At 39.5% G+C, this 288,358-nt stretch overlaps 2 protein-coding genes and 1 long non-coding RNA gene across 31 annotated transcripts; 1 reads left to right on the top strand and 2 right to left on the bottom strand.

Annotated features, from left to right (window-relative positions):
* Positions 1-113,694: 113,694 nt before the first annotated feature.
* Positions 113,695-168,064, bottom strand: LOC138915427 (uncharacterized). Its single transcript, XR_011421353.1, has 3 exons — positions 167,963-168,064; positions 159,711-159,767; positions 113,695-117,504 (listed from the first exon to the last, which is right to left on the bottom strand). It is a non-coding gene; the product is annotated as an uncharacterized lncRNA (long non-coding RNA).
* On the top strand, positions 129,204-238,835 carry SYBU (syntabulin). Of its 22 annotated transcripts, none has more exons than XM_070221706.1 (9): positions 167,861-168,230; positions 171,530-171,580; positions 171,958-172,038; positions 173,750-173,954; positions 194,363-194,560; positions 226,995-227,097; positions 233,251-233,454; positions 234,906-235,055; positions 236,731-238,835. In XM_070221706.1, exons 3-9 carry the CDS (start codon positions 172,015-172,017, stop codon positions 237,833-237,835), a joined length of 1,989 nt encoding a protein of 662 aa, XP_070077807.1. In that variant the 5' UTR covers positions 167,861-168,230; positions 171,530-171,580; positions 171,958-172,014; the 3' UTR covers positions 237,836-238,835. The 22 variants fall into 22 exon arrangements, with proteins under 22 accessions (XP_070077812.1, XP_070077808.1, XP_070077809.1 ...); XM_070221710.1 differs by having other exon boundaries at positions 168,055-168,230; positions 173,753-173,954; XM_070221711.1 differs by lacking the exons at positions 167,861-168,230; positions 171,530-171,580 and adding an exon at positions 129,204-129,342 and having other exon boundaries at positions 173,753-173,954.
* Positions 238,836-247,123: 8,288 nt separating this feature from the next.
* EBAG9 (estrogen receptor binding site associated antigen 9) lies at positions 247,124-278,669 on the bottom strand. Of its 8 annotated transcripts, none has more exons than XM_070221336.1 (8): positions 278,358-278,628; positions 274,789-275,028; positions 268,171-268,268; positions 265,228-265,306; positions 264,278-264,436; positions 262,185-262,292; positions 258,716-258,807; positions 247,133-248,866 (listed from the first exon to the last, which is right to left on the bottom strand). In XM_070221336.1, the coding sequence occupies exons 3-8, from the start codon at positions 268,251-268,253 to the stop codon at positions 248,746-248,748; spliced, it is 642 nt and encodes a 213-aa protein (XP_070077437.1). In that variant the 5' UTR covers positions 268,254-268,268; positions 274,789-275,028; positions 278,358-278,628; the 3' UTR covers positions 247,133-248,745. The 8 variants fall into 8 exon arrangements, with proteins under 8 accessions (NP_001296213.1, XP_070077437.1, XP_070077439.1 ...); XM_070221338.1 differs by having other exon boundaries at positions 277,546-278,370; XM_070221339.1 differs by having other exon boundaries at positions 277,532-278,368.
* Between the last annotated feature and the right edge of the window lie 9,689 nt (positions 278,670-288,358).

Below are 288,358 nucleotides of genomic sequence, written 5' to 3'. Positions count from 1 at the left end.
TCCTCAAAGCAGATGATATCTGTGATGCATTTTATGCTCCAGCACTCTCTCATCAATAAATCACTTGCCCATCTCAGACTCTGCATCTGTGCAACCTGTCCTAACACAGCACATAGTATGATTTTAGTAATTCCATGAGCCTTACATATGGACCATACTTTGTTTTAAATAACATGGTAAATTCATCAGCAATAAAGTCCTAGAAAAAAAAATTGGACTGTAGAAAAATGAGTGGAAAGAAATGCAAATTGCTGCAGGTAAATTCACCAGCAGGTTGTAGCCAATAGGCTACTGATCTTGAATCTGAAAAGAGAAAAATAAATTAAATATAGATATTTCCATTTTCCCTTTATATGCAAAGAAAAGATTTGAATAAAGACCCACACAACCTGGGACAGAAGTCATCTCATCTCCAGGACTAATTAAACAACGTTCTGTATGGATAGGCAAATACAGGCGAAAGGAAGACACCAGTCACAGAGAAAGACTCAATTGATTAAACAGAGACAATAATGGAAGAATCAAAGTAAACTTCTCTTACAAAATAAAGTTGTAGCAAGGATAAGAAATAACTATTAAAACCTCCAACTTATCGAAAAGATATGGGAAGCGCTCAAATGTATAAATCACGAAAACAGAGTGTTCTGAGATCAGGACAAATTTTTTTCACAATGAAAAACACGGCTGCTAATTCCAAATCTAAATTGAGCCCCCTCAGTCCAGTCATAAGAAATGTATTAATCATGTCTTTTTATTCCATATTTTTTGATGCTTTGACATTTTGGGGTCTTGCCAACCCTAGATGGACTGCCCCTTCCGCAGCTAGGCAATTCCTAATAATCAAAGGACTCACCTGCTAGGTACCTTTCATATGCAAGCTAAGCAATCCAGAGCCCTTATCCTCAACCACCTCCTCTATCAGGCTGTCTGGCTCTGGACCTCTATCCACCTGTCCTAATCACCCCGGGGCTAGGTACCGAACAAAAGTAGACAGTCCCTATGCCCCAGAGGATACTGAAATTATTAAAAATATACCCTGCATCTCCTGTTCCTTTCCACAGAAACCACTGGAAAGTCTGTTGCCCATGTTTCTCCCCCAACCACCTCTCTGACCCCTGCCTCCTGACTAACTGATGCTTCTTCTGTCATGTAGCCAGCCTTCCCTGACATGCCATACTTTCTATTTCTAGGAACCCAATAACAAACTTCTTCCTTCACGACAATCATTTCCATGTCTGCATGTCTTACCACACCTGATTAAAACAAATCTTGCTATTAAAACAAGAAAACATGAGAAAAATCCAATTTGAGGAAAATTCTACAAAATGCTATTCTACAAAATTCTCTTCAAAACTGTCAGGGCCACAAAAGATAAGTAAAGACCAATAAACTCTCACAGATTGGGGGTGCCTAAGGAGACACAACAACTAAATGTAATGTAGTATCCTGAATTGAAACTTGGAACAAAAAAGGACATTCATTTAAAAACTAGAGAAATCCAAGTTAAGCCTAGACCTAGTTAATAGCATTTTATTAATGTTAACTTGTAGTTTCGATAAATGTACTATGATTATGTAAGGTGTTAGTAGTGGAAGCTAGATGAGGGCATACAGGAACCCTTTGTTATCTTTGCAACACTTCTGTAATTTCAAATTATTCCAAAATAAAACGAATGAAATAAAAAGGAAATAAAAACCTAAACTAAGTCAATGAACAACATCTTGGATGCCGTCGAAAATGAAATCACTGACAGAAGATAAGCCTGAATGATTCACTCAGAGGTCAAAAGAAAAGTATGCAATATTAAAATAAGAGAAAAGCAGACACAAAAGACAGGATAAGAAGAGATAACACTGCATAATATTAATTTCAAAAGGAGAGATATGTGAGAGGAAATAGAAGTTATAACAATGGAAATACTTGAATTTCAAGTTATACGTAGAAGTAACTACCGAGTAAAGTTAATGAAAAGAAATATCCTTTAGAAAAGTTTTAATTTCCAGATCAAGAAAAACCTTTGTATCCAGGCAGGAAAAATATAATAGGTATACAAAGGAACAAAAGTCAGACTGACCTCACATTTCCAAACTGAAGCACTAAATGCCAATGACCAACAGATGTGAATAGAAGAGTTCATACACCGTGAATTCCACACCCAATAAACGTATGTTCAGTGTTGATAATTATGTACACATATAACATTGTGTATACACAATACATTCAAAATATATATAACATACATATAATATTTTGTATAGATACACACAAAGTATCATTTCTGTATGTAATCAACATATAATATTATTAATGAGATATGCTATTTTATTTTTCATCCTAAGTCTTTGAAATGTGTATTTTGTACTCACAGCACACCTCAATTCAGATTAGCCACATTTCAAGTGGTTAATAACTACACGTGACTAGTGGCTACCATATTGGACAGCACAATAGATTGCAACATAGGAAAATATTATAATGACCTTACAGTAGAGAGAGACTTCTTAAACAAAACTCCAAAGTAACTAAACATGACAGAAAGATAGATGGAATTACATTTGAATTATTAATTTTTGTTCATCAACATTAACCCTAAGAGGGTAAAAAAAATAAGCCATGGAGTAGAAGAAAGTATTTGAAACACTCCAGGTTCCCCAGATTATGTAAAGAACTCCTAAAAATCCATAAGAAAAACATGCAAAAAAGTAGATCTCTCAACACAAAAGAAAAAAAAGAAAAGGATTTAAAAGGGCTGTCGTAGTCTGCTAGAGCTACCATAACAAGATACCACAAACTGTGTGGACTAAACAACAGAAATTTATTTTCTCACAATTCTGGAATCCGGGAAGTCTAAGATCAAGGTACTGGTCAATTCTGTTCCTGGTGGGGGTCTCTCCATGGCTTGCAGACATTCGTCTTCTCACTGTGTGCTTTCATGATGGAGAGAGAGAGAGCACCAACTCACTTTTTGTTTTATTCTATTTTCTTTGTTAAATGAACATTGTATATATTCAAGGTGTACAACATGATGATTTGATATACACACATAGTGAAATGATTACTGTAGTCAAGCTAATTAACATATCATCTCCTCACATATTTCGCTTTTGTCTCTTATAAGGACCTAATCCTCTCAGATCAAGGCCCACATCTATGACTTCATTTAACCTTGATTACTTCCATAAAGACCCTGTATTCTTCAAATACGGTCACATTGGGAGTTGAGGCTTGAACAGATGAATTTGAGGAAGGACACAATTCAGGCCCCAGCATTTTGACCCTGGGCCCTCAAAGTTCACGTCCTTCTCACATGCAAATACATTCATTCCGTCCTAACAACCCTAAAATTCTTAGTTCATTTCAACATCAAGTCTAAAGTCAAAGGTCTTATCTAAATATTATCTAAATCAGATACGGGTGAGACTCCAGGTACCATTCATCCTAAGGCAAAAATTCCTCTCCAGCTATGAACCTGTGAAACCAGACAAGTTATATGTTTCCAAAATACAGTGATGGGACAGGCATAGGATAGATGTTCTCATTCCAAAAGGGAGAAGTAGGAAAGACGGAAGGGGTGACAGGTCCCAAAAAAGTCCAGAACCTAGCAAATTTCATTAGAACGGAATGGAGCCCTGAAAGGAGCTGTGGATGGGGGCTTGTCTATGCCTCACAGAACCAAACAATTCACTAGTTATGATTCAGAAAGCAAGGAATTCAATGCAGAAGTACATTGGAAGCATATCATAGGTCAGAATGTTGCAGATTATATGTGTTACCTAATGGAAGAAGACGAAGATGCTTACAAAAAACAGTTCTCTCAATACATAAAGAACAATGTAGCTCCAGACGTAATGGAGAAGATGTACAAGAAAGCTCATACTGCTGTTTGAGAGAATCCAGTCGACGAGAAGGTACTACCAGCCTAGGATGAGGTTAACAGGAGGGAAGCCATACTGTAACTCAGAATTATCTCTGACTAACTCACCCACGCTGTATATGTTTTACCTTGCACATAGCCTAGGAAATAAATAGCTACCCTCCAGGAAACGTGCACACTTTGTAGATTTTATTATCCTGGCTGACGCATGTACCTCCTTATAGTGATAGATGATAACTTTGTTTTTTGGAGTTTCTTAGGAATATGACAACCTCCGCAGAGAAGAACACCTATGCTGGCATCCATCATCGATGACAACTGAAAGACCTGATGTGGGATCTCCAGTTGCAGACACCTGATAGTCAACATTCTTGAGCCCCTCCTGCATAACCCACTAGTCCCTATATAACTGCCTCAAGATAATGTGCTTGTTTAAGATGGTCTTTGGGACATGAGTCCACCATCTTCCAATTTTGCTGGCTAATTGAATAAATCCCTTTCTCAATCACCAACTCATTTTGAAATTAATTGGCTTCAAGGTTGCGGTGAGCAGAATGAGTCCTTGCTATGTTACAAAGAACCATTTCCAGACATTATTTTCAGATACAAATGGCCACCTGAACGGTGGGTGCATTACAGAGGCAGCCTGCATTGAAAGACTGACCTTATTTCTCCTTCCATTTTAAAAAACAAACTTTTAAGTAGAAAATAGTATAAATACAGAAATGTGTTCAATGAATTATTATAGTGTGAACTTTCTTTCAGTGCCCTCCTCCAATCTATTTTCTCTCCTTCCCCAAATACAACCACCATCCTGACTTTGAACATCTTTATTTTGCCTGTTTTTTAACTCTATATAAATGGAAACATGCAGTATGTATTCTTTTGTTTCTGGCTTTTGTTTTCTCAACACTTGTGAGATTCATCTGTGTTGTATGCACGGCAGTGGTATAGCAGATTCTGTTATTATTACTCTACCTTCATTCTCTCAGGCCTACCATTGTTGTGAACAACGCAGAATTCCACCTGCCTGAAGGCTTTCTTTCGTAGCTGGAGCCCCACCCCTTCCACCTGAGAGCCAGAAGTCAAGAGAGATTAATGACTTTCTTGAAGATCTCAATAAATGGCCGACAAGAGTTTGTGCATAAAGAACCTCCTTCATTTCTTTCATGGAATAAATCTGAGGCATGTATTTCATACTGATTCTTAGATTTCCCCTGGGGGCAGTAAGCTCCACCTATTCACAATGGTGACTGGCTTGCTATTGTACCCTTTATTGGCTGCATTCCCTTCCCTGCCTCATTTCCCCACTCCTCTACTAATGTTTCCTGGATTCACCTTCCAAAGAAATTAATTGAACTTGAATCCTCATCTCAGGGTCTGTGTCTGGGGACTCGATCTTATAACAGGTAGTTTAATCATTTTCATTGCTCTATAGTGTCAACGAAAATAATCCATAACCAATCTATAAATGAAAATTTGGGAGTTTATTCTGAGCTAAAATCTGAGGACCATGGCCTGGAGCCTTTCTTCCCGAAGGAAGAAAAGGCACCAAAGAAGTGGGATGCACAGAGTGGTTATATACCCCCAAAAAGAATGTTTCACATATGATTGAAATGTCCCTTTTACAATAGTCGTGAGACTGCTCTGTCGGCACAGTGATTGATAGACACAGCAGGTAGGTCTGCTGTCTCAGTGAACACAGCAGGGTGGCAGGTCTGTTCTCTCTAGCTGGGTGGTCACAGGTGAGCTGGGTGGTCAAAGGTGAGCACAGCAATCAGTTCCTAGCCTAAGGAAAGATGCTTATCCTTAAGGAAATGCCAATGTGGGGGGAAGTTGCACCTTTATCTTAAGGCCATTTGTTCTTGCCATAGTAAATATTTTAAAGCAGATATACAATGTGTGCTCAATGGCCACAGTCAGGCCCTTTTGGGAAAACAAAGAAGGGCCGAATTAGGTTTACACCAAATGTCTTCCTCATGTATTCCAATATATCCTACTGCTTGCCATTTTTATTTGTCAATAGTATACTGTTATATGAATATACCTTAATTATTTATATGTTATAATGTCAATGGACATTTGGGTTGTTTCCAAATATGCTATTATTAATAATAGCGTTATGAACACTTTTTATATCTTTTGGTAACTGTGTGATTGGAATTTCTGGATCAGAGTGTATGCAGTATATTCAACTTCAGTAGATGATACCAAAATATTTTTCGAAGTAGTTGTCACAATTAATACTGCAAAGAGAATTCCAGTTGCTTACAGGGTAAGAAAATTCTGGTTGCTGCATATCTTTGTTAATCTTTGTTATTCTTTGTCCTTTTCATTTTAGCCATTCGGCTAGATATATCATAGTATTCATTTTTTTTTAATTTACATCACCCTGAAAATAAAGGATATTGATCACATTTTCATATGCATATTTGTCATTTGAATATTCTATTTTGTGAAGTGTCTGTGCCATGGACTGAATGTTTGTTCCACCCCAAATTCATATATTAAAGCCTCAATCTCCAGTGTGACTATATTTGGACATAGGTCTTTTATGGAGGTAATTAAAGCTAAATGTGGTCATAATTGTGGGGCCCTGATCCAACAGAATTAGTGTCCTTACAAGAAGAGATAAGAAAGCTCTCTTGCTCTGTCTCCTCACACACATGCACTGAGGAAAGGCCATGTGAAGGCACAACAGAAAGGTAGCATTCTGCAAGCCAAGAAGAGTTGCATCAGAAACTAAATCAGCTGGCACCTTGATCATGGAATTTTGCCTCTAGAACAATAAGAAAATGAATTTCTTTTGTTTAAACTATCTGGTCTGTGGTAGTTTGTTATGGCAGCCTTAGCTGACTAAAACTGATTTTGGTACTGAGAAGTGGGGTGCTGCTGGGACAAACACCTAAAAATGTGACAGCGGCTTTTGAGGTGTATACTAGACAAAGTGGAGATTGCCATAAAGGCATTGTTGGTAGAAATATGGTTGTTAAAGGTGATGCTGGTGAGAACTCAGAAGAGAAAGAGAACTGCAGAGGAAAACCTCCACCTTTTTAGAGAATAAATAATCATGCACAGAATGTTGTAGAAATATAGATGTTAAAGGTCATTCTGATGAGGTCTCAGACGGAAACAAGCCACAGGTTATTGGAAACTGAAGGAATGGCGATCCTTGTGATAAAGTGGCAAAGAACTTAACTGACTTGTGTTCTACTGTTTTCTGGAACAATGCTTCTGGCTTGCTCATCAGAGATAGAGCTTAGGGGATAGAAATATGGCATTTAATCCCTGTCAGGCCCAGCCACTCAAAATACGTTTCCTACTCAATGGCTGTGGTGACTTCTCTGCTGTAAACCGGAACAGGAAACAAGGGGCTCCTTCTTTCTACCAATGGCAGTTGCCTCCTTTGTACATGCTCATCCATGACCCATTTCACTGATCCATGTCTACATTATAACATCTTGCTGCACACGTTATTGTGGGTCTGAGTTGGGCTGGGCTGGGCTAGGCTGAAGGCAACCAGGCTCTTCCAATTCTGAGACTGATAAATTGGGGAGAAATGTTAAGAAGGAATTTTTAAAGCTCAGGCTGTTGGAATCAATGAGGACGGGACAGGGCTTCAGAAGAGGCTTAATAAAGAGACACCCCCTCCAAGCTGAATGTGGAAACTAGGCAACTAATAAAAGAACCTCTTTTCCCAAAGACCAGATAATTAAAGTTCATATAGGGCCACAACTTATCTAGGTAACATCTAAGTTTCGTGCCAGTGCTAATATTCTGTGATTCTAATCTCTCCCTTGACCTTTATCTCTAGTTTGTCTAAAAGACGAAAACAGCTCTCTGGAGAGAGTTTGAATTTCCGAGGATTACAACACTAAGACTGGACCTCAATCAGCCCATAGCAGGAGGTTCTAAGACATGGTCTAAGCTTTGTCTCTTGGTTCCTTTTCCTTCCTGTCCAACAGAGAATATATTCAGGCACTTCACCATCACCACCACAGTTCAGGTCAGGAGAGAAGCACACGCAGAGCCAGTGTGGAGTGAGACTCTTAGACATTTGGGAAACTCCGGTCTGGGACACAACAAAATAACATGGAGGAAGAGGAGGAATTCAGGAGCTGGAATGTGAAACAACTACAGGAGTTCCCTGTTCTTAAACTTTAATAGCCCTCTGGTTCAGCCTCCTTGCCAACTCTCAAAATCAAATATCAGTGTCTCCCATGCACTTCCTGGAGTTGATCCCTATGCCACTAATTTCATGATTTTGCATTGTTTTCCTACCCTAAAAAACAGGAATATTGACTTGAAATGAACTTCTTATGCAGTTGTCCTTACTCTCCCAGTACCAACTAAAAACATGTAGAAGGTAAGGGAGCATGAAAGCCGGACTGTGTCCCCAACACCTAGAACAGTGGCTAGGACATAGTAGATATGGAACAATTGCTTAATTTAATTTTCCAATCTTAAAATGATTTTTTAATAAGAACCTTCCATCAATCTCCATTCCCACTGAGTCAGATGCAAAATGACTCCCCCAACGGAAAGGGCGAATTATCAATATTGGAAGAGACTAAACTTAAACTACGCTGTAATTCCATGGGCTCATTTCACAGATGGGGTGCCAGTCCCCAAAGAAGGCATGCAGACTGCCCAAGGTCCCTCTGCTACTAAAGTAAGGACCAGGCTTATAGGAAAGCACAGGTTCTCTAACTCCCAGATGAATGGTTTTTCCATGTTGCCTCATGAGATTTCTCTTTGTAAATTACCTGAACTACTGAATAAAGAATGTCATTTATTATTTTTAATCATTTCTGAATTTAAATAATACTTCAATCATCTTGACCTTTTCTAACTTGCAGTTGAAATGCTATGAAAATCTCTCACTTGCTACAAACACTGTGAAAGAGCAATTGTATAGCTAAGACAGTTCTGACTTTTATCCTAAAATGTAAATCTCATTTCAGGTCATTAGCATTGGGGATGAAGAGTATAACTCAATTCCATTTCCCATGTGTTCAGCTTTCTGAGGAGACCCAGAAAAGTTAGAAACTATTAAACACTGGAGGAAACTCCAGAAGAGGAGCTCATAACAAGATCATTCGTCTTCCAAATACAAACATCGCTCTGTCACTCTCTTAAAAGATTTCCTCTTGAATACAGCATTTTAACTGCAGTAAGAAAAGACTTCTGAAGCCCATTAGCAATTCTCTAACTTCTGAATGTGCAGTTTATACCAAATGTAAAATTTATCACTGTGGGAAAGCATTTGTTTTAATGAGAAAATTCCCCAAGAGAAGAGATATTTCTTAGCAGTACACTGATCACTTAGAATTCTCAGAGTCGCTGTACTGTAACTTTTGACACTTCATGTACAATTCCAAAATGTCTTAGACCCATTGAATGAAAAACTGCAAGAGTGAATGTCAGTCCTTACAGTTCACTCTCTGCACTCTCTATTCTATCCCAACTTGACCTAATGCCACTCACTAAAACTAACTATAATGACAAAACAAAAGATAATTTTTCAATTTTATTTTTATTATTAATAATTGATTAGGCTCAAGATGTAGGGGATCACCTGCAAGATGTCTCTCCATTAGAAGAGAGAAAATGTGAGTCTACCCATCTAGAAGACCTGATCCTGAAAGGTCTTAGAAGTCATCTGTACAATGCTCCTCATTTTAGATACCAGGAAACTGAATCTGATTTTCCGAGACTTGAACTGACTTTCCTCCCAAAGATGACAAAATCCTTGAAGGAGCATTTAATGATCAAAGCAACAACCAACTGTTCTCATCCCCACTTTCTCTCTCCCATGTAGTTTTAAAACTTATGAATTTTTATTTCCTCACACCTTGTTTAACAAATTGGATCTATCTCCACTTGTAAAAGATCTGGGCAAAGATGACAGGAAATGCTTAATTTTGTTTCATAAAATCGTGATAGTCAGACATATTTCCTAATAATCTATACTAAATGCAGAGCTGCAGTGTTTGCTTTTAAAAAGAACTGTGAACAGTTCTGACACATGAAAAGGTGCTGGCTGTGCAATTGCTGATATTTCAAAATGAGTTGGAAAGAGAAATCAACTTATGAAATCAGATGCTTTTGGATTTTTCTTGATAGTCTACAAAAATACTGTGGAAAAGAGAGTACACAGTGAAGAGTCGCACTAAATGAGACCACTGTGATATTCCTCTCATGTGATGCACAGTGTAAACAGAAAATGATGATTAAAAATGAAAACCAGTCTTAGCCACTATTTCTTCTGCCTGAGTTGTCCCTACCAGTTCCTCTTCCTATTGGAGCACAGGAAAACTTGAACCCTTACAGCTTTCAGACACTTATCTGTCATTTATTCCCTGGCCAAAAAGTGTTTATTGCATGAGAACCCAATAACACTGAAAACCAATTGGTCCTCCATCCAGCACCTCATTTTTCACATTTGTACCACATATGATCAGTATTAATATTATGCCAATACAATGGGGAGAATATGATCATAAACAAAATTATTTCTCTGCCCTTAAGAAGCTCAGTCTATCAGATGCATAGAAATGCAAATACAGATGCAAAATGAGAGGAAAAATTCTGTACTAGAGGAGATAATAATGTTCTGTGGCAGCAAGAAGAGAAAAAAATCATTCTTCCTGAAGAAGTTAGGGCAAGCTGCATAGAGAAGATGATGTCCGAGTTTTGAGGATAACAATGAGAAGAAAGAAATATTTTTCAACATAAGGTACTTACTACAGTTCATGGCAAAAAATTCAGTTGCCTGATGCTTAGAGAGAATGAATGTATGGGCAGGGAAGGAAATCAGACAAGAAATTTAGGTTAAGGCTAGGTGGGGAAGAATTTTACACACCCTATTTAGTTCAGAGGGAGAATATTAGCTTTAAATCAATTAGGATTGCTTTCAGCTGGGAAAAAAATAATAAACTCAAAACAGCTTAACTAAATATTTATCTCACATAATGGGAAACATGAAAATAAGCCCCTTTCAAGATTATTTACTTCAGGGCTCATTGAAACCATCAAAGGGCCAGGTTTTTTCCTTCCTTCAGCTTGGCCATTTTCAGTATATTGGCTTTGGGCCTTGAAACTATTCCCCTCATAGTTTTAAGACGGCTGCAGCATCTCCAGATATCACATCTTGCTACAACATAGCCCAAAAGCAAGAAAAGAGAATGTTTCTCTCTTTCATCCCTTTGAAAAGACGGAGGAAAATTTTTTCAGAATGCTTCAATAGACATCCCTCCAAGTCTAATGACTAAGAATTGTGTTATATCATTATTATTCCTAAGCCAATTAATAGCCAAGGGGAAAGGCATTCACATGATTAACTTAAACGAATCAAAATTCATCCAGTTATATGGAAATGTATTGTCTCCAAATACCAATTAAAACCTAAATTTTCCTAGTTAGAAAAGAAGAAAAAGAAGAAAGCTTGTCAGTTAGTGATCAAGACCTTAGCATAGAAGAGGAGAGAGACAAGCAATGACCGGCCAGGATCTCACATACAAACGAGGTAGAAATCTATCTGGAAGCAGCCCATTTGGTTGAAAAGTCAAACTGTATAAAAGTCAATTTTCCCAATGTAACTTAACAAATTTATGAATGCAACTAACGACACTTTTGACCAGAATATTTAGTCGATTTGTTGTCTCCTATAGACTAATACAATCAAGCTCTCTTTGAGTTTATTTATTGTCTTTTTAGGAGTAGTTTTCTGTTTGTTCTACTTTGGGACATTTCAGAAATGTTAAGTCAGGTTTCATTTGAGCATTAATTTTCTACTTCTAATAGGTATGTATGAAATGTAATACATTTATATACAACACACTTTAGAATATTTTTGCATAATATTGCTTCTTTTTCCATTCTGCCTACTCTGAAGTGTTTTGTTTCAGCTTTCTTGGGGTAAAATTGACATACCATAAACTGCACATACTTATTTATTTATTTAAACACTTTATTGAAGTATAATACAGATATAGAATCATAAACAAATCCTCACTGTGCAGCTTGATGACTGTTCACAAATTGAACTCACATACTTAACTAGCATCCAGATCAAGAAACAGGGTATTATCAGCTCACCCACATCCCCACAGTGTCCCTTTCTTTTTTTCCAGTTTTATTGAGACGTAGTTGACATATAACACTGTATTAGTCCAAGATGTACAACATAGTGATGTGAAATACAGTCATGCGTCAAACCTCCTGCATTTAATATCTGCCAAAATTTCCGTATGACCATGGGCAAACAATTGCTAAGCCCTACTGACTTCAGCTTTGCAATCTATAAAGTAAAGAAAGTTGCAGAGATTCAATGAGATAATATCCATGAGGATATTTTGAAATCAATTAAGTGCTTTGCAAGTGTAAGTTATTACAATTATGCATCGCTGAATGACAGGCATACATTCTGAGAAATGCGTCATTAGGCGATTTCGTTGTCGTGAAAACATCATACAATGTACTTACACAAACCTAGATGGTATAGCTTACTACACAGCTGGGCTATATGGTACTAATTTTATAGCACCACCATTGTATATGCGGTTCATCATTGACTGGAAGGTCATTATGCGGCACGTGACTGTATGTATATATTGATAAATGACTACCACAAGTTTAGTCAACATCTATCACCTAACATAGTTACAATTCTTTTTCTTGTGATAAGATCTACTCTCTTAGCAACTTTCAAATACATAATACAGTATTGTTACTTTAGTCACCATGCTGTACATTACATCCCCAGTACTTATTTACCTTATAACTGGAAGTTTGTACCTTATGACCACCTTCACCCATTTCTCCCATCCGCCACCTCTGGCAACCAGCAATTTGTTTTCTGTATCTAAGAGTTCAGGTTTTTTTAGATTCCACATATAATTGAGGTCATACAGTATTTATCTTTCTCTGTCTGACATTTCAATTAGTATAATGCCCTCAAGTTCCATGCATGGTGTCACAAATGGTAGGATTTCCTTCTTTTTTATAGCTGAATAACATTCCATTGTATACATATATACCACATGTTCTTTGTCCATTCATTCATCAATGGACACTTAGGTTGCTTCCATGTCTTAGCTATTGTAAATAAAGCTGCAATGAACATGGCTTGCAGATATCTTTTCAAGATAGTGACTTAATTTCCTTTGGATCTATACCTGGAAATGGAATTGCTGAATCATATGGAAGTTTTATTTTTAATTTTTTGAGGAACTTCCAGACTGTTTTCCATAGTGGCTCCACCAATTTACATTCCCACAAACAGTGCCCAAGGGTTCCCTTTTCTTCACATCTTGCCAACGCTTGTTATTTCCTGTCTTTTTGATGACAGGGTGATATCTACTTGTGTTTTTGATTTGCATTTCCCTGATTAGCGATGTTGAGCACATTTTCATGCACCTGTTGGCCATTTGTATGTCTTCTTTAGAAAAGTGTCTATCCAGTTCCTACACACATTTTTTAATCATATTTTTTTCTGTTGAGTTGTGTAAATTCTTTACATATTTTAGATATTAGCCCCTTATCAGATATATGATTTACAAATGTTTTCTCCCATTCGGTCGGTTGCCTTTCCATTTTTGTTGATGGTTTCCTTTTCTGAAACTGCACATATTTAAGTTGTATTTGCTAAGTGTTGGTATACGTATATACCTGTGAATCTATCCTACTTTTTTCCAGAATTTTTATGGTTTTAGATTTTACATTTAGGTCTATGATCCATTTTAAGTTATTTTTTAGGTATAGTACAAAATGTGAGTCAAGAATCATTTTTTTATATATAGATGTCCAATACCTTCTGTTGAAAAATCTTCCTTTCCCCCATTTAATTACCTCAGCATCTTTTTTTCAATCTTTGTAAACTGAAGGCCAAGACTTTAAGTTTCCTTCTTTCCTTTAAGTAGCTAAACTTTAAAGGCCATGAATATTCCTCTGAATATAGTTTTGGCAGCATCTTATAAACAGGCTTATCATTTTCATTCCTTTCTGTGCATTCTGTAATGACAATTTTGATTTCTCCATTTGTCCTGCAATTATTTTAATAACCAGAGAAATCTTTTTCTTAATTTTAATTTCCAGTTTGTTGTTGTCATTAACTCTTGGTTGTCAAAGAACACAGCCTATCTGGGTTCTATCTTTTGGTATTGTTTGGATTCCCTTTAAAGATAAGATCCATTCTGTCTCTCTCTTGACCCACCCTATCTTCTTGATCACATTATCTTGTTTACCTTGTTTCATAAAACTGATCAATTTCTGAAATTATCATTCTTATATACTTATTTATATACACATCTTCAATCTCTTTTTATTGTAAGAACAATACAATTTATTGTATTGTTCTTGTTTACCACTATACCCCAATGGTTAGAAGACTGCCTACAATAAATATTTATTGTGAAGTTAATAAATGAACAATATTGTTTTAATTCTGTAGACAACTCAAATTAATGCAAATTTATTGATTATTGAATATTTATCATCTTTAAACTATGCATATAATTTGTGAGACATTTGAAGTCATCAGAGGAAAGAAATTAGGGAGGACAAAAAGAGAGGTACAGGAGGATTTCCTCTCCCAAGGTGCAATCTAACAATTAAAAGTGCAACTGGTTTGCTTAATTTTAAAGCTTTAATTCTCTCTGCTAGACACAATATTAATAAAGAAGCCAAAGTTCTGACTTTTCTAGCTGAAGAGACAATTGTTTAATAGCCTCAATTTCTATCTCCACAGATGAATCTATATTTATTACACAAGAGACTTAGGAACCAGTAGGAGCAACAGTGTCATGGAGTTATGTACGAATTAGTCATGTTCAGCATCCAGTGCCTCACTGGCTGCTGCAATCTCTTGCTATGACAGGCTCCTCTGATTAATTTGATTTCAGTTTGTCACATAGAACAAATTCTAACATAACCCTTGTACCTCCTACCAAAGCTGAACTCATCTCCAAATATGATAATAATATGGAGAACAGTCAATTTATTCTGAGTCAGAATGCCAGAATTCTGGAGAACAAGGCACTAGTACCCCGAATATTAAGCAACTAATTTGAAATATCCTTCCACAATCTCCCTACAAGTTCAAAAACCAGTTGATCAGCTTGGGGCTGTCACAAATTTCCTGGAAAAATAAATGGCTACTTTTGCAGAAATAAAAAGAAGAAGAAAAATAGTGGACAATCTCTGAGAATTTAGGATGTGTCAGGCACTATTCTCAGTGCCACACATGAAACAATTCAGTTAATCCTCACAACAACTCTGTGGAATTATCCCCATTTGATGTAAAGGAAACTGTGGAGCAGAGATGCTAAATGACTTGTCAAAAGTCAGAGTAAGTGGCAAAGATAAGTCTCAATCCCAACAGCCTGGCTGTGAAGTCCCTGCTCTTACCATTCCACATGTTGTCTTCCAGCTCCTCAGCTGAATTGCTGTCACTGAATTCACAATGAAAGAAAGCTCTGAAAAGAAAAATATTTCAGATAAATTCATTTCCTATTCCACTGATTTTAAAAGATGGTAAACAAAGGGCAAGGAAAAGGGGAAAGAGGACTTCTTTTTTTCTTCTATTCTTTGTACAATTTTCACAGATTTCTTGCTAGCAACCTTAGGCTTGTATTGAATAATCAACTTTTTTCAAAACCTCTTCAACATACAAGTCTCACTCAATTATGTAAGGTAAGAAAAGAAGCTATGTAGACATGATAAACCCTATTTTATAGGTGAGCCATGTATCTATATGAATATGTAAACAGAGATATAAGGAACCTAAGATCTCAAATCCACATTCTGTCCTTAACCAAGCATCCCTCCATAAAATATCCTCAGTGATGTGTTTGCACAAAAGACAAGGACAGGGAGTGAAATACCTTACTTACTCTCTGGGGCTTTGATTCCAACTCCTATTTAGTACCCTAATCTATTAGAAGGACCACAAAGGGAGCTACTTTTGCCATAGCTGGAGGTAGACCCACTGCTGGAAACTAAATCAGGCTAAACAGCCTCTTTCATCCTTTTACCCCTAACTGCACATTCAAATCTTAGGTCTCATCATTTGATGGCAAGGCATATTAGGCTCTCCTCTTATGTTACTATTGCTCTTATGATTCATTCACTGGAACAAATGAAATGGGAAGCACTATTTTTCAAGACTTTATTTATACCTCTTTCATAATATACCAGAAGCTTCCAAAATAGCCAAAATAGAATAATTCAATTAGGTTTATCCCAAGGTCATGCTGTTAAGTTGAGAACTCACCTCATGTTCTACCTTGCCAGAAAAATTCTCGGCTAAGTTGCCCAACCAAGCTTAGCAGACAGGGTAATACAATGTGAACCAGATGACAGAATGGCCTAAATAACAGGATGTCCATAAAACAAAATGCCCCAATCTTTGTTTCTCGCTGTAAAATTTAACCATGTAAGCTTTTTCCTATTATCAAGCTCATCTTTATTCATAAAGAGAATGAGGCCCCAACTATGAAATTTCTTTGTCTATAATGTCAAGGTATCCAGGAGAATCACCTTCAATTCTCTCCAGTAAACTCCAGATAACTGGATATCTCATTAACAAAGAATCAGTATCATTTTTCACACAATGATTTTTGCAAACATACATATCACAGCAACCTCTCCAATTAGGTGTTATTATCATTAGTTTACAAATAAAGAAATTAAAAATCAGAGAATTCAAATTACTTATAAATCCACATAACTAATTTGATCTCACTCCAAAATCTCTTTTATTTACCCGTCATTATACTATCTTATTTGAGCAACATAATAACTCTCTTCATTTACTCAAAGTTATTTCTCATTCCTTCTCCCTATCAAATCAATGAATTGAAAAATATTCCCAGTCACAGCTGTAGTAAATGGAGACAGACCAGCCCTTCACCCTTGTGGCATCAGTTAGAAACACTCCAGGAAACAATAAAAAACTGAACTTAGCTGTTTTCATAGCAAACATAAAAACTATAATAATATTCTAAATTTTGAAAATGCCCAATGAGAGGATTTACGTCATTTATTTAAATTGGTTCTGTTTAATCTGTGATTGGTTCTGATATTTCCCCAACAAGTATTCAAATATTTCAATTATGTTATCAATTATGAAGCCTACTTTGATATCAGGAAGTTAATTCATTTTTTAAAACGTCAGTTTAGTTTAGGCGAGAAAGCCCTCACAAGTTCTCATTTTTCCCTGACCCAACTTATAACTGATTTTTGGTGTTATGAAGAGCTTTTCCATGAAGTATCTTTCTCCGTGTATTTTCTGGGGATAGGAGTATTTCTCTGAGCGACACCTTGTCATTGAGTAGTTGACTTCCAGTCTTCCAACTTAGAGTCTTCCAAATCTAGATTTATATTCACTGTCAAACTCTAAGGACTTCATGTGGGTGGTTTTCTTCTTTCAACAACAGGAAGAGCATTCCTGTTAGACCTAGACTTACATAACCTCTCATTCCATCTAAAACTTCTGGGTCAAGCTAAGCATCTGCACTTTTCTCTAGTCAGAGATAAAATGTTTCAAAATATGAAGACAACTCAAATATGATAACATCTTTTTTTCTACATAGGTACCAACTTCCGTCTAGGTAGTATAAGGAGTCACCCTTTATGGCTTCTAATGCTTCTTGAAAAACCAAAGTATGAGCATTGAGGAAGCACTTTCTGCCTTTAAAAGTATTATCTAGCCTGCAAATTGCTTAATTGTAGTGTTCCCTTAGGAACTGAAACAGCATTGGGGAGTTTCCAAAATCCCACTTAGTTTGAGAGGTAGTCAGTACAAATCTACTCTCTTCAATGGAGATTTTGGACATACATTTCCTTAATTGAAAGTCTGTATTCAGGACGTAATAAGAATGTACTAAAGGTACTTTGACACAAAATCATAGTATCTAAGAAGAAACTTCTAATCAGAAATCTCCCTACAAGTAAGAATGGAGCATAATTAATTTTGAATCGTGCTAATTTTATGACGTTCTGAGATGCAAACACTTTTCTCAGATCAGTTCATAGAGTCTCCTTTAGCTTGAATATGATTATACCAGTTTTTTTAATATATTCAAAAGGTGATTCTGCATGCATAAAGTTAATTTTAATGTATTCTATAGCTCTTATTCACTCCAAATTCAGTGACAAAAGTAGAGCAATTCCAATCTACTTGTGAAGGTCTATTTAAAATATAGTATAATTTAACAAGTATTATCTAAGAATATGCAGTTTTAATAAAGAGTTAAAACAATTACATTCAGATTCATGTAGGTCCAGTATAAGGAACATTTTTTGTCTAAACCAATAACTTTTATTTGCTCTAAAGAGGTTCTCCCAGTAATTACAAAAAAGTGGAAATTAAGCTCCCCAGCTTTAGAGTGGGAGGAATATATTATTCTTGGAAATTGTCCATCTCCTTCCTGCTGTTCAATTAATTCCCTACTTCTTTCACTTTTCCTTTCTTCTTTTATAATATTTGTATGTTTTCCTTATGTAAATTATCTTCTTCTCTCTTTAGTTCTTGATCTTTCCATAATCTATATGTTTGGAAAATGTAGACTTGAAGCTGGATTAATGATTCCAGGTGGAGATTTTCTTGTTATGTTACTTAGAGACACATGCTGGGGTGTTATATTTAAATACAGATGGCAAAAATCATATGTACATTCCATGTGGCTAGTTCTGCATCCATCTTTTTCAGCTGAAGAGGCTAGCTCAAGCATCTGTAATAACTGGTAGAAGAGAAAATAAAAATGGAGAAGACTAGAAATTTTCACTCATTAAAAATGTGGTTTTATTTGCTCTGACACCAAAATACACTGAATCTGAAAGTTCTTCAGATGGTTGTAGTGTCAAGCTCTCCTACAGAGAAACAACTATTTTCTAAATATACATATCTTATTTCTTCAGAGTAGGAATTTTAATTGGGAGCCATGAATGTTTATAGCCATCTTAATGTTTTATGGTGCTGGTGAATAGAACTACCTTTCATACGGGATTGCTTCATAGCTTGACTCCAAGAGTGATAAGTTCAAAACTAATAATGTCACCCACACACCCTCCATTCTATCTGTCCTTAAAATTTTCCTACTGCTGTTAGATATATATTCCTGCCCCTCAAAACTCTATGCCTTTCAAGAATCCAAGAGTCTCATACAAGAAAACAAATTCTTCATTGTTTATGAGACTTACCAAGTTTCACTTCACCCTCAGGAATCCTGTTCCACCTGTGAAGTCCTAACTACAAGCAAGGCTTCTCCATGAAGACCCTGTTCCAGTTCCCAGACTCTTTCCAAAGGCAAGTAGGTCCCAAGAATCACTTACTCCAACCATGAGTCAGGTGACCCCAATTCCTCTATCTCAGAGTGAAAGAAGACATAGATAATCAACCACACAGATGTAAGGACATCTAATTGTAATACACCCAGTTTACACACAGACATATAAGCATACATTTACACAGACGCACATGCACACACAGAGACACATGCACACATGTACTCACTCTCTCTCATTATTGATACAAGAAAGTAATAATCCTGAAAGGATGGAATAATACAATACTATGGGTGGAATATTTGTATTCTGTCAAAATTCGTATGTTGAGGCCTAATCCCCAGTGTGATAATGTTTGGAGGGGAGTCTTTGGGAGGTTATTATGTCATGAGGGTGGAGCCCTTGTGAACGAGATTAGTCCCTTAAAAATGAAGCTGCAGAGAGATCCTTCACCCCTTCCACCATGTGAGGGCAAAGCGAGAAGATGGCCCCATCCATCTGGGAACCATAAAGCTGTCTCTCACCAACAATCTGTCAGTGCCTTGATCTTGGGCTTCCCAGCCTCTAGAACTATGAGAAATTAATGTTTGTTTTTTATAAGCCCCACACTTCATGGTATTTTGTTATTGCAGCCCAAATACCCTAAGACATAAAGTATGAGAAACAAATATTAGAAGAGTTAAAATGTTAAAATGAAACAAATAAAATGAAAGCCAAACTGTGGATAGAAGTTATGAGCCAAAAAGACAAAAAGTGGAAGAGAGAGGGATCTGAGCAAATGAAAGAAACAGGAATAGAGAAGACCATGAGTAAGAGGAAGATATATATTTACAGTCAGCAAGGTTACCAGAATAAGCTTATAACCAGAAAGCAATATTACCTTCAGTTCTAACTGATGTCTTTTTCTTAATATTCTACACTCTGCTAGTCTAACACTTTGAACCTGCTTTATGACCTCAAGCACATCATTCAACTAAAGTTTACCAAGAAATCTCTTGGAACACTTGGAGCATGAATGCTTGGGGAGCATTAGACATACCCAGACAGGAATGAATCTGTCTCTGAACTCAGTTTTGTATTTCTGTTGACTTCTCCAGTCAAAAGAATCTTTCATGCAGTTCATTAATCCTATGTCTAATATGTGCGACCTGGTTCTACTAGTCACCTCTAACATAAGTGGAAGAGTTATTTATTTCAGAACTTTATAAAGACAACTAAAGAAATAATTGACAATAACTAAACCATACAAGGGAACAAAATCTTTGAAAAAAAAAAAGCTAACTTTAAACATTGTTGAGTTAAGTAGCAACTAAACACTTAGTATAATGTTACGCTTTGTGGATGTAAGTATTAATTCATTTTGATTTGAAGCTTTCTTTTCATATTCTTGAGCTAAGAAGTCATTTTTCAGATTGCAAATATATTTGTAGACCTTCCAACTGTTTACAGCCCTAGAAATTGTTCCTATATTACATAACGGGTAAAACTAGCCCAGCACAAAAACAAATTATAAAAAACAAAAGACAAAGTTGTGAAATTCACTTCTAATTCTACTTCAATAAGAGTTTAATGAAGCCTTTGGCAAACTTTGGCTGAGGGAAAAATTTCCCTGCTGGTTGTCTTCGTACTCTCTTTTTTTCATGATCTGATGTGGTATCCTTGGCAGATTCTCTTTTGTGTCCCATCTTGATCCTCGTCCCATGCAGATCTGCATTGGAATGAAAGCACAGTTGCAAAGGCATTTTATTCTGTCTGAATATAATGCTCAAAATGATCACTCTAAAGAGTGTTTATGAATTATATGCTTATACCTCCAGCTGGTACCAGTCCTATTAGTAACTACACAGATCTGTTCCAAAGCTAAAGTGATGGAGATCCTGTCTCTTTCAATTCTCTTAAAAATGACTGTTTCAGTTACCAGTTTTTCTAGAAATGAATTCTCTAACTGCGCTGCATCTTCCAGGCTTTGTGAACACTGCCTTCTCTCTTCTGAGAAGAACCTACTCTGTGGCAGTGGCAGGATTTTTATATGGCTTTGCTGGGGAAGAAAAACCCTTCCAGGTCCTGAGCACTCCACCCTCAAGATGCCCACTCCCCTCAATTCTAACCCAGTTCAGAAGTTATTAACTCCATAATGCTTTCCTTGTTGTGATATCAAACATCTTCCCACTACCCCTGCCAGGATCTTGCTATCAACCATTTTTTATCAACTATATGTGGCCCACATTTCCTCAACCCCTTTTTACAATCATATCTATGATATTGGAAAGAAACAGACGCTATAAGTACAGTTTCCATATATCAAAGGGAAAGGAGACTAAACAGAACCTTTCCACTTAAATCTAAACAGAAAGATACAGCAATGGATAATGACATTTGAAGGTCATGAAGAACAAGAGAGTAGCAAAGGTATTTGAAGTACAACTTGAAGGAACAAAGCATGGCAGAAGATTGCCAGAAAGTGCCAGAAAGCATTTGCTGCGTTCTATAAAAGGGTTGTTGGATGTGTTCCTCCATGCCATTAAGAGGCATGCATTTGGGTACCATACCAAGTCACATATGGAGACAGACCGTGACATCATTCTTGGCAGTAAAGGTAAGATGTGGCAAGAGGTTTGCTCTATCAAATTTTTGAGCAAAGACATGCATAGCAGAGTCTTAAAACACCTAATGTTTTTTCAATTTTGTATGTTCTTACTGAAGATTAATATTCTACTGCATCAAACACTTCTGATAACTCTACAATAATAATAATAACTTGTCACATTATTATAGTTAGTATTAAAAGTCAGTATATATAGTGTAATGACTAATCAGCATGAGTTTTGGAGTCAGATAAATCTGTGTTGGAATTCAGCCCCCTCTATGTATCACTGGAGAGCCATTGGATGAGCCAATTAAACTCTCTAAGCCTCAGTTTCTTTCTTTGTAAAATATAGGAAATAACACCTTTTTCATGGTGAAAAATAAACTATGTACTATTTATATAGTGGTTATCATACAGCCTAGCACATAGTAAGTGTTCAATATATGCTAGAATTATCATCTACTTCAAATGTCTTATCTTATGGAAGAGATTATTTTTATATGTATTTATCACCTCATTCCAAAAATCAAGTAGTTTTCAAAAGATATGTAGCATATGAAGAGGGTAAAGTGAGGAAATTGTGAAGAAAAGGAAAATACAGCCAGAAATAAGTTGAAGACAGTGGTGAGATTAAAATATGTATCATAAAGTCATATATACTTCGTTATAAATAAAGCGTGGATTTAACTCAGAGATGCCTAGAAGCTAGTGTAAAGAGGAAAACACAATCAGTTAAATGACTTAAAAAACAAAAATAGAAAGCTATGCTTAAAAGAAACCCAGAGATTCTGAGAAAAATGTGTCATGTCTCTAGGTCTTTATAAAAAGGACACTACATGAGGTGTAAACAATTTCTTCAATTACTTTTCTATAGTAAAGCAAATAGAAAATAGTTTTAATTTTCTTATAATAACCCTCAAATTTGTCTAGTGGAATAATATTAAAATGCAGTTTACCGAAGGTAATTTTAAGAGAGTACAGTCTGGGTGTGTGGCTCTCTGATGAGAAACAATACACCAATAGATAAATTTTAGTAATAACCAACTTTGTGTACCACTTTGAAACCCATGATTATTTTTAATTCCAAAAGCTAGGTGGAGCAAGTATATCCATCCTCATTTTATAGATGTGAAAACTGAGTCTCAAAGAGGCTCAATGACTTGTCCAAAGTTATGTAGGAGAAAAGTAGCAGAGCAGAGACTAAACTCCATCTTCTGGGTCTTAATCTCATGCCCTCTTCACTAACCCCATTCCCTTTTCCCAACACTGCTATGAAATGGACTGACCATTGGGAAAGCACAGAAGGACTCCAGCCTCCACCATTCTCAGGGATAGAAACCATCTTCCACAGCCTTGTTTTGATACATAAAAGCCAGATTGAAAAGTCTGCTAATAACATGGAGGACTTCCCAAAGGTAATTCTTAAAATGAAAGTTGCCTACAAGCTATAAGAAAATAAAAACAATATGTTTTTTTATTTTCATAGCACTTCATATTTCTTAAAGCATATGTGTATGATAGTTTGTAGTTCCCTAGAGAAGTCTGCCCCTGTAAAGCAAATCAACTTGTTTACGCCAAATGTGATGCTAATCAAGTACAACTTTGTCAGAGAACTGCAGATTAGGCAAGGAAATAAAATCAGATCATGGACACTCTGAAATGAGATCCTCTTGCACAGAATAACCTTAATTGGTAGGCTTTTACAAATACATCCACATGATATAGAAATTACTCATATGTAGAAAGAAAATTGTGCATGGAACCTCACCAATCTGTAAGCTGATATTTTATAGCACACAGAGGAAGAAATGGCAAAAGCAGCCAAAAGGTAAACATTTTAATAAAGAAGAAGAGCTAATAACCTATATTCAGACCTCAAAAAAGATAAAAGATCCCAAATGCGGTTTGAAGAAGTTATATGCCGCTATTTTAAAATGCAACCCACAACTTAGTGCAAAATCTGGCTTTAGGGGAAATATTTGCTAAGTTCTTAAATTATGGAATATTCTGGTTCCCACAGGATGGAAATATTTGGTTTGTCAATAATTAAGTTTCCGTGTTTCCTGTGGGCAGTTGGTGCAGAGATAAGAGGTGCTGGTGTAAAATTCAACAGTTACTAAAATTGAGCAGCTCAGAAGGAAAATGGACCTTTTATATTTTATTATCTAATATAGTTCTGATTATGGCAATGACCTAAGGATTATGAATATGGAAAACATCTCATTTTGAGTCTAACATTTTGATCCTAGCACCTCATCTTCCTCCAAGAAAATAACATAATCAAGTTGAGAGAATACATGCAGAGCAAAGATTAACCAATTTTAACTAATGCTTTCTGGAAATGGTGCACAGCGTACAAAAGGAGCTTTCATTATCTGGGTGACGTTCGCCTGGTGACAGGAACCTGACTTCGTCGATTACCGTAGGCTTCTCTCTGGTGACAGAGCAAGTTCCTTATTTATCTTATCCAGGCTGAGATCCTAAGCCAGTGTCTCTCCGGGCACTGTCTTAAAAATAATCAATGCACCAAAACTGTGAGCTCTCAGAACAAAACAAGGTAAATAGTTTCTTTGTAGTCTGTCAAAGCACCAAAGAATAACCCAAAAATATTTTTTTTATTTCTTCATTTTCAACTGAGAAAGTAGAGCTGCTACCAAAATTCCGCTTTGGAAATTATTCTTTTGCTATTCAGAGTGTAAGCTCAATTTTAGAAAAAGATATGTTGAGTTTGTGTTAAACAGCATTTAGCAAAGTATACACTCAGCATACAGCAATTACTGGTGATAATATACCCTTCTGTACGTCCCCATGGTTCTATGTTTAATATGGGACATATGGGAATATCATTTGTTTCCTTTGCTTGCTGTCTTCTTCTCCTGCTTTGTTCTTTTATTCCTTTTGTTCACTTTGCTCATCTATGAACATACTTGTGTAATTAACGAAGAGTAAATTTATCAAAAATTTGATATTTTTTGTCTAAGTTTTCAAGAAGCTTGCTCCAAAGATGATGAAAAAGTCCATAGCAACACACTTGGTTTATTTTTTACTCAAAAATCATTTTGGCTGCCAAATATTGTTTTGACATATGATACTACTTCTTGATCTAAATGCAGGCTCTGCTCCTATGACAACCTAAACACAAATGCTTTTCTTTCTCCTGCCATTGAAATAGGTGCTGAGGACCCCATGTATGGCAGGGTGTTGGTTCCTATGGCCCCGGGACTGGAATGAAGAAGTGTAGGTGACAACTTAAAGCTGGATGACGTTTTCTAGACCTTATTTTATTGGAATCAATAGAGGGGAAAAGAAAGAGATAAAGGGTAAAATATTTACTCCACTTCTAGGTCCAGAGGAAAAAATGTTAGGAAGAAAATACACCCTCCACTTAGGATTGAAGGAGAGTAAATGCCATCAAGGGAAAGCCAGGTTTCTTTTAGAAAAAGGAGATGAAAGGAATGGGGCTGGACAAAAATAGGATGAAGATAAAGGAAACTTTTCTAATGACAGAAGGCACAGCAGAAGGGTTTCGGAAGCCTGTGAGGAGAGGAGGATTGGGTCGGACTTTGGAGGCAGTTGGACAACGGCAGTGGAGCAGTATAGTGATGAGAGTAACTGGTGACGTGGGCAGTTGAGTTTCTTGTGGTGACTAATCAGAAGGATGTGAGTCATGATGGGATCAGTCCTGAGAAGGTCTGGAGAGACCTCAGGCACGTTCATGCTGGATATTTTGAGACCAAAAGATGAGTAAACACCTTCTTAGAGGACTTTGGCCTGAACCGCTAGATACTAAAGTGCCTCTTCTCTCCTAACAGAGAGGCAGTGTTGCCGTCTAGGGAGGGCAGATCCTCTCTCTTTCTCTAGTGAGTGTGGTGTGGTGGCAGAAGCACTTACATCATGGGAGTGATGGGAGAACTAAATCTTTGCAGGATGATTTGTCGTTGTATTAACGTACATACAGTAGTCCTCCCTTTTCCATGGTTTCATTTTCCACAGTTTCAGTTACCCATGATCAACCACGGTCCAAAAATATTAAATGGAAAATTCCAGAAATAAATAATAGATAAGTTTTAAATCATGCACTTTTCTGAGTAGCATGATGAAATCTCATACTGTCCTTCCCCATCTGCCTGGGGCCATGAATCTTCCCTTTGTCCAGCATATCCACACTGTATGTCCTATCCGCCGTTAGTCATTTATTAGCCATATTGGTTATCATATCAACTGTCATGGTATTACAGTGCTCATGTTCAAGTAACCCTTATTTTACTTAACAATGGCCCTAAAGCCAACTTTATTGTTAGTTATTGTTGCTAATCTCTTACTGTGCTTAATTTATGAATTAAACTTTATCATAGGTATGTACGTACAGGAAAAAACATAGTATACATAGAGTTTGGGACTATCTATGGTTTCAGGCATCCACTGAGAGTCATGGAACACATCCCCCGTGGATGAGGGGGGAGCTACATTGTTATTTTCACTAATACAGGATGTTCAAAAGAAGGAGTGTTATTGTTCCTTCTCTTTGCCTCAAAATTAATCAAAACTTGGTACTTTGCCTCTGGGCTCACTGTCCCAGAGAATCTGAGATTTGAAAGTAAAATCTGCTGTGCAAAAGCAATATCTCCCCCATAGGTTTGACTTGAGGTGAAGATCCTTGGAGTGTACAGGGATAAAGGCAGGTGCTGGAAAAGGAGACAAGTTTCCCCAGACAGGGTAGAGTCTAGGGATTTGGGGACATACCATGAATGCAGATAATATCTGATGATAATTCCTTGCTGGATATCCATGGATGCTAAGAACTGATCAGCAAAGTTCTTCAGCAACCAAACCTGTGGTCCACAGACAGGATCTCTGGAGAATGCACTTCTGAGCTTTCAGAGAACATCAGTGCTTGGTAGGTGGTAAAGGGAAAAATGGAAGTTAGCTTTTCCAGAAAAAGGAGCTATAAAAACAGGGAGGGCCATTCCACCTCCCACATCTTTCTATATGCACATAAGTATCCTTCTTTCCCTCCTCCAAATTTGGAGTCCAAGGAGTGAGAAGACACTGAAACACATGACTGAGATTTAGCTTCTCACCTCCTTAGAGAGTAGAGGCACATAGACAGATTTTATTTGAGCTAGAAAATTAAACCAAAATAACAACACTTCTTGCATTGATGTGTGGGGAGGAAATACTTCTCTATCGCACATATAAAAAGTCCTTGCAAGTTGTTTATGTTGGTTATCGTTCCAGTCCTCTCAATCTTCCCCAGACCCTAGACCCATAGACCTTACCCTGTCTGGGGTAACTTCTCTTTCACTCGTCTCCTTTCCCAGCACCAGCCTTTATCCCTGTGCACCCCAAGAGTCTTCACCTCAACATGAAGGTTGCTATCAAACCAGGATGTACTGAAAGCTTACCACGTGCCAGGAGCAATACATACATTATGTGATTTAATCCACTCAACTTCCCTAAATAAGCAGCATCACCGATTTTTGAATTGAGGAAATGAGCTCAGACAGGTTAGGAAGCTTGATCAAGCCCACACAGATGGTAAGATGCCAGTTAGGTTTTAAGTCTAAGGTCATCTAACTCCAAATTTCATGCTCTCTTATTTTGCCAGGTTGCTATAAAAAAACACGTGTGGAAGTACTTTTTTAAATGCGTAAAATGATATGTAAATGCAAGCATCATTATTATGTTAAAGGCTCTGGGGGTCAGAGAACATGGGCACAGTATTCTCAGAGCTTCTTTCTCACTTCCTGGAATAACAAGGATACCTGTGCTTTTGAAGTACATAACTTTGGGGAGTAGGATGTGAAGAAATATACTTCTGCCTTAAAATATTATGTAATGGTCAGATGTGGTTTTATAAAGCCAGGTATTCAGACAACTTTCATTAGAGTAGCTTCAATTGTCTTTTAAAAATGATCATATTAGAGCCAGTAATAGAAAGAAAGTTATGTAAAATTAAATTTACCAGTAAACATCAGTTTTTAACCTAAGCTAAGGGGGAAAAAATGAGATAAAAATTGCTCACTTCTGATTGGAAGAAAGTGCAGGGAAAGTGCACGATCAGTGTGGGGGATACGTGTAAGATCTGTCATTGTTCTGATGTCAGTACTGAAAAGAAAGCCTTGACTTCTGAAAGGCTCATGAAATTGACATAACTTCAGTGAACGTAAACCTGAGGCTCAGACAAATTGCGTTCCACTCAAGTCTGGAACTTAAAGTTTGGTATTGGTTAAAATCAGATTTTTATAATAAATGAGTATTAGTGTGTTTATACTTTAATAACTCAAATTATTACCTATTTATTCAACAGATGCCTGCAAACCTCCAATGTGCCAGAAGGGAGGTGGAGAGAGAGGGAAGGGGTGGCATAAGGACAAGGCTGAGAGCCAAGCAAGAAGGAGGGAGTCTCAGGAAAAGAGTCCCAGATTGTTCCAGAGAGGAAGCCCACGTGGTCAAGACACAGAGCTTTAGGACCCAACTCTCACAACAGAGGTTCTGGAAGCAGTTAGCAGCATGTTCTCCAATCAAGAAAGTAGGATAAAGCAACCAGAAGGTCTCTTTACATGTGACTGTCAATCAAGAAAATATTTAGTTTACAAGATTTATGTGCTATATAGTTAAGGTCAGGACTCCAGTTCTAGAGAATAGGTGACACCAGGCAGGGACTCCTCCTGAACTGAATGAGAAGGGAACCTAGGTCAATATTTAGACCTAGGGACTGGACCAAAAAGCAGGAAAAGGATAACAGGTGAGGATATTCGGTCCTCTCCACTCCGCACACACCCAGAGCTCTTCCTTTATGCCCAGATCCCAAGTCTACTGGCAGAAAAGAATATAGTGACGCAGGGAGGGAGCATGGTAGAGGGATAAAGAAGCTGAATCAAGAGCCGGGTAGTCATTACTAGAATATCAGATTTATTCCAATCTCCAATAAACCATGCAGAAGAAGGAGGAAAGCAGAGGACAGCGAGCCTTGGTGAAGGCTTTTAAGTCATGCACTGTGGAATTAATCCACATTCCAGGGAGAATGTGAGTCCATAACCAGAAGCTGTCAGGGGCCTCGTTTGGAATAGCTAGACAAGACAAAGGCTGACGACAAGTGTATTAATACCAATGAAAGCATCTTATCTCCCCTTCAGAAATTGCCCACATTAGACCCTATATTCATTTAAACTAAACTTCATTGTTTTCTCCCATTCAAGTATGAAAGTGGCTGAGGAAGTTTAAAGGCAACCACTCACCACTGCTGTGTTACTAAGCAAGGGTAACAGAATGTGCTCAGAGTTAGCTAAGAGAATGGAAGGTTAAGAGGCTCCTTGCAGAAGCCAAGGTCAAAAGCCATGTCTATGGCCTAGGCTCCTAACTTCAATCCAGTTGTCAAGGTCTGTCCATTACCAGGGCTGCTCCCTGCCCGCTATGATGTCCCAAATAGATTAGCATCTTCAGGACATTGTTATGTCCTTTTTACTTTTTTATCACATTAACTTTCTTCTACAAAAGAAAACTCTTGCTGACATAAATGTTTGATTAGAAGCTTTCATATATTCCAATATGAAATGTTCCCTCTCAACCAGGGCTCATGAAATATACATCAAACAAGTTCTCTGTGAAGCATAAAACAAATTTCAATACTCCTCTTCAAATAAAATAATAACAGCGTTAGGCTATTTCTAATTCCTTTAATTGGCTTCTGGAGGTAGTCATTATAGCCCACGGATATACATGCAAATTTGATTTTTCAATAAACCTACCCTGCCAGGCCTGTGAATTCCAAACACCAACGATAATAACTTTGTTTGGCTTTACCCCAATTATCTTACTAGGGGACATTTGACTGAGGTATTTTTCAGTCATCTTACTCATAAAATTTTGCTAAACAATTCTTCATAATCCATTTTATTAATAGTAGCTTTAGTTCTCAATTACACTAAAAGTTATGGTACAACAGAGTTCAGTCCTCAGATCTTTTTTTTGAGGTAACGCTAGTTTATAACATTACCTAATTTTCAGGTGGATATCATTATATTTCGATTTCTTTGTAGATTACATCATGTTCACCACCCAAAGAGTAATTACCACCCATCACTTAACACATGTGCCCAGCTGCCCCTTTTGCCCCTCTCCCTCCCCGCTTCCTTTCTGGTAACCACCAATCTAATCTCTGTATCTATGTGTTTGTTTGTTGTTGTTGTTGTTTTTGTCTTCTATTTATGAGTGAAATTATACAGTATTTGACTTTCTCTGTCTATGTCACTTAGCATAATCCCCTCAAGGTCTATCCACGTTCTCTCAAATGGCAAGATTTCATCTTTTTTTATAGCTGAGTAGTATTCCATTGTGTATATATACCCCCTCTTGTTTATCCATTCATCAAACCCTCAGGTCTTATCTCTTTTCTATCTGCATTCATTCTTAGACAATCTCTTCCAGAGTCAGAACTGTGAAAGCCATCTGTGGGACTATAACTAGACATTTTTATTTTCAGTGCAGACCCTCTCCTGAACTCCAGATGCATATATCCAATTGCCTACTCAGCATCACTGAGATACCTCAAACTTAATAAGTCCAAAACCAAACTCCTGATCTTCTCCCCAAAACCTCCTCTTCCCTCATTATTTTCCAATGCAGTGCACAGTAACTTCATATTCCAGTTCAGGCCAAAGTCTTTGACACTTGACTCCTCTCTTTATCTAGCACGCCATATGCGATCCATTACCATATCCTACCAACTCTTATTTTTGGAAATATTTCCATAACCTGACGCTTCTTCCCAATTCCACACTAAATCCAAACCCAAACATCTCTTCTTGAACTCTAATAACCACTTAACTAGTCTTCTTGCTTCTGCTGTCACTTCCATTCAGTCTACACTTCACACAGCAGATAGGGTAAACCTACTTTAAGTCAGATCACGTCACTCATCAGCTCAAAACACTCCAGTGGCTCTGGATTACTCTCAGAGGTAAAATTTAAAGTCTTACTGTGGTCAATATGCTCTATGTGACATGGTGCCTCACTAGCGCTCATAATTCATCTACTTCTACTTTCCACCTTTTATCTTCTGCTTCAACCACTGATGTCCCTGCTGTTTCTTGACCAAACCAAGCATACTCCAACTTTCTCTATACCTCTCCTCTTTTCTTTCTGGGCTTTCACCAGAATCTTCCTCAATGATTTCTTCATGGCAATGTAGATTTTTCCTGGCATGAAACTTGAAATTCTTCCAACCTCTACTTGTTACCCAATTCCAAAGCTGGTTCCACATTTTTAGATATTTGTTACAGTAACACCCCACTACTTGGTAGCAATTTCTATCTTAATCTGTTTGGGTTACTATAACAGAATACCATACAATGGGCAGCTTATAAACAACAGAAATTTACTTCTCACGGTTCTGTAGGCTGGGAAATCCAAGATCAAGGAGTCAGCACGGTCACATTCTGGTGAGGCCCCTCTTCCTGGTTCATAGCCAGTATATTCTTGCTGTATTCTCACACAGTGGAAGAGGCTAGGGATCTCTGTGGAATCTTTTACAAGAATGCTAATTCCAGTCATGAGGGCTACAGCCTCCTGACCTAATCACCTCCCAAAGCCCTCATTTTCTAAAACCATCACTTTTGGGGGTTAGGATTCAACATATGAATTTTGGGGGACACGAGCATTCGAACTATAGCAGTGTGCTTCCTTCCTCTGTCATCCTTTACTCGCTGGTATTCCCAAAGATCCTTTCTTGCTTCTCCTCTCTTTTCATGCTACATAAACTCCCTGTTAATTTTACCAAAGCCATGGTTTTTGTCTGCTGCTCATGACTCTAAAAAATATATCACCAGCTAGGACAATCCCCTAAGATCCTGACTCAAATATTCAACACTCTATTGGATATTTTCACTGGAGTCTACTGGGATGGAATGGATATATTCTGTATGAGGAAAGTAAAGGATTTGAGGGAGCCAGGGGTGGAATGTTATGAACTGAAAGTTATGTCTCCTCAAAATTCATGTGTTGAGACCTAATCACCAATGTGATGCTGTTTGGAGGTGAGGTCTTTGGGACGTAACTAGGACATGAGTGTGGAGCTCTCAAGTGTCGATTCTTTGTTTCTCTGTCTGAGGGCTTTCTCCAGTGCCACAAGAGCTTGTTCAACTTGTCTGCAAGGTAGTCCAAGATAACAGATAAACCTAAACCAATAAGAGATGAGAGTTGATGGATAAATAACCCAGTTTCCTCTTCCCTTGGAGAGACAATACTGAAGTACATTCTCCATGGTTTCTCAAAAGAGCCCCAGAGAAATTGAGCCCCATTTATCCACACTGGTAACCCACTCAATCAAGCGCTCTTCACTGGCTTTTCTCCTTTTTCTCACTGTTTGCCTCTCACCTTCTCCTGTGCTTTCTGAGATCACTTTCCAAATAAATATATGTAGTTGTTACCCTGCCTTGGAGTCTGATTTTGGGTAAACCCAAACTAAGAAAATGTCCTTCCTTCCTTAATACGATTTAAGTATTTTTTAGAAATAGAAGTTAGAGCTAAAGAAAATCTCTGGGGAAGACAGGTCCAGAAATATGTAGGTTTGATACAGTACCTAAAAGCAGATAGCTTTAGTGAAAGTTTCATAGATCTTTGTATCAGATGCCTACTTATAGACAAGATCAGTCATATTCAGATACAGAGATCTTAATCTCTAACTTTTTTGCCTTTGAATTTGTCAAATTTAAGCCATTACTATGCTTCTGGGAACCAGAAGACTTATCTTGTTTTCTGCATGTCTTGGCTTCAATTATTGTAGGAGGTGTGTCATTTTCTGTGGGGTTTGTCATTGCTCTGATAAGCCTTTCCCAAGCCAACAGAAAATGGAGACCACTTTAAATTTTCATTAGCTTCATGATGCCTCATCCTGCTTGTCATCCTGCTTGCCTGCTATTACAGGGCAATTACTTGATGAACTCTTTTAAAGGAATGAAAATGCTAAACGATGTTCGCTTAGTGGCATCTTAAAAATCTGATCTCATTTCAGACCTAGAATTCCTGCTACAGGAGAAGCCTGGAGAATGGTTGGCGGCACCTCATCAATATGTCAAGAAGTTAGTTCCTGCTGGGGCAGAACATTGTAAAAATTCCCTAATGGCATCTTTCTCTCAAAATTCGATATTTGTTATTCTTGTAGTTCAAGTGAGTGATCCTTTCATTGGTTTCTGGATTATTTGAACCACCCTCTAATGTTAAAGTGACAAGACTTTATTTCATAAATTAAAATGGCTAAAATATACCTTCATTGTATCCCTGCTTCAAGTAGACTTACTCTCAGGTGTATGGTGCCCTGTTTGTAACTCATCATTTTGACTTTCATATGACTTTCTGTGGCTCCTCCAGAATACTGCTCACCGTTTTTACCATGTTGAATTGACGTCCCTTCCTCTTTTAAAGCACAATAAATAGAACTAGCTAAGCCAAATGATAACAGGTAAATCACACTGAAAACTATAAGAAGACCCTTCAGAATCTGCTCAGCTAGCATGAAAACATTCCTACACCAAGTTGTGCAGATGCTATGAAACATTAACCTGTTTAAACTTTGGGGAAACCCATTTTAGCGTTTGCTGCTTGCTTAAGCTTGCCTGGAAGACTCAGAATAAAAAGAACACACAATGAATAGCCACCCCAGTAGGGAAATAGGTATTAAATACACAGAAAAGGAAATGAAATCAGGGTCGAATCCATAGAACAAATTTTATGTGCAAGGTGTACGTCATCAGTAGGGAGACTTCCTTCTGGAGACAGCACTCATGATTCCACACAAAGAAGAGAAATGATAGAGCCAGCCTTGAGGACCTAGAGGTTAAAGTTCAGTGTGCTCCACTTCAGAGGCCCAGGTCCAGTTCCTGGGAGCAGAACCACACCAACTCATCTGTCCGTAGCCATGCCATGGCAACAGCTCACGTAGAAGAACTAGAAGGATTTACAACTAGAATATACAGCTACGTACTGGGGCTTTGGAGAGAAAGCAAAAGAGAGAGGGAGAGGAAGATTGGCAACAGATGTTCGCTCAGGAGGAATCTTTCCCAGAAAAAAAAAAAAGAGAAGAAGAGAAATTATATTAACTACATGCCTACCTGGCCTGTCTGCTCCTCCCACAATTTCTAGTCAACCAAATATAAAAGGGATCACACTGTGTAGGGCAGAATTTATGAACCAAAGTCTCATTCTGAATGTTATTATTTTTTAAGGCAGTGATCCAAAAATTGTGTTAGAGCAGACTAGTGATTACACCAAGAGCTCGAGCCAAGCTAGAGAGAAGGAAGGGATCACACATCTGCTCTGACTTTAATGCCAGCTTTTGTTGCTGACACTAAGCCCTCAGAGACTAAAGAGGGGGAGTGCTTAAATTGGGTACTATATAAATTAGAGTCAGCTAATTACAAATAAACTCACCCAATCTGATATACCTCCATCTTCTTAGAAAATAACAGATGAAAATAAATTGCAGTGGAGTTCTGTTCTGTAAAATACCTAATTCACCCTTATGAGTCTTTAGCATTTTAAATATTGTATAGGAATAATTCAAACCTTAAATTTATTAGATAAATCTATTGTTTGTTAGATAAATCTGCTGCATTAATGGACGAAAGAGAAAAAAGTTGTGAGTCATGTTTCTTCCCAAGAATGAGTCAAGTGGAGCTTCCTACCCCACTACTCCCTGGCCATATAACGATGGACAAGTCACTTAACCTCTTTAGGTCTCAGATGGCTTATTTCTAAAGAGAAGAGATTATCGTAGATCATTCGTATGAGTGCTTCCAGCTCTAACACTCAATGATTATTCAATGATCACAGATTTTTCTATGTTGACATCAGACTTCAGGTTATTTCTTTTTATTCTAAGTCAGAAGCAGGAGTTTCTCTGTAAAACTGAGAACAGAGAATTAGTTGTTTACTCATGCTTATTCTGCCCAGGATCATCTCCATTTTCTCTTTATACAGAACAAACCATTCAGATTTTCTAGTTGGAGTTATAATTCAAGAGAGGCATAACTCAGAGCTATATTTGTGCCCCTGTGTGCCTGGCATCCTGCAAAGTGCTTTACACATATTGGCTCATTTGATCTGCATGGCAACTCTGTGAGGAAATCCCTCCAGAAAAATCAAAAACTCACCTGTTAGCTTGGCTTTAGAAAGTCACTGAGGCAGGAATGGCTAGCTCAAAGCCCGTACTCTTCAGCACTGCATTATGGAATTAGGGGAAGGAAGAAAATACTTACATTGGGCAGAACCTTTCAGTAGGAAAATCCAGAGGCTTGTTTGGAAAGGTGTGTGTTGGCATTTCCTGAGGAACCAGGAAGTACTAACAGTGTGCAGTAAAATCAAGACAGACATCCTCGAGATGAACTCCTAATTCACAAAGACCCAATGGCGGATTGTAAACAATACATTTGAAATAGTCATTTAAGATATGAACTATTTGGGGGCTGGCCCGGTTGCACAGCGGTTAAGTTTCCACATTCCGCTGCAGCAGCCTAGGGTTCTCCAGTTCGGATCCCAGGTGTGGCGCTATGCACTGCTTATCAAGCCATGCTGTGGCAGGCCTCCCGCATATAAAATAGAAGATGGGCACAGATGTTAGCTCAAGGCCACTCTTCCACAAAACAAAAAAAAGATATGAACTCTTCGATAATAACAAGTTCTACCTGGTACATTAAGATTTATTTTGATTTCATGATAACTCCAGGAATACACATTTATATTAGATGATCTCAGATTTTCTTTGAGAATGGTAAAAGCGTAGGTTAAGTTTAAAAGATCAGGCCACAATAACAACAACAAAATATTTCCCATAAATCTTGCAGCAAGGGACCAGAATTTTTAGTAGGATTGATTTATTTCTGTACATATGACTTATTTTGAGAACCACGGTTAATTTCCTTTACATTTGTGAGAGGTTAACACTAATAGTTTTTACCGTGTGAAGAAATCTCAAATGTCATGAATATGAAGTTCGCTATTTAAATATATCTAATCCGTAAAATTAAGTCAATGTGTGTTTTTGGCATTTCTTAATAAGTTCATTGTTGTTCTCAATTTAGAATGTTTCAATATACAAGTACCCTACAAGCTCTTTGTAAATAGGTGCCATATTTTATTTATTTTGTATTTCATATATTAGATACAAGCTCGTTAAATATTTTAAGGCACCTATTCCATATACACTTAAGAAATAAAACTCAGTGTTTGTCCCTAGTTTACACAGCAATCCCTACTGCCATTTAAACCTTTAATCTCAGATACACAATGATAAGGAGAAAAGGATGATAAATGGGTATGTAATAAGATACCAAATAGGAAATTATCTGGATTTTATATCCCTTGGTCTTGATTCAACAAACCCAAACAAGAAAGGAATGTACATGTTTCCCTAAGTCTCTTAGCAAAGACAGAGAGGGAATGTAATCTTTATTTCTCTTAGGGCAAGATAAAGAGAGAAGAAAAGATTTCCCCCCAAATTATATAAAAATGACCTGATGATGGGATGAGTCATCTTCCACGGATGCAGGGTCCGTAGATCACTGTGCAGGGAGTAGCTTCATGAGCAGCAGTACTGTTTATGTACGGCATTCATTTACAAAGTTTCACATGATTTAATTTCATTCCCTTAATAGCACACAGCAGATAATATTTGAAGAAACCAAATTCAGAGCAGCGAACTAGCTTAATCAAATTTACATAGTAAGTGATAAAGAATTAACCTCAAATCTTCAGAATTTGAGCGCAGCCTCAATCTCACAGACAAGAAACAATACCTAGTTATGAGGAATGATTCTAAGTAGTATTAGGTTTTATTTTTTTATTATTATTATTATTTTTGAGGAAGATTAGCCCTGAGCTAACGTTCACCACCAATCTTCTTCTTTTTGCTGAGGAAGATTGGCCCTGTGCTAACATCTGTGCCCATCTTCCTCTCTTTTATATGTGGGAGGCCTGCTACAGCATGGCTTGATAAGCAGTGCATAGGGCCATGCGTAGGATCTGAACTGGCAAACCCCGGGCCACTGAAGCAGAGCATGTGCACTTAACAGCTATGTCACCAGGCTGGCCCTAGGCTTTATTTTCAATGTCCAACATTAACTTGGAGTAACACTGAGGCACTAGTTTAGAAAAATGTGCAATTAATGATCACCAAACAAATATATATTAAATATCTAACATGTTCCAGGTCTGACTCTAGACAAAGGAGAGAGGATGATGCAAAATTAATAATACAGTTCTTGCCACTGTGGACCTCACAGTTTAGTAAGAGAGAAAGACAAATAATTCAAATACAATATATGAGTTATAACAGTGTCTGAGCAACAATGAAAGTACAGAGAGAGCAACTAACTACGCTCACAGATGAAGAAACCCTCACTGAAGACGAGATATTTAGGCTGAGTCTAGAAAAATAAAGTCTTGCTAGATAAAGTAGGAAAGGAGGCATTCTAGACAAAAAAAACCATGTGAGTCAATAAAAAGAAAAGAAAAAAGAAAAGTGTGTGAAAACATTTGGATATAAGAAGTAAATATATATATGTTCAGAGAACTTCAAGCCATTTGTTGAAGCTGGAGAATGGAATGTATGTTTGAAGGAAAAGAAATACTGAATGAATCTGAAAAGAATAGAATGTGGCCATCTAGTCCTGAATGTTTTATGCCCTGCTAAGGAATTTGAAGTCTAAATGCAATGAGGAGCATTGCATTTTAATCAAGAAAGAGACATAATCAGGTGTCTGAGAGCACAATACTTCTGGTGGCAAGGTGGAGGTGGGATGGACTGAAAGCCAAGTGGGAAGATCAGTTAGGAGGATATACCAACTTTCCAGCATGTGTTGAGAGAACTTGGGTTATAGTAGTGGCAATGGATTGAAACAGTAGATTTAGAGATGCTTCAAATAGAAGCATCTCTTTTGTAAACTCTCTAGATAGTATTGTCACTGTCTCCTCTCCAATGTCATAACACTTTGTTCATACTACCACGATTATAATGTATTTGATTAGACATCAATTTCTATTTCTAGAACTGTGATTTCTTCAAAGATGGGAAATATGTCTTTCTTTTCATGTACCCACAACGTCAAACATAATATCTGGAATTGACAAGAACTCAATAAGTCATTGACAAATGCTTAGTGAGATGCTCAGAAAACTGTTGAGAAATTGTATGTGTATAATGGTTAGATTTATGTTCCTATTTGGTTAGAGCATAGTACTTACTGAATGGAACTCTAGTCTAATGTTGCTGTAGAGGTATTAGGTAGCTACGGTAAACATCTACAGTCAGTTGACTTTAGTCAACTAAAGTAAAGAGACTATATCAATAATTAGGTGGGCTTCATACAACCAGTTAAAAGATCATAAAGGCCTTAAGAGAAAAACTGTAATTTCCCCGAGGGAGAAGAAATTCTGCCTTAAGATGGAGCATCAGGTCTTGCCCAAGAGTTTCCAAACTGCAGGCCTGCCCTACAAATTTCAGACTTGCCAGCCCACACAAGTGCATAAGCCAATAACTTGAAATTAATGCCTATCTATATAGATCTATATATGTGTGTGTATATGCACATATATATACACATATATATACACAAATATCTTTATAATTAAATGTTTTGGTTGAGGGAGAGGAAGGAGGGTTAGAAGAGAATGGAGCTAGTGTTTCAAACTTAGCTAAATGCTACCTATCAAGATAAAGACTACAAGAAAAAAGGTCAGCGCAGGTAGAAATGAAGACCAGATTTCTAGACAAGGTGAATTTCAGACATATGCAAAATTCCAGCAGATATGTAGAGGAGGCAGATGTAAATATGAGTCTTAACTTCATGAGAGAAATTATTACAATCAAAATGTATTATTCAACCAGAATAAATATACTTTTTGGCTGCCTATAAAGAGTATATAATACGCATTTATAGTGAGGTTGAGATTTACACACTATAACTCATATAGAAAGTAAATATCTAGCTCCAGTTATCGTCTCAATATAACTTACCTTCTAACCTATTCCACTCAAAACGTAAAACTTGCCCAGTGAGATAACTCAGTGTCTTCTCATTTAAAGCAGTTTCTTCTCGGGTAAACATCTTCTCAAGTCAAAATGGAAACTCCCTGTCAGGCCCGTTGCCCTCCTCCGCTAATTTTTCCTTCCCTCGGGCGTCTGGATAAAGGTGACAGTTTACCTATCACCAGGACAGTCAGATGGGGGAAGAGTGACTGACGGTTGTTTCTGTGTCCCACAAGCTACCCTCTAGGTCCTCACTGACCTTCTCTGAGATGTCCTCTTCCTGCCTAGTTCCTGGAGACTCTATGCTTTTGTGTGCTGATAGTCACCACATCTACTTGGGACAGATTTAGAGCCAAATACATTGGAACCAAATCTCAGGTAAGTCCGTTAGCAGCGGCGGCTTCCTGGGAAAGCAGCTAACTTGACTGATTTTACCTTACTCATCTGTAAAACAGGATTCTGTCCTACATTCTAGGGTAAAAAGAAAGTTAGCTATCATTCATAGAAAGTCCCTTTTCCACGTCAGAGCCATCTAGCAACAGTTACACCCAGCGATAGATTAATGCATTAAACAGGCAGTGCTCTCCTTATCCGATTCTCAGGTGATAACGGAGGTTCTAAGAGCGATTTTCCTCAGCTGAGCCTCTATACAAATACTAAGACACCACACTGTTTAAAATTTTACCTGTTGTTTGCATATCATTCTTGATAGAAGAGAAATTTAAGTTCTAGCATATAAATTAAGTCCTAGTATATAAAATATAAAATTAAGTCCTAGTATATAAAATTTTGTCCACAATCCCACAGGCATAGGCCAAAAGACTGTACTTTAAGAATACAAGTACTTTTAGGCTGAGTAGAAACAATAAGATGTTCTGGTAAAGGGCTTTGCCCGAGTGATTCCACTGGCAGGGGCTGACTTCAATGATGCTCATCCTTTAAGGAAACCAAATGAAGTTCCACCATTTAACAATGATAATGCGCTCTTTCTCTTTCCTCATAGCTCTTCCATAGATTAAGCAAGATTCTTTATATGGCATCCAGGAATCAGCAAGGCATGCAAGAGACATCTGTGACATGTGTCATGAATTCACAGCAATGACATCTTCAAGGCAGCCCCCCCTTGTGCTTCTCAGTGTTTTCTTAAGTCCAGACCAGGCCGTGTCTGCTGATGGTCAGCTGAATCAGCTGGACACTTGAAGTGTCAAAAGTCCTGCCTGGGAAAGCAAGGAAATATCACAGAACACAACAGGAGGCTCTCTCAGGAGCGTGATTCGTGCATATGAAAAAAAAGAACAATAAAAAAATTAGCAGAACTATGGTGGTTTGGCTGCTACTACTATTGCTGCTTTCGAAGAGCATACCCTGCATCAGTGTCTGTAGTTGCCAAGGCATTTTGAAATGACCCGTTTTTAGTGGTAAGGATGAGAATGGGACTGGGTCCCAGGCTTGAAAGAACCAAAACCCACTGTGAGACACAATTACAATGTCTACTGTTTTGACAGTTAGTAAGCACTGCCCTAGATTTTCTTGCTCTCACCCCATTCATGTTATTTGGACTAGAACCTCCCAAATGCAATTTGGAAACTTCCATTCAAGCTTCTTAAATGGAGGATCTTCCGTCTATTTTCATATGTGAAAACAATCAAACATCTTCCACCAGGAGAACAATTCTTTCTGTATTTTTAAAAATAGTTTATCTTATTCTATAGTTCTTTTCTGTTCCACTACATGCTTTCAGTGTGCTTCCTTAACTAGCTGCTTTGCTATGAGAATACTAAGCACTGAGTTAGTTTAATCATGAGATATTTTCCAGATAAAGAACATGATATAAAGCCACGATGACAAAGAAGGAAACCCGAAGGCCTCTAGAAGCTGGTATACTAAAACTCTGTCCATAGATAGATACAAATATGATCTACTTTTAACATTATGTGCTTACAAGGGAGGTGAACAAATTGAGTTTGATCTGTAAGTGCAGAAGGAGGACGAAGAAGAGAGATGCGACCATGTCAGATGCTCACTTTCCACCCCCTGTGGAAGAGCCGGACATTGTTGACTTCCACACCAATTTCAGTAGACGTCCCTAGCACTAACTGGAGGGGGTATGAGAAATTCCTTGGGGTGTCCAAATAGATGCCAGTGATGATAGTGACCATGCCTCTTGGGTAGGGAGTCCCCGGCCTGGACAAGTCCAACAGACCTTTGCAGAAGTCAAGAAAGTTACAGAGGTCCCAGGCATTAGAGTCTGGCCTAGTCATACTGGGCCTCACAAACCTCTTAGACACAAAGAACTAGCATAGAATGTACTGGTTCCCTCTCTTCAGCTCATCCTCTAAGAAGGTGATGGCTGCCAAAGCCCTGCAGTCATTGCTCCTCAGAATTTACAATAATATGTCAACCACAATTTTGAATATAACAAGGAAAAACTTACCACTGGTGGCAACCTGCTGGGTGATAGGAAGGTGCTCACAGAGGATCGGGAAGCAAGTAAAGGGTCAAAGCTGACTGAATCTCGAGGCTCCTGAGGGTCTTCTCCAGGTGAACCACTTCATGCTGAGGCCAGAGCTGAACTATGCCTTGGAAAACCCAATCCTTGAAGTTCTCTCTAGAAACTGCCTAGACGGGTTTTCTGGTCCTTCAAGCCCAGTGCTCACAAAGACCTCCAACTGAGAGTCAAACCTCAGGAACCATCCAGGGAATGTGGCCAAAGCTGCTGAGAAACAAATGCGCATGGCAGCTTCATCCTGGAACCTGAGTGGAGGTGGTAAGCCCACCCTCTCCTGGGAGGCCTGCAGTGGGGAGAGTTGGCACAGGGCAATGGCCTCAGGGAGTAGCAGGAATCTGGGCATGTTTGGGCCCTTACAGCTCTGCAGCAGATCGTGGAGATGGGACAGGCCCAGGCCTGGTTCCTGAAGGAACCTGCCCACCGAGGGCAGCAGGTTAAGCAGCACAGACAGGTGATCCCACAGACTAAGCAGACTCCACCCACGTAAGGTGAGCGGGCTGTGATTGGTGCAGCTGGCCCAGAATCACGTTGGTGGTAGGCAGCAGCCCCTCTGCAGAGAGGAGCTGCAGTATCTTATGAGTGGTCTGGAGATTGTTGCAAGACTGACCGATAGAGGCATTCCACCCCAAGTAGGAAAGTTGCTCCTATCGTCCTCTCGGCCAGATGTATTGCTAGAGGCAGGGCTCAGCTCAGACAGAGGTGTCAGAATACTGTGACTGAAGACAGGAGCCAAGTGTCAGCCATGTTTTACTTGGAGCTTTTAGCTCAATGGGGCTGGCAAGTTAATGGAAATAGTTGTTTTCAAGAGATACAAGAAAGGATTGAGAGGTTTCCATGTCTTCAACTTATCCTCCGTGGGATAGGCAACCTTATATTTAGACTGGGCCCCACTTTGCTGCACTGCTTCTGGATTCAGGGAGCCACTCGCTTCGTAATCAGTTGTATCTGAATAAGAAGTTTCGCTACTTGTTTCTGAGCAGACCCGTGAGCTTAAGGATGTGTTTTCATCTTCATCTGTCTCATCTGAGTCACAGCAAGAATGAAAACTGGCTTCCAATGTGTAACCCTCGCTAGAAACCTAAGACGACCTGTGGCTTTTCTGAGATTTGCTGTGGTGAGGCCCAGGACAGGCAGCTGGAAAGTCTTCTTGCCCCTCCCCTTTGCTGATCACTGGGGATGGCCACGTCTGGAGTCAGCTTCCCTTTCTGGAGCTCAGCTTAGATTCAGGCATCGAATTAGATGGGAGAAAAACGTCACGGTGAAGATGACCGCTGGCCTGTGCTGCTTTGAGCCTGTTTTCTTCAGGCTGTGCACATTCATGAGGCAAAGAACCACCATGTGGAAGATGAGGAAGTCTGGGAGAAACAAGTCGCCTCTTGGAGGCTTTCCCTCTGTACCGGCCTGGCTTGGGTCAGATGGGCAAGGCTGATAGGAAGGACAGCGAGGAACGTCTTCCAGAACCAACTGGCACAGGGCCATCAACCTGGTTGCTTTGAATTTCCCTCTGAGGCTGAAAAAGTCTCTGAAGGTAGAGAAAGCTAACCAGCAAACCTTTGTTATCCCAACACTGCCCCTGGCTTGGATACAGCTTCTTTCCTTGGTTCCTTTCCAGATGGCTGTACCTTTTTCCTGTGTAATCAAAGAGTTGTTTGAAATTCCAAGATGCCCCTTTAAAAGGCACTCCTGAGTGGATGCTGCACTGGTAGAAATACGCAGCTTCAGCGTGATAGTATTTCTTCCCTGTGAGAGCTCCCAACTGGTTTAAGGGCATTCCCATGAGTGAGGCCACTGACAGGGCTCTGAAAGAACACCTCTTCACCAAGTGCTTGGTGGCCAGGACTAGGAACTCATTCTGATGGCGGAACAAGTCCCAGGTACAGCACGCAGCAATGGAGGGCATTCATACCCGGGCCACCTCTTCCTCTGATGTGGGGCCTACTTTCTTGCAACCAGTCAAACGGTTGCACTGTGAGACCCATCAATACAGCTCTGTCACCTCAGCTTGTAGTGCTCCTGAAGGAACAGGAAGCGATGTTCATAGAATTTGAGGTTGCCCTACATATGAGCCCACAAGGGGCCTTCCCAGTATGGGAAGATGTCCATGTGTTTTCTTCATTAGCAATAGCAACATCAGAGTATGTTTTCCTCCACAATAGCTCTTCTGCTTTCCTCCTATAATCAACTGGGTGTAGAAACATGAGTTTCATGCAGACTTGCTAAACCATATCCCTGAGGGCCGCGACATGAGACTTGAAAACCTCTTTGTGGGCATTTCCTTTTTGAAGGAAAAGGTCAAGATGCTGAGCTGCCAAGCAAATGTCCTGGTAGAGGAGTGTGACCTTCAGGGCTTCTGCTGGCTTCTCTCCATGGGGCTGGACTCTTTTCCCATGATGCTTACGTGTGCCTTCTGAGAAAAGACAAAAACTGCCTCTTAGTACTCACCCGTCGAGACCAAAAACAATAATAATAATAATCAGAATAACAGAATGGGGATGTATAAGGCCCTCATATTAAGCAGGCAACTCCTGCTCATCCTTCAGATCTCAGTTTAAACACCATTTCTTCAAGGAAGCCAAAGCTAACTCTCCATGTTAGACTAGATGCGTCTCTTCCACACTGTGCTGCCCTCCTTTGGGTTTCTGGGACTCAACTGGTTTTGAATTTTTCTTGACAGTGTTTCTCCTATCATAGCCCATCTATTATAATTACCCATCATTCTTTCTCCCAAAACAAACCACAGAGTTCTCTGAGGGCAAGGTGAGAGTCAGTTCTCTGTTTAGTCCCCAGTACCTAACAATATCTAGTTCAAGAGAGGCTCAGTAAATCACAGTAAATAGATGAAGTGCATTTCTAAATTCAGTTCCTTAAATATCACTGTTAATGATGATAATGTATCAAAGCACTTCATTTTACTATTTAGGACACATGTCTAAGAGTGAAGTAAAACTTAATGCAATCTCCACTAACTGCAATACAAAAGAAAGAGAAAAAAACTCCCATAACAAGATTTAAATTTATTCAAGGTTGTGGGTTTTTTTGGAGACTTCAACCTAGATTCTAGTTTTAAATTTTTGTAGTACAAATATATTTTAATATATTCTAACATACTTATAAAATATTAAAATATATTCTTAATATATTTATAACATAAATATATTAAAATAATACTGTAATGTGAAAATTTTAAAATTTCTTAACTCTGAGTATAATTTGTTTTTAGACTTTCAGGATGGAGGGAGAAGAGAAATATATCTTATACTGTAAACAGAATTCATACAAAAGGAAATGCAAAAAATAAATACAAAATAGATTATGTCCTGCTTCCTCATAGTAAAAGAAAAGCAAATTAAAGCAAACTAGAGGCAACAATTTAACCATATCGAAGTAGTAACATGTTTTAAATAATAATATACAATGCTCAAGGCCACGGTGAAACTTATAAAGATTTATACAGCTGGAAGCATTAAAAGTTTTAAAAATATTTTTAAGTTTGTAAAACCACTTATGTTCATCTTTTTATCCTATTCATATGAATGAGTCCTAAGGAAATACATCTAACAAAAACAAAAACCTACATTAGTAAGAAGTCCACTCCAAATGCATCTCTAATAAAGAAAAGGAAGAAGGAAGGAAAGAAGGAAGGAAGGGAGGAAGGGAATTAAAATTAAACTAAATCGGGGCTGGCCCCGTGGCCTGTGGTTAAGTTTGTGTGCTCTGCTTTGACACCCTGGGGTTTGCCGGTTCAGATCTTGGGTGCAGACCAACGCACCTCTCATCAAACCATGCTGTGGCAGCATCCCACATGGACGAACTAGAACGACTTACAACTAGGATATACAACTACGTACTGGGGCTTTGGGGAGGGAAAAAAAAAGAGGAAGATTGGCAACAGATGTTAGCTCAGGGCCAATCTTCCTCACCAAAAACAAAAGCATACCTTAAAAAAATTAACCTAGGGGTTGGCCCCATGGCCGAGTGGTTGAGTTCGCGCACTCCGCTGCAGGCGGCCCAGTGTTTCGTTGGTTCGAATCCTGGGTGTGGACATGGCACTGCTCATCAAACCACACTGAGGCAGTGTCCCACATGCCACAACTAGAAGGACCCACAACGAAGAATATACAACTATGTACAGCTTTGGGGAGAAAAAGGAAAAAATAAAATCTTCAAAAAAATAAAATTAGCCTAAATATTCTATGATCAATGAATTGCTCATATATATTCTACATGATAGAAAGCCATTAAATCCATTAAATATAATAACTATGTAGACTTAAGGAAATAATAATAATAATTACTATTCGGAAAAAGTGGACCATGAAACAATATATACTCTGGAAAATTACATCTTCAAAAACTAAAATATAATGTATAAAAATTAAAAGAAGTTCATGTGATCATGGCTGGGGTTTTTCCCCCAAAATATTCTTGATACTGCTATTATCAGTTATTCTAGTGCAACTTAGTTACCACAATTAATGAATCTATATTTTTTGTATGACTGGCATAATTAAGAGGAAAAAATAATTAAGTACATATTATAAAACTTTGATTCAGTACCCAGAATAAATAGCCTCAAAATGTCAAGTACATAAGACTCATTGAGTACACACAGTATCCATAGAGCTAGGATAGCGTATAAAAGTACCTATGATCCATTACTAGGACGTGAAAAGTTGAGAGGAAGACGGATGGGGGCAGAGTAAGAGAAAGGATTGGGGCAGAAGTGCAAGGAAGCAGCCAGAAAACAGAAGATGAACCAGAAGTTGCCAGAGCCTTCAAAATCTCCAAAGCAGCCCGGAGACCAACATCAGGCCTTTCCTGGAAAGGTAAATAAATGGTTAGCCTGGCTTTTCTCAGTGCTGATTGAAGAGAGGGAGAAACCTACTGAACAAACATCTGAAGAAGATAGATCTAGGTTAGATTAAAAGTCACACACACACACACACACACACATATAAAATTTATTAGGATATTTGGGGAGATATGGATTCCATTTGAAAGCCAGATAGGAATAGGAACCGACTGAAGTCATTTTTACTCATCTCTTTTCCCTTCCACTCAACCTCTAACCACACTTATTGACTTCACATGGCAAGCCCTCCTGCAGCCCTTCCTGGACAGCTGTGGAAAACCTGTCCACCAAGATCATGGGCCTAGAGCCCCCAGGTTTGGACTAGGCTCACAAATAGGCATGGAGGCATCTCCCCAATCCCTCACATTTACCAGCTCTGACACAAGGGCAGGCATAATCTATGAAGCTAAAATAGAATGATTTCCTCACAATTAAGCATTTCCAAAATGAACAATTCCTAGGAATGGTCCATTCTCTCTGAATGAACATAAATGTGATCTGACTTCTGGCTCCACTTGTCCACTAATGATTAGGCCCACTTAATCATTGGCTCCCAGGACTTCTTTCTTCCTTGGAGGATATTTGGATAACCTTCCTAGCAGGCTTCCTGACACAAAGCAACTCAGCACAGCTGGCCCTGATGAAGCCACAGAACAGTCAAAAACAGTTCTTTGAAGTTCGATGTCCCCTAAACTAAAGCTCTTGAAGCCCAGAAGCTTATTTAAGAAAAGAATAACACTAAATCCCCTCCTTGAGATGGATCCAAAGGAGACTCTCCTCAGCACTCTGCATCTGAACTCACCAGTAACCTGTGACCCCTGGAGTTTACTCCTGCTCAGCCTGCTGGCTCCCCCAGCTCGAATCCCACACACCAGGCTCTCAGAGCTTCTGCAATCCATTACTTTGTTGAAGCCCTTGGATTGACTCTGCATAATTGCCATTGGCTGGGTACACTGTGGGAAGGCTGACTCAGGCTGTTTCCTCAGGCAGGTAACCCAGGACCAGATTTGACCTTGATAGATCTGGAAATTCCATAGCTCTAAGCCATACAGAAGGCTAGTCCTGGGTAAAATGCACTTCTGTGACCCAAGAATTATATAGACCTTTTGTGAAAAGAATGATTAAAAGAAGCCTTCCTCCGTAAAGACAGCACCATAACTGTTTCCTTGTCTTCACTCAACCCCAACTAGTCATAAAACCTGGTTCTCCAGAGTCTTGTGCAATTATAGGAATCAGGAAATCTTTGAAACATAATCCTCAGAAAAAAACTCCTGAGCAAAGAGACTGAATATAAGCATTTCTTCTTCCCCCTTGGTCATCCCCTGCATAGCCTGGAGTAATAGACTTCATTTCTTGAAACAAAAGGATGATCCATAGTGTTTATGGAATCATATTAGCTTAGTTTATCAGCTTTGGGATAGATTTAGTGTTTTTTATCAAAATTCCATCTCAAACAGTTAAGTAAACTTGTGAGAATCCTCATTTAACTTCAAAATACCATGAAGAAAATACCCCATAAGAGTTAATCCACCAACAAGTTCGATAACTTAAATGAAGTGGAAAATTCCCACAAAAATACAAACTACGAAAACTGACTCAAGAAAAAAAATTGAAACTCTGCATAGATCTATAACAGTTAAAGCTATTGAAGTAATTTTAAAACTTCCCAAAAAGTATAACCCAGGCTCAGATGACTTCACTGGTTAATTTTATTGAACATTTAAAGAAGAATGCATACCAATTCTTCACAAGCTCTTCTGAAAAATAGAAGAGGAGAAACTAATTCCCAACTTATTCTATGAGGTCAGTATTACCCTAATATCAAAACCAGACAAAGGCATCACAAGATACTACAGACCAATATTTCTTATAAATATAGATGTAAAACTCCTCAACAAAATACTAGCAAACTGAATCAAACATATTAATATGATTATATACCATGACTAAGTGGGATTTCTCCCAGGAATGCAAGGCTGCTTTAACATCTAAAAGTATGTTAATGTAACACAATGCATCAATAGAATAAAGTGAAAGAAAATATATTATCATCTCAATAATGCAGAAAAAGTATTTGACAAAATCCAAACCCTTTCATGATAAAAACAGTCAGCAAATTAGAAATAGAAGGAAACTTCCTCAATCTGATAAAGGGCATCCGCAAAAACCCATAGCCAACATCATAACTTATCAGTGAAAGAGTGAATGCTTTTGCTCTAAGAGCAGGAACAAGACAAGGATTTCCACTTCAGTTATTCTATTCAACATTATACTGGAGGTTCTAGCCAGGGAAATTGGGCAAGAAAAAAATAAAAGGCATCCAGATTGAAAAGGAAGGCTTAAAACTCTATTTGTAGATGACATGCTCTTGTATATAGAAAACCTTAAGGGACCCACAAAAATTTTAGAACTAATAAATGAATTCAGCAAGATTGCAGGATATAAGATCAATATACAAAAATTAATTGTACTTCTATACACTAGCAATGAACAATATGAAAACGAAATTAAGAAAATGATTCATTCCAATGGCATCAAAAAGAATGATACACTTGCGAACAAATTTAACAAAAGAAGTGCAAAACTTGTACTTGAAAACAATAACACATTGAGATAAATTGAAGACAAATAAATGGAAAAACATCTATATTTATGAATCAGAAGACTTAATATTGTAAGATGGCAATACTCTCCAAATTTATCTATAGATTCAATGAAATTCCTATCAAAATCCCAGCTAACTTTCTTATGAGAATTCACAAGCCTATCCTAAAATAAATGTGGAAATGTAAGGGACCAAAAATAACTAAAACAACCTTGAGAAAGAAAAACGAAGTGGAGCACACTTTCTGATTTCAACTTTACATCAAAAATTTAGCAATCAAGACAGTGTGGTAACGAAGATAGACATGTAGATCAATGAAACACAAGTAAATGTTCAGAAATAAACCCTTAAATTCATGGTCAACTGATTTTCAACAAATGTGCCAAGACAATTCAATAAGGCAAGAATAGTCTTTTCAATAAATGGTAGTGGAACAACTGGATAATATCCACACACACAAATGAATGAAGTTGGACCCCTGCTTTACAGCATACACAAAAGTGAACTTAAAATGGATCATTGCCTAAATTTCAGAGCCAAAACTATAAAACTCTAAAAAGAAAACAAAGGAGTAAATGTTTTTGACCTTGGGTTAGGCAAAGTCTTCTTAGACACCGCACCAAAAAGCAAGAGACAATCCTAATCTCGTTGTTTACTTCCTTTGAGGGATCTTTTCATGAACTTAAATGTTAATTCTACTTTCTTATGCTAAAGGGAGATTATTTATCATGACTTGACAAGAAAGGTTAAAACAATGAGAAATTCCCCTCTAATAATAACACTCAGTTGTCAGAGGTTCTGGGTGTCAATGTGACTTTAGAAAGTACTCATGTACACCTGACTGAGTGATGTCTTCTGGAATCTTCAGAGAAGCAGATGTACTGCACAATTTGGAGCTACCATTTCCTAGTACTTTCCAGAAATTAGTTGGTACTGTGAAATATAAAAATACATATTAGAAGAAACAGATTTTTGTTTTAGTTTGTTTCTAAGCAGTTAAATATACAGAAACAAATGAACAAACAAAAAACCCACCTCAGAAACAGGTTATAATTATAAGATTGGTTTTCAAGCACTAAACAGAACCGTAAGTCCCTTCCATAAACACCAAATGGCCTATGTTTAGGACAAAGAAATGGAACTATTTCTTTGTTTTTAATTTGTCCATGTATAACATAGGCAGATAAGTTTCCTGTCATTCAAAAACATATAATAATTGAAGGGAAAACTATAAACCTTTTAGAAAAGATTATTTTCATGTCCTCAAGGTAGAGAAGAAAATTTTTTTAAACAGAACTCAAAATTCAAAAGATGCTGATCCAAATGAAACAAGATAGATTTATTCAACTGCATTAAAATCAAGAACTTCAACTCAAAGAAAAATCTTAAATGTAGCAAAAATTCTATCAGTGAAGGATATTTGCAACATTCATAATAATAAATGACTAATATCCAGAATATTATTTTTTTAGCCTATGAATCAGAAGGGAAAAAGAGAATCTAATCAGGCACCTTAAAAATAAAGGACACTCAAAATGCACAATAAACGTCTCAAAAGATGTTCACTTTCCTTAGCAATCAGAGATCTGCATATTAAAATCAGAATGAAGTACAGAACATATCCTCCAGATGGGCAAAAATTTTTAGTCTGACAATACCAACTATTTGCAAAGCTAAAGGACAAGAGGAACTTTCAGATGTGACTGATATAATTACTTTGAAAAATGGTTTGGCCTGATGTAGTGCTGATGCAAAATAACCAATAACCATTCTATAGATAAGAGAGTTAAGATGAGCTTTACTTGAGTCAGGCTAAGGACTATAATCCAGGAAGGCAGTCTCCACAAAGGAGGAAAGTGTTCCAGAGAAACATGGTTTTCACTACAGTTTTATACCTTTTAAGAACAAACAATGTACATTAAACACACATAGGATATACATTAATCCAAGTCTCAAAGAGGCATTAAGTTGCAATTAGCAGGTCAACATGACCCTGATGGGCCAGAAAGGGACCTATCTTCAGGAGTCCTGATACGAGCATTACCATTACTGGTGGGCATAGGAGGGGACGTCTGCATTCTTCAAAAAGTGTATTATTTTACTTTGAGATAATGTTTAATGCAGCTTTATCTTTCATAGTTAAAGCAGATGTACAATGTATGTTTGATAGGCCATAAGTCAGGCTTCTTCAGTTTAAGCCGAATCAGTTTTGAACCAGGATAGTTACTCCCTATACTTCAGCATGTGGAAATTTCTCATCGGTAGTAAAGCTGAACCTTCACATATCTTACAATCCAGCACCTCCATTTTTAGACTTAAATGGTGGGAAAACTCTCTCATCTGTGCACCAGTTGACATATACAAAAGTATTCCTAGCAACATTATCTTTAATAGATGAAAACAAAAACAAAAAAACAAACAAAGCAAAAATTAGAAATAGCCTAATTGTATATCAACAGTAACGTGAATAAATAAATTGCAATATATCCATACAGCAGTAAAAACAAATGGGACACACTACACATACCCATGTGGGTATATTGTCCAAACATAGTGTTGAACAAAAGAAGCAAGCCATGGAAAAATATATAAAATATGATGGTATTTATACTAAGGCCCAAAATAGGCCAAACTAAGCAATGTATTGCCTATGGATACATACTTAGTAAAACCGCTAAAAAAAAAAAGTAAGAAAGTGATTATCACAAAAGCTAAGACTGTGTTTCAGACAGGACAGATGGGAGGAGGGCTGAATCAAGGTATATGCACTGGGGGAAGGGGAAATTGGTAGAGTGTTTCCGGCACTAACACTGTTGTCTATTTCTTCAACTGGGTTATATGGGAGATACATATAGTACATATTACACTTGTATGTAAATTTCACAGTTTAAAAATTCTTAAAGTATAATGCATCATATAAAAAAGACAAACCACTAAGTATTCCACAGATTTTTATTCTTCCATCTTTAGCGGATTGCTAGATCGACTCTTGCGGCTAACTTGAATAATAAATATCATTAAACATTAACTGGTTTTGTTTTCTATTAAATAGACAGATTGAATGAATCTAATCAAGATGTTCAAAATGACCAAAACAATTATCTGCGTAGAGTAGGAACTAGAAAAAACAAAAAGTAAAGAAAACAGAAAAGTAAAAATGTAGAATCTCCTCTCAAATATCCTTTCAAAATACAAATGATTCCCAGGTAATTGAGAGAAATTAGGAGTGAGCAGTCACCTGTGCAGTTGGGAGGGTGTGATGTGTAAGATCTCTTCAGTCCAAGTCTGACGTGCTTTATAAATAATTAGACCGCAAATCTTCTAGGCACACAACACTACCTATTTCTAGTTGTAGAGTGTTGACAAATTCTTGTTTTGATTTTATTTTCTCCCATGTGGGCCATGAAATTCAAGCTGCCAGTAAAGATTAGCTCTCAGGCGTAAATGACAATGTTTTTATCTATACTATAAACCATATTTCCTATTGAAAGGACTGTGATTTTATGACATAGGCTTCATCAAAGAGTTTAATAAGTACCAATTTTACACCTGACTTTCATAGGTAAGGGACCATTTCTCGGGGACTATGTTCTAGGATAAGACTGTTGGAAATAATATATACCGACAGGATATCACGGGGAAATCCTACATGATAATAAACTTCGGAGGAAGTCTCTAAGATATTTGTAGAGCAAAATATCTCAAGTCAAGATTACAGGAATATAAAATGGTTTCACTGTGTCTGTGAGCCACTATTTTCTGTTCCACAACCTTATTTTAAGAACATTGACAAATTGGAAAATATCCAGGAAAGTGTGTGAGATGATTAGGGATTTAGACATCATCATCTTAAAAAAAAAAAAAAAAAAAAAGCCTGCATAGCCAAAGAATATTTATCTTAAAGAAGAGAGAAGACTAAGAGGAAACCATATAGATGTCTTCAGAGATTCAAATGACTATGACAAGGAGAAATATACCTTTTTCTGTATGAATCCAAAAGAAAGTCAGTGTATCTTTAAGTAGGTATTAAAAGGACAGGTTTCAATTCAAGAAAATATAAGTGGAGAACTTTTAATTATAGCTGTCCAAGAATAAATGATGAGGTAGTAATCTTCTAGCCACGGAAGGGGTTTTAAATCAAAAACTGATAGACCATCAGGCACGCTGCAGATGAGTTTTGCTTTTGGGCTGGTAGATTGACTTAAATGACTACTAACGTCCTTTTTTAAATCAAAGATTCTCAAGTTTCCTCCCATGATGATTCATTAACCTATTTTCAGATGTTGCTTTCCAAAATGCTATGGGTTTACATAAAAGCTAAAGTCATGTGATCTGAACGTTCATTTTGGCCAAATAAGCGTTTCTTCTTCATTTGATTATTTTGATAGCACTCAATGGTATAACCATCATTACCAAACCTGGACACAATTAATCTGGAACACAACCTGTGCCTTTTAAATAAGAGCTGCTGTAGTTTAAAAATAGCCCAAATGAACAAAGGAAGTTGCCATTTCAATTCAAAGGAGAGCTGACACTAGCAAGCACCAGTGTGTTGATGGAAGACTGTGTACAATCATTGTCTGAAGGCAAATGCTTCAGTCAAAGAGAAATGCAAAGAGAGACTTCTTTCTTTACAGTACGAAATCTGAACTTTCTCGTCAGTGACAAGGTTAGAGCGGTACACCACCCACTCAGAAAATGAATCAGACACAGAGAGCCAGATTCTCCCAGAACTTAAAGCACTTCTGAAAGCTGCCTTAACTCTTTCAGAATACTGAGAAACAACAAAAAAGGAAAGTATCCAAAAATACTCTTGTAGCTATAAAACGTTAAGATATTTAATGCTATTACTAATGTTGGGACAATGGAAAGCATCACAATGTCCAACAGTACGGGATAATTAAATCAATTATAGTTTATCCAAGTAATATACTGTTACAGTATTCTGTAACATTACGCTCATTATTTGTCATAATTACGAACTTTAAAATAGCAATGACAGGTGCTATATAGACAATAAAACTTTGCAAAATATAGGTATGCAATGTTTAAAGAAAAGAAACTATGTAAAAATATTAAGATGCCAGGGGGCAGGCCCGGTGGCATAGTGGTTAAGTTCGCATGTTCCTCTTCAGTGGCCAGGGTTCGCCAGTTCAAATCCTGGGTTCGGACATGGCACAGCTCAGCAAGCCATGCTGAGGTAGGAATCCCACGTATAAAGGAGAGGAAGATGGGCATGGCTATTAGCTCAGGGCCAGGCTTCCTCAGCAAAAAGAGGAGGATTGGCAGCAGATGTTAGCTCAGGGCTAATCTTCCTCAAAAAAAAATTTAAAAAAAAAAAAATATATATATATATATTAAGATGCCAGACAAGATGGCAAGCTACCATGAGATGCTGGCTCTGTTCCTATGCTTGACCCTAGAGAAGCCACACAAATGAAAGAGAGAATGGTTTATCTCAGTACATAAAACTGTGGGGATGACATGATCTTACACAGTAAACTCTAAAGACTACCAAAAAACTGTTAAAGCTGATAAATGACTTCAGTAAAGTTCAGGATATAAAATCAATATACAAAAATCAGTTGCATTTCTATACACTAACAACAAACTATCCGAAAAAGACATCAAGAAAACAATCCCATTTATAACAGCAAAAAAAGAATAAAATACTTAGAAGTAAATTTAACCAAGGAGGTGAGAGATTGTACAATGAAAACTATAAAACATTCATGAAAGAAATCAAGGAAGACACAACTAAACGGAAAGATATCCCACGTTGATGTATTGGAAGACCTAACATTGTTAAAATGTCCGTTGTACCCAAAGTGATCTACAGAGTCAGTGCAATCCCAATCAAAAGGCCAATGGGATTTTTCATAGAAATAGAAAAAAACAATCCTAAAATTTGTATGGACCCGCAAAAGACTCCAAACACCTAAAGCAATCTTGAGCAAGAACAAAACCGGAGACATCACACTTCCTGACTTTAAACTATAATATAAAGCTATAGTAATCAAAACAGTATGGTAATGGCATAAAAACAGACACATAGAGCAACGGAACAGAATAGAGAGCCCAGAAATAAACCCACGTGTATACAGTCAACTAATTTTTGACTAAGGTGCCAAGAAAATACAACGGGAAAGGATAGTTTCTTCAATAAATGGTTTTGGAAAAACTGGATATCCACATGCAAAGGAATGAAATTAGATCCTTATATTACACTATAGACAAAAATCAACTCAAAATGGATTACAGATTTAAACATAAAACCTGAAACTGTAACATTACATCCTAGACATTAGTCTCAGTAATGACTTCCCTGATTTTACAACAAAAGCAAAAATGAACAAGTGGGACTACATCAAACTAAAAAGCTTTTGCAAAACAAAAAAACAACAAAATGAAAGGGCAACCTATGGAATGGGAGAAAATATTTCCAAACCACACACCTGATGTGGGGTTAATATCTAAAATATATAAGGAACTCAAACAATTCAATATCAAAAAAAACAAATAACCCAATTAAAAAATGTGTAAAGGACCCTGAATAGACATTTTTCCAAAGAAGACATACAAATGGTCAATGGACACATGAAAAGATGCTCAACATCACTAATCATCAGGGAATTGCAGATCTCGAGGAGATATCTTCACTACCATACTCATTGCAGCATTATTCACCATAGCCAAGATATGAAACAACTTAAGTGTCCATCGACAGATGAACAGATAAAGAAAATGTGGTCTATATATACAATGGGATATTATTCAGCCTCTAAAAAGAAAGAAACCCTGCCATTTGTGACAACATAGATGAACCTGGAAGACATTAGACTAAGCAAATAATCCAGACACATAGAGACAAATATTTCATGATCTCATTTATATATGAGATCTCTACAAAAAAGTCTAACTCATACTAACAGAGAGTAGAATGCTTGTTACCATAGGCTGGAGGGAGAAGAAAAAGGGGAGATATTAATCAAAAGATATATTGGGGCCAGCCTGGTGGCATAGTGGTTAAGTTTGCACGCTCCATTTCAGTGGTCCAGGGTTCGCAAGTTTAGATCCCTAGCGTGGACCTATGCACGGCTTATCAAGCCATGTTGTGGTGGGTGTCCCACACGTAAAATAGAGGAAGATGGCACAGATGTTAGCCCAGGGCCAATCTTCCCTAGCAAAAAGAGGAGGATTGGGGGTGGATGTTAGCTCAGGGCTAATCATCCTCAAAAAATAAAAACATATATAAACTTTCAGTTATAAGATGAATAAGTCTGAAGACAATGTACAGTGTGGTGACTATAATAATAACTCATTGTATACTTGAAGTTTACTAAGATAGTTAACTTCAGGTGTTCTCAAGCTACACCAAAAAATATTAACTATGGAAGGTGAGGGATGTGTTAATTAGTTTGATTGTGGTAATCATTTCACAATGTATATTATATATATCAAAGCCCCAGTTGTACACCTTAAATATGTACAATTTTTATTAGCTAAAAGTAAATAAATCAGGCCAGCCCTGGTGGTCTAGTGGTTAAGATTCATTGCTCTCGTTGCCACAGCCCTGGTTTTTTTCCCAGTCAGCCAACAACACTCCCCATCTGTCTGTCAGTTGTCGTACTGTGGTGGCTGCATGTTGCTGTGATTCTGGAAGTTATGCCACCAGTATTTCAAACACCAGGAGGGTCACCCATGGTGGACAGGTTTCAGCGGAGCTTCCAGACTAGACAGACTAGGAAGAAGAACCTGGCCACCCGCTTCAGAACAATTGGCCTGAAAACCCTATGAATGGCAGCAGAGCATTGTCTGATAGAGCACCAGAAGGTGAGAGGATGGCACAAAAGGACTGGGTAGGTTTCCTCTCTGCCATATGCAGGGTTTCTAGGAGTTGGAATCAACTTGATGGCACTAATGACAACAAAAATAAATTTAAAAAAAGAACATAAAACTGTTAGAAACCTCTGAGGAAAGCAAAGTTGGTTAGTCCCTGTTGGGTGGCCTAGAGCAGAAGAGGATCCCAAACCATGATCATAGGAGTAGACTGAAGAGAACTTCCTTTTTTGGCCCTTGATCCTACCTCACACGCTCCTGGATCACAGTCCACCCACTTAACTCCAGGCAGTGTAACAGCAGAAGGACCAGCCAAGGCCACTCAGAGCTAAATAGAGGCTTCAGGGTAATAGCCCAGCAGGGATGAAGCCTGGAAGTAGTGAGGAGGAACAGAAAACAATAGGTGTGGGTAGGTGGGCAAAGACCTAATTTGTTTACTTCTCCTCCTTCCATCCCATTGTTTATGTCAGTAGCTCTCAAAATGTGAGTCTGATCAGCAACATCAGCATCAACGGGTAACTTGTTAGAAATACAAATACTGTTACTGTACAGAAAGTCTGGGGAGTGGGGACCCGGCATTCTGTGCTTTAAGGAGCATGCCTGATGATTCTGATACATGCTAAAGTTATAGAATCATTGGTCTAGGTGATTTAATCCAAGAGAAGCAACTATTGGAGAAGAGTTCTCTGGAGAGAGACAGAGTGGGTCATTGAGAGGGAGGGCCAAACCAAATGTGGAGGAGGAAAGGACTGAAAGAGGGCAAGATCTAGCCCAGGTGGTAACATCAGAGGCTCTCCGTCCTAAGGTATCTTCCCGCGACCTACTCCCTAAAATTCAACAGGAAGAGCACAAGTTCTTTAGAAGGAAGACAACAAGCTCAACACTCTGTAGTAGAAGATGCCAAAATAATGGACTGGCTAAAATAAGAATTTTAAGTAAAAATTAAAAATAAAATTTATATCTTCAAAGAAACAAGAAAGGATACTACAAACATAAACCAGGAACAGAGTCATAAGGAGGTAGAAGCTGGAGATTCTGGTTATGAAAAATAAAATAGTCGAAATAAAAAAATCAAAAGGGGAGTTGAAGAGCAGAAAGAATAGTGCTATGAAGTACCTTAACAATAGAGGGTGAGGTGAATGAGATCTGTATGAGACCAGTTATAAAATAAAAGCAGAGATAAAACAGCCCTATATATCTTTCCAGAAGTGTCTATGCATACATCTCGGTGAACATAGATTAAAGAGTAGAGTGACTAATGGGGTTGTGAAATTGGAGTGGAGAGGAAAATGAAGGAGAAAGTCAAATAAAATGAGAAAGGCCTTGCACAGACCACTGATGTACTCTGCTATGACACAGAGTGTGATAAGCTCAATTGTCTGCCTCTGAGGACCAAAATTAAGATTCCTTTTTAAGGAATGCCATTTTAAAAAACATGAAGGGAATACACAAAATAATAATAGTTGTGCTGGTATAGAATAAATTTATGGTTGTGTTTTTCTGAAATATAAAAACACTGTAATTTATTGTCTTTGTAATAATATTTAAGCAAAACATGAATGCTTTCCTCCAGGAAGTAGTTTATATGCTGAGATAATCTGACATTAATCAATTTATACATTTGCAATATTGAACTGGTGTTTTTTTGGTTATGAGTCGCATGAAAAACAGAACCTTCAACAATGCAATTCCATTTTACATCATTAATCCTCCAGATAACAATACAGGCTTTCCAGTCAGTAAATGTCATCAGAGAAAAGGAGAAAGTTTATCTTCATTTAAATTATCTAAGCTCCTGAAACAGGTATGTCAGTTGCTTTGTTTTATTCACCAAAATTTCCTTTTCTAGTGTTCAGCCAGGTTAATGATGAACAACCTTTATATTGTGTGACCAAACTATTTGACATTTCTCTCTAGATCTGTGTGAAAATTAGAACTGTCCCAATCTGAATTCTTGATAGCACATGCAATTTTTATTTTTGAATATTATATTTAAAACTTATGTTATCATGCCAATATATTTTTTCCTTCTCCCCAAAGCCCCCAGTACATAGTTGTATATTGTAGTTGTGGGTCCTTCTGTTTGTGCTATGTGGGACGCCACCTCAGCATGGCCTGGTGAGCGGTGCTAGGTTCGCACCAGGATCCTAACCGGCAAAACCCTAGACCAAGAACTTAATCACTCAGACACGGAGGCAGACCTCCAATATATTTTTAATTGAGTTGGAAGTCACATAACACAAAATTAACCATTTTAAGGTGTACACTGAGTAGGATTTAGTATATTCACAATGGTGTGCAACCATTACCTCTATCTAGTTCCAGAATATTTTCATTACTCCCAAAGGAGACCACATACCCATTAAGCAGTCACTTTCTGTTCCTCTTCCCCTCTAGCCTTCGGCAACCACTAATCTGCCTTCTGTCTCTTTAGATTTACCTCTTCTGGATGTTTCATATAATTGGAATCACACAATATATGCTTGTCTTGCTTTTTATACCTCTTCCGAAGGAAACCACTTAATCGCTTGAGTCATTAAAATCTCTGAGACAGCCCTAATCATTTAATCCATATTGGTTTTCAAATAAATATCATCATTCATATCTATAAACTCCAAACTTAATGGGATATTGAGAAGCTAAACAATGGAACAAATACAAATGATACACATCCTCCTAAGTCTAGCCTCATCCCCTCCCATTGCACTAAATCAGATGCCTTGCAATGCCCTGAATCTCATGGATACACCATGCCTATTGGCCCCTCAATGTCTTTGTGCATACTAATCCCTGGAATGTATTTCTTTTTCTGCTCACCTAAAGAACCCTTACTCAAAACTAAGTTAAAACATCACCTGCTCTTCAAAAATCCCCATCCCAAACCTCCTCTGACCCCTCTTTCACCATATTGCCCTCTGCCTTGTTCATGCCTCTCCTATTGTGCTTACCACATTGCACTGTAAATAATATTTTTATATGCAAGTCCTCTACTTGATACTCAATTCTTTTGTAGCCCTAGTGTCTAACACAATGCCTGTAACGTTTTAACAAATCAATAAATTGTTGAATGGATAAAAAGGAAAGAATGGGCAAGGCGATCACAAATATTCTGTGTACTGTAGTTAAACAACCTTTGATAGATTACAGTGCTTCTCAAATTTTAGTCCCTGGACAGGTAGCATGAGCATCCCCTGAGAGCTTGTTCCAAATGCAAATTCTTGGGCCAAACTCGAGATCTACTGCATCAGAAACTCCGGGAGGTGGGGCCTAGCAATGTGTTTTTAAAAGTCCTCCAGATGATTGTGATGCTCACTCAAGTTTGGGAACCATTGATCTAGAAAACTGAGAACAACAGAATGGCTATCTTAACTTTGCCTCTGGAAAAACATAACTCCTGGTTTTCCTGTGACCTCAGAACCTGCTCTTTCCACGTATCCTTTACTGAATCCTCCTCCTCTTGCCTATACCCAAATGCTAGAGTACCTCTAGGTTCCTGTTTCAGGTCTCTTCCCTGTCCACACTCACTCTAGGCCCATGTATACCTTCTATATACTGATGACGCTCAAATTTACGTCTCCAATTCCTACCCCTCTGAACTCCAGACTCATCGCAATCTGCCTTCTCAGTTTCTCTACTTTCATGTCTACGAGTTACCTATTGAACTGCTACTCCTCCCCATAAACCTGTGACTCCTCCAGGGGGCCTTCCCCTCATCCCTGCATCTCAGTGAGTAGAAACTCTGCTTACCAGTTTTCTCAGACCAAAAATTGTGGAGTCATCTTTGACTCTTTTTATGACACTTTACAACCAACCCATCAGCATATTTGTTGCTGAAACCTTCAAAATATATCCTCAACCTTTTCTTGTCATCACTACTAACCACCATGATCCAAGCCACCATCATCATCCCTTGCCTGGATTACTTCACTAGATGAGTCTCCCCACTCACATTTCTGCTCCACCACCACAAACCCACACACAGTCAATTCTCCATATAACAGTCAAAATATTAACCAGGTTATTCCACTTCCCATTACACATTTATTTTTAAAATCCATTTCCTTGCCATGGCCTGTAAAACATTATGTTATCTTGCCCCCAAAACCCATGACCACCGTCCTCCCAGCCATTCTGATATCCTTCCTTTTTTTCAAACACTCAGAGATTCATCTCAGGGCCTATATTACCCCATCCCCTCCGTTTATAACAGTCTTCTCATGGCTGCCAGGAAGGCCTTCAATGCCCTCCTTTTCATACCTGTCTCTTGAAGCCTTTTCTAAAATAGCACCTGCCCTTACCATCTACCTCACTACTTTGTGTTAGGCACCATTTGCATTACTTATCTACTACTGCATAACAAATTACCCCACAACTCAGTGACTTAAAACAACACACATTAATTATCTCACTGTTTCTGTGGGTCAGAAGTCCAGGTATGGCTGAGATGGGTCCTCTGCTTCAGGGCATCTCACAAGGCTGCAATCAGGCTTCAAGTGGAGAAGTATCTACTTCCAAACTCATTCAGTGGTTGTCGGCAGAATTCAGTTCTTTGAGGACTGTTGGACTGACGGCCTCAGTTCCTTGCCACGGGGGTCTCTGCAATATGCCTCTTGTTTCACCAAAAACAGCAAGGGAGAAAGTCTGCCAGCAAGATGGAAATCACAGTACTTTGTAACCTAATCATGAAAATAATATCCCTTCACCTTTTCTACATTCACTTGGTTAGAAACAAGTCCTTAGGTCCAGCTCACAGGCAAGGGGAGGAGTTTACACAAGGGCATGAATACCAGCAGGTAGGATTATTGGGAGGGGCATCTTAAAGGGCGTCTATCACACAGTCCCTAGCACGTTTCGTGTGTGTGTGTATATTCCTGTAACGGAGTGATTTTTCCTGTTTTAGGACAAGGAAACTGAGACAGGTGAGGTTAATTAATTTGACCAAATTCACATAACTAGTAAAGATTTGGCCAGAATTTGAACTCAGGTCTGTCAGACTCCACCATAATCTTAACGACCACACTACTCTGCCAGATCTGAAATGTGTTGCAACTATAGAATTAAACTTTTATAAAGAAAGTTGCAGAACTTATTTGCCCTGTTAAATTTCACTGTTTTGTTCCCATTAACCCTTTTATTAGCCAACCCCATCAACTTCTTTATTATTATTTCTAAATATCTAGTTCCTATGACCTCAGCAGAAATGTACCTAGATATTTAGAAACCACAATTGTCCACTTTTCACGTAACAGTAGCTCAGTTCAAAATGAGTGTTAATTGTTAGCATTGTCTAAATGGTAAAATTGACCCTCAAAAGTGAGTTAGAAAACATCTGGTTTTGTCCCGGATCTTAACTCCTTTGAGCCTCATTTCTCTCATCTGTTAAGTAGGAGAACTGAACTAGAAGTCCTTTTAAGGCTCTTACGTCTTCATGATACACTGTGATGCAGAAGACAGAAATAAATTCAACCAAACTCCCCCCTCCCACCGAAATCCTCGCTCTGAATCTATCAAGAATATTCGGCTCCTTCTGTTGAGGGAGGATGCAGAAGATATAGATAGGCACAGATATACCTCATGATTTTTTGCAATTATATACCAAATCAACAGAACTTCAAGCAGATGGTATCTATGGCCTTATGTCCTATGTGAACTGAACAGGGGGAGGAAGTTTAGCTTTTCTTTTTTAATTGTTTCCAATTTTCTCTTTTATCCTATTTCCTGGGGAAATCCCCATATGCTTTCAGTTTACAGAAGTGCAGACTGAGGGACGCCAGCCTTCTGTAAGGTCTCACTTACTTCTCTGACCTGCCTCATTCCCACCTTGAACTCTTCTTTTCAGAAATGTGTATAAATCAAATAAGAAAAAAACTACATTATGAAATAAAAAGAGACCACTGCTGCATATGTCCCTCAATATTTCTTCTATTAAATTTCTTAGAACATTTAACTCAGAGAACTTATGTATGTGTGATAAGGCCAAAATGGTCATTTGCAATTAAAATAAAACCCAATTTTAATAGCCTGAACTCAGCCTGTCTGAAAGTGATATTAATTTCTGATTTTCTAAATTGACTTAGAACTACTTTGAATTTAATTATTATATATCTTATTTCAAGAATGAATAATCCATGGAAAGATACATTTAAGAGCACAGATGCATTTAAGAGCAAAGATACATTTAAGAGCGTGTTATTTCAATACAAATCAAACTATCACAGCTACTCACTTTTCAAGCAAGTAGTTCCATTCAAATCAGCATTAAATAACGTGGCACATTCAAGTAGATTCTTCTCATGCCTGAATGGTTACCCAACCAAGCAATCTTGCAAAAAGAAAGCACATTTTGACTAAAGGTTTGTGTACAGTCCAAGTGAAGTGAAAGGTTAATAAGTAGTGTTTTGCATATAGTAAATGCTCAATGAACACTGAATATCTGAAGAAACATGAGAAAGAATAACCATGAGGGGATTTAGGATGTAAACTGTCCAGACTATTACATGTTTATTTCCAAAAATGTTTCTGAAAGGCCTACTAAATACCAGGAGCTCCCACAGTGCTGGGAAGCTGGAAGTCTTTTTTTAATCAATAAGACAGGGACCCTGTACTCAAGTAAACAAGCTCTATGGAGTGGTATGTGAAATGCAATGGAAGCTTAGTGGGAGCACACCCAGAATTCAGAGACCACTCGAACCAAGCCTTACAAGCTAATTAGAATTAGAACAAGAATAAAAAGAGAAACAAATATTCCAAGAAGGTGGGATCTCAGCAGCAAAGCAAAAAATCACAAGATTTGTCAAAAACAGGAGGTAAGGAATAAGTGATAGAAACATCAAAGTCCAGAGCTTTAAAAACCGTAACACGTTATTCAAGTATTTATTTGCTTTCTTCCTTCATGTGCGATAGGTAAAATGCCTGTACCCTTTAAGGAAAAATAAATGAAAAAAGGAAGTTCAGATAATGTGCAATTCTGATGAAAAATATTAAGTTTAGTGTTTTAGATATTATATTAGTTTGTTATGACGGCCATAACAAAAAGTACCACAGACTGGATATCTTAAACAACAGACATTCATTTTCTTGCGATTCTGGAGGCTAGAAGTCCAAGGTCTAGATGTCAGCAGGGTTGGTTTCTTCCGAGACTTCTGTGGTTATAGATGGCCATCTGCTCCCTGTTTCTTCACATGGTCTTCCTTCTGTGCGTGTTTATGTCCTTATCTCCTCTTCTTGTGAGGACATCAACCTCACAAGATTGGTTTAAGACTCACCCTAATGACTTCCTTTTAACTTAATTACCTCTTTAAAGACACTATCCCCAAATATGGTCACATTCTGAGGTACTGTGGGTTAGGATTTCAACATATAAATGGAGAGGGGGGGACCCAATTCAGCACATAACGTATATATTTATATTGAGTTTAGGAGTAGAATATCCAAAAAGAGATAACCATAAGTCGTTGTAATTGTAGGACAAGAGTTTGTATAAGAGTTCATGTGAAAAGATTTCTAGCTGAGGTGTATCTCCATGGAGATGATAGCGGAAATTATGAAAGTGAAAAAGCCTACAAAAAGAAAAATCTGTAGATAGAAAACAGCAGTAAGCCAAGAAAAATGTATTTTTGATTTCTCTATGTTCTTCATTTTAAGTACCTAGAAACAATCTAAATGTAAATCATAAAGTGTTGAAGTTAGAGAAACCTTAGAGATTATCTGGCCATACTCCTCTTTATTCCACTGAGGAAAATAAAGAGCTAAAGGCTGATTGTATCTCACTTGAATGGTTCATTTAATAACGACTATTCCAGTTATCGGGTTTAAACAAAACGAAGTTTTTAAGGACTTTGTATTTTGTATGGGTTTGGTATATGTAACTTCCATGTATATGGCTATAGATGAATTCTGAATATATTATCCAGACCTGTGCTGTCCAATTTGGTAACCACTAGCCTCATGTGCCTTTTTAAATTTAAATTAAAATTTAGTAAAATTAAAAATTTAGTGCCTCTATTGCAGTAGCCACATTTCAAGTGCACATGTGGTTAGTGGCTACCACACTGGACAGTATAATATAGAAGAGTCTCGTCATTGTGCAAAGTTTTATTTGACAGTGCCAGTCCAGAATAGTCTAGAAATAAGGTCGACACTTCTTCTAGAAAGTTCGAGGGAACTCAGTTTTATAACTCTCTCAAATTATGAAATACAGCAAGTGGTAGCTCACTTCAACTGCAAACACCCTATACATTCTTTGGCAAAAAGAAACTCCTTTCAAAATTTCCCTTCACATTTTTCAACTTCCCAAAGACCTTCATTCAAGTGAGGCTATGCTTGATGTTTTTAAAGACCAAAAATAATCAAGACACATTACTTATTTTAATTAGTGAGTGACATTTTTTAATGACCTAAAATGGACCAGCATAAATTCTAGATTATTCCCAAAGCTCTCCTTTCCTGAAGAAACCCTGTAGATTTTTCCTCCATTTCTAAAACACCGTGACTAAGCCTGTGAATGGTAGATTATTTACCATTTCATCTAAATGTGGAATTATCCATGAGAAATCCCTTCACTCACATGCAAATTTTAAACTAAGAAATTACGTCATTAAGGCTGTTCCTAAATTCACAAAGAATTACATAACAATAGGAAAACCACAAAAATGAATCACAATTTTTGAACAAGAATCTAATTTGATGAAGTTTCTGTTTGTACAGAGGAGAGGGAACATTATGAGAGGTAGGAGGACATATTGGGACAGTGAGCATTTGAGTGAGATTTGCCTTAAAAGCAGGTTTGATCTATTTCTGTAATCCCTATCAAAGTTCCAACAACATTTTTTACAGAAATAGAACAAAGAATCCTAAAATTTGTATGGAACAACAAAAGACCCCCAATTGCGAAAGAATTCCTCAGAAAAAAGAACAAAGCTGGAGGTATCACGCTCCCTGATTTCAAATTATACTACAAAGCCATAGTAACCAAATCAGCATGGTACTGGCACAAAAACAGACACACAGATCAATGGAATAAAATTGAGAGCCCAGAAGTAAACCCACACGTTTACGGACAGCTAATATTCGACAAGGGAGCCAACAGCATACGATGGAGAAAGGAGAGTCTCTTCAATAAATGGTGTTGGGAAATCTGGACAGCCACGTGCAAAAGAATGAAAGTAGACCATTCCCTTACACCATGCACAAAAATCAACTCAAAATGGATTAAAGACTTGAATGTAAGACCCGAAACCATGAGACTTCTAGAAGAAAACACAGGCAGTACGCTCTATGACATTGGTCTGAGCAGCATATTTTCAAGTCCCATGTTTGACCAGGCAAGGGAAACAAAAGAAAAAATGAACAAATGGGACTACGTCAAACTAAAAAGCTTCTGCACAGCAAAGGAAACCATCAACAAAACGAGAAGACAACCTAACAATTGGGAGAAGATATTTGCAAACCACATATCAGATAAGGGGTTAATATCCAAATTATACAAAGAACTCATACAGCTCAACAACAAAAGAACCAACAATCCAATTAGAAAATGGGCAAAAGATCTGAACAGAGATTTCTCCAGAGAAGAAATACAGATGGCCAACAGGCAGATGAAAAGATGCTCAACATCATTAGCTATCAGGGAAATGCAAATCAAAACTACAATGAGGTATCACCTCACTCCAGTCAGAATGGCTATAATTAACAAGACAGAAAACAACAAATGTTGGAGAGGGTGTGGAGAGAAGGGAACCCTTGTTCTCTGCTGGTGGCAGTGCAAACTGGTGCAGCCACTATGGAAAGTAGTTTGGAGTACCCTCAGAAAATTAAGGACAGATCTACCATATGATCCAGCTATTCCACTGCTGGGTATTTATCCAAAGAACTTGAAAACACAAAGGCATAAAGATACTTGCACCCCTAAGTTCATTGCGGCATTACACACAATAGCCAAGGCTTGGAAGCAACCTAGGTGCCCATCAAGGGACGAATGGATAAAGAAGATGTGGTATTTATACCCGATGGACTACTACTCAGCCATAAGAAATGACGAAATCCAGCCATTTGTGACAACATGGAAGGACCTTGAGGGTATTATGCTGAGTGAAATAAGTGAGAGGGAGAAAGTCAAATACCATATGATCTCACTCATAAGTAGAAGATAAAAACGACAAAAAAAAAAAAGCACATAGCATTGGAGATTGGACTGGTGGTTACCATTGGGGAAGGGGGCAGGGGGGAGGGCAAAAGGGGTGATTAGGGTCACGTGTGAGGGGATGAACTACAATTAGTGTTCGGGTGGTGAGCACGATGTAATGTATACAGAATTTGAAATATGATGTACATCCGAAAAAAATAAAAATTAAAAAAAAAAAAAGCAGGTTTGAAAGCCCAGAGTGTTTTTCAAAGGGTAATATAGGATCTCCCAAAACAGCGGAGAGGGTTTGCTCAAAGTGCAGACTCCAGAACTCCACCCCAAACCGGCAAAGTCAGAATCTCTGTGGTTAGAGTACTAGAATCTGCATTTTTACCGTGCTGCTCAGGTAATCCTTCTGTTTACTAAAATTTGAGGGGAATGTGATGCTGAAATCTAGTTGAAGGCTCACATGTTTGGTGTAATATCTGTGGAAGTAATTAGCCATTCTGGCCATGGGAGTTGCATACCAAGGCCTGTAAGACTCCTTATAAAGCATATATTATGAAATGTACTTGTTTTTCTTTTTGGAAGCAGGAATAATGACTTTAGTTTTAATTACAATTAGAAACTCAGAACATTCTACACACTCTTGAAGAGCTATATAACCTGCATACCCAATTATCACAATTATGTGATCCTTTTGGATGAATGGAATTGGGATAAACAACATCTGAAGGTCATTTTTAATCTTATGATCTTATATTCTCTCTTTCATTAATGTGAAATTTTTTTAACTTTAAAGATGAGACCGAAAAAAGTCTGAGCTAAAAACTACCTAAACAATTAAAACCATAAGTAAATATTAACAATTAGAAAAGGCATCTAATTTTGAAACACTAGTCTGTTATTTAAAAAGAAAAAAAAGTTAGTAAGATATATCACTTGAGTTAACATGTAAAGGTCTAAAGTGAATCTACTAATTTTATCTAATGTTTGGTCGAATAACTAAAGGAAAGAAAAAGGAGGTAAAACCATTTAATTTGTAAAATCAATCTTGTCCAGTGACTATTATGCAGATAGGCAGAGAATGCACTTGAATTTGGGGAAAGGTGATTCAGTATTATTTTTAGTCTAAAATGTTTCATAGAAGAGCCAATTTTACATACATATATATGTGCGTGTACATATATAAATACATATATATATGACAGTATATATCACTGTTACAAGATAAACTAAATGATATTAAAAATTTTAAGAGTTTATTTCAGCAAAAATGTATTCATATGGGGCAGCGCAAAACCAGAAGTGGTTAGGAGCGCTCTACCCACATGAACCAGAGGAAAGACTTACTATAAAGAGAAGATGTGGAAGCAAAGAAAGGAAATTATTTTGTTGACTATAGCTTGAAGCCTAGTTGGCTCTTTGTGATTGGTTGCCCTTAGCATTTTGATCTCATAACCTTGAGGCATTTACAGGCTTAGATTTTGGTTTATTTACATAGGTAAAACCAGGGCTCAACTTGCTTAACTATACTCGGTTAGTTGTCTGTTTGCAAAAGTAGTTAAATAAGGCATTACTAAAACCTGCACTCTAGGCAACATCTCTGGCTTGGGTCACCATGGTAACAGTTGCTTAAGTTTTTCAGGAACGGAGAGTCAAGTCCTGGTCCAGTTCAGGCTGGTTAAGACCACGGACTCATCAACTGGGCCTGAGAGGATGACCAATAGGTGACCCTTTAATGTCAAGAAGCTGAAAACCCCACCCTCAGATAGTAGTAGTGCTGCCATTTTGGGAACATGCGTCCTATGAAGAGGCATGAAGCTTGACTACGCTTGTGCAGATTATGAATTACCTCACTCCACCTTACCTCTACTTATCTATCCCCACACTTCAGACTACCCTGCCCCCTTATCCCATAAATATTCCTAATCCTCATTTTGCAGGGAGGTGGATTTGAGATTGGTTCTCCCTGTCTCCTCGCTTGGCTACCCTGTGATTAAACCCTTTCTCTTTGCAAACTTGTCCTCTCAGTGATTGGCATAATTGAATAATTATGCAGCAGGCAAAACAAACCTGGTTTGGTAGCATAGGATGCCACAGCATTAGAGCCACCACAGTCTAAATGCCTCTTTGTTTAATCAATATATATATCACATGACTTATTTTACAATGTTGAATTCTTAGCAACTGAAACCCCACATGATTAGTTTTGCTTCATTTTCAATTCAACGTCTTTCTTGTTCTAAATGTCACCTTCGCTTTTTTGTATGTCTGCAATCTGCAATGGTTGAGAAGAGAGATTAAAGGGATGTGAATGAAGAATAGTCCTGCAGCCTTTCATAAAGAGCCAACTGAGCCCCACTATGTGCTAGCACTTAGCCATGCCCTTTTTACACACTTCAGTGCATCCCCAAAACCCAGACGATGCAACACTGGGCTCTCTCTTGTGCCAATGAACAAGCCAGCAAGAAATACCCAGAGAATCTCATTTACCCTGTGAGATACTGCTGGTATCCAAGTCACCATCTGCTTTCAGGGAGAAAGGGGTGGAAATTGCACTTATAAACTACTTTCCACTTCTACCTCATTTTATTTGGCAAGTGCTCTCGGTATTGCTGACAAAGCCCCAGGACTGGTAAGTAACAAGGAAGCATTTATTTTTTCCGTCTTTTTAGAAGCCTGAGCCCTCTTGATCAGTTGATTGCTGTTCAAATAAAATGAAATGATGACAGGAGTAGGCTAAGAGGGCTCATCCTATTCTCTTTTTTTAATCCTGGTAAGAGGATCTATCACCCATTTGAAAGACATTCAGTCCCTGAAAACAAGATCTTAACGCTTCATCAAAGCTGAAGACGTCTGGAGATGTTTCTGGAAGTTAGCCAGTTAGGTGTGTCTGCAGGATTTGATGCTTTCCCCTCTCCCTCTCTCTTCTTTATCCTCAGCTGTCTGAGTTCTTTTATCCTTGGCTAAAGAGCAGTCAAGGAGCCTGGGGCAGTAAATAGGACCTCAAAAACACCTTTACAATCAACTAGAGTCCAACTCCTCCATGGAGGGCACGTCACAGACTTTACCGTGATCCTAGTCAGTCAGTTTATACCTAAACACCATTAAGTACAAACGCAAGGGGAAAATGAGGATTATCAGTGAAAACTTATGTCACAACTAAGAGGAAAAACAAAATCTAAATGATGCAACTATTGGGGTTTTTTTTGTCTCTCTTCTTTGACCGTCAGCTCGTTGGAGGCAAAAATATCATCTCATTCATGTCTCAAACCTTGGTAGACACAGAGTGTGGCACATCGTAAATGTTCAAAATGGCTCAAGGAACAAATGGGAATCAATTAACACATGCAAGCTGTTTCTTTCTATTACTTTAAAGAATCCCCTTTAGATTTTATTTTGTTTGATTGTGACCTCAGAGCCAAGAATGCCAACTTTCATTCCAGTTTATGCCTCAGTGCCTCTCAATTAGACTATTGCAATGGTCCTCTAGTTAAACTCCAGAGTGTTTCTATTCTCAGTACGGCGTACTGACACTGAATTCATCTTCTCTAATCTTGCTTTAATCGTGTTAATTCTCTGTAGAGAAACCTTGCATGATTCCTCATTCTGTGGCAAGCGAAGTCTAAAACGCCATATCTGGCATTCATGACACGTTATTCATCCACCCAAGTTTCTTGCTTCACCGCCCTTCCCCCATTTAACCCACGTTCTTCCAGACATAGCGACTGACATTGCATCAGTCTGCAAACATGCCCTGAGAAGTCCATTTCATTTTATTTGTTAAGCAACAAAAATTTACCCAATGCCTATTATTAGCAAAGAATTATATTAGATGTGATTGTTCCTGAAAACTTATGTTTACTTTGTTTTCATCAGAAAAATCACGTTATATTCATTAATGTCATTTGATTTTATTAAGGGGATCTTCTGTGAATTTCATTATAGATAGAAAGTTCTTATGTGTTTATTCCCTTATTTCTCTATATGTATGTCTCTCTCATTTTTTAACTTGATCTTTTATCTAACGTTTGCTATAAAAAAATCATTGTGACAGATTTTATTTATCAAGAGTGGTGGGAAATCAGAATTGTTTCCATGCTGGAAACTGACTGTGAATTAATAAAAATGGAGATCTATAAAACATAGAGAAAGTAGAAACACAAAGACAGGGTAGAGGTAAAATTTCCAAAAATTTTGCATCAGGATATACTACATCAGATTTCATGATTTGTAAACTTCAGGACCTTTTACGCCAAAGGTAAAATTCTACTCAAGTCAGAATTAAAAAGCTTTAGAACTCATTCAACCAGAAAGAGAATTTTCAATACTGAATCACTCAGAATTTTAAAACATAAATATTTGTTAGTAAAGGGTATCAGCTATATCAAACACCAAAAAAAAATTGGTATCTTTCTTTTACTTTATCAATTATTGTTTACTTATCTCTAGGTGAAATAAAATGAGTGTACACCTCAGGAATAATTAAGAGCCCTGAACTGCTATTATAATCATGTGCAGTAGTTATTATAAAGAAGGATTACTGATATCAATTACTTTCCTGCCGACCAACTTCATTCTCAAATTTGTGGCTTTCATGGCTCTTTGCAGGATATAGGAAAACTCTGGATATAAGAATCTATTTTCAAACTACAACCACCACTGACCAAAACACTGCCAAAAGTGCAAAATATTCTTTACTTGTGAGTTTCAAAAGGATCTGAGAGATGTTCATCTATCCAATTCATTTAGTGAATATTTTTTTGATACCTACTATGTCCAGGCACTAGGCTAAAATATAGTTTCCATTTTCAAAGAGCTTATTATCTACTGGTGTGATAAGTAGGAACTGATGAAAAAGAGTCTGTAGCCCTGTTTGAACACTGAGCTTTTGGCCCACTGGGGATATCTGTACTTCAGAGCACCGTGACTAAAAGCCTCAACTTTGCAGTCACATGGGGTTCAAACACTGATTCTTAGTCTAACTGTGTGACCTAAGGCAGCTCATTTAACCTCTCTGGTCTACTGAGTTTCTTCAGCTGAAAAATAAGACTTTAAGAACACCTACCAGGGGCCGACCTGGTGCACACATTCTGCTTTGGCAGCCTGGGGTTCGCCGGTTTGGATCCTGGTTGCTGACATGGCACAGCTTGGCAAGCCATGCTGTGGTAGGCATCCCACATATAAAGTAGAGGAAGATGGGCATGGATGTTAGCTCAGGGCCAGTCTTCCTCAGCAAAAAGAGGAAGATTAGCAGCAGACATTAGCTCAGGGCTAATCTTCCTCAAGAAGAAGAAGGAACACCTACCTTGTAGGATTGTTTTGATGATGAAACATTTCTTGGCACAAGGAATTACTTTGTAAATCGTTGTTGTTACTGTTGGTAGTGGTGGTGTTTCAGTAGTGCTGGGCTCTGAAGAAGATCCTATGGAATTTTATCTAACCAAGAAGAGAAGGAAGTATAGGTCAGATAAAGGGAACAGCAACTGAAAAGAGGTTTGAAAAAGTATGTGTTCAAAAAAGGGAAAGCTAGTCTATATTCTCATATTGCGTACCTGTTGGGAGACTGCCCAGAGAAGAGATGAAAGGTAAGTTAAGGCAAGGTTGTGAAAATTGATTGTCATACTCTCCATTCAATACAGATTGAGATTTTCAGTGTTAGACTATGGAGACCTTGGTGCCTAGAAAAGTTGCTGAACTCAAATACAAGTCACAGAAGGTTTACTGGGAATGAGAGTGCGTATCGACACTATTCACCAGGCATGATTCAATGATTCATATGCACTTAGCTTCTCAAATATTTTGAAGAGTCACACACACACACATACACACACACACACAGAAAATATATCTATTCTATACACCAAATGAGAACCTCTAAACTAAGGTGTTCTTTTACTAATTGTAGGGATTTATTTTTTCCTTTAGAAACAATTAAAATCTGTTTGTCTCATCATTTTCTTTTTTTAGAATCATCATTACTGTTCACAAGAGGTGGAAAAGGAAAATAAAATCACTTCTGTCTGGTTGATGGAGCTCTGTAAACAGAAGCATCAGTACATAGGCACTTGAACAATTAACATCTCAAATAAAAAATATATTGTGCCAGTATATTTCAATTTCAAAACAAAATTTCTACTATATGTCACTGCTCTGAAAAGGTGGGAATCAAAAGGAATACATTGAAAGCCTTAGGTGACTCTGTCCATTTTTTTTTCCTCCAGTTTTACTGAAATATAGCTGACATATAATGTTGTGTAAGTTTAATGTGCACAACATGTTGATTTGATACATGTATATATTGCAAAATGATTACCACCATAGCATTAGTTAACACCTTCATCGCTCATATAATTACTATTTCTTTTTTGTGGTGAGAACATTTAAGATCTGCTCTCTTAGCAACTTGCAAATATATCATACAATATTATTAATTATAATCACCATGCAATATGTTAGATCCTCAGAACATATTCATCTTATAACCGAAAGTGTTCTATGAGTACAGATTTTTTAGATTCACATGTAAGTGAGATCATTCAGTATTTGTCTTTCTCTATTTGACTTATTTCACTTAGCATAATGCCCTCAAGTTTCATCCTGATGTGAATGGCAGGATTTCCTTCTTTCTCACGGCTGAATAAATTTCACTATATATACCTCATATCTTCTCCATTCATTCATCTGTCAGTGAACACAAGTTATTTCCATATCTTGGCTACTGTAAATAATGCTACAATGAACATGGGAGTGCAGATATTTCTTTGAAATCCTGTTTTCATTTCCTTTGGCTATATACCCAGAAGTGGCATTGCTAGATCATATGGTAGTTTCATTGTTAATTTTGGGGAGAACATAGTGTTTTCACAGTGGCTGTACCAATTTACGTTTCCACCAGCAATGCACAAGAGTTTTTCCATTTTCCAAACTGATACATTCCAACTGAAACTGACCCAAAAGAAACCCTGCTCAAAGACAAAAGGCCAAATATAGCCAAGATATGAAGTCTCTTAGCTAAGGTTTGAGTAACCAATAAAAATTTTTAAAAACCTCCCAGGTGTGTGAAGCTTCAAAAGATAAGAGAGGAAAGGAACATCCACCTAGCCAGCATCACTACTTACAGATATTTCAAAGTGATGTCCCTAATATCCAAATAAAGTCAAACTTAAGCTTGACTTCTGGCTGTGTTAGCTGAGCCTAGGCAAATCACCTCATATTTGTGGGCGTCATTTCTCAATTTCAGACCACCTGCAACAGAATCACCTAGAATGCTTATTAAAAATGAAAATGTATGAGCTCCACCGTACACCTTCTGCAGTAGGATATCTGCACAGTAGCCCTCACAAAGCTGAATTTTTGACAAACTTTCTTTGATAATTCTGATGAACAACAAATTTGAGAACCAACGTTTGGATTTCAATTTCCTTTTTCAAAAGATAAAGTATTTCAAGTTAAAAATAGTTATTGACCATCTTCTTTGCACCTTACTCTGTGCTAAGCAATAAAAGAGATGTCAGGTCCAATTCTTGCCCTCAAAAAACTTACAACAGTGGGGGTGTGAAAATCTGGGAGACAGACGGGTGCTTCACTTTGGGTGCTTACTATGGGACAGGCATGGTGCTAAGTTCTTGGCAAAGATGACCGCATGTAACATCGCAATAAACCTTAAAAATGGGTATTTTAAGTAAGTGGAGCCCAGCTCATGCATGCCCTTTCTTCTAGAGGTGGTAAGGTAAATCCATGAGGCAGAACAAGATCTGAAATATATGAGCAATGTATGTAGTCCGTAAGAGTTCACTCACCCACACTCCCATCATCGATAATTGCCGTATGTGAGAAATATACATTCCCAGGGCTCTACGTCCCCAAGAAGCACAAACAAAGAGAAAATCACTGTGGGTTTCATCACAGCAAACTTCTAAGGTGTGACTGGGACTTCGTTCAAGAGGGAGGAACTTGCAGAGAACTCCTACAAGAACGTGGCACTGGAGAATTACAAGAAGCTAGTCTCATCAAAATTTTCTGATTTCAATAAATCTGACCCCAAAAATAGAAAAGAAGAGAGGCTTAGGGGCCCACTCTTCCACTCTGGGAAATCTTCTCTGGTTCTACCAAGCTCCACCCGGGCCAGGTGAAGGGCCTTTCCAATGTACGCTCCTAGCTCCACATGCTTAACAGGTGCCTATCAGTATCATAGCACCAATACATACGAAGTTGGGGAGGGAAAAATTTCCCCCTACTCCTCTTGCTTCTTTTAGCTAGTTTAATAAACTGACTCAAGACAGATTAACAGGAGAAAAAAATTAACATTACACATACGGAGGTTTCACAGATATGGGAACTAAAGGAACAACCAGAGTAGGCAGCCTTTATAACTTTTAGACAAAGAAGCAATAAATTCGGGGGGAATTGGCAAGACAAAGGAACAGGCTTGGGCTGCAATTAGTGAAGAAACTAAGCGGAGTTTGCTTACACAGCTTTCTTGGCACTAAATCTTCTATCTCTGGTGATAAGGATGTCCCTCCATCTCCTGGTGCAGCGAGAGTAACTTTCACGTGGGTGATTTGTTTCCTGCTTTCAGAGGACAAAGAGGAAGGTCAGAGTGCTCTTCTTGCACTAACTGTTTCTCAAGTAACTTTTATTCAAAATCACCAATATGCCACTTTGGCATATTTGGGAGTGGACTTCCTTGAGCCCCATCTATACATATTTTTTATATTTATATTTTTATTCACTTCATATTTATTATATAATATTTATTTATTATATAAAATATTTTTAATTTATATTTTATATGTATATATACATATTTTGTATTATGTATATAATTTATGTTTATATGTATTACATATACATATTTTATATGCATATATACATATTATATATATACATTACATATACGTATTATATACATATAATATATACATATTATATATAAACACATATAAATATATATACACACATGTATTTATGTATGTGTGTATACATATATATATATATATATATCTCCAACATCATCAATCCAGGATACTCCTTAACATATAGTAGCTACATGTTTACTGAACTTTTATGTAAACATTATAGTTGTATGATTGATTGAAAGAAACAGAAAAAGCAGCTTGTAGAGGATAATTTTGGAAATAGGCTTTAAAGTATGAGTAGGATTTTAAAAGGCAGAGATGGGGAAGGACAGCATTCCAAAGATTCAGAAAAACATGGGAAATGGCATAGAAGCAAGAAAGCAAGAGACACTCACTTTGGCAGGCGCAGAGGTACATATATCAGGGGGAAATAGGTGCTATTAGGTGCCGTGTTTTGCCAGAGTTCAAACTCACACTGGCAGTGAGTAGCTACTGAGTAAAGCAATATAATAAAAGATGAACTTTTATGAAAATAAGTATCCTATAAGATAGACTGGAGAGGCAAGCCATAATTGACACATGTGGCTGTCACAACAGTTGAGCCAAGAAGGAATGTATTGGTGGCAATAGGAATGGAGCAAGAGAAAGTGGATAAGAAAGACACTGCAGAGGTAGACTCTACATGGCCTGGCATGTGCTTGGGTACAGAAAACACAGAAGAAAGGTCAAAGATGACTGGAGTTTAGAACTTGTGCACTAGAAAAACAATGGCCATCAGGGTGAGGGGCCAAATCTTCCAGGAAGATACCATTTGAAACTTAATTGAGGGCATTCAAAGAACGGTCAGGGCTAGAGGTGAAGATTTGGAAGACATACTAATAGAGGTAACAAATAAAGTTGTGGGAATGGCTGAGATCTCAGAGAGGGAAAACAAAGGTTGAAGAACAGAACTTCAGTGGACACTTACATTTAAGGGGACAGGGGAAAACCTCAACTGTGAAGATTTCTTTGACATGCAGATAGTGTTAAACATCTTCTTTGTGTTCCATCATGTCTTAATCTCCCTAACATAGTTCCTGTCAAACTGTTTCACTTTTTTTGTTTACCTGTCTCCAATAACAGACTATGAGCTTTTTAAGGGTTGGGTCATGAGCTATATTTATCACTCAACCACCAGCACCAGTTCCTAAACTTAACACATCATGGGTTCCCAAAGGGTAGAGGGATTAATGGATGGATGGATGGTTGGAAAGATGAGGGACGGACATATAGAAAAGGAGAAGAGTAAAGAGTGAGAGAGAGGGATAAAATCAGAACAGTGCTTTAGAAGTAAAGGAAAGAGAATTTTAAAACCTACAATGTCGCTATTCATCTCTAAAACATAATAAATCTAAATCACAGGGTTCAAAGGTTAACTGTCTCAAAAGTAACTCATCATCGTTTTTCTGTGATTCTTCCTGCCAGTTCAAAATATATCACAAATTTCAGAATCCAATCATTTTTCACTTCTGATTATTTTGGTTCAAGATACCATCAACTCTCATCTGTATTGCAAATTTCTGCTAAATGACTTCTCTATTTCTACCCTTGGCCCCCTAGAGCCTATTTCTCATAACAACAGCCGGAAGAAACAGAAGTCAGATCTTGCCATTCCTCTGCTCAAATCCTTCAATGATTTTCCATCTCACTCAAAGTTGAGCCAAAGTCTTTAAAATGATGCACAAGGCCCTACGTGATCTGCCCACTCTCCTCAGCCATCAACCCCACAATGCTACCTCTCCAACCTCATCTCCTTCAGCTTTCCCCACTGCTGTCTCTACTCCAGCCACACTGGCCTCTTACTATTTTTCCAACATCCCAAGCATGTATCTATTTCAGGACCTCTGCCCCTGGAGTCCCCTCAACCTGGAATACTGTCTCCCTAGATGTCCCACATGGCTCACTCCTTCATCTCCTTTGCTCAACTAGCAACTTCTCCCGAGGATTTCTCAGTTAGGCCTTCCCTATTTAAAATTGTAACCCACCGCGGCACTCCCTCTGCTCCTTCCCTGTTATTTTTCTTCATAGCATGTGTCACTATCTGACATACTTTATATTTGTCCAACCAGTCCCCCCATCTGCAAATCCTACTCATCCATCAACACCCTCCAGAACTTTAGATTCCTCCAGGTCCTCCCCAACAGTGGGGTCCCCGACGTTCTCTCCCTTTTCTGAATTCCACCAGACTTGACTATGTACCCTATTACTTATTACTAACACTTGATTAATTCACACTGTTACATTAATTGACCATGTTTTCACCTATTTCTCCCCTCCGTAAAGCTGCTAACCTCTTGAAAGCAAGCACTATTACATGATTCTTTTGTATATTCTTTCTTAGTGCTCAACATAGCGCTAAACAAGTAACATTGTTTGGTTTCAATAAATATTTTAAGGAATGAACAAGTAATATCAATAATACCCATTACCGTTTACAGAATGATTACCACTTGGCAGGCACAGTAACCCAGGAAACAATGTGATATCATAACCATTTTACAGGTGAGAATCGAGTAGCTTGCCCAAGATCTTGCAGTGTGTAAGAGACAAAGTATGGAATTTAAACCAAGTTCTGTTTAACTCCACTGTCCATATTCCACTCCTCCTCCACCACTACCCCAAAATTAATAACTTCATTAACAATTAATTAAGTTAATTAATAACTGTTCATTAAACACCTACTCTGAACCAGGCACAATGCCAGACACCTTACTCACGTTATCTCAGGTCGCCCTCGGAAGAGTAGACGTTATCAATCTTTGTTTACAAATGAGAAAACTGTAGCTCAGAGTGTCAAGGACCTTAGCTAAGAATCTACACCCAGTAAGCAACAGTATCCACGTTAACTAGTCAACTCAGCTAAAGCAATCATGTTAAATTGTGCATGTTCTGCTTCGCAGTTTGGACATAGAACAATCGGAATGAACGATTATACCCCAAACTCCCTGAATTTTGTTGGGGCAAATGAAGCTTTTATCAGTGAGTTCCAATGATCCCAGAAATTACTTCACTCTGTGGCCTACTCCTCTCTCTTAACTCCTATAAGTCCTGGCATTTAACTTCTGCAACAGGCGAAAACTGAATCGACAGGGTGATGACAATCACAAAGGGGATTTCATAATCTCATTTGTTTGGGCCAGGTTTGATTTTAAACTAGAACAAGTGTGTTTTCTTCTTTTGTTTGTATGTTTGTGGGTAATGTGTGTGTGTGTGTGAGTGTGTGTGCGTGAAAGAGACAGAGAGACAGAGAGAGAAAGATAGAAGGAGAGAAAGAAGAGACAGGGAGAGAGAGTTGGCTCTTCCTCAATTCCTTAATTCCTGGAGTCTGAAAAAATATGACTGCTGGGCCTTGCAAAACCCCTGGCTTACCAACAGTGCTCAAGGAGCACCCCCAGGATGTATTGCTACCTCCAAGAAGCTCTCTGAAGCCTGTCTTTGAGTGCTTAAGGGACTGGGGGACAAAATGTATGCCCTTAAGAAACCAGATACTCTAGTCTTCAAAAGGAGGCTTTGATAAAAGAAAAATAAATTTAAAAATAAAAGGAAGATTTATTGAGCAGAGAAGAATGACTCTGAGAGAGAATGGAGAGCCTAAATCACAGCTCTCAAGCATGGAGCTCAGTTAAATCTCCGTTAATTCACACCGATGAATTCTCTTCCACTGAATGGACTAGTAAAATAACTTTTTTTTTTTTTTTTTGGTGAGGAAGATTGGCCACGAGCTAACATCTGTAGCCAATCTTCCTCTATTTTGTATGTGGGATGCTGCAACAGTATGGCTTGATGAGCGGTCTGTAGGTCTGCACCTGGGATCACAAACCTGCGAACCCTGGGCGGCCTAAGCAGAGCATGCAAACTTAACCACTATGCCACCAGGCTGGCCCCCTGGTGGCTCATTTATTAAGTACTACCTGTGGCAGAGTTGTGTTGCCGTTGTGGGAGTTTTGGGGGTTTTTTTAGGAGTAACTTCAGCACAGCACCTTGAGAATTATCAAACTGCCACTTTGATAGCATCACAGAGGAGTAACATGGCTTATTGGTTTACGCGGAGCTCCAGAGGTCTTTGTGCTCCTTCCTCCTCTTCTTTTGTGTCTTGCTCGTCTGCACACCACCCCCTCCCTCCAGCTGGCAGTGGGAGAGGACTCCATTGAAACATGAGGCTCAGAGAGTTTATCGTCAGCTCAAGTAGAAAGCAGTTATAAGAGGCCTCTCGAATTAGAGACAATAATTTGCGCTTTAGTATTCAAGTTATAACTACATGCAACCGACTGGCTTTCAGATCTGCTCCTTTAGAATCAGTCATGTGATTCTTGAGAACCAATTATCCAAAATTATAACTAGAAAAACACAGTGAGGGACAGAGAGAGGAAAAGTGGAAGAATGAGAGAAGAAAAGACCTTATAAGAAGTGAGGAGGGGGCAAGGAGGAGCGAGACATAAAAATCAGTTTTTCCATTAGAAAGCATGCTGTATTTTTTTATGTTGTTCACTCCTGCCATCTAGTGGTTATCTAGTGGTTACATAGTAATCCTGAAATCAGATCTGTGAAATCAGAAAACAACAGAATTTTTTAAATAAAGATGTGATAAGTCGGTCACCTGGCGTTTAGCTGTGTGACAATTTCCATCCCTCTCTCCCTGGTCTAGAGGATTGTGCACGGTCCACATCTGTTAACGTCCACAGCATTTCAACAGCGAGTCAAGGCTCCAAATATGGAATGAATTCCAGGTTCCCCGATTTCCACTCACAGTGTCCCACATTGGACAAGTTCTCAGAAAACTGTTACAATCTGGAATTCCAGAGTTTAAAAAAAAACCCATTTTCTAAATATTGAATGGCCTAATATAATTCTGTTTCTTGTAAGATACTATTACACCTATCGACGCAAAATAACCAATAACCATCCTACAGATAGGAGAAATAAGGTGAGTTTACTTGAGCCGGTGAGAATTATAACCCAGGAAGGCTTTAGTAGGGGTTCCAGAGAAGCAGAGGTTTCAGTACAGTCTTATATCTTCTTAGAACAAAGAACATACATTAAACACGCCCAGGATACATTTCCAGCAAAATTTCGAAGAGGTATTCAGTTGCAAATTAGCAGGTCAACATGACCCTGATGCAGGGAAAAGGACTAATCTGGGTGTTACCAATAGGGCACAGGAGAGGAAGCGCGCATTCTTATCTTAAGAGAGCACATGCTTTAATGGTTACAGCAGACGTACAATGTATGTTTGATAGGCCACGGGTCAGCCTGGTTAGTTGGAGCCAATTCAGTTTTGAACTTGAGTAGTTACCCCATATACCTCAGTATGTGACAATTTCTTGGTCACACCTAAGCATAAATATACTAATAAAGTCGAACTGCAGTCTCTAGGTACTGATTCAATCATCAAAAACATCCCCCGTCTTTTTATGCTTGATGCAAAGAGAACCTCCATTGTACATGATATAGTTTCTAGTTTTAATTTTTTTTCTTTTTTGTAAAGATTGGCACCTGTGCTAACACCTGTTACCAATATTTTTTCTTCTTCTTCTTCTCCCCAAAGCCCCCTGGTACAAAGTTGTATATTCTAGTTGTGAGTGCCTCTGGTTGTGCCATTTGCACACCACGTCAACATGACCTGATGAGCAGTCTGTGCCCAGGATCTGAACCAGCGAAACCCTGGGCCACTGAAGTGGAGTGCAGGAACTTAACCACTCGGCCATGGGGCCAGCCCCATTTTGTTTTATTTCTTAAAGAACTTACTTCAAAACTTTTTCTCAAAGATAAGCCTTTTCCATTGTAGAGGAGGAGAAATAATTTCCCTCTACCCTTCTATTACAGGCTAGTAAAAGACCGGTTAACAGGAGAAAAACAAACTGAAGTATAATAACACGTAAACCTCCTGTATACATGGGAGAGACCCAGGAAAACTGAATTACTTCCCTAAATGGCCCAAGCCACCACCTTAAATACCATCTCCAGCTAAAGACTAAAGAAGACTCTCAGGGTGGGGACAGGGCTGGGGGCGTTATGGGAAGTTACCAGGAAGAGCACAGGAGACAAGGATAAGGTTGTTATGCAGGTAAAGTCATTGCCTTCTCCATTGGTAAGAGTTTCTGGAGATTTAGAGTTATCCTTCTTTTCCAGGTACAGAGAGGGAGACACTCTTACAAATGGAGATTTCCCTTATAAATGTAAATGTCTCTTACAAAATGGTAAATTCTACTCAGTTTTCACCTGTGTCTGCTGTTTTTTAAAAATAACCAGCTCAAGATAATCAATAAGCCAAACAGGCATATTTGGGGGTGGTCTGTCTTGCTCCCCTTTACCATATCTGTGCTCTTCAGGACATTGCAGGAAGTCCTGTCAGAAACGCAGAAGCATAGCCGCAGGGGCTGTGTTGAAGGCTCCCAGTAGAACTGTGAAGAGTGTGGTGCACTGCAGAAGTGACTGAAAGGCTGTGAGACTAAGAAAGTTTTACAAAAGTTGGACGCCTACAGTGAGGGGCCCAATCTTTGCACATATGGCATCAGAGACACTGGTTCTACTTTTTTTAAAGGGGAAAAAGCATAAAGGAAATTCAACCTGAGAAGTAGTGAGCTGCAAGCATGACTGGCTTGCTCTCTGTAAGATTGTTTTGAAATAAAACATTCCTAGATCTAGACATGTGGATCACAAGCACAGAGATGGAAAGCAGCAGGCTGAACAGAGAAGCCTGTAGGGGACTGGAGTTGGCCACCCCAAGATATGTCTCTTTGGCATAAGGATTATTTTGGGCTGGTTACTTTTTAAAACTGCGGACAGGAAAGAAACTCTGAAAAGTAGAATTTTCTTGCCCTTTGTTAAAAGACATTTACATTGTAAAGGAAATCTCCATCTGTGAAGGTGTCTCCCTCTCTGTACCAGGAAGAAGAGGGGATGACCTTATCTCTGGAAACTCTTAATCAATGAGGAAGACAAGGACTTAAATCTGCTTAATAATCTTGCTCTTGTTTACTGTGCTTGTCTCATAACCTCCTGTAACTGACTGCCCCCACCCCCAACATGCTCCTTTGTCTTTAGCTGAAGATGATATTTAAGGTGGAGGCTTCAGCCATTTTGGTGAGTTGCTCAGGTTGCCTGAGCCTCTCCCACGTATACATGTTATAAAGCTGTGTTTAATTGTCTCCTGTTATTCTGTCTCATGTGAATTTAATTTGTTCTCTGGCCAGAAGAACCCAGAGCCGGTAGAGGAAATGTCTTCCTCCCCTACAAGCCCAAGGCATGTTTTCAAAAAGACAATTTGGGGAAGTAGGGGGAAAATATTTGACCTAAATCTTTAAAAAACAGAATCCAGTTTTTGAAATATATAACTCAGAGATACCAAAAAGACTATTTTCCAGTAGGGTGGAAATTATTATCTTTCTGGAATGTCCAGGTAGGTAGGCAGAAAAATCTGGTATATGTAACTATCAACACAAATAATCTATATTTAATCTATAAATTAAAATTAGGTTGAGTTTATTATATGAGCCAGGTCTGAGGACTATAACCCAGGAAGAAAGGAAGCTTTTTGAAGAAGTGGGGTGTACAGAGTGTTTACATTCCATTTTGGAACAAAGAAGGTACACCACATATGATAGGAATATCTCTTTTACTACTGTCACAAGATGTTTTGCTAGCACAGCAGGTCATGAGATGAGTTAAAGCAGGTCAGAAATTAGCCCTTGGTGTCTGGGAAAAAATGCTTATCTTTAAAGAAATGCTGATATGGGGGAGGCAACATCTCTATCTTTAAGGACGTCATTCTTGGCTTTGGGACATTGTAAATATTTAAAGCAGATGTACAATGCATGCTCAACAAGCCGTGCCAAGCCTTTCTGGAAAAACAAGTTCAGGCCGAATTAATTTTAAACCAAATGGCTTCCTCATATACTCCAATATATCCTATTGCTTTTCATTTATTCATCATAACAAAACATCTTGGTGCATGTACATTTCTAACCAGATCTCCTTGAGGGCCGTGTTTTCACCATTGTGAGGCTGGGTGCCATGACACTTGGTCCCTTTCAGCCCTTAATACTTCTCACCCCTGCACTCTGATTTCACAATGTCTGGCCACCTTGGCCTTCTCTGTGTTTTTTGTTCTCTTCTCATTCCTACCTCAGGACCTTTGTGCCACTGGTTTTCCTTTACTGGCACATTATCCTCGCTCATCACTTTGTCAATCTGATCTCAAATTAAATATCACCTCCTCTAAAAGTTTTCCCTGCTACCCTTTCTAACGTCGCACCTCAACCAACACCCTTAGTGCTGAGAACAGGGCCCTACACAGAAGAGATGCTTAATAAATACGTGTGCAAACAAGGAATAGTGCAACGACTAGGAATTCAAAACTGAATGACATTTGGTTTCAAAACAATCAAGTTTTCTTCTCTCTGAAGGTATCCTTCAGCCAGCAATAAACTAAAGAGATCCACTTCCGGGAAGGCTGGAAGAAGCCAGACTAACTGGTAGGCAGGGACAAATGTTTGGTCCTGCAGTGTATTAAATAGATAATGGAAACCTATCTGAGATATTAGATTGTGGGACATCCTAATTGGAAGAAGTGAAAATATATACGTTCAAGAGTAGAATAGGTGGTACATTAATACTTTTGAGGCACCCAGGGAAGGCTTCACAGTTCACAGAGTGGTCCGCATATGCTCCTTCATTCCAGCCTCTAAGTCTCCTGGCAGATAGCAAACTATGTCCTCATTTCATAGCTGAGGAAAATTCGCCATAGCCAAGTCAGGTGTCTTGTCCTAGGTCACACAGCTGGCCAGAACACATATTCAAACACGGAGAAAGGAAGAGGAATCTTTTGGGTAAAAAATTCCTTTAAAAGATGTGGTAGATGACATAGAGGGAGCTTGAGGGGAAACCTAATCTGATCACGAGCTTTAACAAATTATCTAACTCTATTGTAGTAATTACCTACTTTCTTGGGAGACTTTATATCAAGTACATTAGTCTGCAAAGTAAAAATGAAATAAAACAGGCAATGTGAAAGAAGAAAAAAATCAAGATTCTGGATAATTTGTCTGAATAATGCAAACCCTAGAGAGATAACAACTAAATAATCAAAATGCCATTAAAACTATTTCTCTCCTTCCTGCAACCTAAATCTTGGCATGGGAAGAGAAGGACAAAAAATCCATGTTAAGTGATAGCAATCCCCGTGAAATAGCGAGAAAACAGGGCTTTTACTTCTCAAATATTAAATCTTTCCAGACAGTGAAATTCTGAATTAGCAGAGGCTGAACAATTAAACAGAAAGCTCATGTTTAACTATTTGTATTCATTCACCTGATAATAGATTTAACTTCTTTCCTCATTATTTTACCATAAAGTCAGAATGTTATTTTTCATATGCTAGTTGTAGAAGGAATGAAAGATATTCTTATTAGGAACAAAAGTGGTTGGCCCTGTGGGGGATCAGAATTTGCCATCCAAATGTGTCCCTTTGGCTTGATTATTTTTAAGAAGAAAAGACTCTGAAAGAAACTTTGACCTTCCCCCTTACTGCCTAAAAGCAGGCCTGTTCCAGGAAGAAGCTAATACTGTAAGATAACTGGAGAATAATATAAACCAGGCATGATAGACAGGAAGGAACCTAACAAGGGCTTTTTAATGAAAGTCCTCTCCATCTCTTACTGTCTTTGCAAGGCATGGTCAACATCTGTTTACCAAATATTTGGTTTTTCATTTCCATTGCCTTCCTCCCCTTTGAAGTCCCAAAGAGCTACCCCCAACATCCTCCTTTGTCCTCAGCTGAAGGTGGTATTTAAGGTAGTGGATTCTGCCACTTTGTCTAGTTAGGTTTCCTGGGTTTCTCCCATGTACGGATGTTATTAAACATTGTTTGATTTTCTCCTGTTATTCTTGTTGCCTTAAAAAATTGGGGTTCTCCTACCTGATGCACATTAAAAAACCAATTACTACAGCATCAGCTTTTGGGAAAAGAAAACAACTTTATTGTTAGATTGACCTGCAAAGAGATAGGGGGCAAATGCCCTCAGATCTGTCTCCCCAATGCAGGGCTTGAGGCAAAATTTATGGGATGAAGGCAGGGCAGTCTGAAGTGTGGAGATAGATGATTAAAGATAAGGAGAAGTGAGGTAATTGATGATCTGTGCAAGTGTAATCAAGCTTCATGGCTCTTCATAGGACACATGTTCACAAAATGGTGGTGTTAGCATGATCTGAGGGTGGGGTTTTCAGCCCTTTGACATCAAAAGGTCACTTATCGGGCATTTGTGCGTGCCCAGGAGATGAGTCGGTGGTCTCAACCAGCTGGAACTGGATAAAGAGTCTCAGTTCCTGAAAAACCACTCTGAATTACTCTGTTGATAAGATGGAGTCAGTTGAACTGGTCCTAGAGGGCCCTGGTTGCATTCTGGCTTTCACGTGCTGGCATTGGAAACAGTGTTGTTCCCTTCTCCGGGGTGCCTCATCCAACTGGCATGAGGATGCTGGTCTTGGGCCTTGGATTTGAGAAGGATTTGAGATTAAAAACCTCTACCAATTACTAGTCATGTAATTTGGAAAACTTACTTATTAATCAACTCTGGACCTCAATTTCTCCATCTGTAAAAGAGGATAATAGTGCACTAGTCCCTGGGCAGGACTGAAAGGAGAATATGAGAGAATGTGTAAAAAATGTAGTTCAGAGCCTGGCACACAGTAGGCCTGCAGAGCACATAAGCTGGATATTTCTCCCAGCACACTTGGGTTGGTGAACCAAGCTTACTGCTCCTCTTGCTTGACTTCTCTGACTACACACCACCTCCTCCTACCACTTGGAATGCCTTGCTCCCTCTTCTCCACACACCACTTGGTCTTCCTCAAATCATTACTTCCATCCTACTTCCTCCAAGAGTCTTGAGTGAAAGGGCGTATGCACCTGGAAGACTCCCCTTCCTCTGTCCCAGTGCATCTTTGAGGGTTTCATGAATAAGAGGGTAAGAACAATGCAATAAACAAGTGGAGCCCTAGAGCAGGAAAGTGGAAGCAAGCTTGAAGCTTTAATAAGAATTGAAACCATGACATTCAGTAGGACATCATGCCTCTTTCTTCCTGAAGCTTTCCCTGAGCACACCTAACTTTTGTCATTCGAAATGTCCCATCAACTCTTTGCCACTGTAATTGTTTGTGTATCTATTTGATGTTAGTTCTCATGTCTTCATTTATTTTTGCCTTTTTACTCTCACTAAACTGTCAGGATTTTTAAGCCAGTGTACACTATTCAAGAAAAACTATCGCCTAGAATAATTTATATGCTTCTGCTATGTTCTTCCAAAAAATCCTCACTTCTTCCACTAGAATAATTATCAGCCTTTTATTGCTATTGCTTAAGTTATTCATGTGTCTGCCTCCCTGTCACTCAAGGGTCGCCACACCTTACAGCTCTGCGTTACCTACTGCCGGAGCCATGGGCAGCCCCACAGCAGCCCCTGTCCTCCCCGCACCTTCCTTTATTCTCCCAAGCACTACTGATGCAAGGCAGTGGAATCGGCCAGATGAGCTCTGAAAATTTGGGAGCAGATATTACCAAAGATAAACCAACCTCAAATTTAAAGAGAACCTCAGAGTTCCCAAAACGTATCTGCCATTCTCCATCTCTACAGGGAATTCCCCACTGGCCTTGTCCTTGGCAGGCTCTCTAGTACCATCAATCTCAGATGCCCGTCTCCCCTCTCACCACTATCCTGCTCTTTATGTACACACGTCCCAATGCCTGTGGTGCTTTTATTCAGAACAGTAATGGTTTAGCTTTACTCCTCCCACCATCCAGGTCTATCTTTGTAGACCCAAGAAGTTATTAATGGGCCCTGCTAAACAAAGAAACATCTACTTTGTTAGATTTTTTCCAATTTTATTGAGATATAATTGACATGTAATTGACATATAACATTGTATAAGTTTAAGGTGTACCAAGTGATGATTTGATACACATATATATTGTGAAATGATGACCACAACAGTTAGTTAACACCTCCATTACCTGACATAATTACCATTATTTTGTGTGTGTGGTTAGAACATTTAAGATCTATTCTCTTAGCAACTTCTAAGTATATAATACAATATCGTTAACTATAGTCACTATGCTGTATATTAGATCTTCAGAACGTTACCATCTTATAACTGAAAATTTGTATCCTTTGACCAACATCTCCTCATATCCCCCCACCCCCCAACCCAAGGTAAACATCATTCTACTCTCTGTTTCTATGAGTTTGTTTTTTTTAGATTCCAAACATAAGTGAGATGATACAGTATTTGTCTTTGCCTGACTTTTTATTTCACTTGGCATAATGTCCTTAAGGTCCATATAAATTGAATTTCCTTCTTTCTCATGGCTGAATATTATTCTATTTTACATATATATATATATATATATATATATATATCTCACATCTTCTTCATCCATTCTTTCATTTATGGACATTTAGGTTGTTTCCATAGCTTGACTATTGTGAATAATGCTGCAAGGAATGTGGGCATGCAGATATATCTTCAATATCCTGATTTCATTTCCTTTGGACATATACCCAGGGGTGGAATTGCTAAATGGTATGGTAGCTCTATTTTTTATTTATTTTTATTTTTTGAGGAAGATTAGCCCTGAGCTACCATCTGCCACCAATCCTACTCTTCTTGCTGAGTAAGACTGGCCCTGAGTTAACATCCATGTCCATCTTCCTCCATTTTATGTGGGACGCCTGCCACAGCATGGCTTGACATAGGTCCGCACCCGGGATCCGAACCAGCAAACCCTGGGCAGCCAAAACAGAACGTGCAAACTTAACCACTGCACCACCGGGCTGGCCCCTCTGTTTTCAGTTTTTAGAGGAACCTCCATACTGTTTCTTACAGTGGGTGTACCAATTTATGTTCACACCAACAGCACATAAGACTTCTCTGTTCTCGACATCCTTGAAAACAGTTATTATCTCTTGTCTATTCGATGTTAGCCATTCTAATAGGTATGAGATGATATCTCATTGTGGTTTTGATTTGCATTTCCCTGATGATTAATGATGTTGAGCATCTTTTCATGTACCTGTTGGCCATTTGTGTGTCTTCTTTGGAAGAACATCTATTCAGGTCCTCTGCCCATCTTTTAACAGGATTGTTTGGGCTTTTTGCTACTAAGCTGTATGAGTTTCTCATGTATTTTGAAAACTTATCCCTTACTAGATAGATGGTTTGCAAATATTTCCTCCCTTCTCTAGGTTGTCTTTTCATTTTATTGATTGCCTCTTTTGCTTTGCATAAACTTTTAATTTGATGTAGTCCCATTTATTTATTTTTGCTTTTATTGCCCTTGCTTTTAGTGTCATATCCAAAAGATCATCACCAAGGCCAATATCAAGGAGCTTACCCTCTGTGTTTTCTTCCGGGAGTTTTATAGTTTCAGGTCTTACATTTAAGTCTTTGATCCATTTTGAGTTGTTTTTTGTATATGGTGTAAGATAAGGGTCCAATTTCATTCTTTTATATGTGGATGTCCAGTTTTCTCAACAACCTTTGTTGAAGAGACTATCCTTCCCACATTGTGTATTCTTGGCACAATTGCTTAATTAGTTGACTGCATATGTGTGAGTTTATTTCTGGACTCTATTCTATTCCACTGATCTATGCTTCTGGTTTTATGCCAATACCATAATATTTTGATTACTATTGCTTTGTAATACAATTTGAAATCAAGAAGTGTGATGCCTCCAGCTTTGTTCTTCCTTCTCAGGATTGCTTTGGATATCCAGAGACTGTTTTTTTCTATTTCTGTGAAAAATATTATTGGAATTTCGATAGAGATTGCATTGAATCTATAGATGGCTTTGGATAGTATAGAGATTTTAACAATATTAATTCTTCCAATTCATGATTATGGGATATCTTCCCATTTATTTAAATCTTCTTCAATTTCTTTCATCTAAGTCCTATAGTTTTCAGCGCACAGATCCTTCACCTCCTTGGTTAATAAGAAAGACTTCTGCAATGGCTTTCTCTAAGCTGATTGACTAAGTCAGTGTTCTCCAGGGCTCCCAGACCGCAGCTGAGAGGGGCTGGACTCAGTTCATGGGCCACTTTGGGGTCCACAGCTATGTCTCTATGCCTATTACTCAAAGCATAGGTGGACAAGACTCCTCCCAGGCCCCTTGTCATAAAGTGCTGGTGACAGAACCAAAGCTATGCAGGGCTGTACATGAGTCCTCAGGGGCACAGAGCTGTTTCCAGGTCCATAGGGTGGCCCACAGTCAGTGAGTCAGCTGCCTAGATGTGCGCCTGTCATCTCAAAATGGCTCTTATTCTTGGATTGCATCAGGGTTTCACAATCGCCTCCCTGGATCCCACAGATCTCACAAAGGCACTTTTGTCCATGGATGGATGCCAAATTGTTGCTGTAGAGATGAGACAGAAGTAAAGAACGTCTTATTCGGCCATCTTGCTGATGTCACTCTCCAAGAGCCATCTACTTTGGATTTGTTCACTTAACTATTTAAATATCCAACAGAATATTTGAAATTTCAGAATTTTCTTTACAATATTCCAGGTTAAATTCTTAGAACTCCCATCCTCCCTTCTCCCAACTAGCTTTGATTCTCTTGCTCCCCTTGTGTCCAGACTTACCCATACACATTCCGTTTTCCAAAACACACTCAATGATCTTTCAAAAACACAGTTTTGGCTACATGTCACTGCTATGCCTGGCACACAGTCTGATTTTCTCTCAAGGCTTTGTCCTTGAGAGGCTGTGCAGTGCAATGGTCAGAGCACACTCTGTGCACAGACTGCTTGACTTCCTCCTCCACCTTTATTAGCCTAACTAGTTAGAGAGTGACTTCGGGAAGTTTCTGCATTTCACTGTACTTTCTCATCTACGTAGTGGAGACAATGATATTCCGACCTTAAAGTTCTTATAAGGATTAAATGCAATATTATGCATAAACCTTGCCTCAGGTAAGCACTAAAGAATCAACCTTCTGGAACTATGCCCTGCTTGCCTCAGCCTCATCTCTTGCCACTTCGTCCTTGCACTCTATGCTACAGCTATAAAAAACAACTCAAGGTGACCCTGAATGCACCAAGATTTACTTCCCCCATGACTTGTTGCCTAGGTTGTTCCCTCTGGACAATTTCTCTTTCCTCTTCCTACTTCCTTCACCTGAATTCTAGTCATTTGCAGGTCTCAATTTCCAAATTATATCTTAAGAGAAGACTTCCCAGACCCTCCAAGACCGGAGCCCCTTCTATGTGCTTACATAGCACAATGTACTCAACATAAATAATGCCCACACCTTGCAAGAGACTTCCTTATTTGTCTTTATTTATCTTTGTCACACCAGCCTGCAAATCCTTTGAAAGCAAGAAGTGTTTCTTATTCACCGTTCTATTCCTAGTACCAGGCACAGTGCTAACACCTGGTAGATGCTCCATAAACACTCCTTCAATAAATGTTGAAAGCGAAGAAATTAAACAAAATGAAGGCAAATTTTAACATTTATATATATTTTTAATATTGAGCACAGAGGTGCATAAAACCCTAGCAGCTTAACCCTTCATATTTTAAATATGTAACATTTTTCAGAACGTGTTTTTATGATCTTCATTATTCCTGAACACAGTGTTGTTGGTCAGTAAAATGAAAACAGAAATTTCCCCAGATGAGCAAAAAACTCTGCACTTCTTTCAGCTGTGTGCATGCTCCCTAAGGCGGAGCAGACTGAATCATCCCTCCCAGCCAGGGTTTGAGATAGAGCAGATAGGGATAAAAATGATGTTTCTTTTTAGAGCACCTTACGCCATTTGGAAATTTACAAATGCTCTTGATAATGCTAACAATGGTGCTGATGAAAATAATATTTAGTAGAGTAAGAGTCCTAGATATTCTCATGGGTTATAAATTGAGATTTGATAGAAGGATGGAGAAAAGTCAAGAATCTTATCCTCTCCTACCTTTTCAAGAACTTTGTAATATTTATTTATCCTTTTTATTTTTGGTTGATCTTCTCCTTCAAAATATGTTTAATTCTCTACCATAAGAAAGAAAGAATCCTTCATGCCCATCTCTCTCTAACTCTGCCATTCTCATTTTCCTCTTCTTTACAACAAAACTTCCCAAATGGAACATCTATAGATCACGACCTCACATTCACTCTTCACCCATCTCTAGCATGACTTCTGTTTCCATCTCTCTACCATGTCAATTAATCTAGTGGATATTTTCCAGTCTCCTCTTATTTGACCTCTCAGCAGCAACTATAATGGTTAATTTTATATGTCAACTTGACTGGGCCACAAGGTGCCCAGATCTTTGGTCAAACATTGTTCTGGGTGCGTCTGTTAGGATGTTTCACATGAGATTAACATTAAAATCCACTAAAGCAGGTTGCCCTCCTTAATGTGGGTGGGCCTCGCCCAACCACTTGAAGGCTTGAAGAGAACAAAAAGACTGACCCTCCCCCAAGAAGAGAGAATTCCTCCTACGTGACTGCCTTTGAATTGAGACATTAGCTTTTTCCTGCCTTCAGACTCTAACTGAAGCATCAACATTTCCTGGGGCTCGAGCCTGCCAACATTTAGACTGGAACTATGCCATGGGATCTCCTGGACTTCCAACTGGTAGACTCACCTTGCAGATCCTGGGACCTGTCACCCTCCATAACCATGGGAGCCAATTCTTTATATTAACTCTCTTTAAAAGTCTATATAGGGCCGGTCTGGTGACGTGGCAGTTAGGTTCACACGTTTGGTTGCTCGGCAGCCCAGGGTTTGCCAGTTCAGATCCCCAGTGTGGACATGACACTGCTTGGCAAAAGTCATGCTGTGGTATGTGTCCCACATATAAAGTAGAGGAAGATGGGCATGGATGTTAGCTCAGGGCCAGTCTTCCTCAGCAAAAAGAGGAGGATTGGCAGTAGTCAGCTCAGGGCTAATCTTCCTCAAAAAAAAAAAAAGTCTATATAAACTTATTGACTCTAAACTAAATCCAAATGTTAATTTTCTCTGATCTGCAAATCCAGCTGAAGGATTTGGTTTAATAGCAAAATTATGTTGTGAACCTATGCATTCTTAAACTGATGAAATGGAACATCAAAATATTATTTAAACCCAACATTCAATTCGGGTACATGCATATGAAAATCACATGCCTTGCTCATCAAGGTAACCTCAGCACTTGTGCTAAAAAGATACTCAGCAAGTATTAGTTGACTTTTAAAGGAAAAAGGAGCCTCTTTACACTGCCCCCTCTCTGCTATTGATAGCAAAAAGATCACTGGCATATCTCACTCTCCACTACTATGACTAAGTAGAAAACAAGTCATTTTCTCCTCTATTGCAACAATTACTTCATTTTTGATGCCACATGACTCTCACTAAAGTTGCGTTGTTACCCATCTAAAAAGATCTGGGGAGACCTTCTGCTGTTTTCCAGCACAAGACAGAGAAGTGCATAACAGAGAAGATACGGTATGTCGTGTGATAGCCAGAAAATGGCCTTCCTGCCTGAGCACTAAAGGTGAGTCATTAAAGGTGGTTTAGGGAGACCGTGAGGACCCAGATGACAGAGTCGGGCTGCCTTGGGTCAAATCCTGGACCTGCCAGTTACAGCTGTGTGACCATAGCAAGTTACTTAACCTCCACTGGCCTCAAGTTCCTCATCTATAAAATGGGATTAAAAATAGGATCTACTTCATAGGGTGGCTGTGGGTATCAAAAGAGTTAACCCCAGTAAAGCACTCAGAACGGGGCCAAGCATCTAGCAGGAACATTTCTCAGGTAACGGTTTTAGACGCTTGCTGTGCTCCAGCACTGTGCCAAGCAATTTGTGTGTATTAGTTCAGACAGATTTATTGAAGCTGAGTGGCCCGAAACTCAAGTTCCACCATTTCAACGATTTTAAGCAGGCTAATTTATGCCACAGACATAAATTGCACTGCCTCTCTGCTGTGTCACCTAATCATTCTGCTTCCTTGTGTGCCACTTAATCCTTCTGATCCTGTCTCCTCATTTGTAAAATAAAATAATTGGGCTAGACGACCCTCACAGTTTCCTCTGGATGTAAAAAAAATCTCTCACTCTCCACGCACGTATTCTCCCTCCTTTAAACCATCATTTAAGGACGGTCCTTTTCGGAAGATTGCTTGCCAGGCAGTACCACCAAGCCCTGATCAACTAGAACAAGAATTTTCCTGCTCCTGTACAGCTCTGTTGTAAGGTAATTTCTTTGTTAACATTGGGAACTTCAAGCCCAAATCTTTCCTATTCTTTGAGTCTATACAACTAATACTGACGTCTGTACTTTCTATTTGAAAAGATGGGTAGCTAATCAGAAGAGCATGATGCCGCAACAGTCCAAAAATCAGCCCCTGGACAGAAAAAGCCCGCCCTGCAATTTTAAGGTTTACCACAAGAGAGCAGGGCTGATTCAATCCTGTACCCATCACTTTTCTCTCTCTCTCTCTCTTCAAATATGTTAAAAGGGGTGTACAGAAGTGAAGATGCACGTATAAAACGGTAAAAACTTTTCTCAAAAACAACATGGTTCCTTTCTCAAGAATCATAGAAATGCTCATACGCTTCAACCTGTAGTTCATCTTATTGAAATATTTCCATAAAGTATGTGCCTTAAAGAAATAAAAATCAATATACAAGAAAATGGTCTTTGTAACATTTTCTAAATTATCTTTTAAAAGTGGAAATAATTCAAAAGTCTAATGTGGTTGACTTAAGCAAATAAATAAATGGCATATCAAGCTACTGGAATACACTGCAGCTCTTTTAAATGAAGGTTTAGAAGCTTGAGTAGCAAGGTATTAAAACGCTTATGATATATTAAGTGAAAAAGTAAAGAATATAAAATTTAATTTATTCAGGATTGAAGGTATATAAAAATTATGATTGCATATTCAGTGGAACCAGAATGAAGCATAGCAAAATGAAAATGTACCTTTTTTAGAAGGTAGAATGACAGGTAATTTCTTATTTGCAATATTACTGTTACAGCATAATATATACCGTTCATTTTAATCCCTTTGCCTGTAACAGAATCAGCTTTGAGTATTCCTCATTTTTAGGACTTTCTTCAAGATGTTTTCACTAGAATTGCCAAGTACGGCAGACACTGCTAGTTTCTACTCGGTCTTCATTCTTCCCTCCATCTTTATTAGCCAAACCTACAGGCGGGTCACAAAGAGCTCCACTAAATATGCTCATCTCCCCTGAATCCTTGCAACTAGGAATGACAATATATCCCAGTTCTGGAAAGTGAGATATCAGCAGAGGTCACTGGTTAAGGTTTCTGGGACAGGTGTTTTAAAAATGACAGCCTCAGCTTGCCTTTTTCTTTGTACTTTGTCCATAGCCTCCTCCACGTTCTAGTCTAGGATGCAAATGCTATGCCTGTAGGCAGAGCAGCCATTTTACAGCCATGAGGATGAAAGAGGCATGCGACGGTAGAGCAGGAAGACAGAGGGAATCCAGTCTCTAGCATTGTCATGGAGCTGTCACGTCTGCCTGGGACAATGGCCTCCGGACTTGCTGTTGTATGAGCAAATTGAACCCATTTGGGTAAGCCACTAGGTCAAGTGTGGTACATGCAGCCAAACAAAATCTCAATTGATACAGCGTGAAGGGAAACTGCGGAAATATGAAGTTATGCAAGTCACCTGAAGAGCACCTCAGTCAGCCTGAGGGGCAGTGATGGGCAGCTGGGCAGGGCTGGAAGGGTAATTCTTGGAGATATTCCTCTAGGAGCTTCTTGATAAGTACAGTTACCAGGAGACCTCCTTTATATCATGGTAGCAACTGAGGCCGCAGAGTCTTAACTTTTGAGATCCCAGAAGAGGGCCTCTGATTCAAATCTGGCTTCATGCCAATTTTTCCTTTTTTTTTTTGGTATAGTGGAAAGAGTATGCTGCTTTTAAAAAATCCACTCCTAAATCTATAGCTATACAAACACTCAAACTACATGTAAAATAATGCTCCTTACAGCACTATTTTAATAATTTTAAAAAAGCAACATTTAAATGTCCACTAAGGGAGTAAATATTATGGTATTATGTATCCATTTTTGCGGATACTATACAACTTTTTGTAGGATCTGACCTGTAAACACCTCTAAAGTTCACTGCTAATTTTAAAAAAACAAGTAGCCAAAATATGATCCCATTTTATTGAAAATAAAAATAAATATGGGGGCTGGCCCCGTGGCCGAGTGGTTAAGTTCGCGCGCTCCGCTGCAGGCAGCCCAGTGTTTCGTTGGTTCGAATCCTGGGCACGGACATGACACTGCTCATCAAGCCACGCTGAGGCAGCGTCCCACATACCACAACTAGAAGGACCCACAACGAAGAATATACAACTATGTACCGAGGGGGCTTTGGGGAGAAAAAGGAAAAAATAAAATCTTTAAAAAAAGAAATAAAAAATAAATAAATAAATAAATAAATAAATATGTTAGATGTGTCTGTTAAAAAGCGTAAACAGAAGACTGAAAGGGCGCACCCCAAATTATTCACCTTTCACAACGGTTCCTCTAAGGGAGAAAAGTCGTGTCTGCATTTGTATGGTCAGAATGTGAACAGTTGTGACTTGTATGCTTTAAGTATCTCTCAAAGATAACTTCAGCATTCCCCCCCCTCCCCTGCAGGGAATGTGTTTATCTGATAGAGTATTTTCACCCCACTTTGTTAAACATAGACACATTGTTCTTAAGAAATAAAATAAACATGTTTAAATAAAACTTGTTGAACATAACGTTTTTGAAAAACATTTTTGAAAAGGGGAAAACATGTTTACACCTGAAAAGTGAATAATGTAAAAAGTTGGTTGGGATTAAATAAAAGCTGTGGAGCTAATCCCCCTTGCGGCTGTCGTCCTCAGTCCCCTGGTGGAAATTCTAGCGTAAAAGCTGGGCCGCCACACCGCCCCTGAGGTGGAGCAGCCGCTCCCTGCATCTCCAAACGCGGACGCGGGAGTGAATTTTGTGCCGACTGCAGCACGCAGCCTGGGAAGCGACTCCAGCCTCCTAGGCAGAAGGGAATCTTGCCAGCAGAGGTCCCTGACACACCAGCTGAAAGTCAGCAGCAACCAAGGTAGTGACACTCTGACCCGTCTCCGGGAGGGGTGAGCCGCCATCCGTTTTCCCTCCTTGCTGCCAGGTTCAACCATGAAAGAAAGAAATGCGAATGTTGCAGTAACCTAGAGTGGGGGTGTCATCAGTAATTTCTCTGGGCATCGCCCACCCTTTGAATCCTGAACATAGAGGTTTTACATTTAACCTTGATTCAGAATAAAACAGCAATGCAAAGGTCTGAGGGTATTACGCATTATTCAGGGATAGAGAGAGAGAAGAAGGAGCGGACAGACTCCGGGTAAAACAGAGGAGGGTCCAAATCCGGACTCTGCTGCTTAATGCCTGCGTGTCTTCGGGCAAGGGCACTTAATCCCTTTGTCTCCAGATCTGCAAAGTGTGGTATGGTGACTGAAAATGCCCCTTCCAGAAATACAGCCTTGTCCTAGTCCCTGGATCTGTGACTGTTCCCTTATATGGCAAAGTCTTCACAGGTGTGATTAAGTCAAGGATTAAGAGACGGGGAGATTCTCCAGGTGGGCCTTCCATGCAATCACATATATCCTTATGAGAGGGAGGCAGAGGGAGATTTGAGACAGACGAGGAAAAGGCACTGTGACCACAACGGGAGAACTTGCAGCGAGGGAGCCACAAGTCAAGGAATGCCAGCAACCCCCAGGAGCTGGAAGAAGCAAGGCATGAATTCTGCTCAGAGCCTCCTGAAGGAGTGTTGCCTTCTCTGCCGACTCCTTGACTTCAGCACAGTGATACTGATTTTGGACTTCCAGCCTCCAGAACTCTGAGAGAATAGATTTCCATTGTTTCAAGCCATCCACTTGTGATAATTTGTTACAGCAGCCACAGGAAACCAACACAGTGAGAACATAACAGCTTTCTTGTGGAGCGCCCATGAGAATTCAAGTAAATAATATGGATTGAGTAATCTGTCCACGCCCTGCCCAACCCTGCATACACTCAGACTGTATCTGGAAAACTCTAAATTAACCATAGTGGAATCTATGGACGGAGGCCCGAACTGCAAGGAACAACAAAACAATGTCATGGTCATTCATTCATTCTTTCAGCCAACATTTATTGATTGCAGGCACAGGAGCAGGCACTGAGAAACACACACGAACCAGATATAGTTCCTACCTTCAAGGAGCTCATAGCCATGAGGGTAACGGCCACAGAAACAGTGACAACATCATGTGTTAAGCATCTGATAGAGGATTTCCAAAAGCCATGGACCTAAGTCTCGCAGAGTAAGGAAAGACTTCACAAGAAGATGTGAAAGTGGCATCTTGAAAGAAGTTGACTGGTGAGAGTCTGGAAGAAACACAAAGGCAGAGAAATAGTTTGGGAAAGACACAAAGACAAAATAACGCTCAAACAGCTAATGTGTCTGAATGACTGAGGGCAGGGAGGGCCGAGAGGGGAGCCGTGGGAGACAACGCCACTGGAAAGAAAACTTAAGGGTAAGGTATGGAAGGACTTACAGGCCCTGCAAAGGCATTTGTTTTGTTTTTTTAACTTTCATTTTTTCATATGAGTCATGCCTACATATTCAAACCATTCGAGAAGATTCGGATGAAAGGAAACTCCCCTCCCATGTCCTGGTCCCCACTCCCCAGAGGGCAAAGGACATTCTGCTTACCATTTCTGATTTTCATCCTTCTGTTGGTTACGTTGCCCAAATAACGCATATTTAATCCTATTTCTCAATCAATCCACTTTAAACAGAAGTTAGTGACACCTCTCTCGAAAAGATGTGAAAGCTAGCGCTTCTGCATTTGCTCCTTCCATTTCCCTGTTCAACCTCCATGAATCACATTTTTTAGTTATTTTACTGTTTATGTGTATGTTTTTTATAATATGCTTAAAAGTTCTTTTTCTTGATTCGTTGACTTTAGACAGTATGTGTAGACTACTTCCTGTATATGATGAACTTAAGCACCGTGAGAGAAGAGACTGTCTGTCTTCATCATCTTTTGATAGAAACACATCACAGTTGCCTGATTTGTACAAGTAAGTGAGCTATCCATATAATTAAGAACGCAACACCGTACATTTTCCCCTGTCTTTACCCGCTCCATCTTCCATCCTTTTCCCACTAATCCCTTTACATTATTAGATAATTCTTTTCTCTCTGAAAGACTTTTACGATCTTCACTTTATCTGTGGTGTTCTAAATGTCATGAGGGCGTGTTTAAATGAAGAGCTACTGAGATTTATTCTGCTCAGGACTCAGTGGTCTTCTTCAATCTGAATATTTTCATTTCTTGCCAGCACTGGGAAGCTGCTTTTGCTTTGGTTCAGTTTGGCGTTTTCTTATTTATTTGTTTGCTTATACTTCTTAAATTATTTCCATCTATTCATTTTATGTCTCCTTTTTACAATTATTTTCAGATGTTTACTCTTCTGTATTGATATTCTGTGTTTTCTCTTTAAATTTTTTCTTGTAATTTTCAGTGTCTTTGTCTTTTTATTTTACCTTCTGGGAAGTTCCTTGACTGTTTATTCCAGTCCTTCAATTGTTATTACTTTTATTTCTATAAATTCTTTGCTTGTTCGCCATTCCTTTTCATCACAGTCTATTCTTATTTTATAGGTACCATATCTCTTAAAATCAAAATTGCTTAAAAAATGTTGTCTCCTACTATGAATTATCTCTGTTTCCTTAGAGATCAATCTTTCTGTTTCTTCCCTTGATGCTTCCTTTTCATACTGCTGGATCTCCTCAAAAGGGTCGTGATGGGGCTAGCCTGGTGGCATAGTAGTTAAGTTCACGTGGTCCACTTCGGCAGCCTGGGGTTCGCAGGTTCAGATCCCAGGCATGGACCTAGCACCGCTCATCAAGCCATGCTGAGGTGGCATCCCACATAAAATAGAGGAAGAGTGGCAGAGACGTTAGCTCAGGGCCGAGCTTCCTCACACACACAAAAAGGCTGGTGAATTTTGGTTCCTATTCATATTTATGAATGATGGTTGACTGATGCATGGACCTGGCATCACAGGGCTGTCCTGTGGATGAAAGAGCAGATGAATGCAAACTCTGTTTAGGTGAGATTGATCTGCAGGCTTCAGCTGGGATCTGCAGGTAGGGAGCAGGAAGGCAGACTGCTCCCCAACCCTCCCACCCCCAAATGCCAAGACAAGGAAGACCCTAATCAGGAGTGCTAGTCTCCATCTGAGAGTCCATATTCTTCCCAGGAAGAGTGTTCTGTTTCTTTGGAAGATACCTATCTGGCTTCAGTCTGTGGGCAAATGCCAGCACAGCACATGCAGCAGTGGAGGAAGAGGGTAGGATATACCAGTGGGAGCTGCTGGTCATCAGATATTAGTGACCAAGGTCAGTCATCTGACTTCTGCCCCTCCTCCTACTGCTCAATCTGATAGAATTAGTATTAAAAAAATGCATTCCGCTTCCACTACAGTTTTACCCTCCGTGCACTGAGCCATGAGTCCCTCCTTTCTGCATTAACCAGCAATGTGAGCCTGTCCGCTTTTAGTCTAACTGAAATTGGTTAAAATTTTTGGTGTGCTGATGCCCCTACTCCAGATCTCTGTACTCATGAGACTGTATTACCCTTTTTACTTTTCTACTATCATTTCAGTGGATTTTTGAGAGGGAAGAGAGACAAACCCACACGTTCAATTTACCACCTGCGTCATAAGCCAAGCCTGACTTATGCTATGGGAAGCTGAATCCACTAAGGTATGTTAATGAGGAAACCTAGCTTTGTGTCTCTGGTTTCGTGTGGAAAAGAAAAAGTTCAGGGCATGAGGCATGGGGAGACATGCTGATTACCTTCAAAGGACTGACAGGCCTTTATTCATCAATTCAGTAAATATTAGTTGAGAACTACTAAAGAGCCAGGAAAGACACTTAGTATTCTCATTCAGAAAATGAAAGACAGTTCTGACTCTCTAGGAGCCAGAGCTTTGTGTCCATTGCAGTCACAAAAACTTAGAGTGAGGTTATATGAAGGTATCAAGAAAGGCTTCTAGACATTTGAGTCTGGTCAGCGAGGCAGAGTGCATGTTACCCTGGAAAAGAAGTGGAGGGGCTGTAGAAGAGAACAGGGCGTGTGTGAAGCTTCATACATTTAACTGTACTTGATGACAAATACACGGGAGGAGCGGGAGAAATGCGTAACAGTTGGCAGAAGTCAAATCTTGCTAGAATGCCGTACTAGGAAGTCTAAACATAGTCCTGATGGTGATAAGAGGATACTGACATATTTCAAGCAGGGAATTAACATAATCAAAGTTCCATTTTAGAGTGATTACCACAATCATATTTTGGAGAATGAACTGAAGGCGGGGGTGAGGTGAGACTTGATGCTGTAAAGAAGCTCTTGGAGTAAGCTGCCTGATTGATAACTCAAGGCATAGGTAACGCTCGCCTGACACTTTTATTGTTCCAACTAGAGATAACATGTATTTAAAGCATTCACTACTGTGATGAGCACAAAGCAGTCATTCAATAATGATAGGAGTTTAGCAACTTTATTCTATTTATTTCTCATAACAATCAGACAAGGTGTTATTAAAAATGTTTTACAAAGGAGGAAACTGAGGCTCAGGATGTTTAAATGACTTATCTAAGGACTCACAACTAAGAAGTAGCAGAGTTCAGAGTCAGATCCAAATTGGCCTGACTCCCAAATTGGGTTCTCTGAACCACGGCCCCCTGTTGCCCACTGTCTCTGAACAATTCACTTGGGATCCAGAAATCCATTTGGTAGAGATGCAGATGGAATTCAAATACAGAGGTACAAACACCTTCAAAACCTTTGATTTTGTGTTCCCACTGCTGTCCAGAATGGGGGCAAACGTACAGAACCAGAGATAATAACCCAGAGCAAACCTGACAGGAGGGAGTGGAAGAGGTGATGTGGGAGCTGCAGTTTCCTGAGATGACTTGATTTCCATTCCAATTAGCCGGCAGCATCTACCACATTATTTAGGATAATTAACAATGTGTCTCAAAGGGATATGTCCATTGCCTCTCTCTTGCTTGCTGGTGGACATAAGGATTAGTTTAGGAGAAATGACAAAATATCTCCATGAAAATGTGAGCTCCCACTATAAACCCATCTTCAATTTTTTGTCTCCCATCCTCCAACACCTTGATAATGTCATTGTTTTAGCATGGTTTCTGAGGATAAAGAGCTCAGGAGACACTTGTATTAAGCAATTACCTCAGGGACAGCAAACACAGGCTCATGATATTTACTTAAAATTCTCAATTCTGTGAATATATCAAGGTCTTTATAAACAGAACTGACTTTTTCAGGGTTGGCAAATTAGTGCCGTGTCTGGAATAATCATTTCCACAAGGGGAATGACATGTCCTTATTTTTCATCCCTGTTTATCGGTGACAGGTGCCATTTCAAGTAATTTGCAAAATAAATCCTGAAAATTGTATAGAAATAATGTCTAGGATATCTTTTTCATGGAGTAAAAAATTCTCTATGTGTCATGAATGTTGAAAGAGAATAGGATCTATGAAATCTATACTCAAAATAGATTGTAGAGAAACTATCTTCTTCCATGATAGATTTTGTTTCCATGGGTTTCACAGGCAAGAACATGAGAAAAGTGCTTTTAATTTGAAAATAGTATGATCATGGAGACCACCCAGGTGGACTCATATCAGAAGAGTTACAAATAACAAACTAATTAGGGAATAACAACTCACTTTGAATAGCTCTGTGGCAGAAACTTTTCTTGGTGGTAAAAGAAGAAACTAACTTTAGATTTTTAACCTAATAAAAAGACACATACCAAGCAATTTCACTCTTAAGTATAAATCCAAAATAATTGAAAGCAGACTCAAACAGATATTTGTACACCAATGTTCATAGCAGCATTATTCACAATAGCCAAAAGGTAGAAACACCCCAAGCGTCCATCAAGAGATGAATGGGTTACAAATTGTGGTATATACACATAATAGAATATTTATTCAGCCACAAAAAGGAATGAAATTTTGATATATGCTAAACATAGATGAACCTTGAAAATATTATGTTTAATGAAATAAGCCAGACACAGAAGGATGATTATTGTATGATTCCACTTATAGGAAGTGTCTAGAATAAGCCAATTCACAGAGACAGAAAGTAGAATAGAGGTTAACGGGGACTTGGGTGAGGAAGATAGAGGGAATTATTGTTTAATGGGTAGAGAGTTTTTGTTGGGGAAGATGAAAACACTTTACATATAGATAGCAATGATAGTTACACAACAGTGTGAATGTATTTAATGCCACTGAATGATGCACTTACAAATGGTTACATGGTAAATATTTGTTACGTATATTGTCCCATACTATATAAAAAGAGATTTTCCAATCTCACCATAAAATGATTTAGAGTCTACACAATGTGGAGGCAGTTGCTCTAGGACTGTAAATTACAACAAAATGAGGCATTGCAGGAGCAGTTTTCAACCTCTTTAAAATTAATGGACCCTTGAAGAATCTTCTGGAAGCTATGGAACCCCTCCATAGGGGGGAAGAACCCCACACATGTTGTGTAAAATTTAGGGGACAGGGATTATGGTGCCCCGAAGCCTCCCCACTGACCTCTCTGAGAGAGCAGTCATGAGAAACTCAACAAAACTCTACAGCCAGATGTTGAGGATGTCAGGCTGCTTTCACAAATGGAAGGGGAATCTCACTGGCCTCTGATCTCCAACTGCAGCTAAAGGTCTAGAGAAACCCTGAAATCACAGATGGGATAACAGAACAAAATGACAGCCATTATCAGCACAAAAGCTCATGGATTCATGAGTGTAATTTCAGCTTTGTCTAAAGTAAATGCCTTTCTCACAGCCTAGGATCACAAATGGTGACTGGTAATAAAATCAGCTCAAAGGATAAAGAATTAAACAGTATGACTTCATCTCATTAAAATATAGAATCATGATAATAAGCTATTGTATTCATCTTTGGGGCCATTTTTGAGACCTGCCTTCACACAGCTGCTTTTTTTTTTCTTTTAAAGAAAACTTAATAACATCCTTCCTGAATGAAAAGGGGGTTTTGTATCCAGTTGTAATTGAAAAGGAACAACTAAAATTATATATTTTGGAGTAATGTAGGAAATAAACACTCCTTCATTACTGGTCACAAAGTTCTATTTTTATACTACTAGTTAATGCTTACTCTTCCCTCTGAAATTTCTAAGATTGCCAGCACTTTTATGCATTTAGTAGAAATTGGTAGTTTATAATCCTGGGGTGGGAAGTGTAACAAATTTGAAAAGTCTTAAGTAGTAATTTTCTTTGTTTCTAGCTCTCAACTTATTAAATGTTAAGTTTCTATGTTGTCTTGTTCATCAAATAATAAAAGCATTTGAATGCATACTATTTTTACTGCTTTTTTTTCTATTGAATATACAAATCAGCACCTAGAAATGAAAAGAAAAAGAGAGAGAATAATGAAAAGTCATGTGAATTGTATATTTAAACTTTTAAGATAAATAATGGATCCCTTTGAGATCTTTGTGAACATAGAGTACCACAAAGTCAAATGACACATGTAATTAAGTCTAGCCGAGGAGTAGTCCTTGACCATTCCTAAATTTAAATATAATACTGTGTTTTATTCTAAGTTTATATTCAACCTACCATATAATCTAAGAAATTCAGCCGGACGGAGTTTTCTATAATGACATCTGCCCCTTGAGTCATAATATCCCACTTTCATGGCCCTACTGATCTCATTTTCTTTTATCTGTATTTAATACTTTCCCTCCCAAATTAAGACAAAGGCTGTGGGAAAGATGAGCTAAAAAGCACTTTTAAAGATTTCCATCACACTCTGTTTAGAATTGTAAGTGTACTGTCAACCAAGACTTGCTCCATTTGTACAAGGTTAAGATGATACTTTTTACTGTGACAATAACTGAAAACAAATGTGATTATTTAAAGATTTGTTTAGCCCTTTTTACAAATATATATCTTTTTTATAAGCTGGGATTGTATGATGGTCTGTAAATCTTCTCCAGAAAATCTCTCTTTAAAAGCCTACATTTGGATAATTTGGTAAGCGGTACAGTTGAGCAGAGCTTTTCAAAAGGTAGCATGTCTCACATTGATATGCAAGATGATTTTACCTGGGGCATTGTTTGATTTTTGTAGTGATTGTGTTTTTATTTCTGTGGTTTTCTCATATCTATTGCAAGTAACACTGCATCTCCATTTACACTAGAGACATAACGTTTCCTTTTTGAATAGTTTTGTTTGAATTAAGAATGGATATACATTAGAGAAAGCTATTAAGTTAACAAGACTACAGGTACACAATTACAGCAAATTTGGGAAAACAGTGCAAAAGAGGAATATACACTCTATGATGGCATAAAGAAAGGAATAATCAACCGTGCTTCAGCTTGGAATGAGAAGTAGGAATTCCCTAAGAGGACGAGGCAAGAGGAAAGACATTCCAGACAAAGGGGACTGCAGACAAAGACTCTACCATGAGCTGCACACAGGGTGTATGTGAGCGCTGGTGGGTTAAGTGGCTGGTAAGGGCGAGCGATAGACTAGGAGTCAGAGAGGCAGCAAGGGACCAGATCACAAAAGACCTTCTTTGCTGTGCTAAAATCAATATGGGCTTTCCCACATGGACAATGGGAAGCCACTGAAGGATTTTAAGCAAGAAGTAACAGGGCTGATTTGTGTTGTGAAAAGATAATTCTGGAACAACTTGGAGTCCAGCGGAAGGGCAAGGAGACCAAAGAGAGAGAGAGACTAGTTAGACAACATTTTGGAGACATAAAGGATAACACCAGAGGACTACATAAAAACTACATACAAAATATTTCTGAATGACAAAGGGTAATTGAAAGGCCAATGGCAGGGTAAAAGAAGAATATTACCACACATGAACCACCCTCCCAGAAGAGGTTCATATGCTCAATACATAAAGAACTTCTCCAACTCAATTGAAATATTATTTAAATTTTATTATATTATCCTGAAAAATTCATGAGAACAGGTAATTCACATAATAAAAATAGAAAGCAATAATAATGTATGGAAATGTCAGAAGTTAGCAATGGTAATGAAATTATGACTTTAAAAGAGAATCAAGTACAGCTTTTTGCCTATAGATTGTTAAAAGCTTGTCATTATTAGTGGAAAAATAAACTGATGCAAAGTACATGGCAGCAACAGGCAAATGGCTTGTCTTTAAACTTGAACTAATTTATAGTCTTTAAAAATTATATTTATAAAAGTTATATGAGAAGAAGGAAAATGGGGATGTTAATATGTTCAGTGTTTAACCCAGCCTACAAAGAGTGCGCTACATCTATGAAAAATGCTCATCTCCCTATCTACTCACTCGTCCACAAAATAATAAAGAAATTTACTAACTGATCTAATATAGTGGAAGTGGTCATGGAAAACAGAGGAAGAATCTGATATAAACTTAGGAGACAAAATTTATAGAATTTACTGACCTGGAATGTGGACAATGACAAGAGGAAAGAATACATTATGGTTCCATTTTTGGTGGTTGGATGGTGTCACTCCCTCAGATAAGAAACACAAAAGAAAGTTTGAGAACAAAAATATTTAGTTCATCTTGGGACCTGATGGTTTTGAGGAATCAATAGTGTATTCAAATGAAAATATCCAATAGAGTGCTGGATCTCGGGAGAGGGTCTAGGTTGGTGACATATTTTTTAGAGTTGTCAGGTGATCGTGAAAACCACGGCTTTGGTGAAATTATCAGGGAGTTTATGCAGCATGAAAAGAGAGAAGAACCAAGGAAGGAGGTTTGGAAACACCAGCGAGTAAAGGTGGAGCTGAGGTGGGAAGCACACTGCTATGGTTTGAACGCTTATATTTCCCAGAATTCACATGTTGAATCCTAACGCCCAAAGGTGATAGTATGAGGAGGTGGGGCCTTTGGGAGGTGACTAGGTCATGAGGGGAAAGCCCTCATGAATGGAATTCATGCTCTTATAAGAGACCTCACAGAGATCCACAGCCTCTTCTGCCATTTGAGGACAAAGCAAAAAGATACCTTCTATGAACAAGGAAAAGGGCTCTCACCAGAATGTGACCATTGCTGCTATCTTGATATTGGACTTCCTAGCCTCCAGAATTGTGAGAAATAAATTTCCGGTTTTTATAAGCCATGGAGTCTGAGATATTTAGTTATAGCAGACCGAAAGACACCCTCTGGAGGTGTTTGAGGGGCAGCCTCATAGACCCTCACCTAGGCTCAGACATAGGGCATGTCCTTCTCTCAGCCAACTGGCCTGGATACCCGGGCCTTAGTTTTGCCACCCTGGTGGCCGGGTGGGAGCCTAAGTCTGTGCCTACAAGCCCTTCATCACTGCCAGAAAAAGAGGTGTGAGTGAAAAAGTGAGCCAAAGCATCATCTTCTCTGTCTGAGTTGAATATACCATCATTTCCAGAGGAAGAGAGAGCAGCATTCCTAAGGAAAAGTCTTGGAGTTAGCAGCCACTTGGGTTCTTAGCCCACAAACACCTTCTTCTCTAGATCCAGATGCAAAGAAGCTGGGAGGAAAATAGTAATTTCACTTTTCTCATGTATTATTGAGCAATCTACGCCCTTTTGCATATACACACAAAAATAATCTTATTGGTCCAATTGGATTAGTTCAATGCATATCATTTGTAAACCTCCTGGGAAAAGATGGGGAATAATTTCCTTTGTTTTCATAAAATCTGATTGAAGCTGATCATACATATGTTTACAAAGGATAAAGAGCCAGATTAATTTAAGTAGGTGAAGCTACAGGGAGCATTAGTCACACACATCATTCATTAACAAAAGCCATCTGAAAAAATTAGAATAAAAAATCTTCAATGGGTAGCTGAAATTCATTAAAACATGCCCTAATCTACACTCCTTACAAAGTAAATCCCAAGGTAAACTTATTTATAAAATCAAATCCTATTCTACTATCCTTTTATACTAAATCCCAGGGTAATTTAGTATAAAAAAAAAATCAAACTCTAATGTGAGAAAAAATAATTAAACCTATTGAAAATTGAGTATAAATTTAGTAAATATGGAATGGTATGAGTAATAGAAATGAAATCAAATATTTTGACCACCGCTTTGTTTATTTTCTGTTCTTAAAAATAAACACCAAATTTTTGTGAATACAAAGTTCAGTATTTACTGCTAAATGAAGTAACACCTAAAAATAAAAATGTTAGTGCTAGAACCAGTGTGTCTATATATAGATCATCTAGTTCTTTTCATGAAATCTAGTAAAACTAGAATCATAGAATCTCAAATTTGCTGGGTCTTTGGCTAAGTCTCTGAAATCTTTTATTACACAGGGATATCTGTTTTAATGCTCTTTATTATAATCATACTTAACATATGTTTCATGTCCAATTATTTTTTTTCTCAGAACACAGATACAGAATTTGTATACAGTATTTGTAACCCTGTTAAACCAAAAAGATGCAATATTGCTAAATTTCAAGAGGGGAAGACAATGGATTTTCATCAACGCTAGATGACATTTAAAATCCCCGTGTTCTCTTGGCCTTCCAAATACATGCGGCTCACAACATGAAAGAAAGGAATCAAAAAAGAAATAAAGACTAAGGGAAAAAAAATTGAGGCGAGATGACAGGCTCATTAAAATGTGCAGAAAGCATCTCCCGCTCCCTCGAGAAAGCTGTTACCGTGAAATAATCACACTGACGAACATGGAAAGAGTGGACGCGGGCAGGGGCTGGTATTGCACCCAAGAAGCTGGTGATTATATCCTAGAAATGTGACCTCTGTTAAAGTCTGGCTGCTTTGTTGCTTAATAGAGTTCACAGAAAATGCTTGTCTCCAAAATGAGATTTCTCCCATATTCACTGTGCAGCCTGGGAGTCTTGACAGGATGAGCAGGGGGCCATTTCTCCTAGTCGAGGTGGGGTGAGAACCCCTGGGGGCAAAGATTGTATGCAATCAAGCTCAACTGGTGCAGAGAAGAGCACTTGCCTTCTGCCGGGTTGTCAAGTGGTCACAAAGGAAGGGTTACAGAAGCTGCTAGAATTTGGCAGAAATAAGGGATAATAGGTCAGATGGACCCATTTTTTTTAGCAGTGATCCATTTCCATCTCTGAGGCTATGAGAAATATAGAAAGATAGGCAGCCTGTCTATGTAGACTGTTTAGCTCCTGATTGAAATCTTTATTAGTCTTTCCATTTTCTCACCCTGTTGGTTCAAAGATTTTATGTATATCTTAATCTGAAGAGTCAACCAAGGCTTTCTAAATTGTTGCACTGAATGGAATGTTTTTCCTCTTGATGTAGCTGGACTGTGAGACAACCAGAAGGACAATGGGGGGTGAAATGAAACAGTATAGCCAGGGCCACAGGTGAGGGAGGCCTTTGGGAAACTCCAATTCTGGATTTGTAAACAGGGATGCAGCCCCAAATCCTGACAGTTTCTGGTTTAAACATAATTACTTTCTATTTTTAAGTGAAAAAGCAAATAGCAAAAAAATGCATACTCTGATTCCTTTAATACTTGCTAAACTATATGTTTGTATATGTTCATCTATATGAATGTAAATGCATTGAAAAGAGCAGAAAATGATACCCATGATACTCTGCTATTAATGGTGACTACTTTTGGGACAGAGTTAGCTGGACTAGGATTAGAGGCAGGAATTAAGGGAGAATAACTCTTTAATCCTGAATATAGTTCTTCATTGTTTGAACTATTCCCACAAGAATGTATTCACGTACTACCTGTGCAAACTAATAAGCACTTTTTAAAAGACAGAAAAAACTATGTTTAGTCCATACTAGATTTGGGTATGGCTGAGGAACAAAACTTTATCATACTCAAGGATTTCCAGATACAATTATAATCAAGGGGAATTCTAAAGTGAGTGTTCTCACCAGGCAGATTCTGTCCCTATTCAAAAGTCTTCTGAGGTTAGGTTGGAGATCCCCGAATACCTCGGATATCTATTTATCAAAATAATCATGTTTTCCCTGGAATCTCCCAAAATATTCCTGAGGCAACATTGCAAGATCTCTTCAAAAGCTTCCTAACTCTGTAAATAACATGCCAACCCTAACAAGCTGTGAAAATTTAGACCCAGCCTCGAAATGCTGACTGTTACTACCAGAACTGACGTGTTTGCCTATCATGGGTATACACCCTATGTATTAGAGACTCAAGAAAAAAGTAACTTGAAATGTCATTTTTCTTCATACCAAAACTTTTACAATCCTGGGTACCAGTACAATATGCTGAATGGTTCAGGACACATCCTGGGGATCCAGGCACAGCTCACTTCTTAACATAAGACTAAAAACTGCCTAACAAATCTCATATAGCACTTGGAAATGCAAGCTAAGAAGCTAATTGAAAATATTTTTGATTGTGGGTTTTCAGCCTGAGAATTAGACTCTGGATTTAGTGCACCCCGGGGTCGGTGACTTCCTACAGATATTTTTGTTTGTTAGAGGTAGGCCCGCCTTAAGCCAGCGATGTGGTGTTGGGTGGCGAATGAGTCAGGAAATGTTCATAACTAAAGCCAAGCGTCCACTCACTCACACTGTCCTCTATCCAATTTCAAGGAGCATGTTCATACCATGCAACGTGCAGCTTCTAGAACAGAAGGCCAAATTGGCCCAATTGTCTGAAATCCTTTTAGCTGAATCCATTATACTAATATCTGACAATTACGAACTAAGTCTCATTTAACATGCTTGGATGCTCTCACTTAAAGGCAATAATTACTGAAAAGGGTGAGTTGTATAAACTTGTTTCCCAGCATGTTGGCTGACAAGACACCCCACTGGTTATAATGTAACCATCAGGCAGAGCTTTTTATATTTAATGTTGAACAAATTATCCTTCATCAATGGCAGACTGAGGAGTCTCACTGTCAATCTTGCTTTCCACTCTGCTATATTTCCATTTCACAGAACATCTTGAATCCAGCTGAAGGAGGTCCCTAAAAATACAGAGCAAGAATAAAACCAAAAGGAAGAAGGAAGTGGAAGAAGGATCTCTCTGCTAGCTCAGGAACAGGTAAGTATCCTTTTGGGGAAATCTCCTTCAAAGGGGGACTTCCAAAGCCCTAAGCTTGACGTGTGCCTCTGCATCCAGGGCAAGAACATCAAGAGGAATGAGGAGGGAAGATTTCACCTGCAAGGGAAGAATTATGTTTGTACTATATCAAGTGTCTTACATTGCAAAAATATAGAGAATTGAAAGCTGCGAGGCCCTGTTAGAGGTCTTCCAATCTGACTCACTGTGGAAATTTCCATCCAAATGGAAATTCAAACTCCATGTGATTACTCTTCATAGTGGGTCATCATGGCCTCCTGAAAGGAGTCTTTGCATTGCTGCACAGCCCTCCTTATACTGTTAATCATGAGCCACAACCTGAGCCTTTCCGTTTCTATACATTTGCCCTTCCAGAGCAACATACCCCAACTTTTTTTGACACATAAACCTTTTTTGCTAAAATATAAAATTGCATAATGTACCTTAAATATGTTTTAAATCATATTATCACTTTATGAGGAATAAGATAAAAAGTAATTTAAAAAGATTCTTTCATTCTATATGAGGATATTATTAAAGATTCTATTGGAAAGTTCATTTTATTATAATAATGAATACAGAGTAAACACACGAAGATAAATTTTTATTTTTCCCTATTTATCAAGCCCTATAAACTGTGTGATTTACTTTAATCATGTGAGAAAAGGCATTCAAATTAGATTACATACAGTTTAGTGAAAGAATGACTCGAACTAAACATTAAATTTTAAATATCTATTTCAACATCAGGCATACAGCTTACGAGGTACAGGGGGTACACTGGTGAACAATATTAGAGCCGGTTCCCACTCTCAGAGATTCTGATTCACTTGCTCAGGAATGAGGGTTTAGACCTGCTACCTTGTAAAATCTACTCAGGGGCTTCTGTTGTACACCAGCTTGACACCACCAGTAGTTGTTGCTTGTAGAGTGGTTTTACTCTCAATAGACAGCAGGTTAAAATTGTTCACACAAAAGATATTTGCAATATCTCTATCTGACAAAGAACCTGTATCCAGAATATATAAAGAACCCTTACAGAACTTTTAAAAAGAGGGAAACTTCATTAAAAAAACATGCAAAACCCTGGACAGACCCTTCATAAAAGACAACATCCAAATAGTCAGTTAAGAAAAAATTTCCTTGCATCACCTGCCCTGATTTCAAAGTACACTACAAAGCTACAGTAATCAAAACAGCATGGTACTGGCACAGAAACAGACACACAGATCAATGGAACAGAATTGAGAGCCCAGAAATAAACCCACACATTTATGGACAGCTAAATTTTGACAGTAGAGCCAAGAACATACCATGGGCGAAAAAAGTCTTTTCAATAAATGGTGTTGGGAAAACTGGACAGCTACATGCAAAAAAATGAGAGTAAACCACTTACATCATACAAAAAATCAACTCAAAATGGATTAAAGACTTGAATGTAAAACCTGAAACCATAAAACTCCTAGAAGAAAACACAGACAGCATGCTCTTTGACATTAGTCTTAGAAATATGTTTTTGGAAATGTCTCCTTAGGCAAAGGAAACAAAAGAAAAAATAAACAAATGGGACTGCATCAAATTAAAAAGCTTCTGCACAGCAAAGGAAACCATCAACAAAACAAAAAGACAACATACCTTTTGGGAGAAGATATTTTTAAATCATATATCTGATAAGGGGTTAATATCCAAAATATATAAAGAACTCATACAACTCAAAAACAACCCAATTAAAAGCTGGGTAGAGGATCTGAGCAGAAATTTTTCCAAAAAGATATACAGATGGCCAGCAGGCACATGAAAAGATCTTCAACATCACTAACTATTGGGGAAATGCAAATCAAACCACAATGAGATATCACCTCGCATCCTTCAAAAATGCTATTATTAAGAAGACAAGAAATAACTAATGTTGGAGAGGAAGTGGAGAAAAAGGAACCCTCATACACTACCAGTGGGAATGCAAACTGGTGGAGCCGCTATGGAAAACAGTAAGGAGATTCCTCAAAACACTAAAAATAGAACTACCATATGACCCAGCTATTCCACTTCTGGTTATTTATCCAAAGAAACACTAAACACTAAGGAGTAAAGGGGGACATTTGTACAATGACAGATGGAAACTAGACTTTTGGTGGTGAACACTATGTAGTCTACACAGAAGACAAAATACAATGATGTATGCCTGAAATTTATATAATGTTATAAACCAATCTTACCTCTATTTAAAAAAAAGGAAAGTTTGGACAAAAACAAAAGGTCTTCATTTTCATTAGTTATCACAGGAATGCATAATACCACCACATACCAACCAGAATGGCTAAAACGAAAAAGTCAGACAATACCAAATTTTGTCCAGGATGAAGAGCAACTGGAGCTCTCATATGCTGCTGATGTGAGTGTAACTAGATATAAATTCTTTGGAAGATGGTTTGGCAGCATCAGCTGAATATACCCATACCCTGCAGCAATTCCTCTTCTAGATATATATGCAACAGAAAGAGGTACATATCTTCACCATAAGACCTCTAGAAGAATGTCATTGTACTATTCATAATAACTGGAAACAACCCAAAGTCCCTCAGCAGTAGAAAGGATAAGTAAATTGAAGTGAATTCATACTAGATACTATGCAGCAATGAGAAGGAACAAACTCTTGCTACATCCAAAAACATGAATGAATCTCACAATATTGAGCAGAAGTAAGGCACAAAAAGAATACAGTCTGCACGATTCAATTTTATGAATTGCAAAAACTGGCAAAATGCAACCACAGTGTTAGAAGTCAGGATAGTCCTCACCTCTGGGGGAAACAGTGACTGGAAGAGAGCATAAGAGGGGCCTCTGGGATGTTAGTTATATTTTGGTTTTCAGTTGGGAGCTGGTAACATGAGTTTGTTCACTATTTGGAAATTTACATTTGTGATCTTGTACCTTTCTTTTTTTTTTTTTAATCTTTTTTTTTTTTCCCAAAGATTGGCACCTGGGCTAACAACTGTTGCCAATCTTTTTTTTTTTTTTTCTGCTTTTTATCTCCCCAAACCCCCCCTGTACACAGTTGTATATCTTAGCTGCACGTCCTTCTAGTTGTGGGATGTGGGACGCCGCCTCAACGTGGCCTGACTAGCGGTGCCATGTCCGCGGCCAGGATCCGAACCCTGGGCTTCCGCAGTGGAACACGAGAACTTAACCACTCGGCCACGGAGCCGGCCCCTTGTACCTTTCTGAATGTAGTTGTTCTTCAAAAACATTTAAAAATTACTCTTAACAGGGAAAATAATATTAGCCCTTATTATTTGGACAGCATTTTATAATTTACAAGCTGTTTTTATACATGCTGTCCCATTCAATTCTCTTTAATTCATTAATTCGCTTATTCACCAAAATTAAGTATATCTCATATGTTTGAGAGATTGTGCTAGGTGATGCAAGCAACGCAAAGGTTAATAAGGCATGGATATTGGCCTTTGGGAGCTTATAGAACTGAAAATTTGAAGACACATCTGTGGTGAAGCAGCATTAGCAGCAGTAATTTATCGAGCGTCTCCTACAGACCATGCCCTGTACGTTACTGACATCCTCTCATATTTAACTTTGAGAAAATAAAAATTCTAATATCATGTTTATTTTCTCCTTTAAACATTTAGTATTAAATGAAGGAAAATATAATGAAATTTTCTGGGGGGGAAAAAGAAACCTATTCCCTGAGTATGTGTCTAGAGGGGTGAAGGTACAGTGTAAGCGTGTGGACCTGCTGTCTTCAGTGATTTCGCCCACAAGTTCACAGGACCAGACGAGGAACTAAGCTGATTTACAGGCACAGGAATATATTTGTTTATATTCCATTCCAATATTTGTTTAATTTGATTATTTCACATGGCAATACCTAAGAGAGACTGTGTCTAGTTTCAATTTATTTCCTGAAATCCAAGAAATTTCAACTTTTCAAATAAAATACCAGTCTAAAGGAAATATGAGGAAAGCTGTAAAACTTGACTGTGAAGATGATAAGATGGCATAAGTATTTCCAAGAAAACTTTAATGCTTCCATTTAATAGAATGTGGGTTTTGTAAACGAGTAAATCTCCCATGAGTTAATGTCAAAGAACATATGTGACCATTCACATCAGTTATATAATATTATAAATAGCACGTTGAAAGCATATAAATATGTTTTACAATATCAACACTGTATAATCCATGGAATTTTACAGATTCCCAATTCAGTAGTTTTTGTTTGACATTTGAGTGACTTTTCTATTTCTTCCATGATAACATTTGCTCAATCTTACCCGTGTTTGGTCTATTCTCAAAATATATCTCTTTTACTATTGGTTTAGTCCAACACCCTGAAACAGAGTTGCATCCAATAAATTTCATCACGTGGTATTATCTGCTGTAACTAAATCATTCACTCAACTTTCATTATGTGATGTTCCAGGTGCTGTGTTCCAGGTACTGTGCTAGTCACAGAGCAGCTGAATAACTGTAGGCCACGTCTACAGGGGCAGGGCAGCTTGGAGCTGTCACACCTTGCAGGAGTACACTTAAGGCCTGTGAGGAGTGAACCAATGATCCAGGTACTGTGCTTAGCATTGGGGGTTACAAGAATGAATGAGACAAGGTTCCTGCTTGGAAATGCTCACAGTCCTTGGAAGCGAGAGACGTATAAATGCATAAGCTGTAGGATAAGTACATCATAAGAAATATGAAGTGGGTAGAGAGGGAGTCACATGCTCTGCATAACAGAAATCAGAAAGGTTTCAAAGAAGCAACACTTGGGCTGGTGGAGAAGGCCATTCAAGGCAGGGAAAACTGCATATAAAAAGTCTAGGGGAAGTCACCCACTCTCTTTTTTCGAGTTCCTATCTCAGATCATAAACAGGGACTTCAATCCTCTCAGTGATCTTGGGGAGATTCCCTCAACCTCTCACTCATTCCACCCTACATGCAATCATGGCTGATGGGATTGATGGGATTGGGAGCATCTCATTAACAGGTGAAGCCTCAGTTCATGCGCTCCACTTCCAACAGTCAGCAGGAGTGCTCCTCCAGGGTATGACTGCCCCAAGCTTCCTCTGCCCCTAGGGGAGGGCTAGAGTTATCCTGCTGCTTCAGCCGTGACAGGAGAGTAAGCTCACTCCTGGAGGACATCGAGTCTAAGGTGCCTCTTCCAATTCCACTTTATTCATAATAAAGTTGGTCTATTGATCCTTGTCTCCTGTGACTCTTCTTCAATTGCTTCAGAATCTGGGAAGGAGAACTAATGTGTTCTTCGAATGACCCTCAAACCCAAATACAAAGACATTTCATTGTTTCAGAGTTTGATGTGTTACAAAAGTGTGGAAATTCAGCATGACTAGATGAAACGATGGAGAAATAGATGAAATGATGGAGACAGTAGAACTAAAGAGGGAGCTGCAAGACAGATTGTGAGGGATATTTTATACCATGACAGAGAAAATTTACTTCATCTCGTTGGCAATGAAGAGATTGTAGGAATTTTCAAGCTGGCTAATAAGACAATCAGATTTGTTTTGAACATATTAACTCTGGTAGTAAACTGATGGGTTAATAACAGTTACAATATACTGTTTATGGTGACGTATGATCACTGAGCTATTGATGTGTCCTACAGCACAAAGTTTAAGCATAAGGCAGACTTGGATTTCAATTCCTACTCTGCAGTTCCTACTAGCTATGTAACCTTGGTCCAGTAACTTAACCTCTTTCAACTTAAGTTTAATCATCCGCTAATGGATAGTACCTAGCTCTTAGTGTTGATTTGAAGGTTAATTAAATGAGAAACTAGATGCATACAGTTAACCATGAATAATGTTGGCTTTTATTAGTCCTCTAACACTTGAGATACTCACTGTCATATCTAATGCATAACGTACAGACAATCACTAGTGCACCAATGCTGCTCAACCTCAACCCACGCTGTCCATCAAAAAGAATTGCAAAATTTTGAAAACACGTATGCCAAGGTCCTACCTCAAGATTCTGCCTTAGTTGCTCTCTGGGGGAAGGGGAGCGGGGAGGCAGGCATATGCATGTACTTTAGGATCTACAGACAATTCTGATGCACAGCCACAATTAAGAACACTTATTTAGTATGTGATAGATTAAACACTACTTTCAGATTCATTAGAGTGTGTTTGGTTTATATGCCATAAATAACATAGTAGTTGACTTGGAGTTTATAAATCTTTGTACCTCAGCTTCCATATTCGCAAAATGAGAAAATGGGAATAGCATTCTTGTTCAAAATAAATAATATGCCAAAACCAAGCCTGTAGCTAAAGATGATAATGCATGTATCTAAGATCAGGAAAGCTAAGGCATATTCAGAGGAAGGGATCTAGATGAATCGATGAAACAGCAACCATATTGCTTAGTCCATAATTCAAACACACAAATGAGTCAGAGGTCAAGATTTTGCAGTCAGTTAGAAAGGAAGAAGAAAAGGAAAATCAGTGCCTGCATGGAAAGTCCGAGTAAACAGCAGATGAGCGAGAGATAAGAAGACATAGATGAACTGAATATTCCCAAAGCTGGAAGGCAAGGCAGAAGGTCGAAAGCCTAGGCGGATCAGCAGGAACCAGGTGATCTACAAGTAAGACGAGCAGAAGAACAGACACCAGGTACCAGCAAAAAGGAGAGCTTGATTCCAAGGCAATCTTCAGTGTCTGTCAGGAAGCTTCTTATATACTTCTTGCTGCAGCAGGAACCAGTTGAGGCCTGTAGGTGGAAGCAAGTAAATGCATGAAAGTGGAGGAGGTAAAGCTCATGGGAGCAGGCATAGCACAAGATCTCTGATGAATAATATTAGACAACTACAAAGATGCAAAAACACTGAGAAACAATATTTACATAAAATATTACTAAAACAGAATTTTACATTCAAGAAACTATGACACAAATATGTCAGCGTAACGTGATTTAAAAAGAAAAATGGACCAGAGAGAGTAATTTCATTCATTCATGCATTCAGCCAGATAGCAATTACTGAATGCCTTCAATTGTTGATCCCTGTGCTTAGCATTAGGTATATCAGGACAAAAGCAGAGTCTCCAAGGATCTTATTGTCTAGCAGGAGCAATAAAGATGGAATTATTACAATGCAAAGTACTTAGTCCTATGATAGAGTTAACATTAGGGTGTCAGGGAAGACTTCCCAATGTGAAGCTTTGAAAACTTCACAGCTATTAGTTAGGGAAGAATGTAATCTACTGTGAATGAACAGCACATGCAAGGACAAGATGGCGAGAGATGGTGTGGCATGTTTGAGGAGCTGAAGGTAATTCCATGTGGCTGGAGCATATGTTGTGAGGTTAGAAAGAGTAGAAAGTCGAGGCGGGAGAAACAGACAGGGGACCTCTGATGAAAGGCTATGTTAAAATGTTTGGATTTTATCCAAAAGATAATTTTCTCTGACTTTAAATCATTTTAAGAAATATATCCAAGAATTTGCAACAGAAAATGCAAGATGAACCAGAACACCAATAATACACATGAATTCAGCCATGCAATTACCCATGCATGGTCAAATAAAGATCTGGTTAAAAATAAACTGGTTTAGACCCAGTCCTGAAAATACAGAGGAGCCCTTTTTAAGGGGGAAACAGACACAGCTCCAGATGTTTACATCAGATTTATGTTGTCTTTTCCACGATGGTGTCCAAAAGATCATCTTAAGAAAGTCTACAAAGACCACATCAAGGGCTCTAGACAAATCTAAGTTTATCCCATTTTAATTTTTAAAAAATAAATATAAACCTTTCAGTATCTTTGAAAATGAAGGATGAGTAGAATACAGAGTTCTCATATCAAACAAGAAGGATGTGTTGATTTAATTACAAAATGGTCACAGATCAGTGTTTTTTGATAACCATAACCTCTCAACTGTTTAAGGATATGTCAGCTTAGGAAACAGTCCCAGTGAAGACTATAAGGAAGTTTATTTAAGAATTCTATCCCCTTTTCTAGCCACATCTGCACCTAATCAATTCTTTTCCTATTCTTAGGATGCTGGAAAAAATCTACAACTATGTGGTTTTAAGACACCACAAATTTAAGATCCGCAACTTCAGCTGGGCTCCACGCCCTGACTGGCACGTCTTATTCAGCTCCCTTTCTCATTTCTCTCAGCAGCTATGCCAAACTTTCATCTCTTTGCCCAAGTTCTCTTACTCACTTGCAGCAAATTGCCTTGCTCTTACTCACTGGATCTAGGAACTGAGTATGAAAGGTTACAAACACAGTTGACTAAAGATTGTGAGATCAGCAAACAGCCAAGGAAAACCCACATTTAGGGGTAACTGGATAATAGAGGGCCCTTAGAGAAGATTAAAAAGAAGAGGACAGCAAATTAGGAGGCAACCCGAGGTTTTAGCATTACAAAACCCAAACAGACTCAAATACCGCTGAAAGGTCAAATAAGTTAAGGACCAAAGTGTCCGCTGAATGTGGCAATATGATGATCATGGTAAGTAGTGACTTTATTTCAAACAATTTCAATGGGGTGATGAGAATAGAAACGAGGTTGTATTTGGCTGAACAGCAAATGAGAGTGTAAAGAGGAAAAAGAGAGTGCATGCTACTCTTTCAAGAAGGTTGTGTGTGAAACGGGGGGTTGTCTTAACTGATTTAGAGGGATGGAGGATGAAAGGAAGGTTTCACTGTGGATATGGCAATAGTGGTGATGGTGGGAGAGGAGGTGGAGGAGGTAGCAGAGGTGATGGTGAAGACAGTAGAGGTGAAGGGGGCAGTAGTAGTGGTGGTCTTGGAGGTGATAACGGTGGTAATGATGAAAATGGTGAAAGTGGCAGAAGTAGCAAAGGTGGTGGTGAAGATGCTGTTGGCAGTGGAAGTGGTGGTGTAAGCCATGATGGAGGTGATGTCGGTGGTGATAGTTAAGATGGCGACGGTGGTGGTGGAAGTGGTGACAATAGAAATGGAAACAGTAGTTTTAAATACAGAAAATACTTGACCATGTTTATCCACTAAGGGGAAAGAACCAGTAAGAGAGATAGAATTAATTTTTAAAAATGGAGTTGGTCCCGAAGTAAAATAGACAAGGAGGTTAGAGCACAAGTGGAGGGACTAGACTGCAGCACCATCTTCCATAGTTAAAGCTCCCATAATGAACGCCTGCAGTTCTCCAAGTGTGTCATGGACTTCCACGACTCTCAGCCTTGGACCGGTGCTATTCCCTCAGCCTAGAACACCCTTTCTCCCCCTCATCTTCTGCATATTACTTCTATTTTTTCATCAAAATAGAATTCAGAATCTACCTCTTCCAGGAAGCCTTTTCTAATCCCCTCCCCCAGTTTCATAGGATGCCTGTTCTCTGGGGTTCCAGAATACACTGCACGTGGCCCAGCACAGGACTTCTCATACTAGGCTGTAAGTGTTTTAATCTCTGTTAGAATGTAAGATCCACAAATGCAAATATCATGTTTCGTTAGATTTTCATTTATTAACTCAACAAAATTAACAGACCACTACTACTACTAATAGAAATCTGTTGAGCACTTACCACACGTCAAGCAATAGTGAACAAATTTCAACCCACTTGTTTTTTGTACATAAAGCTCTTTTGGAACACAGTGACTGCCATTCATTTTCATATTTTTTATGGCTGCTTTCGCACTATATTGGCAAGTTGAGTAGTTGAGACGGAAACTGTATTGTCTGTACATCCTAAAATGTTTACTATCTGACCCTTTACAGAAAAAGTTTGCCAACCCCTGGTTTAAGTAGTAGAGATACAACAGTGAACCAGTCTTGTCCTACAGGAGTCTGTACTTCAGTTGGAGACACAGGCAATTATGGCACAACGTGATTGTTTTTTTTTTTTTGAGGAAGATTGGTCCTGAGCTAACTGCTGCCTATCCTCCTCTTTTTGCTGAGGAAGACTGGCCCTGAGTTAACATCCATGACCATCTTCCTCTACTTTATACGTGGGACGCCTACCACAGCATGGCTTGCCAAGTGGTGCCATGTCTGCACCCGGGATACGATCCGGCAAACCCAGGGCCACCAAGAAGCGGAACATGCACACTTAACCGCTGCGCCATCGGGCCGGTCCCTGTGATATATATTTTAATAGTGCAAATTAAAAGTGCTATGGGAGCACATAAGAGAAACATTTAATCTAAAGTTTGGGAGATCAGGGATTTTGCATATCTAGCATCTAACACTGGCTAGTGTATTAGTAGAGGAACAATTTTATTTGAAGGGGAGAATTCATTTAGAACATGAAATACTCCAATAAGATGCTAAGGGATACGGTTGAGACATCATCCCAAAAGACTACCAGTATTTTCACCACAAGGGAACTAAACTAAGATCTCATTTAATTATCACATCCAGTTCATTGTAAAGCTAAATTATCCAAATCTGTCAGGTTCATATCCTTATTCAAAAAAATAAGGCTCCAGCTGTGGTCTCCCCAGCAATAAAATAGAAACTCTGGTTCAGGCACCTGGGCTGAGAGGCTGCTTCTAACACTTGCTGACAGCTGGGAGACCCACACAATCTTCATACTGTTCTTTCAATTCCCTTCAGTAGATTTGATAGTGATTTTTTAATGTCAAAGCCTAGCCTAAAAACATGGCATTAATAGCCTCTTGGTGTCTCTTTGTTTTTCACACACACACACACATACACACACTCCTATGTTATACTCAATACTATCTCAGATATAATACATACATACATATATATATATACAGAATCCACATATATATGTACAAACATATATATACACAGCCCACACATCCTTTGCATACACAATATAACCTCACATGTTCAAGAAATATGTGCATAACTCAAATTCAATACATACGTATATATAGATTTATCCTATATCAGAGATGGCAAATAGGTTCTACTGAAGGATCAATGGCTATCAATTACAGGGGCTGCCTGTGGCACTGTGTTGAGAAAGCTTGTGAGGCGACTTTTGAACACATAAGAAGCAGAGGACCATAATTCTTTTTTGTTTTATTGAAGTATAATTGACATATAATATCATATTAGTTGCAAGTGTACATCATAGTGATTCTCTATTTACACACCTTACAAAATGATCACCACGATAAGTCTAGTTACTATCTGTCACCATACAAAGTTATTACAATGTTATTGACTATATTCCCTATGCTGTACATTACATCCTCCTGACACTTATTTTATAACTGGAAGTTTGTACCTCTCAATCCTCTTCACTTATTTTGCCTGCCCCCCATAATTCTTTAGTGATGTTGGTCTTGGATACCATAGGTGAATGGTGGACATGGGTCAAATTATTTGCCATCCCTGTCTCTTAAGGATCTCACACATTCACAAATTTCTTAAATGTAATCTTGCCTCAAGCTTACCACAGGTAAATGGGCCGTGATTGGATCTCCTGAGAAGTGAGGCAGGTAGAAAAGTTCTTGATGGGGATAACCTTGATGGAGAGGCTAAGGATAATAACTTACATTTGCAAATTACTTTATTGATTTCAAAGTGTCCTCATGAGTACTATCTCATGGAATCTCTGCAAAACTTCTTTTATTTTATAGATTACAAAGTCGAAGTCAGGAGGGCTCAGCTGTCATTCATCCACGGTCGTGTGGAAATTTTGGCAGATGCTAAATGCAGAGGGTTTGACTCCCAAAAGGAATCCTTTCAGGGACAGAAGGCAGCATCCCAGGTAATCGGGAGTAGCCCACTGTTCTGGGGTAAGAGCAACTAGGTGTCACCACACATTATTTTAGCCATTCACTAATCAACATTCCTAAGTTCCTAGTGTGATCACCACGATAAGTCTAGTTACTATCTGTCACCATACAAAGTTATTACAATGTTATTGACTATATTCCCTATGCTGTACATTACATCCTCCTGACACTTATTTTATAACTGGAAGTTTGTACCTCTCAATCCTCTTCACTTATTTTGCCTGCCCCCCATAATTCTTTAGTGATGTTGGTCTTAGATACCATAGGTGAATGGTGGACATGGGTCAAATTATTTGCCATCCCTGTCTCTTAAGGCACAGTCACAGAGATTATGAGGATTGTTTGAAAAGTTGTTACAAGATGTTTTGGAGAAACATATTATAGTACAAGGCAAGGACTTATTACATTACAAGTATTAAAACAAATAGTCAATGTAAAAAATATAACCATCACCTCTCATAAGCCAGGAACTGCGCTAGGTGTCAGCAATACAAATAAGAAAAAAAAATCCCTAATGCTAAGGGACTCACAGGTGTTTTTTTCTTAATTCTCTAAATTAATTCCCATTCTAATAATTTGATTTCCATATGAATCACCTGGGAAGTGTGTTCAATCTGAGAACTTGATTTATTTGGTTTAGGGTGGCTCCAGAAATCCAGATTTTTAACAAGCCCCAAAATATTGCTGAGTGGGAGGTACTGGCCCGTGAAGTTCACTGTGAAATGCATTATTAACCCTGTCAAAGAGCCACACTGGTTGCATAAAATGTAGGAACCTGTTTTACTGGTTCCTTCAGCTGCTCTCCAAAAGAATGAATACTTAGAATGTTCTTCCATCCAGGCCTGCACGATCAGTGCCAGCTTGAACTATTCTCTAAACTGAAAACATTAACTCCATAAACCGCAACAATTTGGTGATGATGTCCTACATTTATGCCTATATCTGTTCCTGTATCAGTATCTGTGTATGTGTATATAACTATACTGTGCAAAATACATGAGCGCTTTAACATTGTTCCATACCTTTTGAGTAATTTTTATAGCTATAGTTGACCTACAATATAATACCCTGATCACACCCCTACACTCATATACGCATCATCAACAAGCTTGGGGGCTGCCCTAATTCTTTCATACAGATCTTAGAAACTTGCTATTTTGCTACTTGTTTTCTGCTTAACAGTGACCTTGATCCCCTTATTATCTTGATTTACCTTGCATAAAACTGTTAAAGACATTCATTTTAATTTGATGTGAACCTACTCCTTTGCATGAATATCTACATTTTCGCAGACACAGTATAGTGCAGCCATATGATGTAATACTATAAAGCTGCTAAAAGAATTGTGTAGCAGATTAATCGATAGTAGAAAAAATTACATATGATGTCCTGTGGAGAAATCAAGTTTCAAAGTTTTAACAAAAAATACATATATATCATATGTATGTGTACATTCATTAAAAATGTAGGAAAATTTGTAATAATGGTTACCTCAGAGAATGGGATAATAAGTAATTTTTATTTTTCTGGGTTTTTTCACACAACTATTTTCTAAATTTTCTATAATGTATTATTTTGTGATCAGGAAAAAGTTATTATTTAAGAAGACAGTATATTCAGTACACTTCCATTTTTATTTTGTTGTATTACATAAGAAGAATATACACACAAATATTATTAGTATTTACCTTTGAGTGAGAGATTGCAAATGATTCTTTTTCCTCTTGCTGCTTTTCTGTATTTTTTAAATTTTCTATACTATGCTTGTACATTTTTACTGTAAAAAATAAAATGCAACTACAAGGAAAATCATATGCTGGACTAGGGGAAATTATTCTCTAAAGGTAGAACATTAAGTCATTGCGTAACCTGAGTGTTTACAGGCATGAGAGGGCCTTTCAGGTCACAGACTTCCCCTTGAGAAAGATTATATCTGAAATCAGTAATCTCTGACTTCATTATTCTTCCTCTAAACCAAAAGAAATTTTACCTAAGAACAACTTCTTTTGGCACATAACAGCAACTGCTACCAGAGTGCTAAATAAAGATTATTGTGAAAGCAGTGAAAGATAAATTTTCTAAAACCCATAAAAATGAAAAGATAAGGGGGAGAGCCCTGTGGTGCAGAGGTTAAGTTCACACGTTCCACTTTGGGGGCCCAAGGTTCTCCAGCTTGCATCCTGGGTGTGGACCTACACATCACTTGGCAAGCCATGCTGTGGCAGGCATCCCACAGATGAAGTAGAGGAAGATGGGCATGGATGTTAGCTCAGGGTCAGTCTTCCTCAGCAAAAAGAGGAGGACTGGTGGCAGATGTTAGCTCAGGGCTGATCTTCCTCAATAAATAAATAAATAAGCAATGAAAAGATAAGCAAAAATAGGCTCTCAAGATAATTTCGAGAAGAAAATCTAAATTGAGTGATGGCTTTACACATATATCTTAAAAAGACAAATATGAAGCCATTATCATCTAAGTCCAGCTCAGAAGTTAGACACGTGATAATGAAAACCCTTTTCTGCAGAGGAGCTGCTAGTCTCTCCTCACACAACAGTCACTGGAACGGATTTGAGGCACACATTTGAGCCTTAGCAAAAGGAATAACTGTGTGGTCACCAACACCTTCATTTTAAAATGGCAGATATAACTGAAGCCTCAAAATGAGAAAAGATTCCCTATCCCCTTTGACAAGACACTGTTGCTATGGTGATGGTCTGCTAGCCTATGGCTGAGTAGCTTCGGGTGGCTTTAGTTTTGGGGGGATAAGCTAAGATATGTTTGACCCACCTTGCTTGCGCAGCAACCTGATCAAAGAAAGCCCTTTATATTTAAGAATAAATTATCCACTTTTTGAAAACCTCCGTGGCTTGGAAGCTATCTATGTGATGAAGACTCCCAAATGTTTATATCCAGCCTCTGAGCTTCAGACTTCCACTCCAGAGCCCCATTTGGATGTCTGATCATTATCTGACATTTCCCATGAACAAAACAGAACTAATCATTTCTCCCATCCCCGTCCCAACCATCGCCTCAACCACATCCTGCCCCATCAAAGTATACCGTACTCCCATCCACCAGTTATTCAGAACAAAAACCTTGGCATCATCTTCATATTACCTATTTTAACTTCCTTAAAGCACGTATCAGTGCCTGAAAGGATCGTGTTTGTTCACATATCTTTTGCCTGACTCTCTCCTTAGAATATCAGATCTTGCAGAGCAGGATGCAAACTGTTTACTCCAACACTTCATTCCCAGCATCTAAAACAGTGCCTGACATATAGTAGGTATTCAATACATATTTATTGACTGACTCTGCCTAGTCCTACAGTACCACTTTCTTATTTTAGAATGTTCAACAATATTCCTAGGGATGTGATGTGACTGCAGGCAATTTACTTTCTCTGGGCATTTGTTTCCTCATTTGTAAAGTGAGGGAAATTAATCTCTAAATTTTCCATTTATGCTAAAAGTTCATGACTTTGTGATCAAAGCTTATTTAAATTACAATATATTCCTTTTCCACTTACTTCACCATGTAATTTCCCTTTAGCTGTTTTGTTATGGTCATGTACAATAATGTATACACAGTTATAGTTCTCAAAGAACTTTTGTTTCCATTATTTCCTTTGACACCTCAGACTCCTGGAGCATTGTACTTATTCCTTCTGTTTTAGTTCTATAGTGAAGTTTACTTAGTTTATTACTTAGTTTAGTTCTATAGATCAAGAGCTACAGGCTCAGAGAGTGTATATGTGCTGCTCAAATTCACCTTGCCTCTCATTTCACTAAACGTATCTGTTATGAATAAAAGTTGTTGTCTTGGCTAATACTTTAAATATTTTTATGGTCATATAAAATTCATCATCATATGTGTGGTTTGAGGGAGTGTAACATGGTTCTACTGTCTTCCCAAGGCTTTTGATTAGACTCGAGCCCAGCCCTTTCTATAGGAAAAGAGAAAGCTACTGGCATGTTTGAGTTGAGTGGACAAAAGATGACCAAAACTCCCTGTCCATCCTGCAGTAGCATTTAGTATTTGACTTATTCCTTTGAGTGAAGGCAGGGCTCCAGAAAGCCCTACAGTGAATAGGAATACAGAGTAATCAGAAATATTTGGGTTCAAATCCCCACTCCACCATTTACTAGCTGTGTGACTGTAAGCGAGTCGTGGATCTTCTTTTCTTCATCAATAAAGTGTACGAATAACTACTTCTTAACAAAAACGTAATAATTTAGACTGTGTAAATTGGTGCCTGGGATATAGAACACACTCAGCAAATCTGAGCTCCTCTTCAACCTGGTAACTTGGAGGAGAAACATATCAACCTAGTCACACTGTAACAAACAAGCTGCAAGGAAATGGAAAGAGGAAAAGGGAAAACAAGATAGGTCTGGAATATGGTACTCAGTAAATGTTGCTGAATGAATAAATTAATTACACACAGGTAGTAGCTCTACTTATTTTGATGAAAGCAGGGAAGAACTAAACTTCAAATATTCTTAGCCCAAGACAATAACAGTTTAGCCCCCCCAAAAAGAAAGGTTGACATTTCTTTGCAATCACTTTAACTGAATTTGTTTTCCTTTAACTTTGAGTTTCTTATAGCACCATGTGGCTTCTGGGCACCATTTGAACCTTCCTATTTGCGAGCTAGTTATTTAACATTATTCTCAAGTCTAGAGAAATCAACAGAGAATTTTCTGTAGTCTAGAATCTAGGAAGAAACAAGCAGGTAAGAAAGAAAGATTTTTTAGTAGCCATGAGGAATGAGCCCTGGCTTGGAAACACATGGGTTTTGGGAAGTTGGGTGCCAGACAGAAGAAACAAGGAACTCAAACACTGAGGGAGCGTGATTGATACAACATCTCAAAGGCTAGATGAGACAATCTTTTAAAGTCCCTTCAATCTCCAAGATTCTATAAACCTCCTGGTTTAAACTTTACTCCTAAAATGAATTCAACAACAGTTTCTACAATTACACTGCATTCTTGCAATGTGTCCAGGAAAGAGTGAGTCCAGCAGTTTGTGCTCATAGTTGTCTAGAGATATTTTTGTGTTCTTAATTTCCGAAGGTCATTTTATAGAAGACGCGTTGTGGAGGACATATATTGACAATGAATCGGAAGCTAAACTCCAAGGGACAAGCGCCTCCTTTTGTTCCCCAGCAGTCAACACTGTGCCCATTCACACTGATGAAAACCATTCCGAACAAGATTTCCCTCTCTCTTCCTCCATCCTCTAATCCACTTGGTGCTGCCCACTCAGGAACTCCTCATCAGTACCAAGCCACCCTTCTCTCTTCCCCACTGAACTACTCTCATACTCACCCCACCCCACCTCACCTCAACACACACACACACACACACACACACACACACAATCCCAGTGCTCTGAAGGCTTCGGAATAAAAATCTAATGACGTTTCCTTCCAAATAGGTTGGAATCCCTGTTTTAAAGGAAGCTATAAAATTGCAAGGACAGGAGCCTGCTTATCCTTAAAGCCAGTAGGCTTACATTCCCATGGCACTTTACACGCACTTTTTTTTTAGCTTCACAACAATCTTTTAAAGAACTAAGAGGGATTCAAAGGGAACAATCTAGGAATATCTGATGCAGAGGGTCTTGAAGCTTGGATTATGCATAGAAGGAAGAGAGAAAACCAAATTCCTAGGACACAATTCCAAGAGACCATGAGATAGTTGGTGAAGGAAAAGAAGGTGCAGACAGCAGATCTGACAGGAAGCCAAAGGGGTGGATTTATCTCCATTGACCGTCCAAGGGGGGCTTCACTGGCTGGACCTTGGATGAGGCCAGGAGGTGGGAGGAGGCAAGGTATATACTAATACCTAGTAATGTCAAGATTTGGTGAAAGAAGAATTTTTGATGTGATGGGGTTCCATTATGATATGAATCTGCATTTTTAATGGAGGAGGGGGTTTCCAAGATTTAAAACACACCAGAGAGAAGAAATCTTAGAGTCTGAGCCTTGTGATCAGAGAAGGGGAGAAGGGATGACCAGAGGAAAATGAGCTGGAACAACAGAATAAAACATTTCATGCATTTAATATGTGCCAAGTTAAGTAATGTGAGACTGCTGGGTTTCAACTGTGTAAACTTTGCGGGGTAAAGTTCTCACACACATAAACAGAAGTCTGTTGTACTTTAAGCTGACTGTGTGTGCTAAACTCTGGTGCACAGGGTGAGAAGGGGAGCCAGGAAAAGAAGAGGGTCAGCGTGAGGACAGGGATGCTGTTCTCCAAAAGCGGTCTTCTGTACAGAAAGCTCCTTTTTGGGGTAAAAATGAGGATTAATCTAAAAGTAAGCAGATAACATAACAGTTAGAAACTCACCCGGAACAGCCTTTAGCCTGACCGTGGTGGCTGCTCTTTGACCCTTAGCTATGCTAGGACAGATGCAACCATTTGCATCATGAAGGTCTTTAGTAAAACTGAATGCTCTTGACGGGGCCTCCTGGGCCTCTGGCAATTCTGAGGGAAGAAAGTGTCTTTCCACCAATCTCCAGAAACCCACCTCCCCAGAAAAGCAGGTAGTGGGGCTGAGGAATTAGTGTTGCATTTGGACTAGCAAACTAGAACCGTTTTCTTTCCAGTTCTGAGGTTTCCTTCAGCCTTATCGAAAGTCAATACAAATTATATCTACATTGCATTTGCTATTAAAGAAGTCTGGAGTATTGTATTTTGTTTTTTAAACCCAATCGCCATTTTCTCCTGAGAGCTAGAAAGTAAATGACTACGTGCATCCCCACGATTAGGAAATTCAGAGGCACCTTGTTTAGAGGAGGCGCCCAAGGTCACTGGTAAAGTCGGAAAGAACTTGCGGCTGCAGGTAAGTCTTCCTCTCCAGTTTTGGGCGGTGCCTCCTTAGCTGCCCCTAGACAGACAGGCTGTGGTCATCAGAAGAGTTTTCCCAGGGAGGGACAGACCTAAAGGGCACCTCAGGTGCACGCTGCGGTTTTCTGTGGTTTGCATCACCAGCGGGGGGACAGCGTCTTCGTTAGCTGCGGTGAGTGGAGACCGCCAGCGGACTGCGGCCCCAGGCCCGCAGCGGCCCCGGGTCTCCGGGCAGGCGCGAGAAGGGGGTCTGCGCCGCAGATCCTCCGCCCTTGGCCATCCCCCCAACCCTGAGTCTCTGCAGTGCGCCGCCCCCGCCCCCAGCGGCTCCTGGAAACAGAGCGTGCAGCGCCAGCGGCGGGGGCCCTGGCGACAGGGACGGAGCCTGCAGATCGGAAACCCCGGGAGCAGGACCTTGGAGCCCTTGGCGCGCGGCCCTCCCCGCTGCGTCCCTGCACCCCACCTACTGGTGCCGGCCCTTTGGGCCCCCGCCTTTCTCCCCACTCCGTGCGCAACCCCGGCCGCGCTCCAGCGGCTGCGGAGGCCGAGGGGCCGCAGGGACCCGAGCGTGCGGGTGGCGAAGGCACCACGTGTCCGGCCCGGGCTGGCGCGGGCGGAGCGGGCCGAGCCCGACTCCCCGAGCCTGAGCGCACAGCTGCGGCGGCGCCGGGGCTCGTCCGCACCCGACCCCGACCCAGCGGGGCCACGGCCACCCGGGCGCGCGCAGATGCCTCCTCCTGGACGGCGCGATGGGGCCCTTCCAGCAGAGAAAGGGTAAGACCGGGCGTCTGTGCGGGCTCTGCTGCATGTGCCCGCAGGCACTGGCGGGCCACCGATCCTTGCGGTCCAGTGAGGGCCGAGATGGGCGCTCGGGACCCCGGGACGGCCCCTTCCAGGGCGTGCGGTTGTCCAGAGTGTTTCGGGACCCGCAGAAGGAGATCTTGGGAAATGGAGGCTCAGCAGAGGGAGCCTGAGGGGACGGCGTCCCTGATTGATTGGTTATTGAGATGGTTGGGCTGGACTCGTCGTTGCAACAGGCAAGGTTGACAAGGTCATTTGTTTTGGATCGCCCTTTACTAGTTGTCCTCGAGAGTCGGGCTTAGAAATGGTGCCTTTTAATCAGGAAGGTTCAGTGAAGAATTCATGCTATCTAAAATGAAATCCTCAGGAGACAGCGCCAAAGACGTAGATGGTCCAAAATCCCCAAAGGACACTTTTCAAGTTTCTGCTTCCTCGGGGGATTTTTCGTACAGATTATTTGAGGTGGGGGGGGGACCCATTTTTCATCAATATGTTGTTGAAGGCCTCAGTTGATGAGCTCCAAACATCCTCCTGCTGGGTGGCTTCAAAATGAGTGAATTGTAGAGAGAAAAAGATCTGTAAGCTTAAATTGGTGCCAGGGAACAAATTCTTAAAGGTTTAAATGGAAGGAGTCACTTGGGGAAAACTGCTTGTTCTCCCCTGTCGAGCAAGTAGTGACGTAAAGGAAAGCAGGAAACCCCTCTGCTAGGTTCCTTGTGGGTCCTCTGACCCCAGACTCTGGGCAGCGGAAGCCAAGAGCGGCTCCAATGTCTGAATCTCCTTTCTCAGAAAACGGCCAAATTTGAACCCCACAGTTCAGAATCTTCACCTTACAGTTTCTGCTGCGGCATCACCAGCTCAGATACTTGGCCAGGCACATTTTCGGGATGTTTGCTTTTTCCTCCCCAAAAGGTGCCCTTGGGGACAAAGGAAGTAATGGCAGTGCCAAGTTGTCTCCACCTGTACATTTGGGAGAACAGTAGTACCTGTCACCTTGCGAGATGGGTCCAAGTGAAATCATTTTTTTACTTGCTTTAGATTTTAGAGGAGCGATGTATTATCATAATGCAGCTTTTGGTTACCTAAGTTATTTGACAATGTCGCTGTTTTAATGCAGAATACATTTAAAACACTTCAATCCTTGTTGATCTCCACATATTTAAATCATATTTTATTAACTTGGTTTGCATTTAATGGTCTTTAAAGTGGTATCATAAATGAGAGTAAATAACTGTATGAGTTGTTAAATGGTGGTGTCCTAAAAAAAATAGTCTTAACCTGCTTTTTTTGTTGTTGTTTGCTGAGGAAGATTCATCCTGAGCTAACATCTGTTGCCAATCTTCCTCATTTTTTTTTGCTTGAGGAAAATTAGCCCTGAGCTAACATCTGTGCCAGTCTTCCTCTATTTTGTATGTGGGTCGCTGCCACAGCATGGCTGACTAGTGATGTAGGTCACCCCCAGGATCTGAACCCACGAACCTGGGCCACCAAAGCAGAGCCTGCCAAACTTAACCACTAAGCCGAGGGACCAGCCCCAAACCTACGTTTTTCTACATGAACTACTGAGGCTGGCAGAGAGTGAGTTGTCCAGGGGTGTGAATTAGCCAGTGGCAAACTTAGAACCAGCCATCTCTTCACACCCAGTCCTGTGGCTTTTTCGTATTTTAGTAAAAGTATGTAAGAAATAAGCATAGAAGAGTAATTTTACAAGCTAATGGTTGGCTGGGCTTAAAAATGGGATGAAGGGGTCTGTGACTATAAAGGAGAAGCATGAGGGAGATCTTTGTGATGATGGAATGGCTGTGTATCATGATTGTGATGATGGTCATATGAATCTACACATGTGGTAAAATGTCATAGAGCTATACACACACATTGCATTAATGTCAATTTCCTAGTTTTGATATTGTAGTACTTTATTATTTTTTTATTTAATTAATTTTTTATTGAAGTAACATTGGTTTATAACATTATATAAATTTCAGGTATATATCATTATATTTCAACTTCTACTTACTGCATAGACTATTTCATCTTCACCACCCAAAGTCTAATTGCCATCAGTCACCATACAAATGTGCCCTTTTACCCCTTTCACTCTCCCCGTACCCTCTTCCCCACTGGTAACCACCAGTCTAATTTCTCTATCTATGTATTTGTTTGTTATTGGTGATTTTTTATCTTTCACATATGAGTGAAATCATACGATATTTGGCTTTCTCTATCTGACTTATTTCACTTAACATAATACCCTCAAGGTCCCTCTGTGTTGTTGCAAATGGCAAAATTTCATCTATTTATGGCTGAATAATATTCTATTGTATATATATGCTACATTTTCTTTATTCATCTATTGATGGGCACTTACGTTGCTTCCAAATCTTGGCTATTGTGAATAATGCTGTAATGAGCATAGGGTGCATATAGCTTTTCGAATTAGTGTTTTCATGTTCTTTGGATAAATACCCAGAAGTGGAATGGCTGGATCATAAGGTAGTTCTATTTTTAATCTTTTGAGAAATCTGCATACTGTTTTCCATAGTGGCTGTACCAGTTTACATTCCCACCAGCAGTGTATGAGGCTTCCCTTTTCTACACATGCTCTCCAACACTTGTCATTTCTTGTCTTTTTAATAATAGCCATTGTGATGGATATGAGGTGGGATATCTCGTTGTGGTTTTGATTTGCATTTCCCTAATGATTAGTGATGTTCAGCATCCTTTCTTGTGCCTGTTGGCCATCTTGGAAAAATGTCTGCTCAGATCTTTTGCCCACTTTTTTTTTTTTTTTGAGGAAGATTAGCCCTGGGCTAACATCTGCCGCCAATCCTCCTCTTTTTGCTGAGGAAGACTGGGCCTGAGCTAACATCCGTGCCCATCTTCCTCTACTTTATATGTGGGATGCCTGCCACAGCATGGCTTGACAAGCAGTCCGCACCCAGGATCCAAACTGGCAAACCCTGGGCCGCCGAAGTGGAATGTGCAAACTTAACCACTGTGCCACCTGCCCAGCCCCTCTTTTGCCCATTTTTTAATGGGGTTGTTTGGTTTTTTGTTGTTGAGATATATGAGTTCTTTATACATTTTGCATGTTAAACCCTTATCAGGCATATGATTTGCAGATATCTTCTCCCAGTTGTTAGGTTGTCTTTTTATTTTGTTGATAGTTTCTTTTGCCATGCAGAAACTTTTTAGTTTGATGTAGTCCCATTTGTTCATTTTTTCTTTTGATAGAGATTGTGTTGAATCTATAGATTGCTTTAGGAAATATGGACATTTTAACTATGTTAATTCTTCCAATCCATGAGTATGGAACATCTTTCATTTCCTTGTGTCTTCTTCAGTTGGTTTCAACATGTTTTATAGTTTTCAGTGTACAGGTCTTTCACTTCCTTGGTTAGATTTATTCCTAAGTATTTTATTCAGAGTTTTTATCATAAATGGATGCTGTATCTTGTCCAATGCTTTCTCTGCATCTATTGAGATAATCATGTGATTTTTACCCTTCATTTTGTTAATGTGGTGTATCATGTTGATAGATTTGCAGATGTTGAACCATCCCTGCATCTCTGGAATAAATCCCCCTTGATCATGGTATATGATCCTTTTAATGTGCTGCTGTAATCAATTTGCTAATATTTTGTTGATGGTTTTTACATTGATATTCATCAGTGATATTGGCCTGTAATTTCTTTTTTTGTGTTGTCTTTGTCATATAGTACTTTAGTTATATAACTTATAATCACTGGGGGAAACTGGGTGAAGGGTACGTGGGTCTTCTCTGTACTATCTTTGCAACTTCCTATGAATCTATCTTTATTTCAAAATAAAAATGCTGTTTTAGAGTCATTTTGTAAGTACATCAAATTCCAACACTGGCTATTTTGCTAAATCTGAATGTACACAAAGTACCTTGTTTTGCTATATATACTATTTAAGTATGATACAAATTAAGGCTTGTATACTTCTTTATTTGATATTTTAAAAGACCGTATGCACTTCTGAGGTATTACTACTCATGCTGAGATATCAGTGTATTCTGGAGATACTAAATAGCATCTTAACGAGAGATATTAATTTAAGGTTATCCGTTTAAAATTTTGTAAGACAGGGAGAAAGTATCCCCTTTGAATAGTTAGTGTGCTAAAATAACAGCCTAGTGTTTTTCTTTCTTTTTTTCCTTCATGAAAATACTGCCGTCTTAGGTCTACAATTGGTCTTTCCCCTTTTTCTTAGGAGGATGTTTTCTGTGCTTCAGGTGATTAAATGGATAGATAGCACAGAGCAGAAGTGATGGAAGGAGATAGGCTTCCTATAGAAAGAAACAGATGTTCATAATGACTTCTCTCTTTGAGAGAAATCAGGAATGTAAATTAAGGTAATTAAAATATCTGGAAAGTCTTTTGTGGATTTTTAGAGCTACCATCACCAGTTTCTTGGTGTTTCTTCTTTGCGGTTGGCCACCAATGGCAGAAGCCCCAGAACACCTAAATGCCTTCCTGAAGGAAATAGAAAACTAAAGCTTTGGTAGTCCTGTAGACTGAGGTCCTTACAGGTCCTAGCAAAGGAAAGGTAGGTTCTGGTATACACGCTTCTAACCAAAGAAACATCCTTTTCCAATGGAGAAGGCACTATTTCCGGAACTTCAGTTACTCTAGTAGGCGTCACAATTTTAACCATCTCTAAGCACAAATTGTACTACTGTTTATTTAATGTTATCATTTAAATTGACGCACTATTTTTTTTACTTAGTTTTCATATAAGGAATAATATCCGTGACATACCAGGTTTTATATGATAGTTACATTTTTCCAAATATGTAAAACTAAATATATAACTTTAGAAGAGACTTATCCACGAACCACCTCAAATCATCCTACGTGCCACCGGTGGTACAGCCAGCACATCGGGAACACTGTGTAATGGCAAGACTTTGGGAGGAGAGCCAGGCAATGGTGAGGGGGGCAAGCCTAGCTCCACAGAACAGCTCCTGATCAGGGATGTAACAGAAGAGAGAACGAGGGCACCCCACATCCTAGTTGCCATTTGAGAAATGACCTACTATTCCTTCTAGGAAAAAAAACAACTTTCACTGAGCTTTTTAAATTATAAAATATTCCTAAAATTACTTTAATTCTTTATCAGAGTGGAGTATCAAGTATATTTAGCTCTGCCAAAGGTAGAAGCTATATTTGCTTTTTATTTCTATAATTTATGGTAATGATTATTCAAATTATCTCCAGTCCTATGGATGTGAACTTTTCAGTCTCTCTTATAAGAGTATGTTAACTCAGTTTGCTTAAACTCTGTGGCATCTGGTTTGGTGTAGAAATCCCTTTGAAAAAAATCCATGGATGAGAAACCTTTGCGTTCTCAAAGTGAATTTTAAAAAACTATATGAGCTGGACCTTCAGGGCCAGTCTTCCTCAGCAAAAAGAGGAGGATTGTCAGCAGATGTTAGCTCAGGGCTAATACTCCCCCTCAAAAAAAACCAATTATATAAGCAAAGATAGGTAGATGAATCTGGAAGGACCACAGCAGCATTCCTAAAAATACTTTCAAGGAACTTTGCTTCTGCTGGTTCCAAAGTGAACTTTTATGACCATCAAACTTCAGTGAGAATGTTCACTCAACAGACAGGAAACAAACAACATTTTGTATATATATATATAACAACATGTGGCTTACAAAAGCATTCTTCAGGGCCGTGATTCTTTTTTTATTTAAACAACCTATTTACAAGCATTAAAATGATCCATTGCTTGTTGCTCTGTTTTTAACTTTGTTTCTCAAGAAACATTGGCATGCCTCTTGTACAATTGAAAACTATCTTCCTAGACCTTACCTACTAGCAAGATCCAGATTTGAGAGAAAAGAATGTTAATTCTTTGACCATGACTGAATCGATATAAGGAAAAATAAACTCAGTCACAAACTGAATTCCCCAGTTATTTCTGGCCCTTTGTTTTTAAAAACCTGAAATACTTACAAAATCAGATGGGATTATTTTTAATACTCAGTAATTTTTAAAAATCATTTTTCTTACCCTATTATCGATACAGATAGAAAACCAAGAAATTGGATTAGAACAGACTCATTCGTAGGTCTCTCACAAGACTTTACCATGTTTGCCCCCTCATTTTGGAATCAGTCTGCCATGGCCTGATTTAAAAACAAATTCAAGGTGTTTTTCCCCAGGGGAGTCCTAATGATGTTGGAATGACCACTACCAAGTGGCAGATGATTTCATCCTCTTCTCTACTTTATTTAAGTTTGTGGAAGGCTGATTAAAAATAAGGTAGGACGTGTGGGCTGCTGAGTCATCAAGTATTCAACAAGTGGGCACCTGTGGAGTGCCGCTTCTATCCCAGCTTACACCTCTTGACTCTATATCCCGTCTGGTTTAGCATTTTGCCCCAGAGAAATGGCAGGTGCATAATAAATATTTCAGAAAGAAAATTTAAATTAATGAATAATTGTATGAGCTAACACCACCTATTTGTCATGGTGTAAAGTGCTTTTCATCCAAAGTAATTTCATGTCTTATGCTGAATGGATACAAAGGCTCCAGAATGAAGAGAGTGCACAAAGAGACACATTCATAGAGCGCCCATATAACTTAACGTCCAAACTGGGGCAAATAGAGAATGCAGATTCCATAAGGGCAGAGAGTTTCATGCTATTGTATTACCAGAGCCTAGAACAATGCTTGGTAATAGTATATTTTTAATAAATATTTTCAAATGAATGAGTGAATAAAAGAAGACATGTATATACATATAAGTGTATTGACACTTATGAGAAAATATTAACATTAAATTCAGAATTCAGGGGCTAGCCCCGTGGCCAAGTGGTTAAGTTCGTGCGCTCCGCTGCAGGCGGCCCAGTGTTTCGTTGGTTCGAATCCTGGGCGCAGACATGGCACTGCTCATCAAACCACGCTGAGGCAGCGTCCCACATGCCACAACTGGAAGGACCCACAACGAAGAATATACAACTATGTACCGGAGGGCTTTGGGGAGAAAAAGGAAAAAAATTAAATCTTTAAAAATAAATAAATAAATAAATAATTCAGAATTCAGCTCCAGGTTATTTTTTCCATGTGGTCTTGTGAATTGCCAAATTGTATTTAAGGTGAGTAGTTCTAGTGTAAGGGCAGCCCATTCCATCGCTGGCAAGATCCAATTGTCCTTATATTGAGAATAAATTTGAACTCACATAATTGCAATGCCTCTACTGTCACCCAGCCAGAAGTTCTTGATAATGACATTATGTGAAACCTTGCCAGATGCGTCATCGAGGCCCACGTGCTCTGCCTCGTGTTCCAAGCTGGCAGCCTAGGGGCCGGACTCAGTCTACAGATGTATTTTGTTTTGTTTTAAAAATCCAGGGAGTATTCGTTAATAAAAGGATGCAGTTAAATTTTTTAAAATCAAGAGGATTCACATAAAAATCCCAGGTTTCTGGCTTCCCTGGGAAAATCAATTAAAGCTGATAAGTGGTAGCTGGAGCACCACTTCTTCTGTTCAGAGTCCTCATTAGCATTCCATTTGCTGGTACGCTGGGCCACTTAGATCATTTATGTTAATGGCCTGGTCTACGTAAACTTCTGAGTTTGTGACTTCCATCCTGACCACTTCTCAGATTTACTAGTCTTAACCCAATCTGTAAAATAAAAAAAAAGACAAAGAAGCTAGGCTTGCTAAGTTATTCTTTGGAGCCCAAGCTGATCTCTAAATTTAATCCCTTTTTTTCCTTTTCTAAGTGCTCAGAAACCATCTTTTTCTGAATTTGTGCAAGAACATTGCCCAATATTTCATTTCAGTCTCACCAAACCATGTTTTAGAGAGTCTCCCTTCTCTCTAATTTTTGAAAATCAGAACTTTATGCTTCATTCCTAGATTTCCACCCTCTTGGCATCTCTCTTCATCTCCAGATTCTTCAAAGACATGAACATTGTTATCATAACCCGATTTGTAAAAGGTGAGATTATAAAGCCCAGGACATAATTTGTCTGTCAAGTGAACTAAATGCCTTAGAGGAAGCTGGTAGCATTACTAGGTCTGAGCTTTGGTCTCCTTTACTGAGTTTTGTTCCATCCTTTTTAGTTGGAGATCATTTTACTTGATAGACAAGCAAAAGAGTAGCTACAAAGTTCTGTCTTCTCTTAGTCATCCATCAGTCTTAAGAGAACTGCAATAAGTAGTGAGTTTATACTTTCTCTTCTTCCTTCAAAAGTAATTAAAGTGAATATTTTTCTCATTCTTAATATTTTTGAAAGTCATAGTTCAAAAATAGATTCCAGTCTTCCTAAGACAATGAACCAAAGTTTTGCTGTGTTAAGTATTCCTGGGAACAGGACCTTGGATTTTTCAGTTTTTCACATGAATAGTAATAGTATTTATTATCATATTTATTTCAGATTTTAGATTGATTAAACACCACCATTTTGTCTGATACACAGTGATGATGTGAAGGAGACATTACAAAGTAAGAATATCTTGAATGACCCTGTAGGTTGAATCTGCGAGATGAGTACTGGAAAGAAAGGAAGTGGCAATTTATCTATTTCTCTGAAACTATGGAATAAAATATGAATTTAATCTCAGAAGTGCACATATTTTCTTATTCCCTGAAGAAAACTGCAAACCTTTGGTGACCCAACCAAAGACAGTTATCTGAGTTTAAAACCATAAAAATCAATTTAAATTCAACTTACTAACAGTGAGTATTTCTTCCCCAAGGGCAGAGCTGACATCTTTTGTAGTACAAATGAAGAATGGGGTGGAAGGTAATATTAACCTGTCCTCTCCCTTCCTTCTTGGTTTAACCTGTACCCAGGGAAACTCACTTCATAATTTCATCAATTTCACACCATTAATACACATTAAATTGACCTTAAAAGGTGTGGTATAATAGTCTGAGTGAGTAGGAGCCATTAAATCTGACACTTAAATGCGTTTATCACAGTGATGCATGTCTTTAAAAGGGCCATTATGTTTTCCCTTAAGATAGAGGGGATTTGAAAACGTAAACTTTATAGTATCCAGTTGAACATTCTTTAGTATTCATTTGGTCCTTATAACATATTAAAATGGAAGATGGCTACAATAAAGTTATTTCTTGTGTTTTAACCTAAGAGGAACGTTTCCTGCTCCCAAGAGAAAGGCTGACTGCTTTTGGTGCTTTTGTCCATGGTACTGAAACTGGCTCTTCCTCAGTGGCCCCACTACAGGGTCAGATAGAGGGGGGACAAAAGGATTGACATTTATTCCAGTTAATGACCTATAAGAATACGAATATTGACTTAGAAGTGAATGTATTGTTCGACTTTATAATCAATGTCACAAGAAAATTTCCACAGATTGCAAGTTTGTGTTTTTGAATAATGTGCAACATGGAGTCTGAACTGGCAAACATTTGTTTTTAAGATATTTGAAGTACAACTTGGGAATTTGCATCATTTTGTTCCTACATGTCCTTTATTTATTAATATATACCAAGCAATAATATTTAACAATTGTCAATTTTTACTTGTTTTCCAAAAACTCTTTATTTTGGATTTTCTTGGGCCCATAATAATGCTTTCTCTCTTTGACTTGTTTTATATTCCTCCAATACAAGAGAAACAGTGTTTAAAATGATTTGAAATTAAATTTCTCCTGTACTTTGAAACGTATCCTGTTAACACATGAATAAATTACACTATTAGGCTTTTTTCCCTCTTCTTGGCTTTAACTTTTTTATAATATTTTTCATCCCATTATGCTATGCCTTGATCTATATTTCCCTGCCCTAAGGAATTTCTTTCTCTTTTACACTACCTGCTTTTATCTGCCAATGAAAATTTTGCACACCAGGGAGAAGAAAGAGGTGAAAAGAATTCAAACACACGCCCTTGACTTCCTTAATGGACATTCACAAGAAGCGGAAAATTTCTTTTGTCAATGTCTCCAGTATATCTTTCAAAGGAGTTGTGGTAATATTAATGTGATTACAAATTTCCAACTGGTCAGATCTACACATTCACCGTGTGGTTTGTTTTATTAGTATACTAGGGAGGTTCCATCTCTGGGACTTATTTTCTCCCTATCAGGATATTTAAGCTGGAGCTTTGTCAGACTGCATCAGCGTTCCCTGAGCAAGCAGTCATGCAAACTGCGATTTTAGCGTTAGCATTCTAGCTAGAACAAAGGGAGGCACCCAGAAGCACCACACACCAGTGCAGATTCCTCTGGCTTCCCTTTCAAGGGAAGCTACAGCCATCTAACTCTTGGGTTCATTTAAACAAGTCTCCAACCCTTGGCTCCAGAACTGAAGCCTCACATAGCTCTTTATCTTTGCCTGAGACAGTGATTTTTGATTACTTCTCCTTCCCGATAGGTAAGTTTACTTGCGGTGATGAGGGAGGAATATTTGTTTTGCTCAGGGGTTCTATTTTTGTCAAAGATTGGTCATAAAAATATTAAGGAAGATGTGGTTAACTAAACCATATTTTGGAAAATGTTGCTGATTTTTCCAGAGGAGCCTAGTTTGGGAGTTGAAAGGGATCTGGAGAAAATCTGTTTCCAAGTGAGCATTTAAACAGCAAACAATTTACACTGGCTGATTCAGGATTCCTGCAAAAATATTACAAAATACGTTTTATAAAAACTAACCCTATGGGGCCAGCCCAATTGTGTAGTGGTTAAGGTCACTCACTCTGCTTCTGTGGCCCAGGGTTCGTGGGATTGGACCCCAGGTGTGGACCTACACACCATTCATTGAGCCATGCTGAGGTGGCGTCTCACATACATAATAGAGGAAGATTGACACAGATGTTAGCTCAGCGACGGTCTTCCTCAAGCAAAAAGAGGAAGATTAGCAATGTATGTTAGCTAAGGGGCAATCTTCTTCACTAAAAAAAAATTTTTTTAAATTAACCCTAATTTGTCACTGTGGGAAAATGCAGCTTTTCTTTTTATAAAGCCATACAAAACTGTTTCCTGTGTTATTCAGTATGAGTGTCTCTAATCTGGTTGACAAGGAGAGAACTGCTAACTACACTGGCATGTAGCCATTCTGACACTTGCCAGTGAGGTAACAGTTGACTGAGTGGTTGAGCTTCAGCGAGTCTCTATCCACCTTTTACTCTAGACTCGATAATTTTATACTGCAGGCTTTGCTTTAGAATGTAACTGAGAAATAATGCTCTTGATCTAGAAGCATTTTAATTAAATTAATTTGAATGTGATATGTTAGCTGTTTTGAGGTTGTACTCATGGAATGCTTCTGTAGCCCATGAGAGTTTATACATGTTCTCCTGGTTGGCAGTTGTCACAAATTAGGATTAAAGTGTCATGTCCACTACTTAGTAGAAGTGCTGTATTATATTTTGCTAAACCATCTAGTATGCAGATTTTCAAGAATAGCTACCATGAATTCAACAGTCTAGTTTACAACTTGATGGAGACTCTTGCAAGTGAAACTGGATTTAAATATAAGTTTTTCTCTAGGCTCCAGTCCCAGTTGGCATTATGTGGATGCCAATTAAACTCCCACCTCAGCAAGGAGGAAAGGGTTGTTGCCTACTGCCTTAAGGCAGCTTTCTCTCTAATGAGGCTTATACTGTTTTTGCAGAACTTCACAAATCTGTCCCAAAGTGACAGTGGTTATTGTTACTACCCAAGTTATCCTTTTGCCAATAACATAGAGAGCTGCCTGTGCTGTCCCTAATTCCTCACACCCACCTGCTGCCCCAAAGCTCATCTTATAAGAGGTCATGTGGGTACAATAACAAAGCAATTGCAGAAGATTAATGCCCTTGTTGTGGATGGAAACTAAGAGCAATATTTTCCAACCTTAGCTGCACATTAGAATCACATGGGGGCCCCAAGCATCAGTATTTTTTAGTTTCCTAGGTCATTCTAAGATTTAGTCAAGGTTGAGACCCACTGCCTGAGAAAGAATTATCTCCCTGTGTAATTTTTTTTTTTTTTTTTTTAGGAAGATTAGCCCTGAGCTAACTGCTGCCAGTCCTCCTCTTTTTTGCTGAGGAAGCCTGGCCCTGAGTTGACATCCATGCCCATCTTCCTATACTTTATATGTGGGACGCCTACCAGAGCATGGCGTGCCAAGTGGTGCCATGTCTGCATCCGGGATCCGAACCGGCGAACCCCAGGCCGCCGAGAAGCGGACCATGCGAACTTAACGGCTGCGCCGTAGGGCCGGCCCTCCCTGTGTAATTTTTAAAAGCCATTTGCAACTGCTCTCTTCTCCACCCCAGGCAGCAATGTCAGCTACTGGAGTCATTTATCTACTTGTGAGAGAAGTAGGGACGTATCAATGTTGATTCAACAATCTTGAGTTACAGAGCATGACAAATAAAATTCATAGGGGTGCAAGTGTATTTAGCTTTGAGAATATAAAGCAAGATGTTTTATCTAAATGGTGATGTATTTGGAGTAAGGTATGGAAAAGTAAAATTTTTAAAAGTATTTAATTTTACTTTTTCATATCTCTGTATGCCTACAACTAAATATAAAAAGTGGTGTTTGAGGAGCTAAGAACAAACAATGGAGAAAGGAAAGTCTCAATCAATCAATGGTGTTGGGAAAACTGAACAGCCACATGCAAAAGAATGAAAGTAGATCATTATCTTTTGCCATACACAAAAATAAACTCAAAATGGATTAAAGACTTGAAGGTAGGACCTGAAACCATAAAACTTCTAGAAGGAAATATAGGCAATACACTCCTTGACATCAGTCTGAAAAGGATCTTTTTGAATACCATGTCTACTCGGACAAGGGAAACAAAAGAAAAAATAAACAAGTGGGACTTCATCGGACTAAAGAGCTTCTGCAAGGCAAAGGAAACCAGGATCAAAATGAAAAGACAATCCACCAACTGGGAGAAAATATTTGCAAATCATATATCCAACAAGGGGTTAATCTCCATAGTATATAAAGAACTCACACAACTGAACAACAAAAAAACAACCTGAACAAAAAATGGGCAGAGGATATAAACAGACATTTTTCCAAAGAAGATATACAGATGGCCAATAGGCACATGAAAATATGTTCATCATTACAAATAATCAGTGAAATGCAAATAAAACTACACTAAGATATCACTTTACATCCATTAGAATGGCTATAATCACCAAGACAAAAAATAGCAAATGTTGGAGAGGTTGTGGAGAAAGGAGAACCCTCATACACTGCTGGTGGAAATGCAAACTGGTGCAGCTACTATGGAAAACAGTATGGAGATTTGTCAAAAAATTAAAAATAGAAATACCATATGACCCAGCCATCCCACTGCTGGGTATTTATCCAAAGAACTTGAAATCAACAATTCAAAGAGACTTGTGCACCCCTATGTTCATTGCAGCATTATTCACAATAGCCAAGACATGAAAGCAACCCAAGTGCCCATTGACTGATGATTGGATAAAGAAGATGTGGTATATGTATACAATGGAATGCTACTCAGCCATAAAAAGGATAAAATCATCCCATTCACAACAACATGGATGGACCTTGAGGGTATCATGTTAAGTGAAATATGTCAGACAGAGAAAGACAAACACCATATGATTTCACTCATATGTGGAAGATAACCAGACACACGGACAAAGAGAACAGTTTAATGGTTATCGGGGGGAAGGAGCTGGGGGGAGCATAAGGGGTGAAGGGATGCACTTATATGGTGACTAACCAATAACAATGTACAACTGAAATTTCACAGTGTTATAAACTATTATGACCTGAATTAGAAAAAAATGAGTGTTTGAGTTATTCAACAATGCTTATTACAGTTCTCCTCTCCCTGAGACCCACCTCAGCCTGCAGTTTGGAAAATACCCAAGCCCATTTCCTCATCTAGAACAAGTGGCTGGTTTACTACTTTACTTAAAGGGTTATTGAAAGGGTTAATGGGGTAATGCAAGTTCAGGTGTCTAGCGTGGTGCCTGACACACAGCTGATGCTTAATCTAAGTTAGTTTTCCCCTTCCCTCTTGAGCTTATCAATTTTAACATTAAAACATCCCAGGTTAGAGGCTAGCCCTATGGTGCAGTGGTTAAGTTCATGTGCTCCGCTTTCGCAACTCCGGGTTTGCTGATTCAGATCTTGGGCACAGACTTACACACCGTTTATCAAGCCATGCTGTGGAGGTTCCCCACGTATAAAGTAGAGGAAATGTTAGCTCAGAGCCAATCTTCCTCAGCAAAAGGAGAAGGATTGGCAGTGGATGTTAACACAGGGCTAATCTTCCTCAAAAAAAAAAGAATCCCAGGTTAACCTTCAGACAATGCATATGGACAAACACTTAGGTCCTAAATCTGTTGATTCTCTGTTTTTTAAAGTGAATTAATTCAAAGCTTTGCATAGAATATGATGTGTATTTCTTTGTAATTCATTTCAAAGTAATTAAGGAAATTCAAAGTAAGTAAGAAGTCACGCAGAAAATGCAAGTTTATTAATTTGCCTAATTGTTGTTAAAATAAGGAAAAGGAAATGACTAAAATGCATCCTTATTTTGGCAAGGGTGGCAAATGTACTGCAGAAAGCATTTGAAAATGAGTTCTCTCATTTTTTTTAAAGTTTCCAGGGATTAATTTTTAAAGTGTCTTAAATTTTTTAGTTTTGTGAACAACCATTACCATTTATTGACACAAGTTCTTTAAAAAGCTTCAACTCAAATCTTAACTCATATGTATATAACTTGCTTCTATCCAACTGAATACATATTTCTAGTTCTTTCTTTTCTTTATCTTCCTTAACAGAGAGAGGAAGAAGAGATTTCCACCCTATATACTCTGAGATCTTAGCCAATTTAAATGTTGATATCAACTGACTACTGCCGGAGCAATCCACTAAATGCCAAACGACATGTTCTTAATTATACAGAAAATCCCATTCTCTCTTGGGTATCATGTCCACAGCTCAATTTATTAAGAAAATATTTGTCATTTTTAATCACATAACTTCTGGACATCAAGTTGTAAATCTCAATACAGAAATTACTTATGCTTTTTCTATTTCAGTTGAATTCTCGCTATTTTATATTTTGTGTATGAAATAGCTGATTCTGTGTTTTGAAATTAGCGTTAGACAACTGCTGTTGATATTGAGACCCCAGATTCTACGTTGCTCAACTAAAGTTTACTAAATGCACAGCAACCTTAAAATTACTTGCTTTTGCTACATTCCTTCTAATAATGATAACCAACTACATGAGAACTTAATTTATTTATGTCAGTAAATATTTTCCTGAGATAACAACTATGAATCTGTCTCAGATATATGCAGAAGTGAGGTGAAGAAAGAGGTTACTTCTAAAATTCATTTTTATTTCCCTGTTTTCTTTTTAATATTTCATTCCTTACTGAAATTATGTATATGGTTCAAGGAAAAAATATAATCTGATATTAAGGAAAAAGGTTTTCATTCCTATTCTTAAGTTACATAGTACATATTAACACCCAATTTATTAGTTCATTTTGACTTCATAAATGAGTTTTTCAAAAGGATTTACACTAATAACTCCTTTTTAATTCAAGTGGAGAGGAACACGCTGTCCTCATTTTTATAATTAAATATTTATAAAGTACCCACAGCATCTTCAGTGCATATTAATTAAGTCATAGTCCTAAATCAGCTGTATATTCTTGCAAGAAGCATGAGTCCAAGTTATACAAGTAAATAAATAAGTGACATGAGTGCTCCCAAAATTGAATTAGAGATTTTATTTTGATGTTTCAGCAAATAATATTTCTGAAACCCATAGAACACACTTATGTAGTCTGAAACTTTTCAAATGCTGTAATCACTATATTAATCAAAATTATTTTAGGGTAAATTGCTATTGGGCTAATTCATGAGGCCAAAAATTAAATTCCAGCAGAACTTGGAACGCACTGGAGTATTACTGTAAGAATATATCTGAGGAAGGCCATCTGCCATCTTCACTGAGTCCCCCTCCAGCCCCCACTGAAAGAGACCCTTTGAAGTTTAGGCTGAGTGTACCTCTCGGAGGACACATCTGAGAGAATGCTCCATGTGTATATATTCCTTCTCTCTCTAATAGTATGAATAATAAATAAGAAGCTTATGAAATATGCAGGCACAGCCTTCCTCTCTTTTTGAGAAAACGCTATGCCACACCCATAATAAGGAGAAAACCTGAAAGATCTGTAATAAAATCTGTCTTGAACTTAATATGACTTCACCGTAAGGAATGGTTTTCTGCATATAAATTTGAGTTCACTCTATCAAAAAGAATTATTATGGGAGGAAAAACTAACATTATACATTTGAAGTGAAGATTTTCATACCTAGTTACTATGCTGTAAATTGCAAAGAGCAATTTGAGAAGTGTTGTCTCAATTGGTCCTTTAAAAAGAACCTGTAGATTCTTTTATTCCTTAGAGAACAAAAATGAGAAATTCTATGTTAAGATTCCCTTTGTTACTTACATAAAGTAAAGCAATGTCTCTTCCCTCTCTCTCATTTCTTTAGAGAAAAATAGAGAAGATAATTACATTATATTCCCCAAATGATAATATATAAGGAAGAAAGGAAGGGAGAGAGGGAGAGGAAGAAGAGAAGGGAAGGAATCAGGATTGTTTGGTAAAAACTGATATCCTGGCAGAGATAAAACAAATGTTCTTTAATTTAAAATTTTATTTAAGGTATTATATCTAAACAGTTATGACAGAAGTGAACGACCATTTATATCTTAATTCAATAGTATTCACAAAACCAAAAATAATTACACTAATAGGCTCTTTAAAAATAGTATTATAGAAAAACATCATCGTAAGGGTCAAAAAGTATTTAGAAATTAAATGAGCTAGTATACATGAAAATGATTTGTAAGACTAAAATATATAAGGTAGAGGTCGGCCTAGTGGCTCAGCGGTTAAGTGCACACGTTCTGCTTCAGCCGCCCAGGGTTTGCCGGTTCGGATTCCAAGTGCGGACATAGCACTGCTTGGCAAGCCATGATGGGCACAGATGTTAGCTCAGGGGCAGTCTTCCTCAGCAAAAAGAGGAGGATTGGCAGCAGATGTTAGCTCAGGGCTAATCTTCCTCCAAAAAAAATATGTATATAAGGTAATATTATTAGAGGTGTATTTTTCTGGAATTTTCTTTCTGTAAATATGAAAAGTTTGATTTAAAAAATTTCCTTAAAGTAGAATTTTACCTTTTTAGTGTTTATCTTTGGTATTTTTATTAGTATGTTGATGCATACATATATATGTTGGTAATAGCCAATAACAGAAATTGCTTTCTACATCATGAAAATTATTTATTAGAGTTCTGTTCATAGTTCTTTGCCTATCACTAATCTTTCCTTCATTTGGCCTAAGACCATTAATCCTGTACATTTATACTGAAAATAAATGTGCCTATGATAAGTATTCATCGGTTATTGAAGGATTAATGTGTTTTAACTGCACAAACATGTATGGATTTCCCATGTTTTACATATATAGCTAGGATCCAGGCTCAGTCAATATTACTTACACAAATATTACTTACACAGTTTTAATCAAGGCATAAGCACTATTTAAGCTACCAAATAAATGTCTTTTATATGGAAACTATGAAATCAATGAATATGTTCTTCTCTGGCTGCCTTACATCCTTTTGGAGAGGTTGGGGAAGACAAGTGCAAAGAGGAAAGAATCAAACCAAAGAAATTTTTCATTAGTAGAATCTCTAACTTGCACTCCAGAAATACTGATTGAATAAAACCCAGCGTGGTATTTAATCAGAAATGACAATAAGATGTCTTCGATTTGAAATTCAACACATCCATATGTTTTATCTAATAATACTGCACAAGTGTATTTACTCATTCAGATTTTGTACGTATTTATGCCACAGCCATGAAGATCTTCAATCTCATAGGTCTGTTGTGTCATAGAATAATTAAATAAATTAGGGAAATAAGTTTGCATTTCCACTGCCTGGTAAAATTTTTGTTCTGTTTTCAATGTCTTCCCTTTCATAGGCACTCAAATATTTGACATGTAGATGAATTTCAATCCATTTGTATCTAAAATCTAATGTATTTGAATTAAATACACATATTTACTATTTTTCAGAAGATATACATAATAAAAATAAGGGGAATTTCAAGGTATAAATTATTGAGCTTGAGTTATCAGCACAATCTTTTTCACTGTGACTTTTTTGAAGGACTATTCAATTTGCAAAGAAAACACTTACCGTTCAGTGTTGTCCTGGCTGAATCTGAATTGCATTCATCTTGAGAACCTCTGAAATATATGCATCTTTGCCACCAGTGATCTAAAAGAGTAAGATACTATTTTGCTTTTTTAAATGGTACCATGAAGAATATGTTTTTTGGTTTCATTTTTTTTGTTGGAAAATTGTGGAGTGACATCCCCTTTAAAATCACTCCTTACTCCCTGTTGTCTTAGCCTACAAACACACATACGCTCACATGGTAGAATCACATTGTATGCTGGGTTTAGGTTTTAAAGAAAGTGTGCAAATTAAATAATAATAATAATAATAATGTTCAAATTATATTTGAAAATTCTTTAAATTGGCCATAGTTCACTATTTAGCCAGTTTCCTTCCATCATCAGAACAGGTCACTTTTTTTAAGTTAAATACCATATGAACTTGTTGGTTTATAATTAGAACCTTTATATAAAAATATTTGTATTTTTAGAAACACATGGTTTAGTGAGATGTGAGAACTAAAGAAATAGCAGATTCATATCTCTTATTTCACTTTAACTCCCAGGCCTAAGCTGGAAAAGGTCTACACTATTAAAAGTCTCTCTCTCTCTCCCTCTCTCAAATTGAATAGTTGAATTTGATTAATTTAAATGAGAATATGACAAGTGGTGTACCCACAACATGACTAACAAAAATGTACAACTGAAATCTCACAAGGTTGTAATCTATCATAACATTAATAAAAAAAAAAAAAAAAAAAAAAAAAAAATGAGAATATGACAAGACTCCACTGTTTTGCCAAAAAGTCCATTAGCCTCCTTGAATTACAAGCCTCATGGGCCAGCTCTTGTTAAGAGTTGCCAGAAATCTTGCTATTTGCAAGAACACAGAGGGACCTTGAGGGTATTAAGCTAAGTGAAATGTCAGAGAAAGACAGATACCATACAATTTCCCTCATATGTGTAATCTAAAAAACAAAACAAACAAACAAAACAAAAACAAACTCATAGGTAGAGAACAAATTGGTGGCTACCAGAGGAGAAGGGGGTTGGGGGTGGGCGAAATGGGCGAAGGAGGTCAGTGGTATGGTGCTGGACGGCTGCTAGGTCTTTGGTGTGGAACACTTTGCAGTGTACACAGATGTTAAATTATAATGCTGTGCAACTGAGACTTATGTAATAAAAAATATGAATACGAAAATATTTTTTTAAAAAAAGAATTGCCCGGGAAGTAGTAAAACACGAAGAATGAACTTGAGCCTTGGCATAAAGGAAGTAGGAATCTAAATGCTCTTGCTACCAGATGTGTCAATTTGGACAAGTTACCTCAACATTTTGAGCTTCAAGTTTCCTTAATTATCAGGTGTGGGTCATAATACTCATCTCAAGCAGCTGTTAAGGGTTAAATAAGAGAATGCTCATTAAGCCTAGTATAGTGTTTACCAATAAATGGTAACTGTTGATATTATCAGTGATTAGATCAAAGCTTCTTTAGGTTTTCTTTTTAACTATTACTTTTTTTAACTAACCACCAGAGGGTAGTAGAAAACAAATAGTTTGTATACATTGTACCAGGGGCTGCCAACCTGGCCTCTTAAATTACGTTTCTTGTCCTCATATCACATCTGTATGCCTGTTCTGTCATTTCAAAACAAACATATGAGCTTAAAAATATGAAATATGCTTTTACTGTTCTTAAGTTCTCCAAATTTTACACATCACAAGAAATAGGCTATACTAAGTATAACATGCTTTATTTCTGATCTGTTTTAACAAAGAAAGAGAAATATAAATCTTGCTTTGAAGCATTTTATTTGCATATAGTATTTTATGTGATTGGAGAGGTTTTAGGTACTATTTAAAACATGAATTACTGCATCTTCTTTGTGGTACTACTGAAAGATACCAAATTGATGGTAATGAAGTTTTAGTGTCCTTGTTTATTTAGGGAATACAGGTCATTATAAAAACAATTTCAGTAAACACCCTTGAAATACAGCTAACGGGTTTCAAGATACTACATCTTTTCACTCTCTGTTACATGTAGTAACTGATTGTGCGTGAAAGTGGACATTATCAATATGGTATACCAATTCCAGGTAAAAATGAAGTGGAGTATTTAACTTTAAATTAGAAGGCAAGCTGAAATAAGATCATCGAGATTGAGAAGGTGAGACACGAGAGAATAATATGTGCATCTAATCCATTTTCCAAAGGCTACAAACTCTTAGGAAAAGAAGATGTAGATAATAATGACTTTGTCCTCTGAAACTAGAATTCATACTATATTTTTATGTATATAATTTTTAGACTTTGAATAAAGCAGTGGTTCTCAATCAGGGGCAATTTTGTCGCCCAGGGGACCTTTGGAAATGTCTGGAGACATTTTTGATTTCTCAAGACCTGGGTGGGCAGGGGGAGGGGGTGCTACTGGCATCTAGTGGGTAGAGGCTGTAGATGCTGTTAAACATCCCACAATGCAAAGGACAACCCCCTACCAACAAAGAATTATCTAGCCCAATATGTTAATAATGCTGATTTTCAGAAACCCGGGAATAAAGCCAGGGACTTTCAAAGACTATGGTGTGCTGTTGGATATTTTCCATTCCTATCCGGTGCCCACATTGATCAATTAGAGGTGAGCTCTCTACTCAGAGGCACAGCAGTGGGGAGTGGGCGTTCATCTTTCCTTTTGAAAGCAGCAGATTTTCTAGAGCTCCCATTTAAAGAATGTGCCATATTCACTCAGTTTCTGACGGATATTAAATGTGCTTTGGAAACTTAGCAAGAAATGTACAAGTTCTCAGTAAAGAGAATTTGTAGAAAACAGAAACAGAACAGCAGGCTTCTAGTTTCTCCTCCTCCAAAATGGCTTTAGTGGATTCAAAATGGGAAGTGTGAATAAAACTGCCTTGTATTTTAAGTAGGAGCATTTGGAAGTATTGGTAGAATGCCTTCAGGACATGAAATCTTCAGTTACATGATCACTTATTTAGAAATGCGATGAAGTGTGAAGAAACTGCACCAGCAGGAAGAATCATTTAAAATTTTAAAAACCTGAAAAATCGTTTCATAGAGCATGGATATGATTACAAATCAGCTGGCACATGTAGTAGAGCCTTCGTGTTTCACTGTCACAAATCCACTGACTTTCCTTAACTTATTAGTAGTTAAGAGAGCCAAAAGAGAGCAAAAAGGTAATTTATTTACATTAATTAGCTGATTTGGAGGGAAATGAAGCTTTTTGCTTCTAATCTATAGTTACACCTAATTTGCCTATTTCAAATCCAGCCAAAAACTAAAACATAAATTTCAAAAATCAGTAAAGTAAATGTCTTACCTGTTTAATCTTAAAGAGCTTAGAACTTTCAATCTTGGTTAAAGTTATTAGAAAACTATCCAAATTGACTGCTTTATCCAGCTAATTTAGGCTAATGTACAGACCTGTGCAGTCCAGTTTGGTGGTATTAGCCACATGGTTATTGAGCGCTTGAAATGTGGCTAGTCTGAATTGAGATGTATTCTAAGTGTAAAATACAAACCACATTTTGAGGGCTTGGCCAAAAAAGAGAAAAATCTCATTAATAATTTTTATGTTGATTACATGTTGATATGATAATATTTTAGATATGTTGGGTTGAATAAAGTACGTTGTTAAGTTCATCTGTTTCTTTTCACTTTTTTTAATGTTGCTCTAGAAAATTTAAAAGTACATTTTTAGCTCACTATATTTCTGTTGGATGAGTTGGCCTAGGCCATTCACGTTTTAAGTAAGTAGTCGCTTTCATGATCAAATAAGAATTTAAGAAATTATGGTAATATGAAAGGCAATGCATACGAGTACAGGGTTTGCTAGTCATTCTACTGCGTAGCATCGTTTGCATAATGTTAACGCCCCGTTTCTCCTTTTCTGCCCAATGGAACCTTATGCAGGTTCAGGTTCTCCCAAACCTTCCTCCGAATACCTTGTGCTCTCTCCTCTGTGTTTTTCTGCTCACCATATTCCCCTTCTCTGAGATGCCTCCCCTACCTCATCTCCACCTCGATCTTAAAGATCTAACCGGAAATATTCCTTATTCGTAATGATTCTCCCCAAGCGCAAGTGGCCTCTCCCACCTTTGAACTCTAGCATTTAATCTATGTGGGGCTTTCTGGAAGTATGTTTTTTCTAACACTGCCGGAGTTAACGTTTTCTGAGAGAGCAGTTCCATGGTTAAATAAGTTAGGTGAATACCAAGTCAAACACAGTCACATAGGTTCTTTACTGCAAGATTTCTTAGGGGTTTAATAGCTTAATCTGATTCGAGAACTTTTAAAGAGCCATTTGGTATACAGCATTTCCCACTCCTATTTGACAGTGGAGTACATTTTTTTTCCTCCCTGCATTTCACAGGACTAAGTTACTAGCAACATGCTTTGAGAAATAGTGCATATGCTATTAAATTGGCATATGCTCTTTTGTGGCTTTTTTCTCTTGATTCGAACCATTACATAAATCTTATACCTTTACTTACATTTTCAAAGTTTTACTTCTTGTTTCCTAACGTATACTGTATGTGATTTTTTAAAGCCAGAAATCATCTTGGTCAGCACTGTGTAAAATTACTAATTACCTCTTGACTTAGCTTAATATCGTAAGTGATCATACCACACATGTATTAGTTCTGTTAATGATAATAGCAATATTAATCGGACATTCAGTAAGCGAAATCCTATACCTCTTACAATTGCACACTTCTTTCAAATTTAAACTCTAATTAGTGATAGAAGCACAAGACAACCCATTCAGTTTGGAATAGCATAGCAACACTAAACAAAGCCAATACATCTCTCTGGTGTTTCTTTGAAGGCAAAAGGAGTAAAATCGCTGGAAAATATAACCTTGGGAGACAAGTTGAAGACTAGAAAATGAGAGCAAAAAAGAGAACTTAAAGTAAAAAGTGTACTACAGAGAAGGAAAGACAAAGATGGATAATAAAGTACCCTCCGGAATATTTTAATTTTAATTAGATCACACTTTAAAACAAACAAAGAAAGCACTTCTATCAAACATTAGTTTGGTCATATGTTAACTGTAACTTATTTTTTCAAAATTATGCACTCAGTGACCAAATTCAAAAGCCTAGTTGATTCATTACTATTATACACACATGCACTGACTAACCGAAATTAGAATATTTAAGCCCGTTGTAAGAGTTAAACATGACAGATGATACCTAGGAAATGTCATATTAGGTCTGACCCAGAGACTATCCTATCCCATTCTATCCTTTATTGTCCCTGTCGAAGTCAGTCCTATCTCTGTCCCTATTCCCTTGTTTTATTCAAATATTTTTATGAACTTGACCTCCTCCCCACCCCAAGTAAGATATGAGTGAAGGAGACAGAGAAGAGACTGAGTTTTATGCCTCTTTGTATTTCTGTTCCCTGATATAATTCACTTAATATTTGTGAAATCCCTAACAGCGGCATTAAACGTGGTGTTGAAGAAGAGGGTAACTGTTTTCCTGATTTCCACCTTAAAAATCAGGAGTATCTCCCAGATCCAAGTTTCTCGTCATAACCCGTGATAAATAGCATCCATTACTTTTTCTATATTGTAAAATATTTTAATCAACTGATCAACAAGTGTGTATTAACAATCTGTTTACTGTATTTGGGGCCAGGTGCTTTGGGAAGGTAAAAAAGAAAGTAAAATACCTATTGCTTTGCCTTCAGGGTTGAGAAGAAAAGACAAACAGATAATTAGAAAACAAATGGCGAGTGAGTGCTAAGTTCTGTGCAACAGTTACTTTAGTTCAGAGAAAGAAAACTGAAAGCAGGCTGGGACAACCAAGGAAGTTTGCAAAGTAAAGCCTACTTTGAAGGCTGTTAAAGCCAGAGGTATGATTTACATTTATGTTCTGGTAGATGTCAGATTGCCCGTAAAGATTTGAGGAGAGTGTCCACAGGATGATTCCTATGGTAAGGTTAGACCCAGGTGGCCCTGTCTGGAAACAGAATCGAGTCGAGGAGAGACTGCAAAAGGAAGATCATGTCACAGAGTGTTGGCCTTAGCCTAAGTTGGAGGATGTGTCTCTCTAGGGCAGTGGCCACGGGACTAGACCAGGGGCAGCTTTTGAGAGGAAACAGAACTCAGTGACTGTCTGAAAACAGAAGATTAAAAGATGCGGATGAGATGGTCAAAAATGACCTCAGAGTTTTGAGCACAGGTTAAAAATAATAATAGCTAATGTTTTTTGAGCATTTGCTCTGAGCCAGACAGTGTTTTGTGTGCTCTGCGTGGATTTTCCTGAGTTTCCTGATGCATTTATTGATGTAAGCACTAGTATTTCCCCCATTTTGTAGACGAGGAAACAGATTCATAGAGGAAATGTAACTTGTCCAAAGTCACAGCTGAGCAGAAATTTTAATCCAGGCAGCCTTGATTCAAATCCCGTGCTCTTAACGTCTATGCTATTCTCCATCTCATGCCCTAAAGAAATGAGGGTGACATAGGTAAATTTGGGATGAGGAGCTAATTTGGGGAGAACAAGAAATAATGACTAATATTTGAGATAAAGTTTGAGTTTGAGACAGGAGTATTTCCAAGTAGACGTGTCCAGGTGAGATATGGAGATGAGAGACCTCACCTTGGACAGGCTGGACATCTAAATTTGGCATGTAAGCATCACAGAGAAATCAAAAGTTCTCAAGAGAAGAGAACATAGCAGCGATATCAAAGATTGCAATGGTTCAGTAGATATTACTGCTTGGAGGTAATGGATTTGATAAGCGTGCATATTGGTATTTCATGTTATACGACCCTGGGCCAGCGCTCTACAAACTTCCTTCATCACATACCTCTATTATAGCACAGTTTTTGAGCATGCGCCTTGAGTATATATAAATGATTTTCCATTGTTTTCACTTGATAATGTAGTTGATGAAGAGTTCACACTGGGAGAAGAGGCAGCTCTGTCATTTTCTGGTTCTCCTTGCACTCTCAGCATGAACTTCAATCTGCACTTCCTTTGCAGGGCACTTTTTAAAGCCATTTCTCCATTTGGTTGAGTTAAAACTATTCTGTATTATCCAGGCACATGTAAACTGCACTCTCTTACAGTACCTTGTACATGCCAGGACACCACTGTCTAGGCCTGCCTTATGGGGTTCTCATTCTCACAGCACTTACATGGGTGGCACCAGACATCTGATTTGGGAGCAAAGTTATGCACTGGTTTCATTCCATATATAAATATCATAATTTTTTATTTACAAATTGCCACTCTAGAATTTCCTTTCCATACCCAATAGTTTCTTTAGCTGTTCGCTACCTCCACCAGGGAGCTTCTCTGCACTTCAGAAACCACTGACTCTGTCTTAACTTTCTCAAGGGTCAGGAGGTGCTTCCTCAGTACTCATATTCCAGCATTTGCTGAGTGGACAAGTCTGAGATCACTAGATCTATACACTGTATGGTGTACACACTTCTGTCCAAAAGCCACTCAGCTTTCCCTTTCCGGATTAGAATCCTTGTAGATTTAGTCCCCTCATACAAGATCCTCACTCCTTTTTTCCATTTTAGTTTCCCATTTTCCATTTAATCACTTTAGCTTCAATCTTCTCCTGTTTTATCTTATGGTTCTTGGGATATGGTATCGAGAATTGCATTGTATTTCCAGAGGCAGCGACTATAGATACATACATGGACAGATCCCTGTTCCTTGCATGTTTCCAGAATTTCCTTTGATAACTCCCAGCAATCCATGTCTTTTCCAGCTCCTTTCACTGTGGAATGAGGACCTCCCTTTTATTTGTCATAAGTAAAAGCAGTATCAGAGTCAGAATAAATATTCAGTAAACATTTGTTTAGTGGAAAACAATTTGGAGATTAGAGTCAGATGGTGATGTCAAAAATATTTTTTAGGGGCTCGTCCCGTGGCCGAGTGGTTAAGTTCGCGCGCTCCGCTGCAGGCGGCCCAGTGTTTCGTCAGTTCGAATCCTGGGCGCGGACATGGCACTGCTCATCAGACCACGCTGAGGCAGCGTCCCACATGCCACAACTAGAAGGACCCACAACGAAGAATACACAACTATGTACCGGGGGGCTTTGGGGAGAAAAAGGAAAAAATAAAATCTTTAAAAAATATATATATATATTTTTTAATCCTTGTTAAGTGAGTAGAAAATGATATTAATTAATGTGTCTTATTTATTTTTATTTAGTTATTGCTTTTAACTTATTTTTAATTCCTATCATTTCTTGTCAATCACTTTATTGTTTTCTTTAGCTCTGAATTAAAAGTTTTCCTATGCTTGGGCAGATAATAATCCTTCAAACAGTTAGACAGGCTAGCCACACTACACTTGGAAATATATTTGCATTTGAGCCATAGAAAATAAACCTTAGCAGTGAAAAATGGCCAGTGTGAATATTAAAATATCAGACAACAGTTGGGAACTCTAACTAGATTATTTGAAATAAAACACAATACTGATACAGTTAAGTGCACTGTCCAGAAAGTTTGTGATATACTCATATTTCCAATATATATAAATAATAAAATAGATGTTAAAATAATTTGTAACTTCTTACCATAGTGCTGAGGTCATTTATTATAATTGTAAATGGAAAAAAATTAAAGAATTTATAAATAACTGTGGACCAACTCCCTTCCTAGGCTACAAGTAACAGAGCTTTTATTTTTTTGATTTATAAACAAAAAACATGGTTCTGGTTTTATTTTAAATTTGAAATCAATGTGGAAAGATGTCTTTCTATATATTTCTTATTAAAATAAATGAAGCCAAATGGATACTGCCAGAAGATGCTCAGAACTAGGTATATTTTAGAGTTATATCATCAGAGCTCTTTGGCTAATTGGAAGCTTGATTCATAAACATTCGGGTTGATATAGAAGCAAAATTAATTTTTTTGTCCTCTTCTATGCAGCATGTCTGTTTCACATGACAGATGTATTTAGAATCTTATCAGTATAATTTTTTAAAAACTGACTTGAGAAACAGTTTTACAAAAACACCCACTTCTATTTCTAAAACTAACTGATAATGATAAATATGTGTTTTCCCCTTCTTATACTGACAGTTCACTAGATTGCACGTATGTCCAGGGAAGTGCAAAAGAGCTGTAAGATTTGGAAAAGAGGGAAAAAACTAAGTGAAAAACAGGAGTAGAAGGGAACAACAGAATGGCTCCTGGTGTGAGGAGGGTTAAGAACGGCAGGCAGAGGTGAAGAGCACCATGAATCTGGTAAAATTTCTTGTTCTCTGTGTCTAAAGAAAAAATTCCAGTTGGGCCATTGTGAAATATAGTTCTGCTTTTGTCAACGACATCATGGGCTCCTCATTGAAAAGGACAATGTAAATAAACAGGCATGAAATGCAACAAAGAGCTATCAGCTTTGAAAAATCCCCACCCCTGTTCCACTGGAGAACTTGAATTTGGCAGTCCTGAATAGACGTCTTGTGGGAGCTGCAGCAAACAAGAGGCAGCAGATTGTCGTGTTGTTTGTTATTGCCGACACAATGGCCAAACTGGAAACTCCCCTGGCTTATTTTCTCTCATTGCCCAACTAGAAGCCCATCAGGGAGTGGACTTTCAGATGAGACTGCCTTTCTGAAAGTAAATATAAGGCTCGCCCACATCGTTGGAAAAGTCATCAAACTTCTGATGATCATTGTTTAGCAAGCCCAGTACTTTTCCATTCTTGTTAATGGGTCTGAAAAAAGTGCTAGTGACTGCAAAATGATGTATACGTTCTATGTGGATAAGATAGCTTTGCCAAATGTTAAATTATTGAGTTTAAAAGAGGCCAAGCAGGTGAATGCAGAGGTTTGAAGAATATCATTCTTAACGCAGTTTCAGAACTTGGAGTGGGTGTAAATAACAAGCATATTGGTTTAATGGGTGACAGTATTAGATCTAATCTCCAAATGAAGAGAGAAGCTTCTGACCTGTTCAAGCAGGAAATGCTCTTCCAGATTTTAATACCTTGCCTTAGTCACCATTTGGAGAGCTAGGTGCTGCCCAAACACATTTAAAACACTGGCTCTGTTAACATTTTTGCCAGACTTACTTCTCTTTGACTTACATCAAACAGCCCATGGCGTCTTTGTGAAATAAAAACATTAGCTGAGTTTGTGGAAGACTGTTTAACAACATTAAAGGAAGCAGATGGAATGCACCGGTTACAGCATAAAAACAAGGCAGGCAAAGTCCACCTTTACATATTTCCTGTGTTCGTGCCTCAGTTTGAAAGCCTGGTCGCTGAGAAAATTACAAGTCCTGTCCTACAAATGAGAATCTAGAGCTACCTGAGGATATTAACTAGCCTAAAATGTGTCCTACATCTTCTACTCATCCTTGAGTTGTTAGACCTACTCTCCAGATGGTGCTCTCTTCTAGCACAGTGTGATTGGCTGTTTGCCACATCACTTCTCAAGAAGTGCTATCTTAGCCTCAAGAGGATCAAGAAAGGGACTTTGTATGGTGCATTCAGTGATTTACTGGTGAATGCAGAAAGAAATTCAAAGGTAGCATCTTTTAGAAGGATCAGACTAAACGGGGGATAGCATTGTGATTAAAATTTTTAGGGAACGAATCTTCATTTATACTAATGCAACTTAAGACTGTGCATATCACATTTTGGAGGTGTCCATAAAGAATACGCATCCTGGTGCTTCCAATTATTGGACACAAATATATGACCAACAAATAAGCAAGCCTTAAAAGAATATGGAGTCAAAGAACTTGAAATGTTTATTAATCCCTTTGAAGGGCTGCTACAGTTACATCATGTGGTTGCTTCCCAGTTGGCTAGAGAACAGGATCGCTCAAAGGTTTCAGATTGAAAAGCCTCACACAGCTCTCTAGGCAAGGAGTTTGGCAGTGATGCTGAAAAACTACAAAGACAAATTCCCAAATATTTATCATATGATTTGTATTCTGCAGTCATTTCCAGTATCAGTGGCAACGGTGGAAAGGAAAGGATGAAGTCAGGTTACAGGAATAGAATGCTTGAGACAGGGCTTGAATATCTAATGCACATTTTTATGAAAGGCCCAATGCCAGGAGTCTATAACTACGGACCTGCCGTCAACCTTTTCTGATTAAAGCTCACCAGAACAAACAAATTACCTTCTGGCAAAAGACCATCTGAAAAACGTCAGTTTTGAAGGAGAACCATATTCCTTCTGATAAAAACGAAACAGAATTTTCTGCTCAAACCCCCTCTGTAAATCACTGTTATCTCTCGCTATATATCTCAGCTAGGGAGAAGTGAGCAGTCCGTAGTAGAGTGTAATAATACAGCTACTAGGGCGAAATAAAATCAAGTGAGTACGTTTCCTACCGTGAAGGGGCTGTGTGTCCATTTAGTTTGCAATGTTTGTAGAAACAGCAGCACTCTCTGGAAAAGAAATTCAAGGGATTCAGCCAAGGGGAAAAAAAGCCTTCCTTGATTTTCACTTAACCACATTTCTCAATTTTAAAGAAAAAAATACAGTGTTTGGTTTGTATTAATAAATAGGATTCTTCTGTCATACTTCTTTTCTGTTTTTTTTTCTATTCTTGGTTTATCCTAAAATATAGTTTAAAGCTAGAAATTGAAGTATCTCCATACTAATGTTAAATGAGGCATGTCATTAGACCTATAAGAGTTAAAATGATCATCTTTTATTTTATTATTTAAAACTTGCCCAAAACATGGCTTAATATTTGGGTGGAGGTCATCATTTTACCTTTATTCTCCATGGCCACATAACACTCCAAACACTGCTTGGGCTCTGTGCAAGGGCACAGAGTAAAATAAAAAATCACACCTACTCTTACTGCTATGGCAAACTACTTACATTTTTCCCAATATTTACCAGGGTTCTTGGTACATAGCATGGAAAGTATTTTATGTTGAATACATAAAATTGCTCATTAATAAAAAGCCTGGAATTCACAGGGTAGGATTTGCAGCAGTAAAAGTATAACTCTGTAAGGCAATTTTTAGGTAAGCATTGTACAAACTGCCTAATTATTATTTGCTCATCTCCATTGTGTTTTGTGATGAATATTTTAAAATAATATTTTTCAGATATTCATTATTGCATAATTAAAAGCCAAAAATGAAAGACAGAAGATTCTTAATTCTGTATTTATTTCCCATTGGCAACATTTCACAGTCCTTTCCTATAGAGGTATTTCTGAATTTAGATCTGTGTGGAGGGGACTACTGATATTAATGTAGGCAAAAAAGTTCGTAATTTATATGCAAAAATTATAAGTGTTTGCTATGGGAGACGTAAGCACATTGGTTTTAACAAGCCACACTTCTCTACTTAGCATCTCAGACATTAGGAAATTGGCTGCTCTCAAGTGTATTTAAAAAGGGTTTGTATTGTGGGGTTTTCTAGCATTCTCTTGGCCAAGTAACTGTTTAATAAATCTTTTCAAGTTTCAAAATTGGCAAAAGTAGAATTTTCCTGAGTTTATTATAACAATAAACATAGCAAATGTGGGGCCCGGCCCGGTGGCGCAACAGTTAAGTTCGCACGTTCCGCTTCTCGTCGGCCCGAGGTTCGCCAGTTCAGATTCTGGGTGTGGACATGGCATTGCTTGGCAAACACCATGCTGTGGTAGGCGTCCCACGTATAAAGTAATGGAAGATGGGCATGGATGTTAGCTCAGGGCCAGTCTTCCTCAGCAAAAAAAGAGGAGGATTGGCAGTAGTTAGCTCAGGGCTAATCTTCCTCAAAAAAAAAAAAATATATATATATATTATATATATATAAATGTGTCTTTTTACAAAATAAATCCTCATCTAGAATTGTTTTCTATTTTAATACTAAAAGTCAAATAAGTGGTAGGGGAAAGCAAGAGAAAGAACTATAATAAGGAATCATGGGAATACTTTTTCAAAGAGAATTCTTTGAATTCTCACTCAAGAGAAGTGAGTCCATTAAAATAATGAAGCTAAGATTAATATTTTATAATAAATGGGATGAAACGTATCTATTTTCTTTTGCAGAAGCTTTTCAGGTTATATCAATTTGGAAGTCAGTATTTCACTTGATCGCTAAAAAAATGTTTTGACTTACTCTTCAACTCATGTTACAAACCCAACAGCAACCACAGCTTCCATGCGCATCATATCTTTCATATGGCTTTATCATTCCATGATACTATACACCTGTATAGTTCCAGCAGAAAGCATTTCCGAAGCCAGAAACGATTCTCTTCTCTTTCACACTCAAGACTGGAGTAAATTCCATGACTCTGATAAATCAGATTTTCCAGGGAATACACATGGAGGGCAATAGGAACTGGACGGTGGTGGTGGGAGATGGAGGTTTGAGATTGGGAAGAGTGTTCTGGGTAGAAGGAACAACATTTGTGAAGGTGAAAGGTAGAAGGCAAGGATTAGACCATGAGGGATCTTGTAAATCACACATTAGGGTATGAACTTTTTTTTGAGGGCAGTGGTGAGCATTGAAGGGTTTCAGCTGGGGCAGGAGGGATGCAGGATGGTATGGGGATAATCAGGTTTGCACGTTAAAGAGACTATTCTGGCTACTATTTAAAAATGTACTGAAGGGGGAAGTCTGTAGGCCAGGTTAGAAATCCAGGCAGGAAGAGCTGGCAGAGAGATGAACGCATTTTAAAGATAATTAAGAGACAGAGCAAGAACGATTTAGGTTCCGATTAATTGTAAAGGTGAGAGAGAAAAGAGTTAAGAATGTCATCCAGCTTCCTGGGTGTGCATGATGACAGCATTTATTAGGGAACACAGAAGGAAGATCAACTTTTAGAGGAAATGTGATGAATTCAGTTTGGAATATAGTGAGTGTGTGGACCCTGTGGGATATAAAAGCCGACATTTCCAGATGGATTATGAAATAGTCATGGAATAAGGATGTGGATTTATAGAATTTATGGGAGAACTGATTATAAGTAGTAACTGAAGCATTTACAAAGAAAGATAGTACTTAGGGAGGGAGGGCAGGATGAAAACATAAGGGGATCAGGGCTGGAAACTGAGGAACACCAACGTTTAAGGAATAGCCTGAATGGATACCGAGAAGCAGAAAAAACAGGAGGGTGCGTTACGGAAGGAAAGTAGTTTTCAAAAATGTGCAAGTGTTTAACTGTGCTAAAAGCTGACGAGATCAAGGTTAAGATGAAAACTAGCCATGAGATTAAACCACATGGACGTAATTTGTGCCTTTGGGCAAGAGCTACTTGGCAAAATGGTAGGTACACGTATGTGAGTGGAGTGGGCTGGGTGAAGAGGCAGGGAGAGTGTGAGACGTGAGTATAGACTCTTTCAGAAAGCTGATGATGAATGGGGAGAAGCAACTGGAAAGATCCAAGAGTTTAGGAGAGTCATTTATTTAGTTGGGAAAGGTTTCAGCATGTTTAAATGCTGATTTGAAGTGTCTGATAGAAAAGAATGTCCACATTATAAAAAAAAATAGCTAATAAGAACGCTAACACTCACTGAATGTTTAATATACACCAGGCACTCTTCCAAGTTCTTCATGTATATTAACTCCGCTGATGCTCACAATAACCCTGTGAGATAGGTACTGTGTTTATTCCATTTTATAGATAAAGAAATAGAAACCTGGAGACTTAGAAGGACTAACTGATGAGATAACTTCCCTTAAGAGGTGGGAAAGGATGGAATCCAAAGCCCAGGTAAAGAAATTACCCCTGTACAGAAAAGGTACAACTTCCATTCTAAAGGACCGGAAATGGAAAGGGTGGGGTGGAAGCAGGGGAATCTGTAGGTTTGAAGGCAGGAGATTGAAAGAGTTCTCTTAATAGCTTCTATTTTGTCTGTCAGTCAGGATAAGGGCATCTGCATAGTGCGAGGGTTGAGGTGTTAGGCTGGGAGGTTTGAGGTGTGGCGGATTCAAATAGACCCCGTGGAGAATAGGAGAGAATGCTGACGAAGGGGCATAAAATGATTGCCAGGCAGCACTGAGGCCCCACTGCAGTTAGAGAGCCGGTGCTAGCAGTGTCACTCATCTGCACGGTTGTGGGGTTTCTCCCATGCTCAACTTCAGGTCAGAGGAGAGGTAGTGCTGTTAGGACTATCCAAGAAAGATCCAGAAGTCTTGGTGTTGAGTCCACAATGGAGACTTAGAAGACCTTGGAGGCAAACCAAACAGGCAAGGGGTATGGGGAAGAGGAGGAGGTGTAGATCCGTTTCAAAGGGACTTGTTTGCACCTTCTTCAGACATAGCGTATAATTACGCTTAATTAATCAGGTAGACAGGGAATGGATCGTGTCCAGAGATAAAAAATAGATCTTGGTGAAGGGGTATATGGGAGCTCTCTGTACTTTCTGCTTAATTTTTTGTAAACTCAGAACTGCTCAAAAAATATAAAGTCTATTAATTTAAAAAAAGTAGACCTGGGAATATATAAAGTAGTGATTATCTGAATATGTCTTACAAATATGTGTTACGTTGCTTGTCTATAGTGGCTCAGCAGATAAAGAGAAGAAAAGTGTTTGGAACTATCAGAGTTTGGTCTATCAGACCACAAAGTACATGCTCATTGTCCCATACCCATTATTGATTCTATTCATTGGTATGCATAGGCTTAACCTTTGAAAGCTTTCTGAAAGTGCTGAAAATTTGAATAAAGGCACTAGGATTTGTTTTTGAAGACTTGAGAGTTTATCCGTCAGAAGAAAAATTCACTAATGAACCAGTAGGTGGCAGTATAACATGGTGTTCTTGAAATTTTTAATAATATTGCTAATTAACAAAATATTGATTGAAGCACCAGGTACAGTGCTTGTTGCTGTGCTAGGTAATCAAAACTCTGAGACAAAATCTCTCTCTTCCAGAAGCATACAGTCAGACAGTAAAAATTCAAGGGGAAACCCAGAGCTGCTCTCTCTGCATGAATCCACTGGGGCCCAGTATGTGGGGCAGCAGAAGTCTCTCAAAGTGGGAGGAAGAGAGGTAGGGAGCGGCTGGGAGGAGGAGTGGAGAGGAGAGAGGAGCAGTAAAGAGAAAGAAACTCTGCAGGAGCTAAAATTATAATAGAACCTACTCATCCTTCAAAATTCATCTCAAAACTCACCCCTGGGAGTCTCAGACCCCAGTCTGATTCAGATGCCGGCACGCCCTCAGGGCATTCATCTGTCATGGTGCTCACACAATGAATAGTGTGACAGCTGATGGTCATGCCCACATCTCTATTAATTAGACTGAGAGATACTTGAGGACAGGAAACACTGTTGATCTTTGAATACTCTGGAACCAGTATCAGCCAGTATCTGAGCCAGTGACTGACTCAGAATAGGAATGAAATGAACACTGATGGATGAATGAATGGATGAATGAATGATAGGTATCTGGGCATTTATCATGCCTTCTCCTCTAACCTTTTTGATCTACCTTTAGGAAGAAAAGTCCTGTCAACATCTTTTCTAATGAGAAATTCAGTTTCTTTATTTGTATCTCAGAAGTCATTTGGGGAAGACAATATTTCTCCTTAATAAAAGTTAAAATAAAAATCTTTACAATGAGGAGAATGGGAAACAAGCAAGCAGGAGGCTGCAGTGGTAGTTTTAATAGTTTGATCCTGGGGGAGAGACGATATCTATTAAGCTATAACCATGTGCCAGACATAAATAGTAGGCTTTGCATGGATTCTTGTCTAATCTTTGCAACAGTGTTATGAGCTAATTACTGTTATTAAGCCTATTTTATAGGTGAGAAAATGAGGATCAGAGAAGTCAATTTGCCCAAAGACATTAACTGGTGCAACCTGATCTTTCTCCTTTCCTTCCTTACTTCTTTTTTGAGCGTGCACTTATCACATGCTGAATCCTGGAGGGGTTGAACAACTTGTCTAAGGTCACAGAGTCAGAAAGAGGCAAAGAAGGACTCAAAACCAGACCTATGGGACTTGAGAATCTGTGTCCTTCATTAAACTACATTTTTTCGTCACAGATCTCTTTGCAGACTTCAGGGAACTCATTTCACTTTCTGCTCTCCTTTGAATTAGCCTCACACTATGGCAGCCTGTAGCTGGGCTTCTGAATAGAAGGAGACACAGGTGTTTTTCTACCAGCCTTCTCCGGTCTTGAATTTGCTAATTCTCCACCACCAGCAGCTCTTCTTGAAACTTTTGCCTGGTCCAGTTGCCACCAGGGCCAGGGACCTGGGAAGCCACCCTTAGACTTCTGAGCTTCCGGCAGCAGCCCCAGCTGTTTGTCAACAATGGTTAGGAGGACTGAGAGCTCCCATCTCAGATCAGTGCTCGATCAGAGGACAGAGGTGAGTGACTTCATGGGAAAAAAAAAGGGGTGTGCTAGCCTATCACGGCCATCTGGAAACAGCCAGATGTGATGGCGTCAATGGCCCAAAATGCCATAAGTCACTTAGAATCCTATTCTCATTTTAACAGTGCTGTTTTTGATGCACAGTAGATAAGCCTGAAACCGAATATACAAAAATGCTAACAGAAGGAATATGGATAATTGGTGTTAGGTCAATAAGATGATGAGGAATATTTTTCTTTTATTTTCCAAAATTTTGATGATGTGGTTTTAGTACCTTTAAAAAGAAAATGTTAAAGTTATGTTTTTTTAAAAAGTACTTTTTTTCTCTCTTTGATTACACAGCATTCTAGAAATAGCTAGAGAGGACACATGGGCAGATGAAATAATGTAGGCCAGATTCTCAAATTCTGGATTTATCTTCCTACAGAATTTTCTGCAGCGGATTGGAGAGGAGCTACAATTACATAGCTAGGGCTATATTTACTCACTGGGTCACGAGATTTCAGGTGACAAGGGAAAATGGTTCACAGGAATGGCCTGGGAGGTGGAAATAAGGCAGCAATCAAAACTGTCCTCAGCTCTACAGCTTACAACTGCAGAGATACACACACACAGCTGTCCTCAGCTACACAACTTACAATTGCAGACACACACAGAGCTGTCCTCAGCTCTACAACTTAGAACTGCAGAGATACACACACACACAGCTGTCCTCAGCTCCACAACTTACAAGTGCAGACACACACACACACAGAGCTGTTCTCAGCTTTACAGCTTACAACTGCAGAGGTACACACACAGACTCACACACACAGAGCTGTCCTCAGCTCTACAAGTTACAACTACAGAGGGACACACACATACAACTGTAATTTACAACTGCAGAGGTACACACACACACCCAAACACACACACCTGTCCTCAGCTCTACAACTTACAACTGCAGAGATACACACTCATGCACAGCTGTCCTCAGCTCTACAACTTAGAACTGCAGAGGTAGACAAACACACACACACACATACACACCCACCCCAGCGGTCCAGTTGGTTGATGCTTCCAGGTTTCCCCCGCCCCTGTAGCTGCCATCACAGTAGTTGGTCTCTCGGGGCACTCTGCTCTATTTTGCAATACTGCTCTTGTCCTTTGAGTAGACAATCTCAAAATCCTCCTATTTTCCTCCCATCTTTTAGCAGAAATAAAGGCAGAATTCTAAAATAAATCTTTACCGGAAAGTTGAAGGGAAAACAAGTAAAAAGTCCTGGAAAGAAATGATATAATGGAGAACAGATTCTTTTATCTTAATGTAACTCAAATCTAGCCACAGATCTGCTTTCTGGGAACCCAGATTATAAATTTCTTTATAAATGTCTAAGCCTAGGCTGCTGTGGATGCTGAAGGAGTCCCTTGGAGCCTCTAAGCTGGGGTACCTGCTCTGCCCCTGCCACGTCTGAGAAGAGTTTTGGCCTCCGCTCCTGTCTCCTCTCTAGGTAGCCACCCCGCTGGGTTCAGGCAGCTTTCAACTGCCCTGTCCTTCTTATCCTTTCTGGTCTCTTGGTCTCCTGGGAAGGGAAGGTGCTTTTCTCTCAGGCCCGGTATTCAACCTCTGGATTTAGGTCTTCCTTGTCTTCTTTGTAGATCCCTTGCTTTGCCCTTTCTGTAAGTCTGTAAGACCCACACATCTCCCTGTCTTGTCTAGTCATTAGATAAATGTCAAGACTCAGTTTCTCCTGCCTGGGATGGCAATCTTTACACTCATACTCTCGGGAGCATCCTAATTTCAATCATTCTACTCTATTGCTGCAATAAGTGTACACCTACTTGTCCAACCATGCGTCCCCAGTTTGTTTAATACAGTCACCCTACCTACGTCTTTGGCTAGTGTCTTCCCCTATTCTCACAAATGGACAAAAGGCCATAAACAGCAGATGGCCTTTTTGGAGGATTCCCTCGTGTCTGCTCCCCCATCAGGGAGGCAGAAGCCTGTATCCTCACCATCCTCCAGAGCTGACAACCCCCAACCTCTGCCTCCTCGTCTGGATGTTCTCTTAATTCCTGTTCTTCATCTGAGAGATGCCTCTGACTGAAAATTCATTTGCAGAGCAGAGATAATTGACACACTCTGAACCCAATGAATGTTCTAGCCGGTCTTGCCATAGGTTATCCTCTCCCCTCTCTGACCCAGGTCCTCTCTGGGCCCCTCCTCAGGGAGTAATCTTGCAGAATTCTACTCATTACAGTTTTACAACCTGAAAATCTCTTAACCATATCATAACCCACATACAATAAGAGGAGGGTTGATTACTCACACTTTTACAGGAAAATGGACAGCTGTCTCCCTAGGAAGAAAAATATGGGTCTCCACCCTACCATAAAAAAATCCCAAGATGCCCCAGAATGCAGTTTCTTTTCTTCATGACGTGTTGGAAAGCACGTCAGCTGCTCCTTGTTGCTGTGCAGATCGCCCAACGCTGGGTCACTGAGACAGACGGCAGCACTGGCTCGCACAGCTCATAGGATTAGGAGCTGGTGCTCTGTCAGCCTTGAGAGAGTCCGAGAAAGCCCCAGCATACGCAGGTGAGCCATGAGGAAGAGCGGATGTGGGGGACCGCGATGGGTCTCTGTTGTGTGATGATGTTTTCTCTTTGCGTGCATTTGTATTGTCTTTTCTGTGAAGTTCACAGTCTGGGGAGTTTCTATCAATAAAAACCTGTCCTTCATCACTTCTCTGGTGTCAGGGATTGGCCACATACAACTCACAGGATTTTTGTGAGGCTCAAATAAGATTATATATGTGAAAGAGCTCTGAAAATATAAAGTTGTGTGCAAATGAGAGGTATGAAGCATTTAATTACAAATTTTACATAAACAAAGAATCAAATAATTTACCCCAGATATGAGGGCATAATTACATAAACACATTCCTCGTCCCCCAATTTACAATACTCTCTCTCCCCTGTTCCTTCCCAGGTCAAGGGAGTGCTATTATTTATAATCTTGAAGGGTTCCGGCCTTCTAAAGCAGTTGATGTTTTCTAAAATCCAGCATTACATTCATTTCTAAAGGAAAAGCCACAAAACCATAAAACCAGAGAATAAAATAAGTATTTAAGTAGAAACTGAAAATGATGCATGAGAATATTTTAAAACAGATGAAAGATGAATATAATATGCTGTATTAGATTATATCTCTTTGATGGTATAATCCCAATGTTATAAGACATTTCCCTTAATGACATGAGAAACACTTGAATGAAATTAAAGCCAACATAGATATTATCATTTGTAAAACTGGCCTTTTAGAACAGTAGGAAAACAAGCTTGGGTTCCAAAAGTAGAGAGCTAAGAGGCGTTTGAACACTAGATTGTCAGCCTTTCCCTAGGCAGGGTTGCTATGGTAACGGTGGGCTACCACACAGCCTCTCACTGCCTGCACTTCTGCAGTAAAAGCTTTCACTGAGCACGTGTTGGATTTTTTAGGCACACACCCCATCAGCAAGTACAAAGACATACCGGAGGCAGCTTTATCTGGGTCGTTTTCAAAACAGAAGTTATTTCTGTGTTTTTTATCCTGTACTGATGGGCCCCTCATGGGGTTATAGAATTCACTTATTCATGCATTCGTTCATTTGGCTGTTCTGTATTGATCGCCTACTGTGTGACAGGCCGTGTGCTAGGCACTGCCAGTGAAGACAGACAAGGCATTCTGACCCAAGATCATAACAGCTTTCCTGGGGTAAATTAAATACAGGTGTCCTGGAAGTACCTAAGGACTGACCTTCTTCAGGGGCCACGGGAGGTTTCCTGGAAGAAGCTGTCTCTAAAATGGAACCTAATGTATCTTTAGGATTTGAGGAGGATGTGTGGGTGGTGTATAAGAAATGCTCTAGACAAAGGGACCAGCATCTGCAACAGTCTAGAGGAAAAAAGAGAACCTCAGGCCCCAGAGAACTGAAAGTTCTACAGTCTGAGGGGTTTCTGTTTGTATGTGGAAGGAGGGGGGGCAGGGGCAGGCGGGGGGGCGGGGAGGTGAGGGGGTCTATAGAAGAGGAGTGGCAAGAAACGGAGACCAGAGAGGCAAAACAAGGCCAGATCGTAAAAGGCCTTCGTGCCACATTAAGGACTTTGAACATTACTTGGAGGACAACCGGGAAGTCATTAATGGGTTTTAATGAAGCAGCTTGAGTTGACCTTTCCGAAAGGGCTTGTGGAAAAATTGAAAAGCTGGTGAGAAAGGAGTAAGAGGCAAGACTGGAAGCAAGACAACTTCAGTTAGACCACTATTGCAGTAATCCAGGATGTTTGTGGTTTAGCCTCTAAATGGAGATAATGGAGTCAAACAGAGGACAGAAGTCATCAGATTCAAGAGATTAAAACTAGAGTGGCGTGGAGCGCACTTAGTGGTTTCTGCTACGTGGGGGCCACAGGAGGGAGACGAAGTCGACAATGACTCTGAGGCTCCTGCTTGGACAGCTCAGTGGAGGGTGCTTCTGCTATCAAGCCACCAGGCTCAATTCTCAGTTCTTAGTAGGGAACTCAGAAGCGCCTTTTGACCTTAACAGTTGATTGCTATGCCACAGTATATGTCCTCAGCTCATAATTTTGGAAATCATAGATTGTAGGAATCATCCTAGACAGTTACTTTCCTGAAGTCCATATCTGAGACAGCTGTGGGTATAGAAAGAATGAATTAATCACCTTTTCCCCTCAAATAAAGAATCCTAAGATTACCAACCTCACTGCTTAAGAGAGCTAAGTAGACTGAAAAGGCATGAAGCTGTATGGAGTCAAATTTCTTTTAGGGTATAGGAAGAAGGCAAATTGATTTCACTTCTCCTCTGACTTCAAGCTGTCTCTAGACTCACACCATACATTCCTAGACTTGAGAATTGAGGACTCAGGAAAAAGCTGTTTGGAGGGCAGACAAATGGGGATGGTGGAGGTTCAAGTACTATTGTCGAGGATCATCGTCGTCCCGTGTGGGACACTGGGGTGTAAGGATCAGACTCTTCCCCACCTGCCTTGCTTCTTAGAATGTTCTCCGCGTCAGAATAAAGGGCATCTAAGTTATTATACATGTTGAATTCCATCACCGGGTAAGATTTAAATATAGTAAGTGTAATAAATCGAGGCCTGTGACCCAGCCCATGATCCCGATTCAGAGTCCTCAGTTGGCAGGTTTTTGAGCTTTTTTCAACAAATTTGTCTGCCTCACAAATTTTTCTGCCTGTCAGGTAAGAGGCCTCAGCAAATATTGAATGAACGACCTGGACGTGACTTAATTGTCCTTTGGAAAGTTCTGTTCAGTCAGCTAGATACAGCTGTTTTGTTTTCCTCATCTCATCCTCCCAGCTACCCCCGAGGTAGCGTATTATTATTATCATCCCTCAATTTAACGAGGATAATTTGAAGTTCAAAGAGGTCAAGAACTTTGGGCATAAAGGCACTCCGCTTGAAGGGACTGGACTGCTGCCTTGAACCCGGTTTTCTGAGTTCAAGTGCGGCGTCCTTCCCATCGCTGGGTGCCTGCGGCTGACCCCCGGGCTGGGGCTGAGCTGGAGAAAAGGCTGTTCTCGCCCTAAGCTGCCTGGCTTCCCCACGCTCGCGGGAGCCAGCCTCGGGGGTCTTTTCCTGCGACAGGCCCTTCCCATGAGAATCCCCCAAGGAGAGTCGCAGCCTCTGAGCTCCCGGACCGAGATGCTGTGTCAGTGCTGCAGCATCGGCTTGGCCGGGGTCCGGGTGGAGGGGGACCCGCCCGTCTCTCTCAGGAGAGGTAATTGCTGGGAGCGGTGTGTTGACTTAAAACCGAGAGGGCAGGGAGGGGCCGCGAAGGAAAAACTTTCCCTTTCTCCATTTTGGCTCTCCATGATGTCGCAGCTCTTCTCAGCTTTTCCATCCAACGTGCACCCCCTGCAAACCGGATACCAGGTGCCAAACAGAGGGCGTCGGGCCCCTCCGGGCTGGAGATGCTCCGAGCCTGCGCCTGCCCCCTCCGGGTCGGACTCGGGAGAGACCGAGGGGTGCGCGGCCCGGGGTGGGGAGTGCCAGAGGCGACACGGGGTGGGCGGGGCATGCTGAGGAGCCGCCCGGGGCCGGCAGGTGAGGGAGGTCGGGGAGGGGCGGCGCCCCGGGAGCGGCCGCGGGCGGCAGCGGCGGCACCACGTGTCCGGCCTGGGCGGGGCGGCCGGGCGCGCCCTCGGAGCTGAGCGCGAACGGCGGCAGCGGCGGGGGCGCGTCAGCCCGCAGCAGCGGCCGCCCGCAGCCGGCGCGGGCTCAGTGCGGTGTCCTGGCTCTGGTGTACGCAGGTGCCTCCTCCTGGACGGCGGCAGCGGCGGCGCGAGGACCCGGCCGGCAGCAGCGCGATGGGGCCCCTCCGGGAGACCAAGGTAAGGAGGGCACGTCGTGCGGGCGCGGGCGGCAGTGTCCGTCGGCCCCGGAGGGAGAGGGAAGGTGGGCACTGCGGGGCAAGAAGCGGGTCAAGTGAGGGCTGGAGGGGTGGCGTTTAGAGTCAGAGTAAACGGGGACAAGAGGGTGATGGGGATGGTGGGAAGGCAGAGGGGGCATTTGCTCAGGTGATGAGACCGGGGAGATGGGGAGGTGGTACTGGAGGAAAAGATTCGGGGGATTGACTCGAGGATTAAAAAGATTGATTTGAAGGGTTAATCCCATCTCCTGAAATTGGGGATTTGGGATCTAGCTCTCAATTGATGTCCTGTGCGTGTGATGCGAATAAAATGGATTTAATGTATTGGTGACTGAGAAATAAGGACTCCAGCATGTCAGCGACTCAGCATTGGTTCAGGGTCTGCAGTGTGCCGAGTGGCTGGCTGACGTGTGATACCTGCTGGGTGACTGATGTGCAGAAGTAATCCAGAGGCTGGGCGCGGCTTTCGCCCCTGGATGGGGTGGATGCCTGAGCGACCTCAGCCATTCCCCGCGGCTGGGGCTTGCCATTCAATTCCTGCGCTGTGCGGATCTCCCAGAGGTGTTTACTTTGGCACCGACCCTTCCTGGTAAGGAGCGTGGAAATAAGCAGGAGGTCGTGTTTCGAAATAGTGTTTGTTACCTAATCCGAAACCTTTTTCGATTGCCGAGGTTCGAGGAAGCAGTGGGCTTTTTGCAAAGAGCTCCTCCTAGGAATCCATTTTAATAAGACAGGGTGGTGGTGACCCTGAAAAGCGCTGGACTTCAGGCTTCTAGATGATGTGCAATCTTGGCTAAGCATCTTTACCTCTTTTAGCCTCAGTTTCCTCATCTGCAAATAGGGATACAAATCAGTGTCTCTGTATGGCCTGGGTTGTAAAGGTTAAATGAGATATTGGTTGGGAAAGCACTTTAAAAATTGAAAAACATTGCCAAAATATTACTTTCTATGCATTTTTTTTTTTAACCAAGGCATGGCCGTCTGTCTTTAATGCTGTATTAAGGAGAGAGAGAAAAATCTCTTGTTACGGGTGTCCTGTAAGGAAAACAAAAGCTGAGCATGATGTAGAAGGTGGAGCCATCTTACCGGGTGTTGGATTTGTGTTTGCTTTTCTGTTGGCAACAAGCCTTGTGTACCAGGATATTAATGAATAATTAAGATCCTGGCCGGAAGAGGAGGGATTTGAAAGATAAGGCGCATGATCTAACAGGAAAGAATTGTTCCAGGTGGTCTACTTTGTGAGGGGACAGGAAAACAGAAGTCACATTGTCACAGCTAATTCAGGGAAAGTGAAATGGAAGTCTAAAGGAAATCGAATAATAAGCTGTGAGCCTTTGAGAGCGCCTTGAGTGTGATAGAAAAAGCCAGAGTGGGAAGGTAAGTTAGGAATGGCCTGGAGAGTGGAATGGCCTTCCTGCTAGTGGGTGGAAGTGTGTGTGTGTCCGTGAGTGTGCACATCCACGCCCCAGTGTGTGCTTTTCAGTAGATTGGAAGGGTTAGCTCAGTAGAAGAGTTTCGGAGTTCATTTCAACAACTGAGATAAGGATGACTCTGTGAAGATTCCGTATTCAGAAATGTGATTTCTTAGAAACTGCGAGCACAGAAGGAGCAGCCAGGAGTTAAGAGGGGGAAACAAGTTTCCTTCTGTTTTCTTTTTGATATCCAATTTTGAGAAGGAGCAAAGAGTGCAGCATCATGAGAAGGAGATTTCCCGAAGCCGAATTCCCCGTTTGATTCTTCGGCCCCATCTGCCCCAGCAACAGCACAAAGTGTCCCCAGCCTCTGAGTCTCCCTTCTCGGAGGAGGAGAGCCGAGAATTCAACCCCAGCAGCTCTGGGCGCTCAGCGAGGACCATTAGCAGCAACAGCTTCTGCTCAGGTACGGTGTTCACAGGAAGCCACATGCGGGCATGAAGCGTGTGCCCTGTGGGTGCGTTGTGAATGGACCGGGAGTGGGCCCCTTCGAGCCTAGAACTAGACTTCTGTTATTAGGATGAATTGTATAAGGTTGCACCTTTTTGGCTGTGTTGACCTGCAGATACAGTAGTTTCATTTGGTTCAACCCAATGGAATTTCATGCCTGTTTTTATATATTATTCTAGTTTATAATTCAGAATGTAAAATAGAATTTCTTGTTTCTATGACTATTTAAAAAAATAGATTCCTTCTTAAATCTGGAAAATGTATTAGCTTGCATTTTATACTAGCAACCTTTATAAGCCTTTGTACTTTTATTTTTGGAATCTCCAGAGATAAGGCAACTCCTAGTGAATGAGGTCAAGATCAAGGAGGCTTGTATCCCAGGCTTGGCTTGACCGTGTAGTTTAGAGGGGAAGAGCACAGGCTTTGTAATCTTCCAGGCCTGAGCGGGAATCCCTGACCTTTCCGCCCTTGCAGCCCAAGCTCTGTGACCTTGGGCAAGTTGCTTAACCTCTTTAAGCCTCAGTTGTTACTTCCATGAAATGGGATGATAATACGTACCTTGTATAGTTGCTGTGAGATTGAATGACGCCACTTACCTAAATGTCCTAGCTCAGGGCCTGGCGTATAGACGTGCTTCATAAATGATGGGTCTTAATATAAAGGGCTGTGGATGTCAGTTTTGGAACATGATTAAGGAAAGTTTCCTTGTGTTGTGAGCATATTTCGTAAAGGCACAAATCTCTTTGTAGCTCCCGAAGGTGCCACCAGTATCACTTAACAGGACCTGATTAATCAACCCACTGAAGCACATAACTTAGAAGAACTTGTATTCTGTCAGAAGTATTAGGAATTTGGGTAAAATTTAAAGGAGTGACTGTCTTATGATTAATGAAGAATGTTTCATAATGGACAATTTTTAGAACTTATTTAGGGAAAATGTAATTTGGAGATTAGCACATGTCTGAGAAGGGACATGTGAATCCAGATGCTATGATTAATGCCCTCATTTAGCAGGATGCAATATTCCATTATACTTATCATTGGTAACTACATTTTTCAGAGATTTTTTTTTGGAAAGTGTAGCTTTAGATTCATTATATACTTTCACAAAATAATTGTATCCATGAGTTATGTATTAGAAATACTGTGCTGCCTATTTTTTAATTTTGTCTCTGTAATGATTCTCTGCCTCAGATTCTCCGCTTGGTTCTGAAAAATAATTGTATGAAAATATTAGAGTTTAGAACTTCTTTATTATTGTTTGAATTGTATGAGTCTAGCTTAAAATGGAAACCCACTGAGGGTTTGCATCATACTCTCCCAGGAAGAAAACAAAAGGAAAACTGACAAGCTGGAGCGGTTAAGGTCTCTAGAACCCAGAGTCGTATTTGCAGAATGTAACACTGTTTACTTGAACTCCATTTTGGAGCTCCGGAATCTCTCTGGTTGAATGTGGATGAACCCAGGGGATATCATTTCAAACTGACACGGCTTTGTTTACATAACTCAATTCCACATTCATTCCTGATATTCTCTCCACATAATTATTTTCTCTGTGACTTACTTCCGGGTGAGTGGTGTTATCAGAACAAAAGAAAAGTTTGGTCAAAACAAAGCAAAAGAAAAACTCCAAAAATATTTTAGAAAATATATTTGGCAAACCAGTAAAATATTAATTTGGGTCTTGAATCATTCTCTCCAAGATCCATTTCCTGCTTCATCCCTTCTTCCCCGGAGACCTCTCTCCCACTAAGGCCATAATGCTGTACATGAAAATCGAAAGTAGATATTGATCCTTCTGCCATTAACTAGCTGAGAATTGAGTGGCAGAAGCGTCTAATTATGGGTGTCTATAAACCTACCTTTCGATCTGTAGCCTTGCATCCTGTCTCTAGATGGGATGCCCTCCCTCCCTCGGCCTTATCTTCCTGTGTCGGCGATTCCCCAAGGTTTCGGTTGGTGCTTTTTCCTTCTTTGCTTTCCTTTCCTCCGAACCCTGATAAACCTCACCACAGCTCTGAGTGCTGCGCTGACTGCAGTTGACAGGAGCAAGCCTTTGGGGGCATGTTAATGATGCTTTAGGAGGTCACTTGGTGGATGGGAAATAAATGGGTTTGGTACTATGGGGAGCATTAAAGCTGCAGGCAGTGAGGTAGAGAATGTAAAACACATCCAACCAGCAGGGGGAAATAGCTGGTTTTAATCCAGCCGCTTGAACACAGGCCAGAATATGTGTTGGTTGCTTAATCACGGCAGTTAAGTCAGAGACCAAGGTACATGCAAACATTAACAATGCATTAACAATGCCATCCTCTGCTAGAATGAAACTAAGATAATTTAGAGATGTCTTTTGCCGCCGTAGCTTCATAACCTTACAGGGATCATTCTACATTAGTTTGTCATCTTTACAAATCATCGCATTGACTAATGTGGAAGGAAACATTCAGAGTTAGGGGGATTCTAACTATGTCCTAGTGAAATTATACAGGAAGATGTGACTCAAACACAGTGCACTTTAATCGGAAGATTACATTTTCAGACCTGCAGGCTAGAGACTCTTTCCCCAAATCTGTATCAAGGGCTGTATTAATTGGGAAGAGCATCGTATGTTCTAAGATATTTAGTTTTTAAAAGAAGGATAATGCAGTGAGTTCATATAAAGTTAAGTTTACTTAATATAAGGGATTATCCTCTATTTTCAGAGTCTGCCTTTCCTATTGTTTGTATTATAACAAAAAATTATGATAGTGGATGGTGGTTATGCTTTGGCAAAAGAAATGACAATTCTGTGTTGATGTGTCCTCGACCCTTACCCTCATGTTTTCTTTTAATTTTACTGATTTGTGAAATTAAAAGACTGGGAACTATTTTCAAAGTGACCTGGCCCTTTTTACACACTTTCTCGATTCCGTCCCGAGCTCCACTGCGTTCCCCCCTTTCTTCCCACGGGAGCTTTGACAAGGAACTTTTAATGACTTGATGTTCTATATGCTAATCTGTATGTCATGTCTATATCATTTCAGAGGGAGGGACCCTTTGCACTTCATTTGGGGTGTGTCCCCAAAGAGCTCTTCTTTTAGTAGCTGCTTCTTAGCAGAATTTCTTTGAAGATACGCATGTGTTTTGTGCATTCCATCAGCATGTGTGCTTTCACACTCAGACTTCATTCTCCTGTTAAAACAGTCTATTTCTTCCAGTTTGTGTTCAGGCTTAGTCACTGTGACCTTAGTTGGGCACAGTTAAGTTTATATTATATTGGAGACCAGGCCCTATTTTGTGTGCCCAGCAAGTAAAACACTGTATATTCTTAGTAAATATTAACTAATGCTTTCTTTAAAAAAGAATGAAAGAATACATAAGGAAGTACATTTAATAGTAAGTTAATAGAAACAAAAAATCTGCTTTCATGTTCCCTCTTTTGTTTTTAATTAGTTTTTTTTAACCTATGTTTTGGCATAAAGTCACTCTGTCTTGCCCCCCCCCCGACCAACCCCGTGTTTCTTGTTTTAACATGCCCTTGAGAAGTGATAAAACTCATATTTGTGATTTGTGTCCTGGGTGTGGCACATTGAATCTAGGCTTCTGCCCATTTTTCTCCCCCTTTTTCTTTGGTAGTGAATTGTGTCATCGTACCACAACTCCAGCCACTATTAGAAAAGCTGATGGCCTGGGTGGGGAAGTCAGTCGCATACATCAGTCACCTGACATGGTTAGCTGCATGCTGTGCATTCTTCTTTGCTTAGTTGAGGCAATAATCACCCCTTAGAACTGGGAGGCAGATGTATTGCTGGCATTTAAGCTACTTCTCCTCGGGGTGCCTTGTAAACATGGCAGGTGGAACAAATTATGCGTGTAGAACACTGGTTGTTTATTGGGAGACCAGTGATTTCTCCGAGTTATTTCCGTGTTTCTGAGGTGCACACACAGATGCATAGGCAAGTTCGTAACTTAACCCATTAAAAAACATGTTCCAGGTCAATACACTAAATGGTCAGAATCGGAGTCTGAGCAGTCTAATCTCGAGTAAGGTGTTTGCAGAAAGTATTTTGGTTTTGACAGAGGCTGGGAAGAAATCCTCCTTTGGGTGCCAGTGGACTAGAGATAATCATTGTTGCTGTTTGTGGGAAGAACAATCAAGGCAAATTGCAAGCTGACTAGTGCCCTGCCGCGGCATGACAGTGCCTCCAAAAATTTGCCAGGCTGTGCCAAACAGAAATATTTTTGCTATGCTTTTGTCCAGTTGAGGAAACTTGGCAACTGGCTAGAGTAAGCCTTTGAACACAATGATGAGAACTGAGATGAGCTGCTTAAAGTGAAGTGAGCTGCGGTACCGAATTACGAATTATGCCGTAATTGAATGACCGCCAACCTGCTGCGAAGAAAAAAACAAAGACTCTAACACTTTAGTATCCTTTTAATGAATATGACACCTAGGCACTGTTGCATAGTATGTATTTCAAGTGCTTAGCTGCCTCAGCCACGGAAATAAGTACCTAATGAAACAGGTTACAAATGAAGGGTATATAGGCAGTATTTCTTTGAGGATGCGGTAACTGCAATTAGGAGGACAAGCTAAATTTGTTCCCACTTAATAAAAAGTACGTAGCAGTGGGGACTGTGAAAGGTAATCACCATGGAATTTGACCATGCTTGAGAGCAAATTATGGTACTTAACATGACAGTCTTTCATGTTCTAAAATACTCATCTTTATGACATCGTTTCTCAATTTCAGAATGTGGTGTTTGTCTGATTTTTAATCCTCAGGAAGACTTGTTTAAAATGCGGGAGTCTTGGCCCCTCCCTAACCTATCATCTGGAAATGGGAGAGCCCAGGAATCTGTATTTTACAGGCTTTCCAGATGATTCTTATGCCTCTTGAAGTTGGAACCTTACTGCTTTGTCGTCTGTGTGTGTTTGGGGATTTTGTATGAGGGATGTGATGGGTGTGCCCCAGCTGACGTCACAAGATGAACAAGGATCAAAGATGGTAGAAGTGGTGGCCAGCCAAGCTGTTTAAACCCATGGCATCGAGCAAGGAAAATGCCTCCACATTCCCTGGAAATTATTGCTTCTCACTCTACATTTGCAATTCCCATGTTGTTAGTCTTAGCAATAATATTGTTTATATCTACATAATGGGTTTAACTTCTGTTCAGATGGTAGAAAAGTAAAGATGAGAAAGCATTTCCTTCCTTTATTTTGCTGTATTATCCTTTCTCTGAACTTACTATCTCTAGCCAGACTTTTAATTTTTTGCATTTTCTTTCTTCAGTGTTGGGATGATTTGGGGTACACTGAAAGCAGGTATCTTAGGTACACCGCACATGTACCCTGAACACCCAATGGTACACTGAAACAGGTAGAAAAAAGAGAAGCTGGCCTGTGAGTAGCAGGACATTCAGCTTTTTTTTTTTTTTTTTGATGTGGAAGATTGGCCCTGAGGTAACGTCTGTTGCCAATCTTCCTCTTTTTGCTTAAGATTGTCGCTGAGCTAACATCTGTGCCCATCTTCCTCTATTTTGTATGTGGGATGCTGCCACAGTATGGCTTGATGAGCAGTGTGTAGGTCTGCGCTTGGAATCCAAACCTGTAAACCCCAGGCTACCGAGGCAGAGCACGTGAACTTAACTACCATGCCACTGGGCCAGCCCCAACATTCAGCTTTTCGCAAGCTTGCACAAAAATGCATTATCCAATAATCATTTATTAAGTGCCTGCTAAGGATCAGGAATTGTGCTAAGACTACAAAGATGGATAAAACACAGGGATTGGAAGCGTCAATTATTTTACTGCCTTAACCTTGGCACTGAAATAAATGGGATAACTCACGTCTTTGGATGTGATTCCCACACAGCTCCCTCCCTCACTTATTTCTTTCCTGACCCTTTTACGCACACCCACACCACAGACACCTCTTCCTTGTAATTTAAGTTTGTGGCTCCATTTATTATCTACTTGGCCTCTCACATTTCATAAGCCCAAGGATTCAAAGAAATAACATTAGTTAGTGTGGTGTAGTGGGTAAATATGAGCCCTGGCATCAGCGGACTGAGTTAAAAGCATGAAATGAGATTAGCGAGGCAGGGAGGGCCAGATGGGGAAAGGCTTTGCATGCCGGGCGAACACTCAATCCCTGAGATCAAGGATACCTACAGGAACTAGACCAGTATTGTAAACAGTGAGGCCCCCCAGATAGATGACAATAGAGGGGACTCTAGAACTGGACAGTGTGCCCCTTCTGGAGGTATTTAGAATTTTTAAAATGCCGCTTTTTAACTAACTTTGTGGGCCAGAGAGCTGGCTATGGCTCTTGGGCTGCCATTTTGCAATTCCTAAAGATCTTACAGAGCCAAGGAAGGGTTTTCAGCAGGAAAGAGTTATGACCAGATTTATATCAGAAAAATCTTCCTGGTGATCTGTTCGACAGTGGGTGAGAAGGGGCAGGAGGTGATGGCAAGGAGCCTGCCTGGTTTGAAGACAGCTCTGGCAGCCTAAGTGAGGACCGACAAAATGACGTGTATGAGGATTAGGGCCTAGAGCATATGAAGCTTAGTCACCAATTGCAGTGGAAGGATTGTGTCTGCCTTTCCACTGGATGAACAGCAGTGGAGTAGCAGGGCAGGGCAGAAGGACAATGAATGTGGTTAGTGGGCTCAGATTTGCCTTGTTGCATTTGAGATAAGGTATAGGTCTGGAGCTCTGAAGAGAAGTCGTACATGTTGGCAACTGAAGGCAAAGGAGTTGATGATACTGCCCACGGGGACTGCTTAGAGGAGGAAGATAAGAGGACCAAGGCTAGAACCTGAGATCCAGCAAGAGCAGGCAGAAAAAGAAAACCAAGGCGCCTCAGAATGAGCATTCAGAGAGAAGGGAGGCGAGCCAGGAGTGACAGTGCCTCCATCCCAAAGGAAGAGAGAAGTTCAAGAAGAAAGTAGCCCACAGGTTCCGAGGTCACAGCAGGATAAAAAGTGCTCAGGGATCAGACCACTAGGTTATCAGTGGTCTTAGGCAGAAACAGTCTCAGAAAATTCAGGGGATGGAATCCCAATGGCATCCGGCTGAGATGTGAATGGGAGGAGACAAAGTGTAGACAAATTTTTTTAAAAGCTTAAGTGGGATGGGAAAGAGAAAATAGAATAAAAACAAGTGTGGCATTTATAGTAAAGATAGAGTATTTATCAAGTGACAGGTATTTGATAAGGTTCTTAGGCTGAGGGAAAATAGACAACGAATAAAGAAACAAACAAAGAAAGAGACCAAAAAATAGTAGAGAGGTGATAGCTTTGTAAGAAGACTGAGGGTAGACCAAAAACACACATAGGAAGAAAAGAAAGGCTGGGTGGATATATTTCTAGATCAGGGCAGCTGAAGGATAGATATTTCAAAGTCTAGCTTAGCTGCCCCGTCTTTCTTCTTCCTCTGTCGTACCATATCCTATCTTTCATATCAGACCTGGTTTTACAATTTTGTATCTAGTCATCTGACTCCCCGGTAGTCTGTAAGCTCGTGAAGGCAAGAGCAGTATATTTCCTCGAACTTGACCTGACACACAGGGGCTGCTCAGTAAGTGTTTGTTGGAATTTGGTAGAAGCCATAATTAGGGGAACAAGACAAGTGTTTCCATTCGTTTAATAAAATACCTTGAGAATAGGGCACTATCTTAGTAGTTGGGGGAATAAAGCAACTAGAACAGTACCCAGGACTCAATTTAATAGATTAAGACATTCCTGTGCTGAGGAGTTCAGCATCTCTAAGTGTCAAAAAGAGTAAGCTCTTTAATAGAACCGTGACCCCAGTGCTGTGGGTAGCTAGAAGAGAGAGGTCTTGCTAAGAAAATCAGAAAATGCTCCACTCAAGAGTTGGCACTTGAGCAAGGTTCTGAAGGTTGTGTAGGAGTTTGAGAAGCAGAACGTGGCCTAGCAGACAGAGAGATCCACGTGTGTCAGAGCCTAGAGCCCTGAAAGTGCAGGGCAAATTTGGGGAGCGGCGAAGAGTCCTGTCTTCCCTAATCCTTGTTTCCCAGTCACACAGCCGTGAGAAAAACCAGCAGCCTGGTTTAGAGTCAAGAAGGTATTTAGCACAGAGCCACATACCTGCTGTTTCCCAGGACTCTGACCTGACACTGACCCCCACTCCGCCCTACCCCCAGGTTGTTTTTACTCTGAGAAAGCCCCAGTCTCCTCCCACTGACCCCGGGCACTTCAGGTACCCAGGGCTGCTGGGCGGGCCTCTATTGTAAAGTGGTTTTGCTGGCTCCTGGGCACAGTAACTGCCCCAGTCCTGGCCTGCTGCTGCCTTGGCTGTCTCCTGCTTTGGAGACAAAATCCAGCCCTCCCTCTGCCAGGGCAGAGACATTCCTGCCCCAGCTGCTCCCCCTCTGCTGGATAGGCCCGTACCCAGCGCCCCACTGCCTGGGTGACACTCTGCTGGCTCCAAAAGGAGGCCTGTCTGCTGACTGCTCTCTCTTTGTAGGGAACCCAAACCAAGCTCCCAGTGCACCCCAGCCCTCACCCTCATCCTCATAGAAACACATCCCTCAGCTTTTCCCCGCTCCCTGTGGATTTTCCCAGGGCTCCTCCTCTGTCCCGGCCACCTGTCTTTATTCTCTCTCCTTTGGTGTGGGTGCCTCTGCAGACAGGATTCCTGTTAGACGCTGACCTAACCCTCAGAATTCTTGAGACCCTGTGGATAACCTACCCTTCTGGTTATTCTGGGGTGTTTGTGAGGATTATATTTTCTTTACGGCTAACCATTATATTTTTTAAGCTCAAAAGTAATAACAATGTGCAAACGCATATGTCAGAACGGATGTAATCACGTTTATAGGATTTATTTTGTTTTACTTTTTTGCCAAAGCGAGATCATGCTATATTGATCTGTCAGCCTTTCTGTTCATATGTTAAGTAAATATTTATTGAACATCTGACGTGGGCAAGGTACTATCCTAGGAGCTGAACCAGAGTGATGAACAATACTGATGGGCCTCCTGCCCTCCAGGAACGTGTATTCCAGGCAGCACCTGTTCCTGTCATTGCTTGTAAGTACATAGAAGTCTCTCCACCCATTATAACGACAGCTCATACTCCATTCTACGGAGAACCATCGTTCATTCAGCCATTCTTCTGAGGATGGACATTTCATCTGTGAAGCTAACTTTCAAATTTTAGAATTTTATTTTATGAATGTCACTGCTATAAGACTATTTATGAGCATATTTCTTCTTTTTCTCTCTTTTCTTTGTTCCATTTTTAAAATGAAGTCAATACCTTAATACACATATATTACCTAAACAATCCTTTTTTTTCCAAATAGAAAAAAACCCCAATGTAGCATTTGCATAAACTGTATAATAAGCATTGTTTTTTCCTTAGCTTCCTTCCATTTTTATCCCTTTTCTTTATCTTGACCATCACTATCTTAAGATTCTCAATGTGAGAAAAAATAGAATGGAAGGGAAAAATATTTACATTACTACAAGAGAGCTGACTGTAATTCAGGTGTCCTTAGCGAGTTTTACAGTGTCCTTGTTATAAGGTTGTGAAGAGATTAAGAGATAGCGTCTTGGTGTGTGTCTCTGTCTCTCTCTCTTCTCTCCTTTCTCTCCTTCCTGTTCTCATCCTTCCCTCTGCCGTCTCCCTCTCCTCCCTCTTTTCCCACGAAGGAACCTGAAAAAAAATAACTGAGTCTTTAAAAAGGCATGGCTTAGCAACCGCAAATAAACTCCTATTGCTAAGTAGAGGAAAGGTCAGAAGTATTAGTAACATGCCTATTTGGAAAGATCATAATCCTACAAAAGAAAGAACAAGAGAAATAAAAGCTCGTGTGACAGAAGAACTCCCCATCGCCTTTGCCAAGGCTCACCTGTCTTCTGGCAGTGATGGAGCCGCCCTGTTTCCCAGTTTCAGCATCACCTCCTCTCTCATCAAATCTCCTAGATAGGTTTGTTGCTCACACTACATGAACTATTTGAATGCTGTTTCCCCTCCAGATTCCTTCTCCTCTGGCTACTAATGCAAATCAAACAACTTGACACTTGGTGGATAACCAAGTGGAGCCCCCTGTTTCAGAGAGAGCATCAGTCCCATGAAGAAATGAGATTGCCTCAATTCACTTCACTTCACTTCACTTCACGTTCTCATTTCCTGCCAAGGGCTGCACCAGAATGACTTTTATGGGAGCACTCGAGGCTCCAAAATAGCTCAGAAATCCGGGGAATGTTTGTCTGTGAAATGATTATTTTGTCTCCAAGAAACCAGGGAGACATTCATTAAATAATTACTCCACTCTCTGCTTCATTTTTATAGATGTAGGTTGCATGCCTTAGCAGAGGTGCTACATTAGAATTACTTTTAACAAGCTCGTTTCCATCAGCACACATATATGCTTGAATATGCACCTTTCAAAGAAAATAAGCTCCCTGTGACCCCTCATCAGCTTGCAACTGCCATCTTGTTTCTTTGGTCCTCTTCACAACGAAACTTCTCCAAAATCTCCTCTCCACAATTTGCCCTTGTCAAGCATGTGAGTGACCACTTTAGCAAATCTGACATTCTCTTGTCTGCCTTCATTTTCCTTGACTTCTCAACAGCACTCAACACCATTGAAAAAGCCTCTCTCTTAGGGAAGATTTTCCTCCTTGTCTTCTGTGGTCCCACCCTTCTGAGCGTTCCTCCTGTCTCTGGAGTCACTCCTCAGTCACCTTTGTAGGCTCCGCCCTCTCCCTGTCCTCACTGTGTCCAGTGTCTCAGGCCTTAGTCCTCAGCCCTTTTCTCTTCCTGCCCTCCTCTCTTCCTGCCCTCCCCGAGGGCTCCAATCTCTAAATTCCTCACCTGTAGGATGGTGATGCTCCCCAGCTTCTCCCCTGAGCTTCAGGTCCACATACCCAACTGCCTACTTGATAGCTCCAATGTTGTGGTTAATTTGTGCCTCACGTTTAATGTATCAAAAACAGAATTCTTCATTTCACCCCCTACAAACTCAGAAATGAGCACCACATTCCCCAGTGTTTATGCAAAAACCTAGAAGACATCCTTGGTCCCTTCCTATTTTTTCATTATCATAAATTAGTGCTTTCAATTATTTTTCAAAAATATATCTCAAATCCACCTACTTCCCTCAATTTTCACTACTACCACTCTAGTCAAACCACTTCATCTCTTGTTTTTATTGTTGCAGCAGCCTCCATGTGGGTTTTTTGCTTCCGCTCTTTCATTCCTAAAGAAGCCACGCAGCTTACTTGTTACGAAGGAGGCTCCTGAGTAGCCTGTTTGGATTCATAGCACGGCTCTGCCACTTCCTGACTGTGACTCAGGCGGGTGGCTGAAAGGCTAGTGCTAGTTTTCTATGCCACCTGCAAAGCAGGGTAATATTAGTGCCTATCTCAGAGGTCATATTAGGTTAAATTAAGACTTGCGTTAAGTAAGCGTTTAGGAAATGCCTGTACTTCGTAGGCAATAAGAAATATTAGCTAGATATAGGATCGCTAATACAGCCTGTTCTTCACAAACCACATTGTTGTCATCTCCTGCTTAATGCACACTGTGGCTTCCATTGCCCTTAAGATACACTAAGGATTCCTGGCCTGCAGTCCTGCACATACTCGGGCTTCTACCTCCCTCCAGCCTCATTATCATCCTTCTCTCCTCATCAGCCTTCCTGGCTTCCTTTCAGTTTCTTTAATGCACCAAACTGCTTGTTGTTCTCTCTGCCTGGAGTAATTTCCCTTGCCTTTTCCGTGATTGGTTTTCACTTTTCGGTCTTCGCTCAAGTTACCTCTTCAGGGCTTTCCATGACAACCCGCCTAATGAAGTACCTTCCCACCTCCCACCTGGTTAATCTATGTATAATATCACCCAGTTCGTTTCATTAACAGTACATCACAATCATTAACAGTACATCACAATCAAAATATCTTCTCTATGTATTTTTTTTTACTTGTTTATTAACTGTCTTTCTCCACCACTAGAATGTGAACTCCTTAAGGACAAGGATCTTAGAATCTTGATCTTCGTTATAACCCTAATATCTAGAAGACTACCTGGCACACAATAGGAAATCAGTAATTATTTGTGAAAAGAATCATGGACGGATGGATGGATGGATGAGATTCTTACACTTCAACATTGGCAATTGGGTAGTGACACATCGTATAATATTGAAGCAAAATTGGTATAGAGCCATGTAGACTTGTGAATATTCACTCCTAAAAGATGTTAAAATTAGGTGAAGGAATAGAAGTTCAGATTCGGCTATTGAAAACCTAGGATGCGAAATTATCTGAATGGCAAGCATTATATGGTTACCGTTTTGAAGCAGGAATAATGGAAACCTGGAAACAACTAGAAAGAGGTTCTTGCCTCAAATTTTTGTGGTCTATTTATTATGGGATGGCTTCTTTCTAACAGTTTCCTTTGTCTGTTTTTAATTTGAGCATTCCCAGAATTGCTGCTGTTTCCTCTTGGAACAAACATAGAGAGAAAAATTTAGAAAACAGCTAGCTTGTGGTGCTGAGAAAAACAAGAACTTTAGAGTCATACAAACCCAAATTTGAATCTTGAGTCAATTACTTGGTAACTGTGTGACAGTGGAATTCTTAACCTCTCTGAGCCTGTTTTCCCACCTATAAAATAAGACCTTATTAACATTATATGATAAAAATTAGTGTTCCTGCCACATGATAGCTACTTAATAAATGTTACTTTTCTTACCTTACCAATATCCTTTCAGTGAATTTGAATGGTTTATGGTAAGAATTTCACAGGGTTCAAGTTAACCATGAGTTTAGGCTGTGACATTTTATCTGTCTCCATCAGACTGTTTTCAAAAATGTCAGTATCTGGAGCAATAAGAATAATAACGGCAACGTCAGTGCCTGGCAAATAGTAGATACTCAATAAATATTTGATGAATGAACGACTAAGAAGTCTATAAATGCTTCTGTCATTCATGAGAATCAACTCGATTTCCATATAATTTAAGGTAATGTTTCCTTAAAATAGCAGGGATTTTTCCTCCAAATTATGCAACTGAACATTGAACAGCATTAAACCATAACTGAATGTTTCAAGACATTATGGCACAAAAGCACGTTTTTCTCTGCCTGATGTTATTTTTAAGTATGCCTCCTGGAATTCTTTAATTCAGCATCTTGGAAAACAAATGAGTTCTGAGATCTAAATTAAAAAATGAACCAGAAGTTTTAGAGACGCTTCTTGGACCTTGAAGAAATATTCTATTTGTAACCTTGAGAACCTGGTGTTTTATTCTTATATGTAATTGGTGCACGGAGATTGACGTAGGGACTTGGTCAGCATAGTTGCTACCAAACGTGGTTGATGGCCCTGGTTGTTAGTTAAATATCAGGAAATTATATCACACACACACATACACGCTGTGGGCAATCCTAATATTTTAAAATGTGGATTACAAAAATTCGCTTTTCAAAACATATTTATTACTTTCAAAACTTCATCAGAAAAGCATTGCAAAGTAATGTGGAAAAGATAGATTTCCTAAAAATTAACAAAATAAGAATAAAGTTAGCGTCTAACCTCACACTGCATAAAATGAATTCCAGATGGATTTAATTGAAATGAAAAGCGAAACTATAAAAATCTAGAAGAAAGTATAGGTGAGTATTTAATTGATCTTAGAGTAAAGAAGGATGTTCTAAGCATTAAAACATTGGAAGAAATTGCAAAGGATATGGACAGATTTGACAACTAGAAATAGAAAAAGCTTTGAATGTTAAAAATTTAAATTAAAAGCAAACAACAGATTCAGTGAAATATGACAGAAGGCTGATACCTTTCATGTGTAAGATTTCTTACAGATCAATAACAAATCCTTAACACCTTCAAAGAAAGATTGTCAAAGGACATGAACAATTCATAGAATAAGTAAAAAAGACCAACGAACATATGAAAGACCTTAAGATCACTAATAATTAAATACATGCAAACTAACACATCAGAAATAAGTTTTTCATTATTAACTTGGAAAAATGCAAATAAAATAGTATTCAATGCTGGCAGGAATTTAATAAACGGGATACTCTCATACAATATTGACAGGAATGTAAGTTGTCTCGAACTTCCTGAAAGTTTGAGTAATTGCACTTTTAGGGATAGATTCTAAGAGATACTCAAAAATTTGACCAAAGATTTATCTGTAAAATATGTCTTTCAAGCAGTTTCCAGAATAGTGAGAAAATTTGAAACAACCTAAAATACCCTACAAGAAGCAATTGATTTTTTTAAAATGCTATGTTCGTATCTATTTTAGTTACTCATTTAAAATAATGTTTTCAAGAAATTAAATAATATATTTTGAAACTTTTAAAAACGTGCTTAAGAGCAGAGAGAATATTACAATGAACCTTAATATACTGCTTATCCACTTCATCCAGATTAAGCAATAGCAAGATATTGTCATATTTGCTACGTCTTTCCCTTTTTTTCTTTTCTTTTTTACTCTGCTGAAGCATGTAAAAGCAAATCTCCAGACATCATGTCATTTCATGTCAACCTACGTACCTCAGCATGCATTTCTTTAAAAAATAGACATTTCCTACATAATCATAGTGCCGCTTTCATTACTAACGCAATTAACATAATTCCTTGGTGTGACAGAGAACATTGAAATAGCCCCAGTTGTCTCAAAAGTGTCTGCTTCCTCATGGTATCTTTAACCCGGAGGCCAACAAACTTTTTCTGTGAAGGACCAGATAGTAACTATTTACGACTCTGCTAACCAGATGATCTCTGTCACAATTATTCAACTCTGCCGTTGTAGCTTGAAAGCCACAGTAGACAGTATGTAAAGGATTAGGCGTGGCTGTGTCCAATAACATTTTATTTACAAAAGCAGGCAGAGAACAGAATTTGGCCTGCAGGCTGCAGTTTGCCAACCCCTGACTTAACTCATTCCTCCGTTCTCCATATATTTTATAAGGTGGACATTGGCTTTAAAGCTTGATTAGATTCAGGGGCAGTTTTTTTTGTGGCAAGAATACCATGGGGGATGCTGCGTGTTTCATCTCACTTCCCGTCAGAAGGTACACCATGTCTGTTGTCCCACTGTTGATGATGCTAAGAGTACTCAGTGGGCACAGATGGGTAAGACCTGATCCATCCACTGTAAACTCTCCATCAGCCTTTTGTCTAATGGTTTCATCTGTTAGGTTCGTTGTCTAAATCAATATTTCGTTAGAAATCATTGCAAAATAGTAACTTTCAGTTCTCTTGTTCCATCTAGTTTCCTTAACCAGAATGCCTCTATGAGGAAGAACTTTCCAATATCAATGAGGGATTAAGGGATTTCAGTTATACTGAAATAGAGCTTGTACAGGAACAGCTTTTACAATCTGTATGCTAGTTCATTCTTTCCTTTTAATTGCCAAATTTCAATATGACGAATTGGTCCCTGGGTCACTTACAGTGATTTCCATTGGTTTGTAATTCTTTTAGGTGACAGGATTCTTTTTCTCTTTAGTTTTATTTTTTTGTATGACTATGAACTCATAGATTTTTTAATATATTCAGTGGTTGTCAGTTAATTGCATGTATTATTCTTTTTGCTGCTCACACTATTCCATCTTTGGCCAGTGGGGGCCCTTTGTGTTGGCTCCTCTTGGTCTTCAATTGCTTCTTTCTTTCTAGCCTACAAGTTCCAGGGAGAAGTTTTCAATGACGGAGTAACGAAACTGTTAATAATATACGTTGGAATTTTAACAAAACAAAAAGCAAGCAAGTAAACTATATGCATATAAAAGAAAGATTGATAAGAAATATGCCAAATTGTTAAATGTTTTTTCTGGGTAATACAATTATAGGAAAATATTATCCTTTTATTTTTTTTTACTTCTTTGTACTCTTCTGCACTCTAGGTCTTCTGCATTAAGAATTTCATTACTTTTATAATTTAAAAAATTGAGTTACAATTTTAACAACCCCAGTAGATTTCTTTTAATTTAGCAGGTACCTTTAGAACATTTAGAATAAGATACAAATTATTTTAAACGATATTTATATACACCTTTTTCAGAAGTGTAATTGTACAATTATTATGCAATTATTAAGAATATCCCGTATTCTCAAAGAACGTGTAAAGAGAGAGCAAAAATCGATTAAAAAAATCCGTTTTTTAACAACCTCCAGACTACAAAATTATAATAGATGCCTGTTTCTCCCATTTGTCTTTATAAGACCTTAAATTCTTTTCCTTGGTAACAATTTGGAAACTAATTAGTAAGTATATTTCTTACATCACTTTAGATAGTCTGCAACTTCTGGAGGTTCCTGGATCTGCGAGTATTCTTTCTGCCGTCCTCAATCCTGTGTGTTGACAGATTCAAAGCAAACGAACAAGAACAACAACAAAAGAACCTCTTCCTTAATATACGTCAAGGAGGCATGTAAATTAGTCTCCTTCACGATAGATGGTGATCATTGAGATGTGGCTTTGATGAGAGTCACATTTACCCAAGTCCCACCAGAGGCCGTCCTGGGCCTGTGTAAGTGGGATTTAAAATTGTGAGCCCCAGAAGGAAATCATCCTATATTTTCAGATGGATCACACTGTATAAAGCATGCAACATGGGGCCGGACAGGTGGCGTAGCCGTTAAGTTCACACGGCTTCTCGCTGGCCTGGGGTTTGCCGGTTCGGATCCGGAGTGCGGATATGGCGCCGCTTGGCAAAAGCCATGCTGTGGTAGGCGTCCCGTATATAAAGCAAGTAGAGGAAGGTGGGCATGGATGTTAGCTCAGAGCCAGTCTTCCTCGGCAAAAAGAGGAGGATTGGCAGCAGTTAGCTCAGGGCTAATCTTCCTCAAAAAAAAAAAAAAACAAAACATGCAATGTGGTCCTGTTGTGTGTGTTTTTTAATGAAGTTATACTTACCATGAATAATAGAGAAAAAAGTGTAAAATCTCAGCTATGTCAGAGCTGGTGTGTGTGTGTGTGTGTGTTTTAAAAGAAGAACTCCTCCCTCTCTTGATAGACTGTCTCCCACACCTAAAGCCTTGGAGCAAAGCTCCCCTTATGCTAAAACCAGGCTGAAATGTGCTTACTTTTCTCAGGCATTTTGGAAATTTGAAACACCTCTCAACTCTTTGGGTAGATCATTCAAGATTTCTACCATTTCCTGCCCAGAAATAGTTTCCTCATGGTGTCATACTAGAAATTTTTGCCATTGATAATTTCTTTGTACTAACATAACTAATAAAAGCTATCATGATAAATATTGTGTATATAAATCTGTGGATTCTACAGGATAAATGGGCAGTCACGGTGGCAGCAGGAAACAGAAGGCACCCTCAAAGGGTTTGACAGGAGTGGGTTCAATAAATAAATCTCTTTAATATGTGCTTGATCCACGTGGAGTTTGGCACATACTAAGAGTAGACATGAGCGACCAAAGAACATGAACTTGGCTTCACTGTTTTTAGAATCTTGGAGTAAATGTGAACTGAGAATATTTTACATAGACTTTTGGAAAAGAGTATTTATTATCTTCATCTGGACTGGTGATCCGCTTCCAGCTGTGACCATGGAGTTAAAAAGGAGGAGGAGGAGGAAGAGGAGGGAAGGGGCGGAGGGGAGAAGGGGCCAGAAACAAGACTTGTTGAAAAAATAACCACTTCTCCAGGGCTGCACAGAGGAGGAGAATTCCTCAGGTACCACAGGTGACCAGATGATTGTCTGGGACAGGAAGCTCTCTTGCCTTTGCTCTGTCTTACTTTGCATAACTTAAAGTGTGTTCTCTCTGGTAGGAAAATTAATGGCCCTGCCCTTTCGAAAACTAGATTCCTTTGTTAGTGTTGGTCCCATTAGACAAAACAGGCAAATGTCCCAAGCTTCTCTGGTAACTCACAAATTTTCTTGGGTATGGATTTGCTTTAACAGGCTTGCCAGTTTACAGGAACTGTGCACTGTGATATTTACCCAACTGCTTTTGCTTTTTTCTAAGCTCCATCAGTATGGGGACTGGGTATTATGCCTGTGGGCTGGTTCAGTGCCAAGAGTGGATACATATTTGTTTAACCAATGAAAGACCAGGTCTTATATTCCTACAGTTTCCTCCTCAATATGAAGGGCAAGATTAGACAGTTAAGAAATGTTGGGTGAACACTAGTTTATGTAGTGGTGCAGATGCTGCACGAGGTAACTCAAGTTAAAGATTTACTTAGGTATTCATCTTCTCAATCCCGGTCCCTGGAGATACTGACTGTAAATATTGGTGACAGGTGAGGCATACATTCCAGGTGAAAAATTGCTACTGCCTTTTCTAAACTGTTGCCACTCTAAATAATTTCAGTTCCCAATTTTTAACCAGACCCTGGTACTTAATCCTTAAAATTACTAGTCCTGAATACAAGATGTGTACGTAGTATTTCTTAACTCTAGCAAAATGGTAATAGAACCAAACAAAGCACATTTGTTTTCTGTTTATTTAAAATATAATTTTGACGGTGTTTCTCTATACTGGAAATTATTTAACTTTGTCCCCTTGAGTCGGAGTTTTCATGAAAAATTGCTTTTTAGGGTAGAGAATCTGAAACATGGATTTTTATTTATTTGAGCCATCTCTCTTTCAAAAGAAATAATTTATGGAACTGACTCATAGGAAATAATTTTAAAGGCGATAGGTAATTTTGAAGGATTAGACCTCACGCATTTAGGTTTATCTCCTTTGGGATGAGAGTCAACAAAGAGAGGCTCTCCTGAGGCGATGTGCAGACCTGTTGAGCCTTGTGAAAGTGCTGGAATCTGTCTGAGTAATTAGCAGCTTTGCGCATGTAGAGAGGAGCTCAGATTTCTTTGGGTTGAAGCGTGGGACATGCAGTTGTAGGAGAAAGGCAGGGACAATAAGTGATGAAATAGCTGAGCAGTAGCAGCCAAGAGGGTTCTCATCACTCTGTGGTTCAGGGCAACGTTTCTTCAGGAGTTCCGGAAGAACACAGGGCATTTAAAAGAGCAGCAAAGACAGCAGGCATGGGAAGTGCGCTAAAAACCATTCACTTCCAGAATTACCATTGAGGTCTTATGTGTACTATGTCCAAAAGTCCAAAAAGGACATTAAGAGAAATAAATCATTTTACCAGTGCCAAGTTCACTTTGTCCCAGGAACTGGGATATTTCATAATAAATTGAAATAAAGGCCAAAAATGCAGCAATGGCAATTCTTTTTCAGATGGATTTTAGTCATCTTAATTCAGGCAATCAGTATATTTTATTCAAGCCTAGCTCTGTTTCTGTTTTTATTCAAGCTGTGGAGTTTTAAGATAGCCTTTCATAGATGGCAAATTATTTTACTTCCTGTAATATTTATAAAAATGCAGAAGTTGTAAAAGTTATTTGTACTAAATGTCTATTCATTTTTTTGTCTAAGTAGTTACTAAGGTAATGCTGGCATCAAAATATTTTTGTATAATAAAGAATTATTTAGTAATGAAAATTTACCACTAATTGATTAGTTTGAGTAGACATACTTTCGAGTAATATTGATTTGCATTAAATTCCCGTACAATTCTCATCAAAGTATAAATGAATTAACCAACCACCATAAATATTTAATGAATATGGAGCACTTACAGGAGTCAGCATATGGCTTTTGTTTGCCTAATAAGCATCTACACAGGTTACTTCATATCATGCATATTAACTTATAATAATGACCATAGTAATAATCTATAACTTGGAAGTTAAGGGCACATTTCTAATTTGAACATCATTTTCATTTTACCAGTTTAGCCCAGATTGCAAGATATCTGACTGATATATTTCTGGTTGGGTGTATATGATAATAAAAGAAGATCACTTCTTTCTACTTCCTTGAACTCCTAAAGCCAGATGTCTTGTCTATCAAACTCTGTTAACCAATTGATGGGCTAAGTGATCAAAAACTGGGTATGGTCAGTAATATTCAAATAACTTTTTTCCCTAACACAAACAACTCTGAAGACTTCACCCTAAGGATCCTGAGTTGCCGTGGTGAACTTTTTATTACTAACCCCATCAAAAATCCATGGACAGTTATGACCCAAAAGTATACTACTGAATGTGTGAAATAGACAAACCTTTCAGTTTTGACAACCTGAGTGTTACAGATGTATTTGTGATCTAAAAAGCTTATAAGGTTTTGCCTTAAAAGATGTTGTATGATCGTTCATATTTTCTTCATTTACATAGTTGGCCGAAATATGGAGAATAAATGGAGAGTCATCCACAGGAGTTCCCTTGGGGCCTCGTAAGCAAGAGTACATGTGTGTGAGCGCCTGTGTGCATGGCTCCCTGCTTGGCTTCTCTTTGCCATCATTGATTTCCTCCTCCTCATTAAACTCTTACTGATTCCTGTCTTCCAGATGACACCGGCTGTCCTAGTAGCCAGTCAGTGTCTCCTGTGAAGACGCCCTCAGATGCTGGAAACAGCCCTGTTGGCTTCTGCCCTGGAAGTGATGAAGACTTTACCAGGAAGAAATGCACAATTGGAATGGTTGGTGAAGGAAGCATCCAGTCAGCTCGATATAAGAAGGAACCCAAGTCAGGCCTTGTAAAGCCAGGTGAGTGCCCTTGCTCTTCTCTCCATGTTTTTCTCAGAGTGATATGACTGGAGTGATTTCACATTTAAAATGAAACACCTGTATATCAAGGCAGGGAACCCTAACACTGTAGTACCCAGGAACATCTGTTTTTTTAAAGGAAGAGGGGCAGAGGGTAGAATATTTTCTGTACTGGTTGTTAATAACTGAGTAAGTATAGCGACATGTGCGTTATAAAGACATAGAAAAAGAATCAAAGTCGGAGAAATGCAAACTAGACGGTCTAACAGACATTTAAACTATATAATTAATTCGAGCATAAATTATACTGAAAAATTGCTTGATACCATCTAAAGTGCCTACACATTATAAATAGAACAGGTTATCTTGATGCAAATCTATATAAATGGAATCATATAATATGTGGCCTTTTGCATTTGGCTTCTTTCACTTAGCATAATGTTTTCAAGGTTCATCAATGTAGCCTGTATCAGTGCTTCATTCTTTTTTACAGTTCAGTAATATTCCATCATATAGATATACCGCATTTTTTTTTTTGAGGAAGATTAGCCCCGAGCTAACATCTGTGCCTATCTTCCGCTACTTTATATGTGGGATGCCTACCACAGCACGGCTTGCTAAGCAGTGCATAAGTCCCCACCCAGGGTTCGAACTGGCGAACCCCGGGCTGCCGAAATGGAATGTGCAAACTTAACCACTGTGCCACTGGACTGGCCCCCGTATATACCACATTTTGAAACAGACTTCTGCTTTGAGCAATTTTAGGCTTACAGAAAGGTTGAGTGGAGTGTACAGAGAGTACATATGCACCCTCAGCACCACCTCCAGCTTCCTCTGTTATTAACATCTTGCCTTAGCGTGGTGATATACCACGTTTTACTTATCTATTCATAATGGATGGCCATGTGTGCTGTTTTCACTTTCTGGCTATTATGAATGATAGTGCTATGAACGTTCATGTACAAGCTTTGTGTGAATATGTTGTTAGTTCTCTTGGGTCTAACCTAGAAGTGAAATTGCTGAGTCACATGACAACTCTATGTTTAACCCTTTGAGAAACTGCCAAACTGTTTTCCAAAATGGCTGCACCGCTTTACATTTCCACCAGCAATCCATTAGGGTTCCAGTTTCTCCACATCCTTGTAAACAAATGTCATTGTCTCTCTCTTTGATTGTAACCATTCTAGTGAGTGCAAAGTGTTATTTCATCGTGCTTTTGATTTACATTTCCCGATGGCTAATGATGATGATGGTCTTTTCATGTGCTTGTTGGCCATTTGTATATCATCTTTGGAAAAATACTCTCAATTTTCTTTTAACCGGGGAGTAATTACCAGTAGAATCTACTTCTGCAACATATGAGATGTAAGTTTAAGAGCGGGAGCCCTGTCATCCTCTTTGTATTCCTGACACACAGGGTCTGGTGCATATTGGGGGCTCAGTCAACATTTGTTGACCACAACAGCAAAGGTTGGCTGTGGGATTGAGAGGATAAAATGGTGCAGGAAAGAATGTCAGCTTCGTGGATTACAAAGAAAAAGTACATTTCATTGTGAGGGTATTGTAGGATTTGAATGCAACCTGAAATTATTTTGTTTTTGTTATCTACCCCTCCCACCTCATTTCAAAACCCTTTTACAGTGGTGACAATAAAATGAAACAGTGAAACAGGAGACAAGTGTGGTACCGAAAGAACAAACTGAGATTAAATGGGAGTTAACATTATCATTGCCCTTCCTTGTTTCAATAATCATAATAAGAATAATCACGTTAACATAAGACTTAAAACCCTATGTATATATACAGAGTTCATACCAAGAAAGTCGCTAATCCTAGAACAACTGCTAAAGATCAGCTGCTTGTCTTGCTGAGAATGTTTAAGGTCCTACATCTTCATGAGGAAAATGCAGACAAAAAAGAAAAGAAAGAAGAGAGGGAGGGAAGGAGGAAGGAAGGAAAGAAGAAAGGAAAGAAGGAAGGAGGGAAGGAAGGAAGAAAGCAAGAACAATTGTTCTTCGTGTTGTTTTGATTCATGGATCCTTTGAAAGTCATGAAGGCAGTGGACCCATACTCCAGAAAAATACCCATAAGCAGAAAACATCGCATACCCTTTCTGAGGTTTTGTGGCTATTCTTTATTAGGGTTTCTGAATCCTAGTTTAATGACCCTTGTCCGGAGGCAGAACCTGAAACACCACTTTCGTCACCTGCTTCTGATTTAATTGCTCATAGGCAAACATCACCTAAGTAGGCCTCACTTGGTAATCTTTTTATGTATTTGCATTTAAAGAAGGTCAGAGGGATCCCTGAAGTTTATTTCTTAGTTGCCTAAAATTCCTAACATCACTGAAAAAGCTGCCCGAGCTTTTGAACAGGACCCAATTCTATACAGTGAGCTCATTGTATTTAGAACAATCTGCACCGTGACCTATATTCTCTGAACTTTCAGCAGAGTAAACCCGTCAGTCTCATAAATCTGAAGAGAGGAAATCCTGGAAATGAGGCTGCTGGATGCCTCCAAAATTCATAAAAGGCAGAGACATAATCTGCTAAACCGCCAGAAGATACTGCTCTGGGTTAAAGTGTTCCACCGCCTCCGTTGCCTCACGTGACCATCTCTCCTCAGCCCAAACTTCTCTTCAGCTCTTGATGCGTGCTCTACTTTTTTAAAATAAATCCACTCATTAGAACCAATACCAGTTTATTAAAATAGCAGGCAATTAGTGTCTCTTATACAGATGCTCAGGGGCCCTTTAACATTAAATAACCCCAGCCCGTTTAATTTTAGGTCCGTTGTTCTAGATTCTGGAAAACTGCTATTAGCCTCAGACAGGAATGATTGAAATGCCCCTTGGTCATTCAGATACAGACCTGATAATGTTCTTGAGTATCTGACGCTGAGGGAGAAGGGAAAAACGTCACAGGATGCCAGGAAGGGCTTAGAGAGGCCAGCTGAGCAAGCCTGCACCTTTCTGACCCGGCGCTGTGGCACACACAGCGTGATCGCCCTTCCTTCCTCCAGCAGGACTCGCTCTAGAACTTCTTGGAGGCAGTGAGCCTTGTGTCATTTTGGCTTCTATCACTTAAAGCCTGTGCAGATTTAATTAAAAAGTGCCACCCAAGAGCAAGAGAAAATGTCCCTGGAGTCCAGTTCGATGACTTTGTGTTTTCACGTTTTCCTTTTATCTACAAGTCAATTCAGCAGACATTCAGGACTGAACCTCCAGAGCCTAATGCGGTGTCTGTCATAAAGTAGGCGTCCAGTAAATACTTAAATGAGAAATAGAGTGTACACTCTCTGCAGGGATTACGTTTAGTGAGGGAGGAGCATCGGAAAGATAGGACAAAGATGACCTCAACATCGTCCTTGCTCTTAGGGAACTTATAATTTAAGGCAGAATACTGTACAATAAATCTGGCCCATAGCACAGATGGAAAGCAAAGGAATGAAGGCATTCGGACCGGGAGCTTTTGGAGGAGTCTGCCGTGGTAGCATTCCTTCTCCCAGGTGCTCCTATATTTAGTTTGCAGTTTTCCTGATGAAATTTCTTTTTTTGCCCAGAATGGAAAGGCCTAAATGAATTAGTGCTCTTGTACATTAAATGACATTCCAGGGCCTCCCGTAATACTTGGTTTACTGCTTGGACGTATCTCAATCCAAGGAAGAAAAAGACCCAGTGTCGTTGTTTTACAAATAGCAGTACTAAATTCTTTCTCCACCAGGCTTGTCGGAGAGCTGGGGAAACAGTTACACAATTTAAACAAATAATCGGAAAATGTGAAAGGGAAGAAAAAAGAGATAGGTAAGGAGCAAAGGTTAGGGTCACTATAATTTCAAAGAAATCCACATTTAGAAACTGAAATGTTGAAATCTGCATTTGAAAGATGTCACCATATTCCATCAGCATTCAAACTAAGTTAGTCTTTCCTTGTCATCAGACACCACCCAGGCTGTTGAAACTGGAGACCTGGCCAGATGAACTGTAATAACCTCACCATAATACCTGAGGATTGGTTACTTTAAAAAGACTGTTTCCCACATTCAGAGGCATTTGCTAGAAAACTCAGAAGGCACCATCTAGGTTAGAGGTTACTCAACACTGGTTCCCTTAAGAGCTAGAGGCTCTTTCACGCACAGCTGACGGCCTACAGATGTTCCTGTGCTTGTCCCAGCATTCACTTCAGAGGTGGTTCTGTGAAATAAAAGAGAGCTAGACAACTCACCTGGGAGCTACACAGCTTACCTGGGAGCTACACAACTTACCTGGGAGCTACACAACTTACCTGGGGAGGCCGTTCTGATAATAACTTGAGCTACCTAGAGGGGAGTTGAGAGCTCACTTATGCAGCTTCTCCCCAGCTTACCCAGCTTGTCCTGTCCTGGGAAAAAAGTGTATGTGTGTGTGCGGGAGGGTGGCGGGGCGGGGGGGTGTGGAGACACTTTCTAATGACAAGACTCTGGAGTCCAGCATACTAGTTCGGAATCTTTATACCGCCACTTTGTAACTGTGCTCTCTTCAACTACCTGTTATCTTCTTGAAACATTGCATTCAGCATCTGTAAAATGAGTTGTTGCGAAGATTAAATAGTCTAATGAATGCCAAGTACCCAACAGTAGATCTGGCACAAAGTAATTCCTCAGTGAATGTTAATAACGGTCATTTGTTAATATGGTAATTTTAACTTTAATGGTTATTTTTAACCATTAAATTTTAATTTTAATTTTAACGGTAGTTTGTTAATAATAGTCATTTCTGTGGAGGACCCTGACAGGAGTAGAAAATGACATCTGATGGCTTGACAGTGAGGAAAAAGACAGGACAACATGAAAGAGCAGACAAAGGACCACTAGAAAGCATAGTGGCCTTTTAAGTGTTTAAATGCTTTGTGGCATTTAGTGCGGTAATTAATGTTCTAGAAACAGACTGAGTCATTGCGATGGTGGAGTTGGCAGAAAATGATGTGTATGAGGGCAGAAAAATGTCTTAAGCATTTTAGAAATATTTTCATAGAATGGAAAAAATTAAAATTTCAGTGCTAAATGAGATTTTGGTTGTATGGAAACTTTCAGCATTCTTGGCAAGGCGTTATTTTTCTAATAGTTTACAGTTACACTCAGAGGTCTTAACAGCAACAAGGCCCAGCCTCAGATACAGGCTGTACTCTATTTCGGATACTGAAATCCTTATGAAAATATCTGGAAGGATGTATTAGGTGTAATTGTGGACTTGAATACACTCTGAAATTGGGTTTAAAAATGTTTTAGCTGACATTTATTGAGCACTGACTGTCCCAGGCAAAATTCCAGGCACTTGACTCATTTAATCCTAACATCAAGGGTGATATTATGCCGTATTTTACAGATTGGGAAACTGAGGCACAGAGAGGTTAATAACTAATCCAAGGTCACACAGCTTGTAAATAGATTTTACACCAGGTAGTCTTGCTCCTGTTAGCCATTGTACTGGTCGTAAGGCCTGCCTTCAGAGTAGTAATTTTAATTGCAATAAAGGATATCAAAATTGAGAAAGACAAGATAGGAATTATTTTTCTTTAATATTTGTAGAGCCCTAACAATTTTTATTGATTTTTATAGATTAACTAATATAGTCCATGTGTAGATTATGCTGGCTGTTGCTCATAAAAAAATCAATGAACTTCAGTGAAATTGTGGAAAGTTGAATACATGAGGCTGTTTGGATGCAGATCAGTAAAATAAACCATAAGGATGTGAACATCAAAGGAATGTTAAGGTCTTCAGTATTTTCCACTTAATCATGAACTAGTCCTTTCTCTATGTGTCAAAATGTTTTATGTGCCACCCGGCGTATCTTGAGTATTTCCGTAAACAGATATCATTAGATTTTGTCAACTTAATCAAGAGCTTTTGCATTTCTACTGAAGTGGAGCTCTGGAACTTCCACCCGAGAGAGAGAATGCTCAGCCAGGATACAGCAGAGAATGTTTTCTGGTGGACTGTTGTATAGTCTATCACTTCTCCCCAACAGGGGCCAGACCAGGAAAATAAAGCTCAAATGTGGGAGTGGACTTGAGTGTTTATCTTTATGGCAGGGTTACATATGTACTCTCATGCCCTTCTCCCATCTGCACTTTTGATGGTGCACCCAATCAATGTAACGCTGCCAAATGGTCCGTTAATGGTTTTTTCCTAAGAATTAGTGAATTATAATCCTCATCTTCCCAAAGGTAGCTGTCATCCAAACCCCAGTCTAATAGGATTTATTGCATGTGCTGTGTTCTAGCCACTGATCTGGGGGCCTGCCAGATGCTTAGTAAGTGCTCTGATGTGTTGAGAACAAAGCATTATAGCTCTCATACTTAGCAGAGGCTGCAGCGGACCACACACCAACTGTTAAACATATCTATCGGCTGCCAACATAAGAGAAATAAACGTGGAAACTTCTTTTACACACAAACTTATAAACCAAGAGTTTTAAATCATGCAGATGTATGCTTTAGATTGGGCTTTTTTTTTTTTTTTTTCCTAATTGAGGAGAGTTTATTGAGGAGACTGTCTGCATGCAGACAGATGGGCATGATTAAAGAGCTCTAACAAGGTCTGGTGAAATACTTGGCGCTGGCAACAGCTTGGAGCCATTCCCACATCCTGAAGGGGCAAGAGGAGGGTCAAGTGACCCAGAACCCAGAGGGAGAGGACTCTGAGGCTCTGGTGAAGTACTTTGATAGAGGAGTGAAGCCCCGGACAGGAAGGAGCCAGAGAGATGAATAACTGCCCTGACTTCTCTGTGTCATTGGCATAATTTGTTGTGTGGCATTTGGTGTACAGTAGGTTATTGACAAAAAGTTATGCGTTGAACAACATAGTGTGTTGATTTGGGTAATTCACTGAGTTAAAATCTTCTACCACCTAGGCCTGTATCTGACAGCAGCCAAGGGGAAGCACTAAGCTCCGTGAGTGCAGGCTGTGGTTCAGTGAGTGACGCTTCAGCTTCAGGGACCTGGCTGCAGTGGGCTTAGATCCCAAGATGCACGGACTAGAATGTTTGTGGCATTGCAGGAAAGCGATCTCTATGTAGGAGTCTAAGGAAAGGAAGGGAGCCCTCACTTCACCACATATCAAAGGTTTCTGCCAAACCTAGGTTTGAATCCTGGCTGTATATTGACTAGCTTTCATTCATTCACTCAATCGGTATTTATTAAGCATTGCTCTGTGCTGATCCACATTGTTCCAGGCACTAAGGATAGGGGAATGAGAAAACAGACAAGATGCCTGTTCTTGAGGAGCCTGCCTTGATTATGGGAGATGGCTGATACACAAACAGACAGGGTAAGTTCAGATAGTGACAAGCAAAACAAGGTAATGCTATAGACAGCCACTCTGGGTGAGGCAGGGGAGTGGCTGGGGAGATGACCTTTGAGCTGAGAACTTAGCCATATTCATGCATGTTTGGGGAGGGCTGGGGCAGGGCAGAGCAGTGAGTTAGGAGGGGGAAAAGAGTGGTCATAGGTGAGGTCTGTATTGTTAGAGTAATGGGGAGCAGTTGGAGCATTTTAAGAAGAGAGACATAATTTGATTTATGTGTTTGAGATCCTTCTGGCTACTCTGTGGTGCTTGGATTTTTAAGAGATAAAACTGGAAGCAGATACACTAAATTTGGGTGTCTTAGCCTAGGAAGGAGGCAGTGAAAAAAGAAACAGTGTATGGATAGGTGTATATGACGGAATATAAGGTCCCCCATTTTGCCAATAAGATTTTAAAATGTTTTGTTTTATTTGCTCACTTGAGTAAAGCTTTAGAGGTATGGGTGAAATAGTCAATATCCAGTGGGTTTTTGTTATTTTAATTAAGCATGTTTGTACTCTACTATTAATTTAGAAACATTGATTTTTTAATTCATAACTAATTTAAAAATTTCATTCCATTTTTCTCACCCCTAGAACTACTTTTTAACTCATCTGGCTTTTCCAGAGCAAATCATCTTCACTTCTGTCCAATTTATTTGATAGAAAGTAATTTTGAATCCGTGTCTTGTTTTCTCATTGGATATTTTTTCAAGCCTACAAGTACTGTAAGGTTATGGGTTAAGTTACTGTAAAAAGAGACCCCAAAATACAGAGGTTAAAACCAGACAGAAGTTTGTCTCTTGCTAACCAGCACATAGGTATTTGGGTGATTCAGTCTGCTGGCAGCTATGTCAGGTTGACTGTCATCTGTCAGGAGAAGGAAGGGGGGAGGGGACCAGGGGACACTCACCCAGTCATTTTAAAGTCAGGACACAGAAGTGGCACATGTCATTTCCAATTATATCCTGGGACACTTAGTCTAATGGGCACCTGTTATTCCGGAAGGAGGGGCAAATGGAGGTGGACATTGGAGGACAAGTAGCAGGTAGTCACAACAGCCGCTGTACAGCTTGGGGACAGCTGGTGGTTCTTTTTCCTATAGATGCGTATGAGTAGCCTTCACTCTCCAAAGCTATTCAGTTCCTGAATTCAGTTAGCCAGGATTGTGAGTTTTTGCGACCTCTACAACTTACCTGTTGACTGTATTGCTATTTAAAGTGATCTTTAAAAAGCTGGAGGAGTCGTACCATGGGAATGACTACAAAATCTGTTTTGAATTTCTCAGCCCCCTTCATTTTACACAATCCCCCGTCAGTTGACCTCCGAAGGTAGCCCAAACCAGCTCTGATTGAGATCAATTTAGACTGAAGTCTTTTTCAGATGACACTTTTTGTTCAAAGAAGGTGATTACGAAAGAGAGCTCTATAATAACAGGCTTTGGAAAGACTCTAATGTAAGAGGATTTCTTTCTTCTTTTCTGAGAGGTCATTGTGGGAGGAGGGTACCTCACTTATATTTAGACGCTGAATAGGGTGGACCAGGCCGCCTGCAGAGCAGTTGGGGGAAGGGGAGTTAGTGGATGGAAGAGTTTCTTTGGTAACATAAAGAAATATTGTCTCTTTTTCTCTATAATGTGGGGGAATGATTAATACTTAGCTTTTTCAAGTTGCTGTGAGAATCATAAAATATGCTAGGTATATGGCAGAGCATATGTGTCACGTAAATACTGCACAAGCACTAAGGAAACATGCACATCCTGTATCTTTGCAAAAATCAGTGTCAGCATTTGGCAGAAAGCTGTATTGGTAGTGACAGTGTTTGCCTGGTATACAGTATGTGCACAATAAATGATCACTGTGATTACTGTTATTAAATGAGGAATGAGGAATGTTTACAAATAGCCCAACTTTAAGGCGTTTGAATGCCCACTCATCATCTTGTCTGCATTGGTCCTACTTTATCACAGATCCCGTCTTGGTATGAATTATTCTGATATAATGGAGGACTTTGGTGGAAGCTTGATAAAACGTATTTACTCTAAGCAAACTCTTATTTCTTATGGAAGAAATATGCCAACAGTTGTCCCAGAGAGCCCTCGATTCCGTTTTCTCCTTTCAGAACAACAGATCTCTCCTGTTTCTCGCTCCCAGGCAGCACTGTGAAGTGCCTCGCATGTTTAAGTAGCTGGACTTTATGGAGTACACCAAACATTCGCCTCAAAGCATCACATGCTTGCCATTAAATTTAGGCATGTGTGGGGTTTTGACATAATTTCTTTCTTGCCCATTGGGATACAGTCATTCTAGCAGAACTCTTAAGTGTTTTGTCCTAACATTGTCAAAGGACCAGCCTTGACTGCTGTTGTAGGCATTTACTTCTATTTGACAATTTGGTATTTCTTTAAATGCTTTGTGTCCATTCATGAGGGCGATGGTTTCATTTGAAATGCTGCACTCACCAGGGAGAAGCTCCTGTGCTCTTCTCTGATACGCCAGCCTCCCCTCTGCCTCCTGTTGCTATGGTGCCCGGCAGAGTAACTTCCTTGCCCTGCACATGTAGGAGGCTCGGTCTCCATGGATACCCCACTCTGAGACTGTACTCCACTGAGCGATGAGCTGCACACACTGTATTTCTGCACAAAACATACCCCAGCCTGTGGTGGGAGGCTGTCTGCAGAGGCAGTGTTTGCCATGAAAGTCTACGGAGCTTACCTTCTAAGTAAGTAGTACTAGTCACAGTAAGTAAATAATTATATTGGATCACAGAGGATATGCTCTGTGTGTGTATGTTGGGGGGGCGGGGTAAAGTTAGTTGTGGTAGGCCAAAAATGTGGTCTGAAAACAAAGTTTCAACTCTGCCTTTCAGAGGCAACTCCGAATGCAGAGCCTGTAACTAAACTTTTAATAATACACACATGGATTGTTTTAAATACCCCTTGTCACTTGTGACAAATCACTTGTGACACTTGTGAGTCTGTCTGAGCAATTTGAAGCCAAAATGAAAAAGAATGACTACAGATACTTCCATTTTAGAATGCTCTTCTAACTGTGAGCATTGCATGCTGCATTTGTAAATGCAAAGCCTGGACTTAACCCAGTGGTACTCTGGGAATAGATGAGCACAGCCACAATTAATGCTAATTGGCACCGCACAGAGTTTGCAGTGGGCCTCTGTGTAGGCTGAGACGCCATGTATTTATTATCAAGAGAGAGCCTGCTCATGTGCTCTTGTCTGCCGGGTCACCATGGAAATTATTCAGAGCACATCTCTCTGACCAGTTTTAATTTACTTTCCTGACTTGGCATCCAGTAGAAATTCTGAAACTCTTCATGTCCATGGAATTAGGATGTGGAAGAGTTTTCTTTTTATTAACTGATTTGATCTAATACTCTTTACTGTACATTCTAAGAGCATAAGGGTTGGGTTTGCAATGTTGTAAAACCCATGCATCATCTTAAAGCTATTTTCATGTGCTGGGCAAATGATTAATGCCTGTGGTGTTAACATTAATTGGTAGAAACAGAAGAGCTAACGTATGCTAACCCCAACTCTAGTCCAATAACTTTAATATTGTGTAAAATTTAGATTTTTAGACTGTCCGTAGTAGATAGCTGGCATCTAGCAGCTCTAAAAAACAGTAAAAGAGGTACTGTATTGATATAAGAGAGATTCATATTTTAATCATTTAAAAGTATGGCCACAGTATTATGCTAGATTGTAAATTTCTCTTATGTTCGCTACTCATGACCGACCATTAGGCAAACGACAACCAATGTGATGTCATCTTTTCCAAGTGTTAGTCATGGCTTAATTTTAATTGCCCCAAATGGTAAAAAGGTACCACCCTTTGTGAATGTGAATGTGCTGGTGACTACTGTGGCTCTGACTTTGTCACTGAGGTCAAGCTTTAGGTCATTGCTTTAATATTTTATGTTTAATATTTTATAAATATAATTTCCATCCATCAAAGGAGCATCAGACAGATAAGGGTGTGTGATGAACTCTTTAGTGATCATGGTTTTGAAGAAATTGATGTTGATGACACTTTCTCCAAAGTTTTTCACTTCATTAGTAGTATAAGGCCCCTTTTCCCTTTCTCATTGTGTCTGTGATAAATTCCCCTGCCCATCTCTGAAAACCAGCATAACATGGAATCTGTTTCTACCTGCAAGTATCTGAATCTCCTTTCTGAAACTGTTTTCTCATCTGTTTAGTAGAATAATAATAGTACCTATGACATGAGCCTGCTTTGAAATGTCAGTGGCATAATCAGTGGTGCATGACATACAATAAATATTTACTGCAGTTGTATTATGGTTATTATAGACATCATCATCATCGTTACAATGCTTTGTAGTCCAAGGAAGCTGTAGCTATAGCTTGAACAATTCTTTAGTTTGGTTCCCTTCAGCCTATCAAATTTCCTATCAAATACTTATTAAGAAGTTATGTGCTTGGCATCCTGATGGGAATTAATGGCATGCGATGTACATGAAAATGTCCCTAACAAAATGTGAGATATACAATAGCTTTCTCTTTTCAAATGCATGGGTTTCTCTTGTTGTTAAATGGCTATACATATATATAATAAAATGTTTGCCAATTAATTTTGCCCCCACTAATGAATTTGTAGGATTTCACGATGGATATGTAAGATAAAAGGGGCTAGGCCATAGCTTGTCTAGTTAATATTTATAACTTGAATTTAAAATGTGACAATTAAAAATCTAGGTTCAAATTTTAAGCTCACTTCCTTTTCTGAAAGGATTTCCGTTCAGAGTGCAATAAATGGCATATTTTGAAAAGAGAGCAATTTCATTAAGTTGAAAGTTTGGGGAATGATGGGAGAGGAAGAGATGGGAAATGATTGATTAATCTGTATAAAAATAGACCCCATGCTGGGATTTTTCCTTTTGCACTAATCCTGTGTGACATCTGAGCCAAAAAAAACATAAAACCAATGCCATATGTGCAAAGCCTGCTGGTACTGATTTTAAAACGCATGAAGAGTTGACCCAAATTATATTTTGCAGCTTCATTTTTATTGTAATGTCATTTTCATTTTCCATTTCTTCTTTCTGGCATATTCTCTTCCTTCCATCTGTTTGCCCTGGAAAGAACATGGCATGTGCAGCAAGGACTATACCAACGCACTTGAATGGAAAAAGGGGAGGACATTTGTAGGATGTGATTTAAAATGAGGTGTTTAGAGGTCGGAAACTTGGGAGTCAATGTATGTCCAGCTCTATAGCTAAATATATTTCACTAAACATGATTTCAGATGTAATATCACTCAGATAATCTAGCAAGAATAAGCCTTCCGTTGTAATGTTTCAAGGCAAAAATGAAATCCCATTAACATCCCCACTAGCATGGTGACCTTTTATCTCTACTGTACTGATCTGTGACCAAAATCATGCCCCCCTTCCTTTTCCATTGTTGTTAGTCATACACAATTTGTCAGGTGTTTCTTAGATGCTTGGTGCTGCTCCAGTGAGTTGTGGATCACATCCTTGTGTCGACGTCTGAGGAGCATTTTGAGGTGTCGGTTGACAGTTCTATTTGTCGAGTCCTTCTTCCTCAGAGGGAGTTGGTGGCAGTTTCAGAGGGAGGGATGCTCGCTTGTCCTGTGCAGCGGCAACATTATTCAGGGAAACTGGATCTTCCTGAGTCGTTGGCTTCTTGTACTCACCCCTGTGGCGGAGATACGCAGGCTCTGCAAGCCTCTGCCAGGAAGATCTGATTTCTGCTGGGACTATTGGCGGGCCTGACTGTTCTTGAGAGGTGGAGGCTGTGCCTGAACCTGATACTAGGTTACTGCCTGACATCCAATGCTCTTCCCCTCGTAGTGGGATCCAAGCCACAGGCTGAGAAGCGCTACTGCATACAGAGCAATGGTTTGCGGGCCGTGCCATCGTTCGTATACTGCCAAGCCCAGCTTACCAGGGACAGTAAAAGGGTTTTGTCTGTGCAAAGCTGGGGCATTCTTGAGTTTTGGATGGGATTCTCCAACTTAGCATTTCCACCCTTCTTTTCTCCTCAGTCTCAGCCACCATTTAACAGAACTGAATGAATCCAGTAATGCTACTCATTTGTTTTCTGAACAAATATTTATTGATGTGCCAGGCAGTGAGCCAGGCACTGGGATACAGCAGTAAACCAGGGGCTCCCTGTACGTTTGTCTTGTGTTCCTGGGGGAAGTACACGGTCCCATGAATGCACAGAAGAGGACCATGGGATCCATACTCCGGCAGTCTAGAAAGTGTCCCAAGGGAAGTAATGCTGTAATGACACTTATAAAGGGTAAAAGTAGGTTTTTAAGTGCAAAGACATTTGGAGATCTGAACGTTACATGCCATTGCTATTAATATGAATGTTATGTACTCCCTTAGATTTTTTTTAACATTTTATTGTTATGATTACCATGTTATATTTAACAATTATTTCTTAGATCACTCTTTACTAGGATGTGAGCTTCTCTTAGATATGGACATATTCTTTCTTTCTTTCTGTCTGTCTCTTCTCTCTCTTTCTTAATTGTTTTATTATCTTTTAAGTTCATTTTAGCTGTTTCCCATATTCTTTTTAATATTATCTATAAAATATGTTGCATAACAAGAATCTATGTGACATATATGAAAGCTATGCAGTATGGTAATAAAGGAAACGTTCCCCTTTAAGAGTTCCCACGCCAAAGCCGCCTGCGTGCTCTCGCAGATCTCATTCTCTGCCTCTCCCCAGAGGTAACCACTGTATTGAAATGTGTGTTTTACCATTTCCTTGCACTTTAAAAATAATTTTTACCACATTGGGTATATGTCCCTAAAAATATGTTGGAACACGTGGGTACAATTTCAAAGTCCTGGAGCCTGATTTCTTTACCTTTATGTTCTCTCTAATTAGCACAGTGCTAGAATTGAGTAGGTCCTCAGTAGATGTTTATGAGTGAATGAGTATGCCCCAGAGCTAGAAGATATTTCTGTGATGCTATATGTCAGGCGATACTGGAATTCAGCTTTAGTGGATTTGTTCCTTTTGAGCCTTGTTAGTTTTGTCTCTTTGGGGTGCTTATAGGTATAGGCTACAGAAATTAGTCACATACTATTTTAATTGTTTGGGGATATTTCCAAACTACCATTTCCTCTCCATTTTACTGCCATGCAAACGCTCTCTAGTGGTCCTACAAAGAGTGGCCTTAATATTTTTGTAATGGTCTGCTTTGCTTTTCCATTCCATTTTGGTTTTTCATAGAACGTTAGGGGGTGGGGAGGAAAGGGGTGGAGAGAATTGAGAACACTGAGTACACTGGAATTTAAAAGTTAACTTGTGTAGGGGGTGGAGCAGAGAAGCTGGGCAAGCAGAGGGTTGGCCTGGGAACATGTGCTCCATGCCAGATATCACTTTGAGTTGAGATCCTGGGGAAGGTTCCATTAAACAAGTCTGTGGAAATGCAGAGCGTCATTTGTGTACAGAACATAATCTAATCGTGAGTATGCTTCGTTCTTTTTCAATGCTATAAACCACACAAGAGTAAGTAGAGAACTTTTTCAGGGGGACCTGCAAAACATTTTGTTCAGAAGCTTGAGAGTTCGAAGAGTTTTCAGTTGATAAACAATGCTGTGAGGTGAAATGCTGGAGCTTGCTGCTGGAAGCTCAGCTGGTTTGCAGAATGCCTTGTCTCTCCCCACTGTGCACCCAGCTCTGCAAGGCCACCGTGGGAGTGTGGCATCCCAGGTGAAGTGGCCTCCTGGGCGGGTGCTAGGCTCTTCGAGCCTTTAACAGGTGTCCCAGGGCCGGAATTCAGGAGCCTTGCACCTGCTTTCCTCCGAGCCTGGCCCTTGATCCAGAATTCTCTGTTTGCTGCCGGGCCTTCTCCTGGAAACACTTCATGCGACTTCATTATTCCCTGTCTGTCTCCCTGGTTCTCGCTGTAGTTCTTGAAGACGTGTCTGAATTAACACAAACCCCACTAGGCTTTCCATGGCTTCTTTTGTTTTTGTTCTAACACTCTGTACAGATGCCAGCAATTGCCAGAATTTACCCAGCTTATTTGTTTTTATTATATTGACGTTTGTGCTCACAAGTAAAAAATAATTGCGTTAAAGATTGATTACACAGTGGTAAATACAGCATTGATCTTGGAGCATCTCAGTCCATTCTGATTAGATTATTCAATTTTTCACATAGTCTTCAGGCAATTGGAGAGATATTTTTTCCTTTCATTTGATGGAGATAATTCCTGTTTTGTTTTTCTGCTCTTTGGTTGTACAGAAAACATACGTATCTCTATTCAGCTGTTCTTTTATGGCGCCAGCACTGCAGTCAAACGTGTAACATAAGATGGAGGTGTTTCTTAATGTTTAACTTTCTTTGTACTTTTCCTATTTTAAATCCTTTTGTTTACTCGGAGTTTTAAATGAATTTGAACCTATGCAGTTACTTTTGTGAACCTAATTGCTATGTGGAAAGGGACTCCATGGTCTGAGCTCTTTCTCCCTTAACCGTAGGCCCATTTTCCTGTCATTGTCACCTGCCTTGCCTTCCATCCTCCAGACCCTCCTCCAGCTATTGCTGCCACAATGTCTCCATAAAGCATCACTCAGTTCATATTACCACCCCGTTCAAAACTCATCATGGCTCCCTCTTGACTTCAGAGAAAACGCCCTTAGCATAACGTTCCATGCCTTCCCTATTTTAATTAGCATAGTATTCACATTCTTCAACTCTCTGGGTACAAACTCACCCTTTTGGCTGCGTTTTCTCATCCGATCATTATGCTCCAGCCAAACAAGGGGTTCAATATATCCTAAATATGCCCTGTGTTTCCCTTCCTCTGTGTGTCAGTTCATGCCATCCCTTTCACCTAAGGTCTGCTCCCTTCTCCACCCCCAACACTTGTTCATATTCTCCCCGGTGCTCAAGGCCCATCTCAAGTGGCATCTCTTTGGTGACATATTCCATGCCCTCCTCCCCTCACCCTAGCTGAGAGTATTCCTTCTTCCTCGTGCTCCCTTAGTGCTCCTCTCTGTATTGCGCTCATCATGTCCTGCCTCATAGCCTAGTTATTTGCATAGTTCATGTCCTCCTGAAAGGAGCTTTGAGCACAGAACTGTACTTCTCCATGTTTCCCCCCCAGTGCCTGAGCGTGTGCAAGGCTCAACCCATATTTGAAACGGACTAAATTGAATGTTATCATCTTGGTTTCCAGTTATTAGATCTTTGTGAATTCTGATCACAAGGTACCAAGCAGAGTGGGCAAAGAAGAAAGAAGAGTCTGGAGTCAGACAACCAGCATTGCTATTTACTAGCTCTGTGACTTGGGGCAAGGCTCATCACCACTCACAGCCTCAGTTTCCTTGTCTGTACCCTGTATGTCTTTGGGAGGAAGGATTAAAGGAAATAGCAGATGTAGAGTTCTTGACAGAGTAGACTTTCAGTCTGCGGCTGCTAGTGACATTAGTATCTGACTCTGTTATTCGTTGTTAGTCATCCCTTCAAGGCTTGTGTAATCTGTCAACACCATGCCTTCTGTGTTTTCATTCATGTCATTAATAAAGCATGTTAAATAGGATAAGGGCAAAGACAGAGCCAGGTGACATGTTACTAGAGATTCCCTCAAGGGTGACAAGCAATCCATTAGTCAACATCCTTCGAGTACTGAACTATGCTGTTGGCCAGTGCACATGTCAGCCTTGTTCATAAGACTATCCTAAATGTTTTGACTAAATGCCTACTGCATTCCAGATACATGATTGATGTGGCAGCCCGCAATCATAACTCTGTCATAAAAGGAAGTGAGAATTGTTTTTTATATCTAGTTCCTAGTGAACTCTTGCTGCTCTAACTTGCCTTATTAAGGGAACTTTTCTACAGTTTTGCTGGAGATCAGCACCAAACTTAGCAGTTTCTGGTCTTCAGAATGTATCTTTTTCTCTGCTTTGATAACTGGTGCACTTTTTGTCCATCTCCAACCTGCTACCTCTCTTCCTTTGTGATTTCTCAAAAATTAGTGGTGCTGTTTCCACAATCACACCTGTAAGTTCTTTCAGTCTCTGTCTTTCCTCATTCAGTAAATATTCTTCGGAGTCTACTGTATGCCAGGCACTGTGCATGGCTTTGGGAATACAGTGATGAACAAGACAGAGGTCTTCCCAGGCTGCATGGTTTCTGTGTGCTAAGTTTTGGAGTGAAAACTTGAGTTTTAAGAGATCTGGGCATCTGGGGTGGAGGAAGTATTTATCCTAATTGTAAATAAGACCAGTCTGTCAACCCAATCTAAAGGGAGAGAAAAAAGAAGGTAACTTGGTAGAGAGCCTTTCTAGGAGCCATTGCTGAATGGCAAGAGTGGAGGAACCTTTAATGCCGTGAAATCTTTCAAGGTGGCAGCACCTACTGTGTGCTAAAGGCTGCATTAGACCCTGTGGTACAGTGGTGAACAAGCCCTCAAGTGTGCTGGGAAATTGCAAACAGGCGATTGCAGTGCAATTTGATAAATGCTTGTGAAATTGTGGGTGGGGTCCAAGGATAAAGGAGAGGCACCCAACCGCTTTCTGAAGGAATTAAATGTGGAGGCTAAAGAGACCTGAAGAACAGGTAGTAAGTACCCAAGCCCAGAAGTACAGGAAAATCATCCAGGAAGAGGGAACAGCATGTGTGAAAGCTGAGAGTCCATGGAGTGTTTGTGCCGCCTTCAGGAAATGGTGATGGTTGCCTTGCTGGGGGTGTGGCAGTGGCTGGCTAAAGAGATTGTGAAGAGCTTGTGAATCATGCCAGGGAGTTTGGACTTTATCTTAAGGACACGGGGCGTCATTAAAGTGTTTCAACAGGGGAATCACCTAATGAGATTTATGCTCTGGAGCAGTGTGGAAGATGGAGCGCTCAGGGCCACGCCGAGCAGCTGGGACACAGTGAGGGGCTGTTTCATGAATTCCAGGTGAGAAATGATGCTGGCCTGGCTTGGAGCATTCAGGCTGGGAAGAAGCAGACAGATCACAGAGTCACTAAACAGACAGATTTGAGGAAGTGGCTGTAGTTTATAGTTAAATATTGAAAAAAAGAACCATTTACTGCAGTGGTTCAAACTTTAGTGTGCATGAAAGATAACCTGGGCAGTTTGTTAAAATGTGGGAATGACTTGAAGAAATCTCTGTCGGCAGATCTGCGATATGAGTTGAGAATCTGTATTTTCAGCAAATAGTCCAGGTGACACTGATGCAGATGGTCTTCAGACCATACCATGAAAAACCCCTTTCTACTGGATGTTTTAAAATGGCAATACTTCTTTTAAGTGTATTCACAATATAACTTTTCATTTAAGAATGAAGATTCAGTCCTATTATCTCTGCTGAAAATAGGTGAGTGGCTCAGCCCCCAGGGTTAATGTGCTAAAAAAAGAGCAGTCTTCTTGCTTGTGTGGTCTGTGTTCACTAACTGTTTGCTCTCGGTAAGGGATGCAGAGCAGGGCAGAGCAGTGATAATGTTGTTAAGACCCTCTGCTGCAGACTATTCATAAATGAATTTTCGAAGATTTCAGCATGCCCTTTGCAAGAGCAAGCCAGCAAACATTTACGGGGAAAACAAAATTTCCCCAGCTCTTGAAGTTCCATGGGGATATGCATTCTTAGGGTTTACGGCATATTTTGATGTATTTATTATTGTGATATTTCCCAAGCCAATGTGCCTGGCTTCAAATCTCAGCTTCACCATTCACGAGCTGGGTGACCTCAAACAAGTTTTCCTTCTTACATCTGTAAAATGGGAATAAAATTGTACTTATCTCCTAGGCTTGATGGGAAGATTAAATGAGAATACAGGTAAAGTGCTTTGAACAGCGTGTGAACATACTAAGCCATTTCTGAGCATTACCGAGAGAAGCCAGGTAATCTGTAATAAGCTTATCACTTGCATTAGAGTTTAGTCATGTAATAAACACTTCATCTTCTTATTTGTCACCGTACTTTAAAAAGAACACATACCAAACATATGGATAAGTAGGCCAATAATAGTAATGATGAATATTTACTGTGCACTTACTGTAGTCCCCATTAGGTCACTTAATTCTTACACCATCTCATGCGAGTGGCCTCTATTGATCCCTTTTTAGAGTGAGGAAACTGAAGTTTAGAGAGGGTAAGCGATTGTCCAAGGTCACATTACCATTAAAGGAAAGATCAAATATTTGAACTCAACCCATCAATGCTAGAGCCTGCTCTTAACCACAGCTGTTAAATATGTATTGTCAGTTCCAGGAAAGCGTGGTTAGTAACACTCAGATTTATGCCAAGTAAATTAAGAAATTGACTCATTTCAAATGTGAAATGTGTAAAAATGATTCCAAAAATGTATACCATGGCGTACAACTATATTTTATATCACAGTCAAGGCTGCTGCTCTTTCTCAGAGGCACCCACTCAGGAAGCTGCTCTAAGAGGGATCCCAGTCAGAGGGTGTCTTAGAGTGGTGGTTCTCAAGCTTCAGTGTTCAGATACCTGAAGGGCTTGTTACAATATTCCAAAGCAGGACAATTGCTTTCTAGTACAGAGACTTTTATATAGTCTTAAATATTAGCTTAAAACCCAATATTTCCCTCACCTATGGCTCAAACCAAGCATTTGACCTTGTAACTAGGTACTTCACCAAGTTCTGGGCACCAACAGCTACTCACAAGGAAGCCACTACCTGTCTCCCTTCCAACCCACCCTGGGACAAGGATTTTCTCCTTTAGTGAGGTTATGTGCATAATCCAGTAACTCTGGGTCAGCTTCTCACTTTCTTGGGCTGATCTCATTGCCAAGGCTAAGGGGCGCGGTCATGGAATGACCTAAACAAAACCCAAGAGGACATCAGGTAATTCTTGATCTTTTAAGGCTACTCAGAATGACCCTACCTAGGACGAAGGGTCACCTTAAGCATGTGGGATCCTAAAATTGGGAAAGGGTAAAGCAGACATTCTAGTTACTTTTAACTCTTAATTCTCTGTAACAGTGAGAAGGAAAAGGGTAGAAGGACAAATGATTCACAAAGCATTTCTTTTTGCCTACAGAATACATTACATAAAAGTAGATTTGCTCTTTTGATTTTTTTTCTTAGCAAGACTTGTGCCTCTGGAAATGCAAGTCAGTGTTTATCAGAATGGAAGATTTAGCTAGATGAGTAACTGGAATGAACCAAACTCATATTCTCATCACCAGGAGAACAGAGAAATAAATTACAGTATAAGTCATACAATGGAATATTACATAGCAGTCAAATGGACTACAACTATATGGAAAATTTTAGCAATATAATTTTGAGTGAAACTTGTCCCCCAAAATTATATATATCTTGATAACCTGTTTATTAAAAAGTGAAAAATAGGCGAAACAGAAAAAAAATCTACTTTTTAGGAATACTTATAGACGTGATAATTCTTTGTAAAAATGAAAGCAAGGAAATGTGGACCAGGGATAGAATGAGAGGGTAGGTGTAAGTTAGCATTAATGTTCTAGATTTTGTGATGGGTGGTGGTTTCTCTATTATACTATTAAATGTAAAGAAATAAAAATATAAATATATAAAAGGCCAGTCAGTAAGTAAATAAAATAAAGAAAGTCTTGCTTGGACCCATAATGAGAGTGTGTCAAGAACTAAGGAATTTGATTCCAATTTTGTGCATCTGAGACTCATATTTAAAGGGGGGACGAGAAAATAGCGTTCTGGATTGCAGAGAAGATAATGAAATGTCACGCTCTGGGTTCATGCTTGCTTTCCACACAGCACTAGAACACCTGAAGTCTTTGCCTCTTTCTCCCATCTCTCATCTCAGTTGGTCCAGCTTATAAATGGAGATCACTAGGCAGGGTATCCATAGACCACTGAAGATTGTCACTGGAGTCACTTCAGACACAACTATGGCCATGTGTCACTGGGGTGGGAAAAACATGTGTTTCCTTTTCTTTGCTATCCACTTTTCTGAGAAAGGTAACACGTTTGCATGTTTTCTCAGAGAAGCAAAGGTAGGAATTTTAGAAAATAGGAAAAGGCCTATGTGGGGCCAGCCCAGTAGCATAGCAGTTGGGTTCTCACACTCTGCTTAGGCGGCCCGGGGTTCGCTGGTCCGGATCCCAAGCACAGACCTACGCACCACTTATCAAGCCATGCTGTGCCAGCATCCCACATATAAAGTGGAGGAAGATGGGCATGGATGTTAGCTCAAGGCCAATCTTCTTCAGCAAAAAGAGGAGGATTGTTGGTGGATGTTAGCTCAGGGCTAATCTTCCTCAAAAAAAAAAGTGACAGATTTCAGAAAAAGACCTATGTGTCCAATATGAGGAACTTACAACTTTGCCAGTCACAAACTTTGGGGCCTGTGTCTTAGAAGGATTTTAAACCAGCCTGCCTCCAAATTGCCTTTATTGCATCTTTCCCCGCTGTTGCTTCCCCTCCCTCCAGTGCTGCTGTCTCCATATGCTGTTCCCTTCACCCCAGACGCCTGTCTTCGCAGCGCTTTGAGCTACAGTCTGGAATAGTCATGAACAGTTTCAAAAGCTAGCAAGTTCAGTGAGCCTCCTTCATAGAATCTTAATCCTTCCAGGTGGAAATAGTGATTTCCCTTTGTTAACCTCTTTCAGCACCTGATTTATGTCCCTTCGAAGGCATCTGCCTCTTTCTGAGGGCAGGATCAGTGTCTTAGCCCAACATTTATGAGGTGGGCAAAGATCTATGGACATACAAATATGAACTAATGAAATCTCACGCTTGTGGAGATGTTGTCTCCCGTAGTGCATTATATGTGACCCACAGACCCTACGAGAAGGTTCGGTAATTAGCTCTCTGTTATTGAGTGTGCTTTAGGCTTTCCCGTGATGTTGGAAGGTTCAGTCAATACAGGCCAGGTCTGAGGATTTACTCATTGATTTATAATCTAAAGGGAGGAGGAAGCATCTTTACCACCCTCTGTCAGAACCATCTTCTGTTTGTTTATTTTCATGCTTGTTTTGAATCCTTGCTTGCCACTCACACCCACACGACAGCCTCACCTCTCTCCTCGTCCGTGCTCCAAGTCCTTCTCTCTGATTTTGGCCTCACATGTGTTGGAACCCAAATGTGGTTCAGAGAGGGTGATCATGGAAGAAAAATAAAAATAATAGCAATATTATAAAGTGCTTACTGTGTGCGAGGCACTACATTTTACATGCTTTACACATGCTAACTTACGTAATCCTTATGACTCTGTAAGATAAATAAGACTATCATTCTCCTTTCACGAAAGAAAGTGAGTCACAGAGAGGCTAAGTGCCTTTCCCAAGGTCACACAGCTAGTAACTAAACCTTGTCAAGTCTGCTAAACCATTTTATCTCATAAAAAGCAAAGAAAAACAACTTTATGGAGACTGAAAATGCAAGAGAGAAAGGAGAGCTAGATCATTCATGAACCAAGGTGAAAGGACGTCAGAATACTACGAGTGGAGCACGGCCGGACGCCGACAAGCCATGCTGGCAGACGGTTTAAATGGAGTGAAGGCGAAGATCAGTGCTGCTAAGAAAGTCAAGGGCGTGAGCCAGAGGGGAGACACGACTGCAGTGTAGACCGTGAATTGTGGCGCTCCCGGGGCTGCTGCCGAGGGTGGAAAGCAGACATTGTATGTCGCCCTGGAGGCTGCGAAGAGGCGGTGATGAGGATGAAGGGAGGCAGTCAAGTCTGTTAGGTCTTAGAGTCAATTAAAAAACTGTGCTTAAGGACAGAAGTGAGGTTAAAAACAAAACAACGCACATTCTGTGTTAGAGCCCTGTCGTATGTCTCTGCAGCGAAGTGTAAATTATGTCATCTATTTCCCAGCAAGACAGACACACCACCTCACTGAGAAGAGTGGAAAATGAAGCGACTTCCAAAACGACCCATCCTTTCCTACTCCTTATATTCAGGACTTAAAATCACAGACGTCAATCCTGGCCCTGCCCTGACTTTTTAGTGTTGGTGGCGTGTCAGTCACCATTTCTCTCTCCCACCCCTTCATCACCTCCTTCCTCCTCTGTGAACTCCACCACAGTGTCACCCCTGCTCTGAACCCGCCACCACCACCTTGAGGGCTGCTTTTCCCTGATTTAGGCTTTCCTGCCAGACGTGGAGGGCAGGCACCTCATTTTGGTAAACACTGGATAAACACTTCTCCTGAAATAGAAGCAGCAGGCTCTCCAGCTAGCTTTTTTAAAGAGGCAGAAATCCAGTTCAGTTCAGTAACTTTGACAAGAAATCAAAGATAAGGAACATGGAAGAGTCTGGAAAATTCTTCAGGGAGGATTTGCACTCATTCTTACCAGGCCCCCAAGATAATCAATAAAGATGAAGTTCATGGCCTCTGTGGGGACAACCCTTTCCAGATCTGTTCAGTGGAAGGCACTGCCCCTCGAGCCCGCCTGCCAGAGAGTTCTTGACTGATGCTCGTTCAGTGTGGGAGACGATACATGCCTGTGTGGTTCCTATGGTGCCATTCAGCGTGTCACCTGTGGACGCATTGACCACACCAAAGCCGTCAAGTTAGGGCTGATGGGATAACCCAGATGGAGAGTATGCCAGATTGCTGAATGGTGTTGACACCCCCAACTGCAAACCGCTCAGCCCCTCCTCTTTAAAACAGGATTATAAGGACTTCAAAGCATGCATCAACTGCTAAGTATCCTGCTAGCTTTACATGTGTACATGGGTTTGTCTGGAACTAGCCCAGTTTTGAACAACCTGTGCCTTCTCTATGTCCCCTTCTTCCCTTCCAGTCCTCTGAGAACGCATTTAGCCCAGAAAGTGCTTCTGGAGAGCTGTGAGGGGACAGTCACTCTGTATGTTAAACTCTTCTCTCCCGTTAAACTCTTCTCCCTTGAATTAACTCGTCTTGGTGGTGGTCTATGCACCTTAACTTCTGCTCACTCGCCTTCCACTTCCCGTTGAAGAAAGCACTTGCAATTTGACCGGACCTGGAGAGAGATGCGGTGTGTGCTGGATCTTTGGAGCTCGCCTCCTCACAGTGTGGTGCCTGACCACTCACTGCACAGTCATCTGCGGTAATTACTGAAAATGCAGATTCCTGGCTTCCCCCAGATCTTCATAGCTGGGATTTCTGTGAATGTTGCTCAGAAATCTGCACAATTATTCAACTTCCCAGGTGATCCTTATGCACAATAAGGTTTAGGCGTCATTGCATTATTCATAATTATAGGATAATACTTAGGAGCGTGTCAAGCACTTTACGTGCATTTCACTTGTCATTCATTTCAACTTCGCAACAGCCCTACAAGGTAGGAATTGTTCCACCTAGAACAGGGCCTGACACATGACATGTGGCAGACACTCAGTAAATTTTTGTTAAACCATAAATTAACCTTTAAAAAATATATATTTACATATGTATCTGTATACACATAAATAAAGAAGCTAAGGCTTAGAGACGTTAAAAACACTTGACCAAGAACACATAGCTAGGGGCCGGCCCCCACGGCTGAGTGGTTAAGTACACGTGCTCTGCTGCTGCGGCCCAGTGTTTCGCCAGTTTGGATCGTGGGCGCGGGCATGGCACCGCTCGTCAGGCCACGTTGAGGCGGCATCCCACATGCCACAACTAGACGGACCTGCAACTAAGATATACAACTATGTACTGGGGGAACTTGGGGGAGAAAAAACAGAAAAAAACAAAACAAAACACATAGCTAGTGAGAGGTGGAGCCAGGTTTTATGGTGCCTTCTGTAGGTAGAGCTTGTTGGGGTGTGAATTTGCAGGCTGGCACCCCCTTCAGGTGATGGTGGGTAGTGCATGGAGGTGGTGCTGGAGGACCCAAGAGGCAGCTGATTTGGGTTGAACTGATTAATGGCTTCTCTAGTATTCTCCTCTTGGCCATCGCTGGTAAATTAACAGGGCCCCATATTTACTTATTACTAATGAAGAGAGCAGGCCAAGGGAGGTTGGGTGGTTGTCCACAAAGCCAAACAGCACCCATTCTCCTCCCCTGTTTACCGTAAGGTTGGCCAATGCGTAGTCTTAATTTTTGCTGGGAGTGAAGCAGGGGGAGACCAAGTGGATCCTGGGTTCCTGTGGGAAATTAGTAAGCTTTTTGCCCTGGTCAGAATTTTCACTTCCTCCTGCTTTCTGGAATTTTCTTTACACCCTCTTTGTTTATCACTTTTTTCATCCATTTTCTTGGTAGGCAGGTAGATTGCCTGTATTTTTACCAAAATAAGTAGCCGAACCTGCCCAAGATAAAGGAGCGAATGAGGTAAGTTGTCCTTGACCCTCTCAGTCGTGTGAGGCCTCTTCTTCCACACTCCCTCCCCCCCTTTCTGAGACCCTCAAAGGTACCTGACTTAGGGGACTAGGCTCCGCTAAGAAGAGAGCTGCTGTAAACCTACGTGCATTTTCCCTGCGGCTTTCTGAAGGCAGAGTCCTAACCCAGTAGCAACACTAGAGATTTTTGGAGGCAGCCATGGGGAGTTTGTTTTAGGACCACGGATCTTTACACATACTATGTTGTGTGCACACACACACACACATACACAGTAAAAAATAGAAATGTGCTCTCCACAGAAGAATGACTGAGGGAAAACCACCTTTTGTAAAGAGTGATTATAAAAATGTATGACTTAAGTAGGATAAGGCGTTTCCTATTATGGGGCTTTTTAAGACAAAGATGTTTAGAAAGCCCTCTCCTGGCCCTGAAGCCACTGTAACAGTAGTGCTAGCTACACATAATAAGAGCTGACATATATTAAGTGTTTGCTGTGTGCCAGGCACTGTTCTAATTTCTTTGCATGTTCCACCTAATTCCCACAAGCCCTTAGCAATACTTACTATTAATATCTTCATCTCCATTTTACAGATGAAGAAACTAAGGCAGAGAGAGGGTAAATAACTTGCTCAAGGCTCCACAGAGTCAGTAGAAGAGCCGTGATTCAAACTCAAGTGGCTTGGCTCAAAGCCGTCTTAATACTACATTGTATGGCATGACTACTTTTATTATAAAATGATGTTTCTTTGAAAAATTTAGATTTTTTAAAGAAAAAAACAATTTTCCATAATTGCACTGTACCCCTATTTTTATTTTTTATATTAAGACTAATAAGCACATGGTTAAAAAAGCCAAATGGCTCAGAAATATATGAAAATAGGAGTCCCATTCCTAAGGGAAACCACTATTAACAGATCTTTTTTTATCCCTCAAGAAAAGTCTTTTATACATGTAGCAGTTTAATTATTATTTAAAGATTTATTTACACAAAAGCAGACATGCTACACCCACCTTTCTGCATCTTGTTTTTCTTATCTAATAGGTCTTCCAGATCTTTTCACTTCAGCACACACAGGTTCATGTCACTCCTTTTCATGATTGTAGAGTGTTCTCCTAGGTTGCTGTACCACCTGACTCAACCAGCTATTATTGATGGACAATTCACTTGTCTCTTTGGATGCTGATGTGCAGGATAAATTCCTAGCGGTACAGTTTCCTTTTTTATGCATGTTGCATCAACTCGCACTCTTGCTCTTTTTTTTTTTTTCTGAGGAAGATTAGCCCTGAGCTAGCATCCACTGCCAATCCTCCTCTTTTTTTACTGAGGAAGACTGGCCCTGAGCTAACATCTGTGCCCATCTTCCTCTACTTTATATGTGGGACAGCTACCACAGCATGGCTTCACAAACAGTGTGTAGGTCTGCACCCAGGATCCGAACCGGCGAATCCCAAGCTGCCGAAGCTGGACCACTGCACCACTGGGCCAGCCCCACACTCTCGCTAACTCTTATCAGAGTGTTTATCCCCAAACCCTTAACAGAACCCGTATTATCAAACTTTGGTTTTTTTTAATTTTTTGCTGATTTGATAGAGGAAAAATATCTGTTTTCATTTAGATTTTTAATGTTATAATGTGAGATTGTGTGGCTTTTCATGTCTATTGGTCATTTGTTTTGCTTTCTTTGTCTGCCATCTGCCTGTTCATGTCCTTTGCCCATTTTCTGTTAGGGTTTTTTTTTTCTAATTTGTATGAGCTTTTGGTAAATTTAGGAGATTAGCCTTTGTCTATTGTGTTGTAAACATTTTCTTTCAGTTTATTATTTGTCTTTGACTTTGCTATTTTCCCATAAGCAGTTTTATTTTTATGTAGTTAGATTTATCAGTACAAAATTATTCACTTCTGAATACTTTCAATTTGAACTTCTCTTTGTTTTTAAATGTTTATATATGTGCTTTTAAGTTTGTGGCGGCTCCATCCACCGCACATCAATCAGAATGAGGATAAATCCTTTCCGAAATTATATTTACAATTTTTCAGAAAGACTTCTGAAATGCGAGAAAACCTGTATATATATTTATATAATATGTATTTATTGATCTTTTGATCAAATATTCCGTTTCTGAGATAAGCACCTGTGGAGGTTCAGGGCATAGTTTGCAAAAACTGAAACAATCCTTTTTAGGCAGTGAAGCATTTCCTGGATTCCTTGGCTGGGCCCCCCAAAGCTTTGCAGCTAAGAGTCAGTTCTCCTGAATCTACTTTAAAGTAGCTTCTTTTAATTGTCTTCTATAATTACATGTGTCCGCTGCTCAGCTGCTCCTTAATAGGTCTGCCTGGTTTCAGTGAAAATGGCTCCTCTCTCCTCCCTCGAGACCTTTAAATAAAAGATCCCTGTATCTGCGTGTGGGGCCGGGGGATGGGAGGATGGAGCCATGAGGGACTGTTTTTTGGTTTTTTTCTGTTTTAATTTGCTGCCTGTATTTGAGTTGGGGATATAGATGGCCAACCTGAATTAATTTGATAGCTTTGTGGTGACAAAGGATAAAGGCAGGTTTGGGGTTGCTCCAGTCAGTGGTTTAGAACGGCTTAGTACGGCTTAGCAGACGGCAGGATTGCTCTGTTCTCAGAGGCCCGTGGTGTTCTGATGTATGAGGCCTCCACAGTCTCCTGAAAGCGGGCAAAAATAATAACATCCTAAGAGACCGGATCGCAGGCAGTGTTTTAAAAAAATAAGTGTAGTTATCAGATTTTGCACAGGCTCTTTTTGTTTCCATTTTTCTTTCCTTCTCTAATTTCCAGCCTTACCACCACACGCACAGACTGCTTATTATTATCGTAACATTCTTAACAAAAGTTAACACCTCTCGAGAATCCAACAGTCCTACCAAATGAAAAACCACCTAAGCTCCTGGGGGCTTTTTGGGAGTGGAAATGCTGCAGAAAATGGAGTCACCAAGATTTGATACCACAAGATATCTTAAAGGTCATCTAGTTCATTCTCCCTGTTTAGTCCTGGAATACTGGAAGCAGCTGATCGAAGACAACATTGATAAGCAGCGAAGACAGTATTGATGAGGATCACTCGGATGTTGTTAAATTCCCTTCAGCTTTTCAGGCACAACTCTTCGATGGCCAAATATTATTTCCCATGCTTTGTCAAAGTATTCCCTGTGACATCAGAGAATTACCAGTAGGGTGCCTGCACACAGGCAGGTGGGGGCAAACACTTCTTGACCACAAAACCTGGTTTACTAATGCATCCAAAAATTCCCTATGGAATATAATATTAAAAGGCTTTAAATTGAGCATATCCTTTGGCTTAAAAATTCTAATTTTAGGAATTTGTTCTAAAGAGATAAGAAGACAAGGATTTAAATTTGTATCCCCAAGGATATCTGTTGAACGTTAGGCCTATGCTTAAGAACATGGACCTTGCGGCCAGAAAGCCTGGGTTCCTGTCTTGGCTCCCCTTCTTGTTAGTTGTGTCACTTCATGTGTGTCACTCAACTTCTCTGCCTTATCTGTAAAAGGGACTGATAATTGTCCCTACCTCATAGGGTCTGTCCTGTCATGAGAAATGAATGAGTTAATAGGTAAAAGATACTTAGATGGTTTTTGGCACATAATAGAAAAATTAGACATAGCCTATGTATTTATTGATTTAATAAAACAAAATGCAGTAGCTTTTGAAGATATTCACATATTAAAAGAAAAACAATTAGGTTACATGATAACATGTTAAATATGAGTGCTGAACACTTGTACACCAAAAGGTTAACTCTAGTTATGTTTTTGGTGATGGAATTATAGACTACATTTTTTCCTCTGGATCATGGCTATTTTCTAAATTTTCTACAAAGGAAATATATAGTGTAATAAAAGTTGTCTTTCTAACCCCTGCAGAATAATAATAACAGCTAACGTTTATTGAGAGCTTACAACACATCCACTGTTTTCTAAGATAGATAGATGTCTATTCATTGTTTACAGTAACCTCATGAGGCAGCTGCTATGATTATCGTCTCCATTTCTCAGATGAGGAAACTGAGACGCAGAGAGGTGAAGTAACATGCCTTAAGTCCTCCGTCTAGTAAGCAGTAGAGAGAGGATTTGAACACGGGCTGTCTGGCTCATATTTTAGATTAGGTACTCTCTTTGTGTGATTTTAGTAACCCAAAAGGGCATTGCACTACAGTAGCCCCAACAACCCAGCTGCCTCCACTGTTTAGAGGAAACAAATTGAGTTCCTCTCCTTCCTTGTATCTTTGTTGCCAGCTGATAGATAAGTGGGGAGTTTTCAGGTCTCCGGCCTTCCTCTTAGTTATCTTGCTTAGTAAATGGGGAGAGTATACCAGATGATGTAGTAAAATTGACTTTTCTATGTATCCCTTAAAAAGAGTGCATTGACTTTACTTTGCATTAACCAAACTGGAAATAATTTATATTTTTTAAAATCATAAACTGAAATAGTTTGGAAGTAGCCTATACATTTTTCACTAGGATATTACTCAGAGTCCTGAACACGGCTGCTGGGTACCCTGAATGAGTCTTCTAATCTCCTTCAGATGTGCTGGAACGAAGTTAGAAAATCAGAGGAACAAAGTGACCTTTGGCCACGTACATACATAAGAGTCAACATATTGAGTTCCAGTAGCAGTAAAGTGTAGAAGAAAGTTGTCCCTTCTGTTCAGAGTACATAATTACCACAGATCAAAGGCACCGTGAGGTAACAGTGAATTTTCAGCAATTGTCTATTTTGCTTTTAGAATTTCCGTTTGTATTCAGGCAGTTAAATTATAACAGGTGAGTTTTTGTGCGTCTTTTAAGGAATAGCCGTTGGGTGTTTCAGAGTAATAATTTTACATTAGAAAATAATGTCTCAAACATGGTGCAACCTGGCTGCAACCAGAAAATCTATTTTTTTAAATCGTCTGACGTTATCATTTAATCACCAGCCTGCTAATTTACCAGCAGAGAAGGCTGGCTGAATTTGGTTGTCAGGTCTAGTGTTTTCCTGGATAGCACCAATCACGGCTCCTTGAGATTGTAAAATACTACAGTGTAGCCAGTAGATTACTCAGAGGCAACTAATTAAGTTCCGGGAGCTTCTAGGAGTTCATTACGTCATTAGGCAAAGTCTCTGAAATCCAGAAGGAATAGCTGGTCTCGGTCCTGATCGGTTGCCACGCTAGTCTTCCCAGAATTCTACTGGGACTTGGGATTCACTGCTGCCGTCTGTGCTAAGGGGTCGTTCTTGATCTCTTCCCGGAAGAGGCTGAACTTCCTGAGAGGTCCTGGAAGCCATAGAAGGGATTTTTCCCTCTCTGCCATTGCCTACTGCCCCCTTTGGCAAAACTAACACAACCCATCAGTGAGACAATCTGTACACAAGTGAGTCAGTCTGGCCACATCTTGTATATGTGGCTTATCCTGGCTGTGAGGGAGATGATAGTGTACAGTTTGTTCAGGAACCTCTTCTGGAACCCACTGCCTTCCCAAGGATGCAGCATGGTATCGTAGAAGGAGCCTGGGGATTTGGTCCTGGACAGAATTCATTGCCCACAAGCCTTGGGCGAATCAGCTTCAGTTTCCTCAGTAGTAGAGTGCTGAGATTAATGTCTGCCTTACCAAGTTGTCAAGATTGACAAATACAAAAAATAGAAAGCATCTCCTACAGGGCCTGGAACCCAGTAGGTGCTCAATAAGTAGTTATGATGATGATGATAATTACCGTTCACTGCTTGTTAGAAACTCAAGCAATTTAGATCATCCATATTTTCCTCAACTCAGAAATGGGAGCTGACTCTGGATTCTAGACCAGAAGAGTCAGAAATGGTGTTGTAGGAGTTGAGAGACAAGGTCAAATAAAATTGTATACCTAGATTTATTTTCCAAAATCATATAGAATTGCATCCTTTAAGAAAAGATCCTCTTTTTCTTCTTCCCATTGTTCTCTCTTGCCTCTTCCACTCCCCTTCCCTTCCCCAGGCAACCCATGAAATATTTCCTTTATTCCTCTTTCAGAACTATGGATTTTTTGTTAAAAGTCAATTTATATTAATTATTCTACCACCTGGCATGTTTTTAATTACATACTGAACTCTAGTCTATACTCAAAATGTAATTTGATCTTTGTAAACTAAGGAGCAATCCCTCCACACACCTCCCCAAACTAAAATTTCAGATTTCGGTATAATTCACAGGTTCTGTCACTGTCCCTGCGAACCTGTTCCATTCTGTTTGGGAAGGTTCCGTTCCTGCTTTTGGTTAAGGGTCTGTTCTTTATCGAATAGCTGTAGCTGCAGTCAGAGTCAATGATCAGATAGTGCCGGTGCACACAGTTATCTGGAGCCCAGGCTTTCTTGCTGACTGTTTCTAGCTGGTTGATTATCTCCAGACCCTAACGTGCCAAATTCAAGTATGGCTAGCTGACTGCAAAAGCCTAAAGATAAACTGTTTTGGAAAAACTCCTTTCGGACTGACAAGTAAGCTTTTCATGCTGCTTAAAGTTTGGGCCAGCCAGCTCGTTGGTGTTGAGGGCGCGCCTGACGCAGGGAGAGGCGTGTGTTTCTCCCCTCGCTGGTGGTCCCTGGTGGTAGTCGGCTGGAAGAACGGCGACCTTCGGAAATCAGCCTTACTGTGCTCCTAAGCTGTGTTTATGAAATGATGTCCTTGTGCTTGCGCCTTCTCTTGTCTGCTAGGAGGAAAACACCGAGAGCCTGCAAGTGCTGGAATCTCGCCACTTGCTGAGTTGCAGTTGCAAACAAGGGGCGCCAGGGCCCTGGGAAGGCAGGGAACCGGCCAGTGTGTTCTCGGGTTTCCTCTCCCTCACGCTTCTCTCTCCCCTGTTGTTTTTCAGGTAGTGAAGCTGATTTTAGCTCCTCGAGCAGCACGGGCAGCATTTCCGCTCCTGAGGTCCATATGTCTGCAGCCGGAAGCAAGCGGTCCTCTTTTTCACGCAAGTAGGCACTGTCTCCTGCTCTGTAATTAGGAAAACGCTTTACACAGGTGACTTACCTGTACTTTATGTTTCTATAGAACCACCTGGATTGTTGCCTGTTCCTATTTTTTTATTAGTGAGTGGTTTTTGTTTATTGTTTACAGTGATTTGAAATTGGTACTTCTCCCTGCTGTGGTCACATGGCTTGGCCTGTGTTTGTCTACCTGTGGCTGTCGCCATGCAGTCCTTGGCCCTGCGTCCACTCCTCCTTCTCTCCCTTCTTTCCCTCACTCACCTGAGTACTCACCTGGGTATCAAGCTAATAGTCTCCTAGTTCCCACTCATGAATCTATCGTCTCTTAGCTGCGAAGATGCTGACTTCATCCTTCCTTTCCTCTAGCTGAGCTTCTTTTTTTTTCATCTTTGTGAAAGTAGCCTAATGACGCTCTGGCCACTCCCAACATTCACTTGGGGAAGGAGGGAAAAAAGTATAAAGTTCATAGGTGTGGGCGGCCACCATGGAAAAAGGCAGTGGAGCAGAATGGCCAAGTGTCTGGGTTCTGGAGCCAGGCTGCCTTGGTTTGAATTCCAGCTCCACCCCCTACAGGCTGTGTGGCCCTAAGCAAGTTGCTTAACTTCTCTGTGCCTCAGTTTCCTCATCTCTAAAATAGGGTTATAGTCATACCCACCTCATAGCGTTTATTGTTAGGATTAAATTAGTTAATACAAGTAAAGTGCGGGGTCAGTGCTTGGAGATAGTAAGCATCAACAAATGTTTGCCATTGATGCTGTTTGCATTGGGGAAGAACAGGACTGTGGGGAAAAGGGAGCCACTGTTTACATTTGGTGGGACAGGTTGCAAGCCGCAAGATTCTCTGCTACCATCAGTGGCTTTATTTATTCATTCAACGTGTATTTATTGAGCATCTACTATGAGGCAGGTTCTGGAGATATAGCAGTAAACAAAACTCCATGAAAATTATATTCATTCTAGTACAGAAAGGACAATAATACATAAATATAATTGTTTTTAAAAACACACAGGGAAAGGAGATAGAGAGTAATGGGGTGTGTGATGTGTTTTAGATGGGCTGGTTCCAGGAGACCTGTGTGATGAGGTGAGCTCTGAGCTGGCCTGAACAAAGCGATGGAGTGGGACAAACACTTGGGGTGGATTTGTTTTTAGACTCTGGCAAGGCAACTTGCCTGTCCTGGGCCACACTGTCCAAACTTGTAAAAAGGGTGTTGGGCTCTATGATTTTTAAGATCCTTTCCTAAAGAAAAACCATTTAGTTTCTAAAAAACTAAAACTTGAATTTCTAAAACTTACATTCCTAGGACTCAGCAAGCAGATATTTCCCATTTCTCTTGGGTGAGTAGGAGGTTTGGCTGACGTTTAGAAGGAGGCCTGAGACCCCCAGTGCAGTTTTATTGTTAAAAACAAAGCTGAAGCCAGACAAACCCGTAACAAAAGAGTGAGGTCCACAGTGAAAAAGCGAAATAGTTCTATCCCCAAACACCATCTATTTTGGAAATAAAGTGCCTCTGGGATCACAGGACTTGACTATAAACATTCTCTACAGGACTGTGACCATACACTATAAATCAGATGGGGCTTGTTCTGAGAATAAACCATTTATCTAACCGATTCAAGAAATTAGCACATTCCCATGGTACAAGGTATCCAGGGAACAGAAAGGCAAAAGAAAAAAGAAATGGCCTGAAGAGCAGCCAATTTCATTAAGCATTTCAAAAGAATTTGTGTTTGTTTTTAAATTCCAAGGTAATGTCAATAATACTGAGTGACAAAGAAAATATTCTAGTCTGGAATGCATGATTTCCCTAAGAGATTAAAAATTGAAGTGTTAAATGTAAAATAGCTAAATATAATTATGTGCAAATCAGATATACGCTTAATAGATGGAAAATGGAAATTGGCAATGTTTTATCCATTTCCCTCGCTTTTTTTTTTTTTTGCCTGACCGAGGCACAGAGCACCATCAGTGGATTGCAGTGTTGGAATATCTTGGGCATTTCACGTAATCTTTGTGTTCAGCAGGACCGCGCATGGAGGACGACTCCTCTGGAAGGTCCGGGTCTCCATGACAAACTCTCTAATAGCTTGTGATCCTTTTAATTGGCTCTTTCCTCCTGTAATAAAGGAGCTTTCTCTGTGGAGAATCAGCTCCTGGGAGGAAGGCTAGCAGGAACATCTGATGAAGGGGTAGGAGAAATCAGGGACAGGTGGAGCTGGCGAGAATATTTTTGACAGATGATTTTGAAAATAAAACTTTAAAGATTTACAAATGATCTCTTCTTCTAGAAAGGCCAGATCTGCTGATATTTCCGAGGAATTCTCTTCCTTAAACTAAAAGCCTAATCTGATCAGAGGCAGACAGAAGCGAGAAGAAAAACAATGCTTGGGATGTGGAGTCAGACAGACTTGGGCTTGAGGTCAGTCTCCATCGTTTATAAGGTGCAAGACCCAGAGCTCTGAGCCTCAGTTTCCTGTTCTGGAAAATGTAGTGGTAATGGCATCTGCCTCACTGAGTTAAATGAGCTGATATCTATGAGTGCTTAACACAGTGCCCAGAACTTAGTAAAATGGTTAGTAAGCGGTTGTTTTAGTTAGTAGTGGTAAAAGTAATACAAACGGACGTGCTGCTGCTGCTGGTCTTATTGATGGTGGTAGCGGTGATGATGGTGATGATTATGATGATGAAGATCATGTAAGTTTGCTCAGGCTGCCATACCAATGTACCAAAGACTGGATGGCTTAAACAACAGAAGTTTACTTTCTCACACTTCTAGAGACAGTTAGTCCAAGATCAAGGTGTCTGCCTGATTGGCTTCTTCTGCGGTCTCTCTCCTGGGTGTGTGGGTGGCCGTCTTGTTCAACCTCTTTCTTCATATTGTCTTTTCTCTGTGCCTGTCTGTGTCCAGATTTTTCTCTTCTTGTAAAGACAGTAGTCAAATTGGATTAGGGCCTACCCTAATGGCCTCATTTTAACTTAAATACCTTTTTTAAAGCCCAAATTCCAGATACAGTCACATTCTTAGGTACTGAGGGTTGGAGCTTCAACGTATGAATTTGGGGGGACATGGTTCAGCCCATAACAGTGATCATGGTGGTGATGATGGTGATGCTGCTGCTGCTGATGGTGATAGAAATGTTACCTGAAGTAAAGGGCAATCGCTGGGGAATAGAAATTCACCTGGGCCCCCTCTGAGCTTCCCTTCTTCCCTCCTCCTTTTCTCTCACTTTCCATCTACTGTATTCAGGTATGCGGATGGGGGCGGGGTCAGCAGAATTCTTTCTCCTCTTTGTGGCCTGCATTCTCCTTGTCCACCAGACCAAGGGACTTGGGGTGAGCTGAGGAGGATAGCCTCAGGTAGCCTGTTCAGGGCCATGACCACCATGGAATTCTGGCTTCTCCTTTGAAAATGTTTTATCCACAATGATTTTGTACCTACATATGTTAGCATTTGAACTAAACTAAATGTAAGCAACAGAACTGATATTTTTAAGCATGTAATTTATTTTTGAAAAGTTAGCTATTACAAGTAGTCTAATAACTCATTTCCTGAAATAAATTTGAACCCTTGATTGTACTTTAGTGATGTTTGATAGCTTGAAAAGTTTTTGCTTAGCAGCTTATTTGTATAGCAGCTGAATTCTTACAAACTTCTCATCTAATTTGAAGAGATTAGTGCACCACACTAAAGAAGTCGGTGGTGAATTATTCTGGTAATAACCACATACATAGCCGGTATCTAATATACCTGTGTACAAGCCTAAAACAATATATTCCATTTCTGTAAAGTAGGCGACATTCCACAGAGTTAAAAGACCTGGATTTAATCCCAGTTCAGCTGTGTGTTCTCAGACCAGTTTGTTTCCCTGAGCCTCAGTTACTGACTTCGCTGAGTACTTCACGTACTTTACGTAACGGGAAAGGGAGGTGATAACTATACCGGCTTCATAGCATGATGGTCAACATTAAGTGAAACAAGGTTCATAAGGCATCTGGAACAGGGCTCGGGTCACAGACGGTCCTCGGTGAAGGCTGACTCAGGCTGGAACTCCTTGGGTCAGAATTAGGGATAGCTCTTCACTTTCTTTCCTGACTTGTAATGGTTAATCCTCCATATTTCTCATAGTCATGTTAAGAAATAGTCAGGCCGCTTGGTGCCAGACTTAGAAATGAAGCATGGAGAAGCAAATCCAAGCCAGAATGCATGTTCTTTTCAGCTCTCATGGAGTCCTCCCCACCACTGGGCTGCTGAAGCTGGTTTGTCACAAAGCCATCAGCCCATCTGTTCCGTATAAAGTGTCCTCTTCTCACGAAAAGGAGGCAGAGGCCGTTTGGATGATTTCAAAAGAAAAGAACTTTTTAACTTTAGAATTCGATGATGTTTCATTTATGTGTGATTTACTGGGTTGACGGCTAGTTGAAATTGTGTTTGATTTTAAATAAGTATTTATGATTTTGGAGCCAAGTCTCCCCACACGCGTGCTCATATTGACATTGACACACATTTCCCATCCAGATATGTTGGTTGCATACAGCTATAATTAAAATTACAGAGAGGGGATTGTCAAAAAGCAGTACTGCTGTATGAAAGGTATCTTGTTCCCTGTTGTTTTCTTGTAATGTCTTCAAGAAGTATTCCTGACACAGAACCATTATCCTATTTAAGTAATTTCAACATTCTCAAGATGCCTCCTTACACTGGTAGGTGTCAAATCCCTGGAGCTAGATTAACAGGGAAGTCCAAACAAGTTTATCCTGTAATAATACCCTGCACTTTAATTGCCCTTAACAGCTTCTCGAATGCACTCGCATGCGTTCTGGGGTTTGATTCTCTCATCAATCCTGTGAGGAAGGAGGCACATAAGGTTATTATATATCCCCAACGTTAAATGGCTTATTTGCCTAAGTCCCTAGTCAGTGGCAGTGCCAGGACCCAAACCCAGTTTGTTCATTCAGGGAGCACCTAGCATGTGCCCAGAAGTCGTGGGGATGTGAAAGAACCGCCTGTGTTCCTGCCCTCAGAATGCCCGAGTCTAGCGGGAAAGACAAACGCGTATGCAGCTGTGTGATGCGGTGTGCTAAGTCCCGGGCTGGAAGTTTGCACAGAGTATTAGGGAGCACCAAGGAGCAGCACCTACCCTGGCCTAGGGAAGGGAGAATCCAGAAAAGGCTGCTTGGAGTAGGTTCCCATCAGTCTCAAAGTCTTAGGATAGGGAGCAGAAGGAGAACATTCCAGGCAGAGAAAATTACAAATTCAAACATGTAAAGATGATGGAGAGCATGGATCGTCAGGAAACTGTAAGTGGTTTGGAATGCTGGCCGTCAGAGGGAGGAGGGTGGGATGGCAAAGGGTGGGTGGCCCCGGTGCTGGGATCGAACCTGTGAGCCATGTTAAGAAGACTGGCTTTGCAGTGCAGAGTCATTGAATGGCATTGAGGAGGGCAGTGATACTCAAATTCCATTTTAGAAAGGCCATTCCAGCCACAGGGTCAGCCTCCTTGCTAGAGGGGGCAAGACAAGAGGCCGGGGACGAAAAGGGGGCTGTTACAGCATTTCAGCTGTTAAATGATAAAGGTTGAGCTAAGTCATTGGGGATGGAAAGACAAGAAAAAAAATAGGTGGTTAAAATTATAGATTGATATATTTATGTGGGCTGTGTTTATCTGTCCTATTTTCTCCCCATTCTGTTTGGGCCACCTTTTTCTCCCCCATCCTCCAAAAGAAACGCTAATTTTCTTACTCCAACATAAACCAAACCCAAATATTTTTAAACTGACACAGGTGTACTGGAACAAAAACCACATCTTCGAAAATGAACCTAAACCAGATCAATATTTCACATGGGTTGTGTTCTTAGCAGGCAGTTGGGTTTAATCCAAAACAAGCATTATGGTCAGAAAGAATTTGAAAGAACAGCAGAGGGAGAGGTTGCCTGTGCCGATGACACAAGGAGAGAAAATACCGGGCAGGCGGGAAGAAGGCTGCTCAGAAAGACAGTTTGCACTAATAATGATTTTGCCCCTGTCAACTCTATAAATTGGATATCCTTAATAGTAAGTAGCTTTAAAAAGGAGTAAAGCATTAGCATTTGGACACCAGTAGCCCTAAGGATTTTAATATTTTTCTTGCTTTTCTCCCAGTCGAGGTCCCCATGGGCGGAGTAATGGAACTTCATCATACAAGTCTGGCAACAGCCCACCCTCCCCCCGGGAAAAGGACCTTCTGTCCATGTTGTGCAGGAATCAGCTGAGTCCTGTGAATATCCATCCCAGTTACGCGCCTTCTTCCCCAAGTAGCAGCAACTCTGGCTCCTACAAAGGAAGTGACTGCAGCCCAATCATGAGGTGAGTGCTGGTCATCTCCCAATTCATGATTTAGCTTGTCTCACTTAGTAAGCTTTTCTTTAAAAAAAAAAAGTTATGCCCCTCTTGATCCCCTGCCTTATTCTGCAGTAAGACATTTCTCTTTGCCTTTCCACACTAAGCGAATCCTTCAAGGGCTGCTGCAGGGGGAAGGCGAGCCCCAATTTCTAAGAAGGTCCAGCAGTCCAAGAGTGGATAGGGAGGAAATGGCGCAGTGGCAGGCGGAAGGTCCTCCGTGTTTCCCTCAGAACAGGGACGAAGCATTCCTGTGTTCATTCATTCATGCAGACTCCAGATGTTTACTGAGTAACCACATTGCGCCAGGGACTGTGTAAAGTGCTGGGAATAGAGCAGTGAACAGCAGAAATGGTCCCTGTGCTTCCTGCCCAGAGGAGAAGAAAGACGTTAGTCATCTAAGGACAAAAACGCATTCAGATTATGCTGCAAGTACCTGTTGCTACATGTGTCTGTAAAAGGTGGGGAGGGGGTCCAGCTCAGTCTGGAGGGATCAGAAGAGGCCTCTCTGAGGAAGTGAAATTGAAATGAGATCTGAAGGTCAAGCAAGGAATTAATTAGTCCCTAGGGGGTGAAAGGGAGCAGAAAGAAGGAACTCCACATCTAAACAGGCCACAGAGGGAGGTCTGGAGGGTTGGAAACTGGACATGGGCCATCCTGGATGGAGTGCAGGCTCAAGGGGAGCAGGGCGAGGGCAGTGGCTTGGATTGGGCCCAGAGTCGGAGAAGAAGCTGCCAGCTCTCCTCCTTCAGTCTTCTTCCTTCTGGGCGTCCTATTCTCATTAGTCAGCTCTCTTACAGGCGGGTTACCCAGCTCCTGGCCAGGCCGGAGAGGGGCCAGGATTCCAGCTAGGGGAGTTTTGTAGAACACTGGGCGCCTCTCTTGCAAAACACGCTCTGGTGAGAGTGGAGCAGCCCTTTCCCTTCAGAAGAAGGAAACTTTCCACCAAATCAGCACTCTCACGCCAAGCATTGATTTCAGAACAATTTGAACTCAGCTAATAACAATCAGGATCTTTAGGCAGGAGCGCATTGTGTGGAAAGTTAGGTCATCTCGCTCCCCCTCTTCCCTCCCGCCTGCCCCCACTCATTGTCCTGTAATGTAACAGCGTGTAACTCTGGACTGACAGGCAGGCCGGTGGACAATCGTGCTTTATTTTGTGTGCGATCATTCCTAAGCCATAGAAAATCCTCTGTCTCCACTGTCCCCACCCCCTCCACACACACCCCCCTCAATCTTCCAAGTAATGAACAGTCCTAAGATGGACAGCAATCTTACAGTCCCCCTTCCAGCATGAGGTCACATTACTGAGGTTTAAGACCCCATCACACAGCTGCCATTCCTTCTCCCACTGTTAGCTGTGCCTTAACTTTTCTTTTTCTAGAGGAAGTCACCTTTCTTTCCTTGGGTTGTTTCAGGCGGTCTGGAAGGTACATGTCCTGTGGTGAAAACCATGGTGTCAAACCCCCAAATCCAGAGCAGTATTTGACTCCCCTGCAGCAGAAAGAGGTGACGGTGAGACACCTGAAGACCAAGCTGAAGGAGTCCGAGCGCCGACTTCAGGAAAGGTGGGTCGCGTTCCTTGCCCGCTCTGGTTTAGGGCGGTTTCTTTTGCCATAAATGAAATATGAACCCTCACTACAGGAAAAGAAAAAGAAGAAACATGATTTCACATAATTTTGGTCAGATTTCTTAAATCAGTCTCTCAAAAGAGCCATTTCATAATCCTGCGTGATTTGGCTGTTTCAGGAGTTCAGGGGACCCTCTGAGGTTAGGGGGGACCCTCTGCTTTTTCTGGGTGTGTACAGCTTTGACGTGAAGAGTTGGGTTGAGTGTGTGTGTGACTATTTTTAAATCTCAAGAACACCTGCGGGAACAATCCCGTGCTTCCAGCAGCATGGGTCACACACATCTCTGTGAGAGGGTGGACGGCTGTGCGCATTGTGATTCCTGCAAGCTATTTCTGTGCTGAAGGAAGAGGTTCGTTATTCTTGGCCAAGTCTTAAGGTAAAAAACAAAACAAAACAAAACAGCTCATGCTTAAGAGATCTTATCTCAGAGAGAAAAGACCTTTGACATCCTGGGGCCGGCCGGATTTTCTGTTTGCTGGTTTTCCCCTGGAACATTTTGAGATAGACAAGCAGAGCTCTGACCGGGGTGGCTGTGAGGGTGAGTCAGACCCTACTTTCTGGAAGTCTTTGGTTTATGATTTGAGGCATCTGGGCGGGTTTGAACCGTCATGGTGGGGAGGTCTGAGAAGGCAGGGAAACTGGAGAGTATTTAAGCCTAAACTTAAAGAAACCATACTCACAATATTTCTTCACATGTGTCGGGATCCTACCTGGACTTCATGTCCACTGAGAATATGAGATTCTCTTCAGCATAGGATGGATCCAATATCATCTTAACTGAAAGGAGATAGAATAATCAACTTTTCACAAAGTCCTTGAAACATGTAGCATTTTATGATTTAAACAAATTTTTAAATTATCATTGGAATATTATCAGAACAGTTTTGCCAGGCTAAAACTTATCAGTCTACCTTCTGTCTTTGATAGGTAATTAAAAGTACAATGGAGGGGCCAGCCCTGTGGCCAAGTGGTTAAGTTCACGCGCTCTGCTTCGGTGGCCCAGGGTTCAGATCCTGGGCGTGGACATGACACCGCTCATCAGGCTATGTTGAGGCGGCATCCCACGTGCCACAACTAGAAGGACCAAAACTAAAATATACAACTACATACTGGGGGGATTTGGGGTGAAAATGTAGGAAAAAAAAAAAAAGATTGGCAACAGTTGTTAGCTCAGGTGCCAATCTTTAAAAAAAAAAAAAAAAGTGAAATGGACTTTCCTTCCACAAACTGTAGACATGAAAGCGTAGGCTATGAATATGAAAGCAGGCTAAGAGACTAATGTGTTCTAATAGTAGAAATTCCGATGTTAAGTATTGAGTCGAGGCTAATGCTTGTATAGTACTTAGTGCAATGTCTGACTTATAGTGAGCACTCAAAAAGAAAAAAGATAGTAGCCTTTTTTAATTCTGATTCCAGTTACTGTTATTATTGTAGCTATTTTACAATTGAGGGGAGAAGTTCATGGGTAGTACCTACCAAGGAAAAAAATTTCAAAGCTGATTTAACCTCTCCGTTTCAAGTGGAAGAGCATGGCTTGGCTGTGTGTCAGAATTGCTTGCTGCCTGGTTCAGCGTTGACATTTTTCTTAACCGTGCTTGTCTTCTCCCTCTAGGGAAACGGAAATTGTGGAGCTTAAGTCCCAGCTGGCCCGCATGAGAGAAGACTGGATTGAGGAAGAGTGCCATCGGGTGGAGGCCCAGCTGGCCCTCAAGGAAGCCAGGAAGGAGATTAAACAGCTCAAACAGGTCATCGAAACTATGCGGACCAACTTGGCTGATAAAGACAAAGGCATTCAGAAATATTTTGTGGACATCAACATTCAAAACAAGAAGTTGGAGTCTCTGCTTCAGAGCATGGAGATGGCGCACAATGGCTCTCGGAGGGATGAACTGTGTTTGGACTTTCCCTGTGATTCCCCGGAGAAAAGCTTAACCCTAACCACCCCTTTTGGCAAGATGGCGGATGGGCTGTCTCTGGAAGAGCAGATCATAGAGGAAGGGGCCGACAGCGAGCTGCTGGTGGGAGACAGCATGGCCGATGGCACAGATTTGTTTGATGAAATGGTGACAGCCACCACCACAGAGGCTGGCGACCTGGAGCTTCTTCATTCCACCCCCGGGGCAAAGGTCCTTGAGATGTTCCCCATGGTGGTGGATCAGGAGGAGGGCAGTGTGGTGGTGGAGCAAGCCGTGCAGACGGATGTGGTGCCCTACAGCCCTGCAGTCTCGGAGCTCATTCAGTATGTGCTCAAGCTCCGGGACGCCTGTCCTTCGAGTTCAGCGTCCCCTGATGAGTCTGTGGCTGACTCGACAGAAAGCTTCCCGGAATCCATCTCTGCATTAGTGGTTGATTTAACTCCAAGGAATCCAAACTCTGCCATCCTTTTGTCTCCCGTGGAGACCCCATACACCACGGTGGATACGGAAGCTCATGAAAACCGCCTCATGAGAGAGCTGGATTTTGCAGTCTCCACGGAAGAAAGGTTGGATGGCATCATCCAGCTGCCTCGGGGGAGCGTCGGGAGGCAGTACTGGAGCAGCAGTTTCCTGGTGGATCTCCTGGCTGTGGCTGCCCCCGTGGTCCCTACCGTTCTGTGGGCATTCAGTACTCAGAGAGGGGGAACAGATCCCGTGTACAACATCGGAGCCTTGCTCCGGGGCTGCTGCGTGGTTGCCCTGCATTCCCTCCGCCGCACCGCCTTTCATATCAAAACCTAAATAGAAGTGGTTGTTTCCGTGTGCCAGTCTGTCCCGTGTGGCATTGTGCCAGGTGGAGAAACAGCAGATCGACCTATGGCAGTCTCTCTTCTGTCGTTTTGCTCCTCGGTATTTGATTTGCACTATATTTAGTTGAAGCCTGTTCACTGTCTAAAACCAGAGGTATCTTCAAAGGCATGGAGACCTGGTTCAAGTAAATGTCCACCAGTGTGGTATAGACAGCATGCTCATGACCCTGCCGTGTCGTCTGAGGTACCCGTTCTTATCCTAGTGGTTCAGGAAGAGAAAATGCAAGGTTTGCACTATCCAGACAGCTTCTGTAAGGCTGGCATGTTATCTCCTTGCTTTGCTTTATGCCGTTTTAAAATGTGTAATTGTTCCAGCATTCCAATGGTCTTGTGCATAGCAGGGGACTGTAACCAAAAATAAAAATGTATCTGTGTCATTGGTTTGAAGAAGTCTTGACTAGCTCTTTAGTGTCTTACTTGGGGTTGATAAGGTTTGAGTGTTTGCAGTTTTGTACTAAACGTAGCTCCAGAGTCTTAAAATGGCTTGTTCTTAAACCTGTTAATTGATGAAACTGTATGTAAGTTTACAATGTATTAACTTATTTTTTGCTTATTATATATAGTGTTTTATTGGAAATTGTTTGTAACCACGTCAGCATGGTGAAAATAAAGATTAGTGTTTCCATTTAAATAAATGTCTTATCCCCCTTAAAATAATTATCTTTGCGGTTTTGTTCCTCTATATGGTGAGAAAGACTAAATGGCTAGCAGTTCCTTCCATCGTCAATCAGTAAGAGTCTAGAAGAGCGGAATTAAGAAACGAGAAGGAGAGAACAATAATTATTAAAGATAGATGAGGATTTCCTGTTCTGTCTTTAAAAAAGCATTGTTTCTGAATAAAAGTAGCTTTGAGTGTTTGCTTTTAAGTTATGCAATATACTTGTTTGTCCATATATTTGTTCAGTAAAGATGTGTTGAATATTTTCAGGAAAGTTGGGTTGATTTTTTTTTAAGCATGTTAGGGGTGCAGAGAGGGAGAACCTGCTAGTACCATGTGCCTCCTCCCTTTGGAGTAATAGGGTGAGCGTGGGGGGCTGGGAAGGGATGAGATAACAGTTGACTGATATTGCTTCATTTCTTCCTCACACCAATCTTGTGAGGTGGGTCATTTTCTATTTTACAAATAAGGGAGCTGAGCCTCAAAGAGGTAAATTGCTCAGGATCTCATAGTTCATCTCTAGAAGCCAGGATTTCAAGTGTCTGCAAAGCAAATGCCCTTTGCTCTATGCCACACAAAGGGAAGAGACTGGAGCATATCCTAAGTTCTCACCCAGAAACTCTCCTTCCATAGCGCTTACCCTTTTACACATACAATATTTTTACTTACTCTATCTTGGTTATTGCTCATCTCCCACACTAAAATAGTAGCTCTCAGAGTGCAGGGATCTGTGTTCTGTTTTGTTCACAGATATACGTCAAGAACTTAGAATAGTGCATGGCACATAGTCAGGTTTCTAAAAAGAGCTATCAAATGAATTAATTCATACAACAAACACTGGTTGCTCATATGGCACTTCACTAGGTTGATCATCAATAGTGACAGAGACAGACAAGGTTTCTGCCCCCAGGGAGCTTACATTCTGCCTGTGAAAGACAAAGGACGTGCCTAGAAATGAAGAAGATCATTTTAGATCGTGATCAGTGCTTCCAAGGAAATAAACAAGCTGTTTTGACCAAGAGTGACAGGGATAAATGTAAGGAACCTATCTCTGAAGAAAAAATATTAGTGCTAATAGGTGAAAAAGAGCCAATCGTGAAGATACGGGGGATAAAATGTTTCAATAAGAACAAATGCAAAGGCCCTGAGGCAGAAAAGGGTTTAGCATGTTACTGGAGCATCAGGGAGGCCTGGATGGCAAGAGCAGATCAGGGCAGGGGTGGAGGGAGGCTGGAGAAGTGCACAGGAACCTAGTTCATATGGGGCCATGTAAATCATGTTTGTAAACCATGTTAGGGTGGGTTTGAATTTATTCCCAGTGAGCTGAGAGATATTAACAAGCTTTAAACAGGACAGTGATATAATCTGGTATTTAAATTTTTTTTTTTTTTTAATTCTGCTGCTGTGTACAGAATGCATTGAAGGCAGGCAGGAGTGGAAGCAGAGACCATTGTAATAGTCCAGATGAGTGATTATGACAATTGGGAGGTGGAACTGGATATAGAGATTAAGCTGTATAATTAAAAATATAACTTGAAGATAGAACTGGTGTGGTTTGCTGATAGATTGGATGTGGGGAGGGAGTGAGGTAGGGTTTAAGGAAAAGAGGGAAATTAAGGATGACTCTCACGTTTTTGACTTGAACACTTGGATCAATGGTGGTGCCATTTACTTGAGAATGGAAAGAGTTCAAGAGAAGTTCGGGAAAATAAGTTTGAGATGTCTATTAAGTATCTGTGAAATTGTCAAGTGGGTAATTGCATATATGAATGTGAAAATCACGGGATTTGTCAAGGCTAGAGTTTTAAAATTGGAGTTCTTCAGTATTTACATAGTGTTTAAAACCGTGGGATGGATGAAATCATCCAGGAAGAGTGTCAAGAAGAAAAGAAGGCCAAAGACTGAATCCTTAGGGTACTTCTACATTTAGATAGAGACAGACGATGAGTACCAACAAAACAGCCTTCGAAGAGGCAGCCCAAAGGTAGGAGGAAAACTAGGTGAATGTAGTATTATGAAAACCAAGACAGGAGAGTTATTCAAGAGTGCAGTGGCCAACTGTGTTGAAATTCTGCCAAGCTCTTGAGTAACATGAGAATAGATAACATGTCCACTGGCTTTGACAGCAAAGTCTTAGTCAAGATCGTTTTCCTGGGAGAAATGGGCATTGAAGCCAGATTGGAGTGGGTTGGAAAGTGAATGGAAGAGAGTAAAAATCAATGTGTGCAACTAATTTTTTTTTTAACTTTTGCTGTGAAAGGGCATGGGAATGTGAGTGGTAGTTATAAGGAGATATGAGTTACAAGGATTTGTTTTATTTTTCAATATTGAGAAGAGATAGAGCACGTTTGTATGCTTTTGTGATTGAGCCAGTGAAGAGAAAGAAACTGACAACCTAGGAGATAAAGGATTAATGGAAGGAGGGAAACCCTCGAGAAGATGAGAAGGGATAGGATACAGGGCACAAGGATGTACATGTGGAGAGAAGTGGCTTGTCTCTGATAAGCCATTTCTTCTGTTGGAATATACACGTACCTCAGGCACACACATGGGCACTCAAACAGCACACAGGAGAGGGATTTGGCTGAAATGGAAGAGAATCTATTTCTGGAGGTGAATAATTGGAAGTGACCCAAAATAATGAGCCAGGCTGACTCAGGTCCCTTCCTGTAGTCCAGCCCAGACCAATACCTAGATACTGTTATCTTCCTTACAATCCCTCCTTGTGTTTATTTTTAGTAGTTGCTAAATTAAAGCATTTTACTTTAAGAAAAAATGTAAGCCTGTTTTTGGTATCCCCTTGTTGCTACAGAAACAAACATAACCACACAAACTCAGCACTGTTCTTCATCAATTCAAGATGGATGGCAAGATGGGCTCTGGTGAAGAATCCTCCACGAACCACAAATATTTATGTTCATTATCAAATTGGAGGCAGCTGATCACAAATAGCAAATTGGTTTGTTGTCTTAATGACCTGTATCCTTCTTTACATAAACCAAGATTCAAAGAAAGTAACACATTCGAAACATTGGACAATGCATATACCATCCACACTGGAACACTGGAACGAATTTGCACGAAGGTAACACAGGAGATCCTGGAGCAGTTATTCTGTTTTTCTTCTCCCTCCTCCTCCTCCACACCCTGCCCCATCCTCCTCCAGGGTTTCAGTACATAGACTCTGTGGAAAATTACTGCTTTTATTCAGATCAAAGTCTCTCGCAAATGAGTCCCTTGGAGTAAATAAAAGACGGAACATAGCTTGCCTTTCGGAAGCCCGAGGCGTTGGCTAGTTTTGTGGACAGGATGATCCGATCCCGTAGAAAGAAGCGCTGAAAATTGCTTTCAGTAATTTGAGTGATGTACAAACAGGCAGGAAAATGGAAAAAGAAGAACAATTCCACTCTATTGAACAAATTGCTGTCCCATCAAAGCAAATGTTAAACATTTCCTACAGTTACATGTGCAAACATTCCAATTTATAAGACGAGATTTTTCCCAAAGGGATATGCTGACCTTTCCAACTTGAGCTGTTCAGAAAGAAGAAAAAAAAAAATGCAGTGCACTCAGATGCCAAGCGTTTCTGACATTTGTGGCAGGAGAAAAAGGAAGTCTGTGATTTGCATTGAACATGGGCCCTGCCTAAGTAGTGGTTGGGTCTGATATGTTTTTCTCTAGAGGACTTTTGATTTTCAAAGGTTTGGGGTAGTTTCCGACTTCCATTTTGGCTCAGTGAGCTCTTCTACAAAACTGCCAGTCTTATCTGGCAAAATGTGTGTAATGAAGCACATTGAAAATAGCAGTTTAAAATTAAATTAAAAATAACAATTTCTAGCAATAAAATCTTGAAAGAATATCAACAAACTCCCAACTGTCCCGAACAAAAACAATTAGAAAGTCCAAATAATATAAAACAGGTTTATATCAGGTAACTTTCAAACCACCCTAAGACACACTCTTCCGTGACTGCTGATTCTCCCACAACCACCATGACTGTGGTAACCAATGGTTATAACAATGATTTCAAAGAATCTTAAAATTAAAAAAGGTTTCAATGCTACTAAGAAGAGTTTGTGTTAAAAGATTAGAATATTTCAATAGCATTTAAGTTCTGTAAAAGTGTCTCTCTTTTAAAAAAACGTTTTCAACATAAAAAACTCAACACACAAATCACAAAAAAGTGAAGGTTTTGGAACAAGGGCACCAGGCCCGGAGTCCTGTCGTTTGCCTCCTCTCATTCTCTGCAGTGGTCCCAGTATCACCTCTGAGCACAGCTTGAAAAACACTTCACTATGTACCCAGTTCTTTGAGAACGGCCAGTTCATGTAAGGTCTCCTGTGTGGTAACTCTCCGTTCATTGGAGTGGTACTCTGGGTAGTGCTGGAGGACTCAGTCCTTCACAGTCCTAAACAAATGAATGTTTAGTGGAGTTGTTTTCCAACCTTTTCTCACAAAACTTTGCTAGTGCTTTGTTGGTTTAACTGTGAAGAGGATCTCTCACTTCAAGCACAGAGGCTATGGAAGCATCTGGGACTACGATGATGTAAATGATGACGTAAACCCCACAGTCCGGGCTCCCCCAGTGAATGCTACGAAAGGCAGGCATCAGAGCTGCCTGTTTCTCGTGGCCCTGGAGTTCCTTCCCATGGCGATCTTATCTGACCCACCTTCAGGAATATTTTCAGTCTTGTTCCCTGAAAGTGTCATTTCTCATCAAAGCTATTTGAATAACTTTGAAAAATTAAATTTTTGCTAGACTAGAGCTGTAATGGACTATAATATGAAAAACTGCTAACAACTAGATTATTTCTCTAATTTGATGGTGCGGTAAGAACCTCCCTCCGCTTCCTTGTGATCAAATAGCTCACAGTGTTTGAAATGGTTTGCCAGCCTCACTTGCTACAGCAAACAATAGGTGTCGGCATTTTAAACTGACCTTTAATTCTTCTGAACCAGCACATTATTTCTGGCTTGTTGGTTGTATAGAGGAAACGAAAAACAAAAGCAGCCTTAATAATTTTCACATCTGTCACTGAAAGTGGTACATGGAAAACGCTTGTTAAAATGATCACCCATGTCCTACCTTCCTCCATAATGTTTCCTCCTAATCAAGACAGACAGGCAATGAAGAGGTTCAGACCACTGCAAAGATTCAAAAAGGAGTAAAAAGCACTTGTATTTTTGTGCACTTGAAACTTAAATGAAGCAAGTCAAATGTATCTATATCCTTATGCACATCTGACTTCACTTACCACTACAATGAAATACTGAGTCCAAATTTTTTTAAAAATTGATTTCAGAGGCCATCTTATGATAAGATCATCTTTCTTATGATAAGGTCATTTTTCTCTATCAAATAGGTGAGCACTGATTTTACTCAGGAAGACTCAACAGGTTTGGAAACTGCTTTGCTGTATAAATTAAAGGTTGAATATTTTAATAAATGAAACTGATTATGGGCAGACGTTAATACCTTATAATGAACCAAAATTGACATAAGAATAAGAAACCACAACAATTTCCTCCACATGCCGACTTGTATGTCTTTTGAATTTCCTATGCATAGAGGTGATGTTTTTCTGTGCCATTCATGCTCTCAACCAGATCCTAAAGACACATGTTAAGAAAATAACTGGACAAGGTCAGGGCCACACTTTGTAGTAAGACGATCTCTGGGTTCGGAACTGGTCTGCACATGCATGAAAGCTGTGACCTTGGCCTCATTAGAATCATGACCCAATGAAGGGAGCTAATTGGCCTATTTTTGCAAATGTGTGAATATAAACCACATTTCATTTTGCCTTGATTATATCTGACCCAAGTAAACTGGGAATACATAGTTATGTAGCATTGACATTCAACTAGTTTTTATATGAAAATAAAAGCCAAGCTAATTTCCTTCATATTTATTAAATAAGTTCTTAGAAAACACAAACAGGTGTTATCTACTATAATTTGTAGCATCCTCTTCATTAAGAACTAGAGAGAAAATTCTAAAGGGTAACTTTTTGGCAGGTCATAGTTTCCAGTGAAGAGAGGCCATAGAAATCAGTCCAGGGCCAGCCTGGTGGTGTAGTGGTTAAGTGTGTGTGCTCCGCTTCGGCGGCCCAGGGTTTGCCTGGGTGCGGACCTACACAGCACTCATCAAGCCATGCTGAGGTGGCGTCACACATAGAAGAACTAGAAGGACACACAACTAGGATATACAACTATGTACTGGAGCTTTGGGGAGAGAAAAAAAAAAAGGAAGATTGGCAACAGACGTTAGCTTAGGGCCAATCTTCCTCACCAAAAAGAATACCTTAAGAAAAAAGATCCCTACTTAGAAAAAAAAATCATAGTCCACATAGAATGCTGATTAACCACTAATAGAAACTGCTCTCAAAGCTTTCTATTTCCCTTTCCATTAATCAAGTACACAACTGCCTTTCTAAACTTTAGTTTCCTTATCTGTGAAATGGGGACAATGTCTACATCACTGGATTGCGAGGAGTCATTGATAAAATTAAAGACTCTCAGACAGTGCTGAGCATATACTAAATGCTCTCTTTCTTATAAAACTCGCAGTTCAACTTAAAGGTATGTAAAAACTATTATTGCAAAATCAGTCAAATTCTGCCATCCTCTGCAGGGAAGGGGCTACCCATATCAGTGCACGGTGAGATGCGGGAAATGCGTGCACAGGATCGATCTCATAAGGAAGTGGACAGGGCCTTGGAAGACCATTTGTTGAGGCTTAAATACGTGCCCAGCACTGTACTGAACATTTACACACAGTCTGAGTTAATCCTTGAAACCACCATCTCCACTGAAAACATTTGTAAACTCAGGCAACCCGTTTAATAGTGCACCATCTCTGGGAACTCTGAGCAGCTCTCAAAATTAGTGTGATCAGATAAATATACAGGCAAAGCACCTACATAAATAGCCATGGAAGTTCCATGAAAGGGAAGGCAGAGACTATCTCAGGTTGGCCACAGACTTTCAGGGAAAGCTTCTCTGCAAAGCTCCTGCAAAGCTCCTGCTCGTGGATCAGTAGTGTCGGCAGCAGCTATGCAAGGGTAGAAATCTGTCGTGTGAGGGGAGCAGGGGTGTGCATGAGAGGGCCTTCCTAGAATAGTGTCTCTTTCCAGCCCTCAAAGATTGAGGCTTCTGGTGAAAAACCATCTTACTACTCTCAGAACTGACTCTGTTTACTGGGCATGCCCAACAGCCACGGATAAGGGGCACTAAAGATAAAAGGTAGTGAGCAAAGTAAAAAAAACAGTTGAATACAGGAGTCACTAGCTGTTGCTATAACCCTGGAATAGCCTTATGTTAAAGACAAGTGAAGTAAACTACACAAAGAAAAAAGTTCTCTTCGAAATTAGAGAGCAACTCAAATGTTCAAAAACCTATGTAAATGGGAAAACCAAGTTTATTATTAGCTACTAAAATATGCGCTTCACGGACCCACCCTCTTCAGCCCTCCAAGCTACCTGAAAGAGCGGGGTGAAGCTCCTTGCCTGGAACAGTCTGCAGGCCCTAGCACACCCCAACAGCCCCAACTTGGCTTCAGCCAGAACCACTCTCTGGCAACTGTTGCATTTGCTTATACATCTTAATGAAGACTTCCTTTGAACAAGGGGCTAAAGAGTGTGAAAATCATTGCAGTAGGTTATCCCAAAGCTGAACTATGCAGGATTGAATAAAATGTATGTTAGCTATATCTGACCCAGACCATTCCTTTAGTAAACACATCATTGGCCAAATTTAGGCTTTTTACGACATCAGCCATGGTTAGATTTACACAATGGTGCTAGCGTGTGGAGTGGTTTTGGAAGCTCCATCAGATGCCAGTTTCTATAGCTACCATCTTCTTCCCAACCACCAATCTTCCTCCAGAAATAATCACTGTCCTGGCCAGAGGCGAACGTCAAAACTGAGGAGGTTCAGACGCTAAATTTTAAATTGTCCGTTCTAAAATGTCAACTCAATGAAATATGCTACTAAAAAAGAGCCAACAGTCAATTACAGGACAGCTCTAGCTAAAGCTTAATAAGAAGAAATAGCTAGAAACCATAAAATGTACATATAAAAAACACAAAATAAGTTTCGTGTCTTTGGTTACTTATCGCAATACATGAAATGCACAATTCAGTAAATGGGCAGCATTTCACTAATTTTATCTAGGCCTGCCCCAATTTTTTTTTTTACTTTTACTAATAAGTGTCTAACTGATAATTCTTTATTAAAATTAACAAAAAACAGAAACCATAAATTTATAAGCTACAGGAGCCGGTTTGCTCCCATGAAATGTTTATCATATGTATTGAATTCCATGACTTCTTTTGGGACCATAATATACCCAATTTAACATAGAAATTTAGTTTACATACCAACAGAGGTGAAAAATTGCAGAATTATCTATTCTTCCCATAAGAAAAATCTTTCTTCCTAATTCATCATACAAACTATAGTTTCTAACCAGTCTTTATTTCTAAACAAACAAAAATGAAAAGGCCAAAGAAAAAACAGAATCTCACACACATGAAAATCATGATCAAAACAGACTTCAATACTTGCCAATTACTGGGGAAAAGCAGTAAAATTTATTGTACTAAAGGAGAGGTTATCCTTTATGAATCCCCAATTTAGAGAATCATGTAGCATTCCCATAATAACTAAAAATAAATACAAGTAAGGGAAGAGAATACATTTATCATTAAAAATTTGAGTCTAATTCTACCGAATTGGGAGTTTATTGACAGAGACTCTCTAATAAACATGATAACTGAAATGTGCCTTGGAGCTGTAACAAGAAGCTTTTTGCCAAAGTTAAATTTTGACGGATTCTATAATCACACTTACTCTGGAAGCTTAGGCTAAGGACTTAGCTCTCACTGAATAGTTTGCGATTTTACTACGAAACATCACGTACTTCAAATACATTAGCAATATTCGGCCTGTAGAATATCTATGACATTTTAAAAACCCACAAAATGTTAATTTTGGGCAACAACTTTTAAGAAAGTAAAAATCCTTAAAAATTCTAAAGCCATAGAAAATCAGGCTGGAAATATTTTAACTGTGGAGAAAAAATTCATGGAATTTTAAACTATCAAATCTACATTCTTCTCTATGAACACAGTATGCATCTATTTCCTTAAAACTATTTTGGAGCCAGTCAACATCCAAAAATAAAAATATTATTCTTCCTATCTTGGTTCATAATTTAATGAATCAATAATGCTATCTTAGCCAACAACACAGGTAACCTGCATTATGTCAGATATATAAAATTGATACAGAAATCATCTAAAAGCTTTGAAATATTAGAACTGAAGGCTTTCTGCATTTGTAAATTAATGGCTTTTGGGAGGGAGGAACTAAGCTACTTAAAGACACTGTGACATCTTCACATCTACAAAGGGAAAACTACTAATACCAGTTTTTAAAACTCACAAGTTATAATAATGTAAAACAAATTTGTCATTTTAGCTGATTTTCAATATGTGTATACATGCAATATAAATTACAAATGTAATGTATAACATTACAATATCAACTAAAATAAAACAATGACGTACAAAATCCTTATGATAAATAAAAGTATTGCATTTAATGTCATTTTCTTGAAAACAAAAATCATCAAATTCCTTAATACTGTATCAAACATAAACAAAACCAGTTCAAATTAGAGGAAACGTATGCCAACACCAGCTTCTGACGATAAAAATGAAGGAGTTAAAGCCCTGCAGTTTGTCTGATATAGGTCAGATAATCACAGAAACAAAATAACACTTAACATTATTTATTTCATCTTTCTGCACACTGAAGGAGAGCATTATAGACAGCAGAGTTCTGTCCCACCAGAAAATTATTTACACCCATTTATTTAGCTAGAAACACTAGCTTGAAGAGGTACTGGTATGTTCCATTTGTAATCATTGCCCTACAGCAAACAACTGTCTTAAACTTGGAGCATGTTGAAGAAAATATCTCATAAATCTTTTTTGTTCTTTTGAGTCTCAATCACTAAGAGTTCAAGAGAACTGTGGCGTCCTGGATGGTGTGATGAATGCAGTAAAATCAAGCAGTGTGTCTGTATTCTGAAAATACTCTTAAGTCCATACAAATGTTGCTTGGGTTGTGGAGCTCGTATTTCTTCTCGTGGCACTATGACATTTGAAGAACATTTGTTATGAAAGTTTCACACCAATTTTGTTTTGTTCCTTCTTCATTAGCCGCTGTGCTTCCTTTTCCATTTTCTTCCTTTGCTGTTCTGCTGCTCTCTTTTCTCTGTCTGCTATCTTCTGCTGCCTGAAAAGAAATAGATTCATATTTTTACTTTTAGAACATACCAACCAGGTAAAATGGCAAATAAACTCAAAGTTTATAAGTCTTCATTCTTCTCATTGCTTTGAAAATTTCAAAGATTTTCAAAAACAGTATCTTTTAATTCTTAGAAGATGGCTTGCAAAATAGAAGTATTATCTCTATTTTACAAATAAATAAAATGAGGCACAAAGGCTAAGTGACTTGGCCAAATTCCTAAGATTAAGTACAAGGATAAGAACCTACATCTCCTGACCCCCTTCTTCAGATTATTTTCACTAAAACACTACTTCCATTGGATCGTACCTTCTTTTTGATACCATTCAGACAACCTGATACTGAGGATTAAATCTCCAGTTATTACAATAGTTAAAAACAGTCAGTTAAAGGATGTCAAAAACACATATGTGCAGCGGCTGGCCCCGTGGCCGAGTGGTTAAGTTCGAGTGCGCTGTGCTGCAGGCGGCCCAGTGTTTCGTTCGTTCAAATCCTGGGCGCAGACATGGCACTGCTCATCAAACCACGCTGAGGCAGCGTCCCACATGCCACAACTAGAAGAACCCACAACGAAGAATATACAACCATGTACGGGGGCGCTTTGGGGAGAAAAAGGAAAAAGATAACATCTTTAAAAAAAAAACAAAAAACAACATGTGCAGAACACAAGGCAAAAAACAAATGGAAACTTAAGACACACATTCCAACTAAAAGCTAGAAATCTATATAAGGATTAACGTTTCACCAGCTCTACTAAAGAAGGGGCAGAATGGTAGATATTTACTAATTACACATTACGGAATACTTACCCCCTCCCTAGCCCCTCCTGACAACTCCACTGACCAAAAATCACTACACTTCTCTTATCCTGATTGACTCATTTGTGTGGGGAGTAGCAGTGGGATGACCAAATAGGAGAAAGGAGAGGGGACACAAGTTGGCTCTGGATCTGAAGGTTGAGGGTATGAGAAAATAAATCAAGAAGCATACAAGGTCGAGGACGGAAGCTGTAGGTCACAACTGGGCACGGGATAGGCAGCACCAGGCTATATACAGAAAAATCCAGTGTGGATTACCTGTATAAGGGACAACTCAAAGCTGACTCTAGTGAGTGAAACGAACATACAATTCTCAACCGTGCTTATGAATGGGAGTAAGCAGAGTTATGGATGACCAAAATTCAAGAAAGTAGAAAGATTTATTTTAGGCAACATTTTGACCTTCACCATCAATTAACTAAAGTTTCAAAAGAATAGTTTCAAAACAATCTACTTTTCACTACCTCTGCTCACTTTCAAGCAAAACTGATAAGGTGCACTAAAAAAGCCAAAACACCAACGGCAAAAAATGAGATAGGAAAAGAATCATACAGGGCTGGTTAGGTTACAAACAAATAAGATAATCAAGTTTTGACCTGGTTACTAGTTGAAATATAAACATCAACAATTAATGTTCTTGGCATAGGAGGCAACTTAGAGATTACTGCAGACAAAATATATCTTCCCTGTCCAGATACATGCATGGAATTACTGAAGTACCCGAATCTTCTTCCGTAATGATACTGATTCATGGTACTGGTAGTGTTTAAAGCGGCACTGGGAAACAGCCTGAGTCAGAGGATAAGCGGTGCGGATACACTTTGAAAATTCTCAGTGTTGCTCTAGGGGCAGCAGCAATGCATGGAAGCCTGCATGTCTCTTCGACTCTACTTCGACAGCTTGCAGCATGAAGCATGTCTATTACTAATCGGCTCCCTCTCCCAAGCTGTTATGTAATATAAAACACTAAGTTGGGGGGCTTCTTTGTCTTGTTTTATTCAGGGTGCAAGAGGATAAAGTGGAAAAGAGAAGGTTTTTGCATGGTGAATGTGAAGATACTTGTGAACTGACAAACTCAACAGTGCTGTCATTAAGATTACTGGATTCGAAACGAACAGTCCTTTCCTTTATCGTTGTGGTTAATGACACTAACCATCACTAGAATCCCTAAAACGTTCTAAAATACTCAGACTTCTATATCTATAATTTATCCAAAAAATAGAGTAAAAAAATTAGATAACATCTTTTTTTACGATCCATGCAACATAAATGTTGCCATTTATAATTTAAAAATATTTTCTTGACACACATCTAGGGCAGGAGCGAGAACACAACAGAGGAGCGACGGTGGAAACAGGTGACCAGAACCCTACTTAAACCCCCCGCAATTACTCCTAAACGCAGAGGGAAACTTTGGAGTTGCACACCTGAGCCCGCGGGGAGAGTCTCTCCCCGCCATTGGCGGGGAGACCCAGCCTGGTGCTCGGGGCGCCCGGAGGGTCCCAGAGAGAGACACGGAGGGCACGGAGGTCTCCCAGCTGCCGTTGCCCGCCCCGTGGGACTAGGGATTGCCGGAGATCTCGGAGAGGACCGGGGCGGGGGAACTTTCAAAGGCGGGTCCGGCGACCCGGTGGGGAAGCGCCAGAGCTCCCCCAGGCAGCAGACAAAACTCTCTGTCTGCCAGTAGCAGAGGGGCCACGCTGAGCACTCAGGGCTCCCGGCAGAGGACCGGAGAGAAGCCCAGAGGGCGGGGCGTCCCCCAGCTGCCGTTGCCCGCCCCGTGGGACTAGGGATTGCCGGAGATCTCGGAGAGGACCGGGGCGGGGGAACTTTCAAAGGCGGGTCCGGCGACCCGGAGGGGAAGCGCCGGAGCTCCGCCAGGCAGCAGACAAAACTCTCTGTGTGCCGGGAGCAGAGGGGCCACGCTGAGCATTCAGAGCTCCCGGCAGAGGCCCGGAGAGAAGCCCAGAGGGCGGGGCGACCCCCAGCTGCCGTTGCCCACCCGGTGAGGCTAGGGATTGCCGGAGATCTCGGAGAGGACTGGGGCTGGAGAGAGTTCCAGAGACCCAGCTTAGCAGCCTAGGGGGAAACCCTACAGGCTCACAGAAGCCTTAGGGAAAGCCTCTGCACAGCACCAGTAGAAGGCACCCAGCCGCCAGCCACAAGGCTGGAAGACCCCAGGGCAAAAGCAGCATAGCTAGGTGTACTAACCACAGACTGTAGAAGATGCCAATAGCTCTCCTGCGACCCATAGAGGACAAGTGAGATTTGGTGGGTGCCGACAGCAACGGAGTGACAAATAAAAGTGATCCCACCCCTGGCCGCTGGAAAAGCCCATAACACCGTTGCAGACCCCAAGGAGAGAGCGCATCTAGGTGGGCAACAACAGTAGGCACCTGCAGCCTGAAGCCCCCCGTGACGGCCCCCACGGCAGAGGAGGGAATCCAAAGGGCCACTGTGGCTACGAAGAGGGGCCCAGGCCCAGTTAGCAACTACGGACAGGGTTCCTGGTTGGTGAAGTATAAACAGCTGCTCCCCCCACCGCAGCAGCTGAAACAAGTGAAAGGAGCAACTAAACTCTATCTCCATGGGGAGGCACAAATCAACATCATCAAGCAATATGAAAAAATACATTAAATCTCCAGAACAGAAAGAAAGTAACAAATACACAGAAAACAATCCCAAAGAAAGTGAGATATATAACCTAAATGATGATGACTTCAAAACAGCCATCATTAAAATACTCACTGAGTTAAGAGAGAATTCTGACCGACAACTCAACGAGTTCAGGAGCTATGTCACAAAAGAGTTTGATACGATAAAGAAGAACCAAACAGAAATATTGGAAATGAAGAACACAATAGAGGAGATTAAGAAAAATCTAGATGCTCTGAACAGTAGGGCCGATAATATGGAGGAAAGAATTAGCAATTTGGAAGATGGCAATATAGAATTGTTGCAGGCAGAGGAGGAGAGAGAAGCAAGACTTAAAAGAAATGAAGAAACTCTCCGAGAATTATCAGACACAATTAGGAGATGCAACGTAAGGATTATAGGTATACCAGAGGGAGAAGAGAAGGAGAAAGGGGCAGAAAGCCTATTCAAAGAAATAATGGCTGAGAACTTCCCAAATCTGGTGAGGGAGATGGATCTTCAGGTGACAGAAGCCAATAGATCTCCAAACTTTATCAATGCAAGAAGACCAACTCCACGGCATATAGTAGTGAAGCTAGCAAAAGTCAACGACAAGGAGAAAATATTAAGGACAGCCAGGCAAAAGAAACTAACCTACAAAGGAACCCCCATCAGGCTATCAGCAGATTTCTCAGCAGAAACTTTACAGGCTAGAAGAGAGTGGAATGATATATTCAAAAATCTGAAGGACAAAAACCTACAGCCGAGAATTCTCTACCCAGCGAAAATATCCTTCAAATACGATGGAGAAATAAAAACTTTCCCAGATAAACAAAAATTAAGGGAGTTCATTGCCACAAAACCTCCTCTTCAGGAAATCCTCAGGAAAACCCTCATTCCTGAAAAATCCAAAAAAGGAAAGGGGCTACAAAACCAAGAGCAGAGGAGATAAGTAGAAGGACAACAACAGAGAGTAGCAGCTCTACATCAGAACAGATTAAACCATGGGACGAGAAACAAAGGAAACTGAAGAAAACCGGAAAACAAGACACAAAATGGTAGTGGTAGGCCCCCACATCTCAATAATCACTCTAAATGTAAATGGATTGAACTCCCCAATCAAAAGACACAGAGTGGCAGGATGGATCAAAGAACAAGATCCAACAATATGCTGCCTCCAGGAAACACACCTCAGCCCCAAAGACAAACACAGACTCAGAGTGAAGGGATGGAGAACAATACTCCAAGCTAATAATGAACAAAAGAAAGCAGGTGTCGCTATACTAATATCAGACAAGGTAGATTTCAAAGCAAAACAGATAAAGAAAGACAAAGAGGGACAGTATATAATGATAAAAGGGACTCTCCACCAAGAAGACATAACACTTATAAATATATACGCACCCAACACAGGAGCACCAAAATTTGTAAAGCAACTCTTAATAGAACTAAAAGAAGACATCAACAACAATACAATAATAGTAGGGGACCTCAACACACCATTAACACCAATGGACAGAACATCCAGACAGAAAATCAACAAGGAAATAATAGAATTAAATGAAAAATTAGACCAGATGGACTTAATAGATATATATAGAACACTTCATCCAAAAACAGCAGGTTACACATTCTTCTCAAGTGCACATGGAACATTCTCAAGGATTGACCATATTTTGGGAACCAAAGCAAACATCAATAAATACAAGAGAGTTGAAATAATATCAAGCATCTTTTCTGATCATAACGCTATTAAACTAGAAATCAACTACAAGAAAAAAGCAGAGAAAGGTGCAAAAATGTGGAGACTAAACAACACGCTTCTCAACAAACAATGGATCATTGAAGAAATTAAAGAAGAAATCAAATATTATCTGGAGACAAATGAAAATGAGAACACGACATACCAAATCATTTGGGATGCAGCAAAAGCAGTCCTAAGAGGGAAATTCATCGCAATACAGGCTCACCTCACTAAACAAGAAAAAGCTCACGTAAGCAACCTCAAACGACACCTAACAGAACTAGAAAAAGAAGAACAAACAAGGCCCAGAGTCAGTAGAAGGAGGGAAATAATAAAAATAAGAGCAGAAATAAACGATATTGAAACAAAAAAGACAATAGAAAGGATCAATGAAACAAAGAGTTGGTTCTTCGAAAGAATTAACAAAATTGACAAACCCCTAGCCAGACTCACCAAGAAAAGAAGAGAGAAATCGCAAATTAATAAAATCAGGAATGACAGAGGAGAAATCACAACAGATACCAATGAAATACAAGAGATCATAAGAGAATACTATGAAAAACTATATGCCAACAAATTGAACAACCTGGAAGAAATGGACAAATTCCTAGACTCCTACAATCTCCCCAAACTGAATCAGGAAGAAATGGAGAATCTGAATAGACCAATCACAAGTAAGGAAATAGAAACGGTAATCAAAAACCTCCCCAAAAACAAGAGTCCAGGACCAGACGGCTTCTCTGGAGAATTCTACCAAACATTCAAAGAAGACTTAATACCTATTCTCCTCAAACTGTTCCAGAAAATTGAGAAAGATGGAGAACTCCCTAACACATTCTATGAAGCCAACATCACTCTGATCCCCAAACCTGACAAGGACAACACAAAGAAGGAGAACTACAGGCCGATATCACTGATGAACATAGATGCAAAAATCCTCAACAAAATTTTGGCAAACCGATTACAGCAATACATCAAAAAGATTATACACCATGATCAAGTGGGATTTATACCAGGGACACAGGGATGGTTCAACATCCGCAAGTCAATCAACGTGATACACTACATCAACAAAATGAAAACCAAAAACCACATGATCATCTCAATAGATGCAGAGAAAGCATTCGACAAGATCCAACACCCATTTATGATAAAAACCCTCAGTAAAATGGGTATAGAAGGAAAGTACCTCAACATAATAAAGGCCATATATGATAGACCCACAGCCAACATCATACTCAACGGACAAAAGCTGAAAGCCATCCCTCTGAGGACAGGAACAAGACAAGGGTGCCCACTTTCACCACTCCTATTCAACATAGTTCTGGAGGTGCTGGCCAGAGCAATTCGGCAGGAAAAAGAAATAAAAGGAATCCAAATAGGTTACGAAGAAGTAAAACTCTCGTTGTTTGCAGACGACATGATCTTATACATAGAAAACCCCAAAGAATCCACAGAAAAACTATTAGAAATAATCAACAACTACAGCAAAGTAGCAGGCTATAAAATTAACGTGCATAAATCAGTAGCATTTCTATACACTAACAATAAACTAACAGAAAAAGAACTCAAGAACTCTATCCCATTCACAATCGCAACGAAAAGAATAAAATACCTTGGGATAAACTTAACCAAGGAAGTGAAGGATCTATACAATGAAAACTACAAGACTTTCTTGAAAGAAATAGGCGATGACATAAAGAGATGGAAAAACATTCCTTGCACATGGATTGGAAGAATAAACATAGTTAAAATGTCCATACTACCTAAAGCAATATACAGATTCAATGCTATCCCAATCAGAATCCCAAGAACATTCTTCACAGAAATTGAACAAACAATCCTAAAATTCATATGGGGCAACAAAAGACCGCGAATTGCTAAAGCAATCCTGAGCAAGAAAAACAAAGCTGGCGGAATCACAATCCCCGATTTCAAAACATACTACAAAGCTACAGTGATCAAAACAGCATGGTACTGGTACAAAAACAGGTCCACAGATCAATGGAACAGAATTGAAAGCCCAGAGATAAAACCACACATCTATGGACAGCTAATCTTCGACAAAGGAGCAGAGGGCCTACAATGGAGAAAAGAAAGTCTCTTCAACAAATGGTGCTGGGAAAACTGGACAGCCACATGCAAAAGATTGAAAATTGACCATTCTTTTTCACCACACACCAAAATAAACTCAAAATGGATCAAAGACCTAAGGATTAGGCCTGAGACAATAAGTCTTTTGGAAGAGAATATAGGCAGTACACTCTTTGACATCAGTTTCAAAAGAATCTTTTCGGACACTGTAACTCCTCAGTTGAGGGAAACAATAGAAAGAATAAACAAATGGGACTTCATCAGACTAAAGAGCTTCTTCAAGGCAAGGGAAAACAGGATTGAAACAAAAAAACAGCTCACTAATTGGGAAAAAATATTTACAAGCCACTTATCCGACAAAGGGTTAATCTCCATAATATACAAAGAACTCACACTGCTTAACAACAAAAAAACAAACAACCCGATCAAAAAATGGGCAGAGGACATGAACAGACATTTCTCAAAAGAAGATATGAATATGGCCAATAGACACATGAAAAGATGTTCATCATCGCTAATCATCAGGGAAATGCAAATCAAAACTACACTAAGATATCACCTTACCCCCGTTAGATTGGCAAAAACATCCAAAACCAAGAACGACAAATGTTGGAGAGGTTGTGGAGAAAGAGGAACCCTCATACACTGTTGGTGGGAATGCAAACTGGTACAGCCACTATGGAAAACAGTATGGAGATTTCTCAAAAAGTTAAAAATAGAAATACCCTATGACCCAGCCATCCCATTACTGGGTATCTATCCTAAGAACCTGATATCAGATATCTCAAGAGTCCGTTGCACCCCTATGTTCATCGCAGCATTATTTACAATAGCCAAGACGTGGAACCAGCCTACATGCCCAGAAACTAATGATTGGATAAAGAAGATGTGGTATATATACACAATGGAATACTACTCAGCCATAAAAAAAGACGAAATTGGCCCATTCACAACAATGTGGATGGACCTCGAGGGTATTATGTTAAGCGAAATAAGTCAGTCAGAGAAAGACGAACTCTATATGACTCCACTCATAGGTGGAAATTAGTATATTGAGAAGGAGATCTGATTGGTGGTTACCAGGGAAAAGGGGGGGTGGGGGGAGGGTACGGAGGGGGAAGTGGTGTACCCACAACATGACTAACAAAAATGTACAACTGAAATCTCACAAGGTTGTAATCTATCATAACATTAATAAAAAAAAAAAAAAATATTTTCTTTATGGCGAATAATGATTAAATAGAAACAAAATATTTAAAACTCTCCCAACTTTACTGACTTTTAAAATGTGAGGGGCTAGCCCCATGGCCGAGTGGTTAAGTTTGTGCGCTCCGCTCCAGCAGCCCAGGGGTTTCGCCAGTTCAAATCCTGGGCACAGACACGGCACCACTCATCAAGCCATGCTGAGGTGGCATCCCACATGCCACAAGTAGAAGGACCCAGCACTAAAAAAAAAATACACAACTGTGTACCGGGGGGCTTTGGGAGAAAAAGGAAAAATAAAATCTTTAAAAATAATAATAATAAAATGTGACCCTTATCTGTTAAAAAAAAATGCTGAAAACAAAAGGATAAGACTTTCAAAAACAAAAAAAGTTAGCCATAACTCTCAGTTATTTAACTGCACCCTCTGCTGGCTGTTCAAAGTAATTGTAATTTATTGATAAAGACAGGAAAGGAAAATACAAAAATGAAAACATTTCGTTAAGATAGACAAAGAGTAATTCATTTTCTATCTCTTTATAAAAACAATCTTTTAAAACAAAAAAAACTCTTATATCGCTATATGTTACTATGTCATCTTTAAAAATGCAAAAGTAATTTAGATACAGTTAAATATCTGGTTTTCATCAGTGATGACAGTCACAAACTCTTAAAGTTTCTGTTTACTCTTTGACCTAATGCAGCAATAGCAAGAATTAAACTTATTGCTCACAAAAACAAAGAAAGAAAAATTTACCAACCAACAAAAACGAACTTGAAAACCTCGAGAATAATACTTTCTTTTCTGTAAAATGGGTAGTACCTGACATATCATTTACCTCACAGTGCTTTCAGTATATCAATGGAGATATATACACAAATGCAGACTGCTATATAAGTTATTTTCATTCAAATGTCTGGTGGTAGGCACTATGCTAGACCATGAGGAAACAAAAATAAAGGTATAATTTCTGACCTAGAGGATTATATAGTGGTGGCTCACATTTCACAGCAGGACATTTCAAGAGATAAGTACGTTTTACAGGGCATGAAGTATTATCCTGTAGTATGGTGTATATATATAAAAAATCTCATTTGCCATTAATAAAGTTATTACTCTTTTCTTTCTATAATGCTTTAAATTCTGGGTTTCTGTGAGGTTTTAATCATATAAAATAGCACATGTAGTCTGAAATACAAAAAAGTATCTCATATTATCTAAGGTTCAAGTGAGAGAGAATAAAGAAAAATATGACATTTGGCAGGATAAGCTTTCTTGACCTTAAACGCAACATGAACAAATCTACTTCTACTCAAGTTGCAATGTAAATATTACTCAAATACCTCAGAACTTCTTCTGCTTGCCAAGCCGCATCTTCTTCCTCTTCCCATGCATTGGTATTTTCCTGCCAGGTGTCTAAGTCACCTAATTCAGGCTACGACAAAAAACAAAACAATATCACAATAATAAAGAGCTATCTTTCTCCACTTAGCAGTCACGAAGAGTACCTTTTAAGACATAACTCAGACTATGCCACTCCCCTCTATCTTCTCCACTTCCTTCCCACATCCTATACTAGGCCCAAATGATTTGGCCCCTGGTTTGCCTGGAACTGAGGGGTTTCCCATGACACATGACTTTCAGTATTCAGCCAGTCCTGGGCAAGTGCAGCTTTCTTCCTATTTTATGTTTTAAAGGATACTCCTTTTATATTAACTTTTCTTTTTTTTTTTTGCCTATTTTAGTTTGCAATGAACAAGAATAGAACATTTCTTCTTTCTGTTTCTTTTTCTTTTCAGTAAGAGGAACGGGGTGGGGAGGGAGAGGGGAAAGAGAAGAGATAGACTGGTCCCAGACTGCATTAGAGATGCTTGACTGGCCTACTGAGGAGATGACCTGGAAGCACCCAAGTTTTCAAACTAGCACAGCCATCTTCATTTAAGTATACACAATTTATAGATTTTTTCAGTGGCATTTACTATCTGGGTCTCAGGCAAAAATGACAAATCAGGCAAAATTTACTCTTTATCAGAGTACTTCTACGTTGTGCTTCCTTTTGCCTGTCCTACTTACCTGATACTATCAGGCTGCCACTACCTTCCACTACTCCCCAGGCCAGACCTCTAAAAGTTCACTTCTTCCTTCCACAAACCAGTGAAAATGCTCATTCTGGAATGCTGAGTTAGGGATAGAGGTGATTATCTGCATAAAATAATTGTCACCAATCTGTGAATAGGCTTATTATATTCTCTTTTGAGCACTTACAAGTAAAAATGAAATAATATGTGTTGAGTTTTCTCCTCCCTAACCATAAATATTAATTATACCATCCTCTGTTAAAAAAATTTCTAAGTATTTCTGGTTACTTGCTTAATATAAATTTCTAAAAGTACAATAGCTAAATCAAAGAAAAGAAAGATTTTTAAAGCCACTGAAACAAAATATATGACCCTTTTGAAAAGGTGTACCAATTTATCCTGAGGAGAGCAGTAGGTGGAAGTCGTGTTTCCTTGTATCTTTGCCGATACTGCTAATAGACTTCTTTTCTATCTTTGCTAATTCATTAAGATTTAAAAATGGTGTCTTGTTATTTTACTTTGAATTTCTTTGAAAACTAATAAAATCAAACTTTTCTACGTTATCAAGTTATGTCTATTTCTTATTTGTAAACTTATCCATTTTTCCACTGAGGCATTTCACTTTTAATGTATAAAACATTTAGATACAAACAAAGTCAAACTACTAAGACCATAAAAAAAAAGAGATACTGATTCTTTAGCAGAGATGGGCTTTTAAACAAAAAAGAATAACTAGTAAAGGATAAGACTAATAGATTTGCTACATAAAAACTAAATACATCTGCCCATCAAAAACAGCCAAACCAAATTATTAAAATCAACAAAACTGAAAAATTGTAAAAGTGACAGAAAAACTTAACATCCTTAGTATAAAAAGAGCTATCACAACAGTACAAAGGACAAATTCCTGGAAAAAAAAGAATGTGCAGTTTAAAAGAAGAACCTAATTTGTGGAGTGGGTGGATTTTTGGTGTAGAGAACAAAGTGCAGTAGGTTACCGTTCTCTCCCAGGCAATGCCCCTTTATTTTGTCTGCCTGGGAGAAATATATGTGGAAACAGCATTGGAGACATTCTCCATCTACCCTATTTACCCCTTCCCAACTCTGTAAGTGGTTATATATTTACAATTAGTTAGGTGGCAAACATTTACTAACTCACTGGGTAGGTTTGAACTACTTTACCAATATGAATCAAAAATATATGAATAAAGTTTAAAATTTAGAAATACAAAGTAAAAAATTAAACATTATGACGCTATGCTATTTTAGAGAAATATCTACGGTGCTATTTATGCTCTCATAGCATCATGAACAAGACATCAAAATTTGTAATATTTACGTGTGTGATCATTTAATATTGTACCTCCCCCACTAGAATGCATCCTTCTTAGGCAAGGACCCTACCTGTTTTGCTACTTTCCACTATATTACTAGCACCTAAAAAGCACCTGGCATTAGTAGGAATATTTGTTGATCAATAAATTAAAAACATAAGTAAACATGGGTCCCCTGGGGAGAGGGGCCTCAGAAGCGCCTGTGCAGTATAGACAAATTGCAGATAGACAGATAGATGTGGTGGTCTAAAACTATGTCTGCAAATTCTTTGACACTTCTTCCTTCAAGAGGTGGAGCTTAATTCCTCTATCCTTGTATATGGGCTGGATTTAGTGACTAGCTTCCAATGAACAAAATAACATGGAGGTGACAATGAGTCACTTATAAGACTAAGCTATAAACAGGCATTCTGGCTTCACCTCTGCACTCTCTCTCTCTCTCTGTCAGGGATCACTTGTTCTGGGAAAGTCAGCTTCCTTAAGTCATAAGGAAACTCAAGCAGCCCTATCAAGAGCTCCATAGCAAGGAACTGAGGCTCCGTGCAACCAACCAGCATTAATTTCCAGGCACGTAAGTGAGCCACCTTTGAAACGAATCCTCCAATCTCAGCTGAGCCTTCAGATGCCTACAGCCCCAGCTAATGACTTGTGTCTGGAAACTCACTAGAAAACCTGAGCCAGAACCACCCAGTTTAGTTACCTCTGGATTCCTGATCCATAGAAACTAAATGATATAAAAAATATTTATCGCTGTTTTAAGCCACTAAGTGTGGGGCTGTTATACAACAATAGATAACTAATATAATCAATGAGTCAATTACTAAGCAATAATTAATCAAACTAAGCATGCTTAGGTTTAGGTCTGGAAAAGGGTTTAGACATTGGTGTTTTGAAAAAAATTCAAAGCTAATTCTGATATGCTTTCAAGGTTGAGAACTACAGCTATATACTTGCCTCACTATTTTTGTTCTTGAAAGTTTGCATTTAAGTCAAACTCATTTTAAGTCAAATCACACTTTAAATGTAGACGTACTCTACTAGGGAAACAATTCCTAACTCACTTAAAAATAACCTGCTATTAGGTTAAATTTTAGTGATACTCTCTTTAAAAATCATATCTTTAAATAACATTTGTCTCTATCTTGTAAATGTACAATGGAACTCTGATCTTAGTATCTTTTATCTTGGTATGAGTACCTTAGTATCTCAGTATGAGTAATTTACAATCTCATGAAAGTATAGGATTGGTGAAACTCCAGATTAACCTATTTCAAACGGCTAAACCTGTTTCACCGTCCCAGAAATAAAAAAACTATGTCCAATTCATTTTGTTTTTTTTCTTCTTTAAAGAAAACAGAAACAAAAACAGACCCCTGCTTAAATACCATTAACATACTTACAGACTGATGAATAAAAGGCATATCTTGTGTAGCTGCTAATCTACTAGAGAAACCTGTGCTACCATCCGGGATGCCAAAATTTAATGGTTCTCTCTTCTTAATAATGATCTGAAAGATTAATTGAAATAGAATTAGAGAAATATTTTACCCATCACTATATGAAAAAGACAAAATAATTAACTGACCAAAGCATTTTTTAATTACTTAAAATATCTTCTACCCTTCTTCTTTCAAAATTTACAAGGTAAAAACTAAAAAAAATAGTCTGTAAATACTATCAAAATTCCCAAGCAATTATTACACAAACCAGTTACATACTAAGAAAACTTGTATTTCACTTAAAAAGTAAGTAAATAAATTCTCATTTTCCTCCTTCTTCCCTACTTCGTCTAGCCCCTCCAAACATAATTAGGAACTTTTAGTCACTGCATTCAATAAGTACATGTATCAAATCCTACCAAAAGTATAACCAGCTCTCTAAGCATGTGGATATCTATGAATGCATTAACTCTTTCAAGCCAGTAGTGTTAGCTTTGTAGCCTAAAAGCATTTCATTCTAATTAATCTATTAAGGTTCTATTGTAATATACTGGGTTCCTACTGAGAGCAGCGATATACTTCCAAAATACAAGGTATTCATCTACTAAGAAACCCACTTAAACTCCTTGAACAATACACAACTTAATGCTTTTCAGCATTGAGACATTTGGACAACTCAACAAAAACAAGTGTGATTACAGAATGTAAACCTTATCAACCTTGAGAATGTAAAAATGTATAGCTGAAACCACCTGAGAGATAGATGGAGACAGAGGATCTCTAGCAGAGAAGTGTGGAATAAATAATGTCCTCATTTTATAAAGTATATTTATAAGAAATATTTTCTATGCTTGATTGAACAAGAAATGGAACTTTGTGTTCTTTTGGAATAGCAGAGTGACTGGTGAGGTAGACTGGAATAATAACATTATAATATCTGAAAGAGGGAGAAGAGGGGTCAGCATGGAATGAAGTAAATCCTCATTCACCATAGTATGAAGTCAGCGGACAATGTCTGTGATTGGTAAATCAAGAATAACAATGTAAGCATATTATATATAGCTATGGTAAAAAGAAAAAACACTAGAAGAAGCCTAAACAGAAAAACTTATGAGTAGCTGCTTCTGGAAAGTAGAACTGGCTATCAAGGGTGATGGGGCAGAAGTCTGTTGCTTTCCATAAATTCTTCTATATTCTTTTTTTGTTTTAATATCTTCTTTGTTTTGGTGAGGAAGATTGGCCCTGAGCTAACATCTGTTGCCAATATTCCTCTTTTTTTTCCCTCCCCAAAGCCCCAGTGCATAATTGTATATCCTAGTTGTAGGTCATTCTATTTCTTCTATGTGGGATGCTGCCATAGCATGGCTTGATGAGTGGTGTGTAGGTCCATGTCCAGGATCCGAACCAGTGAACCCTGGGCTGCTGAAGCAGAATGCATGAACTTAACCACTCGGCCATGGGGCGAGCCCCTTCTATATTCTTTGATTTAAACATTTTTTAAAATGTACATGTACTATTTTGATAAAAAGAAAGGAAAATACTCAGCTATTGTTCTTTTTCCAATAATTCCCTGCAACTTTAGGTAATATTCCACATTCTACTCAAAAGGGATTAAATAAGGAAGGAATGATTAACACAAACCCACAACAATTACTTCCAGTTCTCAGAGCTTTGCATCGGTTTTATAATGGTTACCAACATGGAAACTACTTCTCAGTTTGTAGACAGCACTAAACTGTGAACTCTTTTAAGGTTAGAATTATATCTTATTCACCTTAGTCTCCATAGCAGAGACTGGAGTCTAGAATCTGCTATATAATAGGATTTCAATAAATGCTTAGATATAATTTTAAAAGACTTGGGGGGACAACTTACTAGGGTCTATGTCTAGGTCACTTGAATACATAAACCTCTTTACATGATAGAAAACACAACAAATGGATAATTAGAATAGGTTTTCTAACAATTACTAATTATACTGTCTAATTTTAACTATAGGAATCTGAAAAGCAGTTTAATAGTTTAATCTCTAAACCACAAGTCTTTCAACATACTTTCTGAGTTTTCCTTATAGTCGGTGTCATGTCCTTAAAATAGTCAGGTTCCAGTTGTTCCAAAGCATTTTGTTGTGTTGCCACATTCCCATTCCCTCCTTCAATCTTTACACTTGTGGGTGCATCTTCATCCCAGGAAGTCCACTCTTCAACATCTGTCTAAATTTAATTGATCAATACTGTCAGCCACAAATTAACATCTCATTCATCACTTATTAGAAAAATGGGCTTTAAAAACATAGTTTTTCAAACATTTTTGGTCAACAGGAAAAATATAAATTTTATATCACATACCAAAACTAGGTCATAAGTTTAAAAAAATACCTAATTTTACTATGAGACAGTAAAAAACAAAAAGCAAAACAAAACAAAAGCAAATGCTTTGAAAACTGAACTGACATGAGAACTACAGCCCACAGAAGGAGGACCGGAACTTGCAACCTAAGCCTAACCACGTGGACTGCCTGATAAAGTGAAAAACAATCAACATTCTCAGTAGGATTTAAATTTTATAAGTTTATAAAATTTAAATTTAAATAAGATAGAGTCTCAAACATAATATTCAAAATGTCCATGAAACAGTCTGAAAATATCCAGGCAAACAAAAATCAAGAAATCTCAACCTGTATGTAAAAAGTCAATCAACTGATGCCAACCTCAAAATGATATTAATGTTGGAATTATCTAAGACTTTAAAACAGTTATTATAAAAATGCTCCAATAAGCAATAACAAACACTCTTAAAACCAATGGGAAAAAAACAGAAAATCTTGGCAAAGGAATAGAAAAGAAAATGAAGAACCAAATAAAAATTTTAGAATAAGAAAATATAACAACAACAAAAATCCTGACCATCACTATGAAATTAATTTCATGACCTACTAATGGTCTGCAATACAGTTTGAAAAATATGGCTCAGGAACACTTATTCAACCTTTTAAAAAAATTACCTGTTTAGGAACTGATGAATAATCAACTGTAGTTGGCAAAGTTATTTGGTCTCCACTTAATTTCCGTCCTCTGCCAGACCTAAAACAAAAATGAAATAATTTATTTCAAGAAGTACCAAAACAAGCATGGGTAAAAACACAATAGACAGTAACTTAAGGCGTAGAACAATTTTTCAATTTTAGAATTATTTATTTTAATAATTAAAAGTTGCTCATTAAGATATGAAAAGGCATGTATCAGATATCTTTTACATGTTTTTAAAATCTTGCACAGGACAACATAATTGCTTTTTGGTTTAGGGCTCAGAATTATAGACAAATTTAGGAGGAATATAAAGCCAAAACCAAAAACGCAAAGTGGCTTCAAACCACGATCCTTAGAGTACTGTGAGTTCTGCAGGCAAAGCTCAGAGACAGCTGTTCCGTTTTAACCAGGGTGCCTTAGCTTTTGTTTATTTTACATATTTGGTTTCTTGGTAAGATAACCTATTAAACTGAAAAAGTCTGAAAATCACTGGGTTGAACTGTAACTCATAAAGTTTTAGGATTAGTAGGAAAAGCACTGTATTAAACAAGATAGGTATTATAACTCAGTTTTTAAGAGCATGTGCTATGGGAATCTATGTAGACTATGGTTTTCAATGTTACTTCTACTAATTATGAGTCTAGTTAGAATTACCTAACTTTTCAGCCTCAATATCCTCATCTGTAAAATCCAGGTACTGAAACCTACTTTTACAAAGTTGTTGGGAGGATTTACTTAAGTGACATATTTAACACAGCTAGATACTAGACAGTGCCTGCTTTATCATAATGCGTTAAAAAAATGGTAGCTATTTTAAATGATTTAGTTACTTGCTTCACTTCAAATAATTTATAAAGCATCTACTTAGAGCTAACTGGTAAAGTCAGCTATTTTTATTACAAGATTAGAAATCATACTTTATTTGCTGAAAGTATGAATAAAAAAGTAGTATAGTCTAGGACTAAATTTATGATGTAAACCTGGTATTTTAGCACATATGATCTAGGTTCCTTCTAACACTTAAGAAAAGCTTATTCTAACCAAGGGTCAGTTTCCTTTAAAACTGAACATACAATCAATCCTAAATATATTTACATTGACAAAAGAAATTTATGTGACAAGAGAATTGTCCTGAATATTTTTTAAATCAAATGTAATTTCCTATATTAAAAATAATCTATATTCAACAGAAGTTTTAGAAAATACAGATGCAAAGAGAAAAACATCTATAATTTATCACCACTGTTAACAAAACTACTTCTTTTAACCTCCAGCCTTCTAGCAATTAACATCCATTCTTATCCTGCTTTAACTAATGAATTTCTAGCTATTCCTCCTCACGCTTTGATGATTTGAGCATTTAGTTCACCATTTTTCCTACTTCCCAAATCCTGTCCTCTTCCTAGGTGATTTCAACAATCCCCTAAACTTTTCAATTCTTTCTTGACCTCCCATCCTCCAGTGATCATTTCCACTCTATTTCATCCACTCATTCCCATTGCCATACCCGGGACCTTTTTGTAAAAACATTCCAGGTCACTTTACTTCTAACAAGAAATTCAATGCTACTTAATCCTCAGAGTTTCAGCAGCTATAAAATGGCCATTTAGCAAGAGAATATACTTCCTAGTCTCCCTTGCCGCTAAGTGGCCATATGCTAAGTGGCTAAGCTCTGGACAGCAGGCTGTGAACAGACTTATGTGCAACTTCTAAATCATGTCCATCAAAATAGAGAGCTGACGGCCCTCTACTTCCTTTGTACCCTACCCTACTCTCAGTGTGTCAGTACCTTTTTCACAATACTTCTAGGCCAAAAGAAATGACAGTTCCATTGATTAGGCAGAAACAATTTAATACTCATGTATGTCCTAACTGCTTAGTAGCCATTGGAAAATAACACATATAAATTTAAATAAAAATATTTCGATCTCATTCTTAAATAACCACAAGTACTTACTAATGGAATGTGTGTGCCTGTTGGACACTGCATGGTTTGTTAAGCCTTGGAATCAGACTGGATACCACCACCCTCATTTTCTGTTTCATGTTAATTTTAGTTCAGTACTAGCTTTTAATTACAACCTAAAATCCTAGCTTTGCAAAGATAGGTCACCAAAAATACAAGTAAACAAAACTTCTCTCAAACATTCAAGAACATCATCAAAAGTAATGCTGCAGGATCTAATGTTGCAAATGTGAACTACCTTGTGCCAGAAGTGTGTGCAGCCATTAACAGATGTTGACTGTCACACTCACTGTGTTTTGCTGAAAAAGTTTAAATATCCTATAGCACTGCTGTGATTTAATGGGAAGCCCTGAAGTGCTTTAGGACACAGTTTAGGAACTACAGCTCTAGGGTATGGTACTGTGACAAAATAGAAAGAATCTGAGTCTCTGAATGACTGACTGAAGCAGAATGAGTCACCTGCCCTGGACTACCTGCGCAGTCTGGGATATCATTTACGAGACCAAAAAAAACTATTTTGTTTGGGGTTTCTCTGTCAAAGTTTTTTTAAATGTAAAAATAGCATTCATATTGCAGTATATAAAGAAACATCTATGCCTAATTCCACTTAACCATTTTAAAACATTCTGATAATGAAACAATTATGTACATAAAAACCGTCCGATGATTATAAGAATGAAAGTTGGTCTGCTTATTTCTGAGATTCTGTAGTACTAAGAATGTCATTTCAGTGCAAGATGTAAGAATCTGAAAGAATGAAAAGAATTAAACCTCTACTTTCTAGATCTGAAGTAGAGAAAAGAATATTTAAAAATACTAGAGATTAACGAATGAATACTGCAAAAAAGATAGTTAGCTTATAACACAGTCTATCCTGCCCTTTTCTAGTTCTGAAGGTCTCCGAAACCAGCAAGAAGATAAACAGGTCAACTTGACCGTAAAATTTGTTTACCTGCATATTAATCTCTTTAGGAATGAGAATACTGTTGCTAGGCAGGTACAAACTTTAAATAACCGAAACTGTGTGATAGCCATGGTGGGAATCAAAACCTGTGGAAAAAGCACAAAAATAAATGCATTAAACTGATTTCAGAAGCTATGCTCCCTTTCTGAAATCAAGGCGAAAAGTCCTACTATGAGCTCTAAGTCAGACATATTTTTTACTTTTCTTTAGAAACCACAATATAACACAGTACATTATAAAATTAAAGTATAAATCATATTGACAATTCAAGAAAGTAAGTTTTTGAAGAGTTTTCAACAATTGAGAGAAAAAAACTTTTTGAAATACTCTGAGTGGTTTTTAAAAATAATTCTATTTAAATTATCTATACACAATTTATTTATTATTTTCTACTAAAAAATCAAAAAAGTATAAAACAGCATTTATTCAGTTTTTGTACCCTTTGAAGTCTGAACTATATGAATTTACATTCAATAGTACTATTCAAAATATTTTTAAACATTTTTAACTTTACGACAGATACATTTTATTATACCCATTTTACCGATGAGGACATTGAATTGAGAAGTCAAATAACTTGCCCAAAATCACATAGCTAATAAGTTGGAAGTAACCATAGAGATCATCTAGTCCAGTGGTTCACATATCTGGGGATTCTTTAAAGAAATAATGATACCTGGGCTTATCCCTAGTAAATTAATTAACATCCTCTGAGGGGCAGGGTCCAGTTATAGCTAATAAGAGAACAAAGGAGATAAAAAATACTCAATAGGAAAGGCAGCAGAAAAGAAGATAATGGGGAACAAATAAAGATGGGAGAAGTCAAAAACAAAAAGCGATAATAGACTTAAACCTAACCATATCAATAATCTCATTAAATGAAAATTGTCTAACATCCCAATTAAAAGGCAGAAGTTGTTGGATTGGATAAAAAAGGAAGACCTCACTACATGCTGCTTAAATGTACTTTAAATATAGAAACACAAGTAAAAGGATGGGGCCGGCCCATGGCCAAGTGGTTAAGTTCGTGTGCTCCACTTTGGCGGCCCAGGGATTCACTGGTTTGGATACTGGGCACAGACATGGCATCACTCATCAGGCCATGTTGAGGCGGCGTCCCACATAGCATCACCAGAAGGACCTACAACTAGAATATACAACTATGTACTGGGGGGCTTTGGGGAGGAGAAAAAGAAGAAAAAACAAAAGAAGATTGGAAACAGATGTTAGCTCAGGTGGCAATCTTTAAAAAAAAAAAAAGTAAAAGGATGGGGGTAATATACCATACTAACACTAACCAAAAGAAAGTTGAAGTGACTATTTCAATGTCAGAGAGCAGACTTCAGAAAAATACTATTAGCAGGTATAAAAGTGGTCATTTCATAATGATAAAAGGGTCAGTTAACCACAAGCACATAACAATCTAAAACATATATGTCCCTAATAACAGAATTATGCTGATATCATAAACGAGAGAGGTCACATCACTAGAGTCTACAGATATTAAAAAGATAGTGAGGAAATATTACAAGCAACTTTAATGCCTATATTTGACAAATGAGATAAAATGGACAAATTCCTTGAAAGAAACAAGTTATCAAAGAAACAGATACCCTGAAAATCTCTATCTCTATTAAATAAATTGAATTTGTAGGCCAAGATGGCTTTCACTGGTGAATTCTACCAAACACTTAAGGAAGAAGTAATACCAATTCTGTATAAATTGCCAGAAAACTGAAGAGGAGGGAATATTTCCCAAATCATTCTTTCTTTTTTTGCTGAGCAATATTGTCCTGAGCTAACATCTGCTGTCAATCTTCCTCTTTTATTGCTTAAGGAAGATTAGCCCTGAGCCAACATCTGTGCTAATCTTCCTCTATTTTATATGTGAGTTGCCGCTTGATGAGTGGAGTAGGTCTGCATCCAGAAGCTGAACCTGTGAAACCAGGCCACCGAAGAGGAGTGCACCGAACTTAACCACTACAGCACAGGGTGAGCCCCTCCCAACTCATTCTTTGTGGGCAGCATTACACTGATACTAATCTAAATCAAAGACATTACCAGAAAACTAGAGACCAGTGTACTATGAACATAGACACAAAGCTCATTAACAAAATATTAGTAAATTGAAATCCACAAAATATAAAAGGATAATAGATCAGACCAAGTGGGGCTTAGCCCAGGAATGTAGGGTTGGTTTGATGCTTGAAAATCAAATCTAATTCACCACAGTAACAAACTGAAAAAGAAAAACTCTATACTCATCTCAGTAGAAACAGAAAAAGCATTGACAAAACTCAACATCCATTCTGGATAAAAACTCACAACCAACCAGGAATAGAAGGGAACTTTCTCAACCTAATCAAGGACATCTCTGAAAAACTTATATTAACATGAGACTTAATGGTGAAAAATTGAACACTTCCTATGTAAGATTATGAACAACACAAGCACATGTGCTTTCACCACTTCTATTCAGCATTGTAGTGGAGGTTCTGGCCAGTGCAATTAAGCAAGAAAAGGAGATAAAAGGCATCCAGATTGAAAAACAAGAAGTAAAACTGTGTTTGTGTATGTAGAAAATTCAACAGAATCTACCATCACCTGTAATTTTATATGTTAGCAATAAACAATCACAAATTGAAATTTTAAACACATTTATAAGAGCACAAAAAATATGAAATACTTAGGGGCAAATCTTGAAAGACGTCTATACTGAAAACTTTAAAACCCTACTGAGAGAAATTTAAAAGACCTGAATTAACTTAAAAAGATCTTTCAGAGCTCAAAGACTCAATGTTTTACAATATTGTCTCCCTAAATTGAACTATACATTCAGTGTAATCGCAATCAAAATCTCAGCAGGCTTTTTTCTCTAAAACTTGACAAGCTAATTCTAAAATTCATATGGAAATGCAAGGACCTATAGTAGCCAAAATAACACTGAAAAAGAACAAAGTAGAAAGGTTAACACTACCTGACTTCAAGACTTGTTACAAAGCTACAGTAAGCAAAATGGCATAGTATTGGAGTCAAGATTGACAAATAGATCAATGGAACAGAATGGAAGGTACAGAAACAGACCCACATATATATGGACAACTGAAATTTGAGGAAGATGTGAAGGCAGTTAAGAGGAGAAGGATGGTGTTCTTGGCAAACAGCACTGGAAAAACTGGGTCTCTATATGCAAAAACAAACAAATGAAATTCTTTAATCTATATCTCACACCATTTATGAAAAGTACTCAAAATGGATCACAGATCTAAATATAAAACCTAAAATTACAAAACTTCTAGGGAAAAAAAAGGGACAAAAATCTTTGTGAGCTGGGTCCAGCAAAGATTTTCGCATATGACACTAAAAGTGCAATCAATAAGAAAAACTGATAAATTGGGCTTCATCAAAAGTAAACTCTTCTACAATTCAGAAACACTCTTAAGAGAATGGAAAGACAAGCCATAGATTGGAAAAATCTCTGCAAAGCATATACCTAATAAAGGACTTTTATCTAGAATCTATAAGAACCTTTCAATACTCAGTGAGAAACCAAATAACCCAATTAAAAAATGGGCAAAAGCTGTGAATAGACACTTTACCAAAGAAGATATACAATGGTAAATAAGTAAATGAAATGATGGTCAACATCATTAATCATCAGAGAAATGTAAATTAAAACCACAGTAAAAACCATTAGTACACAATTAGAATGGCTCAAATTAAATATAATCACCACACCAAGTACTGGGGAGAATATGGGGCAACCATAATTCTCCTACAATGGTAGTGGGAGTGCAAAACGGTACACCAATTTTGGAAAATAGTTGGTAGTTTCTGACAAAGTTAAACAAAATGTACCATATGACCCAGCCATTCTACTCCTAGGAATTTACCCAAGATAAATGAAAGCATATAACCCTAAAAAAAACTTGCTGTACTTATACAGTACCTTTATTTTCAATAGCTCCAAACTGGAAACTACCCAAATATACACATACAAATTGTGGTGTATACATACAATAGAGTCCCACTCAGCAATAAAAAGGAATGAACTACTACTCCAAGCAATAACGTTGACATACCTCAAAATAATTACGCTGAATGAAAGAAGCCAGACAAAAAAGAACAGACTATATGATCCCATCTATTTAAAAAAACTCTAGAAAATACAAACAAATCTATAGTGACAGAAAGTAGATCAGTGGTGCTTTGAGATGGGGCAAGGAAGGATGGGAAGGATGGACTACAAAGGGGCATGAGTAAATGAGTAAACTTTTACAAGTAATGGATATACTTACTATTTTGATTGTGCTAATGGCTTCACAGGTGTGTATATATTCATCAAAATAGATCAAATTGTACATCTTAAATATGTGCAGTTTATTGTATGTCAATTCTAGCTCAAAAATCTATTGAAAACAATCTATGCTAATAAGACTTTTTTTAACAATATTATCTCACTTAGGAAAGTTTTCAGATTCTGGTTAGAATCTTAAAAGAAGTCATTAATACTATCATCTTGTATTGATTACTTGTAACTCTTTCTGCAGAGCCAACTTCCATTAGGAAACTAGGTCAATTAGTGACAAGAAACATATTACAGAATTTCTCTAGGAACAGAGTTCTGAGTTCTTAACAGCATTTCAATATGCTACAACAGTTAACTCTTAGTATATACCCAGCATTCTTCTTAGTGCTTTACATGTAATAACTCATTTAATGCTCACAACAACCCTATGAAACACTTGAGGCAAATACTATTTTATCCCTATGTCAGATAGGGAAACCCAAAGACACATAGCTGGTAAGTTACAGAACTGGGATTCGAACCCAGGGAGTTTGGTTCTAGCGTTCGAGTCCTGAAAGATCACACTCATACTGCCCCCTATGATTAAATCAGAAGATATGCTTCTATATATAAGAAATACTAATGAATTGGAAACTACTTAAAGCCACGGCAACCACAAGATAAAAAAATTCTCAAAAATGGTGACACAGGTATTATTTTGCTAGCCTTTTAAACATGGTCATTATTTACAAATGTTTCTTCATACATTTTAGTCACCTATACCATAATACGTACTGCACATATTATCCTAACAATCACTAATTAAAAAATTTCTTAAAATGAGTTTTGGCACAAGTTAAAATTAAATATATTAAGTAACCAGGGGCCAGCCCCGTGGTGGAGTGGTTAAGTTCATGCACTCCGCTTCGGCGGCCCGGGGTTTTGCTGGTTTAGATCCTGGGCGCGGACATGGCACCGCTCATCAGGCCACCCTGAGGCAGCATCTCACATGCCACGACCAGAAGAACCTACAACTAGAATATACAACTATGTACTGGGGGGCTTTGGGGAGAGGAAAAAAAAAAAGGAAGAATGGCAACAGATGTTAGCTCAGGTGCCAATATTTATAAATTAATTAATTAATAATAAATAAATAGCAAGTAACCACGAATTTCCCCATTCATAATCTCAAAATAAATATAAAAGAGGGCAAAGGAAAATAAAATTTGTTAATCCATGAGAGATGGTCATTCTTCCACTGTAGAGAGGCAGAGCAGATCACACGTTCAGTCAAGTCACAAGAAAGTACAGGCATATACACACGCCCACACACAGGAACGATGTTTCGAACAATGGAATTTCAGGTTTTACCTTTTCCTTGCCATTTATTTGTCAGAGGAGGAAAATTACTGAGTAAGCATTTAGAATCATATGACTCATAGGTTGGAGTCATTTGAATATATCAGTATATCATCCAATTTAATTTTCTCAACCAACAAACTAAGATACACTGAAGTTAACTCTTCTGCTCAAGGCCAGGCAACAAGCTAATAACAAAATTACAACTAAAACTCATCATGGCCTCCCAGTGGTGGAAGCAATCATCACAGTTGGTTAACACCAATATTTGGAGTAGAGTGATTCCATAAAACAAAAAGAGAAAACATGATCTGATACACACTTTTTTCCAAAATAAAAAAGCACAAACAGTATATTTGGACTTCAGTTCTAAACATATTTACTTAAAAGTAGAGAAACCTAACTTAAGCAATAACTATTATGGAACCAAATTAAAGGGACAGCTGTGTGTTCCTTCTATTCGAAATTGAAATGCTGACTTTTAAAAAATTATCTTATATGTGTATAAAGATAAGCACTAAAATTTATAAATATAACATAAAGATTAAACCTTCCTGGAAAAATACACCATCCCTGTACTAACAGCATGCTATTTTAGAATGTATTTCACATGGATTAAACCAGACAGCACTCTGTTTTGTCTGTAATTTCCAGATATGAGAATAACCTCCTAAAGTCTTGAAAACAGTATGTAATAATTTTCTCAACTAGTAAAATATTACATTAACTTAAAAACTGTATAGTAAAAAGCAGTGGGCACCTCCGATGGGGGACGGTACAGAAGCATGAGGGAACTAAGATCTATATACCAATCTGAGTGGTAGCAACACCAGCTTACTTTACTGTATATACTGTTTGTATGTTACACTTTAATATAAAAGTTCAAAATAAAAGTCAAATAAAAATAAAAACAAAACAAAACCAGAAAGCAAGGAAAAAATAGTTAACTCTTACGGTACCTGATCCTAACTGCTCTGTAGAGCCACTACTGCCCGTCCGTTCTAAAGAAGGGCAAAGCACAGAGCTAGCCCTTCCTGTTTCTACAGTTAGAAAGGAATAAAGGGCAAGTAGACTCCACAGTAACAGAGTTCCAAAGGGCTTCCTCAGCAATGCTCACGCATCTTCACACAACTGGAGGTGGTATCTCCACATGAGCGTAACGATTTCCTGAATGCCTCTGCCTGGAGCTGGCCCACTAACTGAGAGGATGGAAAGAAGAGTGACTTTAAGAGAAAATGAACCAAGATAAAATTAAGAATTTTGCTGTTCAAGTAACTTGAATACTTCTGTCAAAAACATCCCCAATCAGTGGTTTACTAGGGTTCAAAAAATGCAACAATTTTGACTCCTCTCTTCTCTTATCCCCTTACATTCAAACTGCCAAAAAGACTTCATTCCATTTCCTAATACTGCCCATATTCTTCCCCATTTCCACTACATTCTCCCTAGCTTGTTGGACTACTGTAAAGTATTCCTAACTCCAGTATTTTTCTCTTACTCTACTCATATTTTCCATCTTGCACTACCGTTCTTTCTATGTACCTAATCTGTCCTGCACAATCCTTCTCCAGAGGATCTTACCGATCTAGTACCTCCAAAATAAGAGCTGAAAGAAAGGTTTGATTGCTTCATTATGAGAATGATCTAAATAATTTAAATGATGAATAAAAGCCTCATTTTAAGCTAAGTGGTCAAAAATAAAACTCTCAACCAAAAAAAAGTAAACTTTCCTAAATGAAAATTTAGCCTAAATTTTCAGAAACCTTATAAGCCAAAAAAGATGGCTAGAAAAGAGACTGTAGAGCATGTGGCACTTGAGGGAAAAGGGAACAGAAGCGAGGAGATACTCTATCAGGATGTTCTGAAGGGAGAAGATACGTAATATTTAAGGCCTGGGGAGAGGAGTGGGTCTCAGGAAACACACGAATGAAGAGTGGAGAATAAATTTCATATAGAGGCGTGGTAAGGAGGATCATCATCTGGCTACAAATACTGTTGTGTCATTGTTCAATAAGCATTCATCAACTTGAATGACTTCAATGGTAACTGAAAATAAAATTTAAAGTTTAGTTCCAACAGAAAAAGGGAAAGTGGGACTATTATTGACAAGGGAATAGAATTCTCTCCTTGGCAGTTAAGAGTATCCTCATTCTGTGGAAAATTCGCTTTTGTGACTAACAAAAGAAAGGAACTAACATTCATTGACCATCGACTACGTGCTAAGTACTATCTAAATATTATCTCACATAATCCATAAAACCATCTTATGAGATAGATATTGTTGTTCTCATTTCATAGAATTGAAGCAGAGAGAGTACGCACATGTTTCCATGCTTCCACACCCAATGACTTAGACTCCATTTAATTCAAGGTCTATTTAATTCAAAATTCAAGAGAACCTCACTAACAATAAACACTCTTAGCAATTCAGTGATGATGTTATAATTTCCAAGATAAATTTCCCAACCAGTTGTACTGAAATGTAGAAAACGCAATCAGGTTAACTATCAACCAACACTTTCGATTTTATCAACTACATTCATCTGCAGGCAGAAATATTCTTTGGAACCTGTATTTAATTAATGTGCCAATCCAATTCAATGAATATATGTATTTAGCACCTACTACGCAACAGATACTACTATGAGTGATGGGAAATACTACCGACCCAGTAAAGAGAAACCGGTGTTCACTGCTCAATTGTCACAAGCTAGCAACAATGCAGGGGGGGGGGGGGGGGCTAAGGAGGCAGGGCCCCTAACAGTCTTGCTCAGTTTGGTATTTCTAGGTCTTAGCCAATGCCAAGCACACAGCAGGTACTCAAAAATTTGTTGAATGAAGGAAAATTAACATTCCCTGAACAATATGTTCAAGACACAATTCTAGACAATGTATGTCCTATCGTCTCAGTGAAATCCTAAGGACAAACAAAAGAGGTTAAGTTTTATTATTCCCATTTAACAGATGAGGCTGACAAAGAAGCTCAGACCCACTCACCTGGGGTTTAAACAGACTGACCCCAAAGCCCAGGCTCTCCCCACACCATATCCCATTTGAGAAACCTTCTTTTAAATTTTATACTCTGCCTCAGCTTGATTTTTTAAACGCCCTTTAGATCACGAATTTGCTAAGTATACATCTTAAGTGAGCCTGCACTTCGGTTGCTTTAAACTACTTTCTAGAACTGAGAAATGCTACTATAAGCTAATTTTAAAATTAAAATTTCCTTTAAAATAGGAAAATACACAAACTTGAAATATAGCAGAATAAAATACAGAACCACGAAGGAACCTATCCTCAGGGCTTTTGGCGAAATGACACCTCTAGGAAATCAACAGGAATGACAGCTCGGCTATGTCACGTGAAAAAGATTCACCTACAATTTTAAAAAAGAAGGCTGCATTAGAAACGGAAAGAGTAAACCTATCTTTCCTCCTTGTAATTCCATGTAAACTGCTGGCGAGACCTTTCAGTAGAGTCACTACATGCCAACTTGTTAAACAAGGCAAGCCAAAACTACGCTGGTACACACTAAACAAGTCATCAACTGCTGGATTTCTGAAACTGTAGTTTTGAATGTTTTTAATACCAAAATTTAAAAAGACCATATGGTCTAGCACAGTACAGAATATCCTCAAATTAAGTTTGTCACTCTCTGAAGTATGTTAAGGAACATCACAAGGCTCCAAAAATAAAATTTACCTGAACTCACTCACATTTGAGAAACCAAAGTTCGGCAGCGGTCAGAGAAGGGGAACTAGAAGTAGAACCAGAAGCGGATGGTGATGGCGGGTGGTGAAGTCGAACCCTGCACAACCTCTGGCAACTCAAAGTCAGGCCCTCCAACATGTGACACCGCTGACGCTTACAAAGGGGGAGGAAGGTCTCCGGGACGACCCCAAAGCAGAAAGTTTCATAACTAAAATGCTTAAACTTCAGATTACCCACCTGAAATTAGCTGATGAAAACAAAATCATACCCACTGTACAGATGAGACAAACACCCGAGCGTCGTCGGGTTACACAACGCAACGCCCTGCGCACGGCGGCGGGGGCCACGCTCTAACCGGCTGAAGCGGGGGCCGGGCGGGCTGGGACGGGCAATTTGGAAAAATAAGCCTGGGAAGGAGCGAGGCCTGGAGAGGAAGGGCAGGAAGGACGGGCAAATTTCCCCACGGAGGGCCGACTGGGGGACTCGGGGGTGTCCGGGCCGGCGCCCCACAGGCCGGTGCCCCACGCGTGAGCGCGGCATGGCGAGGGCTACCAGCCAGGGCCGCTCCCCGTCGCAGCTCCTTCACCCCAGGGGTCACCCTGACCCGGAAACAGTACCCCAGAGGGGCAGTCGGCCGTGGGAGGAAACCCGGTGGAGGGGCGAAAGGGAAGGTGGGAGGGCGGGAAGTGCGGGGCGAAGAGCAGAGCTGACCAGGGAAGGGCAGATGACACCCCCAAGGCCCAGGTTGGGATCAGGGCAGGGGTGGAGGTCGGGGAAAGAAGCCCCTCGCGGGCGCGCGCGAGCCGCACACACTCACCTGCCCCTCCCCCTCCCCGCCCGCCCGGCGGAGGCTCCGAGCTGCCGCGAGCCGCGCGCGCACACACGGCGCGCGCACGCGCGCTGCCGGTCGCTTCCTCGAGCTCGCGCTCCGCCCGTTCAGTCCCAGCCCCGTTCATTCAAAGCCGGGCGCGCGCTCCGTCGCAGCCGCCGTTGCCGTCGCGCAGCTGCCATGGCCGCCCCCTCCTCGGGAAACCCTCCCCCAGCCCCTCCCTCTTCGCCCTCCTTGAAGGAGGTTCTCGGCTGTCTCCAGGCCCTCACTTCCGCACCCGCCCCAGGTCCTGTCTGGCCCAATAGGAGAGAGGCTGCGGGTCCGGCGTCCGGACTGGGAGCCAATGAGCGCCGGGGGGCGGGGCGACGGCGACAGGCGCGGCTATGGCCGAGGCTCCCAGTTGGGGGATTTTTGTGATCGTTTTTGGCTGCACCGTTTCAGGCTGTTCCATCGCAGAGCGCCCGGGCTCGTTCCGTGTTGCCCTCCTTTCTGCACAGAGTACCTCCGGTCCAATCATGCCCCTTCTCGTTCTACCCACAGAATCCCCGTACCGTTTGGGAGCAAGGCAAAGCAGTGTTTCGATTGCAAAAAATGAGGGAACTCCGGCTGTCCCAGGATGATTTGGATGTGCGTAGGCCAAATCTCACATCATTCTGCCACCTTCGGGATGCGAAACGTTGAGTTTAATTCAGGACTTAGTGTTCTCCACCTAATTTTTTTTTTATCAAATTTCCTTTAACCAGAAGTTAAAAAGTGTCATTTTACCTTGCCCTTTCCTCGCTTGCAGCGCAGGCTAGGCATTCTCCCAAACTAAGGTGTTCGTTCTTTCTATGGTTCTCTCTTTGAAGCCTGATTCTTTTTTTTTCTTTTAATCCTGTATGCTATTAAAAGGCTGGGGTCCGCAGGAAACTATCTGCTTCACTGTTGCAAAGGGGTTGACGAGGGAAGATAGAAATGTATATGTTCAAAGGCGGAAAGCACTTCATGCACGTTGTTTCCCAACCAGCCTTTTTCTTTCTCTACCTCTTTTTCGACTATAGATGCCTTTAGTCTGTCACCTGACCAGCACCCACCTACCCGCTTGACTTTCTAGTACCCCCCCCCAATCTGTACCACATTTCTATTAATAATTTAACTTGTTTATCCCCAAGAGGGGAGGAAAGAATGTTTATGACTTGCTCTGGAATGATTCTGTGTAACTTGAGTAAGTTATTTCATCTCTGAACCTCAATTTCCTCGTCAGTAAAATGGCCATAATCGTGCCTACTTCATAGAATGACTAATGGTTGCAAAGCTCTTTAGGGCAGAGCCTGGCACATAGCAAATATTCATAGATAATAGCTGTTACTGCAGCTACTGCTCTTACTACACTATTTCATTATCATTCTAAACCCTCTGCAGTCCCGTAAACACCTGCTCTAAACTTAATCTCTTCAACTGTGTAAATTCCAATAATTCATAATTTCCAAAATTTGTTTGGATTTCAAAAACCCAATAATCTGAAATACCCTACATGTTGACATAAACATGTTTTCAAAATGTTTTTCCTTAGAGACATATCTTTTTTTCAAATTATTTATTATATCCCTATGATTTTTTTATTATTCTTCAGTTTTCTTTATTAAATTTGCTATTTCCAAATGAAACAAAACAAAAAGTATATATTTTTCTAGAACTAGTAAATAACTTGTTTTCCAACACAATAACAAAACAAACAAGAAACTTGTTAAGGATTGGAAACAAAGTTTACTTACAAATATCTATAGACATATTTTAAAATCTTCTTTACTCTAGTTGTTGAGTAGTAAGCTCATAATTGGGGATCATAGGTGCCAATAATTTGGAATCTTGCTTGGGGACCACCTCTTAGGTGTGTGCCTCTGCCCAAGTCCTGTCCTCTCCCAAGGCTTCAGTGGGATGGGTTGGGGACCACCAAATGTCAGGTGGGAGGAACATAAAGGATAGCACTGAATATATGGAAGATTTCTTTCTGGATTACCTCTACTCCGTGGGTACAGTTAATTCTACCTGCTCTGTGTCTAGACCGTTTTGCACACTTTCGGCCTCCTGATTTGACTCTGACCAATCTCTAGTCACCAGCTTGATTTATTCACTTTTATCAGCTTCCAATCCACCACTTACTCTCCTAGTTCAAAGCCTATTTATAGACTTTGTTGTTCTCAGTTCTGCAGCTGGGTCTAAGTAGTCTTGTCAACTGACCTCCCATCCCTGCCCAGGAGGTAGGTTAGACGGTGCAAACACAGCCCAGTGATTCCATATCTCCCCCAACCCAATTCCCTGGCTTTTCACTAAAGGGATGGTTTTTCCCTCAAGCACAATTTTAGACCTGCTGTTCTGACTTGGACTTTAATGGCTTTTTATTAATGAGCAGCTGTTCACAGTTGAATACAGATTATAAAGTCACATTCATTTCATGATCAAGCAAAACAAAGCCTTGCAGCTCACAGGGTGAGTTTTGAACACATACATTTGAAAACAAAGGATTATCTGATGATAATTTTAATGGATTGTTTTATTGACCTTTCTAGTCTAGAGAATTTTGCTTGCTTTCAAAATAATATTTTAATATTCTGGAAAATTATAATTTATTTTTAATATCCATAATCACCATTTAATAGTTAGGATCACTGCTTAATAGAGAAAGCAAAAAGTCTGAAGCAGTTTTTTTATTTCTTGTCTATTAAAAAAAATTAACTTTCTGTGAAGCATTCAAATAAATATTTTCCATTGTAATTATTACTATAGCATATCTTCAATTGGTAGTAATTTTTATTAGTAAATACAGGAAGACCTAAGGTTTAAGAACAATTTAGAGTTAACCAAGTCCCTTTAGGAGAGTCCTGGATAGGAATGGAGAAAAATAATCCATGTCTTTTACTAGAAATGGATTCAAATAAAAAGATGGTGTGAACTCTTCACTTCTGTGTTCCAGTGGTGAGGTTCAGCAATGTAATACATTTTGGCTAATGTCCACATTGTTATTAGAGCTATAACATAGTTCAGCTGTTGAAGAGTTAAGTAGACTTGATCTGAGCTGGTCTGGCAATCTAAGGCCATTTATTATTTCTAAGGCTAAATGTGTAGAGATTCATACAACCAATTAAAAATAACGGTTTATAACATAATCTATCTTGTATTTGAATTGAAAACTTAAAAGTAAAATAAAACAACATCGAACCAACAATGAAAGCCTAATGGATTCAGCTACAGTGTGATGGACATTGTGACTTTGACCTTGAACAAGACTGAGCCTTCGTTTTCTCAACTGCAAAATTAGGTTAATAGTTCCTGCCTTATGGATTTATTTTGCAAAGTGGCATAATATATATGGAAATGTTTTGGAAACAAAGCAATAAAGTCAATGAAAGCTTTCAGGTGTACAGGTTTATCATCTTCTAGAATCTTCTTTTAGCTCACAACAGGGAATAGTGCTTCCAAGGAAAACAGAGGTGAATTTTCTGTCATCAGCAACCAGAAATAGACATGTTTGTTAGTAACACATTGAAAAAGGGAAAAGAGGTGGGATCGCTAAGCTTTGAAGTTCTGCTCTGAGTGCATCCCCTCCTCCTTGGCTCCCTTCGCTTTAAAGACATAGAGTGAAAGAGCCGCAGTTAAAAGGAAAGTACCTGCAACCCTACCCTTCCCACTCGGTGCTTTTTCTCTCTACTCATGGCATGTTTTTCTCATAACAGTATTTGTTGCCAAGTTTTGTCCATTTTTTTCTTCTCAGTGTCCACTATTTTAGCACCCCAGGATTATCATAATGATCTCCTAACTAATCTTTTGTATTTGATTTTTTCCTTCCTCTAAATCAGCTCGGTTCTTTGCTGTATGATTAATATAAATTTTTTGTTTTTTAAAGATTGGCACCTGAGCTAACAACTGTAGCCAATCTTCTTTGTTTTTCTTTTCTGCTTTCTCTCCCCAAATCTCACCAGTACATAGTTCTATATTTTAGTTGTGGGTCCTTCTATTTGTGGCATGTGGGACGCCTCCCCAGCGTGGCCCGACAAGCGGTGCCATGTCCACACCTAGGATCCAAACCAGCGAAACCCCAGGCCGCCGAAGCAGAGCACGTGAACTTAACCACTCGGCCATGGGGCTGGCCTCTTATTAATGTAAATATTTTTAAAGCACAGACTCCTTCATGGTAACTGTCCTGTTCAAAATAGAGAGAGACTTGCCACTGTCCATCAATTCAAATTCGCTTGGGAAGATACTTGTCTCGATTGTTGCTTTTTAATCTCTTCATTTGGAACTACTGCTCTTGAATCCCCCTCTGACCACCTCTGACTTTAAAATACCAAATATGTCTTTAAAATACCAGACATATCATCAATTCTTGTTAAAGGCATTTGTCTGTATATACTGTACATTTCATACAGTGAAAATTATTCACCTCCTCACCGTGGGATACATATTTCTTGTTGTAGTTTTTATTTGAAATTAAGTCCTTTACAAGTGAGAATTAAATCCGTGGTATAATCATACTAGAAATTTTCCATATAAAAAATCTTAATATTTTTATTTTCTCTCTTCCTAGGAAGAGCTTATAGGTATAAAAGGTCATTGGCCTAAATACATAAATTACTCTAAAGAAAAATCAAAGGAAAATACTCTTGCCACATAGCCAGACACACTCATAAATATCTTGCCCAAAAGGAATTATTTTTTCTGCTTGTGGGCACTGAGACCATAACCATAGCAACCATAATTAGTAGTGTTTAACTGGGTGTGAATTCTAAACACGGTTATTTGAAATGTTAGGGCAGTAAGTCAGGATAAAGTCGATTTCTGTAGTATTTTGGAAAGATTTCTTCATCTCAAAAATCTGGGAGAGGAGAAGTTTCCTCATGCTGCCTATTCATTTGTTTAATCAGTTTATTCAACACTTACCGTGGGCACAATGTGTGCTAAGCACGTTAGAGAAGTCGAAAGAACACATGGCTCTTAACCTAAACGAACTTCTCTAATGAAATCAGCTCGTCATAGGTAAACAGGATTCCAGGAAGAACAGTTATTTCGTAAGGAAGTTTCTAATTTTAGAATGATGTGATTGCAATGACTAGAATAGTGTATTAGGGCCTACAAGTAAGGTGGCAAGCGGTTTGTAGCTGGTCAGACTGCCCACAAGTATTCCAGTACGTACTGTAACCCCTCCTGCAGGCCCCTTTCTTTTTGATCTTACACATTGTGTCTGTAGCTACTCTCTGGGGAGATGGATCTTTTTTTTCATTGGAGATTGGACACTTCTTGCCAGCTGATGCCAGCTTGAGGAAGCTGAAAATGCCCACTGATGAGTATGAAAGAAAGGTTTGACCCTCCAGCTGTTTCAGATAGGTTTCCCAAACCAAATATGTCATGGATTCAGTTCAGGGTTTAAGCATTTCTGTTTCGAAAGACACAGGTAATAGTTTCAAAGATGTGTGTGGTGTTTTAAACTCTTTTCTTGCCCTGGCATTGTCCCTGCCCACATCCCGTATAAAGAGAATTCATTCCCTGTTCTCTTATTCCTTTCCAGTTTTGCCACCTGAGGCATCTTATGACACCAGGATGTCTATCAGTTGGGATTATGATTCCGGCCAAGTAACAGTGGAACCCTGAAAGAGCAAGGGCTGGGATATGCACCACAGTGTCAAGGACCCAGCTCCTCTCAACGGAGCTCTCTGTCCCCTCCCTGCCACAGCTGGCTTTTGTCCTCATGGTCCAAGGAGGCATCTTGCTTGCTCTGTGCAACAGAAAACAAAAGAACGGCTCAAGAAAGGGCAAAAGGATACATAATAACCATCTTTTAAGTTCCCAGAATATGCCACAAGATTATTTCTGTTTTTATAATTTACCGTCCAGGAGTTGGGCACTCCTTACTGCAAGGGAAACTGGGAAATAGTCTTTGTTCTAGGTGGCCCTGTGCCCAGCCAAAGACTCTAACTACCACTCACATAGTGCTTATTACATGCTAGGCACCATTCTGGTGTAATAGGAAGTCTAATGTTTTATTGGGCCAGGATTGACATGATATGAGCAACATTTTGGTAATAAAAATAACAGGAGTGGCTCCCATGCACTGAGAGCCTGCCACCTGTTAGGCACTGTGTTGGGTGCCGTATATATATATGTATGCTATCATCGGTCTCTAAATACCACACTGCAGTGTGGATATTTTGCACATTTCATAGGTGAAGAAACTGGGAATAAGAGACTAAGAACTTGCCTGAGGGCATAGAGGTGGTAAAGTATAAACCTAGAATTTGAACAGGAATTTGGACGTAAATGTTTTATGAAAAACTCTCTTCACAATGAAACACTTTCCATGCTTGAGGAAAAGTGGGGGGCAAGTAAATGTTGCAGCTTGGGCTCGGGGTTAGAAGCCCAGCTTTACCATTTGAAGTTCTGTGAACTGGGGCATTTTGTTTAACCTTTTTAGGTTTCAAGTTTCCTCACCTGGAAAAAGGGTAATTACGTCATAGCATTCTTGTAAGGAAAAAGTCCACATACGACACTCAGCATAGAATCTGGCACTTAGTAGGCATGTGGGAAATCTTTATTTTATTATTATTATTATTGTTATTATTAGTAGTAGTATTTTAGATAGCACTCTGGGATAAAGTGGAGAAGAGGTAAGAGTAGATAGACCATGAAGTCATTGCAATGATCAGAAGGTGATGGAGCTTAGAAAAGAGTACAGACAGTAGTACAAGATATAAACATTTTACTTATTAACAGAAATACAGGAAGATATTACCTCCTTATTCTGTTTCTTACATTGACCAAAATGGGAACATTATGTTCGCTTTATGAATTTTTTAGATCCTGCATGGAACAGTACTAACACACCAAAGTATTTTCATGACTTATTCAACAGCTAACTGGCTACTTCTTATGTTAAAAGTAGTTTTAAAAATGTAACATGAATTTCTAAGACAGCATTGTTCAGAGAAACATTATTTCTTTACAAAGTGGTCAGCTTATGAATGAATACTATGTGAAGCCATATTATAGCTCATAGATCCTAACAATTTGGAGAATTCAGCATTTAAAAAAGTAGTAGTTAAAGCTGTAATTTATCTGGCATAAACAGTTATGGTTATGTACTATAATAACTCTAGAAATTTTTTAAATAGCAGACAGCCAGAAATCAAAACAAGTTAAATCAGGAACTTTTTAACAAAGTCTGTAGCTATAAAGCAAATTTTAAGAAATTCCTTTTACTCTCAAATGACATATATTAGAAAACTTTATTAAAAATCTATGGAAAATTTTTTGACAAAAATTTCCAGTGGACTGAGTTAAAACTTGAGGTAAGGAAACACTACAGATGGTGGCCAATTTTGTGACTTTTCTAGTGGTCTGATGTGAAGAATATTTTCAACTCTTTCAGAACCCGAATTTGTTCCGTAGATGCTAGAATTGCAGTTCTTGGAATTTAGTTTTCTGACAGAAAGGACGCATCATGAAATGGAAAGTAAACTGGATTTGCATTAGAAAACCTGGTATGTGCGTGTGTGTGTGTGTGTGTGTGTGTGTGTGTGAGGAAAATGGTCCCTGAGCTAACATCTATTGCTAATCTTCCTCTTTTTGCTTGAGGAAGATTGTCGCTGAGCTAGCATTTTTGCCAATCTTCCTCTATTTTATGTGGTATGCTGCCACAGTGTGGCTTGATGAGCAGTGTGTAGGTCCACGCCCGGGATCTGAACCTGTGAATCACAGGCCGCGAAAGTGGAGCGTGCAAACTTAACCACTACGCCACCGGGTTGGCTCGGAAAACCTGATTTTTAAGTCTTAGTATGGCATAGGGTGTGTTGGGTCTCTTTCCTTCTCCATATTTTAATAATAGAGGTTTCTCACCTCTCCAGATGGAACTGAGGGAAGTGTGAAAGTCCTCAGTTAACTGGTGGTGTGGTCTGGTCAAGGATCAGTGCTCTCTGGACTTGAAAGATGTTCCTTGTGAAGGGACTTCCACGTATTCTTTCAAGACCTTATCGTCAGGGACCTCTTACCTACACTTCTCTTAAAACTGAGACTAGTTCTATTCCAGCGGTTTGCTTGAGCTTTATCTGGAGCCCTTAGGCATTCAGTGAGTGGTCCCCTCACAGCGTCTTTATCTTTCAGACAGCCCTCCTGGACAAGTCCTCAGACTTCCCTACGCTAGCAAACTGTCTTCTTTCCTCTACCCCTGTTTCTTTGTCTCTGTCTCTCTGTGTCTCTGTCTCTCCTTCTCACGCACACAGCCTACATCAGGTTCAAGGGACACACATGTGCATTCTTTGTCCAACAAACTCGGGGGCATGCTGCTACTTCCTAAACTGCAGCCCTAGACTTGGCTGCCACAGGCTGCGTCAGCCACCTGATCTCTGATTAGATTCGTCAGCTATGACTCCGACACCAATCCATTGTGGGCCCCGAACCTCAGGGAACCCTTATTAAGCTTCCTATGGGGCTTAATGGAAATCTTCTCTTGACTCAGTGGCATTGGGAGCCAGTACCTGCACTCCTTCCCCTTTGTAAGGGGGCCTCCCAGCATAGCCATCTCCAAAGAACTGCTTGTCAGAAATCCTCCTTTCATCTGCTACTCTTTTAGGCTAACTACTTTGAAAAGTTTTACATCTTTATTTGGTATCTCCCTTTATAATTTGTCCTGTCCAAAGCCTCTATTTTAATATCTGGTTAAAACTGTATCTCTGGGACCTACAGAATTAATTCAAGCCCCTCTGACAATGTGGCTCTGAAGACTGCTACCTTCCCCTTCCAGCCTTGGCTCTTGCCTTTCCTCATGTCATATTTGGTGCTCCAGTAACATCAGACTGCTTGTTGATTCCTCACGTTCTATTCTTCATTCATACACCAAAACAGTGAATCTGTTTCTACTAGTGCCAGACATTTTGTTAGATGGCAGGAAAAACTGCTGAGTAAGAGAGAGCCCCTGCCTTCAAGGAACTCACTATCTAGTGGTGTTTCAGCCTTCGTTCTTGCCATCACGCCTTCTGCTGGAACACTCTTCATTGGCTTATCTCCTGCTTTATTCCTCAACACTCCTCTCTTCTGGAAGCTGTCCCTCATGCATCTCCATCCTCACAGGATGCCCCCTCCCTCAAGCCAAGTGACCGTCATTTATGCCCCTCAAGGACCATACATCTCTCTCACATACCATATTGTATCGAAATTCCTTTTTTCCATTGCTATTTCCTCAACTCCCTGGTAACTCTTGGAAGGTAGAGATAGCATGTTATTCCTTGTAGTCTTCTCACTAGAATGCCTGAGATCTAGTAAATGCTAGATGGATGTTTGTTCAGCTGAATGAAATACCAAATATATACAAAAATATTTGGATTTACTACCTGGTAAATCTTTGTAATTTTTCTGTTAATTGAGATTAACAATGACCAGGGGTGAATACACTAGGAAATGATAGACAGAAGAAAAGCTCTGGGCATCATTGAATTCTCTCAGCTGTTCCAAATGCTTCCTGAGTGCACTTGCTGGAAGGTGACTTTTGTGAGTACCAACTCTACTTGCTCTGGACATGGCTACAAAGCCTTTCTTGGGAGTTCTTCCTCTAAATTAAGCATTTCCTTTAGAATTTTCTGAGTATAGTATGAGAGCTTTTGGTTAATTTAGCTACATTAATCTGTGGCTTTTTGTATAATTTTATCTTCTGGACAATAGTATCTCTTCTGATGTAGCCTGGGGCTGAGGGAGGTTACACTCTTAGTAGTGGTGGTTATGAGTGGGAGGGAGGGGTAAGCAGCGAAGGAGTTTGGTCTTGTTCCAAAAGCTTGTTCCAGGGACACCAAGAAAAATCTTCTTAGAATACTGGCCAGTGTTTGGCAGGCCCAGAAATCCACTACCTTTTATAAGATAAAAACCTGTACCTTTTTCCCTTTGAGGAAGTGGATCTAAGTTCTAGCTCCCAGGTCCTCATCTGGCTAGCTTTCAATAATAGTAAACCTCTTTCTTTGCCACAAGTCTGG

Source organism: Equus caballus, chromosome 9, assembly GCF_041296265.1.
Source record: "Equus caballus isolate H_3958 breed thoroughbred chromosome 9, TB-T2T, whole genome shotgun sequence".
NCBI lineage: Eukaryota > Metazoa > Chordata > Mammalia > Perissodactyla > Equidae > Equus > Equus caballus.
The sequence above is the reverse complement of the archived record's forward strand: the minus strand, read 5'-3'. Positions and strand labels throughout refer to the sequence as shown.

Excerpts from the sequence above, each read along its gene's own strand:
- EBAG9 (XM_023648311.2), bottom strand. The coding sequence starts at position 268,253 with ATGGCTATCACACAGTTTCGGTTATTTAAAGTTTGTACCTGCCTAGCA. Across the intron at positions 258,808-262,184 it reads TGCCTTTTATTCATCAGTCT|CCTGAATTAGGTGACTTAGA; the intron begins GTAAGTATGTTA and ends TTTTTGTCGTAG. Across the intron at positions 248,867-258,715 it reads CAAGCAGAAGAAGTTCTGAG|GCAGCAGAAGATAGCAGACA; the intron begins GTATTTGAGTAA and ends ATTTCTTTTCAG.
- SYBU (XM_070221713.1), top strand. The coding sequence starts at position 171,619 with ATGCTCCGAGCCTGCGCCTGCCCCCTCCGGGTCGGACTCGGGAGAGAC. Across the intron at positions 194,561-226,994 it reads GTCAGGCCTTGTAAAGCCAG|GTAGTGAAGCTGATTTTAGC; the intron begins GTGAGTGCCCTT and ends GTTGTTTTTCAG. Across the intron at positions 235,056-236,730 it reads GAGCGCCGACTTCAGGAAAG|GGAAACGGAAATTGTGGAGC; the intron begins GTGGGTCGCGTT and ends TTCTCCCTCTAG.